At 39.5% G+C, this 232,491-nt stretch overlaps 2 protein-coding genes and 1 long non-coding RNA gene across 3 annotated transcripts; all 3 read right to left on the bottom strand.

Annotated features, from left to right (window-relative positions):
- Positions 1-39,131: 39,131 nt before the first annotated feature.
- Positions 39,132-171,547, bottom strand: SEMA3D (semaphorin 3D). Its single transcript, XM_042053610.1, has 18 exons — positions 171,390-171,547; positions 130,053-130,243; positions 115,527-115,687; positions 103,154-103,216; positions 101,388-101,507; positions 96,924-97,017; positions 93,549-93,677; positions 87,570-87,712; positions 75,360-75,474; positions 74,851-74,920; positions 73,376-73,520; positions 62,647-62,869; positions 59,503-59,591; positions 57,651-57,692; positions 56,263-56,420; positions 54,186-54,250; positions 51,844-51,983; positions 39,132-42,151 (listed from the first exon to the last, which is right to left on the bottom strand). Exons 2-18 carry the CDS (start codon positions 130,165-130,167, stop codon positions 41,738-41,740), a joined length of 2,286 nt encoding a protein of 761 aa, XP_041909544.1. The 5' UTR covers positions 130,168-130,243; positions 171,390-171,547; the 3' UTR covers positions 39,132-41,737.
- Positions 120,349-123,318, bottom strand: LOC121676717. The gene has a single exon (XM_042053599.1). The coding sequence runs from the start codon at positions 122,990-122,992 to the stop codon at positions 120,557-120,559; it is 2,436 nt and encodes an 811-aa protein (XP_041909533.1). The 5' UTR covers positions 122,993-123,318; the 3' UTR covers positions 120,349-120,556.
- A 30,612-nt stretch (positions 171,548-202,159) lies between the features above and the next one.
- LOC121676714 lies at positions 202,160-209,801 on the bottom strand. Its single transcript, XR_006020556.1, has 3 exons — positions 209,761-209,801; positions 208,891-208,975; positions 202,160-203,425 (listed from the first exon to the last, which is right to left on the bottom strand). It is a non-coding gene; the product is annotated as an uncharacterized LOC121676714 (long non-coding RNA).
- Positions 209,802-232,491: the final 22,690 nt, after the last annotated feature.

Below are 232,491 nucleotides of genomic sequence, written 5' to 3'. Positions count from 1 at the left end.
TCCTTCCTTCCTTCCTTCCTTCCTTCCTTCCTTCCTTCCTTCCTTCCCCATGACCTTTTAAATATCAGTTTATCTGAATCTGAGAAAGGTGGAGATGCAGTTTCTGCCTGATGCAGAGCTGACCTAATGGTGAATTGCCAGGGACATGGCAATTCCACATTTCTGCACAAGGTTTGTAGAGATGTTGAACAGTGCAGAAAATGTTAATGATATCTCCATGAGAGAGAAAATTTTCAGGAGAGATTGACAGTGAAGGAATGTTGGTGATGGAACACCTCAGATACTACATGACAGAAAACAAACCAGTTCAAGATTTTGCAATTTTTGCTCATCTCTGATTGTCAGGCAGAAATCACTAGCCTACTAAAAGGAAAAAGAAATTATTATGTTTCTCCATAATTCCAATGTGAATGCATTGGAATCTTGCTATCCTCTAACAAACCTACTCTTTTTAGATATTGATACAAAATAATAAAGAAAAGGATGCACAGTTCAGAATTTGCTAGCACATAGCTATCTATTTAGCCATGGTTTGAAGAGGGTTTTTTGAGTAGCTCAACAGACATCTTTTTTCCATTTTTCAATAGTGATAATATGAAGACAATCTACTATATTTAACTTGTCCCTGAACTGATTTTACACCAATTTTTAGTAAAATGTAGACTTTTATCAGCAATATTTAAGTAAGAAAGGTACCGAAAGGCACTTTGCAAAACAATGAGAATAGCTAATCTGTGTCTTACCAGCAAAGCCAAAACAAAATATAGGTTAAAAAAAAGGACAGGATATTTTATTTAAGTGTTGAAAAATTTAGTAGAGACTGCACCACTGCAGCCATTAAGCATGTCCATGACACTTTAATAATTTTCTACCCTGTGAGGACAGGAGAGCTTGGCTAGATCTCAGGGACAGCCAGGACTCCCACACCTGGCTGCTAAGTGCAATACTGAGGTGTTTATGCAGCTACAGCTACGGGCAAGTCAGGGCTCTTAGGAGAAAAAAACCCCTAAGAACAATAACATTATTTCCCAAAGTTTCCCTATATTGTATGTGAAGCTTGAGGAAGAATCAAGAATTTTTATCTCAGTTCATACCTCTTCTTGCTAGGCATATAATTTCTTTTTTCTTTAACATCCATAAATGTTTCTGAAATGTACTCTGTACAGGACAATCAACATCCTTTCAATGGAGTTACATAACCTGCTACATAAGGTAAGTACCTCATGGATATTGTATAGTAAAATGCTTTGTATTTCATATTTTTGCCATATTTTAAGCTGTTTAGGTATTGCCTGGTATAAGAACTTGGACTTATTCCATATAGATTTCCACAAACTATTTCTCTCTTTTCCTATATTTATTTTTTTAGCCAGCCTAGAAATTTATAATATTTTCCTATCCATGGGATGTAGGCCAGTACTGGACGATATTTCATCACAATAGCAGATCATGAAAAATAATGGTTGTGTCAATGTTTGGAAATGGCACATTTGAAAGTGAAGTCATTATTTATAGGATCAAAAGGTGCCCATATACAATGATCTCACAGCTGGAATGCAAATTAAATAGGTATGGGGTGATTTTCTCTGATGTGATGCCCTGAAGCTCAGAGAGGATAAAGCAAGCCTCTTTCCTCCACACTGAAATACTTTTAAGTAAAATTGTAGGCAGTCAAGATGCCAACTTAAAATTTTTCTCAATTTTAGTTAGACACGTCCTTGAGCCATGCATTATTCTAGAGTATGCTTTTGAAGATCTTAATGGTCTAATTGGCAGAGGCTCCACAATACATCATACCTGTATCTTCAAACACCTATCTCATTTCAACAAGCTTGGGGAGACAATTAGAATAAATATTTTACTAAAAATGTTCTAAGCTAAATAGCTGGCTCTCCACTATTCTTTCTGTTTATGGCTTCCTAATGAACATTAAGACCGTGCTGAAGGTATTCTAACGGATCACAAGGAAGTTCTGTACATAATTTACATTAGCATACTTAAGTTGTTCACAGCAAAGCAAAGATTTCAGAAAATAAAAGTATTTTTTTGGTTTCTTAATACAAATTTGTTGTATTTAGGAAAATGATCTTGCCACTTCTCATGATTTTACTTCATTTCTTGTTATAATTGTTGGTCACTCAAATCAGCAGCTCCTAAAACAGAGCTAAGCAAGAAACTCACCTTTCACTGAGAAGGAAATAGAGAACAAGGAGGAAGAGATAATTTTCCCTCCTTCTTGATCAGAAACACACATCAAAGACTCAACAATCAGGCAACACGGTTTTCTATACCTTGAAAAATGACTGTAAAAGTCAGTATATTATTGCTAAAAAGATTTCAAAATGCTGAACACCTAAGAACATTTCATGCTTGCACAGGGTGGTAAAGACTGTAGAGTACTAGAGGTCTGCACTACTACAAATAGCAGCTTCATGTCTTTAGGGAGTCTGAGTATGTGCCAAGCAGAGGAGACCACACAAAGTCTGTAATTACTGTCTTGTCTCTGGCAACTCTGATTTTTTTTAATTGGCCACCATCATACTTTGCTGTGGAAATATCCAGCATATAGGTAATTTGTGGAACTGACTGGAAAAGAAAGAAGATGCCATGAAAGCAGAAAAATAATAAATCAGCCGCCATTTTAATTTGAGAAACTTCTAATTGTAACAGTGACTCCCTGTAATTAGCAGCTTTTTCCTTAGATGCTTGAATGGCCTACAGGCAAGAAAACTGATTCCCTGTTCACTAAATCATCACACAGTGTGTACAGTGTAAGGCTTAAGAAAACCCAGTGCGTTCCCTAAGCATAGAATTCCCTGATTCCCTCTTAAAATAGATGTCTAAAATGAAGCAGATGAATTTGTCCCAAAAAGAGCATATTTCTCTCCTCTCACACGACCTTGACCCCAAGAGGAGTGTCTGAGGAGGAGATGTGAGTGTCTGTAGTAGGTGAGACTGATCTTACTCTGGGTAGCAAAGTCCACTTATGAGAGAGACAGGCCTATGCAGGATACTGTGCTCTGTTTTTTTTGGTGATAATGCTGCTTCTGGTATTTGAGTTAACACCAATAAAGCTGAGCTGGTCTACACTGGCTGTTTACATCAGGGATTGTCTTTATCTTTTCTGTGAGTAAAAAAAAAGGGATCGGTCTCTTCTCCCAGGTAAAACCTGATAGGACAGGAGGAAATTGCCTCAGGTTGCACTAGGGGACGTTTAGAGTGAATATTAGGAATAATTTCTTCACAAAAAGGGTGGTCAGTCATTGGAACAAACTGCACAGGGAAGTGGTGGAATCACCATCTGTAGAAGCGTTTACAAAACTTGTAGATGTGATACCTGGAGATATGATCCAGTGGTGGACTTGGCAGTACTGGCTTGATGGTTCTAATGACCTTAAACGTGCTTTACAACCTTAATGATTTTATGATTCTGTGAAGGTGGAGAAACAGCCTCCACCTGTCAGGAGAACATGTATTTTCCCAGCAGGATATGGCATCATTCTAAAGGAGCCAGAGATTGAGTGGTTTCTCATGCAACTCTACACCTTGGAAACTCAGGATATTTTTAACGAGATACCAGCATTTTCAAATAGCTGTTTCATATCAAACACCTATCGTTTCCAAGTTGGCCTTAGTTCTTTCAAAGCAGATTGTGAAATAGAAATAGAGAATAAGTTTCATGCCAGCTAAAATGGCTGTTGACATAGAATAACTCAGGAATGTTCTTTTGGCCTCTGTTTTATGGTGCAAATCTGTGATTCATTTTGACAATCTAAGTAATCCTTTTATGATCTTAACTTTTTTCCTTTATGAGACTGATCATCTTCTCACTTGTTTTGATCAAAAGCCTAAAAGGTATGTTCTTTATTTGTTTTAGGCAATTTGGCCATCTTCTCTAGTGGCATGGGAAAAAAGAAGGAAAATCCTAACAGTGCAGGGAACTGACAGATGGTTACAGTTTCCTGACAAATTATTTATTTGAATTCTTAAACACTCAGCTCTTACTTATAACTTTTTCACTTCAGTTTTAAGAGTCCATTTATCAACAAGAATGATCACATATTGACCATACCAGGACTCAAAAGCAAATGTATTCATTTGTTCACTATACGGAAATGAGTTAGTGACAAGTGAACTGATTCAGACAAAACACCCAAATTGAGGCTCCAGTCCAACATTTGCACTCTAACAAAAAGCTTGTCTACATCCTTTCTTTCTGCCCATTTCTAAACCTTGGTTGTAGGCCTTTATTTGATATCACATTCCCTCATGTGGATTTTTCCTTTCAGAAAACTGATTTTTAAAAGTCTGTGAAAATATAAAGGTATATATATATATATATATATATATATATATATATATTTACACATACCAAGAAAGACCAATTTTTTATCAAATGTGGTACTTGCAATAGGAAAATATTTCAACATGAAATGATTTTTCATTTAATGCGAAATTTTGCCACTGGATTTGAGGAAAAATTGGTGATCACTGGCTGAAAAGTTTGCAAACATTATTTTTAATAAAAAGGATTGTCTTTTCACACGAAAAATAAATTTTGACTGTTAAGACCAGTTTGAAAATTTCTGTTCCCTCCCTGCTCTCTGGTAAGTGACATCTTTGCACTCAGCAAGTCCAGCAATGCTAACTGGTCCCCTCCTTGTCCTGGTACTCACAACGAGTCAGTGCCTCAACCTATACTAAGATATTTCAGTTGAAAGTGGTAAAAGCTTTAAAGTAGCTACAAGGCAGGTTTTCTTTGTTATTTATTCTTCAGTTTAACGTGACCAAATCTCTCAGTTTCTTGGTGTGAAGATTTTTTTTAGATGTAAAATTTTATCTTTGCATTTATCTGTACTGGTATCCTAATTTTAAGTGAAATATAGTTTACCAGGCAATGTCCGCTATAGAACTGACACACAGATTTGTTGCATTTTCCTTGCCTTATTTCTCTTCCAGTACAGTAAAGTTTTGCTGCTTTTTGCAGACATATGGTTCAGTGTTTATTCTGTAAGTATATCCAAGACCCAATTGGACCTTCAGCTTGTATTTTGTCTCATTAGACAGTGGTTGCAATTACACCAAATTCTCATGCCACACAAATGGAGTATTTACTGTCTCCCAGTGGAAACATTTGGGGGTCCAAGTTGGAAGCAATCTCTCCTAAATATAATGTTAGATGAGTGAATGTGAGTGTGTGTGTCTGTGTGTGTGCGTGTTGTCCTAGGTTGCTGGCTACCACAGGATGTGAGCTGTAGTCCCTTTGTTCCCCAAAGCCTCCATGAAATCTGCAGTAGCATGAAACACATGAAAGAGATTTCAGATTGAGGGACAAAAAAGGTGTTTCTCCCTCAACTCTGTGCACAGCATACTCACTCTGAGTGGGCCAGTATCTTGAAAACTAGGTCCTTCACATGAAAATTTGTCTCACATAGTGATGGCCATAGCAGTGAAAATTAAAGGCTTGTCAAAGACATCCAAATCCTCTCAGCCTGGTAACAAAAGTATCCTTTATTGATTCTGTGAGTAACCAGCATTTCAGTGACACAGGACCCTAGCTGCAGAATCAATATTTAGAACATGATGAATGTGCACCAAACTAAGAAAACACACCAATCAGCCCCACATCTGAAGGTCTTCTCTAATGGAAAAAATAACCAAGTGATGTAAACAGAAAGGGCAAACCAAGTGACAACCCACAAGACCACCCATCTGGGACAGGCAGTGTATTTCAGGGTTATCTGGCTGCTTCCTTTGTGCTGGTTCACACAGTGACTGTTGCTCTAAGTTTTGTTGACAGCAACCACAGCGCTTTCTTTCCCAAGTAAACATTCCCAAGTTTGAAGACATAGTTCTCAGTGAGTTTGCTAGAAAAACCCATATCCTCCTAGATGGCTTAACTGTTGCATTTCTACAACACAACTTTTGTTTGGAGTTTCCATCAATAGAATATGTCTGATACATCCTGAAGCTGCGCAATCACAGCTATTTGCATTATATTTCTACAGTATACTTTTATGAAATGACTTTTAAAACAGTTTTACATCTTTTTGATGAGATTTACAAAAGACGTCTAATGTCAATTCAAAAAAAGAAAACTAAGCAAAAGTTAAATGCAGCCAGTGTAGAAGAGGAACATCCTTGTAAGCAAAAATAAACACATTAAAATATTTAATTGAACATAAAAAACATTGCTAATCCTCTTTATGGTATATAGGGCCTTGAAATAGAATGATCAGAGGACTTGGATCATTTCTTTTTATTGTAAGCCATCAAAAATTCAACCATATGAATCAGACTCTTCTTCACAAGAAGTAATACTATGCTCCAGCAATAGCCCTTATGATTTCAGTGGCCTACTTTTTGAAGAAAAAAGTACTCAGCATGCATCACAAGCCCTAAATAATGCAAAGAGCTCAAGAGCTCTTGCATCTCCTGCTTTTAGGATTTTTTTCTGTTCCCTAATTTCAAGTGATGGCTGCTAGTTGCTGGTGAACACCTGAGCTATCCATAGCAGATACATCTGTTACCAGCCAAATGCCTCATTCCTTCCTTGAAACTGTTGAATTATTACCTTTACTTCGACCATCTGGTGTCCAAGCAACGTGCTAGAAGATAGTGATTGAAAGCTCCAACAACCTATTTAATTATTAAAAAGCACAATAATAAGGGTCTTGGGGCAGATAACTGCCTCTTTTTATCCAGTTTGGGAAACTCCTGGTTTAACAGGCTCCCAAACTGCACTGTTACTGACTATAGAGGGATGACCAATAAATAGTTTTACTGATCACTGGTTGAGAGCTAAGCTATACGATTATTCCTGCATCTCCAGAGGCAAGCACACAAGGGAGGGATCAGCAATACACTAGGAGCCAAAGTAACGCCCTTCTCCTTTTGAGAATGATATCCATCTCCGACAGCAAATATAAAAGCAGTTGAAACAAGATTTCATGGGCCTCAATTCCCACAGCTTTTTCCGGGCATCAGATTTGATCACCATTGTAAAACATTCTATGTGAGTAACTTGGACATTGTAAAAAGAAAAAAAAAAAAAAAAGAAAGAAAAAAATCCCAAACCCTTTAGTTCTGTTTAATTTAGAAAGTGGAATTAATCAGTTTTGTGGAAGACATTTTGATGTGAACCAGATAGCTTTTAAATCAGTTTTCTACTAAGTAAAGAAAGGATCCTACTCCTCTTTGCTGAGTTATTGCACAACTCTTTTACCCTGATCTATTTATTGTGACTCCATTTCTTTTCAAGAAAGAGAATAGTGGCTACTATTTAAACCTGGTCCAAAATCATTATAGGGTTACAGAAAGAAGGGAGCTGCCTTAGTATAAACAACTCTCTAGAAATATGACATGAAAGAAATAAAATACCATGTAAAATAAGTTTTCACATTCAATATTTCTGTGTGGTTTTTTTACCTTAACAAAAATGATGCTCACCCACAGCAATATTGGAAAACTTAGAGAATCTTCATGAATCTTTGAATTGTTCTTTCCTTTCAGAATACATAACACCAAAGTTTAACCCCACAGACTCCATATGTGTATTCATTCCTGGGCCAAAGACACAGATCATTTTTTATTGTTACCAACATTTATACGTAATGGATGGCTACCAGAGAGTCTAGACTCATGTCACTGACAGATGCCAGCATAAAAATTCAACTAGGTTAACCTCACCACATTAAAAAACAATTTTTCACCTTACAAAACATCACAACCCATAGGCACTTCAGAATATATTCCTGCACTGTATAAAGCAGAGTGGAGATGTATCAAGGCTCACACATAACTCTGGGAATGTTCTCCAATTCTAAATTGCAGACATTTAGTATGTCTGGGAAAAGGGGAATGTTCTGCAAAAGAAGGGTGCAGGGGATTAGAGGCTTTCACATGACAGGCATAGAAAATTACAGAAATATTTACTTAATTTATTGCTGAACAAAGAACTTCTGGGTACTCCAGGCAAATAGGCTCAGCTTGAACAGCTCAGCCAGGCTTAATACTTCACTGAGATAGGAGTTTCTATCATGGTGATACTGACCATCATCCTCCAATAACTACATACGTTTTACATCAAGGTCAACATTTCAGCTTGGATAAGATTTGGACTTACTGCAACAGTAAAAAAGAGGTTAAAGATAAAAGCTTTTCAGCCCTTAAATTAGTGCTATTTCCACTTCACATCCACTCAAGCACCAGAGACTTCTCTAAAGCTGCCAGTGTTATTCTGCTCTACTGACCCATAAGTAGCTGAAATTTGGTCCCACTCCAGTGTGTGATTTAGGGGTTACCCTCTCACAGAGATAGCATGTGGTCTTTTTTTTGCCATACAACTCCCTTAACAACCCACACTTCTCCTTCTGCCAGGCTTTCTCTTGTGGATTGTGAGGTCTTCAAAACACACAACATCCAAAAGCTTGGAGGTCAGAGCTGACAAACTGTAGTCACCCAGAAATTATATTTTTTCTGGAACTCCAGAAGTAGAGGAGTTTGCCTTTTAAATTCCTTGAGTTCTTTTGATTGTTGTAGGGAGACAAGTCATTTCTCTATATTTGGAAAACTATAAACATACATTTTTCCTTTCCTCTTCGTGAAAGCCAAGTCTTATTATCTCACAAGATCTTTTGGGAAATGTTTCAAGGTAAAGGAAACATTTTGCTTCTTTGATGATTTCATAAAGTACTCATTATATTATTCCACCAGACAAATTGTCTGCTAAAATGCATAATTAATATTTAGACTGCCTCTGGATACCTTGCAAGACTTTGGGTGTACTGCACATATTCTTGGTAAGATATCATCCTTCAAGTGCAGAGAACAAACACTACCATAGCCATAGAAAGAACTACTGGATAGGGTAATCCTATTGCTTAGCAGATTCTGATTTTACACACTGAATGCATACCTAAACCTACCTAAGGAGGCATTTTCATATGCCCTGGGGTTTTTTTGTCCAGAAACTTCAGAGAAAGGCTGACAGAAAGCTTCCTTGAGAAGTCATCAGTTGTCATCAGTCAATAGTACCCAGTTCAGCCTGTCTGCAAAACCTTTACTTTTATTACAAAGAAAACAACCTCTGACACAAAAGTCTGGGTCCATATGCCATTGGCCAACCAAATTTTTGGCATACACCAAGGGCTTTGCTAGCCCATATACCTGCCTAGGCACAAAGTCGGGGAGAAAAATTGGTGTTCTCCAACTGGTATGGAGCTGGAATGCATCTGAACACACAGCTAGGTGTAGCAACTGGGAACTGCTGCAGCATCTGATGATGTTAGGCAGAACACAACCATGTCTGCTCTGCATGTTTATTGCTTAAGGAAATATAAGAATGGTTTTAAGGCTGTTATTGTTTTGAGATTATCAAGACCAAAACTCTTCTGTGAATTTATCACACTCCAGTGTAATGGTGAAACATTTTTTCTCCAGTTGTGTGCACCTAGTGGTGCAGTAGCTGGCAATAAAGGAAACAATAAGCTATCTACATCCATACATCTCCAAATAGCTGAAGCCCCCATATGAGAACCACACAACCAGCATCTGCAAAAGTGATCATACTTAGAAATGTTATAAAACATAATGCAGGCGATATGGTCAAGGGGTTATTTAAGCCTTCCTTGTTATTCAGAGTGCTATTATTGTCTTTAGTAAGCAGTTCATAATAAGAAAGCCTGCTTTTCTGAAAGCCATCAAAAACTGACTTTTGTACCTGTTGGATGTCTACTAGAACATAAAAGAAACCCAAACAAAACAAAACAAAACAACCAAGCAAACAAAATCTTCCTCCAAATAAAAGTTAAATTATTCAGGTTAAGTCCTGCCACAAATGAAGTCAGTAGCAAAAAAATTCTTGCTGACTTCTGGGTTTGTAGATCATACACAACCTCAATTTTCGAACATTTCTCAGTCTTCAATGTATTTAGCCTTACAGCCTCCTGGTGAGGCAGAGAATTGTAATTTTACAGATGGGAAAAGTCATGAAGGATTCAGTTAACTGATTCCACCTACTGAAAATTAGGTATTTAGTCTAAATTGATCACTTATGCTGCTCTAGTCAACATAAATAGATTTCTCCTTCTAGTGGTAATCTTAAAAAATATAACAATAATAACAACAATAAGAATAATAATAATGAAAACAACCAAAAAGACATGAACAGAAAGAGGCCTAGTTTAAACAGGAAGAATTTCCTTGAGGAAGTGACTCTGACATACAGAGCACAGCTATCCTGGGATGAGGTCACTCTCCCCTGGAGCTGCCTGTCTGTCTCCATTGATAATGGAAAGACCAGTTTTCAGAAAATAAAGTTAAAATTGAGAAATTAAGTTAAAATCTGAACCTTCAAAGGAACTTAGGGATTTCTACATGTGCTGATTCAACGCTTAACTTCAGATCACTGCATTTATTGGTACAAAACTTCTGAGTGTGTGCTCATGATGCAGTCTGTGGCAAGACTTCGGTTAGATATTTGAGTTCTGTGCTCCTCAAGGTAAGTGCCAAAGCCAGCTGAGATCACCAAGTAAAACAAACAGCAAGGGATATTTAGAAAGACCACCAGAGCCTACAAAGGAGGCTCATATTCTGTGTTCATGATGAAGGTCATTATAATGTTCAGCTAGAGTTCAGAGCTTGGGTTTGTCTCCTGGGGCTGGACACCTAAGTTATCTATTTCTTAAAGCATAATGTAATCTCTTCTATACATAATCTTCCAGTCCAGACAATTCAAGGGGGGAATCAGAAAACCTGTGTTCAAAGCTCATCTTTTCTTAAAAATTATTAATATCAAATCCACACCTCTCACTCCTCCAGGTAAGAACTGTGAAACTGTGTTTCAGGTGAAAATATTGACTTTGTTCCACTCCTTAAAAAAAAGATTCATGAACCAGTGAACAAGAGTGATTGGACAGACATTGGGCAAAGTGGAGACCTGTACTTTGGTCCCTGCTCTCTGACTTATAGGTAGTCCTGCTCCAATCAAGTTTTCTGTCTCAGATACTAGTTTGCAATTCTCTCTAATATTGCTCCACATCTAAGGTATTGTTAAACTTTCTGGGGTTGATTACAGGTCTCTGAGATACAAAATATAGAACTATGTGCCTTAGAAAACACCCTGAAATATTAAAAATGTCATTAAAGTGTTTTGTCTGGGAAATAATTTGCTGAACCTCTCTCCTCTGCCCATAAACCTTTCCAACAGTGCAAATGCTTGTAATTTTAATGCTCCAATATAGAAAAGAGCAACTTTTTCTTCCTGAATTACATGTGCTTGCTAACTGGTGGCTGCAGGCAGATGTGCTCACCCCATCAACAAACCAGTGAAAACTAGCCTGGAGGTTTATTTTCCAAGGTGATTGATAACCACAAACACCTGTATTTAAGCCAATAGTCATCTTAAGAATTATGTGAAGTAATGAAGAGGCAACAAATCATACCCTTTCTGCTGAACTCCTTGACAATTTAATTCTCTGTGATATTTTAATCACAAGACTGGGTGAACCTGGCCAGACAAAGAAGAGGGTCATCTTATGTCAGTTTTATTCATCTATGACACCAAAATTATGGGTTTCTTTTTACCTGTACAGGTATGGTAGCTTCCTAGTATTTAATTTGACTTGAAAAACAAGAAAGGAAAATCTAAAAAATCACATATGACAGGCTATGTAGACGAGTACACAACCATCCATGGCTGTGAATTCAGAGGCATTTGTCAATGGGGAAAAGGTGCAGTTCGAGTATTCATAAAAATCCTAGGATTAGTGCCCTATCACTCATGGCACATCTTTTAATAAGGAATAAATTAGATTTCTATCTTCTCTTTTTTTGCTTTATCATGCATAAATGTTACATATACAAAAGATCATGTAAGGCTTACGTTTTAAATAGAAATGAAACTATGTGCAGTAAGGCGACTTTCTTGTATTTCTGTTATTTAACAGCAGGAGGAACATAGCACATAAACAATCTCACTAGCATAGACATATCAAATTTTTGCTTACAGGACAGTTATGGAATGGTGAAGGTTCTTTCATTGCAATTTGATATTGAAAGAGCATTAGGAATGCGAGGCCTATCCAACTTAATAACTGGAAAACCTATGTGTTACTATGATCCATAATTATCAGTGCAATCAGAGCTTTAAATTAAGATATTCTAATTATAAGGCAAGTACATAAATAACATAATACAAAGACCAGACACTAGGATGCAATACAAATGCTAAGGTTATTTGTCGCTTCGAAAATTTCCCTAGGATTGCAGTAAAGTTACCAGAACATTAAATATAAGGTATGACGAGAAAACCATGTGCTTGGGTTGGACATAGTGGACTTTGCAGGGCAATTAGTAAGTAAAATGATGTAGCTTGTGCTGCATCAAAATCAGAACCACATGATCATAACTCCTCTTTCTGGTTATAGGTCCAGGAGCCAGTAGACATCCATCCTTGCTGGACTGCTCTGAGATGAGGATGCTGCCTTCATTAATTGCTGCAAATGGGGTAGATTTTTTTTTTTTTTTTTTTTAACCTAAGTAATTTGCTGGTTTGGATCTCTTAATATGAAGAACTGAGCAGGGATTTTACCATTGCCACACAGACTTTTAAATAGACACTGAAGTAAGAACCAAAAAAATCCACTGTCTGTCACTACTGATTTGGTTTAGAGTTGAATTAATGATCCTTTGTATAATTCATAAAGTACATTAGAATATTAAGTTAATGTAATGCTCTGCTTTCCTGATTAGAATATTTTGTCAATCTTTCCTTCATCTAGGTTTACAGAATCAGGTATTCCAATCAGTGACATTTAAACACAACTAATTTCAACTTCGAGGTGCAATCAGTAGTTTTTCACAAGCAATCACACTAGTAGATTAAAGAGGTTGACTCTCTTTGGGAATTCATTTCCTTCTCCAGCATTTTCTGGGAAACAATCTGGTTTGAGAGTAAAGCAGTATTTTGAACAAAACCCAGTAGTCTTGGCCTCTGGTATTTAACTGGAGTGTTATGAAAACAGGTGCTAATGCCAAGCACATTATGTACTCACTCCCCTGCAGTTGTTAAGGTGATAGATAGTGTGGCAGAAATCACCTCTTGGCAGATGAAATTTCCTGAAATGTCCTTGTATTCTACACCAGCTGTGTAAAAGTGGGGTCAACAGCCATGCCCTCTGGGCTGAGATGAGCAATTCAGTTAAGAATTTCTCAGCTACAGAGCTTGAAGGCCAAAGTAAGAATGTGAGAGAGAGGGTGGAATCCTGGCCCTGGAGGAGTCTGGGGGAGGGCTGCTAACAGCTTTAGGAAAGACCAGGATTTCATTCAGCATGTTTTAGAAATAGAAGTCAGGTAAGGGGTTCCCAAAAAGACAGAAACTAAATGAACCATTCTGTTGGTTACAGAGCAATAGTGTTTCCACCAAAAACTGCTCAAAGCATTCCTGCTGGAAAACCTTTGTCTTTCTTCACAAGTTTGTAACTTCTAAATCAGGAAACAACATCAACTAAACCGTGATTCTATTAAAAATCATCCTGGTTACACCAACAGGAAATAATGACTTCAAAATTTCTGCATGATACAGTTTGGCATTGGGCATTCTGGGCAGAATCGGGACAGGTAAGGAAGGATCAGTGCCGCAAGCAGGAAACACACAGCAGCTTATGAGCAGAGTTGCTGCAACACTTGCATGGAGCAAACAAGCTCTCAGATTGCAAGGTCAGTGCCAGGCTGCCTCTCATTCCAGATGAAGGGTGATACAAGGTCACTTTTCTGTCTTCAGGCTGTTGCTCCTGGTGCAGGCTGCAGACACTCAGACACTGACTTCTCAGGGATACGCAGAGTTGGGGAGATCAGAATCCAACTTTCTCCTGCTTCAAACATTAACACAGACTTTTCTTAGCACTTACACCATAATAAACCACAGTTGGAGCAGGGGCCTTGCATTTTTGCACAAGACAAACCCCACTGGTGGATCTTGTTCAGGTTTTCTGTCCCCATTCTCTGGCCTTTCATCAATACTTGTGTCTATATGGACAGAAGTGTGCCTCATGTTCACAGCATTAATTAAAATTATTCTGTATAAGAGAACCATGATGCTGTTTCAGGGGACACTTAAACTAATGAAGAAAAAAAATAAATGAAAGGATAGCAGATAGGTTCTTTCCAAGGTATGGCTGCCAAGAAGCTATTTCCTATAACTTTTCTTCTAGCAGGAATATCCATTCAACATCTCAGCAATAGCTGGAGTTTTTGAAGTATCTGAGAAAGGAGAGGGGGGACAGAGGCATTCTAGCTAGAACACATTCCTTTACAGAACTGGTTGGTGGCTAGAGTATTCAGGATATCAAAGCTATCTCGCCTGAGCTTTAAATAAGACAACTCATTTGAACTTTCACAGTTTATTTTTACTGAGCCAAAAGCTACAGTACTGCTCCATGAAACAGGGAACTGGGCTTAGTATTCACAACCCTCACCCTGTGGCTTGCACATTTGTATCATGAGAGGCTCTTCCATTACATGATCTCATAACAAATTCACACCCCTATTGCCTTTAGATAATTTGCAAGTGTTTGAACCCAGGAGTTGCTCACTCTTCCGGCCAAGCCCTGTGCCACAAGTGTGCACCACATGAGCAGCTGAGGCTATTCCTGCTCCCCTGGCTGTTCCAGGATGCTGGGATCCCCACTGCCAGGCAGCACATGTCCTGTTCTGCACTCGGATGCCTTGGTGTTCAGATGCTTGGGCAGGTGCTCTGGTTATGGCCTGTGAAACAGTTGTGCGTCCCTGACTAACAGATCATAAAATCTGAGGTTAATAAAGGGATAAGAGGTGTTGCACTGGCAATATCAGTGGGAAGGGGGCTCTCACAGGAGTCCAAGGTGTGACCATTGTTTAAAGGATATTAAGTGATTTGTGGGGCTTATTAAAAAGTAAGAACTGTGTCTCAGTCTTTCTCTGCAGTTCTCTCTCACCTTTTCTATTGTCTCTCCCCACATTTCCCATGTATTGACAAAAGAATTTTACGACTATTGTGGCAGTTATAATATTTTTTCATAGTTTTTAAAGAATAAAGCAGGCTTAGTTTGCATATTTACTTGTAAGTAATCTAGTAGGAAGCCTGAATGACCACTGTAATGCTGTGGTGCTTTCTCTCTTTTTCTTTCTCTTCTTTCCTTCTTATTTATTTCAGAAATGAAAATACTAAGCAGCATTTAATGAACCCTCATTCATATTAGATAGACAGACAGACAGATAGATAGATAGATAGAAAGATGCAGTCAAACTCTTTGATAAAGAAATAATTCAGGAAATCAAACAAGCAAGAAAATACCACTTCATCACACAAAAAGTGAGTCTCAGAAATCCCTTCCCGAAGTTCCTGGAGTTCACTTAAGGTCTATTTATGCCTAATAAAGAGTTAATATCAATAACAGAAGCACTAGGAATTAATCATAATAGCAAATTAGACAGGAAGAAAAATGTGATTGTAATGTTGGACCAGTGGCAGTAAACTGTGCAGATGTAATGAAGTAGATTAAGGGTCAGATTTTGAAGTGGCGTAAACTCTCCTTATTTCATGGATTTTCTCTCCAACACTTTATTAGCTCTGTGTAGTGGTTTGAACCTGAGTTGATGGACAGACATTTTTTTTCTTTTGTCTTTGGTTCACAGTTGGATTTATGGTAAACTTAACCTCAGTTTTTCTCCTCCTCTGTTCCATGACTATTTCTAGCTGCTGAAATACTATTAGTTCAGTTAGAACCTGTATATGCCTAAAGCCTTGCTGTGTCCAGAGAAGTTTGGGAAAGCAAATGATTACAGAAGTTTTTTATAATTTTTATAGGAGTCAATAACTCATGTTAAGCATCAAGTATCTTCTCCAGAAATGATTGAGCTTTCTTCCTTTTTTTTTTTTTAAAGTACTCTATGCTAGAGTACAGATATATCATATAAAGATATATTACAGGCAAAATATTAATAAAACTATTTCAGTTGCAGGTTTGAGCATTCAGCTTCAGACTTGGCAGGCTGGTAAGAATTTAAAGGACAATTTTAGACACTGAGACAGGAAAGAGATTAGATCTGATCTCCTTTTAGCTTTATAATTTAAAGCTCCCACCCTGCGAGTTTAGAGTCACAGGGAAGCAATAGACTTAATTGAACTCATTTAAAATACATATTTAAATATCTTACTCTGAGACTCAAACCAGGGAACTTTCTTTAAGATGAATCAGCAATAAACTATTCTTAGCTGGAAATCAGTCTTTGAAGATCTTATGGTGCCATTAATCCACATCTTCTTATTCACTAGAATAAAGGACATAATTCAGTAACATTCCAGCTGACTCAGCAGTCCCCAGGAATGTGTCAGCTATTTGATTTTCAACCTTCTCAAATGAAAAAAAAAAAAAATAGGAAGACTTTTGCTAAACATTTGATTTCAAGGCCAGCCACAAAACCTAGGCTCTCTGCCTTCTCTCCTGGATTGTATTTAATTTAACAGAGCTGACATGTTTGGAGTATCAAGTGTACCCTGCACAAAACATATGTAATTACAGAAAGGGCCTGAAACCTGGAGCAAAGATGCCACCAGCTGACAGTCATTCCAGCTTCTTGGCTTTGACACAAGTTTTTACATTGTTCAGGTACTAAATATCAACCCAGAAAACCTGATGCTTCCCCTTTGGACTGTGCAGTAAATGAGTTCCGTCCTCCAACACATGTGCTCATGCAGTGTTTTGCTATTAAAGTGTGTGAGTAATGGAGTATAAGAATATCTTAGACATAAATCAAAGTATGTGCCCTCTCTATCAGGTGCAATTTTGCCCAGACTTGAATGACCAGGAATGCCTGCTGGCAAGCAGTCTGCATTTTCGAGATAAGACCAACAGCACATGGCACAAGGGGGTGCCATGGAGAGTATCATTTAACCCCACAGGGGAATACTCGAGTATGTAATACATCATCTGTAACTTATTCTCCTTCAAGAAATTGCACTGCAATTTTAGAAGGCTTGTTCTATATTACTTCTGGAACGTAAAGAAAAAGTTTGGGTCAGGGAAATATGGAGACACTCAGACCATGTTTTTCAGTTTTGGCACTTTGCTATTTGGATAGGACACAAGAGATTATGGCCAAACTTGTTTGTTTTGCTTTCAGCAGAAGTTGTGTCAGCCCTGTGCTGATTGCTCCTGAATGCCCTGCCTCCTTTAACACCCATCTTCATGGTACTTTGTGGTGGAAGGCAAAGTCCTCCCATTTGCATAATTCTTTTCTTCATTGCAGTGGGACCACATATACTTTTTACATGTTGATTAAAACCTAACTGTAGGGCTTGAGAACAAATCTCATCTTTTCATACTTTCCTAATTTCTAGTGATGTCATGGAGGTTGTAATGGTATGAGGCAAATGTATTACACCATACAGAATAGAAGTCTTAAAAATAACTAAATTTTCATATGCCACTTGAAGAAAAAATAATTGAAAAAAACCCCTTCTGCAACCAACTGAAAGGCCTAATGTTTTGACATAGTTTCTTTTTCAGTGGAATCTGGACAAACATTTCAACAACTCAGATAAATGAAGAATACTTTTAGTTTCAAACCACACTGGATATCAGCAACATTGGTGCTTTATGAAATAATTAAGCAAGGATAGTCAAGTCCTGCCTATATTATTGGAACTGACTATTCAGATTTATGATTGATTAGTCAAGTGTCAGGTGATTTATATTTTAACAAGAGCATTCATGACAATAGCAATATAAATTTACAGCTTTTCAGCAGTTTCACAGTCCAACACTACAGTGATCAGCTACAGAAGAGGTAGGCATTATTATTTTCCTGAAGGAGCAGTTTTCCAGCAAAAACATTGACTAGATGAGTTTGAAAATTTCATAGGAACATGACATTTTTATCAACAATTTTTTTTTTTTTTTTTTTTTTTAGGATCACATCAGAAAGCTTGCTTTATCTGGCTAAATAACCTTTAAAATACAATCTACCTTAAAACATTTTAATAAGGTCAGGACAGAAATATTTCAGCAGTTTGTTTGACATAAAGTTTCAAACTGTTTGATATATTGATGTAACAATTCAGAAGGAAAACAAATGTCAAAATGACAGAATTTCCTGTGGGTTGGGACACTGTTTTAGAGCCCACTCTTAGGACAAGTATTGCAGTATCTTGTAACAATGAAGACTGAAGTGCAGTTTGGGAACACATCCTTCTGGATAAACTAATGAGCAGTCTTTTCAAAACTGATGTGAGGACCTGGGAGTGACTTACTGATGCAATTGAATGGAACTAGATCACAATCATCCTCCCACTCCTTTGAAACTATTAGCCATAAAGAACAAAGGAAGGAAGACCTCAGAGCAGGTTGCACCCTCAGCTACAAGAGATTGCTGAATTTTTGACCCTAGAATTATGAGGAGAAAAAAAAAATAACATTTTATGTCCTGATTACACCCAATAAGTAGAACATCTTCATTGACATTTAACCTTTATTCTACTTTCAAGTAGTGGAAACATGCGTAATTTCACAGAATCACAACATTAGTTAAAAGAACATGATTCAGAGCTTTAGCTTGAAATAATTAAAAGTTAATCCTGGAATTACTCAGATAAAAACATATTTTAGAGTAGTTGCAGGTTTGGGGTTTTTCCAAATATAAACGAAAAGACCAGTAAAAATTTATAATATAACTTTTTTTTTCTCCATGATCTTATTTCTGCTTTGGGGCTGGATTTTTTGATGGTATGTTTTGTTTTGTTTTTATTGCTTGCCTGCTTCTATTTTGATTTTAATTACTTTTTTGGGTTTTGTCTTTTTTTTTTTTTTTTTTTTTAATGCTATAGGAAGTTTGCTTGAAATTACAGACTTGCTGTGTCTGGCAGTCATATGTAGCAGCATTTAGAAATATACTCTTTCTGGATCTTGAAAATGAAAGTATTGAATAGTTACAACCTGAGCTCAATCCATAAGCCTCAGGGTATAAACTGATCACCAGATGGGGTAAGGAAGAAATATCTCCTGTTGTATGATATCACATGCACTAAGTGGGTTTAACACCTTCTTCTGAAGTGTTCTGAATTGAGACAAGATGCTGGATAAGATGGATTTTTGATCTATTCTGTTAAAACAGTTCCTCTGCTATTATAGTCCTCACCCCAGTGACTCATTTCATGCAATGGAATCCAGCAGCTCCAGCTTGGGTGTCTTACATGGACAACACAGCAAACCATGGAAGGGGATCGGGAAACTTCCTTGTTTACTTCAAATGGGAACCTGTCACCTTATCTGATAATTTTAGAAACCATTAGGAACTCTATTAGCAGAACTTTTAGACCCTGCAGCTAGTGTCAACAGAAGCAGCAGGTGTTCAAGTCCTTCTGGAGATTCATCCCTTGGTTTGCATTATGTGCTAAATATGCTGTAAGGTGTTTGTGTGGGGTGAAAAGATGAAGAAAAATACGGGAAAAAAAATTAAAGAAAAGGTAGAAATGGAAAACTTACAAATACTCAAGGATGGGCTCCACATGGATACCACTTGGGCATCTAAGAAATCAGAAAGCAGATTTTCTCAAGGATCTATAAGTTTATATCCCTAACTGCAGTTCTTACAAAGTTTGATGACAAGGTTGATGGTATGGCCAATGCTACCAGTAGCAGTCTCACTCTCTATTTATCTTTCCAATTGCTGTGTCTATATTCTCATTTTCTCCCTTCTTAATCTCCTGGATTTCAATGCACCCCATGTTAAGCTATCCTGAGGATGTATTTTGCTCCTATTGCATGTACAGTGTATTTGTTTTATTGCCTCTTATGGCATTAGAGTTTAAAAGAGTGAGCAACAAACTTGAGGCATTCTCCAGGACTTGACAAAACATTCAACCTCTGAAACATCCAGCTAATTACACAGTTTGAATATACACATACACATTAATTCGTGTTGTAAGGCTGGGAAAGGAAATCAAGTAAACTCTGAAGATACAATCAACAGCTTGAGCAAAGCTTTCTTACTCTGGCCTCAGAAGTTTATCCTGTCCTGCAGAAGCAGTCTGAGGTTACTCCAATCCCAGCCCTCTCTCCTAAGCACTCTGTGGAATGAGGGATAACTGCACAAGTAATGCATATGCAAAGTTTCATTGCTGAAAAACAGTGTTTCAGTACCAGACTTGATGCCTAATACTCCAACCATTTTTAAGCTGAGCTAGATCTGCTTTCTCATTACCCCTGACCCTCAAGCAATGGCATATCTCTAGGACTGCTTTATTTTTATTCAAAAGCCAGAACGAGGACTGGTATCAGACACAGGTGAATTATACTGCATGATCTGTTCATTTCCTCCCTTCTGTTCCATTTCTCCCAGTAGTCCTGACAGAGAAATATGTTAGGATCTGTTGAGGAATGTTTAATAGCAGTTTTTTTAATTAAGCAGATGTAGCAAGCTCACATCTCAACTATCAATAGAATGCAGATACTTAGAGGACTTACAAGGGGTGACTATTTGTTCATATTATCAAGTTAACAACTCAGATTCTGAGGTTCTGTGGAAACCAGCATCCTAAGCACAGATCTGTACATCCAGGAACTTCATCCAAGATTCCATTCAACTTGGCACTGATGTGTTGACTGATAAGAAGCAGGACTGCACAAATAGGCACCTTATTGTTTTGGGGGATTATCAATCCAGTCAACAGATTTGCTGGTGTTCTGCAGCAGAACATCCTTGACAACTGGAGGCACAAGGAGTTACATTTGATGTTCTGTGCTGGAACAAAAACTAAAACACTGTTTCTGCTCTGACAAGCTGGAACTTGAGCAATTTTGAATTTCCTGTTCAACAGCACATCCAGCTTTCAGAGAAATAGGACACTGTCTTGTATTTCATTGTAAAAAGGAAAATCCTTTAAAGGCAAGACTTATTAGCTGAGCAGAAGAAAAGTAGGAAAACAGGAGAACCCTACTTACCTACTTTCTATGGACTTGTTCAAGTAAAAAATGATAGTGGGAAAAACTTTCCATATAAGATGGTTCTCCCTGTTTTTACATGGAGACCTTGCATTCCCATCCACATCACGCTTTTCTCTGAATCCCTAAACACAACAAATAATCATGCTTTAGTAAGCAGCTGCTTGGCTTATTTGAAGAATCCTTCTGTGACAGCATTAAATCCTGACCTTTGACCTTTCCTGTCTGATGCCAAAATGATTATTTCTGCTGGTTCTCAGTTTGACATCAGGGAGCAATTGGTTAAGCCTCTGATCCTTCATCTTGCTATCTGCTGTTCTTCTAGATGTCAACCATGTTTCTGTACTCAGATTTATAAAGACAGATTTAATATTCCAATAGCTATAGAAAAAGGTGCATCAGTTTCAACTGATATTGGCTCACCCACAATGTATAAGAGCCAGTAATGCTTTTTTCTTGGGTTTTTTCCCCCAGTTTGCCCACAAAAACTGAAAAATACTGAGAAGACAACTCAGTTTATAGAAGCCAAACACCCATAGACAAATTTGAAGACTCTAGTGTTCAGTTTACCTACAAAGAACAAACTCTGTTAATGAGGATTCTGCTATTGCTTGTCACACCTAGATTCTGATAGAAAAAAACCCCTGAAGATATTTTTCTAATTAAAGGATATTATAGATTTGTGCTGTCCTAAGTAATGAAAAAATAACTAGCATTGAAAATTAAGCATTTAAAAATTGGAAGCATTGGCTTCAAAGAAAAACTTTTCTTTTTCAAGTCAATAAGATGTTTGATTTCAGATATTATGTCAACAAAAGTGAGTTTAATGTGTATGTCTTACCTTAGGTTAATGTGCATGTCTTACCTTAGCTAAGTATATACCTTAGAAATTATACATTCTTTATGAACTAATTGCTTTTATTTTGAAGTCACCATATTTTTTCAATCTTCTGTACCAAAAATGCTGAGAAACTTTCTTCCAAAACAAAGTTCAAAAGTAACAACACAAACAACTAGTAATTTTGGTTGCTAATGAAAACACAACTCAGTGGGGACACGTGGTTCCTATGTAGGCAGAATTCTGTGCTAGCACACTTCTGATGAAAGACAAGAACCAGATCAAACATTCTGGCTCCCATAGCGGAGTAAATGGAGCTGCCATGGTCATGCTGCCAGAGCTGGTAACCTTGTGCCATCCTGGTGTCCCAGCAGGGCCAGTGTGGATCGCCTCAGGCTCTGGCATCACCATTACATGCTCCGGTGATGGGTGACCCATGCTCCAGTGATCACACATACCAGGGAGATTTCCATGAAAAGCTGCTGTTAGGAATGCTTGGGCACTTGTGGGAACTGGAAGCTAATAGGCTGAAGAGCTCAAACACACATCAAAGTCAAGAAGCTAATGCCTGGAATTAGCGATAACAATGGCAGTGTCCTCGGTGATTTCCACTTGTGGTGATTTCCATTTGTTGTACCGTTTTCCAAGGCAGATCCATTGTGACAATTTCCTAATGCATTCATTCAGAGAAGCACAGGTTGTCGGTAATGTGACATTTTAATTTAAACTGTTCAATCAAATCACATTATATGTCATTTGTTATGTGGTCAGAGTGTTGAGGTTGTTTCTCTCATTGCTGATTTCCCCCAAGTGCAGGTCACAGCATTAAGTGACATCAGTGCAGGAGCTCTATTTTACATTAGCACTTTTTCTTCTTTAAAAAAGTGGATTTATTCCTTAATTTTTATACTAGTGTTTTCTTTAGTATTGTAGTTGCTTTCACACCTGCATTGCTCTATCCTTCCTTTCAGGTAGGCAGATCTTTTATTCAGAATTTGCATCTGATTACTGGGGTTAATCCCATTGTCCACAAGAGTAAAGAGTCCTACCAAATCAGCATATTTTTAACTCTCATTCATGCCCACACTAGCAGAAATAAGTAGAATTGGTTTCAGTATTCCACTGAACCTCTCCTCTGCAGGGCTGCTCCAGCACCACATTGCCACTGTCAGCAGCCAGAACACCTTTTCTGTGCCACCTGACTGGTTGGAGGACCAGAACCTTCTCTTACAAGTAGATATTGATGCTTGTTTCACTCTCTTTCTCAAGTCCATCTTTTATTACCTTATCTTCTGCAACTCCCTGGTGCCACTGACTCTCCATCCTGAATTGTATGTTGTTCTGCATCCTTTGGTTTAGATTTTGCAGGTTTCTCCCTGCCCTTCTCCCTGTTTTCTGGCAGGAAACGGTGAATTTTATTTCCAATGCATCGATTCAGCACTTTTTGAATTCTACTTGCACAGTAGCTTCTGGTCTAAGTCTGTTCCCACTGAGGTCAGCTGGCAGCTTGCCACAGACTTCAGTGGGAAGAGTCTCAAACTGTTAAGTGTAAATTCAGTCCCAAATCTGCAATTTGAAGGATGACATTATGTCTCAGCCTCTCTCAGTTTGATCTGTTGATATTTTAGCCAGTTTAACATTTTAGATCATGTTCTTGGCATGTTGCTCTGAAGCTGAACACCCCCCCCCCATCTTTTGTTACCTTCATGATTACACTCTCCATGGGTTCTTACAGTGCTCTCATCACTGTTGTATCTGAGGCCCTTCCAATTACTCACTGAGTAACTAACATCGCTCACATGCAATTCATTTCTGGTCTCCCAGGAGGAGCTCAGTGGAGAGTTTTGCCATGGCTTCCTCTTCCCCACATCAAACACAAGCTATCCCCCGGCCTACTCATCAACTAAAAATTAGGGTTGGTAAGAACACTCTGTCTAAAAAAATCTCCCTCCAACCATAACAAATGTTTCCAAGGTCAAGACACTGCACTGTTCCCTATGTAAGGGTATGTTTTTGCTCCAGGATGTATCCTGATACAGATGTCTGGGCTACCTAACTCTGCAGGAGGCCATCTACATTCCAGATGTGGATTCTTGTTCAGATCATAGTGGCATTACTTGCCATAGTCTTGACTATTTCTCAGATGTAGCCTGAGGGATGCAGCATAAAACACTTAGACAGATGCGCTGAAAGGATGGGTTGCCTCACAATTTCAAGGATGTCGTTGTCTTTGTCCTCAGGCAACGTCCTTGTCCTCCCAAGTCCACTCACAGAAGTTTCTATTCCCTCACTGTCTTCACATGCCCCTCACTTCTGTCTATTGACACAGCACAGAGCTGGCACTGCAAAATAAAAGAATGACTGGCTCATGCAATGTCTCAGGTTCCATATTGTCCAAAGGCTGGGAAGCAAAAGAAAAAAGAGAGCACTGTCATGGGTTAGAACAGCAAGTGATATAAAAATTAGAGTGCTAGTTAAATTAAAGAAAAAACGTAGTAAACTGCACTAGCGTGTTCTTATCTATTAGGAAAATAATAATTCACTGTAAAAATACCTTAGAGTCACTGAATACCCCAAAATACAATTGATCTCAGTGGAGGTAGGAAATATTCAGAATTGAGTCTATATGGGAGATTGGAATTGCCTCTCATGATACTGCTCACAACAGTTTATTCTGCATTAGAAAGGAAAACAACACTTCACAGAAGCTGCAAAACTCCAAGTTGTATGAAAATAACACTTTGGAATTAAATCTTTATGACCTTGTCTCAAAGGATGATTTCAAATGTAAGTCTGAACTGAATGTGCACATAGGGCATAGGATATGAAATATTCAGATTTCCAAATCATCTTTTTGGCTCTGCACACATGCAAAATCCGTCTGTTGCAGATGGATTAAACTGACATCTCATCTCTCCTCAGTGTCATTGTGCATTAACACATAAGACCAATATGCAGAAAGAAAGAGGGGTTAAACAGGCCTCTGCTTTCTTTTTCCATCCAAAATCATCTTTTGTGAAACTAAAACTTAAATAGTATGATACTGAATAGCAAGGCTTTTCTGCCTTAACAAAACATATTTTAACAACAAAAAACTAATCCAAAGTGTTGCCTATCTCTTTGTGAGCAATTGTCATGAGAACCTAAGGGATGTTTTGGTTTGGTTTTTCAAACACCATGAAAACAGTGAAACATATGAAAGTAAAAACCATCATTTTTTAAACAGTTCATCATTCCACAAATGAATCATGATTGTGATAAATAAAATACTTCTGGATGATACAGTCTGCCCAAGGGAACAGCAGATGGTGCAGAATGTCACTTGTCCTGCTGGCCCTCAGAGGTGCCATATCCATCTAAAAGCAGATTGGTAACAGAGCACATGTAAAATATTCTGATCCCAGACAGTCACCACATTGACTTACCAGTGGTATGATTCTTTAAAACAGAAGGCCAAACCACAAACCAAACAAAAATCACTTGAAGATGAAGTAGTGTGTTTTGGCGCCCTTCTTTTTCTTTAAAGTACAAGCTGAAATTATCACTACTTCACTAAACAGCATGGCTTTAAGAAAACATTTGATTTTGTGAACACCACAAGAAAATCTTGACAACAAGACTGTCAAGTAAAGTGGAATAGCTATACTGGAAGTAAAATAGTCAGGTTTTGTTAGTACAGAGCATACTGGATACTCTGAAGGAAAACATTATTTTCATTAGAACTTTTTATTTAAAATCTGGACAAGTCTAGGAGTGATATTTGTATAAAACTTTCATATGTTTCTTTTCATTAAAACAGTTGTAACCTTTCTCTGTCCCCAGTGTTTATGCTTTTAATGGGCCCCCTGAATAAAGCACTCAGATATTATAAATAATCACTTCTGCAATTAGCTTTCCAACTTTCAAAGAAGTTATTGGATGAATCAGGAATGGAATGGGACCAGCTAAGTTATTATGGAATCATTAATAGGCAAATAAATTCTGAAACAGCATGGGAATGAAAACTTCTTCTCTTTCAGAAATAGTCTTTAGTTTTACTTTTTGCTAGAGTAAATTGCTTTAATGATTCATTCCACAATAGTCAAATGTCTGCAGGAAAATATTGCCTTTGAGGGTTATCTAAATAGTTACTCAGCTTAGTATAAGTTCACAGTGGAAGATGGAATCTACATTAATAACATGAATAATGAAAAAAAACCCTGCGCGTGATCTATAAAAAAATCTGTGAGTGAGATTAACTATCCTCAAATAAGACGCTTTCCCTTGCTATAAAATTCAGCCTGAAAAGCCATACATATATCAGTAATGGAAAGATTTTGCTATTTATTATGGCACATAAATATAATGAATGTTAAATTTGACTCCTTTTGAAAATCAGAATTTTCCATTTGTTCCTATGAAATACTACCTTTCTGAGTACCTTACTGAGTTCTAGTACTTTCTTTCCCCCTCAGTTACTCCCCACTCAAGAAGCTTACTAGAGAGCAGAAATCCAGGGTAAAATCCAGCACAAGAAAAAAAATCTTTAAGTAAAATATATTTTTGTCTTTCTTCTGCTTCCATGTTTCTTAATTTTTAATTTTTTCATTGTCATTTTAGCCACAGTGCTGGATTTTGGTAAAGAAGGCAGAAAAAAGGAGGATATTTAAATAAATTTAAAAGTGTCCCTATAAGATTTATTTTTAAAATTATTTCTATAACTAACTCAAGGGATATTTTTATTCTCATAGGAATTGCCATACTAAATTGATTAGCCACTCATCGTGATGTTGTTCTTTGTCTCCAAAAGCTGAGGGGTTTAGTAAAAGGAACTGAGTAGAAATGCACTTTACAATCCCATACTATCTTACAGAAAACAAACAAAAAGGCTTCTTCAGCCTTTTTGATAAATGTCAGCCCCCATTTATCCTGCAAGGATAGTAGGAATTAGTAAAATTGTTCTATACTGGATAAAGACATGTCTAATTACTAAATTATTCACTGTTACTGGTGGGCATTTGGAAAGAGTGCACACTAAAGCCTGGTCTTTTTCTATTTGTAATATATACTGATATATCGCCATGCCAGACTCACAGCTACATAAGCTGAGAAAATTGCACTGTTGACAGTCACATCTTTTACCAAGTAAGAGCAGAAATTCTATGCCACAAATCCAGATTCAAGGGTTATACACCCAAACCTTTCTGTACCATATGTTCAGCCTGAGATTTTGATCTAACACAGTGACAGTTGGATACAATCTTTATTGGTCTTACCTTTGCAGAGGTTAAATGCACAAATGAAACCAGCCTGTGTGGATTTAACCAGATTTTTAAAATGATATGAACAGGGTGGCAAAATGTACACACACAAAATACAAGTGTCTTTCCTTTGGTGACCCAGGTTTGATTTGATTCAGCACAGAAGCATAGAAAATGTTAAAGGTCTGGGTTATGTTTTTGAAAGAAGACTCCATAGAAAATATGCACACAAATTACTATAATGAAGGACAGTTGGTAAAAACGATAAGAATGATAAGGGAAAAAAGTGAGCATATTTCAGTCTGAAATAGTCTTTCGCTATAACAAACCATCTGTTTCCATGAAGAGTTGGAATGGTGCTTAGCCATATTTTCCTAGCTGGAAAAAAGAAAAAGGAAAGTATTTCTGTCAATTCCCCATGATCATGCTAGCAATCATTTAATGCCACGGTTCTGAAAATCTTTTCTTTGAAGTCAGGCTCCCTTGAAGCACTGAATTCACAGTTTGTGGCAATGTCTTAATGTAAATCAACAAATCATTCCACTGGATTCTTATTCTTGCACTCCAAAGCAAACAGAAATATACTGTGATCAATACTAAATCACTGCTTCTAGAAAAAAAATAAACAAACACATGAAAAAACTCCTTCAGAGCAAGCCACATTTTGATCAGCAAATGAGAGTTTAGGTTTTTTGTCATTTTCTTCCCCAGCTCATCCCAGGAAAAACAGGAGCTGTTTGATTTTTAGACTTCTTGATATTTAAAACAATGGAATAATGAGACATGCCACATTTAAAAATTCTTCTATAGGAGGAGTCACAAATTTAAATTGTTAGCAAATATTTTTAAATAATTGGCAGGATTCTTTTTTTTTTTTAATTTTCTGTCTACATGGCTCAATTTGAAGCTTTTAAATTAAAACTGGACATATTTACAGTTTGTGAAGTAACAATGCTAACTCTAGGTTTAAGTTTAGCAGTTGTTTGCCCAAGCCTTTTCAAATGCTGGTACAGGAAAGAAGCTCATTTGAATTACTTTCTGATGCAGAAGCTTCTTAGTGAGGAATAATGTCAGATTGTGACTTATAATCCATTTCTTCAATGCCGCTTACATCATCTCCTTACTAATCATGGAAAGGTCAAAAGATTTCAAGAAGACAACTGACTTAATAGAGTCCTATTAGCACAGGTCAGACAGCAAAATGGGATTCTAAAGTTATGCAGTCCAAGTGTGTCTTTGGTCAAGTCACATGGAATCAATGTGCAGCTCTGGGGCTTTCTTTTCCATTTTCAAGCAAAATGAATTTATGACCATGCCCTTGTGCTGCATTATGTGTTAAATGAATGCACCAAGCAGCAATCTCTCAGTAGCAAAAATAATTCTGTACTTTGCTGACACATACTGCCTTAAGGTGGAAGAAGAATGTCCTCTTATCTGATAGGGGTTCCAGGTCTATTATATTTGCTAGCACTCTTAAATCACTTCAAACAATTAATTTGGAAGGAATTTTGAACAATAAAAGGACATTTCTTTAGTTAATTATCCTCAACACATGATTTAGGCAATTTTGGTATGGAGTTGGAGAGATCACTGGTTGTGTGCAGTTAACAGGGAACCACAGGCAGCAGCACTTGTCCATTCTCAGCAGATTTCTGTGTCACTCGTGCATAAATAATGTTCACTGGTACCTCAGGGGTGTTTTCACCTACCAGGAGAACCAGGAGAATGTTTTTGAATGAAAAAACTTTGAATAACCATTTTGGGTAAGCAGAACAGATAAATCCATGTTGATAGCAGTTATCAGAAGCAAAGCTGATGACAGGCATATCCAAAAGATTCTTCAGAGCTCCAAAACACCATTTTAAATTCTGGGAGTTCAGGATATTTATAAAGTTGGACAAGTGGTTGGGAAGAGGGACAGCGAGTTAATGGCTGTTCAATTCGAGATCCATTTATAGGACAAAGTTTCAGATAACCTATGAACCACACCAGGGATTGGGAAAATTTCCTTCTTGCAGTTTGAATTCTGGCTGTGTACTATATCACCAATACCAATCAGAGTGCAAAAGACCAGATTTTTGGTGCTGACTCCATATTCTCAAGTCAAATTCTAAATAAAGTTTTCTTATTTAGAAAATGTTATATATAGGCATCTTGGAATTTGAGAACAGATCAACGTGGCAACAGAGAAATAACTTATGCTTTTTTGTGACATTCAGATTCATTTAGTCTGTGACCAACTTCCATGTAGTTGTTTAGTGATGGATTTGGTGCTTAGTGTGCCAGATTTCAAAGCTATGATTCTTCAAACTCTGTGATACACTCATTTTAAGGTTTAACCAAGCAGTCTTTACAGCACAGCAGTAAGCTAAAACATGAGCCAGATTCACATGTACCAACACAGCACCAGAACGCAGCACCAATGCAAACAGATTATTAAAAAAAAAAAAAAAAAAAAGAAAGGAGGATGTGAATTTTAGGCATGCCTTGGAAATTTCAAGTGGATCAAACTGAATTTACTGAAGCTGGAATTCAGTCAATATGCTGGAGGAATATCAGCCTGGCCTATATTAAGATAACTATGAATGACTGAAGAAACTGACCAGGGGTTGGGATTGTACTCCATCACATTTCTGATATTTTCAGATATATCATTTATGATAAGCAAGTGGGAATGACGGCTGTTATCCTGTGATCAGTGAGCAGATGGATCCCATATTTCAGTAGGAAGTAAAGCTACAAATGACACATCCAGATAATGATGGCTTTTGCCAATAGCCTTTGATAGAATATCTTTTGTAATAAAATAAGATCCTTGTGTATGGTCTATAAAACAGCATTTCAGAAAAGGCTTTGAAAGATTTTTATTTTTTCCTTTTAAATAATGTGCTTCTGCTACACTATCTACAAAGACACAGGCCAAATACTCAACATCTGTGTATCTTATTTCTTATTTTGAACAGACATTTGGCACATTCACAGATGTATTTTCCCCAAAATAATACAAACCAGAAAACACATTATCATTTCCATTAGTTCTTTATCAAGAGAAAGGAAAAAAATTCTATAATTTTCATTTCAGTGTAAAATATTTTATTCATTCCGCCATCCTTGAAACACTGATGTTTATGACACTCATTACAACACAGTCCTAGTCACTCAGATAGTTTAGGACTTACTTTGTCCTAATATATTTAGGATCTGTCATTAAAAGTGCTTTACACATTATCTCTCACTGTTCCCCAAAAGCTATGATGAAGGGTCCACATTTTGGATTTCTTTCTCCTGCAAGTATCACATATCAAATCACTGTTCAAGAAGAACAATAAATCTTAAATCTTCTCAACTTTACTAACACGTATTGCTGTTACTATGCTCCTGTAATTGTAATTATTTATATGTGTGCCTCAGCCAAAGTTCAGATTTGTGATTAAATGTATTATGCAAATGAAAAGATTCATCTTTGAAAAACCGTGATGTAACAGAGACACATGCTGCTGCCTTCCACACATACTTTCCTGGTCTTTGAGTTCCTGTCGGTTCATTTAACCAACTGATTGCACATTGCATAAAACAAGCTTCTCGTATGATGTCTGAAATTTTGGCAGTTTCTTTGTATTGTTTTCCTCTTTCAAATAACTTCGATCCATTAATGTAATCCTACATTCTGTTATGAATAAAAAAGGTCTCCTTCCAGTCTAAACAAAAGCAGAACATATATCACAAACAACAAAAGGTAGAAAATAAAACCCAGAAGTTTTAGTGTTGTGTGTGGAGAAAAAGGATAAGAGCACTCATGATGAAAAAATTCTTTTAATAGGAACAGAATGGAGTTGCATCAGTGCGTAAAATAGCATGTGCTTCCTACCACTCATAGACCAGAGCATTTTCACTTGTCAAAGAGGACCTTCATAGGCTGTTTTAGTGACATGGAAAAGGACCAAGGAGGGAAGATGAAGTATGCAACAAGTGAATTATGAATTCTTGAGATAAAGGCACCTCTACAAAACGGAGTTTAGACAGTATTAAGTGAAAACATTGTTACCCTCTTCAACATGTTTTAAGTCCTACAATCAGGAATGCACTTTGAAATATACCCCATGTGAGAATATGACATCTCCTCAGAAACAAGAAAGAGAAAAATATAACAAGAAGTAAAAATACTTACCAGGTGGAAGGAAAAGACACAAAGGAAACAATATGCAGACTGAGAAGGGTTGATTGTTGCCTGTTCATGTTCTCCTACTATTTCTTTTTACAAAAAAAAATAATCTGAAATGAAAGGTGCAATATGCCCCAGCTGAAACCAGCACAGCTTGTTTCATGCAACATACTTTACTAAAAGTACATTCCATGAGAATATGATTATGATTTACTGACCTGGCAGCAAATATCTGACTTGTATCAGATTAAGAAACAGGGAATTTCTAGTCTTCTCTTCATTAAAGGAGAATTATCAATGTTTCCCACAACTTTCTTATTGTTAATCTTGAAAACTGCTCTTCAAAAATCTGTCCACCACTGTGCTTTGGGAAATGCAGCAGTTTACCTTAGATGCTGATATCTGAGGCCTTTACCTTAAAGGGCAGCAACAATTTCATTTTGCTACCCATCTTCCCTGTATGGCAGCATCACCCAAAAAATATTATTACTTTGATTTAATAACAAAATGTTGTGTTTCCTTAAATAATAAACCTTAATGATAATGACTCTCATGTGAGTGTTTTTAAAATACTCCTATGTGCCCAAGCTGTCAACTTCCAAGGCTAAAACAACAGTTTCAGTGCTGCACAAGCCAGCACCTGTGCTCAACTTGAAATCCCTGACATTGATCCATCCACAGAGACAAGCAAGTCTAGTACATGTTAGCAGATACAGTCCAAACACTGTTTATGGTTGTTTTCTTTATGAAGGAAAAAACAAAAGCCAAGTTTTCTTGGGAGAAAGTTAAGAACCCCACCTAACTGTGAGAGAAGCAGAGAAGAAGCAGCTTGCTCCTTCCTTTGTGTGGAAATGCACCTAACACTGGAAGATGTAATTGCAATGAAATGTATTTGCAACACTGGAAGATGTTAAGAATGATAGCCATTAACACTTTTATTGCAAGGCAAAGAATCAGACTTTGGCCAAAGAGTCAAGATTTGTCATTTCCTGTCCTAACAACACTTCAGCTTAATCTAGCAACTCTTAAAACTGCTTGCTAACTTTTTCCGTTTATATATTCAGTTACAAATTGTTATAAAGAATTTAAAGCAGAACCAGGGAGGGAGATAATGTGTATTAGCAATTCATAAATTGTCCTGTCTAAGCTGGTGTGCATTTTTGTTCAGTGTTTGATGAGCATTCCTGCAGAAACGTGCCTGGGAACTGCAGATTCTCTCATTCTGCAACACTATCCCTTGTTGCTCTGCACAGTAACTATGTGGACGCAGTGGTGCAAAATACATGAACCCCTAAGTACCCCCTGAACCATGTTTTACATTGCAGAAATATAAATGATTATGAACAGCCTGTTAGCTTGTTTTCACAGTACATATGGACTCTGTGTGTGAGCACGTCCCAGAACACTTCCCGCCATTTGAATTGTGAAGGGCCGGATTTTACCTCACAGCTCTTAAGCACAGACTTCCTCAGCTAACAGCCCTCCTGGATTCCGAGGGCCTGGAAAGAGGCATCACACATGGAAAAAAGTGGAGCAGGGAGAGCTCAGGAAGCCAATCAGTGCTGGAAATGTTTCTGAGCAGCTACAGAAGAGCCTCTGTGCATCTTCCTGAGACTATCACTAATTGTCTTGAAGTCTGACCCTGCTAAACTCGTACAGAGAAAATGACAGATTTCAGCTTAATTAGCTTTTGTTTCCTTGAGTGCACACAAACCAGTGCTGCATTTAAGCTCTTACCGAGCCTGTGGTGTCAGAAGGAAGATGAAGGATTTCTCTCGTTCTTTCTCTCCCTCTGACACCCGCCTCTGCTAATGAACGTGGCTAATCAGCCGGGCTGTGCCAAGCACCTCTTCTCCTGCAGGAGCTGGAAGTGCTTTACCAGCTGGATGCGGAGCCAGATCTGGGACACGCTGGCAGAATTCCCACTTACTTCAATGGGACTAAGATTGATCCTACATGAGACATTATCAACTGCAGCCACCTGCGGGGAGGGAGTGGGGGAGCACAGGGGAGGGAGAGGGGGAACACAGCAGCTGTTTAGCAGCGCATGGTAACACAGAAACAAGAGTTCAGGCTCGGAAATGAAGAATGCCGTATCCAATTGCAACTGCAGGTGGAATTTAGGTGAGCAGAATGCTACTGCCGCAGTTGGGATTTGGCATCGGCTTTCAGGCCAGCAGTACCCTGAGACCTTTCCCAGAAAAGGGTCAGGAGCACAGTGGTCTAATGGACACAGCATGGGACTGGGAAACAGGCATCCTTGAGAGCAGCGATGCGGCCGTCCTTGGAAATAACATGCTGACCGTCTGTTAACAAATTAGCCTCCTTAACCTTCCATAAATCCCCTGAAACACAGGGTGCTGTGCTGAAGGCTAGAACAGGAGGTGGACCAGTCAGCCTATTTATTTTCTTGACTAGAGATATTTTTTTCTCAAAAACTACTTTCTCCCTGTAACTGTGGACAGATGCAGCAATGCCTGACTAAAAAATGAACAGAACTTCCTTCTCGCCAGTTATCCTGAAAACACTTTGAGGGCTGGGAGACAATCACACTCTAGAGCCAAAGGTAGTCCTGAGACAGCCCAAGATGGATGGGTGATCAATTTGCCTTGAGGGTAACTTTAAAGCACAATGTCAGTGTAGTCTTTAAGGACAATGGTTGTCACTAATCACCTAAGAATTAAAAAGCTATTATTGAATTTAAATGAATAAGCATAGAGCTACCTATTGTGTATTGCTCTGCATCAACCACTGTGCAACCCATTGCTTCTCTAAGTCGTCTGTAAAGTCACTCTGCTGGCCTTAAGCACATTCTCAGCGGAGTGGTGAATCTCAGATAGTCCTCACTCAGGAAAGACTTCTAAGACAGTTCAGATAACTGAACCTTAACCCTTGCCATTTCCATAGCATGCTGCAGACTTTGATTCTCTGAAATCTTGTGTTTTACGTTGTAGTTTTGCATGGGCTTAAAAAAGAGGCAAAACCTCAGATTTTTCTGTTTCTTCTAGTACTAATGAAATATACATTCGTTTCAGTTACCTTTGCATATAAAATCAAAATACGTGATAGTCCAGCAGGTCTGGCAAAAATGTAGATTATTTAAGCTATACTTCTGCTATAATATCAACTCAATGAGCTGCAACATGTACAAATAGATACTTCAGTCTTATTACTCTATAAATAGTTTTATTACAGAGTGAAAATCATCCTAACTCTCAAAATCAACCTGAGAACCACTTATGCCTTACAAATAAAAAAAGAAGCTATATGGCACACAATTCCTGTGCTGGGCAGAGTCATAAATTTCACTTTAAGAGGAAACGCAATCTTTGTTGGCCAAAAGTGAGATATTAATCATAATCCTTCCATCCAGTCCATTTAATGTGACTTTTCATTTTGGAATTTGTAATTTGGAGATTATATTGTAAACTTGTAAACTCTCTCTTGTAAAATCTCCATTCTTCCCAGCTAATAGACATTCTGAGACAGTCATGGGGAAGATGGGATGGAGATGCATCATCACCAAAACTGAAAAAGAATGTAAATATTTGGAAACAGTATTTTTTCATTTTTTCATTTTATTTTCATAGACTCATATGCTTTTCATCCACTTTTTACAGCCAAGACATGTTCACAGGCAGTCTTAATATGTGATTATTACAATTAATTTCTACAAAAAGCATCCTGGGAGAAAGTTACATGAAATCTCTGAAGGAGGATATGAAAAACCTCTGATGATGATTTCTCTTTGATCTTCTGGGGACTTTTTTAGTTTGTTTGGTTTGGGTTTTTTGGAGTTTTTTTGCAAAGAGAGGTTTGAAAATGCAGATTTTAAAAATATTTTAAGAAAAAAAATTAATCAATTAAAACATACTTTCTATAAATCTAACTGCATTTTCCACTTGGGCCAGGGAAGTGCACTAAGGTCTCTGAACTCTCAGCATAGTCATTTAAGCCTTAAGATTTCATGTCTTGCAAATGGACTGTGCCATCTCCGTACCAAAATACCTGCCAAGCCTTCTGTTGCTCTTTTTGCTTTGTCACATATTGCACCACTGGAAAGCATCTGGCTTTGGGCATGGTTCCTTTTAGTAGGAGAAACAGCATGAAAGAAAAAAGAGTGGAACACAAAAAGCAAACCAAACACTCGCATACACACAAAATAAAACAAACAAAAACCAACCAACCAACCAAAAAACCCCAAAAGCCTGAAAAACCCAGACCACCAAAAGAGGCCCTCCCAAAAAAATCAAACTGAAAAAAACACTCCACCACCCCAAAAAATTCCCAAAATCCAGCCAAAGCACTTCTATACCACAGGGAGAAGGAAGAAGAATATGAAATACCACCAAAACTGAGATGTGTCCGGGCTCCTTACAGATATCACATCCATTGCTGTTTGGACAGATTATTTTCTTGGCTTGTAGTACCTGAACCATTGCATTGATATTGGACCAGCAGTCCATATTAAAATTAAATCACCTGGAAATGTTCTTCTTTTTGGTTTTTTTTTAAGTCATGTGGGAAATGTTATGCTTTTAAGCACAAAATAGTTTGATTTTAAATTATACACAGCAACCACATCAGCAAAAAGAGAAAGGAGACCTCTCAGCAACAGCCCCAAAAATTTTCTTTGTGAATGAAAACTCCACCTGGTCTCCAATTTACCTCACAGTGTCCGGTTTGCATCTGAAACTGAATGCTAAAGTTCACACTACGGATCTGAAGGCAGACTGTGCAGGGATGTTTATATGTCACAGAACACCTGATTCCAAAGTCCTCCTCCATATAAAAGTGGGGTTATCTGCTAGAGCAGAGTCTGAAAGGCAGGGGACAATGGACTTACTGGGAGAAGAAAAGATCAAGCAGATAAAAAACAAGTCTTGCCACAGCTGTCACACCAGATGTTTCAGACACACATTGGCAAGGCAGAACCTCAAGATAACAATTTGTTTTGTATCCTTACCTGTACAAAAAGGGAAAATAAATCCTGGTGTTTCTAACACATTTTCGGATAACCACTATTTTGATATATGGAAGTCAAATCTTATAAATCTGTTTTGTAGAATTAATAATTAAACTCTTTTCACATGACTTCATTTTTTCTACTGTAATGAACTTACTTTACAAACCTCGAAATCTGGATTACAACTGCAAAGAATGTCACACTTCAGCTAATGACAGCAGCCTAGTTCAGGGTAACATTAGCAACACTATGGTAAAATATTACATGGGAGACCATTTAAAGTTTATAAAATGGAACAGAATATATTAGAGAGACATGTGGGCTTAATTTTCCATTCATGCAGATGTAATTCCTTAGACCTCCACATCTCATCTATAACTGTGTGCAAAAAGAACCAGGGCAATATACTCCACAGAGCAGCACATAGATTTGGGATTTGACTACCAGACTATAGATTATAGTGTACTTAGACTTCAGATCAGTTCCAAAAAGATTTTAATCTCTGCTGTCAGCGGAGGCTGAGATGAACCTTGACTCTTGAAACTGCATTTGCCTTTTGCAAATTAACCTCTGTTACAAAATAAACAGAAGACATTTGTATATGCAGTCCTGTACAGATACACTCATATGAAAAAATGTCAGCAAACTCGATTTCCATTAGCTGTTATTAAATACTGAGACGTTATTATGGGACACAGGCTCATTACATGATCAGTGAGTAATGATAACAAATAATTATTCATTATCTGAAATGTTAAATGAAGATCAATATCCATAATGGTTTGAATAAGAGGTTCATAGCATTCGAACTGTAGGGATCTTCTGATCTCAAAAGCACATAAACCAGGGGATATCTGTTGCATTTAGCCTAATTACTTCATTATGAATGATATAAGAACTGGGTTCAAAATCTACATATGAGCTGGAAAGTACTCAGGCTCTTAGATACCTCAAGCAATATAAGCTTAACTGCTTAGAGGGAAAAGTATTTGCTTATGGCATGAGCACACATTCACACCTGTTGTTGGAATGGTTTCCAGTAACAGAACAAGTTTGTCAGAGTAAGTGTTAATACTTTATTCCTTTTTCTGCTAATCCCATTTTCTGTTTTATTTTAACTGACTGCAAGATGGCTGCAAAGTTTAGAGCCCTGTTGGACTTTAAAGCTTATATCAGTTTTCAGCATTTTTATAACTACAGCTCACATTGTGTTGGTTATTCTAAGAATCTGCTTGAAACCACTTTGGTTCAGTCCAGCACTGACCTGTTGCTGAAGTACGGTCAATAGAAGGTTTTGTTGAAGAAAAAGACAACGTATTAATAACTGTAATCCCTGTTGAATGCATATTCAAATAAATATCTTGTATCATATAGAAACAGATATTAGAATCATAGAACCATAAAATTGGAAGAGGCCTTTTAGACCATTTAGTACAACTGTCAGCCCAGCATTGCCCCTGTAACCCTTGAACCACTAAACCACATCACCCAGCACCAGATCCAGCTGCCTCTTAAACACCTCCAAGGAGGGTGACTCCACCACCTCTCTGGGCAGCCCATTCCATTGCCTGACCACCCAGGCAGAAAAAGATTTTTTTCTAATATCTAATTTGAATCTCCCCTGTCTCAGCTTGAAGCCATTTCCTCTGGTCCTCTCACTGCAGGCACAGCAGAAAAGGCTGGCCCACACCTCACTACACCCTCCTTTCAGAAGTTGTGGAGAATGATGAGGTCCCAACTGAGTCTCCTCAAGACTAAGCACTCCCAGCTCCCTCAGTCATTCCCCAGAAGATGTTTTCTGGTCATTTCACAAGCCCTGCCCTTTTCTGGACACACTCCAGTATCTCCTTGTCCTTTTCAAATTGGAAGGGCTCAGAGGTGGACACAGCACTCGAGGTGTGGCCTCACCAGTGCTGAGCAGAGAGGAAGAATCTCTTCCCTGGTCCTGATGGCCACGCTAGTCCTGATACAGCCCAGGTGCCACTGACCTTCTTGGCCAGCTGGGGATATGCTGGCTCATGATCAGCCACAGAGGACCAGCACCACCAGTTCGTCTTCCACTGGGCCACTTTCCAACTCCTGTCCCAGCCTGTAGCAGTGCAGGGGTTTCTTTGTGGCCAAAATGCAGGACCTAATCTTGGCCTTGTTGAACCTCATGATATTTGGATCAATGCACTAGGGGATCTGTTTAAAAGCTACAGTTAGTAATGTGGAGGCAACTTTTTTCCATTCTGTACCAACAACTCATTCAACTTAAATTTTTATGGAGCTCTTGAAAAAGGCAGGGCTCAGTTTCACTTTAACTACGGGCCTGTTGTGGCTCATAGTATAGCTTACAGCAGCGCAGGTGATCCCCAAATCATTGAACTGAAATTTAAGCAGACTTCAAGTTGAGCCTCTAAATTATACAAAAGATGAAATCTTTTTGAAAAGAGGGGGATACTCCTCTGTTACAGTTTCTGGTTGAGCTCATCTTCTGAACCTCCCTCTGGGACTGCAGGTTGTGGGAAAGACCCACTGCTCCTCCTGTTCCTGTTCTTGTGTTTGCATTGTTGAGTCCTGCCTAACAAAACCCTGTCTTACCTCCAGTAGTGATTTGCAATCTATCCCCCTCATTCCTTGGTCTCCAAGGTCCCCTGGCTTCCTTGCATGTGTATTACCTGCACTGTATGAGACGTGCTACCCCTGCCAGCTACAGCATCCATCTTACCCAGTATACCAAAATAGAGACTTTTATCTATGCAGGATTATTAAATATGTTCCCTGGGGTGGCATGAACCCAATGTAACACACTGGTTTGGAGGATATTGAATTTATTTCCCATGATGGAAGAGGCCTTATATCTCACTTGGGGTTTTATGCTACCACTATACCCCAGACTTATGAGGTCATCTCTTTAAAAAGAATCTCATTGCAAGAACATTTGAAATAAAAGAAATTGAAGTAGTTTTTAAGAGCAGTAACATTTTAATTCAACCATTTAAATCTAATGTTCCCAGTACGGAGACCCTTATCCCAGATATCTGCTAAAGTCAGTTGGGGGGTTCATTTGTAGAATGCAAACTCCAATCACACCTAAACATAAATCAGATGATTTAGCTTTCATGGAGGAGAAAAAGTACAAAAGATGACCCTGGTTTGCTTTTTTATGAAGTAGGCATCATGTGATGAGAGTAGTCTGACATTCAATAATTGAAGTACCATGTCACCACTGATGAGAAGAGTGGATCCTTTACCAGTGCATGTGAATGCAGCCCACCTGCCATTCCATAGCCTTGGTGTGGTTCCACTCATTTCCTTAATGTCCAAGCTAGAGAAATGGGACTTTGTGGACTGATAAAAATCTAGTAAGGAATTACTAGGCAGGTTCTATATGATGACAGCATAATCTTCCAGCCAACAATATTAAGTATCCCTGCACTTTACATGTAGTAGCTTAATACATCCCCATACCTTCTCTAAGTAGTCTTAATTGGCCTTAAAATCAAGGTATCCAAATTGATGAGCCTCTTGTGAAATGCCTGGTCTACATTCTTTTGCAGCAAAAATTCCAAGAAGTTCTCTGCATGTTCTCAAAGTACTGGTTAGTATCTTCAGCATCAGTCCTTCTGCTGATTAAAGGTCCTGTGCTGAGAAATTCCCTTTTCTCCACAGATGTATTTTATAATATTTAGCACTCAGTGCTTTACACTATCAAAGCATTGTATGCATGCTATCTAATATCTCCTAATTAACTCATATATCTCCTATTAAAAAAGCATCTAAAATTAATGACATATGGTATTGCTGGCTTTTGTACAACACATGCAAACGCAGCTTTCGGGTTTTACAAGAAACGTGGGTAAGCTGAGATTCCTTTCTGAAATCTGACAAACACTTTACCACATCCGACTTTCAACAGAGAGGAAATGAACAAAGATGCAAATTGGACCTGCACAATTTTAGATCTGTGACTGAATGCGCACACAAACACCAGCACGGGCAAGTGCTTCAGAGCCAACAGTTTTGGTCCCTTAATGAGGTGTACATCAATTGCACGGGTTTCCCACAGACTTCGCTCTCAAGATCTGTAGAATGCATGAGAAACAAGCAAAGTCTGTCATTTTGGTATCCATCAAAGCTCTCTTCCATGTGAGGAAGTGGCTAATTTGTCATTTCACACTCAAAAAGGCGTGAAAGGCAAAAGGGAGGGAGGTTAGATGGAAGAGAGGAGAGGGGGGCTGTGACTCATGAGAGGAGACAGTAGGCCTGATTTTGAGCTTGTGTTTGTTGCTGCATATCAGGAATAAAATCAGATGAATAATATCAATGTAAAATAGACAAGGATGAGGCCAGTATTTGTTTCTGTGGAAAAATTTACATTATTAAACTCAAAATATAAACCAAGGAAAAAGGAATACTTTGCAAATGAAATTATGGTATACAGCAAATTTCTAACTTTCAAGTTTTATTTACATGTGGACATCTCTTATTTAATTATAATAAAAGTATTAATTCCAACAATGCAAATTTTCAACTTAAAAATACAGAAGACCTTTGAGAAAAAAATCCCAAAGGATACACACATCTGAGGAATGTCAGCTCTGTGTCAAGAGCACTGGTCTCAGCCACTAAATATTTTCCCTCATCGTCTTTCATTTAGCCTTGTTGTTGTCTTTTAATTTTCTTTTCCTCTGCATAAAACAAACCCAGCAAAGGGCCAGAGAAACAGTCAGCGTCAAACCTTTAGAGACATAGGAGAGGTGCAGGCAGGAATCCCATTATTTGTTAATAGGATTTGTGCACATACCTCCCATGGACCACTTAGGAAATTTACTCCCAAACATCTAGGTGGCAATTTCAATTAGAGTCAACATTTCATTTCAGCACATGGACTGCAAACTGGTGGCTACTCAAACACTAACGAGTTTGAGTAATGCTCGGTAATTCCCCTCTCTTAAACTATGATTATGCTTTCTCTTTTTTATGGGGAGAATGAATGCTGTCCCTAAGCCAAAACTTAATTTGATTTTTTGCTGTGCCTCTCTGTGCTAGCAAACCTCACCCATGTGCCTGTATACAGGCCCAGTGGGTAAATTAGTGGGTATTTTTGCAGATCTGTCACACATTTCTACCATGCTTCTTACTCAGAAAGATGCCAAAGAACTGGAAGTACATCTGCCTTCCCCTGAAACGTAGCCACCTCTGGGGTGGAATGTGGCAGCAAATGTTAACACAGGAACACAGACACTAAATCCTATGTGAAAATTATGCAAGAAGTAAAGAACACAGCTCACGAAGTCTAAGGCTACCCAGAAATTAGCTAACAGTGTACATCTTTTCTTTTTTAATGAATGCATTTGAAATTACTGCCTGGTGTGTGGCACTCCAATAAGAAACATCTCATTTGGCATTGAATCCCACTGTACAGTCTCACACAGATTAATAGTGATGGTAAGTTTTCTGATTTCAATAAGAAGCAGTACTAATTCATAGGCAAGATGCACAAAACCAGAACACAGTATTTTTTTTTTCACGGAAAATGTCCTTTCTTTAAATAGCATTTACAAACTACGTCGATGGTGGCCTGGCTGGCTCGTGGTGCCTTCTGTTTCGCTTTTTTTTCATCTCCTGCACATGCTTCCATTTGGCACCACCTTTGTTCCGCTGCCGCCGCTTCTCCCGGTGCCACATCTGTTCACAGTACTCATCCAGGCTAAAGCTGGGGCTGCTGACCAGCTGGATGTAGTCCTTGTACCTCAGCCGGGACTCCGTCAGCAAATCCCTCACCCGGCCCTCCTCGTCCTCAGTTTTCTGAGTGCTTTCCATCTGTCCATTCTCGATGACATTTAAATTCAGCTTCACGATGGTGTGGACAAAGGTGTGCTCCTGGGCTTTGCAGAAATAGGCTCCTGCGTCCCTTCTCTGCAAGCTGCGGATCAGCAGCCCATGCTCCGTTTTAATGATCCTTTCATCAGCCTTCAGCTGTGGGGTCGGACAAAAAAAGAACACAGGAGGTGAGTCTCATGGTCAAAATGAGATGTGTGTCAGTGCTATGCTGGTGGAGACAAGGCCTGGCTGGCACACGGCGTGTCCCATCCCTAAGGTGCAGCTGGGACAGATACCAGCAGTTCCTTCGGGGTCTGAGTCCTGTTCCTGACTGCAACATCTGGATCATGGACACTCAGCATGCAGTAGCAAAAGACACATGCTGTACAGCTGACAGGACAGACAGCAACACTCATCACACCACAGTGCAGTGAGGGAAGATGCATTCTCCAAGGAAGGGGAGCTATTTACTGCCACAAATCTCATTCATTTTTTTAACTGCTCTTTTTGAGGTATCTGTAATACACCCAAAATACCAGAGTGCTTGTATATCTGCAGTGCTGAGGCCCTGTTAAAATGGATATGAAAACTACTATTGATTTTTAAAGAGAAATGCTGTGGTTTTGATCTTCTTCAACCAAGTTTTACAAAAGGAAGTTGATCCTGACTTTGACTCACTGAGATGTGATTAAAAGCAGGCAGAGTAAGGCTGGATGGATAAAACAAAGTATGGTTCTTTTATTGCTAAGATCTGTGAAGAATAACTAAGAGAAAAATAAGAACAAAAAAAACCCAAAACCCTGAACAAAACAGCAAGATTGCAAGTGGGAGCTGAAGTCTGCAAGTGTGGAGCTGTAATTTCATTTACAAATAGAAATATTTAAAAAAATATGGGTCTTACATGTTAAAAGAAGGTGTACCTTAAGACTAGTAACACTGTCAGGTAAGTAACTATCTGGTAATCTGAAAATTATTTCCAAAATAACCTAAGTCAAAAAATAGCATCCCCCTTCAAAAGAAAAAGAAAACCAAAAACAAACCAAAAAACAGGATGGGGCACTGGGCACCCAAGTATTTCTGCAGCTGGGAAACACAGAAGGTAAGTGATTTGCCAAAGACCATATAAAGATGAGTAGCAGAGGTGGAAGTAGAAAGCAGAGCCCTAACTCCCGATGTCCAACACCAGCACTTCCTTCAAAAATGACACCAGCGTGTCCCAAGCTGTTCCCTCCCGGGCGTGCTGTGTTCTGCTGCCACGCAGAGGCTGCAGCACAGCTGGCACTTCAGACCTGGATTGCTGCTGGAGGCTGCCTCGGCCCTGCTGGTGGCATCAATACCATGGGGGAAAACTTCAGCTCAAGGCCGGGTAGGGGGTTTGAGAAGGGGGGTCTGTGGGCAGAAAGAACCAACACAGAATCTGGAAAATTTCCCAGAGTGCACATCTGACCCTCCAGCAAACTTCAGAAGATGAAGATCAGGGAGGCATAAAGATGACTAAATTAGATTTATTCACAGTGGGTAAGCTACACACTGTTTCTTTATGTAAAAAATCTGCACACGATTCCCTCTGCTACTTCATGGGAAAAAATTTATACATACATATGATTCTCCATCTGTTATGATTCTAACTCACTAGTACTTTATCATAATAAAGTCTCTTGGAGCAAAGAGATGGATGAGATGACCTTCCAGGACTTTTAGCTTTACTCTTTTCTAAGTTTCTATGACAATGACCCTGAAATCATTAAAAAAGCTTGAGAGACCATATTGAGATCACCAGAAAAAACAATACACATAAATATAATACAACCACAGAGAGACTTTTGTTTCCTACTGTTTCAGCTGTAACAGTCTTCAGTAACATATGGATTAGACAGGTATGTAGGCAAGTCAATATGGATGGATGGATATAGGCCTGTGCACTTCCAATGGTATGAGAGCAGCAGAGACAAGAAATCAGCTGCTACAAAAGCAGGTCAGATTATAGCTCTGGTTGCCTTTTTCTCTGGTCAAGTATTTTTTGGCTCCTGCCCCCAGTTGTTGGTGTTGGAAACTTTAGCTTCATTGTTTGTAAACTGTATATAAGCATGTCTACTCAGTACCCAGAGGGTGAAATGATACAAATTTCAGGAAGTTCCTGGAAAATCGATTGTCCTGACAACAGGTGCTACAAGAGCACAAGCTACTGCTGATTTACCACACTGAGCTTAAATCAGAGAAATTATGGTCAAGCCACGAGCACATGCACAGAAGATAACAGGGAAACAAAGCAGAAAAGGCCACTCTTCTTTCACAGAACCCACACCACAGGGCACTAGTCCTCAGTTGGATCAGCTAGTGACACTTCACTCCAAGTAAAAGTTCCTTTTTTTATAGTAAAAACAGGAGCATAGAATTTATAAAAGAGTCCACAAATAAGGAGCTGTAGGAAGAAAAATGTCTAGGGCAGGTGTTTTCCTTGTGGTGCTGTGCTCCACAGAGAGAAGCTGGAGCAGGGCCCAGGTGGAAGTGTTTGGAGGCCCGGCTGCTGCAACACGACAAGGAAATCCCTTTCTTCTGCCCAGACTTCGTGTCAGCATGAAGGTCCAAGTTTGCGAAATTGAGGGAAAAGCATGGGAAGAAGCAGCTAACTTCCAGACATTTGGGTTTCATAAGGCACTGTGCAAAGACCAAGTTCCCACATTGTCTGAGTGAAAACAGCACTGATGTCTTTGAGCTTGGGGCTTGATGCAATCGCAGCAGTAGCATCTGCCTGCCGGTGGCTCTGCCAGTATTGTAGTCTAGAGCGTCTTGACAGCTGTGCACCTCCCACACTTGGAAGGGCTCCAGTTGGCTGTTCTGGCTGGCTGGGTGCCAGTCCAAAGTGCCCTCACTAGGGCTTCGCCTCTTTTCAGTGAAAGAAAGGCAGAATAATGGCAGATCTAGACTTGAAAAGATCTCTGGACCCCCAAGTCCAGCACCCTGCCACTCATAACTATTTGCCATTTGTGTAATAGCCATAAATGTGTTAACTGATGGAGCTGTCCCCCCCCCGCCTTGGGATACTGCAGAGGAAGGTAGAAGTCTAAACTGGTTGTGTCCCTTAATCCCAGCCCATCATGAGTCCTATTTTTAATGAAGCAATGTTCCTACACAATGTCCTGTGTTAACCTTGGACATTGATTTAGGCTGACTGTCACCTCCTCCTCTGTGCCTTCATTGTTCATTTCTTTCTACTCCTCTGGCAGGATAAAATTATGGCTCCGATTTCACACATATTCAGCAACACTTCATTACTGCTTCCCCCCCCTCACTTCTCTTCTTGGTATCCTGTTTATGTTGTTTTACCCATAGGTTCAGAACTCCTCCTGTCTTTCTCCTCTACTTTCCTCCCCACAGGGCTCTGGAGTTTCATAAACACCTGGCATTTCATTACTTGGCAGTAGATCTTTAACCTTTCACTTGAATGTTTAATGTGGTCTTTGGTTCCTGACCTATAGATGTAAAATGTATTTTATTAAATTCTGAGGAAAGTAAAAAGACTACTTAGATAAAAGAAATTTTGTTTTGGTCAACTGTGGATTCACTGTTTCAACCCCCCACCATGTCAAAATCAGTAACTCTTCTAAAATATTTCTGAATAGGATTTAACAATTCAGAAGTACACAGGCTTAAATTCGTAAAAAGCTTGTTGACATGTACTTAAATTTGAGTATACAATAAAACTTAAACATGAGAGACATAGTTTTGTTCCACAGGAAACAACTTATAAACCACAATAAATGAAGCAATTGATTACCAATAGCTTTCTTTTCTTAGTGAAGTGGGAGTGGGTTTTTGACAATATTGCATCAACAAATTGTACTTTAATCCTTCATGATAAGCACATAAGTTTTCCAAAAATTACATTACCTGAATTATGACACATGCCATAGATACTGGCAATATTTGACAAAGGGAAAAGATCCCCATGCAAATCTAACCCTTGATTTTCACAACTGGAATTTAATAATGGAGAAAAAAATAAGTATTGCCAATAATGATGGCAAACCTTTAAACAATCAGTAAGTTGGAAAACAACCAAAGATTTGAAAGTGCTGTGGCACCAGGTTAGGTCAATGCTTTTTGTCCTTTGCTAATGATGTGTTTAGATAGCTCCCTCTTTACAAATAATTCACATGTCAACTCTTTCACAGTTAAAACACTGCACCTGTCTGGGAGAAGAAAGTGGCTTCAAAGCCTGCCTTCCCTCATTAATCAACATGTGAAAAAATGTTAAAGGTAAAGCTGGACTAATCATGGGTTAGCTGCAACCCCTGAACAAACTGAGAGAGGGAGAAAAGAAAATGAGGAACATTTGCTGCGAATTCACATTCATCTTTGTTTTTCTATTGTTCTCTTTTTCATCCTCATCATTTGACTGGAAATAAAGATCACTCTAGGGTTTTTCTGACATTATTGTTACACATGACTTTGTTTCTCTTGTATGGGAAAATAATCATTTAGCTCCAACACAGCTGTAGAGTTAATTTTTTTTTTTAACATCTTTTTTTGTTTACCAACAGCCTCAGGAAAAATGAAGAATGTGTTGCTGGTACAATGTCATTATGGAAACTCATGATTCCTATTCGTTTCAAGGTGAAGTTTACTTCTTATTCTGAGACTAAACTTAAAACTCCTCCATTCCTATCACCCCTCCAATATATCCAAATCAAACCAGAAATGTCATTCAGTTTAGAGTTACTTCTCTTCTTTCCCCATAAAACTGTCAAAAATATTAGTGTTACTTAAGAAACTCAAGGTATTAAAGAAAAAAAAAAGGCAATGAGCAATATAATAAAATAAAAGAGTGAAAGAACTATAAGTAGTCCTTAGGCTGCAGAATTAATCTCTTTTTTTTCTTTTTCCCAACTCTCTTGACCTCTTTCTCATTGACCTAAAGATTCAAACACTGAATTACACAGCCCTGACAGAAGAGGGAAATTCAGTCCTTGCTGTGTGTCCTCTGCCTTACTCAGCCATCACCCAACTCTTAGATTTCAGGGCTGGCACTGAATCTGTGGCCTTTCTTCGTAAGATTCTGCTTGACCAGATGTTTGTAACAAAGAAAGTTGCCATCACGATGCAAAAACCTCCAGATGCAAAAATATATGGATACTTATGTCTTGGATAAATTGAAAAAATGCCTAAAATGTGGAATGAAACAACATCTCTTTGCTCTGATGGGGGAGCTAGGTCACAATGTAGTGCCTTGCAAAATGTCCTGCCCAAAAGTAGATCCAGCTCTTGTATCTACCAAAATATCAGATTAAGTTTGGTCCATCAGGAGAACAGTCTGGGCTGTGGGGCAGGAATATGGAAAGGGTGAGAACTGCTGAAGGAGAAACTGGAATGTCCCCATGCATTTTGGTGTATTTATTTTCACCACCAGGTACAAGCAGAGCAGAAAGAAGAAAGTTAAAAGTGATCTGCACCTATTCTGTCACTTTAGACCACATGGTTTGTTCTGTCCCCTGCAGCTGAGGGGGCAGCTTGGCAGATCTGGAGCCACAGGAGATTCAGGGTGAAGTGCAGTCTAGAGCAGAGGGGCTGATGCTTTTCAGAGCAACAAGGCACCAAAACTAATGCCTTTGTCGGGAGCCACACATTTGCTTTTTGCAGTCCTGACACTTATTACATACATAAAATAAGCCAGGACATTTTTGAGAAATAACTAGTATCTGTTTTAAGCCTCAGAGAGCTTCAGCATTTTAAGACACTATGAACAGATGACATCCCCAGAGTTTTCTATGAACTCCAGGCACTGAAGCACTCTCTGTCATCCCAGTGACTAATGCTGCACGCACAGGAACAAACATGATCAATTGCGTGAGCAACACTAACCGCAAAAGCACTAGATATTTGACTCCTGACCTTAAAACAGTCCTAAACTACAGGGAAATGTACTCCCACTGGCAGCAAAATGACCTGGTGACAGTTTCTGTACCACAGGAGATCCTGTCCCTCCCCACAGGTTGCTCTGCCTGGAAGTCACATTCTGAACCATGACCTTAAAGGTGAAATGTCGGGGACATCCTGCTGGGCCAAATGCTTCCCATCTAGTCTGGATTTTGCCCTTTCCCTTCCCTCAGGAAGCTGCAGTGCATGTCTGGGACAGTGCAAAGCCATCTATTTGTTAAGCCAAGTTTAAAGACTCGCTGAGACATTACAGTTCCAGCCCTGGAACTAAAAGTCCGTAACCTAAGTTCCAGGTGCATGGAGTCATTTGCAAAGCATGGTATCGTCATCACAATAAGTTAAACTGCTAAGACATGCACTAAAAGAATGTACAGTGTTATTTGAGAAATCTGCTGCAGGAAGGGAGAGAGAGAGAGAGCAGAAAATATAATTGTAATGGGAGAAGTTATGGTAAGACACTGGTTAAGCAAAGATCAAGCTATATATTAAACATGACCTCACTGTTTCTATCACATATGGTATTTTTGTCAAATTGAAGTACTTTGAAATGAAAGTCAATTACTCTGATCTTTGGATTTTCTATGAAGGTCTCCAATTAGCTTTTTATACTGATGAACTCATTTTCACTGGTAAGTCAAGTTAGAAAACCAGAAAACCTTAATTTCTGGATCTGCAAATTATCAAGGGATTAATATTTTAACCAGTTAACCCTTATTGCTCAAATAGGAGGAGTGATTATTCAGCATCTCTATAGACCTGGTCATTCATTTAGGGATTCATACGTGAAATTAGGAATTTAACTTCAGGTACTTGAAAACATGTAATTTCTAGATTAATATAGTTATCTTAAAAAGTAAACAAAAAAGCTTCTTTTAAAAAATTTTCTTCTAAAAATGATATCGACCAATATGATATATGCAAACTGAGTCTGTTCAGGAGTTCAAATCCTTAGGATCATGAAACTAACCTGGGTCAAAATACTAGAAATTGTTATTATTAGAATTTTCTGGGAAGATTCAAACAAAACTAATAGCTATACACTGTCTTCAAGCAACCCAATCCTCTAATCATCAATGTCTGCTTATGCATTTCCATAGGCTATTATCTTCAGATGGAGAAAAAAAAAAAAAAACAAAAAGCCCCCCAAAAACCCCACAACTAACAAAACCACCCTGGGAGCCGAGGAGCATGTGCTTCAACTTCTGTTTTGCCAAAACTAGATCACAGAGGCATTGCTGTGGCTTTAGGCACAACATGTGGTAAAAAGCTATTTGCCTACTTTTAACATTCATGTAGTAGAAAATCTGCGCAGATTTCTCCTTCAAATTTTCTACTAAATTTGCTCAGAGGTTAATCTGGCCTTTTAGAGAAGATTTACTTTTCTCATGCAAGCAGATGTCAGACTGTTTACACAGAGCAAGCCCAGTAAACATTGCTGTTAATGTGCAAAGATGAATTTTGTGTGCTTGCTGGGGCTTCTAATGACACCACACATGTGCACACATTCCCTAACTCCCTCCCAATGTGCACATCGTTGGCATGCAGGGCAGTCCTGCTGTACTGGACATCACTAGGCCTGGGTAACTGGTATTTGGCTCAGAACAAGAAGGAAGGGCCAAGTCACTGCCACAACAAACCTTTTGGAACTACAAAGTGTGTCAAAAAAGAGTATAGCCTTAATTTAGGCTATGCTATATATATTAGCATGCCGTAACTTTGCTCAAAGTTGGTTTGACCTGCAGTTTGTTCTACGATCAAACAGGAAAGACAGCTTGAGCTTGGTTCCATGACCTTCAGAGGCCTATCTGAACCTGTGATTTATGAGAAAATCAACTGATAATATCATTTTCCCTAAATTGACACAGATAAGACTCAAAAGCAGACCTTCAAAAGAGGCTTTTAAGTCTTCAAAGTATGATTTCTTATGATATAGGAATATTACATTCTTCACAGGGAACCAGCTCCTTTGTGCAAAGTTTGTAGTTCATGGTATAGTTGCAATACATTGTTTTTAAAAAGGTTTGAGTCTTCTCAGAATTTGACATAACTTCCCATTTATAAAAAAATAAAGAAAAAAACCCCCCACACAAGAAAAGGAAATCAACAAGAACAATCACCCCTCCACCCCAGTCAAAAACCTGTTAACTATCTACTTAAATTTACTTTAAATTAGTCTTAAACACATGGTTAAAATTAAGAAAGTACTTTACTTGTTTCCCTGATCAAATATGTGAGTGCATTTACAAACTGCTGCCTTAGGGAAGGTGATCACAGAGTGTCATGTACAGGACAGTAAAGGTAACTCCATTTCAGTAAAATGAATGACTATAGGCCATGAAATGCCAATACACTTTTAGCTGGGTGTGCACTTCAACCTCCTGTGGCTGAGAGGGTGCTTGGCCACCTGATCAGAAGGCAAATTATTTTTTTTCCACATACGGGCTATAATGGACATTAGAGGTAGTATTTCAAACCAGTAGTCTCTTTCTTTTGGTGTTCAAGCACCTGTCTAAAAATTAATCAAGCTTTTTTTTCCCCAGCAGAGGAAAAAAAGTTTTGTCAATCCAAAACATATGCAAGAGAAGGGGAGTAAATTAAAAGTACTGCAGTGTTACAGTCAATTTACAACCTTGTGGAAAAGATTTTGTCTTACCTGGTAGAAAATCAGAAGTGTCTGGTATCCCCTAACTCTGGCTTTCTGGGCCAAGACATAACTGGGGTTGCAACTTTGGGGTGACTGCCATGAGTCACATCTCACCCAGAAGTGATTCTCTCATGGACACCTGCCCTGGTCTGCATCTCCCCAGCCTTTGGAAAAGACCAGCACATTTTCTGCACTCAGGAAGTCTCATAGGATGAATTATCACTGACAGTGGAAGACCAGTTGTATGTTTGATAGCTCCTGTCATTTAAACTAATTTTTGTCCTGGAAGAACATACAACAAATAAGCATATCTAGCACCTGGGACCAGCTCCCTTGAAAGGGCAGCTCATTTCCCTTCTCCTTCCCCGTTGCCATGGTTGCCATCACAGCAGGACTTGGCATCAGACACAAAATCACTCATGTAAGAGAAAGGCTATGAAAACTCCCGAGGATTGAAACTCACTCACAGACCCAGTCCAAACCAGTCCCAGGATATTGACCTTCCAGGCATGTTGGAGAGGCCCTTTGTCACTAGCACAGAAAGAAATCATCAGGAAATTGTGCAGGAGGTTTGCAGCGACCTGGAGGCTTCCCCAGGGCCTCTCCATCAGTGAGGACCCCAAAGCTGCACTCCAAAGGAATTAAGGGCCACCACAAGTCTCACTGCTTTCTACACCAGATGCAAGGAGCAATCCTTAACCTGACATCTCTGCATCAGAGCAGTGTCCCATTTAAGAAAAAATCTCAGACCCCACTAACAAGAAAAAAAGCAAATAAAAAGCCTTTTAACCACGCAGACCATTCCTTCTCTGGGGAGAGACGGAGAGAAGCAGCAAACCACACATGCAATTCTTAGCTACACTGCTTAACATAGTAAGGGAAAGCAATCAGACACTAAATAGAGCTGAGATTTTATTCAAGCATAGGGTTTTGAACATACTTTTACCTACAGAAGTAGATGCGTTAATTATCGGACAAAACAGCTTTGACTTTTTAGAACTGATTTATATTATCTCCGTTTTTAACTTTTTATGTCTAATAGGATGAGCAGGTAAGTCAAAATAAATACCAAAATCTGCTTATGATACAGTGCAAATGGTTTTCTCTCTTCCTGACTGCATGACTCAAATGGTGATTGCAGAATGCTATGTGATACCTAAGGTGAGGCAGGGAAAAGTAAAACATCGGCTAATCCCAGTAACTCCTGCCTCTCAATGCTCAGCTGAATTCTCCGTGGAGGAAACCTGCCTTGATGACTATAACTTACCTCTTCTCGATGTTCTTCTCCAGAGCGCTGAACATACCACCTAATAGAGGCTTGCTGGGACTTAGGAGTACATTCCAGAAAAGTTGAATTAAATTCAATGCCAAAAATCACCTTTTCATCAGCAGTTTCATGACTAATGCCTGGAAAGCAAACATGGTACAGGAGATTAACCCTGACCTGCTTTTTAAAGCAATGGGAAAATAGCCTGATTCAGAACAGATGCTATAAGAGTGAGTGAATTATAAAAAAGCAAAAGGAAACTTAACTTTTAGCTTAAACTATAACTATGAGGATTTAGAGGCGGCTGCTAACCTTCCTTCAGTGCAACTGGTTTTTAAGGAGGTCAATAAAATCTGTATCATAAGCTTGCTCCATTTTAAAGTTGGGGCTTTCACCTTTGAGGAATTTAAAATCTGACCCATATTTTTCCTTTAAGTAATGCAACTACTAAACCTGAGCTAAACCTGCTGAAGTTAGATTGTATGGTCTGGTTTGTTCATCCCAAGCACATTAAAGGAGTCACAGGGATAAAGTACTAAAGTTTGCCTCCCTTCAGTGTAATTTGAAATGCTCTGTAGTATGTTTCAGACCAAACATGGAAGGAGCCATGAGGAGATCTGAAATCCTTTCTTGGTCTTCTGTAAATCTGAGCAAATAATTTCTAATCTCTGCATCTTCATTTCTCTTTCTAGTCTGTTTTATCTGCACCTTATCTACCTTAGCAAGAGACTAAAGATGTTTCTTATGCCCTCTGAATAACAGAAAGGAAGGTGAAAGCAGTAGTGTCTCCTGAATCAAAAGTTAGCTCCATGTCAAAATTAAAACAATTTTGGATCATGCTTTCAATATAACAAGTACCTATATGAGTTCTATAGAAATTCAAGCTCTCTGCATTATTTCCCTGTGTCACTAAGATTTCAGGAGAGCCAAACAACTTCATGCAGCCAATGAAGTGTCTGGGAGAGAACCTCACACAGCAGAGCCCTGAATTTAAATAAGTTTAAGGACCACAATATTACTAATTAACAAAAATGGCCTGAATGAGCCAAAAGCCTGGAGTGACACAGGTCAGCTTAAAGGGTTTATGGCACACAGGAGTCACCCCAAGTGGATAAAACTGCTATTGGTGGCACTATGTCAGGGCAAAGAATTAATACCAATTTCTGTGCTACAAGACTTTAGATTTGTCTAATAAAGCTAACTCTTCCAGTATCTCTTTATCCTTCCACGAAAATGTGACACTGTCAGCCTTTCTGCTAGGGTTTCTATAACCTTGAGCTTTGCACAGTCTCAGATATCAGTGTTTGGAGAGTCATGGCAAGCAGCAAGCAAGGAAATTCTGGCCCTTGGGATGAACAGGAGTTTTGTCGTTGACTTTGATGGAAATCTTACCCTGACTTTTTAACTATGTCTGCAAGCACACATGTACAGTCAGAGCCCTCTAGACTGTGCAACAGACGTCAGGCTTTGATCCCGTGGCAAGCAGCTCTGATTTCTGCACTGCCTCCCACTGAGGTCTGCAGCAGGCACCGAGCACCGCAGCAGCACGGAATAACTGGAGATCAATGGGAAGGGATGGCTTGTCCCAAAGCCAGTGTTCAACGTGGTGATACAATCAATACTGTTTTGTCTGGATTGTTCACTTTAATAAGCAGCTAGAAGAACCCTAGACAAAGCCATGGTTGGGTTTGAATGCTATTCATTTATTTTACGCTGCCACAGAGATTGCTGTGTAACCGCAGGGTTTCATACTGACAGGGCTCGCTGAGAGAGAAGGGCTGCAGATGCCAGAGGAGCAGCCAGACCCTTTGGCATCTGAAAAGAGGGTGTGGGAAAGGGAGAGGGAAGAGGGTAGGGAGAAGGGGGTAGGTTATTGTTAATAACAGGAGCATTTAAGTAGCTGTGGGAAGGGGCTGGTTTGGCAGCTGCAGCTCAGCCTTGGGACCTGTGTCAAGTGGCAGAGGAGAGATGGCATGTTCCCCACTCCCCCCTGCAAGCCTCCTTGTGGGATTTGCTGCCCTGTTTCTGGATGGAACATCATGCACATCCCATTAGCTAGTTTCAAGGATGTGTGTGATGTTTTGGTGCCAGGGGCACGTCTCCCTGCCCTGTGTGAGTGCTGGGGAGTGTTGCCCCTAAGGGATGCAAGGGTGATATCCCATGCTGGCTGTTCCTTTCCAGCTCCAGCTCTGAAAATTTTAACTGTGGGAGGGGTGATGGATATAAAGGGTGGGAAAGGCAGCTGTTCTGTTGAGCTTAGCAAGTTTTTGGAGACAGAGACCCTCGCAGCAAAATCTGCTGCCTAAGTGACAAAAAGAGCAAGAAAGGTGAAGAATACTCACTGTCTTCCACATCCCAGCACTGTGCAACTGGGTCTCCATACTTGACATCCTGCCTTCTGGCTCGCCTATGGGAAGAGCATGCAAACTTGTAACACTTCAGACATAATTGCTGGAATGCAACAACAAAATACAGAAGAGCTCAGCAGATGTGGACTTGCATTGCTCCCACCCTACTGCTGACAATTATGGTCTTAACTAAAACCAGCCTCACCCTCAAAGCAGCATGTGGCCTAGAGAGATTTGTACAATTGACATCAAGAGAAGAGCCTGTGATTTGGGAAAACCACTGGGAGGAGAAAGAGAAAAAGCAAGAGAAAAATATCTGCCTAAAATAAGGAGTGTGTAATACAGTGACAGAAAGAGTGTCTAAACTTGCTTAGACCAGCATGTCTCTCCTGGCAGGGTAGACTGTGTTGCAAATACCTAGAAACATTTCATGCTGTAGACCATGAAAAAAATCTGAAGTTCAACAGGTGATATTCAAAATTGAGCTCAGTATTAACCCAAGGTAATACTGACTAGTAAGCCAATTATTAAAATAAAGAGAAAATAATGTATTTTAGTTTGTTAACAAACAATTGACAAAATCTGGTTATCTTTCATCTTTATGGACAGAAAAAACATAAGACAATGGTCTGAGATGATCTAACTTGCCTGCCAATCACTGGGTGTGTTACATGAACTCACCGTGATTTACTGTCATTTCAGTGTGATAGCGCTAAAAATAAACTCTTCCTCTGTGTATAATTGCATTTATCTCCCAAGAGCTACGACAAAAATGGAAACTTTTTCAATTTTTCAGTAGAAGAATTGGAGACCCAGGAAAGAACTGGTTCTTTCCTCACAAGCAGCAGCAGTGGGACCTCCCATGTGCAGAGCAACGCCTCTGAAGGAGAGCAGGTTGCCAAGGCCTGTCTGTCCACTGAGCAAAAGCTGTAGACATGCTGGAAGCACAGACTTCAGCACAGAAGGAAAACATTCAAGTAACTGATCTACTGCAGGATTCCCAGGGCCAGTCACCCATCCTTTGTTTTGGAACCACGGACTTCTGGCCTTCCCTCCAAACTGCACATCTGTTAAAAAGCATGGCCCATCGATCTCCGTGTCCCAGCCCACCCCAGACTTCAGCAAGCCTCATGTGTCACTAACTTTGCAGTGAGCCTGAACACTTGCTTTTCTCCTTTCATTTATGCTTCTCTGAATTTAGTTTGCTTTGGCTATGAGGGAGAACACATAAAGCTCCCTGACACCATGACATGATAACGTATGAGTCATTAACTTCAATGGCTCAGGACCCAGCCCTGTGACCCCTAAGGTGGAAAGTGTCATTCCAGAGCCTGAGCTCAGACTGAAACCTCACTGCAAGAATTGCTGTCAGGAGGACTTTGTCCAAAGGGGAATGAAGAGGCTGTGAAGGACTCTGGCACCAGCTAAATCAGCCAAAAACTTCAGGAGACACATCCAGCAGCTGAGGCAGTGCACTGCTAGACCCTGCAGCATGCTCTCCCTCCATCCACATCCAAGGTACTGTCCTAGCTGGTGGGTACAGAAAATTCAGATGAAGCTTCTTTCACTGTGGAAAGACTGCTGCCAGTATGGTCAAATCATGGTACTTAAATCTCTGTCTCCCTCTCATGGCTAGACCACAAATAGAATTGTTGGGTTAGGTCAGGGAATTTAATATATTATTGACCACTCTGGGATACTATGTTAAGCTCTGCTTTTTAACTACTATGAAAAAGTCAGAAGCTTAAGAGATGCTCTTGCATCTTGGGCAGAGTTAGCCACAACCTGGACCTCCATCTGAGCACCTTGTGTCTTAAAGCATTCAGCACAAAAAAGGAAAGTGATGGATTTATGATGTTAGCTGCAGTAGCCAAGTTACTGTCACACACACTTAAACAAAGCTATGTTGTCTTCACAGCTCTTTGAGCAGAAATGTGAAACATGGCCAGAATACGAGCACATTTCGAGGCAAATGATATGCTAAGTAAAAAGGCAACAAGTTATGAATTGGAACATCTAAAATTCTTGCAAGCAGCAAGATCTTCTATAGCATGTCATGTTTTTTTCTTACCTTTTAGAACTGGGGGCATATCTGGAACAAGAGTTTCCATCCCAGGCACAGTATGGGTCTCTGGCAAGGCAGCAGTCTGCACAAGCCTTCCCATACGTGTGACATCTGTGCAGAGAGAGCTGAACCAATCCATCCCTGGAACCAATGTACAATTGTTGCTGCAAATCAGGCAAAGCAAATTAATTAGGAGTGTTCTCCAAGTAGCCAGTGTAAAAAGTTCCCTTCTTCAGTGCCATAGTTGCAGACTTTTAACCTTATCCCAGATTTTATAAAACAACGGAGAATTCCTTCTTCAGTGTAAAATGTTTCTCAGGGCCCAGTGTAAACTGGCCAGTGCCCATCCATCCCAGCAACACAGCAGAGAGGAAAGGGGACTGCAGTCCTGGAAAGACACCAGCACTCAACACCCTTGTGTTTTACTACAGCACCCTTGTGCTACAGTAAAAAATCAGAAGCAAACCACGGAAAGAATGGCTTAATAACACATTTAAAAACAAGGGGCTGGATAGTCGCAATGTTAACAATCTGGGAACTAGGGGTGACCTTGTGTGAATAAACTTCATGTTCTGCTTCTGATCCCGAGGTAGGATGGGGATAATGTTTCTCCCCTCTCCCCAACGCGTGTGTGGATTGCCTGAGGAGCCAAGGGTGGTCCAAGCTGGAGCTGGCTCATGCAACACTTCCATCTGGCCTGCCACCTTTTTTCATGGGAGATGGGACCCAGCTGTGCTGTGCGTGCCTGAAAGGCAAAGTACCTCTTCCCGTGTGAGGGAGCCCTGTTGTGCCAGAGCTGCTCTGGTCACTTCTGCGGCTCAGGGAGGGGTGGCTCTGGTGTCACGCTGCCTCCTGAACATGCATGGAGCCATCACAGAGCTTGGAGCTGCCATAAAACCGTTTCCTATCAGGAGATACCGTGCTACGAATGGCCCCTGCACTGCCAGGGTTGGACCACCCAGACTCAGGCTGCAATTTCAGAGGAGGGGGACTGGTTGTGTGCATACAAGTTTTAGCACAGTGAGGCCCTGATCTCTCCTGACTACTAATAAAAATAAAAACAATAATAGTAATAATAATTTATTACTAGATTGTAAAGAGACAAGTATTTCTGGAGGCCGGAAAAAGAATGTGCATTGGCTTCACTTACAAATCTCACTACCATATGACTAAAGGTTTGTTTCCCTGAATAATTACCAGCTTGGGTACACAAATTACTGTTCATAAGCAAACAGGAATTAGGCAGGCAAACAATTTCAAACATATCTCTTTCCTTCCAGTTACACTTTAAGAGCCACCCATGGAAAGCTTGGCCACTAAGCAACAGGAGTCACCTGAAAATAGGTGTTCAGTGTACCCCATATCCTCCAGTAATTAAACAAGCTTATGATTACCTGTTTCTGAGAAATCTCCATGGTTGAGATAAACGAAGGGTGCTGAAAAATAAATTAGCAACGTGTATTAGTTTACAAATTCCCTGTTCTTAGTGAAAAAGAGAGCAGAACTTAACATACAATAAGCAAATAAAACTACAGACTCATTTGCTTGGTTTTAACTAATATGAAGAAAACAAAGCCCAACAGAAAATAACAAAATTCATGCTTCCAAAAAGAAATCCCATAAATTTCCCCAGCTGGAAGGAGGGAATTAGCTTTAATTCTGAGAGTTTGATATCTACCCCATCCTGGGCAATGAACCTTCACATCAACTTTAGTTCATATTAAGCACTATTTGAAAGGCTTAGTTGCCATTTAAGGGATACATAGCTAGATCTCTGCACCAGGATGTATTTCATGGCTATGAAAGACAGTGAAATTTTTGCCCGTGACTGATGTAAGAACAGCACAAAGCTCAGGGAATTATCTATCACCCAACAGAAGATTTATCTAAGCCTATTGTTTAATATTAATGCAGTTTGAGGAAATAAGGCATGTTTTTTCAGCCACTACCCCCTTCAATTTTCTGGATTCAAAACCATAGAGGTAGCAGTTATAAATGTTACCAATAAAAATGTGAAGGAATGTCTGCTGACTAGAAAAAAATGACCTCTTTTTTGTTTTAAATATGATATGGCACATTTTCCCTTGACGTTATGTTTTAAGAATGCAGCAAATTGGTGCACATACTGGAACTGCTCATTATTTGGCAGGCCACTGAGTAATCTCAGTATTTTCTGAGTGATATTTATAATTGGTGTCCAAGACAGTGGGAAGAAGACATAGAGATCCTTTAAATCAAAGTTTCGTCATATACATGACATATCAAAAGGCATATGGAGAAATGAACTCTTTGAAATAATTGTTAATGATCCTGTGCTTACACTTGGAAAAGTCCCAAATTGATTTATTCACTATGGACAACAATTTGGGCTGTATAGCACATAGGAGAGAGGATGTGTGAGAAAGTAATCAAAATGCCATGGATGCAGACAAACTTTGATGGAAAAGCAAAGTGAAAACTGAAGAAGAGCTAAGCAGCATAAGAAGAAAGCAAAGTGAGAATGCAAATGAAGAAGAAACTAATGAATGGAAAAGAAAATCAGTAGGGAAGACAAAGGTTTCCATTTTTCTGATGTAAAAGTATGTTGATGTCAGCTCCCTACCCAGCACTGAAGTTAATCAAAAATTGTGCTTGTGCAACAAAAGAATCTTGGGCTTTTTACAAGCTGTATTTATGAAGAAGTCGTTGGTGTTAGCAGGGCTCCAGTTACAGAATAACCAAATCAAAATGGTCAAAAATACAGAGTCAGCCTTCACCAATAAATTAAAGCACACGGATAATCAAAGCTAACTTCTTGCTTATTTTCCTTATGTTTTCAATTCCTAATGTTGCTATTTTAAAGCATTTCTGTGCACCCAAGGAATTTTGTGTGTTTGTTTTTAAAAAATATAATTGTACCTAGGATACTCCCAATACCAATTGGGCCATAGAAAATTTCACATTAAAAATATAATATTACTATTTTAATATGTATAAATAATAAAAAATGTGGGCTCATAATTTCAAACTAGAACAAAGCAGGATAAATGAGACATTCTATGGGTTTGAAAAATCACGGTCTGTTTGGTTTTGGACATTTTTCAATCGACTTGCCCAAAGAATACCAAGGCATTTAAAAATTTACATAGTGTCCCTCTGGAAACTTGAACTAGTTCCAGTAAACAAACAACCAGACAGACAAAGCCAGTTTGGGCCATGATGTCCCCTGAATAATATTTAATTTATGTTGTGGCTATTAATGCTTACCTTGAATATCTGCAGCTCTTCCAGGACCACCTCCTCCTTAGTCCACTTCTCCTTTGTGATACTCACAACCTTCAGGACTGTGCCTATGTCTGAAACAAATATGCCTCATGTAAATCCACAGGTATGTCTCAATATGCATGGGCCATTCCATTTCCTGCCCCGTAGATAAAGCTAATCCATCAGGGATGTTGCTTTCCAACCACATCTATGCCCACTGCATCTCCTGCTGCCTGCAGAGCTCTCTCCATACAGTGCATTTATGGTTTTACTGTATGGCTGAGCCAACACAGTCACAGGCTGCTCCTGGCAGGGATGGTCCAACTCTCCTGCTACATAAACACACAAACACAGACAAGCACATCCATGCTGCCAGCTACGAGTTTCTGCACATTTCCCTTAGACAGAACTGGGGCCCAACTGACCTCAAAGAGAGCCAGCTCAGGGGGCTAAATTGGCAGAAAATTACTTCCTCTTTTTTATAGAATTAATTTATTTCCAGTATAGGTCCTTAATCAGAAGTAAGATTCATTTTAATGCAATGAGTTAAGCAATGCACTTTTAAAATTTATTTCTTCACTTAAGGAAATCTTTAAAAAAAGACCTCCATTCAGCATCAAAATCTTAATTTAGTCATTACTTATTTAGAATCATCTAGAGATTTTTTTAAAGTTAAATCTATTCATCAATTTTAACCTGAATTCCTGCTTGGTGTAAAAAATAGCTGCTCATTTCACGTCAGACCATTACATATTAGTGAACCTTGAATGGTTCAGAACTCAGAAATTGCTCAGGGGAGTGGGCTGGGTGCTGGGATGTGGAAGTGACACAGTGCAGCTTAGTCCTAAGCTCTACACATAGTATTGAAATAATGAAATATAATACATTATAAGGGAAAGAATGAGATTTTCATTCTTCTTTTCCAAAACTACTGAAGTTCATATTACCAATCAAAGCCAAATTATGGCAGTTTGCCTCATGTATTAGAGCTTTTTTTCAGAGTTTGTTTGACATAATTGCCAAAGCCTGCACATGCACAAGTTGGCTCTGTACATTCAAACATAAAATAAGCTACTGATCTTCTGCTGCTCAAAATCTCCTGGGTTATTTGTTATATCTACATTCAGTCTCTCTATATAATTGAAATTTTATCTTTGAGTTCATTTTTCTCCTTACAATGAGTTTGGAGGATAAAAAAGAACAAAACCATGCACTTACAGAAAACGCACTTTTAAGGAAGGCATTGCAGAAAAATAAATGTCTGCATATTATGGAGTGCCATCTAGTGACTGCATGGTACTTGCTGGTCTTGACACCTCTAAACCTGACTACTTACACTTGAAGAGATGTCTTAGTGCCAGGTAGGAACAGTTAACCTGGGAGAATTCAAGTTGCTGGTCTCTCAATATAATTTAATTTCTACTAAAAACTTTAAAATGGAGGACAGAAAACATCTGAAAGCAACCTCTACAGCCACTAAAAGAATATTTTGTACATTTTTACAATTGAACTCATCTTCTCAGACAGTTACATTTCAAATTACTTTTTTTCATTCTTATCAGAAGAAAAGTAAGTTGCAGTGAGCACTCTGAAATCCTAGGCATCACACAGTTTGGGAATGGGTTCCTGTTCCTTTGTTGACTATATTAATATTGCTCTCAGAAAGCAACACAGATTTTCAATCATCATGTCTAAAGGTCATCCCCAGCCTTCTCAGCCAGCAGGGGAGAAAACAGCACTTTTAATGGTCTTCTTTTATGTAACTGCTTTTTTCTCTGACACCACTGTACTAGCCTGGGATCATAGAGGGTCTGTGACATTGTCTTTTTCTGGAAGATACAAGTTGTGAAATGGATTTTGCTGAAAGACCTAAGAGTTCTGAGAGAGAGGCTATCTCTAGACTCCTGTGTGGGGTAACACAGATAGAAAACTCTTGAAGGCTGAGACAACCCACACTTCATAAGAGACAATGCTCTGTGACAATTCACTCCTTTCCTCAAATTACTTCAGAATAGCCATACATATCAAGTTGTGCTATAGACACAAAATTTGCTCATAGGCCAGGTAAAGTTGTGCAACCCAACAGCACTGGGGTAGGATTCAAAATGAAACCTTAATTTCCCTACAGCTCACAGCAGTAGCTCATCTGCTGCACTTGGATAAACCTTGTCACCTCCATGTACATGTTTCATCTTCTCTGAGATGGGGATAATGGCAGTGACCTCCTTACTAAAGCACTCAGATCTACCAGTGAAAAGTGCTTTATAAAACCTACACAGAACAAGAGTGAGAGAATGCTGAATTATGGAATAAGAACAAAACCACCAATGGAGTAATATGGTGGATTATTGGTTCAAAAATCGTATGAACAGGTATACTGATATTCCTTAGCAAACCTTTCTCTTCAGTGATTCATCCAGTGATTCTAAATTTAATTACTATGCTAAAACTAGACCTTTTCCTTTAGGCATTAATCTATTATAAAAATGTAAATAGATATATAATTATTCATAGAAAAATGGCAAAGCACTTTTTCCCTGACAAGAGTAGCTTAACCACTCTCTCTTCAATCCTGGTTGTCATGTTTGGAGCTATCATGTTGCTAATTTATATCTTTAAAATTAGTTGAGTGGAATTGTTGCCTTAGGCTCGATTTGAAATAACTTCTTAACTGTTCAGCATCTCATGAGATAAAATGCTGATGCACTACCATGTCACTACTGATAATATGAAGTACTCCTTGAAGCTATTAAGGTAATTTTTTTTTTCTTTTAATAGTTTCATTGATGTGATTCCAGCAGGAAGCCACACTACCATGGTAGTCTGTAAAGACAGGTACTGAGTGGTACTTGGAGGGTCAAGAAAGTTCAGGTACTCTGATCCCTAAATGGTTTATCACCTAGGCAGCAGGAGGCATTAACATCCCAACAGTAGTACAACCATGAACTGAAAAATTAATTTAATTTCAGCACTTGCTTGAAGACCTGGAACCAAATCAGAAGCGCTTATATGCTTCCTGAAGCTGCATGCATAGGAAAAAGATCTTAGTCTAGAGGTTTATTCAGGTTTATCCAGGACCTACTGGACTAAAGGTGTTCTAAAAGGATGTGGTTTGTGCACAATGATAGTGGAAGTTCTCTCTCATACCCGTTCCCAGGAAAATGACATCATATTGCCCGTCCTCTGCCATGACGTGGTCCACCACAATCTGGGTGAGACGATAGTCCGCGTTGATCTGCGTGAACACCGGGGCTCCTGTCACGGGGTAAACTGATTTGTACATCAGAGGGTGCCGTCTAATGAAGCTAATGACTTCATCAGGAAAGTCTCTGGTAGACTTTATGAGCGGGTCGTACGTTTTGCTTGGACACTAAACCAGAGAGAACAAGAAGATGAGAGGAGTTTTAGTAAAGAAGTACAAGTAGAAATCAAGTTTTCCACCATAACATTTGTAAAGGCAGTAATAATCCTATTTTTCAGTGATTCATCTCATCCCAAAGCAGCCCTTGGTCACCACCTCACTTTTTGAAAGAACTGCTTTAAAACCAGAGAAATTCTCATGATGGGCTCAGTATGGGTGCAGTGAATTCCACTTCCTTGTTCCCTGACCCACTCACAGGCAAAATATCACGTTTGGTTTTTTACACAAACACGGAGAGTGAGACCCGAGGAAAGGAGTCCTGTCATGCTCTGTAGGATTCACTTCTGGGCGCAGGTAGCAGCACAGTTAAATTTGCTGCAGGCTGCTTGGAGCAGAGCAGGTACGGGAGCAGGGGCTGCCAACAGCAAGCCTGGGCTGCCCTCCTGTGGCTGCTGCGGGAGGAGCTCACGCACTGTAAGTTCAGCATCTCAACGCTCTTCTGCTTCTAGTATTCCTGTTCCTCTTTACAAAGCTGAGTGTCTGCCTTTGGCCTGAAATCAGAAGCCATAACTTTTCCCTGCATGTGGCCTGAAATCAATTCATTTTCAGTGAACTGTACCTCCTACACATCACATATATTTTTTTCTTAAAAAAGGTGTATCCTCTAGATGTCAGACAACCCCTTTGGCTCATTATTTCTCAAAATTGACTTCCTTACTCATTCACAGAGCTGACACTCTTGACCAGGCCCAGGGCTCAGATGCAGTGTCCTTTTCTCTAGTTTTTAACAGCACAGTCTCATCCTCCTCTTGTCCAGATAACTGCTCAAGAATTTGGTACTTCAGGCACTTCCCCATGCTGGGGTTCACTCCCACCCCTATTTAGACCTATACAGACAAACCAGTCACTCCAGTGGTTTCTTTAGTTTACACAAAGCCGTTTCTAACACATCTTGCCTGAAGACTACCCACAAACCTAACTCTTCAACCTCCATCAGATTTTTCCTTCCGTGCCTTTCGGGGTAAGCCCAAGTACATATCGGCAAGGTGTTTAATTTTGGTGACCCATGATCTCTAATGCTCACCTATCTCTTTCCTTCCCACAGCTGTTTGCATCTCTTTTATACCCGTTCTTTCACAATTAGTCTCAAATTCAAGTCTGAGAAAATGTCTGTTTTGAACCTGGAGACATCTAGATGTGTTACTGGGGAACTACAGTCCTGGATAAGATGAACTGGGCACATTATTCCAGTTGGTGACAAACTTTCACACATAAACTACAGATTGCTTCTTTTCTAACACTACTTTTAACTACGTAATCCCTGTGTTTACTGGCAGGTGGAGCTCTAACACAGCCTGTGAAGAAAGACGGGACCAGGTAATGCCTCTGTACTCCATGAAGAGAAAGATTTGTAGTGAAGTTGCTCTACAGTCCTCCTTCATAGCAGTATTTGACAGAGAAGACTAGGCTCATATTCCCAACTATCCAGTTTGACGTGTTGAATCTATGGTGCTAGTTAAGGGCTTGTGGTTAGGATTTCTTCCACTATGTAAGGCAGAGCAGCAATTAAACACAGATTTCTGACTGAGGAAAAGCTTCACAAAAGTATCTGAGCCCACCTGTATATTCAGAAACAAGACAGGCCAGGGAAGCACAGACCAGCTGATGTTGTACATCCACATCTATCGCCACATCTGAAATGTCTGTTGTGGTCAATTCCTGGTCTACCTTGGACCCCAAACACTGCCACAGCATTGCCACAGGGAAGGTGCCACTTGGAGTGTGCCTAAACTACGGCAAAGCCCATCTTAACATCAAACAAAAGATTGACTAGGGGCCTGCACTTGAACCTGACCTCTGGTTTTCGTTAACAGACCTGTAGCCCCAGTGATTTAAGAGTCTGCAGCCTACTTCCACTGCTTGCTTGAACTGAATTTTATGGCTATCTAGAGAGCTAACAGACTTTATTCAAGTGTCCACTTGCTTAGTGTTGTTTCAATCTGTGAGAGTTAAGCCTCTGCATCCCCATCTTCATAAAGGATTTGAAATAGTTTATTGAAAAACATCTTAAGCCCCTGGATCACCTAAGAGCTTTTGACAATTTCCCCATGGACAGTAAACCTGTGCCAATTTGAATTAAGATAAATTCCATCACGTAGTCATTTTTGTTTCACTGTACAATTCCATTTATGGCTGTGAAAGAAGCGACAAGAAAAACAGAAGGGTTCTATTGTCCTGTGATAACCACTCGAAAGACATTCCTTGAAGATACAGTCAAACACAAGTAAGAAAGAAGAAAAGGAAAGTCCTCTTGGAAATACCAGTTCCACTGGAAACACATACTGCAGTGAGCCAATGCACAAACCTAGGGGGCTTGTGCCAGCAGTCCTGTAAGAACTTCACCCTCTGGCTTGCTGGGTATCATCTCCTACATTGTGTTTTCTGCTGTGTTTTCCAAAGTCTTTGCAAAGTTACATCCTTGAGGTGGGCTGTATTCAGCTTGGCTTTTGAAGATAACAATATGAGTAGAATAATTTCACAAAGAAATATGACTTTGGGACAAAAAATAGACTTTGGGATTAAAAAAAGGATGTTTACCTTTAGAGGTGTTGAACATAAGTTTGTTGGGATAAATAGAGAGAAACATGTAGTAACTTTGTCTTTTGATCAAAGTTTTGCATTAATTTATTCTATTCAGGATGAGAAACAAATTCCCTTCTTCAACTTCCCAACCATGCAATAACTCTCTTCCCCCTCACGGTGGACTAGAGGTTGATTTTCCCCTGTATGTCCCTTTTCTGTGGTTCATGTTCCCACTCACTGCTCAGAGTCACCATCTGCATCTACTGGAAATTTGCTGACTGCTCACCTATTAACAACTCAATTGCAGAAGCCCATTTCTATGCGAAAAATGGGAGTAGCACCTTCAGTCTTAAAGCTCTCCTAGATTTTTGCCAAAAATGCATCAACGGAGGAAGATGAGAGCAGTGACACCACTTAGTAAAAACCACGGGGATAAAATTTCTGATAGTATGGAACTAAAGAGCTGCTACAGCAATCCCAAAGGCCCAAACCCTACCATGCACAATACAGGGAAATCTTCTGCAAGCTTGCATAGCTAATTTAGTAGAAACAAGGACTAAGGGTTTGATCCAGAGATCTGCTTGAGTCAACAGGGCCTTTTCCAATTATTTCAGTGGGCTTTGGATCCTATCCTAAGACAGCATGACCACCAAGAACAGCTGGGCAGGTGTGACCCTGTTATGCTTGGCCAAGGGAGCTATTTCCAGAGGCATCACTCACTGTGGCATGATGGATGGAACAGGGGAATGAAAAAGTCATTTTGGCCACCCTTTGGCAAAGTTCTCAGGCAGTTGTTTAAAGCTGTGTCCACCCATCATTGCAGAACAATTCCTGTAGGCTTGTGCTTCCTTTCCTAGCAATCAATAGGATGTAGGATGGTCAAGTGGGTGAGTGAAACAACCTTTCATGTCTGAAAATGTGAGTTCACATTCTGTTGCAGGTCTCATGATAGCGATACTGGTGTTCTCTGCCCAGTTCATAGTTCATTTATTCACGTCATCAGCACCAGATGCTGTCTCAGATACGTGACATCTCCCCCTGGGGACAGTAAGATACTGGCTTTTATACCAAATGTCACAGGAGTAGGTTGGCAGAGTTGTTTCATGCGGACTACAAGAGAATCTGGCTTCATGAAAGTTCTCATAACACTATCAGTGTGCTCTCTCAGCACCTTCAGCTTCTGCTATAGGGTGGGATTCATCTCACCCAACCTAGATTCTTATCCTGGCTGCATGTAAACTGCATAGAGGGGGTGCCTATCTTTCTCTTTCTGATAGAGAATTCTGGACAACCAGCTCAGATTTGATGCTCCTCTTCTAGATAGCTCATATAAAAAAAAATTAATTATATTAAATCAGTTAAATTAGTACTACTAGATAAGAATTTTCCAAGACACTTGTTCACCATATAATCGATTCTTCTGAGGTTGCCTTTGCTGCCATGAATGATAACTTGATAAAAATATATGTGTCAAGAAATGAAAGATAAAACAAAACAACAAAACAAACAAACAAACAAACAAACACTCCCAAACCCAACAGAAACAGAGTTGGAAGTACTAAGGGCATCTCTATGCAACTGCTGTATAAACTCTGTGGCACAAATCTTTTGAAGAATCAATAGTTACTTAAAGTTATTGAAATGCCTTCTGTGGGAGCTCAGTTTGACAATAATCACTCTGGACTAAGTCCTGATCCCAGGTGATTTACTAAGATGCCTTCTATTCCCTCACCTGTTATTTGTATCCAAATGTGGTCAGAAGGTGGTAAATTAAGGCTAATCTTTCTCAAATAAAAGCAAATACACACTAAATTAACACCACCACAGATATGCAAGCTTCTCTCCTTTTTTTGCTTGTCTTATTAAATTTGCAGCTTAGCAGAGTGCTGGATGTGTGGATCTCACACAATGCTGAGACATACAGTGTGACTGTGTTAACATTATGTGGGAAACACGGCCAAGATTTTCAAAGGCTGGTGCCAGAAGTTGGGCTCCTAAATAAACCTCCAATTTGCCAAACTGGATAGTGCTTCACACCATCCAGGGAACTCAGTAAGAGCTGCTGGATCTAACACCTATTAAAAATTGTGGCAATTATTTGGGAATCTAGCTATTAAGGTATGTAAACACATATCTTTTTCATTAATGATGCATCTGTAGTTCAGCAGTGCTGATGTCTACTGACAAACTAAAAAGAGAATGTTGCTCCCTGGGAACTTCAAAAGGGTTCCTATTTACAAGTGTGTTGAAAATCCCAGTTTAAAAATGTCTTGTCACGTGTATCCTTAGACCCACTTAACACTGAGACTCAAGCACCCACAGGGTAGGTCAGATTATTCATACTGAGTGCAGTAGGTATCTCCTTGTTTTATAATGTCCAGGCTGGGAATCTTTATGCATTTCACAAGGAGAACTGACAACCATGCCAGCAAGTCACTCTTGTGAGCATTGGAAGTATCCAGCATGAAACATGAAAGAGTGAGAAATTTCTTAAAGCTCTCCCATATCAGGGAATTAGATGTCTTAGTCTGGGCTACCCTCCTTGAGGAGGTGTCCCTCATCCCAGGAACTCCTTGCTCCTTCCTGCTGAAGGTGTTTTATTTTTCAAAGGTAATTACATCTCATCTTAGCCAAAACTTGTAAGTGTAAAGTCTTCCAGGCTCCTAATAAGTTGCCTTATCACTGATTCATCAAGCAAAAAGCAGATAAAATGCAGGAACTACTTTCAATCTCTCACTTATGTGTTAAATGGGGACCTCCAACACAGCCAATGCACTGAACTTTGTAGAGTTTATAAAGAAATGCAAAAGCTGCATCCTGAGGGTTCAAGATCCACCACTGAGGACTGGTGCAAGCTGCCAAGATGCCCAGAAAGACTTTAAAAATGGGGTACTCATAGATTTATGATACTCTGTGGATTAGATGACAGCTGAGAGATGATTTTCAGGGCACAGGCACTTATGTGCCACTGGAGGTTCAACCATAAGCCATTCTGAAGGTGAAACTTGGGATCCTGAGAGGCCTAAATACTGTGTGGCTTCTTTTCTGTAGACTGATCGGAGCTGCACAATTAATTTTGTATTTGGACATACCTGCAAAAACCCTTAATGCTCCTCTACAAGTTGAGTGAGTCGTACCAGATGGACTGAACACTCAGTAGGGAGACTTTCATAGTAACCTTGCAGCTACTCAGTGAGCCTGGAAGAGGGCAGGGGTGAAGGGAACAAATCAGGTTTGTAGGAGACAAACAAACAGAGCAAATTTTAAATGTAAAATGAAAAATGCAAAACAGTGCACATTTAAACTCACTCTTTCCCTGCAATAAAAAGCACAAACAAAACAAACAAAAAATTTAAGTCCCCTATTATTTTATTTAATGGCTTGTATCCCTGCTTGTGCAGGATTTGTTTTTGTGTTTGTCTTGAGCACTTTGTATTGCTTTTCCATTTAACACACCTGTGTTTTTGATAGAAAAAGCTGAGAAAATTGAGCATTAATCTGAGGCTAACTGAGCTGAGACCAGCTGGGTGAGTGAACTTGACTTTGCAGGCAGCTGACCTCTGCCATGAGGAAAGGTGACAAGGTGTGCAGCATTTCGAAAGGCTGTTATGAACTGGAAGGTGATTCATGTAGGGGAGAACAGGTTGGTGAGTAACAGGAGGTGTAGGAGGCTTTCTGAGGAAAATAAACCCGTAAAGTGAAACATTTCACCTAATTAAGCAGCCCCATTTTACAGTAGGGAGATCAAAGGAGAGAGGAATTGGAGGAGAAAAGAATGCAGTCTGTCCCATAAAAGATAGGCAAAAGGGGAAGGTAAGTCTAAAAATAGAAGGGAAACCTGTGCGACCCTCAATGTTTATGAACAAGCTCATTAAAGCAGCAAAACTAACCAGAAGGGAGGACAGGGGAGGCATTGTGGCAGGCAGTATTTCTCTGTGGCACAGCCAAGTCCCAGTGGGATGGACACCACATCTTAATCAGCCTGCACACTGGATTACCAGAAGAAATAAAGGAAGATGTTTCCCTGAAGGAAGGGAGAGAAAGCAATTGAGAGAGAAAAGGATGAAGAAGGATGAAGCTGAGTCAGGGGAGGTTGAAGCCGGATATCAGAAAAAGGTTCTTCATCCAGAGGGTGGCTGGGCACAGGTTCCCCAGAGAAGTGGTCAGAGCACCAAGCCTGACAGAGCTCACGAAGCATTTGGACCATACTCTCGGTACATGGTGGGACTCTTGTGTGTCCTGCATAGGGCCAGGAGTCAGACTCAATGATCCAGATGGGTCTCTTCCAACTCAGTCGATTCTATGATTCTAAGATTCCATGATTACAGGAGAATCTGAGGGGTTGTAAAGTAACTTGTTTAATAAAAAGAAAACACAAAGAATTCAAGAGCCTAGGACTGTGTTCAGATCTGGAGCAGAAAGAGGTGAGACATTAAACTCTTCAAATGGACATGAGCAATGTGCTGGGCTGCTTCTTCTTGTAGCTAAGTGACTCAGGCTGCCAGATCCTTAATTTGCTCACTCAGAGCTTTGTTTTGATCTTTTCACATATCAGATCAATAAGATATGTAGACCCATCAAAAACATTTGCTGTTGCCTTGGCTAGCATTTAACAGTCCTATATTCTGCAGTAGATCAGACGGAGTGTTAATCTGCAGGTTTAAACACTGTCATTCCTCTAAAAATCTTAATGACATTTATTCACCACCAGTGAAATGAGGATTACTCCCTTGTATCCCATCAGAATTTCTAAAGGGATTGAAGCACTATGACTTGCTGTGATACTGCAATGGTTACAGCTCAATAAATAAACTAGAAAAGGTTTCTTCCTCCTAATTCACTGAAAATCTTGCTCAAATGCCTTCTGTGATTACTGGGAGGGCATTACGAAAACTCTGCTTCAGAATGCAGAACTTCAAAGAAAGTTCTCCATGGTTTCCTTATTAATGGATAATTTCCTGAGTGAAACCCTAAGAGACTGGAAGAAAACTAAATTTTTATCTGGGGACAGCAGCAGATATACAAGTCCAATTTTTAAACAGCTAAAGCAGATAGAGCAAAAGCTCCCTTGGTTTTCAATTCATCCTTTGTGTCGGGGCTGCCTGCTTCATGCTTTTTTTCTGTCTCTTTTTATTTTCAGCTTCCACATGGAAATAGATTAGAAGCCTTGCCTCTGTTAAATTGCCGTTATTTCCACTTGCACTTTAATACCACTGAGAGAAGTTAAAGAGCTGTGTGTTCTGCAGTGTCAGTGCTGTGGAGTGTGCCAGAGGTCACTGTGTTTTGATCAAGACGGCAGAGGGCAGCCAGAGCCTGCCACAGCTCAGGGACATGAGCAGGCAGGGGCTGCTGCTGCCTGCTCCCCACTCAACATTGTGAAGGCATGATATCATGGTCTTGTTGGGAGTTTATCTCACACACAAATTGCCACAGGAAGCATTTTGTCAAAATTTCAAAATCAAAGTAGTCACAGTCTCTATAGTGAGCAGCTTTATTTACTTAAGAGATAAAGGCAGCAGAGCAGAAAGTTAAATTAGGGTATGCAGTCTCCTGCTTCTGTATAAATGCTGAAAGAAAGTCAATGTATCTCTCAAAGCCAACCACCAAAAGAAATGTATTTCCTAGAATAGACATTTTTATACTTTGCCAGTAACTTAAAATACAGGAAGTATAGAATCAGAGCAGTGTTGGCTATGCCAACTGTAGGCAACACTTACGAGGAGCTTAAATTTCAAAAATGTTCTGGTAACTTAGAAAAGGGTAGATTATCCCTCTTTGGCTTTGTTCTGAGCATTCCTGAACCACCTCACAGTGGGCAAGAAATGATGAAATTAATCTTTAAGGAAGAGCACTTCAGCATTCACACTACAGTGTTCTTCAAGGTTCGTGCTGCTTCTTTTCCTTGCCTTTTACCACTGTACTGCTTTTCCAGATCCCACCCTAAAACTGATCATATCCAAGTTTGGCATAGCCCATCACAAGCCAAGAGCATGGCATAAATCTACTTATTTGGACACCCTACATTAAACTAGTGAGCCTGAAGTATTTTTCAGTCCAGCTCCCTAAGAGAACAGATAAAAAGCTATGCAGCAATACGTTTACCTAATCTAGATAGCAAGTATTACAGACACCTTTCTTCTGACAATTTTCTTCAGTAAATCCACTTCCCTTCTCAGTCCTTTGTCAGACAAACTCCTACAGAAATCCACTGACCATGAAGGTTTGGAGAACTTTAAAGAAACTATTTTCTCACAGCAGTTACCAGGTGCTTAAAGGAAGCCTTGGAGAGCTCAGGGTTGGCTTATGGAAAACATTTGTTACTCTTTCAGCTTTCCAACCTTTAGAATACTTGCAACCATGGATATTCAAATCAATGCTAAAGATCAGCACTGACATGCTTCAGCATGGCATGTTTCCTTCCTTGTGAATCCCAGCCCAACCATGTGATGGCTAATACACTCAAAAATGCAATGAGCTTATGAGCCGTCTATCTGTGCAGAGTGTTCATCCTTATGGGGCACTCTGAGTTTTTCAAGAGAGTTATTTTAATCTCTTTAGATGCCATGGGACCAGCTATTGTTCTTGCTGGCACCATTTTTGTAGCTAAAATTAAATTCATCTGAACTTCCTTACCAGCTGCAGAGTTACATACAATTTTAAAAAAAAAAAAAAAAAAGCATCTTCTTTTTGGGTGCAGTATGTATTTTGCATGACAGAGAGATGCGTAAGCCTGCAATGCCTAAATTGCCCCAATAAGCTGTGACTTGCTCCATCAGGGCTGATATCCTGGGCAGGCCAAATCAGTCTCTGAGCTGTCCTGGCCTTTGGAGACAGAGCAGCTCTGAGGCTCATCCTCAGCTGAGAGAAGGGAATCAGCACTTGGGGCCTGACCTGCAGAACCCTGGGACCACCACGTTCAACAAACATCATGAGCTTGTTGAGTCCAATGGAAAGACGAAGAAAACACGGAGATACAAGGAAATGTGTGAAAAGATGGACTAAATTAACCAGATAATGTAGCTTGAGGCAAAGGTTACGCCAGTGCTGAGGTCAGAGAAATAGTGCAGAAATGGCCAGATGGCTTCTAGGCCACATCTGACATTGACAGCTCCCTGCTGGCTGCCTGATACTTGTTCATTGAATACCTGACCAAGAGACTGTAGAGCTATTCCAGATAAAATTGTTGCTTTTACATTCTACATACAAAGAGTTGCTTAAAGTTGTGATGATGTTTTTAAAGTTGATGTATTTTTTGAAAATACCATTTCTTCCTTGCCTGTAATGTCGGCCTGTGCTTTTCCAAATACTGAGACAGAAGTGGGAAAAAAACTTCAATAATTTCTAAGTTTTCCTCCTTATTTTGGCCTTTTACAGTTGAGGTCTAAGAGACTGGGATTAAAAGTACTTCCAGATACAATATTTCTCTTTTCTTCCTGTTACTTATTTTTTATCACATAAAATGTCCAGCAATTACCTCCTTATTTTACTTTAAACACAACACATGCACAAGCACACATAAGAGAACCAATGACAGTATCTCAATGATTTTAACAGACACGAAGACAACAAGAAATACAAATAAAAAACCTCATGATAACACTGTATAAAGAAATGCCTTTGGCTTTTTATAAAGTATTGATGCCTTAGAGGTGATTCCAACAGATAGAAATATAGCTGTACAGTAGGAGACCACAATATGAGAGACAATCAGGAACTAGTCTGGACACAATGTTATCTCAGAGACATGGAAAAATGTATATTTATATACCTACAAGGTAGGTAAGAAGTCTGGGCTGTCAACAGAAGGGAAGGAGTTGAGAGGATAATTTGAAACATCCTGAGCGGAAAATATAAATTACCAGCCCGGGGAGGGGTGTGAAGCATGATTGCTTTTGAGTAAAAATAGAGGTCTGTAATTAAGGAGACACTTACTGTGCCAGGCCTGGGGTAGGGGATGCGACCTTCGTACTGCACCCAGCGGTGATCCGCGCTCTCCTTGTGGGCGTAGGGCCCGTTGAACACGGCCCTGATCTCGGCCATGCTGTACACACACACTGCAGAGCCCTTAAACACGGAGCTGCAAGAGAAGATTCACTGATGTGCACGCTGCAAACACCTCCTTGGTGCTTCAGCCAGGGAATTAATGAATTACAGAGTCTGATGGGGTTTGGATCAATCCTACACCTGGCGGTTGATGCAAGTGCTGCTAAGCAACGATGTGTACAGGTCTGATAACTACAGATATTTAATGTCACTCTTGTTACAGTTTTAAACTTTGCTCAGTTGAAACCTGGATTGGCCTTTGGGATTACTTGATAGAGTGTAATTTTTTTCTAGTGGCTGACAGTTTCCAGCTATCATTTACTAGCTCTTTTGATTAGAATTTTATCCAAATGAAGGACACTGATTTACATTGTGTTCACATCTGGAAGTCCAAACATTAGTGGTATTATTGGTGAGGTCCCCAAGAATTAAAAATTCCATTGGAAAGACAACAAAACAAGACATAAAAATAAACACTTATTTTTTATTAATTTTTCCTTTTTTTAATGTATTTTTCTAAAAAAATCCAAAATATTTCAGTTTTCAAAAGAACACCATGCCAGGTTGCTGTGTAGCATGTACTTCAGTTACTTCACAAACCACTTCATTTATTGTGCAATATTTACTTCAATTTTAAGTATTTTCTGTGGTTATATATTCTAGGGAGCTACTGTGGTAACTGTTTCTGAATTAAGGAGTGCCTTGGCAATTCCTCATTGCACTCATACTGGTCAGCATTTGGCTAGACATTATTTACACCTAATTCAAAGGTTTGGGAGACAAAAGAAAAGATTATTAATTTTCTTCCGACAATTCTATAGAGAACCTCACTATTGATCTGAAAGGTCATTAATTAATTAGTGCATCCCCTTGAGATAAAGTTGGGTTATTCTTTCATTAACTCTGGACTATAAAATCACTTAACTATCAGTTTAGAGAGTAATTTTGATATCAGGAAACAGCAGATGTCAAGGTGTTGCTTACAGAAATGAGGCTTCATGACAATAATTTGCCTAAAATAGCAACTACTGGTTGCTCAATAAATATGATAGAAATTTATAAATTCAACTGGATGAGGCTGAAATAATCTAGCATGTTGTTGATTGTTACATTTTCATTACTTTTTACAATCGTTTTCAAAAGCTAGGCACAGAAAGGTTTAGGGACATAATTCATTATTTCCAGTTCTGAAAAATATTGTCCTTAGTGACCACAGCCCTGACATGGATGCCTTATTCCAGCAATTCCTAACTGCTCTGAATCAGGATCTAGTCTAGAAGACCTCAGTATATACAAAAGTGTAAAAGTCCTGAGTAAGATCTTCATCCTTTGTTTCCACAGGCAAACACGATCCTAACACATACCTTGTTGTAGTGAAGACTCCATACACAAGAGGGTTCCTCTCATCTCTTGTAGAAAGTAAGAATATATCTTCTGCAATGAGAAAAATATACTTGGTGTTTCTTTTTAGTTAAACATCCATGGACTATTTCTGCATTTATCATTTATAATTTGGAAATTTGTAAAATTATAACAAGGCTTTAGTTTTGTTTGAATTTCAATTTCTGCCACATGAATTTGTGCTAATATTCCGAAATGTGTTCATTCACAGATATTCTGGGTTTTAAACAGAATCAGATTTTCACTTCCCAGCTTTTGGAGGGAAAGGGAAAAACACCATAATTCTGATCAGACCAATATCAATTATCATCAGGGACTTCTGATAAAAGTCAGAGGCATTACTAGCCCTGTTTGGAAGAGGAGTAGAATCAGAGCAAGACACAATGCTTCTACAAACCAGACAGGAAAAAAAACCCAACAAAAGCAGGCATTACTAATGTTAAAATAGACCATTAAAAATAAATCAACTTACGCAGCTCATCGAAATGTGTGTCTGCCCCTTCAGGACCAGGTATGGAACACACAAGCCTGGCTTTCAGAAAAGTTGTCCACTTGTTTATTAGGCTTCTTTGCCCTCCCATATCATTCTAACAAAAATAAAATCAAATACTTGAATATTAAACAAATAAGAGCTTTAAAATGTAACAGCACAGTATGGACTGTGCTTCTTCTGTCTGATTCGACAGTTTGCTCTTACCACAAACGTCAAAATATTTTTCATTTTCTTTTTCCTAAGAGAGTGTAGGACACTTTCTCTTACTAGCTTCTGTAGTCACTTATCTGCTCCGAGAGTGGGCGACTCAAATTTCCTAATTATACCCAAATCTGATTGCAAAGTTCCTTCACCACCTTTTTAACTGGAATGCTGTGTGAAAACATGGATATATCACATGATTTCTTGCTCCTTGTGAGGCTATTTTTTACAATCAGTTGTTCTTCAAAATTCTTTACAAACCAAATAATAGAACAGAACATTTTGGATAGATTTCTCAAAAAAAACCCCTATATTCATCAGCAGCTTACAATGTAAATACTGCACTTTGTGTACATAGTACAGATCAAAAGGCATTCCAGGCAAAACCAGTTATATTATTTTAATAATTGTCATTATGGAAATATCAGTCTATACTCCAACAACAGGGATTTTTTTTTTTTTTTTCATTTCTTTTACTATGGGTTTCCAAAACATAAGCATACTTGCCCAAGTTTCCTTTAGTCACTGGAGAAAGAAAAAATCCATGAAGGGTAACTTGAAATTGGAATTATCTTTCTGAAGGGTAAGTGTCCTTCTACTGACTTGGATCAGTAGATAGGAATGGATGGTAGATGATTTAAGTTTTAAGAAGCCAAACTAGGAGTTTGCTCATGTACTTCTTCCAGTGACTACATGAAGGATCCTGCTGGTTCCAAACAGCAGAACTATTTAGGTTCTGCAGAGTTATTTAGGCCCCAAAATTCTTCATCCTCAAAATGGTAAGGGCAATGATATACCAGCAGGAACCAAGAATTGAAACACTTAAAAGAAATGTTATCACCAGCAGTAGTCTCCCAGCTGTAGGTTCTGAATTAGCCCAGGAAGGTGCCTGTGCCTTTCAGTTATAAACTCTGAAGCTTAGGGGATCTGTGCTGTACGTTTAAGGACCTCAAATTCAGCCATAAATATTCAGCCCCCTCAGGTTCATTTGGAGAAATCACTGTTTTGTTAATTCAGTTTGCAATCTGAAGGTATAGAACCAGCCTCAGTAGGAAACATCGGGTGGTGGAAATTACATGTCATCACCACAGACTGTGTTTGGCCCTTCAGGGCTGTATCATACATACTACAGGCATTCAGAAAGTTGGCTTTAAGTGCTGAAATCACTTCAGAAGGACTAACACTTCTCTTGTAATGCACTCTAACTGCTTTTCCTTTTCATGTACCTGCTACTTTCAAATAGATTAGCTCAGTTGGAAATGATTCCTGTTAATATAAGGCCTTTGGAACTCCTGCTCTTACAAGAATTGCTGCCTCCTCTCTTGATTTCCTGAGGTTCTGCCAAGCCTGAAGCTTTGCATCTACCCAGCAGATTTATTACAAAGGTGTCAAAATTAGCAGCCTGAAGCCAATAGCCAAAAAAACCTCTGCATGTGTGTGTTCTGTTCAAAGGAGGAGCAAACAAACTTTGCGGTGCAGTTAAAACCAAACAATTAAAAAGATGGAACAAAGAATCTTAAAAAGCAAGGAGTGTAAAGCTTTTTCTTCCTCTGGCAATTGGGACTAGCTAAGCAAATCTCACATTGCAGGGCTTCCACTTTGATTTCTGGTGGATGCAATGCAGCGTCACAGGAGATGAGCTATCGAACTACCTGACAAGGACCAGCAAATAGGAAGAAAGCATGGAGCAAGTGATGGGGCTGGAATGGAAAAACGATCCTTGTCTAGGTCCTACTCCTGTCACTACAGGCATTCAGCTTCTGCAAGAGATGGGAAGATATGTACTTGTGTTTTACCAACCTTAAGTTGTGATCCCACATAGCACTCTCACAAATGCTTATTTTAAATGTATCAGTAGTTCCAGTGAGTTAGAGCATTATGAACCAAAAAACACTGTGCTCAAAGAAAGCAATCCTAGCAAGTGCTATGTGCTGTAAAGTATAAAATTCCACTGGATTTAAGATGTATCCATATTTCCTTGCTCTCAAGCCAGGACATGACGTTAACCATGTTATTTGAATTTAAGAGACATTAGAACAGGCATTCACTCAGTGTGTTCTACATATCCAAAAGCTGCTGAAGTAACACTGTACAGTTTATAATGGAGCTGGGGGGATTCAGTGACCAGTCAGCATTCCAAGAGCTACCAAGTCCTTCTGAAGCCAGAGAGTGACAAATTTATGGTGCAGATAGACTGAAAAGACCTTTCACTGATTTAGACAGTTGCACATACAATATGCTGACATATCCTTCAACATGCTTCTTCCTACTGCCATGGCTGAGCGAAATAAAAAGCACATTTTACCAGGAAGATATTTTTGTTTGTGGTTTTGGGACTTTTGGGGGATTTTTGTGATGAATAGCCATATAGTACTCTTCAATTCTATAAGTCATCTCTGATTAAAACAATGTCTTGTCTTTCCTACAATGTGCCCATGATTCATTGAGATTGACTGAGAAAGTGCAGAAACAAACAAAGGCCATGATGATTTTATCTACACACAGAATTAGTTCAGCTCAGACCAAGGAGGTTTAGAAACTATAAATAGTACAGGCATGTCTTTGCTCCTGGAATCTCAAGTAGTACTATCTCACTAATTTCTGTAAATGTCTATTTTTTTAAGAAAGAGCACTCCTCCCTTCCTCATACTATTTTTCGGTGCATATTAGGTCAGTCTTTGACCCATCTTGAGGCTTCAGGTGCTGAAGAACATGCAGTTGCTCTCCTTTCCTTCAGACCATGTTGACGTGGACTCATTCACTTTGCAATCTCCACTCTGGTGTAGATTCCTTGGACCCTCATCATCAGCCTCTGAGAGGCTGCCCAAAGGAAATACTGGCCCAAGTTATTTTTGAGACTGGGCTGCTACAGAAAGAAGACAGTCTCTTTTGTCAAAGAGATTATTTAATAGTCTCAGTCTGGAATGAATTACTGATGTGCTCCAATATTTTGAACTGTTTGTAGGGCAGGACATAAATACAATAGGATGTACAGGCTGGGTAGTCAGTGGATTAGAAGAAATGCATGGAAGAGTGAAAATCACCACAGCAAAGTCCAGTTAGTGCACAGGTGAACAGAAATAAGGATTAAACACAAAGTCATAGAATCCTAAGAAGCCCATTGAGCTGATTTAGCAAAGGTTTGCCTCAAGCCAGTTTAAGTAATTAACTGGATGTACTGAAATTATTTTTGTCAAGAGATATGGTCTGAATACAAAGAACTCTAAATATTTCAGGGAGATTGGACAAGGAGACAAGATAAATTTGAGTGCTGAGAGAAGGGGAAGGCAGCATGAGCAAGCCTTTCATTCCAAAAATATGGCTAATCTTGTAACAGCCAACCAGCCTCAAGTATCTGAAATCTTATCTCCCAAAATATCACTTCTAAGCACACTGGATTAGCTGTGTTTACTATAAACTTTGTTACCGGACAGATGAAGGCACTTAGGACTGCATATTTCATTTTGAATATAAATAACTCTTTAATTAGCACTTACTGCTTTGTAATCTCACAAGCTGTAACAAATACCAACACTTCTGCCTGAAATACCTTCTTTTTAACAGGAAGAAGTGCCTGTAAAATCTTGGTTACTTGTGTTTGCCTGAGCTAGAAATGTAGATAATTGCGAACTAGAAGGGGGGCTGTTCAATCTGTCACCTGTTGAGGAAATATTATCCCAAAATATCACAAAGATTTAAAACCAGAAATTACTTAGATAAATGGGGAAGTAATCCAATATGACTTTAATAAATCAGGCAGACTCTTATTTACAGAAATCCGAAAATTTAATCCCTTTTGAATGAGGTGGTTGCAAAAAACAATTTGCTGGAGTGAGAAATCAGGCTTCTACCAAATTACATTAAGAATTCAAATATTGGATGTCCCACTTCAGTGAGAATAGGTAATTGTATGGCTTTCTGACATACAGGAAGAATGCTGTTTAAATGCACAGAGTAAATTTTGTGAAGTAATTTAAGGTCATATCATACACCTCTCCTGGGAGACTTCCATCGAAGTTTCAGTTTTCTGATCTGCAATTTATGTGCAATTAAGCAAAACAATGTACTTTTCTAACCATCTAGCTAAATATAAGCTAATATGAAAATAAAAGCCATCAGAAAAAATACTGCTCTATGATCAAGTGATTTAAAAATCAACTTATATGAAAAGCTTTGTTGTATCTATTTTCTATTCTATTGTGTCTTATATACTATATAAATGTAGCTTCATTAAAATGAACAAATGTTAGTCTTGGAATCCAGTAGGCATGAAAACAGATGGCAACGAAGCTAAAGAACATCTGCATCTTTAGGGATTTTAAATCTCTTATTTGCTTGTAAGTAACAGTGACAAATTGAACATTAAAACAAAAAGTGCAATTATCTGAAAAATCAGTCTACATCAAAGATGTCAAACAGTGTGATTCATAAAACTTTAAAGACAGTAATTATTCTGAACAGCCTCTTAAAGGGAAAAAAAAAAAAAAAAGGGGGAAGAAAAAGAAAAAAGACAATGAGTGGAATTTCTAGAAGCAGGTTATTAATTACAGCCAGTGGCAAGATGTGCAAAAGGACTATCCAAAGAGAATTCCTGGCCTGAATAAAAGGAAATGTTGGAGAACAGAGAGGAAAAGTGCTGAAACTGCAAAAGGCCCTGAAGCCCTTCTCTTATTGAAGCCTAACTATGTGACAAAGCTACCAGAAACAAATGGCATCCCCTGCAGCAAAGCTTTATACTATGGAGAGAAAAAAACCCCAGCCTTGTAGCTGACTTTATAAATAGAGAAGTAGCCTACAGTATCCTTTCAACTTCTGTCTTCAGGTTCACAGTTCTTTTGTAATTTTTTTTTTACTTTGCATATTCTGTCCCCACTCAACTCTGTCAGGTGCCAACCTACCACAGGAAAGTTAAATTTGCTCCTTCAGGAATTCAGGTGCAAAATTCCTTGTCCAAACCATACTGATGTAGATGAAAGAATCCTCCTCTGATTTCATCAGGCTATGGGTTACATCCAAAACCGTCAAGCTACACGTGAAGTGTTACTTGAGAGAGAACAAAAGCACACTTGCAATATAAGCAAGAGAAAGAAGGCACATGAGACTTTAGAACTTCAACTGCTCTCCGATGGATACATTGAGTACACTTGGGGAATTTACTTCTCCTCTGCGTCTGCAGTTCCAATCTGCCAACGAGGTGGTGACTCTGTTCAGTTCCTGCTCCTCAAACAGGTTTGTTTTTATTTCATTCAGAAAGACAATGTACTCAAACTGAGCATGCATAACTGTTTAGCTCACTATGGAAAATGTTGATTTTTATTTTGGAAAGTATTTAAACATCACACCCAGAAGTTTCTACCAAATTATATCTTTGGATGGGATCCAGACTGGAAAATCTAACTACACAGCAAAGAAAAATTCTGGACTGTTATCAAACATACCATGAAAAAATCCCCAAAATCCAGAAACTAATAGGCTCAGGTAAAGACAAGGAGATGTGGTTTGGGACAAATGAAAGAATAAAATTTAGTACCATTTTACCTTAAGGCCAAACATCAATCCTGCTAAGACTATCTCCAACAGGTGTGCTAGTATTAGGAATATTCCCCCAAACTGTTCAAAGACTGCCACAAACCAGATGAACTCTGCTATATCCACCTGTTCATTCCAGTTTCAGTAAAAACCTGAAGTTACCAAAGACTTATGGCTGAACTAATAAAATATGTTATGGGACTCTCAGGAAAATCTACTTAAAATTTTGAGTATAAACTGTCCATGGCTTATTCCAGTGTGTTTGACTTGCCTTTACCTGTCTCTCATCTAAATTTTCTTATCTACATAATATAAATTATATGAGATACATACATAGGAAGGATATAAAAAGACAGAGAACAAAACCTTCAGGTCATGAAAGGCAGCATTCTTGATAATGAAGCTACAGGCAAGTCAAGTAATTAGATGGATCATGCACTTAACGTCAAACAGGAGAACAAAATTTATATGACTTGAACAGATTGAGAGCTCTGTGAAACTGGAGCAGTGTGAGACCCAGCACTGGGATAAATCGTCTTCTTTCTGAACAAATAGGCTTGAATTTGCCATTCAGAATTTCACATTCTTCAATCAGAATGTCTTGAATTTCAGATTTCAGGGACCCAGTAGAGCAGAGCTCCCTTTACAGACAGTGGAAAATATGTCCTTCAGAGAGTGATCTGGGCTGAAGATGGAAGGAGTCTTCTTCCAAAAACTAGTCATCTGCCTTTACTGAAGGAAGGGAATGCCTGATAATTAGTTTCCTCACTTGGATATATACAAGTACCTGAAGTCAGTAGCATGACATATTGTGACCACAGCATTGATAACCACAGGCTGAGAGCTGGGAAGGGCATGAGACCAAAGAACAAAGGTAGGTCATCACCTTAGAGAGTCCTTTAGAATTTGGAATCCTGAAACATCTGCATTTACAACAGTGTACTTGATCAACAATAGCAAAACTGCAAACCATGGCACATTTTTATAGTAAATGTACTGACGGGGGAAAAAAAGACAGGAAGATAATTTAATCACATGAGGAAACTTCCAAATCAAAAAGTCATTATTCGCCACTCTTACAGATATTTGAACATCTGAGTCAAAGCACTCACAAGTCAAGAACTCTGGATTAGCCATAGGAACTTCACTCCAATTAACTCTGCAGGTTTACACTTCTGAGCCAGGGTGTACTGACAGTGTCTTATGCAATGAGTATCTCTGGCAACTAGAATGACTTCCAGAGTTTGCTTCAGAGGTTGTGCAGCTGCATTTCCATCGTCCAGTGTTTAAAGATCTGTGTTGACACTGCAACTTCTTTTTCACTTTCCCTGAGGCTCAGTAAAGTTCAGTCACACCTCTTTACACATAAGCATATCTTACATATTTCTGCTTCATCTGTAAATCATGATTTCCCCCCTCAAAATACCAATTATTGAAACACACCCATGAGGGACAGAAATGTACAAAACTTCCTATACTTATATAACCCTTGCCAATGAGGAAAGTTGGACCAAAAGACCTGACAAATCCTGATGTTACATCTCTTAATCCATCACAGTTAGAAGCAGATACTCTATGGAATTGGCTTGTCTCCAACACATCAGCCCTTAAAAATGAAATCATCGTGATGAGCATCTGCTTTTATACATAATTTGAAAACTTCCAAATGGCACATAATATGCAAATATCAAATTTCGAAGTCCAAGAGGAGTCGCCTGCTGAAAGACTCACAGCTGCAGAGACAGTCAGTGGGCAGATGAGGGCCATTGTTCTTCTCGGGATAACCTTTTCAGAGGGCTTTTAATCATTATCATGGAGAAATCAAGGAAAAAAAGTATTTGCCATGGTTGACATTATGGCTAGGTAATATTATAGTGACAAAGGAGGTATGTAAGCATGTTACACACAGTAAGTTAAACCTTGTCTGGAATGAGTTGCCTCCAGAACTGGAAGCAGGATAGCTGCACGAGCATGGCTCTGAGCCCAGACTAATTAGCCCTGCTGAGAACATGTTAACATGGCTATTTGGCTTCCGGGAGCCAGCTAGTGTGGCTAAACGGGAAAGCAGGACACTGCCAGGACAGCTCCAACAGCTTTGGAGAGAGATCAATTATCTACACAATATAGAAATACCAATAATGATAATGGGCCAGTTATCCCTAGTCACAGCAAAGGCATGGCTAGACTATTTCCAGGACAAGAAAAACACCCCTTAACTTTTACATTCAAGCAGCCCCATGGCAAAGCCCACCGGAGACTCTGGACTTGCAGTCGCGGAGGAATAGCTCCCTCCTGCCATTCTGGGAATACAAATCGCTTAAAGCACCAGACAGGAGGCAAGGTCATAGCCTTGAACTCTGCTGATGTTCATGGCTTTGGAAATAAATTACATTACCCAAAGGTGGAATGCAGGGTGTGTCCAGGGCTCTCGACTCAAGAGCTCTTAAAATGATTACATTCCAGTGTGCTTAGAAAGTACAGTTTAACCAAGAGGGCTGTGCCTAATTGCAGTATTCTTTTCCCCAGGTACAGCTTGGTATATATAGGGGTGGAATGGTATTCAAAAAAGAAAAAAAAAAAGGAAAAAAAGACAAAGAGCTCGCTTGTTCCCACTAGAACAAAAGCTGCTTCTGGATACCGAACACTTTGGGAAATATGGGAAAACATCAGGGGCCGAAGTCTGATTTCTTGGCAGTTGAGGTCTCAGAAACCAGGCTCTAAGACTGCACGCTATAACTTTTGCAATACATCACCCAAACCATTAAAGAGAAGCTTGTAACACAGCAAATGCAAACCACTGTAATAATAAACAGGATTTTCATATTGCAGCAGAGAGACTACTGCTTTTGGCTAATTTCCACTCCATTCCAATAGGATGAGGTTGTAACTATGAAAAGATGTGTTTCTATATAGATAACACACAAACAAAAGCTCCAGCAACTTTCTTCCCTCTTCAAAACCTTTTCTGTGACTCCTCCAGGTTAGATTTTTACTTCTCACTTTATTTGAGAGGGGAAAATAGGAGGGAAAATTGGATCTTTTCTAGGGCTATACTTGTACATATATGAGGTTGCCGATAAATAGAATTACAATTCTGCCATCATTTAGTGGTGGATATGTACAAAAATGTAGCTGACTTGTTACTGGACTGCACAGGGCACAGTGCATGGATGCTGCAATTGTATTTTTTTTCCAAAATCTTGCTTAATGTGTAATTACTGTGTCCCGTCTTTACCTGATGCAAAGCAGTTCAGCATTGTGGGCTTGAAGACAGTGTAGCTGTAAAAGCTTAGGCCTGCATTTCTAGAAGTAGAAATAAATGGATCCATGACCTTAAGAAGTTAAGGTTTGCATGATCATTTAATATACGTGTGTAACTGAATGAGTTTTAAAAAAGAAATAAACTTTGCCAGCTAATCTTCAATAGTAGTTTTTCTTTTTGGTTATGCCCTTACATGAAAAGAAAGCAAATAACCCCAAACATTGCAATTTATGTAAGTATGAACATACCATAAGTAATATCAGGTATTGCAGACAGGGCAATGATACTTTTTCTGCCTCACTCAAACCAAAACCAGGAAATGCCATTTGCCATGATAAATGACACAACTGGTTCTGAAAGTGACTGTTGAAAGCACTTCCTCCCCAGTGCCAGTGATATCCCTCAGTGACACAGAGCAGATGACGTAAACCCAAATGAGTGGTGTGCAGAGCTGCAGCGCCTGCGTTCTTGCACCACAGGCTGCAGGACACTGGGCACGAATGGTCTGGTGAACAGGACAAGTGACAGCTGCTTGGGCAAAGAGCTGTGCCAGCAGGAGCACTGCAGTCTTCTGGGTCTGAAAGTAGCTGGGAAAGGGGAATGCTTTCCAGAGAAGATTTTCCCTAAGGGAGAGGATCACTGAGAGACCATATTGTTGAACCCTTGAAAATTAGCCAAATAGGCTGCATTGACTAAGCTTCTTATTAAAAACAAAGCCTATTCTAATTTCAGCATGTGTTTCTGGCATTAATGGACATGAGCCCTAAGGCACTGTGAGGTAGGGAGCAATTGAGTTCTAGTAGGAAAAAACTGTGTTTACACCAAGCAAATTATTTCAGAAGTTGCTGAGCTCCTCCCATTCACTGTTATTCTCTGCTAAACAGGGAAAGGGGGCAAAGGCGTAACTTTGTGCAGTACAGGTCCCATTAATGAGACAGTGCAAGTAGAAATTATCAGGTGTTGCAATCAAAGGCATTGTTCCCATGTCAGAGACAACTGAGCACAGCAGATGTTTCATACCACAGCACAGATACAAAATATTTCAGTCCATAAACAGACAAGGCTATTTGCATATTTTAATTTGTATTAAATACTCATAATAGTTCTATATTTATTATAATAATTAGCAGTATTTTTTTAATTTGTTGATAATTAAGACAAATATAAAAAACCCCAAGAGTCTGGATTATCAAAATAATTCTGCAACCAGTGGGAAGTGCTCAGTAAATAAAGAAGACAGTGCAGAACTATTAATAATAATCACCGTGCTTATCGGTTTTCATTGTTTTGCTTTGACTACTAAAAATAAAATTCATGACATTTTTCCTGTTAACATGATTACTCTACGATTTCATTCTCATTTGAGGTATGATTATACACAGTCATTAGGATTTCCTTACAATACACTTGCTTTTATTATGATAGCTTATCTCCTTTTTTCTCTAGGTAAAGGATGCTGGGGATGTGTAGCCAATATATCTTAGTTTACTATACTCTCTCATGTGCCTTGGCTTGAAAATGTTGTCTATCAATTTCTCCTAATGCATTAAGTGCTTTCTCATAATCAGCAAATGCCATGTCTAGCAGCAAATCATGTATGTTTGCATTTCCATTCTGCCATTAATCACACTGCTGTGAAATACCCAACTAAAGATTATCCATTCTTTCGTCTAGCTAAAAACCTACTAGAGAACTGATTTATGGATGAATGTTTTGTTTTCTTAACACTTTAGGTCAAGGACAGAACTGTGAAATGGCTGTGGCCACTGAAATCTCAGTTGGAGCTGGGCGTTAGCTGGACTGCAGAGCAGTTGTAGATTTACACATCCATACACTTGTCACTCTTTGTTTTTCAGAGTGTGGCCACAGCTAAATGAGCACTCTTCTCCCACACACATCTTATTTCAGAACACAAATGCTTTTGTTCATTTACTAATTTTCAAGTTTCTCGAGAACATAATTTTCACTGCCAGCAGAGTCACACTGCCCAGAAAATGGAAGTCAGATAAAGCTTCTGAACAAAAGATCATAGAAATGTACCTACTTGTGTGACTGCTGTGGTGTTGCTGATACCTAAAAGAACATTTGCTCAAAGCTTATGTTTACTATGTTACTAATATGAAGGCAGCTTTCAAATTCCATTTTCCTGACTTTTACCAGCGATTCCTGAGGATCTCAGGACAGGGCGGAAGCACTTATACAGACTGCTTCTGTTCCTACAGAAGACAGGAACAGAATGTCCTAGGGGACAGGGGAGTGGACAGAGAGTGTGTTTGACACAAAAGTCTACAGACACTTCTGCCACTGTGGCTAGAGACCTCAGTAAATCCATCAGGCTGTTAAACAGCAAACTACACTGACTGCTGTCTTCATGTGCAGGAACTGTTTTTTCTTTTCATTACCTTTTGAGGAGGCTTCTGCCCTTGACAAAGATGCTTCTCCAAGAAGAGCACAGTTCATATAAGCCCAAGTCTGTATATACCATCAGGGCACAAACCTTCCACAGGGGGCAAACCCAAGCATAATGAAGGAGAAAGTGAAGGAGCAATCATTTAAAGGAGGTCAGGCACCAGCCAAATGAACTTTTTACAGTGCAGCAGACCCGGGGTCTGGTTCCTCCTGGTCAATGGGTCAAGGATTGCTCTTCTTCCCAAAGGAGGAAACCTCCAGGCAGATGTGGATGTAACTCAGAAACTGTATACTTTCTTAGCCTCCCTTCACCCCAGCTGGTTATCAGGAATGTGCAGAAACAAATGACTGACCCCAGCTCTCAGTAATGCCCAGGAATGATGTACAGAACCAGGCTGAAGGGATGGGTTTGCATATCCACACATTCAGAGGGTGCTTTCCATAAAACTCCAAATACCTTGCCACTGTGTACACTTTGACACATCAGTCCTTATTGAAAGCTCATGAAACAAAGCAGGACATCATTGCATTTCTGAAGGTCAATACTTCATCTTTTGGATACAGCATTATAATTTATAAACATAGTACCTTTTTCAAAATAGGTACACAGTCAATATCAAGTTTATGTTTTCTACAAGTAAATTTCAGATGGCGTTACTACTCTGTGTCCAGAAAAATTAATATGTAGGCTCATTTGGGTAACAAAGTGGAAAACACAGTTCTCACAGAAATAAACCAAACTTGTTTAGTTTCTATATTTAAATAAAATAAAAAGATACAGTCCTCACCTTACAAACTCTCCCAACTCTGGAAAGGATTGTCTTGTCAGATGTGCCACTATCTTGTGATATTTCTCGAAAAAAGAAGTAGATTTTATCATCATCTGGGTTGTAGGTATCTGGGATAGGAAAAGTTCCAATGAATTTTGCTCCTAGAAAGTAAAAAAAAAAAAAAAAAAAAAAAAAGGGGTTAAAAATCTGAAGAAAAGCCTTAGAGCTTGCTTTTAAATCTCTGCATTTATGTTGCATCTTCCAGTGAAATGAAAATATCATTATATAGATACGTAGTAGCAAGTTTCTTACTAACTCCAGTGAAAACCACCATGAAGTCTGAAGTATTTACTCTTAGGCTGATGTTTTTGTGTATATATATATATATATATATACTTTCAAAAGTATGCAGCACTGGTTATCATTCTCTGTCTGAAAATAGAGTAACTCTCAGTACAAAGTATAGCCTACATGAATCTACCTTACTGCTCTTGCCACCAAAATGAAGCTAAGTAGATTTTCTGAAATCACCTGGTAGAATTTAAATCAATTACTCATTGCAGAAGTTATGAATACAGAAACACACTACTGTTTACTAGAGAGAGCTTGCAAAGGAATGTTTCCTATGTATCTCTGATACAGCAATCTGACTACATCTACCAAATCCAACACAGTGCCACGCTGGGGTTCCTCAGTTAGCAGAGCAACTCCAAAACTGGCTGGTCAGTCTTACGGACACAGTTCCCTGTGCTTGAAAACAAACTGGCTATATCAGTGTAATAGTTTGTTTGGGTTATTTAAATCTGCTTTTGCAAGAAATGCCTTGACTTGCCATGCTGGGCCATTATATTATTCCTGGTCTCTTCCAAGGCAAGCTTGGGTATCTGCCTGCATCTTTCAGGCATGCTTACTGGGCCAAGATATTCTTCACTGTCTTCCCAAGCTCCCTCATCCATGGTCTCTAATCCTGCTCTACCTGCTCACTAGTTGAGGGCTTTTGTTTCCAGTGTTGGGATTTTTTGGTTTTTTGCCTTTAAATTTTGCACTAAAATCAGAAATTGAAGCAATCCAAGGGTCCCTGATTGGAGCAGAGCAGGCAACAACACTGCCTTGCACAAGTGAACCAGCTACTTGGGCAGTGATTTTTGAGACATTCCCCAGTGTGCTACAATAGATGAGCTCTTCTGAGGGCACTTGGATCAATGATGTTTTTCTTTAAACAGAAGTGGCTATACAAATATAGTGCAAAGAGACCCTTGACTCTAAAATACATTCTTTCAGCAATAAAATACACAGTCTTTGTCCCCCATTATCAGGTAGGCTGCAGTAGAAAGCAATAAGGAGGGTGGTGTAAGAATGCAGAGCAAACAGAGCACACTGTTTATATGGGGGAATACTATTATCAGCTTTCAATGTATCTTCATGCCTTTGTCCTTTTCATAATGATTGTTACTTTATATTAGCCTTGAGGAATTTTCACCATGAACTCTACAGTATACAAAGAAGAAAAATAGAGTGCTTGATTCAAAAGTTTGCAGTCTGAGACAAAGGGCCTGAGACAAAATGGGATGTGTTTAAGTGCTCAGTGTGCACCTTTGTGACAGAAGACGAAATTTATGGGTGAAAACAGCCAGTGCTGCTTCCATTTTAAACCTTTTGACACTAGAGAATGGTGTCAGCAGAAAAAATGAAATGATGCAGTCATCAAGATCTATAAATTTAAGTCAGGATTTCAAAATGATCTTGAGGAAAATATTCAATTACCCCTCAGGGCCTGTAAGGCTACTTTGAAGATTAGATCTCTAAGCATGAATAAATACATAAATATGCTTCCAGTACTGTTTCTTACACATGTGGTTAGTTAAATAGCCATTTAAGAAGAAACCTGTGAAATACTTCTATACCACGTTTTTGAAATTCACATCCTTTTTTTTTTTAATCCACATTCACCAAACAAAACACTGAATATATGGGGGTATTAAGATTAAACTTCAGTGCTTTACTTGGCAAGCCAAATGCAAAAATAAATGTCTCAATACCAATTCCTGGAACAGATTTAGAAGAATCTCTAACAAATTAAAGGAACACTAATATTTAACAGTTTTAAATCACAGCTGAAAACACTGTAGTTGAAAGTTAAATCCAAACAAAAATACATTGTAAAAGATACAAAGTGAAAACAATTAAATGGAAGAGATTATGATCTGAAAAGCACCTTATGTTCTGCAAGTGAGATCTTGGTCTCATCTTTTCTAACCCATCTATCCAACATACAGAAGAACATTGCAACTAACTGTGAATTAGGCTTTTGGATTCTTTGCATGGGAGAAAAAACTAATGATGATGATTTTAAACCACCGTTTGTTTTCTCATAGACAGGGCTATCCCCCCCACTATTTGCTTCAGCAGATTTTCCCACATATTAAGTTCACAGCTAGATTGTATGTAACCAAAGTGAGGATTAAGGGCATCATGAGCTCTGGCAATAGATGGTACAGGTGTTGCTTGTGCTTTTTTCAACATGCTCATGTGGTCTGGTGGGAAAAGCTGATACAGCTGGTCCTTCACTGCGGGGTTTGTGTTGGTCACCTGCTGGTCATCACCTCCTTCTGAAACCAGCAGTTATTTTAGGCAGTGCATCCTACGCAGAAGTTAAGACTCAGAAAAAGGCGACAACAAAGGAGTGGTTGTCCCAGTACATGAAGAAATGAAAAAGCAACCTGAAGCAGTGGGAGGCAGCATCTCTGTGTAGTTGGACTGCCAGAAATATGTGGCATGACAGAATGCAAAGGACAGTGCTTACCTTATTTACCATAACCACCTAGAAGTCAAGCTCCTAAGCCATTCTCAGCCAGGTTTTCTCTCAGGGAGGGAAAAAGTGGCAATGAGTAATCCTATTTTAAGACAGATTCCTACAATAGGTGGGGTGTGTCACCCTCTGGAAGTGCCATCTCTCTCAGTAAATTACAGAGGCAAGCAAAAGGACTGAGCTCAGACAGGATGCTAGCTTTTGCCTTTTAGAGCTAAGGGAGCTGAATCCCATCCAAAGCTCGCAGGATATAAAGAACTCATTGCCTGCAAGACTTTGCCCTGGAAAAGACGGCTAAATTGCTATAAAAAAAGAGAAAAGGGAAAAAAAAAAAGAGCTGAATGAAATTCAAGGAAGCCCTCGTTCCAGCTATGGCCTTCTCTTCCTCAGAGGGAGGGAGGAATGTGCAGCTGTTCAGTGGATGCCTGTGTGCAGGGCTGGTGGGATGCTCTCCCCTGCCCACGGGGCTGGCACGGGGCAGACTCGGTTCCAGTAGGCGGCTTTGCCATCCGGAGAGGGGCCACCAGCCCCACGTGCCCATCCCCAGGCGAGGCAGCTCCGGTGAGCAGCTGTGGGAACGCCTGATTCCCCAGCCCTGCTCCCCTCTGCTCCAGTGCCACCCTTGCGGGAGTATGAGCACGTGTGAGCCTGAGTCATGGGAAAGATTAGCTGCCTTCCTCCTTTTCCCCTTTGTGGAGCTGCTATTCAGTCATTGAGATTAGGACATGTCTTAATTAGTCAAGATAGAGATGCCCTGCAAGGAACTGGAAGGTATCCCACACATTTTTCCCTCATGCTTTGTCTTTACCTCCCTTCCCTCAGGGAAGGATAATTCTGTTTCCAGAAACAGAATAAGACTGAACTTTAAAAATACTGAGGTGCATTACAGCAAAACTTCCTTGGCCTTCTGGAAGAAAACAAGCTGTACATTTTATGCTTATCCTAAGTAAAACATGAGTCATGCATGGTAATAATTTATTTTCAACTGTATAATTATTCAAGCATGTACAACTTTTCCTGGAGGTCTAACACATGCTTGGTAAATGGATGGTAGATTTAGGGAAGAGGGGATTTAGATGAGATGGGAGTTTTAAACCTGAAATCAAGTAAATATTTTCTTTATACCAATATTGGCTGAAAGCACAAAAGTATGTAATTGGTAACATTACATAATAAACTAGAAATATATTGGCCACCCTATGGCTTATTGCAGAAATGATGCTGTCATTTGAAGTTGCACTTAAAATTTTCTCCAGCCTTAAAAGCACTGTGTCAAAATATTAAAAGCACCTAGTTTATGTCTATACCTCTTAGTATAACACTGAATGGATTGTGTTTGTGAAGTCTTAGACAGAATTGTGGCTGTAGGGTTTTATATGGCTGGAAACGAGGTAAACCTGAAGAATATATGGGGTCTTCAGTGTTTATACAGTGTGAGGCAATTTTCACCTCACAGTCTAGCACACTAAAGCTGTTTTTCAGACCCAGACATATTAATATACTGTTCTCCTTAGAAAACTTTCACAAATACAGATGCTCTAAGTGAAAACAGAATAACTCATGAATCAATCTAAAAGAGTGAGGAAAGGCAGACACCCCCCACCCAGTCTCCAAACTAAAACATCTAAACACTTCTCAAACTTACAGTTTATTCTGTTTGCTTGTACTCTTCCCTTGCCTCAAACTGCTCATGAAGAAACAATAACAAGAGAAAGAAATGTTTGGAACTGGATTTTTAAGCTACAAGTTCTTTTGGACTAGGAACTGAACCCTGTAATACTCATCAAGGTGGATCTATACTAATGGTAACACCAGATGCTCCTTAGGGCCAAACCACAGTAAATCTCTCTTTTTAGCTTATTATTGCATCCCTTAGGAAAGCAGCTACCCAGCCACCTTTCCATGCTGAGCATCTGCAGGCCACCAGTGATAAAACTGGATATGCACTTGCATGGGTAATTAGATTTAAAGAACTGACTGCTGGAAGGACCCATCCTGGTCCATATCACAGTCCAATTCTGGTCTGCAGGGCACAAGGGGTGTGTGGAAATGAGAGACAGGAGACAGGAGGATGGGACAAGAAAGATTTTGAGCACAGGAAATGGAAGTGGGATAGGTCAGCAGAGTCAGATGGGACATTCTTCTGTCACCTATTTGGAAAGGTAAAAATTACTTTTAAGTGGCTTTTCCTTTTCCTCCTCATCTCATAGAAGAAATCCTGGGGTTATGGCACTATATCTAACTAGAAATTTAAGGCAATAATACAGAAGAAGAGAAGGTGTAGGGAAAATGTATTAGGAAAAAAAGAACATTTCCTCTTGTTGAAGTCTCAAAGAGTTAAGAGGCAAAATTATCCTTTTTGGAAGTTGTCTGCTGGGAAGACAACTTAACCCTGCGGTCAGCAGGCCCTGGCTTTACACTGCACCCATAATAGTTACACAGGCATCCTGAGCCAGGGCCAGTGTTGCCACATCTTTAAAGACAGTTGACAGCTAAAAGGGGGATGCTTTAATTGAGCAGGGTTAGCTTATGAGTGAAGTTTTCCATGTTACTCTGTGTGTGGTTTGAGACTGGCTGGGTGCAAAGGCAGCCAGTTTTTTAGAGGGTTTACTAGCTCACAATGTTTTTAAACGGGCAAGAAAAAGCAGTGTTTTGCTTGGGAAGCTATTTTAGTGTGCCCTTAGTGGTTTTAAAATGATCCTCACAGCAACAAAGGGTATTTTTCCCTTAAAAAAAGGAAAAGAAAAGAAAAAAAACACCTCCTACCAAAAAATGTGGAATTTCTAGTCTGTCCTTTCAACATGCTACATGGAACAGCTTTTAACAAATGATTGGAAAAAAAACCAGTTAAAAAAAATTATTCCAACAAGACAGGATATAGAAGCACTTAAGTCATGGTATTATTGCAATTGTAGGATTATACACCAATATACAGATCAAAGACGGAAACTATGATTAGGTCTTATGCTCCTACTCTTCCCTTAATTAGCATTTTCACCTCTGTGACTTTTCTCAAGTGTATTTTTGTTCCACTGAGCTTTTTAAAAAAAGCCTACATAATCGAAAGACTCCATGATACAATATCTATATTTATAGTTACTGGACATATATTTATATAAGGACGGAGCTATTAACTTCAGAGAGGCAGGGACAATGCAAATGACAACAGCATATGTTTGGGATCTTACCAGTAAGCCAGTAATGTTCAGAAATGTCAGTTCTGATGTAATGGTGGTCATGAGAAGGGCCCAGAGAACGTGTCAGAGCAGTGTCTTTGCCAAGGAAATCAGAAGCTGTTCCAGCATAAAGATACTCATCTGCAAATGAAAAAGAAATAGGTTTCCTACAGCTGTGGCACAAAAAAATTAAAACTATTTACATTTTGTTGGGTGAACAACACCTGTGTTTAATTGGTCTATGAACTAATTTAATGCTTTAAAACATTATTGGGTCCCATTTTAATGGGTTTTTTGGTTCTGTGAATTTATTTACACTTAAATCAGAGTGGTATTTGTAATTATATGTCTGAGAAATAGCATAGTCAAAGACTAATTTTCAGATCTTTCAGGCACTCAGAAAAGTAAATTTTCCAGGCTTTAACGGGTACTGGGCTCTTAAGGGTATAAAGGTCTATTTAATCTGAACACCCTGTCCCATGTACCTGGGAGCCACGGTGAGGACATGGCCATCTATCAACTCCAGCTATCTCTTGTGCCCCACAACTGCCACGGCCCCAATGGCTTTGCTGCTCCTGAGCTAGAAAAATGGGATGGATGCTTCCCCACCGGAATGTTGCAGCTTGGCCCACTCCTGGTGCAAGGATCTCCATCCAACACTTAATTCACGAAGTGGAATTCAGGCACAAATGCAGGGAATTTGTGTTCATGTCAGGAATATGGCTACAGACACAAATCATCATCATTTTAACACTGAGTGGTCTCAGTGGTCTACTAAAATAACTGACACATCTTGCTTGAATAAAGCAGACAAAATTTGCCTCACAAGGACACTACATCTGTAACAGTGCAACTGCAGTCACTATTTGCTCTTCTGCCACTTTTGTGGGCAATGAAAACGCAAAGAAATGCACAATCTTTTCTGTTTCCCTTCAGATCTCAGTACTTTTCAAAAAAAAGCAAAGAAACAGTATTATTGTGAACTTTTTTTTTTACCACATAGTGCATTTTAAAACACTCCGTTTTTTCTGTAAAATAACCAGATATCTTTATTGGTTGCAAGAGGGGTTTTTTTGTTTCATGACTTGCAGAAATAAATCCCTAGGGTTCATAAAAACAAAAAAGTTCATGTTCGTAAATGATAATCTTATAAAAAGCTACATGATACATAAAAATCCCCTCCCAAAAGTTCCTTCTCCAGGTTTTCTGATACTCCTGGGTTGAAACATTTCACAAGATCTTATAGAGAGAAGCCTTTGTTGAGAGTGAATGCTGAATAAATACCATTCAACACTGATGTTTGTGCTTTCATTCGCGAAAGATGTAAATGCACTTAAAAAGTAAGATCAAGGAGGAAAAAAAATCAACAAACCAACCCACAACCCATGATCCACAAGCACTTTATTTGCCCAAAAAAGATCTATCATCTTTCTTTTTACCTCATTATTATTGTTACTTCTGTATTATTTCCATGACAGTTGTGGAAAGCACATCTTTCAGACAGCATGTTGCCTTTGTAAAGAAACAATAGTGCATTCTGAAAGGTATTTGTCATAATGAGGAATGGGCAGGGTAATTGGTGTTTGCTAACTGACAGGCACTCGGTGATCGATACATCTGAAGGGCCAACAGGAATTCTCCATCCTTGCTTAGGCTCTGCTGACAAGGCATTTTCAGCACTTCTCTCAGTGTTTGGTATCTCTCATTCCAAGTTCCTGCTACGTCCTGAACAGTTTTGGTGAGTGGTAATTTGTAATAGAGGATGGATGATCAGCAGGTGATTCTTCAGTCAAAAAGGACTAGTTTTTCCAATTTATCTGTGGGATTTACTTGAAGTGATATGTCGTGTAGTACTCAGATTACCTATTTCTACAAAGAATGAAAATTACTCAGTTGCATTAACTTACATATATGAGTGAAAATACAGTTAGATATTACTTAGCTCATAAATGTATAACTGAATAAAAAGTGTTCTCTGAAGGATACAAGTAATCTTTACTGCCATTTGGCAGTAGACAGAGAGAAGGGACACACCAAGGTTACTCTGCTCATCACTGGCAGAGATGGGAAATGATCTCACCTGAGCTCCAGGGCAGCATCTTATGCATGAACTGTACTGCTCTCCTCATTCATTTGGGAATAAGGTAAGCATCCAAAGATAGAGCAGAAACACATTCTCTGGTCAGGCCCGTAACTCTTTACAGTACTCCTTGTACATTATTGTGAAGCACTTGACACCAGGCACAATCAAAAAAGGGATACTAGAATACCCTGACCATTAATTTTATCTAGAGCAAAAAATTGTTACATAGCGAAGTTCATGTCTTAGGTAGCTAAAGGACAGCAGCTTCTTCATTTCACAAGATTTAATACAACAGTCAAAGCACTAGAATGCTACTGAAATTAGGAAATGCTGTAATAAATCACAGAGTTCTACTGCTTGCATTAAAAAAAAAAAAGTAAAAAAAAAAGTTAAAGTTTCTGGATTCCTATTTTAAAAATAGACTTCACAGTCATTAAAGAGTACTAGGGGTCTCCGAGAAGAATAAGCACAGGCTTTAATCTATTGTTTTTAATAAAGGAAGTCCTGCCCCATCTGTAGGGTCAGAATCACAAATCATCTATCTTATTATCTGAGAATAAAGACTGAACATTAGTCATATTCTTTTTATAACACAGAGTGACCAATACTTCAAAGCATTGTCACCACTGCTCTTTGGCTGTAAATGAAAACGTCATGGTGCTTCACTCTTATCTTGTATTCATATGCTTGACAGACAAGTTAAATGAAAATTGTCCAAAGCTATGAACCAAACCATGACAAAAGTAGCTCTTAGAGTGATTTGAAATCCGGAGGTCAAGCTGACATTCCTCGGCCCCAAATGTCAGACCACACAGTGCTGCGATGCACGCAGCAGGCAGAGTGCACTATCTTGTTCCTCGGCTCCCAGCTTCAGAAGTGGCTACTCGAGTAAATAGAAACCTCAGAAACGTATTTATGGAAATAGTGCATGTCAGCAGACTTCAAAGGGCAGAACATATTGATAATTGCAGAAAGAGGCCCAAAAGGGCTTCAAACACTCTCTGTCCATGCGGGTTTTTTTGTTGTCCTCTTAAAGGAGCAATGACTGGGTGAAGATGAAACTGCCTCCCTGCCCAGCTGACAGAGGCTTTACAGCCGTTCTAATGCCTCTGTTTGCACTACTGCCCTTCCAGCTCTGTGCTGTCTGCAGCCTGAAGGCTTCCCCAGCTCAGAGAGCACGGACCAGCACTGGAAACACGACCAGTGCCAGAGGAGCTCCAGCGGTGACATGTGCTGAGTCCCCGGGCTCGCATCCTGAGCCATCACAGGTCCGAGGGAAGCACCCGGCTCCGGTGGCTCCTTACCTGCCATCACTGAAGCGAACGGCTGCTGCGGATCGAACGGGCATTTCAACCTGCCAGACTCCAGGTTCTGGGTATCCAAACGGAATACCATTTCCTGAGAATAAACACAAATTCATTATCCTGGTGTGGCTACAGAGAAAAACTCACTTAGACAGCCTGTTCTGCTAATGTACAAAGTAAAGATGTGTTAGATCGTGCAGCTGTCATCTCAGCATTGATGTTTACAGTCTGTGTCTGTTTTACATCTGTATATTTTCATTCAGTGTTTTACTGTATCCTGGTCACTCTAAAGTGAAACACAAATCTTAAAAAAATACAATTATTTTCAGAAAAAAGGAGATGCATTGTTCATCATTTCTACTCCAATTAAAAGCTGGATTGTACTTAAAAGGCACTGGCTTCTATTTCGGAAAGTGCTGATAGACTGTGTTGCAACAGGAGACCCTGAGGGGATTCTGGCTGACTCAGAAATTTCTCCAGGGACTGCTGAATAATGTTCACAGCAGACACAGTTCAGACTCTTTTAAAATGAAAGAGCATATGCTCTCTCTTATTATTTTTAACAAGGCTAATGATACAAGAGATATCAGAATAGATTTTTCCTTGTGGTTTCCAAATACCATGTGATTAATTCCTGGGCCACAGAACAAGGGCATAGAGGAAGATAAAGAAAATAAATTATTTAAAAATTATTGCCTATGTTTTCAGTGGGTAAGCAACAAGTCAATTCCTGTAAGCATCCATTTGAAGCTTTATTATAGTTTTGAATTGCCAACAAGGGCTCTTTTACTTGCCCCTTTCAGTGGCTTCCTGAAAGCACACTTAAGCTGAAATCCATTGTGAGTCCTGCTGAAGGCAAATTGATAGCTCAGAGGAGTAAAGTGAACTCTCTGCAGGTATAGAGACTTGATCTTCAGAATTGTCCTGCCATTAAGAGAAGGGAGATTGCCTAGAGAATTGCTTTTAACATATTTTCATTTAACATGCTTTTCTATCTACTGTGATATTTAAAATCCCTCTAGTACTCAGAAATCCATTCAATGTGGATTTAATGTCTATTGTAGAGAAAAAACTTTAGAAGCTAGTTTAAAAAAAAATCAAAACACCTCCATGGTTTAAACGCTTAAAAATAGGTAAAGTGATTTTAATTATTTGTTTCCATACCTCTGACTTGCAAGAGGCCTGGAGAGTACAAATGACAAGCAAGTATGTCCAAAGATGGCCACATAGGATTAGACTTCACAACACATTAATTCAATTCATCCTTAATGCACATCAGATTATAAATGACCAAACCTTTCTATGTTACTGAGGTGCCTCCTAAACTCTCTAGGCTCAGAAGACAAAAGCCCAGGATATTGAATAATTAAGCTCCTTAAGAGAAAAGAAAAATCAATTCCAATCTATGAACATAAATTCAATTTCCTCCAGCCGTCCTAGCTCATACAAAGCAGAATTTAACCAGCAAAAAACTCGTTACCTTCTCAAACCTGTGGAATATCAAGCAAACCAAATTCTCATGCTCCTACAGTGAGCAGAGCAAGGACAGAACTAAACTAATTTTTTTTTTTCCTTACAATGCTACACTGGTGTCCAATTGTCCTTAGTTCTAGGATATGCAACCCTGAGTTGCTCAGGGAACCCTTGCTTTATCACATGTGAAGAGGCTGTCTGCAAGCCCAGCAATACTCAGGGGACCAAGGGAGTTATAGATCAACATCAAATATTTCAGACTTCACCCAGACAAACTAATGGACACTACCAAGCATTCACACAGAATTAACCTCCTGCTTTCACTTCGGGCAAAGCTTTCAAAGAAAGAGCATCCCTTAGAGAGCTGTGGCTAACAGCACCAACCGGGCCAAGCCTCTTCTTCACCAGCCAAGAGAAGTTTTGGCAGCGACTCGAGCAATAACAAGACAAGGACTTTAATCCCCTTTAATTGTGTGATTCTGTTGGGGATTTGTACTGCTTCAAAAGCAGTGTCTGCTGTGGTTTTGAGTCACCTGATCCACACTGTTTTCCCCTCTGTTTTCACAGCTCTGGCATTGGCCAGGAGAGCACTGTGCAGATCCACGAGCAGCTTTCAAAGGTCAGCAGAGCACACTGCCTGGTTTCACAGCCTCCGAGAGGCTATCTCAGGGCCTGGCTCTCCCAAGCATCCCACAGCTTCCCAGAGAGGTTGCTAATTACCAGACATTCATTATCTGTTCTTATAATCCAGAGATTTAAATTAAAAAAAAAAAAAATTAAAAAGGGGAGGGACGGAAGAATGAAAAAACACTAAGAGAATGGATCTGCATTAAAAGTGCTTTGACTTATCCTGTAGGACTCCTGGCTTCAGTTCCTACAAGGAGACATTTTCAACTGCCTGTCAAATTCACATCACTGTGCCTATCCTCAGCACCCTCTAGCCTTGTCACATTTATATGGAGAGGTGGTGGAAGGATGGTGGCTGAAGGGTGTTTGGGGCGCCAAGAAGGAAAGGGAAAATATGCCTGATGCCATTCAAGGCTGATAACTCAGTAGGAGGCTGTAGAAGAGCTTCTCTGTCAGAAGAGGCAGGAGCAGTGCTGAACACTGCCTAACCTACCACTGCAGCTGAGCAACCAGGAGGAATGTGGGAGAGGCAGGACTGGGAGACAGTGAGGGGATTAGGAAACATGATACCAGGATTCTTCTTCCATTTCCTTTCTAAGGTAATTGGTCCTGTCTAACTGAGACAGACCCCTTGTCTAGACTGGCTGCCGGACTGAACAGTCAGACCAAATCCATAATTTCATAAGGTCTGGTGAAAACAACCTTCACAAATGAAGTAGTTGAAATGAAGTAGGGCAATGGTAGAGTGAATACGGAATCTTGCTAATGAGCCAGAGGTAAACCAGAGCCTTACTTATACTCTTGCTGAGAGCTGTTCTGTTCCATTCAGCTGTGTATTTGATCATTCAGCTAAGAAACCAGCATGATAAAAGGGATCTAAAATTTCAGTTGCTTCAACTGGAATATTTAAAGTAGCAAAGCAAAGAAGCCAACACATTATTTCATTGTAAGCCAAATTATACAGGATATACCAGACAATACCAGGAGCATTAATGGTTTATTAGGGAAAGAACACCACCAAGTAGATTTCTCATAGTTTCAGTTTTCTGTTGCATAGGCAGCCCCTCTGGGTTGGTTATCCAACTCACAGATTGTGGGGTACATAATTATGGGTCTCAGTCTGGGCAAGCTTAATCACTTTTTTTTCCATGAGGACCTTCCCTTGATTCCATGTATCAGTGACAGAACAAGGGGGAATGGCTTTTAATGAAATATGGTAGGTTCAGATAAGATAGCAGGAAGAAAATTGTTTCCTTTGAAGGTGGTGAGGCCCCAGCACAGATTTCCCAAAGAAGCTGTGGATGCCCCATCCCTGGAAGTGTTCAAGGCCAGGCTAGATGGGGCTTTGAGTAACCTGGTCTAGTGGAAGGCATCCCTGCCCATGGTAGGGAGGTTGAAACTAGGTAATTTTTAAGGGCCCTTTCAACTCAAACCATTCTATAATTCTATTATTCTGTTTCAGGTTATTGCATTTATTAACTTTAAACCTCATTTCCTATATTCTAGAATTTCACCAAGCCCTGAAGAAAAGAGAAAGCTATTTCTATAGCAGCATAGGAAGCCTGCACCACAGGCAAGCAGACGGACAGGTCACACACATCTCAACACTGTCTGAGAACAGTATCAGTGGGATAAATATAGCCAAGGTGTGATACATACAGGAGTTAAAAAGAGACTTGTGTACTAAGTGGCTGCTTGACACAACACTAAAATTCTTCTGTTGTGGGGGTTAGGTCTCAAACATTTACCACTTAGGATAGTGATTTCTTTGTCACCAGTAAATGAAGACCAGTCAGCTGCTAACTTCGGCTCGGGAATATGCCACTAGTGATGGAGGACACCCAAGACCTGCTTGGTGACCAGACTGCAACACACTGCAAAGTTCTGAGATGTTGTCCCTGGACTCAGGCTTAGAGAACCTTTTCAAAGTGTTTAATTACTCTCATGCACAAGGCATAGGAAACCCTCTGCGGTATATGTACATTAAAAGATAGAACAAGTTTCATCTTGAACTCTGAATGTATGTGCGTAAGGAAAGTATGTGCAGAAATGACTTACTAGAAAGGAAGACATCTGGATTAGATGTTCTCTTCACTTAGTTAATCACATGGAAGTGTCATTCTGAAGAACTTTGTGTATTAAGCCTGAGGAAAGTGTTTTGTTCAAAAGCGATATGCACATACCAAATGTGAGAACATGAGTTCCCGTCTGACCCACAGAATCCACCACTTACCCTGTTATTTATGCAAGCTGCTGTCAGGTCATTTTTTACACACTCACATAGTATTTTCCAATCTATGATGAATGCTACACAAGATGAGGGCTATTCCTTGACATGTCAGACTAGTGAGAAAGTTAAATTACCTCTTTGTGAGTTCCAAGCTCAATGTATCCACAGAGAGGGTGAAACGCTCCTGTGCCACAGACATAAACATGGGTCCGGTTGTACGGCTGAAGAACTCGGATAAAATTGGCACATTCTGTCTGTTGGGAAAAGAAAGATAAAGGTTACTTTTCATGTTTATTCTTCTCTTTCACATTATACATATAATGTAAGTTACAGCCATATAAGCTTATATAAGTTACAGCCATAGCATTGGTGTATTTAAACTCAAAACTACTGTAGCAGAAACTGTTTACAAGTAGTTCAAACCTGTTAGGACTATAACTTGACAGTGGCTATCTACCAGGCAGTTCATCCATCAGACTTGCAAACCTAATTCTGCTGTATGCTTACAGCCACGAGAAGCTGTCTGCTCACAGCACGGTTTGGAGGGTATCTGTTCAGCCAGTGTTGTAGCAAACAACACCTGTCAACAATTGGGCAGAGGTCACAGAGCCACTGCGTTTGTCTGGCTACCAGTCTTCCTGCCTTTGCTCCCAGCTCAGGGTACTGCACGTGCTTTAATACCAAAGATCACATTATTAAAGCAACTGTGGTGGGCTGAAAGGCTTCAACACACTTCCAAGGGTGTGCTTTGTCTCTGCACCAACCACATCTTACTGGTGACTTTTATTTGGTCATTTCTGAGTCCAGTGGGACGTCCTGGCTCTAGCTGGGCTTGCTCCATGTTGTTGTTGTTGGTAAGTAGCACAGGCATGCTTGCAAGGATGATACATGGGGCTGGGGGAAAAGCCTTGATTTAGCCTTCCCCAGAATGAAATTAATACAAAAACACATAACAGATACTTCAGAGGGAACACACAGGATTTGTTCATATGTTCAAGCCATCACCCTGCATCTAAGCGAGAGTCCGAAACAACTATTTCCCTCTCAGGACCCTCTCCTTTTTCTCTTAGTGTAGAAATAGATCAGCACAAATCTTCCACATACACCAGTATCAGAATATTTCCAATGCTCAGCATTGTTTAGGTTCTGACTGCTGTAAAGGTAAGGGTAGTAACAAGTTAGAATAAAAAGCTAAACTCTTCAGGCAGAGAGCTGAGAGCATTTTGAGCTGGAATATACCTTGGTAACCGACATGCTGGAGATTTTTTTTGGAGAGAAAAGGAAGAAATTTTATTTTACAGCCAGGAAATGTTTACATTTATAGTGGGCTCTAGACACATGACGTAATCTGTGCTGCACAAAACATATAAAAGTTGTATTGTATACACGTATGTACCTTAAATATACTTCCTAAAGAAGATTTGTGGTTTCTGGCAAAAGCCATTGAGTCTGAGATTTTTTTTTAACCCCAACTGCAGCTGTCTGCAAATTAAGTTGATTTGTACACTGCTCTACTATTGTTTCTTTCATGAATTATAATGAAGTTACATTCAGGATATACCCAAGAAAAAAAGAAGCATTTTAATGTGAGAAAAGAGGATTCCAGGGAAATACTGCCTGGTATACATTTTTGAGGAAACTCCATTCATCTCTCAGCTGCATTTATTACATAAAAGAACAACATATCATGATTGATGCCTGCAATATTGAATTTTTTTAAGTATTAATATTTAAAAGCCAATAGAAATGTAACTTTGTTTTTTAATTAAGAAGAAACACTTAGGACATTAGTTCAGAAGAAGTGTAACAAGAGCTTACTAAAGCATTTTTTTGCATTTAATAAAAAATACACAGATATGCATAATCCTCAGCAATAATAAAAAACATACATCATACTTACATGGGCATCTTTCCCAGCTAATTTGCATAATTCTACCTTTTCTTTTGCTGCAGGCCAGTAAATCTGTAACAGTTAAAACAAGACAAAGATTATGAAGATTATACACTGTCCTGTGACTGTAGATTATTCCAGGAATAAACAGTTAAAAGAGATTTATGCATGTTGAAGGACCTTGCATGTAAATTGAAATGAACATGACTTCAAATACAAGATCCCATTACAAAAAGTTAAGAGGCTTTAAATCAGCCCCGCTGATCCTTGTTTATTTCTTCATTGGCTACATGTACTTTTAAAAAGCATTCAGTTAATCTGGCCAGGGCACCTTGTCACCATTATGTGTTTCTCTCAAAGTTATGATGAGCCAAATCATCTGGAAACTAAACTGATTGCAAAGCCAGGCAAATTACATTTGTAAGAATTTGGTCCAGTGGACTTGGCATAACTGTTACAAAAAACCACTTACTCTTTCTGCCAATTTTCAAATGAAAATAATTAGGTTCAAAAAACTAAGGATAGCTTAAGGGAAATTTGTAGAACAAAAAGTACATTTGACAGGAATCAACAGTGCATGGTTTAAAAACATCACTCATCAACATTAACTGAGTTTACTGAGAAAATGACACAGAAGTTTAGAGAAGAACTGTGGACCTTAGATAATTGCCAGTATATATTGATACTGTTTCTCTTTCTTTTTTAATCTGCCCTGCAGAATTCTACAAAATAGGTTTTGATGTACATAAATCCAGATGACAAAATACTATCAGTTACTGTAATCCAAATTGTGTCAGTGAAGAAATGTCAATGAACAACAGTTCAGGTTCTGCCTCACTGATTTCAATTAAGCAGTCAAAACCGGATATGATTGAGTACATCTGATTCTATTAAATTTAAAATAGAAGCTAAATACAGATTCTTCTTGAATCCCCGTCGTGTTAAATACGGGTATTTTGTACTTCTAATTTTGACAAGAAAAAGCAATTGTTATTTCTCATGACTAGTAATAAAAACACAAAAAATCACACTACTTTTTAAGCAAATATTGATTAGTAAATTGCCTGAAGTCCCAGGCACCAGTCAGCAGGTCATTAGCAGTCACAAATGCTTTAGTCTCCAGTCATGCTTTACAAAATCTTAAATAGCAAATGTATAGGAATGAAGAATTATAATATGCATTACAAATAAAAACATCATCAAGGAAGGATGCACAACTCAATGGCACGCAAGAGGAGTTGACTGCTGTCATATTCCCCTTCACCCAGCTGTTGGCACCTTATAGGATGTGGCTTGACAAACACAGGCTCAGTCCCACATGGGTAAGGAAAGAAAAAAGCAAGTGGCCTCCCTCAAGTACCTTTATCACTTTCCAAAACCTACAGTCACTGTTTCTCTCAGTCTGGAAACAGTCTGGATTTTACTTCTTTCTCTTTCCTTCCCAGTGAAAATGGATGTATTGGATTTCTGCAAGGAAATTAATTTCCTCTCAAGTGAACTCAGTTACCTTTCTGATAAAAACCTCTTAGCAGAGACAATGTAGTTTAAGTTACTTAAACCTTAACCCTCTGCAACAATATTTACATGGAGTCAGAGATAAGACAGTGTAACAGCATTGCAGCACTGGAGCACAAATTTGCTTTCCCAGAGCATTTTCTCAGAAAGATCTGGTCAAAGCACCCAGGTTTGAAAATGCAATCAGCCATCTCAGGGGTGTGTGGATGGCACAGAGCACAGTGCCAGGAAGCACACAGGAAAGTACTGGAAACATCATGAAGGGCTGAAGGTAGGTCCAGTCTGGTCTCCACTGCAACACAGGTAAGTTTAAGAAGAAAAGCTGATGAAAAGCTACCAGTGAAGAAAAGCTGATGAAAAGGAACAGATAGAGGAATGTAAGATCATGGATCTCCAAATACATTTGGCCATGATCTGTCTAAGCTGAGATCTGATCCTCAGTTTTCTTGTACATAAACTTTATGCCCAAGATCCCTGAATCAGTTACAGGAAAGCCTCGAGGTCTTCAAGGGGTTTGGGAGATTTTTGGCCAAAGTTTAGTTATCCAATGAGGTAGACAAGATGTGCCTTTGTAGGCTTTTGAAAATGCCCAGCTGTCCTTGCCAACTACACAGACGAACTGGAGGAGTTAAAAACAGAGACATCTGCTTCAAGGCTTCAGAAGTGTTAATGGACTTGACTTACCCTCAATTCTTCTACAGATTCCTTCATGGGAATCAGTGTTTGTCCTACAAGGCTGAAATACACACATCCCCCCTTCTATGATAATTGACCACAGACAATTATTATTAAAAAAATCAATTGTTTTACTCTCTAGTTACTCAACAGCCTCAGTATTTAGTATTATATAAGGCCACATTAGACAACGAAAAGTGAAGCTAAGTGATCTAACTTGAAAATCAATTTGCAATTATATATAGGGGAGTAAAAGTGATATTTATTAGCTTACCATACGAGAAATGAGAGATTCCCAGAAACTGTCAGTTCTAAATTGTAATAGATCAAGAAAATTGCATAATTTGATGAGTTGCATCATGAAAATTGCATAAAATAATGAGTTGATGTGCTGAGAAAAAAAGCATGAACTTCATTTTTTTATTACAGGACATGCTGTGTAACAGTGCCACAAGTCTGGTTCCCTCAAACACTGGCACAAGCAACACTATACATGTGTACTGACTTTTCTGTAGGGGGTGAAATTAAATTTTACCATTATATTTTATTCCAATGTGTTACTTAGTTTCACAATATGCCAAAAAAGTAAGACTGGAGGCTCCTGTAGTTTCTTTCAGATTTAAAATCATTGAGCTTGTAAATGGTTTGAAGCTTTGAAGTTGGTCATTTTTTTCTTTTTTTTTTTTCTATTTATATGTTTTATTCACAATGGTAACATCTTATTAACAAATTCTCTTTTATTCCCAAATTTCTCAATAAGTAAAAACCTCAAGGAATGGAAAAAAAACCCCAGATAGCCAGGCCCTATATACTAAAGGTGACAATGACATTGACTTGTAAAGTTATAATCATTTTGTGTTACCATCAGTACAAATTATATATTTAATATACTTTATAGTTGTATGTATCTGAAATGTCTGGAGAAATATTAGAATAGCTAAGTGGAGTTACTGGATTTAAGGCAAGAATGCAACTAGTTGGAATAAGTGAACTATATACTTAAATAGGATTCTTTTCTTTTCTTAATCTTCAGTTTATTTTCCTTTTAAAATAACCATATCAAAATTCCAAAAGTCAGCTACTGTCATGATTTCCAGATTTTATCTTCTACTGCCCAATTAAAAGAAAAAAAACAATCTTACCATTACTTTTAAATCATTCTTCAAATATTTTCTTAAATTTAGGAATGGGAAAGAAATTAAATTCTCCTAACAAATGAAAGTTAATAAGCTCTTTTCTATCAGAGAGAAAGGAAACCTCCCAGGAGTACAAAATTAAGCAGTACATAAGTGTAGGACAAATAAGGTATCACTTCAAAGGGTAGCTGGAAATTGATTTCTGATTAAAACAAAACATTTAAAACCACAAAGGTCTTTTCCAGATCAGGAGCAGTAAATTTCTAAAAGTAACATTTTCCCTTCCTCTAAATATGCATTTTTACTATAAGAAAGGAATGAAAAAGGAAGTAACTTTTTAAAATACATTATTTATATATAAATAAATTGATATGTGGATGCTATATATATATATGTGTATATATATATATAAATAATATCTGGATCCAACATTAAGAGCCAAATTTCAGCTGCCATCTGTCATGAATTAATAATACTGGTATTTTACTCATTTTTATGTATGCATCTTTCTCTATCAGATTTTGTTCCTAGCCTAATGCTTACGATTATAAATCTTTAGGAGAAGGGGTTCTCAAAAATAAAACAGTGAAATCTGATTACAAAAAAAATGTGTGAAAGTACAGCTTTTTCAAGAATCACTTCTAATTAGGCTACTAAATCTAGGATGGTGCAGGACTTTACAAAATGAGTGGAAAATGCTATATATTGTCACAATACAGAAGAGGAAGATCACAAGCTATCTAAACAATTTAAAAGCCCACTGGTCTTTTTTCATCTGTTTTTAAGGTTTCAAAACAAGTTTTTAGTTAGGGAAGAAATAATACAAGTTTCCAATGAAAATGGAGTGTGGTAGAGAAGACAATATAATTTGGTAAACAGCCATTATCCCGCTCAGTATTGTACTTTTCTTTAATAACCTAGCTGAATTACATTAAGGTGGTAGAGCTGCTCTTCGTCAGGGCTCCATTTAAGTATTCACTACATTGTCACATGGAAACTGATTAGCTCAGCTGCCAAAAACAGGCATTAGTACAAGAAAAAAAAATGGTCTGATAAGTAAAGAACTTGAGGTACAAAGTTACTCATGAGGTTCCTCAAGAAACAATGTCGGAGCTCATCCTATTTCATGCACCCGTCAGTAGCTTTGGTAAAATCCCAGAACTCTCCAACAACCCCTGCAGATGACACGAAGTTGGGAAGCATCACTAAAACAAAAGAAGTTAAATTATGCGGGAATAATCAATCAAAGGGCTCTGAAGACCAGAATTATAAACAGCCAGAGGAAATGGGTATAAACTGCTAGTAAATAAATATAAATAATAGATTGCAGATTTTAACAAAAATCCAATCTGAAACATCGGAGTAGTAACAAGGATCTGTTCCACAGCAACAACATTCCTAAAGAAGTTGCATGAAGTATCCCAAAGGGCCACTTACAACAGCTTTGGACTGGGTTATGAGAGGAATAACTGCTCCATGAGGTAGCTGATGCTGATAGCAGGGAGTGAGACCAATTGACCAACGTGACTCCTTCCAGTTTCACGTCCCCAAGATAGCCACGCTCACGCCAGCAGCAAGCACTTGAGTGTGCCATTGAGGCTGTCGGCTTTCAGCAGCCCTGGGGCTTTCACTGGAGCCTCTCCCATGCCTGATGCTTCAGCACTTCTCTATCAGTGCAGCCTCTGGTACAGGACACCCCAAAGTGCTTTACTAGCGGTGCATGGAGCACCAGCAGGGTGTGTCCCTACCAGCAGTGAAGGACATCAGCTAATCAGCATGTCTCAAAACACTCACACACTGAATTTGAGGCCTATGAAGAAAGGGATTGCTCCCTTCCTATTTAAAAGGAGTAAGAGGTGCTAGAAGCACTAAGATGAAAATACATTGATTTTAAACAGCTGCTTGATGCAGCAAGAGAAAGCCAGCTTTCTTCCCTTGTTTTATTCTGAGGACTAGATATTCATCATATTGATGCTTGAGGGAAGGTATGCAATAAAATTACAGCTTTCTGGGCATCAAAATGTCTTATTAAGGCTTTGTGAAGCATGTACACTGTAATACAGAAGCTTAGGCTCATCACTGGTATGGGTAAATTCCCCATATGACAGTCCTAACTGCAGTTCCCAAAGAACAAAGCCAGATTGAGTTGTAAACCGTTTGTCACACTGGGATATGCAATATATTCCCCCTTACAAACTCTTCTCCATGAAAAACTACCCCCCTGTGTGAAAAAAAAAGGATTCATGACTTAGCTCAACGGGACCATAAAACGAGTACAGTAAAGAGGGCAACATGATCCAAACAGACTGAAGTAAACCAGGAGACAGTCTAATCCTGGCTTTGTTATTGTCTTACTATATGTGACAGTCAGGTCTCAATTTTCCCACCAGTAAAATGACAATAATGTGACTTCCTTTTTTTAATTTTTTTTTCTTGATTTTCTGAAGAACTTTGTAATTCATAGCTCAAAAATTAAAAGCAAAGAAAACCAGTAAGAGCAAGGAGCACTGAGCAAACACACGACAGTGATCCAATAAGAATGTCACCCTGATGCATAAGACAGTATCATGAATGTCATGCCCCAATGCCATAAGAGTGGGTGTTCATGGACTGCATCTTGAGAACTAGGACATTTGTCACTGCTGTATACTGACCCCAGGTCACTTCACTAAAAATTACTGCAAGCCCTAAGAATTTACTGAATTTCCCAGAAAACACTGGAAAGAATTTAATGCATTCTCAGTATCATTTTGTGGAAAACAGAGAGTGTTACAATTACCACAGAATCACAGAATATTCTGAGTTGGAAGGGACCCACAAGGATCATTGAGTCCAACTCTTAAATGAATGGCCTGTACAGGGACTGAACCCATGACCTTGACATTATTAGCACCATGCTCTAAACAACTGCGCTAATTAAGGAGAAAATGATCTGATTTTAGCACACCATATTGGTATACCAGTTGTTCTCTAAATACCTCACATCTGCTGCATCAATGTGTGCAGTATGGAAGTCCACAGCTTGGGGAACTGGACAGATTTTTCTCATATACAAATCCCAATAGGAAGGTTACCCCGAGTAGGTCTTGTAACCGACTCCCACTGTAATAGCTGTACTCTGGAATTCAGTATTTTAAAGTCATCAGCAAACAAAGGAAGCTGATGCATTTGAATTCCTCATTTGAATTTCTCCCTGTATTTGAAAGCTAACCAGGCTGTCTTTAGAGATTTTCATCTAGCTTTCTTTACAGCAGTTTCATCAAGGTTCAGCTAACTCTCAGAAATACTTAAGAGATTGTTAAAAGCCAAGAATTTATCCTTAAATCTTGTTTATATCTTGCCATAGACCTTCACCTGTGGTATCATTATGTGTACCTGCAATACACATCTAGGAAATTAACTGACCAGAAATTCCACCTCCAATTATTTCATAGTAACAGAAAATTGGATCTCTGAAAGATATAATCTGGTATAACAGGAAGGGGGAAAGAGAGAATATGAGGCTTGTTTCAAAGTGATTTACAACACAGCAGGAATGCCAGTGTCAGTGTATGGCATTCTTTATTTTCATGATGCCATTGAACTGAGTAAAATGCACTGGAAGTCAGAGGGAAATAAAAGTTGTGTATTTGGATGACGCCATCCACGAACTTTTGGTAGCTTAAATTTGGCAGGTGGCTGTTAGACTGAAACCTCATATTAGAACCAAATGGGATTTAATATTGCATTCTGTCTGGGACAAAGCTACATCTCCACATGCCCCAGTACTCCTCTTAAACTGTGATCTCCAACGCAACTTAAGTAGCAGCCAATACTTCCAGCCTCAAGGGTTTTCTGAAAAGTGCATTTTCATGTGTATATGAGCACATGTGAAAGCTTAAAGAAAATAGACCAGATGCTGATTTCATTTACAATGGATTAAATCTTGACAGGCTTCAGTGCTTCTACACTTCATTTTCCACAGCGTAACCACAGCAAACTTCTGACTACTGCCTCTTTCTCCTAAAAGGAAACTGTACACCAGGATTTTTAGGGTAAATGGCATTGCTCCTGACATGTTTATCACTTCAGACTAAAAACAAACCCTACCTTTGAAAACGCCAATGACCAATATGAGCAAATGTTTTCAGAGAGCAGGATACTGGCCATTCTTTATAGCTAAACACACGGGTAAAATATAAAAATGACAGCGGATGTTTATGGAAACATAATTTACAGCAACAATGCAAAAGGAAATAACAGAGACACTCTCTTCCACCTAGGACTGTGGTAATGCTGGATTCATATTGCTTTCTTCATGTCTTGCTCCATCTGTTGTTTTGTGTCTGTAAACACTTTTCAAAAGCTTTCACTTTGTCTACACAGGTGCCTAAATTTAAGTCTGCCAAACAACTTTATAGAGTAAATAGCTCAGTGGTAAGACCCCTTCAAGGGCTAGTAAGCACAAAGATATCACCTCTGCCTCTGGAAGTCCCTAACCCGAAGTTTCACTGCCTTTATCCTAGATTATCTCAGTCCTCATGTCCCACTTTCGTAAGTTTAAATATCTCCAGTGGTTTCCACACGACTCTTTGGCCTTCAATTATGTTTCCTGGCAAACTTTTTCTTCTGACAGGTCAAGAAAGCTTCACTCTCAGGCTGTCTGCAGTTTTGCTGACAGGCAGGAGGCTAACTTCCTTTGAGTTATAGAATAAGCCACACATATTTTTTAGGAAGGACCAATCTTGGTATTACTGTGTTTCAAGGCTGCAATAAACACCTCAAACTCTGTACATATTCCTGAGGCTCAGGCCTGATGGCAAGAACCAAAGCCTCCCTTCAGTACTGGCTAAATTCCCACTGGGTTCATTCCTAATTGAGACCATGCTTATACAGACTGACAGAAAGTTTCTCAGAGCAATGAATGTAAAATTCTGCTCCTGTATCTTGAGGGTGCTATTTTACATAAATATGCATATGTATTTGCATATATGCTCCCCCTCCTGCAGAGGTGAGTGGGTCACACTGCAAACAGTGCATAATGATAACAGTGCTGAAATACAAGCTCACTTTAACTGTTGGAAAGCACTGCAGTTATAGAAAAAATTATGTGCAGCTATTTCATAAGCATTTACCCAGCAGATAAATACATATTTATGCATATGTATATTTTTTCCCTGTGAAATACAGATAATAGTCAATACAAAAGGGCATTCAAGGATGTCACAAGACAGCTGCACATGCCAGAAAAACAGTAGCAACTACAAACTGAGGATGCTCCAAGCAATGATGATTTGTGACCCTGAGCCAGTGCACACTGGGACAGATGAAAACAACTTGTTCCAAAGCTGCTATTGGGGATCTGACATGTTTATCTATTTGGCCCACATGGGGCTGTGTCTTCTAGCACTGACAGCTCCTGCAGGTTGGCAGCTTTTCAAAAGCTTGTCAGGCCTTGATAGCATTCCTATTCCTGCGGAGCTGGGCGGGTCGCGCTGCAGATCACACCGTGATAATCGCGCTGACATGTAACCCCGCGCGCACTGTTAGCACAGCCACAGAAAGGGGCACCATTGCTTTGCAGCTATTTACCCACTGTTTACCCAGCTGACAACATTTTGTATTTCGTATTTATTTAGCACAAGGAGTAAAATAGAAAAGGCTTTACGCAAACTCACGAGAAACTTCGATGTACTGACGTAATGTTTCCAGCAGGATCCCAGAGGTTGGGGTTCCTATAGAATTTCTTCGCCAGCTTTCCAGCCTCTCATGCTGTTAAACATCTCTCTGTTTTACACTGCATTTCTGGTGGTAATGGCACAGAGGCCTTCAGCAGAACTACTTTCTTTTGCTGACCATCTTTATTTTACTCACAGGAAGAAATCACAATTTTTCCAGTTTGCAAATAGCTTGCAGAATTTGTCAGGGATGTGAGGATCTTTCAGAAAAAGACAATGGCACTTAATAATGCCATTCCTGCAATAGGAGCTAATGGCTTCTGTACGGGAAAACTTCAGAGAAAATACATCCCTGCTACAGAAAGATGATTATCCATTGCTATATTTTATATATTTATTGACTATAATCACTTTCACTTTCTGCATTCGTCTGTCATTCTGGAGGACTTGCTTATTACACTGTGGTACTTACTGTTGTTTTATAATGAGGTTTACAAGCATAGGAAACCGGACAGATTTTTTTTCAAGCTGCCAGCTAAGGAAGTTTTCAACCTATTACACAATAAATTGAATAAAAACTACAATGATTTAAGAAATTGTGACTCCAGCAGAACTACTGATTTATTTCATCAGGAAAAATACAGCAGGAAATAAAGCTGTAACTTAATATATGTAAGTCAAATTAACTAATTTAGGTAAATTAATAGGTTTTAAAAAGGAAGTTATTAAATTATATATATGTATACATTAGAAAAGGGAGCAGGTTACAATGCTTTGGATCCTTCTTTGCCAGAATGTCTTAATATAGAGCATTAGACTCTAAAATGTAATCTGGCCAAGTAATTATATCCACACATGAGAACAAATTGTTTGGGATCCTGACTTAGCTTTTGGAGGTATCAGTAGCTCATAACAAAACAAATATCTGAAACTGAGAGCTTTATTAAAGTAAGATGAATCTACCCAGCACAGAGCATTCTAAAGTTCATATTCAGCTTTGTTTTAAAGAACAGAAACCCCAAACTATGCACAATCTTGCACTGCAGTCTCAAAGTTGTTATACCTCTCTCGCCCCATCAGCGTGCTTTTAACACTCCTTCCTCAAAGTCATTAATAAACACATCATTTATAGGTGGAAACTTAATATTCTAATCAATTTCTACTCATTTTAGTAGCTGTATTAAGCAGATTATTTTTTCCAGATGACTCGTACTCCAGAGGAGTACAAAGGACACACTTCAGACCCTTGTAGTCCCAACATGTGTGGTTTCCTCACACTGGGAAGGCCTGGAAGTGAGCCGCCTGGCCCAGCGCCAACCCAAACCACGGTCAGTCTAAACACAGCACCGGCAAATGCTACTTTCTGACACTTCACTGCTACTGTAGAGTATCCTTTAGCATCCTCCTCAGGGGCTGAGATTTATACACAGCTCCTCACGCAACTTCCTTCATCTCATCCCTTCCCTCCACTGCAAGATTCTCCCAGCCAAGCACAGTGGAATTAAAGAGAAACACTCATGTGACATTGTCTTGTGTTACCTGGGCATTTATGCAAGAAGATACATTTATAAAGTTATTGAATGCCTATGGAGACCTGGGAAATCAGCACACCAGGATGCTCTGCAAGGCTTCTCAGTCAGTTCTACCCATTTAAATATATTTTGCCTCAGTGCTTTTTTGTGAAAAGTTAAATATTATCTGAATAGTTAAACTATTAGTTTACCACTAAAAGAAGTATTTGAACCTGCACACATATTTAGTCCAGATATGCAAGTGGTTAGGAATTTTATTCCCTCCTTTCTGGTTACCACAGATAGGTAGGTAAGCATGCATTCTCTATTCATCTTAGGAAATGCAAATTTTCTTTCCAATACAAAGTGAGTTTTTTCTCTACAACATCTATACCAAATGGCACTGTCTGACTGCACATTAGTTCTCCTGGCTCCATCGGTGTTCTGCTCTTCTTGGAAAGCACAAGGTCCATAATGAACAGCGGTGGTTTGGCCAAAGGGAAAATGTCACCAGCTTGGACTGAGGGGTGGCTCATGCAGAGTGCTGCCACCTCCAGAAAGGTCTGGGCTTAGAAAGCCCCACTGAACATAATGGGAGGTGACAGCACTCAGCATCTCCCAGGAGGCAAGCAGAAGCCCACAGAAACAGAAGTCTGCTTTTCACACAAACAAAATTTGTCTTCTACAGAAAGCCTACACCAAAAATCAATTTGTAGTCTGAAAATTTGCAATTATGAGTAGTGCTGTTATTAATGCAATATCCTGGGAGGGGTAGTGGATTTTGAGTCAATTACTGAGATGACAGAAGCAAGGTAAGTGCTTGATAAAGCATGCCAGGAAGAAATTTCCTGAAATACCCAGAATCTGAGTTTTACAAAAACTGGCATGTGCAGCATTGCTGAAGTCCAGATAAGGAACAAGATATTCAGACTGGTACTGTATCTCTTCTATACAATGACAGCAAGTGTTGCTCTCAAACATGAGGGCAAAATAGTCTCTTGTTCCACCTGTTCAGCTCCTGCCTGCAATCACATTAATTCAGGGTCAGTTACCTCTTCAGAGCTGGCAGCAGTACGTAGTAATTTAAAACCACCCTCTGGTGCCTAAAGAAAATACCAAACACAGCTGAGAATTCAAATTTTCTTCATATCTGGGAGAAGCAGGAAACCAGTTTTCATGTGTTCCTGTTGCAAGCATCTGGTTTTCACTCATAGCAGTCAACTGTGCTTCCAAAGCTTCAGTTCACCATGTCTGCTAGAAATATTGAAGGCTAAATTGTCATCTTATTATCTCAAGTTAACACATTGTCACTGGGCACAGGCAAGGGACTACAGCAGATCCCAGTGGAAGCTTTTCCTAAAACTAGTAATTCTAGATATTAACCAAAATGTTAAAATTGCCACTTACATTTTACTATGATTTAAACCATCCAAATTGCCTCTGCTCTGTTCAGTATTAGAGTAAAGTAATCCCAGGGATGCCAGGAAGCAATGAAAGAGCTGTCTTCAGTTATTTCCTTCCAAATGCTTTTAAATGAGGAGGGTAACCATGACCAGAGGAATTGAGAAGTGAACACTCTGAGCTGCATTTTTCCTGTCTGCTGATATTTTGATGCTATTTTCATGCACTGCAGGGCTCTTCCGCACAGCTGATCTCTTGCAGGTCATCAGTCACAAAGGAGATCATACAGCACAAGAAACTCAATTGATTAAAGATAATCTGTATAACTATGGGAGGTGAGATTATCAAATCTTGGTAAATTTCATTGCACAACGAATCTGCAGTTACCCAGAGAAGAAATAAATAAATAAAAACACAAAACCAACCAAACAGAAAGAACTTAACAAAATTTAACTTAGGAAATAAACTCCATGGAAAAGGAACTGACCTTTTTTACATTTTTGTTTACATCAACCAAGTTGAGCAGGAAGATGTGGTCCTTTGCCCCAACTAGTAGCCGGCCCCTCTCCTCATCTAGCAGCAAGGTTCGAAAATCAAGCCCCTCTGTTGAGCCCAGGAATGGGATGCAGCTGTTTGAAAGCAGCAAGTCTGTGGGAAAACGAAGAAAATCTTTATAATCAAAATGTTTATATATGACTCATCAGTGTCTTTTATAAATATAGGCAACCAGCATGGAGTGTACCAGGGAAATAAGTGCAGTCTTGGAGCATGTCTTTCCAGAGTCATAATACAATTCCTGTTAACTTCGGGTTTCACTGGGGTTTTTCTTACTTCCAAATTGGGTAATATTTACTTTCACAAAATACTTTTCTATATTAAATTTTCTTAATAAATTATCTGTATGGCATAAAGGAATGAGAAATTCAACAGAAATTAGAAACCAAGAAAGACATATCTTTGCAAAATGTGTGCTATATCTTTCCTTCATTCTAAGAAAACTAATTCTATTTACATCACCATACTCATGGATACACATGATCAAGGATCAATACCTCACTGTATTTGGTGCTCCAGATATAAAGCAGCAAAGAAGGTCAATGCCAGCCAAGAATAATTAGGAGCAGGAAACAGTGGGTAGGAATATTTGAAGATCATCCAGTTCAACTCCCTCACTATGAGGAGGAACATCTTTCACTAGATCAGCTCGCTCAAAGTCCCACCTAACACAGCCTTGAACACTTCCAGGGATGGGGCATCTGCAACTTCTCTGGGCAACCTGTTTCTCACCATTCTCATCATAAAAAATGTCTTTCTTATATCCAGTTTCTATCCACTCTCTTTTAGTTTAAAACTATTGCCCCTTGTCCTGTCACTAAAGGCTTTGGTTAAAAAGTCCTTCCACGTCTTTTTTACAAGCCCCTTTTATATATTGAAAAGCTGCAATAAGGTCTCCTCAGAGCTTTCTTTTCTCCAGGCTGAACAACCCCAAACCTTTCAGCCTGTCTTCATATGGAAGGTGTTACAGCCCTCTGATCATTTTCAGGGCTCCTCCTTCCAAGGTCCATGTCTTTCTTGAACTGGGTGCCCCAGAACTGAATGTAGGACTGTAGGAAATTAAGAAAAAAAAAAAAAAAGATGCTCTATGAAACTAATGAAAGAACCTATACTGTTGCAAAAAAGCTAAAAGGCTGTAAAATAAAAATTCTGTAGCATTTTGCCTAATGAATACTCTGTGGACATAATTCTGGACAAGGACACAAACAACATATAGAAAAGAGCACAAGGATATTTAAGTCTTGTTGGGTAGTCATTACTTTGGGGAAAAGAAAATAAACATGTGAATCAGTTCTTCCACAAGCAAACTCTCCAAGCTAAACTATTTGGAAATCTTCAGACAGAAAGGCAAATCCTGTATTTAACGGGAACATAAAATTAAGGGTATTTCCACCTTCCTGGCACTGGATGGACAATGTAGCATTCCTGCTAGAAAACCCAGACTTACTGCACAATTTATTGGCATATCCTGATCATGATGAAAATTAGGGCCAGTGTTTTGGAGAAAAAGTCCTGAATTAAATAAAGGGAAAAAAACCCACCCGAACATTTTTCTCCAAGGTCTCACACAAACCAAGTCACAGGCAAGAAAAGATTAAGTTCTAGTGCTGGCTAATGAACAGAACCGTGGGAGAAAAATATTTTATCATTATTAATCTGACTACCTGGTATATAATTATGACGATTATTTTTTGGCTCAGTCACTTCTACTTAAGTTTGTGTACTTTTGTCTGGCTCAGTGCAGGATGTTATTATGGTACAATCTGAAAACAAATTGTCATGCATTACAGCTCCTACTCCCCTAGGTGAGATTTATTTGGCAGTACTTTGGGAAAAAAATCTTGCTGAAAAATTTTATCTGATGCTGAGCACTACATTACTATACACCAGCACTGTCCTTTCCCACATATCTTTTGTGAAGGCAAAGACGTCAGGATTTGTTTTCTAAACTAGTAACACTTTAAAAGATGTTTATTAATTGCCAGCAAGATCACTTTAGAAGCAGCTTATGGTTAACATGGTACTATAAAAACCTCAGTCCTCACCTGCAGGACACAGGTAACTAGCATACAGAATATGAGGAAAAATTCCTTCTCATCTGCAGCCACAGGAATTTGATCTGAGGAAGGATAAATTACATGCTTGTGCAAATGCTCTAAAGCACTTTCAGCACTTAAAGCCATGCAAAGCATGGGCCTTTGCAAGAGTGTCAATTGCAAAAATATGTGGATTTGATTCTTCTCCACATACATGAAGGATGATGACTGAGACTGCTGTCTACTTCCCATTTCCTTATTTGAAAGGAATGATCTCTGAAGAGACCATCCCAAATGGACATTTGTCATCTGTTGTTTAACAGTTCTAGAATTTCTCAGTAAAAAAAACCCCACCTAGAACAGCTACAACAGTGAGGGAAAATGCTGCCTCATGACTGAAATGCCCAAGTGGGAATGAGCCCTGCCTGATGCCTTGTACAATCATTTATTTCACTGCATCATAAGGAAAACATCTGTAGAATATTCCAGATTGAAATGACAACACTGCACACTCCTTTCTTACTGGTGCAAATGACAACACAAGCTGCAAAGTGGTGAAGAATTAGGTTTGGTATTTACTATTGAAAACAGCTTGGAAATAAGACTCTGAGCATGGCCACTGATAAGATTAGAACTGTAATATGACCTAATAAAACTTTACAAGTAAATATTAACAGAGGGTTGATTAAATTTCAGCTAAATTAATAATTGTTCTCAGTCTATAAAACAACACATTTTAATCTTACACGTTGAAATTTCCCTTCACAGCGAGACATATTTACTATCACCAAGGATATTACACTGGAAAAATTTACTGTGAAAAGCACATTTCCCAATGATTTTCAAGCTTAGAGCAAGCTGTTGATTTGAATCACTGCATCTCCGTAGCCTGGCTAACACAGAACCAGCATTCTCACAAGGTACAGTAACAAAGTTACAGGGATGGTCTTTCATGAGTAGGTGTTCAGCACTCAGTTTATGGTCTCTATTTGCTGTTTTCCTCAAAATTAAATACTTTTTCCAGCCCAGTGATTAAATAAGTATCCAGCTAACTCCCCTTCTAGGTTAATATTTCACTGCTGAGTGATAGAAGCTGGAATAGTGACTGGGTTTATTCATTTCACACACTATCTCAGTGGACTTGGCTCAAAACAGCATGATCATTGCTTACTTATAAAATCTCCAGCAGCAGAGCCACAGCAAAGAGACTTCAAAAGTAAAAATTTCATTCTGTTCTGATAATATGTATTTGCATTTATAAAACATATTTACACTTGTTAGCATCAAGTCACATGTGTGGTGACCATGTTGCCATTCCTCAACTCCAGCATGCTGTCACAATGCAGCAATGTAGAACCACTTGGTTCAGAATCAGAATGCCCTTTGTGACTAGTTACAGATTTTTTTTAGTGACAAGCCATGCCTAAATTAGCAGAAAGGGAACATCTCAGCCACTTTCAAAACAGTTACAGACAACTTTGAAGGACTCTGAAACTAAAGGCTGTATAACTTTCATATACGGGAAAGAACAAAGGTTGCATCACTTTCATTTAGGTAGGAGCAAGTCCTTTCTCATGTTGGAGAATACACATGAAGGTTTACATGGGCATTGTAGAAACTCAAGCAAATTTCTGGGATAAAGAAAAGTATTTATAGCACGACTGCAGCAATTTATCCAATTCCTAAGGTATGCTGAGTTTAAAATTGACCAGTTGACCCCAGATATATTGGTATGAAGGCAAAGAGAATAAATACTTCCAGACTACTACGAATCTCTACAATGTACTGCAAGAAGTAAATTACATTTTGTTTAGCTGCATGTCACCACGGACAAAGCTGTGCATGTGAAGTGGCTCTCACTGATATACAATACTATTAGACCTGGTGAAAAACATAATATTCATAAAACAACAGGGCCTCTCCAAAAGGATACAGACAACTGGGAATAGAGAAAACATGACTTTCTGTGTTCACAGTTTTGTGTTAAAAACATGGTTATGAGAAGCCCAAAAAAGAATTATGTACTAAACCACATGTTTTGCAGTTAGGGAATTCTCTGTTCATCTTTCAGGACTGAATTGTTCCCCAGGAGGGTATTACAGTTATAAAAGTGACTGTGAAAAGAACACTTTTCCAAAGATTCCTAAAAAATTCAGGAGAACTCTGCTGTAGAATTTCAGGTATTTCAGGGCATTTTCACATCAACCGTCAAGCATCTCTATGGGTTTGCTCAAGAGAGAGCATACGTAACATATCCAACATCTCTGTTTGCAAAATGTCATTATTTCAGGCAGGTATATAGGAACGACGTTCTCTAAGATACAGAGGCTTAAATATAAAGAATGTCATGTTTCAGGCAATTTGAGACACTTCTCTACTTTTATTAATTTTCCAAACATAGCTATCCAGATATTACTGAAAAGCAGACAATCTACTATAGTAGGGTAGCTCAATTTCCTAAACTAAGAGCAACTTTGCAAAATAGTTATAGACTGATAATAAAGGACCTCTGGAAGCAATGCTAATAAAGAATTCCTATTATAAAAACTTGGACTACCTATTCTCCTATAGTAAAGGGAGCTACAGGTCACTGAACAACTACATTAAGTCCCTAACAGGCCAGTTTCATGTCTTTGAGGTATGCCAAGCAACCTCTCTCAGTTCATAGTCTTCTGTAAGGATGTGCAGGTGGAGCCAGTTTCTGCCTCGTGGATGTAGGAACATTGCAACAGCACCGTGGTAAACTGGAAGGTGAAGGGCAAGGCAACGCAGAGATGTGTGTCTGCACGGTGAATCCGTGTGCCGCAGCATCTTCCATCCATGGAGCTTCAGGATTGCCAGTGAAAAAAGCAAGAATTATGCAGTGCTCACGTGGCTGCCATCGGGTGTGAGCCCCGCCAGCACAGCTCTGTGCAGGGAATTCCTCTCAGTTGGTGGAGAGCAGCATCCAGAGGCGGAATCGCAGCTGACCGTAAGCTCTCATTGCCTCTGCGTGGGCGGCCGGATCTCGGGCCAGGTGCTCAAAGAGGTTGAGCGGCTCGACCGTTCGCATTGCTGGCGGCAAGCTGATCTCTGCAGGAAGGCTCTGGTTGCCCAGGACAAAGTGCTCCAGGCGTTTCAACTGCAGGCAGCGGTGCAGGTATGCCATGATGTCCCACAGCCGCCGCGCAAATTCCCTCCTGCGCCACTGGCACAGCAGTACGGTGGTCAGCACGTGCATGACCACAGTCTTCCAGGTCGAGCTGGAAAAACCTGTGCCCCTCAGGATGCAGGTGAAGAGCTGCAGGCATTTCAGGTGCAAGCTCTCACACGGCACCTGCCTGGCGATGTGCTGGAAGAATTTTGCCTCTGCCACAGCGTACGTCTCAGGCCACGCTGTGCTTGCGATGGAGTCGGCCTCGGCGGGCTGGCTGCTCACAAAGATGCTGGAGCCGCCTTTCTGGGCCTCTGTGGGCTGGCTGACCACAAAGATGTCGGAGTCCCCGTGGCGCACCCCAAACAGCATCTCCACCATCAGGCTCTTCTTGCCTTTGCTCAGCCGGAATTGGCAGGACCGGCTGCAGGGCTGAAACACCAAGTGCCATGAGTATGACTGAGGCAAATGCAGCCACGAGCATCTCACCAGCTGGTAGAACCAGTGGGAGGTTTTCTCCACGTCCAGGTAGGAGCCGGTGCAGAGTGTCTCTAGGAGGCTGGGCTTCTGCTTGCGCCGCAGCTCCTCCTGCGAGTGGTGCAGGAAGCACAACAGCTTCTCGCCCAGCTGCTCCCTCTCGCACGTGCACACCAGCTCCACACGGACGCAGAAGGTCCTTGCTGCCATCTGCCCTGCACTGTTCAGCTCCAGGTGGAAGGCGTGTCCCGGCGGGGGATTCAGTGGGACCAGCACGCAGTACACCACGTCCTGCTCACGGGGACTCCAACCCTCAAAGGCACTGCCCACCCCGATGGCTTCTTGAGGCACCGGGTAGAAACTATTGCTCACGCTGTCAATAAACACACGCGTGAAGCTCTCCATCAGCTCAGCTGCCACTGAGCGACCTCTCTCCACGTCCTCGACAGGACACTGTATGCGATCCACTAAAAGGATCCCTCGCTTATTCCCAACGTCACGGGCGTCTTCTTCTGCTTCAATTCCACCACGGCTGCCTTTGTCCTTGCCAGCACCACTGCCTTCTTTTTCACTGGCAGCCACATTTCCACCTACTTCTTCTTTTCCATCTTCACTCTTCTTGCCTTTCACATTCTCATCCCTGTGTTCCTGATCCTTCCCATTCTGATCACTGGTTCTGTGTTCACTGGAATGCCCGTCTTCCTTCACCTTCACATTGTTGCTGTCTCCTTCACTTGCTTTATCATCACCTTCTTCAGTTGAAGCAACATTGCTGTGCTCCTCTCCATTTCCATCTTCATTCTTTTCTCCCTTCATACTGGCAGCACTGGCTTTCTCATATTTGTCTCTAACATTGCTTTCTTCGTTTCCAACATCATTCTTTTCTTCCTCAGTTGCAGCAAAACCACAATGGTCTACTGCATTCCCATCATCACTGCTGTCTTCCTGTCCTGTCCAATCACTGCTTCTCTGTTCACTGGCATCACTGCTTTCCTCCACCTTCAGATCCGCGTTTTCTCCCTTTCCATCTCCCTCGTATTGACCTTCTTCTACATCATCATTGTTGCCTGCCTTCGTATTTGCATCATTGGTTTTTTCTTCATTTCCATCTCCTCCTTCTTTCTTTTCAGCATCATGGTCTTGTTCCACCTGCACATCCTTGTTTTCTCCTTCATTTGCTTCAGCATGGCCTTCTTTATCTCGAGCAACATTGCCAGGTTCTTCTTCATTTCCTTCAGCAGTGTTGCCTCCTGGCACATTCCCATCACTCCGTCCTTCATCTTTCTTTAAGTCACAGGCATCTTCATTCTTCACATTTTGGTCTTCCTTCACCTTCACATCTTCATTTCCTTCACTGGCATCATCTTCCTCTCCTTCATTTGCAGCCACAGGACTGCCTTCTCCTTCATTTTCATTACCGCTGTCATCTGCCTCCACAGTCATAATATTGTCTTCTCCATCTTCCTTTGAATCAATAGTGTCTTCTTGCTGTTCTTTTCCTCTCTCATCTCCTAGGGTCTTGCAGGAGCTCTGGTCCTTGCCGCTGCTATTGGCTTCAGGGCTCCTTTTCCTGCAGCTAAACCACAGGCCCAAGAGGAGCAGGAGTCCAGCAAGAGCCCAGAATGGCCACTGCTGCAGGGCACCAAAGAGCAGGGCTCCCCAGCCCTCGTCCTGCTGCTCCAGGGGCCCTTGCTCCAGCTCCTGCAGCAGCTGAGCCATCTCGTGGTCGAGCAGCTCCTCACGCTCCTGCATTCACCGGTGCGTGGCCTCATCCAGCCCATCCCCAGCTGGCTGGGGGTACTGGATCAGGCTTTGCACGAGCACGAAGAGCAATGACAATAAAGCCATGGTCTGCAAGAGGACACACAGAAGGGGTTCAGTAGGGCCGGAATGGAGGCAGCCAGTGCAGGGCAGGAGCCACGGGGATGTGGCAGCAGGAAGGAGAGGGCCCCGGCAGCTGGCAGGAGGCAAGGCCTGCACCTCTGCCCCAGCAAGCACCGAGCCTGAGCAAGGCGCTCCCGCCAGGGGCTGGGCCCTGGATGCAGGGACAGAACACACGTCCCGGCTGCCAGCGCTTCTGCCCCAGCCCTCCCCCAGCCCTGCCTCCCCACCGCCTGTGTGCACTCACCGCTTGCCCAGGCTCTACTGGGGGCAGCGTCAACCAATGGGGCCTTTTATAGCTGCCCCCATTGTGACACGGCCCCTGTGCTGTCACAGGCCCCAGAGCGCATCACAGGCCAGCCCCACCCGCCATCCCCAGCCCGGGAACTCATCATGGCCCTGGGCACCCAGAGCCTCAAGAGACACAAAGTGCAGACCCATCAGTTGTGAACGTGGGAACCCCAGAGCTTCCCTGTACAAAGCAGGCACAAGCGCCCTCCCACACAACCCTTGTCAAATATAAATTTGTGTGACATGATCCATGGATGCTCTTGGTATATAGGTGTAAGCTTTTATTTAATCTTGGAGGGGGTCATTTTTTATTAATAATATTTATATTTATTACTTTTGGGGCAGGATGTCATATAGGCTAATGTTTTGTTACAGATTTAGTGAGAAATCTTTCTGAAAGAAATCCAGGCTTCTTGAATGATGCACAGGAAGACGTAACACCCTCCTAAAGAGGCCCAGTAAGTTAATTACAAAATTTTGGTGTCTTCAACAACCTCTCAGCTCTTAAAACTCTATGGTTCAACACAGTGCAAAATTCCTGGATAGCCAGGATTTTGTTCAGAAAGTAGAATGTCTCCTTTTTCAAATTTGTAGCAAAGATGTACATCTGTCACTCCCACCATCTTCAAAATTGTCTGCCTTAAACAGAGTTAACCAGTCTCTCTGACTTGTCTGATATTGCGCTGGTTTATTAAAGGAAATTCTTACTCTTTCTGCTATCTCTGTGTATTTATCTCCAAAGGACTGTGAGTACGGAAGAGTCATCCCCTATGTTCCTCAGCTCTTCTTTGGGGAACTCACCTATAAATGGAACTGCATAAACGGGGAGGGAGGAAAAGGAAACAGGATGTGAATCGAGCACCTGCATAGTGACCACAGATGTCCACTGCTAGACAGACACTGACGTCAGGCAGATCATGCCCTCCAAATAGTGCTCAGAAAGAGAACAAGTTTGGGATTTCTGAAACTGCTCTGAATTGGATTTGCTTAAACAGATGTCATTAGTAAAAGTAATCAAAGAAAGAGTTTTGATCCCTCTTCCAAGCTGATGCCACTTATCATGTATCTTCCCTGCATTCCTCTAGGGAAGCTGTTTTTGATGTTGTCCCGTCCTTCTTTTTATAAGGGAGCAAAAATCCTTTGTTAAGTATTACTCTTTCAGTTTTGTTTCTTCTCATCTTCTGAGATATAGTAAAGTGAACATTCAGCAGAATAGTTTTGTATTTTTTGAACACAATTCTTCTTTTATCCAATCGAGGCCCTTCTGTGATCATGAAAAAACAGAAACTGTTCTGAAGTACAGTTTACACTCATAAGAGGTTGACATGGGTCAGTTCTCCAAGGTTATTCTTAGTTCAACTGCTATGTAAACTGTTGATGTCACTGACTGGAGGCTGCTCTTCAGGACATTATATATATGATAATTATATGACAGAAAATGCAACATATAGTTGAATCTGACCTTCAAGTTCACTAGCTTAAAAAAGGAAAAAAAATGTCTGTAAGAAATTTGCTGCTTTTCCCATTACTAAGATGTAATAAATGCCTTCAAGTTTATACTCAGTCGACAGCATATACACATGGACAGCAGTGCCCATCCATCTTCAAGCTAGAGTACATTTTAAGTCTCAATGATCACTGCCTCCAGAAAGCATTTTTGAGACAAAACAGGCAAAGTCTTTTGCATATCTAGACAATCATCCAATACTAGGATCTTCACTCTCACATAAACACTTCATGTTTTTCCACAGAGGAATCTGAGATAGATTTTTCTGAGAAATAACAAACCACCAAAAATTAATTAAAACGACAAACAAGGGAAAAGCACCACTTCCTCACTCAGCACATTCTCCTTGATTTTCATTAAGCATTCATATTTACAGATGCTGATATTGCCACAAGAGCAGTTTTTTTCTGGTTTTACTTCCTCTTCCAGTAGAGCAAGCACAGCTGCAAAATGCAAGCTCATTTCTAGGCTCTCTTACACATCACCAGTTTACCACATTCCAACCAGTCATAGCTGTGCAACACCCCGTCAGGGTACTGGGATTACTGCAGTGTCACAGACAGTTTAAGTGAGGCTCATGGAGCTGTACAATTTTAACTATGTTTTATATGTATAATTAAATGATGCATGACATGGAAATAAGCCAGCTGTACTGAAACTGAGCAAACTAACTGCTCTGATGCAACAGTTAAGCATCTCATCAGTTATAAAATGAAACAGGTTTAAAGCAAAAACAATATAGAGAACAGAATGCTTGACACTGTAAAATAGCATGTTCAAAGGATAGTTTTTGAACATTAAGGAAATGTACTCACCCAGTCAAATTTTCAAAAGAATTCCTGCACCAAAATGTTCTCTGTTTGCTTTTTCACCATGTTTTAAGAATGGATCACTCTTAGGGGGAAGAAAATCCTGTGTGCAAAACACTGTGTGAAACTAAACAATCCTTAAACATGGCTAATTTCCACGTGGAGCTGTTGATTTAGCACTGTCATCCTTCAGCAGAGGAGAAAGAACTGCCTGTCTTTAGTTTACTTAGGTAAGATGAAAAAAGTGAGGAGTGTGAATTTGATCTTGCTTCAGTTTACTTCAGTGGAAAAACTCTTGCCATGACTTCAGTGAGAGTGAGACTACATCTTAATTCATTCTATATGGAGAAAAACAAATCAGCTGAGAATAATGCTTTTATTAGATTTAAATTACTACCATAGTCGTTTTTAACAGTGCTAAGTAAATCCTGCTTTAAAAGTCAAACGTTGCCTTCAGTCATGCTTATTCCTCTGTACTGTGTCACAATGCAGGATTCCTGGTACTCTGACCAAGTCACCGCTGTCACAGCAAGCATGGTTTGCTCTGGGGAATGGCCACATTCCCACACGGGAATGATATATGTTTGTGGATGTCACTGGTGACAATGTCCAAATCTGGGCTGGGGCATGCCCCCCAGCCAAGAAACTAGGGTGCACACTTTTGTAATATAAATGCATTCACTGAGAACACAGACTACACTTACTAAAATGTCCATGAAAAGCAGCAAAGTAAATCAAATCAATAGGGTTAAATTTGCAATTAGGATTCTCTCTTTCTGCAGGAAAAGTTTAGGATAGCCACAAATTGAGAAAAATTTGATTTTTTTTCTTCTTTTTCTCAGAAGGCAATCAACCTTCTGGTCTGGCTATTCTTTACTTCTCCCTATGAAGTAAAATCTAAAAAGACACATACACGATATTTATGGAAGGACCTCCCAATGAATTAGGAAAAATTATTACTCAGAAGATAAAACAGAACAAGACTGTCTACACTGTATGAATTAAACGTACATGAATTAGGACACAGAGCCTTCCATTCTTTAGTAACAGAACTGATGCTGTCCTGAAAATGACATTAATGAATTAGACTGGTATATGAAAACCTTCTGCATCTGCTCTAGAGGTTGGAATGAGGATGTTAAATGAGGCAGCAGACAACAAGGATGTGCTGCTTAGGGAAGCTGAATATCACTTCTGCGCTTGTGGAGTTCTGCAGTTTGGATGAAGGTCACAGGTTATCTCCAGCTACATGAAAATGAGTGACAAATACACACTGTCAGTCTTAGACTGAAAGCAGTACTAGACAAAGAGAGTCAAAATATGGAATATTACTCAAAATCATCCCCTGGTTTTCTTAAGATCATAATCTTCTATTAGAAGACAGTTTGTTACCTTCTCCTAATATTAAAGCTATAATAGTAAAAGCACCTCAATCTTGTAGAAGTATCTAAGATACACAGATTAAATAAAGTATATGCAGTGAGAGCACCCTAAAAACATCACAAGAGGAGTGACAATTTCTGGGATAGTAATGACATGAACAAGTATCTAAATGTTAAGTCTGAGTGAGTAAGAGAATTTTTCAACTAATGGATCAGGGAAAATGTGAAAGGATGAGATATGTGATTAAAGATCATAGTGTATTCGATTAACACAGGTGGAGAATATATGACTTTGATTCTGTATTACAACATATTTTAATTGATTTGTGTGTAGTTTTAGTTTTATACATGCACAATTTTTTAGAACACATCTTTAGACTGGGACAAACAAAGGAAATCCATTGTATGACTTTACATTGATCCCAACATCACTCACTGGAATATCTTAACATTTCCTGCACAGATTCCCCATTCGTTAAGGTGACAACCTTGAGAAGAAGGAAACCTATAACTGCCATTCAGAGAAGGTCTAAAATTTTAATTGCTGTTTGAACACAAAGGATCTTTGACATGCTGTGGTTCACTGAAGCACTCCTGCAGTTAATAGACACATCTTCAGCCACCCTACCCTCTCCCTCTTCCTCCATCCACCACTGATTGATGCAACTGGAAAATTCAGTAAGTGCAGAGCAAAGTCCTGCTTACTTCCAGCTCTCCTGCCCCAGCAAATGCTCAGCTCTTCTGGGAAGATGGAGCTATGCCATAAACACATTGCACCTGAAAGGAGATGAAACCTTCCCTTCAAAGACACATGTGACCAGGTTTTGGAACTGCCTGATGTGGCCAGTTCTCATCTGTTTTCCATAAAGAAGGAAAAGAGCCCTGTATTCTCCTCTTCATGATAGTTCAAGTATTAATTCCAAAGAACAGAGATGCCAGGACTTGTCAGTGACATGACTAACAATTTTATGAGAACTGGCAAAACAGTTCATTTCTCCTACATCTTACTCTCAGAAACCTTGGAATTGTTTTGTCTGAAAGATTTGGGGGGAGGAAGGTAGACTTAATTCTCAAAATTATATTAAATATTCAGTGCATCTGATATTCTGTTGTCAACACACAAAATATAGTTTAATTATGATAAGCCATACTGGAATCATTTACAATACAGAAGTGTGAAAAAACAGCATTAAATTTTTTCTTGTTCCATGTGGAAAAATATACACCTTCCAACCCCCCAAGAAAGTAAGACAAGGCACAATAAATTCTGGTAATTCTCTTTCTTCTGACTTTTCAGTTCCATCACAGCTCTCAAAACTAAGATTTATGTGCTATTTTGCATCTGTATCTGTTGTTGATTTTCCCCCCCTACAGGGATATAGGTGAATAAGTTTGGACAGGAAACGGTATCCCTCAAGCCAAACTGAAAGGTTTATAAAGTTGCTAATAAAAGTTTGGGTCAGGGCCTAAATATCAATCATCTGCTCATTGTCTTTTTAAACGAGCTCAGGCATTTTCCCAACTGTTCCCAGCAGGTCTCTGCCACTATTTTAAACTAAGATTTCAGCCATTTTTTTTTCCCCTGTGTTGACCTCAATAATTTTTCTTTCTCCCCCTCTTTACCTGCCAAAGGCATCCATCAGGACTTTGCCAAAGGCTATCTGCTTTTGAAGTTGAGAGGCATTCACTAATCGTGAGTGTCAAATCCACAATAAATGCCATCGCCATATGGTATATGCTGCTTTTGGGAATTATCTCAAAAGGCCTAGCTGTGAGAAGGCCGGCTGTATGTTAGGAGGGTTTTACTGCTAACTTTCATAACTCATGTCAGGTCTTTCAGTTTCTGTATTCATTGGCTTCCGTGAGTGCAACTGTTTCCTGAATTTATAAAAATGTTGTCAAGATCCCTTGATCTTGCTTCCTCTGTCTCTCTCACACAAACACATCCAAACACATTTATATACACAGTGGAATAGCATGCACAGTGGCATGCAAATCTAGCAAAAGAGAAGCTTGTAAATAAATAGCATGTCATTCTGCTTACTCAATAAATTTCTCCGGGTGTTAAACTCATGATAAACATATCATAAGCCCCGATGAAGGCTTTACAGCCTGTCCCATCACACCATCCTGAGTGTAACTTTGCAATGCATAGGAAGACATAAGTTTGAAAAACAGAGCAGAAATAGCTCCCATAAGGGCAAGGTGCTGACACAGCTGAAACATAACTAACTGGAGAGCATTTGTTTTCACTAAAGAAGAAAGTATCAGTGACACATCTCTGTGCCTGTGGAGGTGTACTGTACATTCAAAGCAAAAAGAAATCTACCTTCTTTAAAAAACTATCCATTAATACATAAATATGTCTGTGTTGAAATCCCTCAGATGGTACCATTCTTAACAAGAACTACACACAAGACTAAGAAATTCTGCAGAGAACCACGCTTTTGTGATCCAAAGAGGCGAGGAGGAAGAAAACCACATATGAAGAGTTTAACATACCCACTTAGTGATAGAAAAAGAATTATTACAAAAATAAATGTCAGTCCCCTTGAAACACTTGAGTCAGTACTCTCAACTTTCTCTGATGCTGTAGGAAGGTGTGAATGTCCTCCATGTCTCACATCATCCCCACCAGCCACATAGGAATGTCTCCAATGCACCTCAGAGTGTTTCAAGTACCACTCCCCTCTAAGTTATGTATAGTCTGTTAACATCCTCTTGGAGCAAACAGAAATAATACTTTTAAAAGACAGTTATACTTCAGAAACATGTGCCCCGACACAACAAAAAACCCAGATTTTAATACTGCCCTGAGGCAGAATTCATCCATCTTTAAGGCTTCTATTATGTATTTCCTGGTTAGTAATACAAAAAGAACTGCTGGCAGTATCACATCGAAACGAAAGTGGCAGCATCAGAAAAGCTACTGAAAAGTTTACCTTTATAGGAAAGCTTCAGTCTTGGGATATTTTGTTTTGACGTTCCAGTGACTGGAAGGAACAGCATCACTAAAGACAGCAGGCTGCAGGCATGTGGCACTTGCAAAGCTCTCATTCTGCTCTCCTCTTCTGTATCTTCTTTTGTACTATGGTGAAATATCTCCCCACTTTTCAAACAATCCAAGTTTTATCTGGAAGAAAAAAAGAAAACATCTGTAGATCTGCTTTACTGCGTAAGTAACAATTCTGTAAGCAAGCCAGACCTATCTTTAAAGAGCACCTCAGTTAACTTCTTTGCTACAAAAGTATTTTTCCTCTAGTACAAGTAAATATGTTTCGTTTCTTTAATACTAAATTTACACATTTTGACATTGGAAAAATATGTAAACTTTTCAAACACCAGTGTCTAGCCTAGCTAAAGTTTAAGCACAAATTAAATTAATGCAGTATCCATAAAAAGAACATTTGCCATTCAAAAGTGACCATGCAACTTGATAGTTAATACCAGTCCACCGGATATCTTAATGTTTTATAACTCTTGTTGTCTCAGTACAACAGCTATTGTATGTTTATGCTATGACTAGAATGAACTGTAATGTCTCAGATGCCATGGGGGTACAAGCTGAGTTAACAGTGAGTACATACCCATCAAAAACTTTTCATAAATAAACTAAGAAAACTGGATAGAGCAAGCAGTTGTGTTTAGTTTTAATAGAGAAAAAAGTCAAAGCAGATGATGGATTTAAAAGTGCTTTCAGTATGATATTTCCAGCAGAATAACTGCCTCAACTCATCCACCAAAATGTCCTATAAACTTTTAATGAGTGTTTCAGGCTGGGGTCAATAGGCTGATACGGGATTTTGTTAGCACAGTGTGCAACTAAGCCAGCTTTGCAACACTTTTCACTTAGTAAGAATCATTCATATTCCATAAATCTTAAAGTGTTTTACAAATGAAAGCAATTATCACTGCCCTTATTTTCTCTATGCAAAAACGGAACCATAAAGCTGCAATGAACCTATTTCCTCAAGGTCACACAGCAAGCAGAGTAGTTGAAAAAAAAACAGCAACAGCAGTCCTGCTGTCCTTTGTACCCAGCTATCAAGGATCCCTTTTGCCCAATAACTCGACTTTTGCACATGAAATTATTTGAAATGGCATCTTGAGTTCTGAAGGCAAAACTTCATGGTTAATAAATCACAGAGATCAGAGTATGAAAATATTTGTGAGACTAGATCCTTCCCCCTCCAAGTGCCTGATGCTAGAGGTCAAGGGAGATGGCTGGTGAAATGACAAATGTCAGTGTTTGAGTAATGCTGTAAAACCAAGGAGTAAGGAAATGTTATGGTTAGTCGAGAGATTAATGGCTCATGATGTGCCATGAAAATTCTTTTCTGAAAGGTACTGGAGCTGCCTCATTAAAAGAGCAATCCTAGTGCCCACATCAGCCAGCACTTGCACAGACACCAAAGGAGAGGTTCCTTGCAAGTCCATGAGAAATGCAGCACAGCTTGTGGCCCCTGAGCCTTTCCACTGGTCTGTTATTTGAACTCCTGCAGCACTGGGTCTTGCAATTCTGTGAGCTACAGCAGCACCCAGAACCAATTCAGCTCCTCCTGATACAGGCAGTTCATCCTTCCTGGCATGAAAGGATGGAAACAGAATCCCTTCAGTTCTCTCTGACACAGGAAATCTTTCTCAGATGAAACTTGGGCTTTCTGAGCCTCCAGACTTTCGCTCAATAGCAAAAGACAAGGAAGTGTGCAAGAAGAGCATGATGGTGAAAAAGAGGGAAACAATTTGTAAAATCCCCAAAGCATAAGTCCTATTGCAGAACACTAAGCTTCTTTCTTCTCAGTCCCCTCTTCAACATTCATATTCAGTGTCTGAATGCACTACTCTTGGCCAAGTGTGAGTACATGTTCATGAAATGACATGGAGAGAAAACAGACAAACATGAAATGCCTGTTTCATCTTTCTCTTCCCTGTATTACAGTATCAGATCCTAAGAGAACACCCTTACTTCTGTGCCAACACACCTATTTGAGGGTGGACCACGAAGGACTAAAGTGGATTAGACTATCCCAGGGTTAAATCGCCTTTAAGAAATTTATTTAGAGGTGAAAAAGGGGAAAAGAAGGAGAGGGGAGGAGGGGGAAGAATATATGAAGATGAGACATCAGCCCTGTTCATCTTCAGCAGGATAATAGTGACAAACCATACTTCAAAAAGAAACAATTAAGAGGGAGCCAGTCTCACTGCAAGTATGTTGAGAAGTCATGGCCTGAAGGTCTGGGCCTCAGCCAACAGGGAACTCACCAAAGGATATGGGGCTCATTTTCTTGAGGCAAATAACTGTGAAGAATCAGGACTAAATTTGACTAAAAAAACAGTTGCATCAATGCACTGTCATTTGCTGAATTGATTGAGAATCAGCACCAAACTCGGGCCTTTGGCCATAGCTCACAACCTCACTCTTTCATGTAGGCTTTTTTTGCTAATGGGAACCTTCCTTTTTTTTTTTGGTTGGGTTTTTGTTTTTCCCTTTCCCCTTTTATTTGAATAATGTCTGTGAAAAACCATTTGCTTTCACAAGGCGGTTAGTTTACACTGGAGGCAGCTGCTCTGTGAGCTTGAGCCAACCCTGTCCTGTCTTTAGATTCATTGCAATCTGGCCAGATTGTCACATATATTTTTAGTTTATGATGATCCTCTAATACAATTCCAGCTTCCACACAGAGTCCTTCCAACAGTCTAGCTCAGGTTAATGAACTTCAGGCCAACTAACTTGCCATTAATCTTCAGAAAATACCCTTCCTCTCTGTAACACATGCAATGTCAATCAGTGTCCTGTGCTGAAAAGACCCACGGTCACGCAGCTCAGTAGCAAACAGTTCCATGAGCAGAAATAAAACATAAAACCTAAACTCAAATTTGACTCCCCCATTCTTTCCTCCCCTCAAAAGTAAGAAGAATTTGGTCAGAGAAGGAAAAATTACTGGTTTGTTCAGTTCTTCGATACTTCAGCTAAGGACCAACACATTGTAAAACTTCCTCACCATGAACAGATCCAAAATAAATGAGGAAAAAGAGTCTGAAATGAAAAATGCTGAGGCTAAAGCTGGTTTCCCACCTTGGCTTCAGCTAGCAAATAGCACTGCACTGTGTTAATTATCACCTGCAAGACCGACCAGGGAAGGAAGCCAGGCATACACCTCGCTGAAACAGGGGCATTTCCAGTGGAATAAAGAAGCTTTTATTTGCCCCATGTAGGGGTGGGAGGCACAAGGCTGAGGAGGGGCTGAGCAGCCTGGCTCCATCCTGCTAGGCCCTCCCTGCGGGGCCCATAAATTCGGAACAGGCTGTAGGTTAAACTGCCAAAAGACAGAAAGTTGAACTGCTGGTGCCCGGCCATCCTGACAGAGAGAGGGGCTGGACCTGACTGGCACATGTGTGATGTCACGTCTCTGAAATGAGGTGTCACCTCCCTGCAATTGGTCAGATTTAGTGGAGCCTATAAAACAGATTGCTCTGAAGCTACTGTCTGAAACAAGAAAACCTGGAGCCAATTTACTAAACATAATTTATTCCAGGCCCTTTGTGGCAATAAACAGAGCTCTTCAGCCTTCTCAAACACACAGACAGTAAGGAGTTCTGTGCTTATGGGAGCTTTTTCAGATCGTTCAGCTCAAACCTACCTAAATGCAAAATCTTGCATTCACAAATACTGTGTAGTTTCCGACTTCTCCTGGCGTCATGAAGTCCAGAGCTGAAAGGACTGTGACCCATCTGCAAACACACACTTTTTTAACTGTATTCATGTAACTCTTGGTTGGTTCTGTAAAATAAAATCCTTTATGGAATTGGAGGATAATTTAAAACCTGTTTCCAACACTAGGTTTCCAAGGTCATTTTAAAATTCAGAATTTTACATTTAAATAAACAGTTACGGCTCAGTTTTAGTGAATCTAATAGCAATGTTGCAAATTGTGACAACTGAAAATCTACAGCAAACTAGTCATTATAAGCTTATAAATTCATTAAAAAACTTAATGAGTAAGTTGCTTAGGCCATGTAGCCTCAATATCTAATTTACTATCACTGATGCCAGAGTTTTTCTTTCTTTTCCTCATCTATCCTTGTTTGAGATCTTGAGGTTTTATTTTGTCTATGGAGTCAGAAGCCAGCAAAAGATGTCCCTTCTAGACATCAATAAAATAGCATGAGTGGCCTGTCAGACAAACATACTGCTTTAAAAGATTTAAAACTAATCACCTACAAGAAGAAACAAAAATTACCCCACCTACAATTCAAATTTATTGAAAGGTACCCTATCTCTTTATGATCTCTTCATTAAGTATAGGTACTTTATATATATGCACACAAATTTAAAGCATGTTACTTTAACTACAAATATACAAATATGTGTCCAATGCATTATGTAGATGTCTCACCTTGAAATTATCATACATATTCCAAAAGAAAAATTACTATGGTTGACTGTTGAGTGGTTCAAAACTGTACTATAATCATGAACTGGATATTGAATTGTCTTTGTTAATAAGAGAGAAAACTATAAACATACATGACTCAGATTAGTAACTTATAAAATCAAATAGACTAAAAATAAAATTGCATCTTTAGACTTACTTAATATTCTTAACTTAGTTCTGCAATAACAAAGATGACATTCATCCAGAGCACAATGAAACTATGTTCTTGTACTACTTAGATAGATGGTCTGTTGATATATTATTTGGCAGAAGATGCTTTTCTCTTCATTGTGAAATCTCAGTTAACTCCATCCAAGAACTGGTAAACAGTATTATTCATCACTATTCTCCTACTTATTAAGTAGGGTTTGTGCTGTTTATAGTCCAGAAAATGTTCTCTTTCAGGAGCCAGAAAACTACTGCTTTTTACATAAACCCCAGATCAGCATTGCCTCACTTCCCAACACCAGGAAAAATTAATTAATAAAAAGACAATGGTACAATCAAAAAACATGATGTGAGCCTAGAGTAGGTGATCTTTTTTTCTTTTTTTTTGCTTATATCACTGGGTTTAGTGTACCTGGTTTAGATGAGGTTTTGCCATAGAGCAGTCTTCACTATTGTTAAATACCCAAATGATTAGCAAAGACTCATAAGAAGCATAACCCAGCTTACAATGAGTTTTACAAAACTTTAAAAGCTTTCACTTTTACTGAGCTTCTCACAGGATTTATACACTATCCATTCAACACCAATAACTTGGCAAGAAAAATCACTGCTCTGATTCCCACTTGAGAAGAACCAAATAGAGCAAAGAAAAATGAAGGGTCTGAGAGACAATGAGGATGCAACCGAGGGAACAAAGACAGCAAAAAATCTGTTTTTATTGCAAAGAACCATCTGATAATAAATAAAGCTCTCCAACAGACAGAGAAAATACATTTAAGGATTATGCTGGATTTTTTGTACATTGAGATGAATTCAAACTAAAGTAAAAATGGTGACTAAGGAAGTGAAACTTGAGAGAAGTAGAAGGAAGGAACTCTTATTTTGTTCACTTTTTCATACTTTTCTGCATCTTTCTGAAGGGAATCTACTGGTGGAAGCATTTCTAACAGGCATGTAGTCTATTTGGAGATAAACACTGGTAGAAATGGGTAATCTTTACAGAGTGATCTGTGTCACACTGCTCTGAAGAGCTTATCTGACCATGAAATTTACTGTCAGGCACCTAAAATTATACACATAGGAAATGAGCACTTCATCCTCAGAAGATACCAGGGTATTTTTCAGGTCTATGTCAGTGAGGTCAGGATTACACCCAAAGATTTCACACAGACACAGAAGCAATCTTTTCAGAAAGTGGCAGATAGACAGACATGCACACAGACATGTTATGTATCATTACAAATGGTGATTCTGAGAAATTTTATCTGTGACATTAAATCTTTTGGACATATAACATAAATCCAAGACCGAGGATAAAATAAATGCTATTCTCTAACCCTAATTATTTGTATATTGCGTCTCCTCAAAAAAAAAAAAAATCCTACTCATGGTTTTTTACATTCTATAGACTGTTTCTCAAACACAGTATCTGTTGTTCAAGAAAAAGGATGGGATGGAAAGCAACTTGTCATCTGATAATGTAATAATGATACTGCCAAGAGGAGGTAGGCACATAAATAAAATGTCCCACCAGTCAGATGTGCAGCCGGGTTCTTTGCACAGAAATATCAACATGCCTTTCACTCTAAAGTTAGATGCATATGCATCTCTTACAGATTCTTTTTCCTCTTGTTTTTTCTTGTTTTCTTTTGAGGAAGGAACTATGACTTCAGGTATTACGTCCATAATAACAGCTTTCCATAGGCTCTTTATAAACCCAAACAGAAGCCAAAGAAGAAAGCAGTGTAAGGCACGATTTAGCAACACATAAGAATCAAAAGGAGCCCTAAGCCAAACCTCAGTGTTACATTATTTTAAATACAGCATGTTTCCCCAGAAGACCAGAAAAACCACTAGAGCTATGAAAAGCAATTCTAAGATGAATTTTGTAACTTTGGTATCCAAGAAAAGAAAAAGGCAGTAGCATGAAAATTCCTAGAGACATTAATGAAAAGGTAGACTAGATGGAAACCACTTTCTGCCAAGTACTGTGACGTCTGAAGGGTTTCAAAGAGAGACAGAGAATTTTCCTCTGAAATGTCTGTCACCACCTGCAGCACTTGGGGTGGTTTGGCTCAGCTCTGAGTGAAGGAGACAGGGAGAGAACACTTGCAGGAAGCTTAGCCTGTGGAACAGCCTTGGCCTGCTTTTGAGAAAATACCGAAAAGCCAGAAAATTGTCATGATGGCCATCAGAGAAAATAAATGCTAATTTTGGGGAGATTTTCCTGAGCATTTAAACCCTAGCAGACTGCATTTGTCCTGCCACAGCCTGAATTAACCCCAGGCAGCACTGTCAAGCCAGCTAAACCACTGACCCTGCAACCACCATTCTTCTGCTGGAAGAAACATAAACCTACAATGGCCAACACAAAGGAAGGATTAGTCTCTTTTTCACCTCCAGGAATTCTTACCAGTGTTTTGCTATGGAAAAACTGTTCTATTTCCTGTCGTAGGAGACCTTCCAACATACGCATAAGTGGAGCACGAGTCCTCTAGCAGGGACCAGAAGTCTGAATTAGCTGATATTTTTGGGGGTTACCAGTAACTAGTGGCAACGGGGTATTTTACAGATTAGTTACTTGAACTTGCCCTACCATGCCTTTTGTACGTTTATGAAAAACCCAGCTTGATGAGAAGGTAGTGTAGCACTCTGGTGAAATCTGTCATATATCAAATCCAGACTTACTGCTCTGCACGATACAGCACCAAGGTGGGTAACAGTGAAAGGGTACAGCCAGCAAGGTGTCTGCACGGATACATCTGCAGATGCAAGTAGTTGGGGCTCTTCTGTCCTTGATCCAAGCCATCCAGATCTCAGCCAGCTCCTAGTGCTGGATGGCTCCATTAATTGTACACTATACAACAATATATTACACATTTCAGCCATACACGCATCTGAGGCACCACCAGCCAGCCAACTCTGTGTGCAGGCTGAACCTGCAGACCATGCACACAGTCACAACCCAGAAGACCCTTCTAAGCCAAAAACTCAACCAAAACAACCCCAAAACAAACCCTCCCCAAAGCAGAAAGAAATAAAGGAACAAATATTTACATTTACAGAAATATTTATAATGTTCATTTCATTTCACAGCCAATGCTTTACTGTGCTAAAATTTGTAGCTAGATTATCTGATGTAAGTGTTAATGTCTTGCCAAATAGTTTGTAATTTTTTTTAAATGCTTGCAGGCACTCTCAGATTCCCCAGCTGTATCTAAAGTCTATGACACTCTCAGAGAAAAACAGAATGTTACAAATGTTAAGTAGAGGCAACTGCATGTTGTAGTAGGCATCTTAATATAATTAAACTTTTTTTTTTTTTTGATTATTTCTGTTTTTCAAATCCTGATAGGATGTTTCCTTAACTGCCAGTACTACTTAGTTTATTGTCAGCTGTGTAAAAGTCAAATAATAGTTTTCAAAAGAATTCAGGCTAACACAGTTTAGCAATGGTTAAAAAATGTGTACTTCATATGGCAGCTGGGCTTTGATCAAATATGTTTGCTATATATCCAATGGCATATTTTCCTAAAATTCCTTTCATCAATGTATGGCCTCATTATTTGATGCACTGTCAGTGAACTCTGTACAGCACAGTCTTCAGGGTTTAATACATAAACCACGCTATAGGGAAAGACATGCCAGAAGGATTTTAATTTACACTTCCAACAAATTGATTTAATAATTCATGACTATATGCTTGAACTCTTTTGGAGGAGGGTTTTTTTAATCCATTGTCCAACTAATTTTGGATCAACATTTTGTGCAGCCAGAATGTAAAATGATACACATACGAACGTGTACACTGCAGTGCAGTGATCTGTGTTGGCCCATTAACCCAGTTATTTTATTGTTGGGCTGAACACATTTGCTTCCTTCCTAGTTTTTTTAAACATTTGATTTCATTTAAATTTGGAGTATGTGTGACAGGGAATCAGCAGAGCCTCTATAAAAAATCCCACTTGTGAGCTTATACAAGTCACTGACTCAATGCGGACCTATTCCTCTTGATGGGTTTCCCTCAGGTACTCAACATTACAGCATCTGAGCAGTTTAAAAGCTTTAATGGCTCTACTCTCTATCCTCTATCCTTGTCATCAGGAGTTAATTGGATTTCTTTTAATGCTACCATAGGAGATGACATCCCTTGGATAAGGTCACACTAGCAGTCAGGACCAGTACCCACATCCCCTTAGTCACAGAGCCAAACTTCTCCACAGGCACAACAGACTTTTGACTCCTGCAGTGAGATCCATGACTCAAATATCACTTCTTCCAGTGTTTTATTCTTGATTTAAGTGCTTGTGCGAACTGCAGAAAATTACAAGCAATCACAGTTTCATTTTTCTCTAAAGAACTTCACAGAGCTGCGTAAGGAATAACATGCTGCCAGCATGAGTTCACACAGCAGGTTATCAAATCTTTAACAGTCAGTCCTGTGTCCCCTGATCATCAGTTTTACTATTTTCAAGGGTTACAACATGCTACTATCAGACCCTCAAAGAACTTTCTGTTTGCGTCACAGCAGAAATCAATTTATATTTGGTGCAATAGTTTTTTTAAGCTGATTTGAGAAGGGTGCTATCACAACATTTCCTGGAATCCGAAACAGCCATGCTGAAAAAGAAACCAAGAATTCAGGTATCACCTCCTCCATTCAACACAGAAATACCTCCACTTTGGTTTAAAACCACAGTAACTTTCCTTTGTCTTGTGAGGACAAAGTGAGGATAGAGAGTACACAGATGAATCAGTATTTCACTGAAAAAAAGGAAAGATTTTTTGATGGTTAACCAGTTAGTTTCCATAACCAGAAGACCAATATAAAAAAGGTAGGACGTAAAACACCACTTCTAATTTCCTTTTCTCCAGCAGTCATTTGTCCCCTAAGATGATGAGGCAATCTCAATGTTGAGGGAGTTCTGAGGTTTCATTCCCTACAAGGAGCATCAATACTGTAACAGGAGCTCAGAGAAGTCGTGGATTCTCCATCTTTGCAGACATTTGAAACTTGACTGGACATAGCTGAGCAATCTCATCCAAAGCTGAAGTTATCCGTTCTTTGAAATACAAACAAAACCATATGACCTCCTAATGTCTCCTTCAACCTTAATTTTTCTACTACTTCCTTTAGCAGTTAATGGACAAATGAATAAATGAACTGAATCACACACTGAAGGTCTTGCTCAACATACAACACCCTTCCACCTAAACTTAGATGCCTGACAGCCATCAAATGACTTGTTCTACTCTCTAGTCATCTTATCTTCCCAAGGACTCTTCTGATAAGGGCAATGCCTAACTGATCTGCTTACGAATCAACTACCCTACTACTAAAATCTGACTGAAAACAGGATCGCTTTTCTTTTCTAAAACTGTCCAAAAGCTGCAGCAATTCAAGAACTGATTCACAGGCAGATCATAAACCCTGGTATCAAGAACAGCAGCATGTGCATAGGACAAGTGAAGTACACACAGCATAGGGGCAGGCACTGCATTATCTCTATAACTTAATTCAGTATCTCACAGCTGCCAGGTAGTGTTCATCCACGTGGTCCTGGTTTGCCCATCCCATGAAAACTAACCACAGAACTGAGTGTCAAAATTATTAACACAGTATGTGAAATAAGGCTTTTGCCTGCACTGATGAGACAAGAAGGGGATTTCTCCCAGGATTCCCCCACTGGAGTTAGAAGAAGCTGGGTGAGAAATGCCACTGGATGAACTGTTGACACCCAAACCAAGCCAATGACTTCTGCTCATCCAGAAGACAAGACCATCTGCATGTTCCAGGCTGACCTCTCTTTTCTGTCCAAATCAGCAACTCCTTCCTGCCAGTGGCACCAAGAAGTGGAAGCCATTGTAGCTACCACATTAAAATATTTCTCAAGGCTGTGGGGAAAAAAAAATTACTGGAAAGGATTTGGGCTCCACACTGGCTTAGCTAGGAAAAGAGATGCAGTGGAGAAGATTGTGTTTCCATAGCCATGGCTGAGCAGGTGGCAAAGACACACCACAGGTGCTTGTTCCATAGAGGATTCCACTCCCTGGTAAAACAGCCACTCCTCAAAGAAGCCAGGACTTGAAGATATCCAGGACTCTTCCTGTCAGATGAGTCTTGTGTAAGTTTATGAAGCCTTGGGATCACCATGATTAACTATCTTCCTTAAGCCATTCCCCACCAGGCTTTAGTGCTTTTAAACCACCGAACCCTTGAATTAAAGAGGGAGATTTCTCTTTTCACAGCTGTGACTCAACACAGGAAGGAATTCAGAGACATCTGAAAACAAAGGCAGAATTTAAAACAAAATCCTTCAATGACAGATTTAGCAAGTGATGGGCACAGCTGGAGCTTACAAATATAACTAAGCAAATGAGCATGCATTATACAACAACCTTACATGGACAGATCCTATGAAGGGCAATTTCCTCACAAGGAACTGGAAAAACCAAACTGCTATGAATAAGTCATCAGAAAAAATAGATATTGGCTGTTCAAAAGGAATCTGAGTCCTTGGGTCCTTCAGCAAACTAAATGGTAATCACCTCTAAAATGAGGTATGTGACAACCAATTAAGCAACTTAAGCCTTGATTTTTAGTTATTGTCTATTTAAGTCACAATGCAAAATCAAAATTCCTGTGCCTAGAGAAGAGTAAAACGCTACTAAGATACAGTTTTCAAAAATTATATAATACCTTTCAAACATTCAAATTAAAATATACAGTAACTAGTACATACATCATTGAGTCACTGCAAAGGAAATGCATCCCTAATTTTTCAGCTGGGGAAGCTGATGCTAAATGTACTCAGTAGATATTCTAGGAGGAATTGAAGTGAAAAAATAGAGTGAAGTTAGATATTAACAGCTAATTATCAGTGTCACTATCTTAAACATGACATGCTTCTTTCTACCCAGTCAAATGGGCTACATGACACAGCATATCAGTTTTAAGAAGCAAGCACAAGGTTGCAGATGAACTTCACAAAATGCAACAAATATCTTGAAAATAATCAGTCATGAGGAATAAACCTATTGACCACCTTCACAAAGTCCTGCAAAAGCAAAACAACAATGACTACTGAAAACTCTGCTTCCCTTGTCTGCTCAGCTGGGGTATGTGACTCGCATTAATGGCACTGGGAATAATGTACTTGCACTCAGAGCCTGGACTGACTGATGTCAAATGAAGTTCAACCATTCATATTAATGGGGATCAGCATTTGTCTGAGGGAATGGAAGCCTCTCAGACCTCAGGGTCATGAATTGACAAGCTATCGAACATTTTCTGTGTAGTGCTGACCATCCTCCATCCCCACTGAGCTCAGCTGTCTAGACCCTTAGTCCCACTCCAGCTGCTTTGTGCTCCTCCTGAGGCACAGAAAGGGCTCATTACTGATTCCTTCTGTGTAATGTGCAATGCGGGCTGAGGTCTCACAACTCCCTTTCTAGGAAACACAAAATAGTCACATTTTTCTGCACCCCGAGAAAAACAGAAACATACATGCAAACTGTGAGTTTTGTATTCTGGAGATCTGTAAACAACTAAGCCATATGGTGACAGAAGTGCCATTAATGTGGAAGAAGAAAAAGAAAAGAAGAAAAAGAAAAAAGGGACACTGAAAATATCACCTCAAAAGAACACAGATGACTAATAACTCGTACAAGGAAAATGATTGTTAAATTGCTATTGTCTCACGCCACTAATAAACTGGGAGGACGCAAATAGCAGTCTTTCGTACAGATGGACTTTCTGGAAAAATACCTTCTCACAGCACTTTTTCTTGAATGGTTTCAGAGTATCTATAACCTCATGGGTTGTAGTCATGCTAATGATCAGCAAGCAGTAACTTCAGATGGCTGATGAAAGTCTGTAGCTGATATTGTCTGTCAAAACATTAAAATATGCAAAGAAAAGCACTGCAGCAGTTTTGGTCTTCTTAATGTAAAGTAGAGCAATTTTGGGAGTAAGGACAGTTATAATTTTCACCATCATCATTAATCCTAATACTATTAAAACAGCAATAATAACAATGATAACCATAACTTTTTTGGCAAAAAAAATTCTGCCAGATGCAAATTTAAATTTTATGTATGATAAGAAAGTCATCTCTTTCCGGCGAGATTTACAAATATAACCCAGCTCTGGTAGTCAGGATGTGCAGAGTGAGTGAATTCAAAAAGCCCACTCAAGCCTTGGCATCTGTTTCTTAGAGGCACTTCAGCCACATTCTTGTTTTTAAGACGTGCATGTGTAAACATTAAAAAACACAAAACAATAAGAAGATAAGAATCCAGCATGCAAGGCCAACCCTAACAAAGGATGAGACAAATTTAAAAAAACAAGATTAAAATAAATGCCTTATGTGCATAATAAATTTCAGTATCATGAGTCACTAGACTGACTCATGAACTGTAAGTTGACCATGCCTCTTTTAATTGTTCCACATAAGGATCCCCATTCTGAAAAAGAAGAATATCTTTAGCAGACATAGTGCTACAGCTGGTTTTTTCTTTATCAATAGTATATGTGTACTGTAGTGCAAGTTATAGAACTTAAGTTCCGCTACAGGTTTAGAAAGAAGCATGTAGGATGTACAAGATATGCAGCTACATCAGAAAATGCCTTCTATATGTACTTGGAGAACTACCAGTAGAAATCACCACAAAACCAATGAAGATCTGTTCCTCACAGTAACATCAGGTGAAATATAAAAGCTAAAAAGGCAAGGCTGCAAACCTATGCAGCCAGTAACTGAACAAGTAATCACATTTGATCTTCTTTCAGCATTAAAGTTTTATCTCAATTTTCTTTCCTTAGCAATATGGACCAAAATACACATTACTAATTTTCTACATTTAAGCAGTTCTGGGTTTTCTCCACCTTCAACATTCATTTCCTGTTCCAGAAAAATCCTCTCATACAACAGCTCGTTACTTAAGTAAGAATATAAAAATGTTTGTAATGGCAAGACTGAAGGCTCATCCAGTCTAGTGGTCTCTTTTCAACAGTAAGAAGAATAATTATAGAACATTTATATATGATATTTCCCCATCCTTAGTGCTCCCCCTTCTCTCCATCTATTTTCAGCTCAGGAGATTTCCTGAGCCTATTGTGGCCTGTCTATTTTGCAACCCCAAGTAGATATCACATTCAAGTACTTGTCCAGCGTCCCTTTGAGCCCTTGTAAAATTCTTGCATCTGCAACACCATCTGGCAAACAATTTTATATGTCTGCTACCCCATGTGTGAAGAACCACTTCCAATACCAACAGTGCAATGTGATAATGTATTAATTTCCCCTCATACACCACCACCTTCATAACATTAGCCAGAAAGTAGATCCCACTGGGCAATAAAAAACCCGAAAATTCTGATTTAGTTGTGATGATCATCCAACTGTTTCAACATTAGAGGCATTACGCATGCTACCTCATTATTTTATTTTGCATAAAATCGTGTCACGGAATGAGTGGGAAATTAAGTGAAAATTGGTCAAGAGAAAGTTAAGAAGGTGAGAGTAGTCATCAGTTCTAATGAGTATTTGCTGCCAAAGAAAAATATCTTGCTACGGTCACAGCACAAGATGAGATACAGTATTTCACAACTGAATCTTTGGTGAGAATCCAGGACCAGCTTTGAACAAAATAAGTTCAATTCAACAAAGTAAGTTTCTGCCAAGGCTGGCAAATACATGGGCGGGGCAAAACCAGAGGTGAGATCAGTGAAAGAGAAACCCCTTCAGGTTTCACAGTCATCAGTGGCTCCACACCAGTTGCAGAAGGGCTCCCACACGAACTTGTGAATACCTTCAGGCAGGTAGGATGAAAAAGGCATCCCAGCACCCAGCAGTTGGGGAGCTCTGTCGCATCTCTCCTTGACAAGACCCTTGGCCTCTCTCACACTGCAGTAAAATTCACTTTTAGTTTACTGAAATGGTCAGGTTTTCTCATATCCACAACTTTTACTCTAGTAAAGGCAGCATGGGGGTGAATGGTTTTACTTTTGCACCAGCTGATAATGTATCTTTAAAATCTTCTGCTCTTAAAATTATTGAATAATTTAAGAAATGTGTTTTAAGATTTATGCTACAAATTGACTATGAAGAAAGAGAGTTATAAGCTCTATTAATCTTAATGTTTCAAGGTGTGAGTGATGTAAGAAACACCATCTTGCAATACAGAACAGTAAAATTGTGAAGATTTATGCCTTCTGTAGAAACATCTGGTCTTACCCACTCTTGCTGCCAGAATGGCAGACTGGATGAGCTGCTTGTTTATTTCAGCCAGGGGTTTCCTTGACTCTTGGACTTTATGTTAAGACATGATGAACATCTTACTCCCACTGGAGGATTTTTACTCTCATGAAGTCAATAGGTCAGAACTTGAAATTTACAGCTCATGAAAGGGATTTCTCCTTTGAGTTTGTTAGATTTTAGTGCAACAGTAAGTATATGTTTTAAGTATATGAATACTTAAAACATATACTTATGTATATGTTTTAAGTATATGAATACTTAAAACAATTGTACTTCATGTACTCCATACTTGTGCTTCATACAGGCACAGGCATTAATTTAAAGGCCTGTCAGAACACAACTTCTTTAGCAACAGAGTGAATCATGAGGGGTAGGAAATGTACAAAGGGGTTACAGCTCACAGAAATACAATAGTGAACCCTATCAAAAAAGTTCCTTTCATTTTAAAACAAAAACAAAGTTTTCAATTCAGTATTATAAACTGTAATTATTTCAGAGGATCGAATTAGTATTATTTATTTACTTAGAATTCAGAATCGTTTCATTCTTTCCATTATATCTATCAAAAGTCAAATTTCAAGTTAAGTTAGTATCTGCAGTGGATCACTATAATGCAAAGGCATTTCTGCCACTGCCTAATGAATTTCAGAATTGTTTCAAAAAATACACATGTTCAAAAGTTTCTCGATTTATCAAAAACTAACATTGAAACAATGACAGAAAGCATACACTTTCTGGAAAAAAAGTCCTCATTAGCTTTTAAAACAGAAAAGTTACAGCACCTTTTTCAATTACAGCTACTTTTAAGATTTTCCAGAGGTAGCTACAGTTTGGCTTTGACCCTACTATTGCAAAGTGCCAGAAATACCAAATTATAGTAGGGAAAATGTTGTGTGTGCACACATGTATGTGTTTGTCTACAGTCTGCATGAGCACTTGAAAAACATCCAACATATACACACAGCAAATCACATAATTAAAATTAGTCTTATGCCAAAGAAATTTGTCTTTAAAGTAGAAAACAATGGAAGGACAGCAGAGATTTCTCAGTACTAAAACATAATGCTTCATTTAATGAGTAATCCCTGGAGCATATGGATGTTTACCTCACTCTGGGCAAGCTCAAGTGCATAGACAGACAATTACAGTGCTTCAGCTGATGTATGATAACTTGTTAAGCTGCTGTAATGCAGTGACATTCTTTCATGGGCTTAGAGACTGCATTCCTGTATTTTCCTCCATGCCAATATGACTTTTGTCTTCCAGATTAAATGGCTATAAGATATAAATGGCATGTTCAAAGTTAGAATGCCTGAATCTGAATGCACAAAGCCCTGGAAACTTAAAAACTGGAACCTCTGTCTGCAGTCTCTCTGTGAGTTTGGCAGGTACTGTGTCTGCATCCACTCTGCCTTCAGAAAAATAAAATATTAGTAAATAAATAAAAAAAAGGACAATATTTTGCAGTAGGAAAATCACAATACAGTTTGGTTGCATTGCTTCTCACATGAATAATGGCTGGACAGCAGACTTATTTAAATGACCCATTGAATACGGTTCAAAAAAATTTATAGTATGTAGATATAGGCTGCAGATTAATAGCAAATGCTGGCAAATGGCTTCAGAGAGACTCCAAGTTTTGCTTTGGGAGAATGGCAAAAGGAGGAAATATATTGCTGAAGTCTCTCTTCCCACCACTTTTACACTGTTGCCTCTTGTCAGAATGTAGGGTGCAAAGTTCTGAGACTGGTATTTGGCAAAAGCACAGCTTAAATTATATTAAAAACAAAAAAACCAAACAAACAGACAAACAACAACAACAACAACAACAAAAAACCCAACACACTAATGAAACTGCTTTGGTCAATCACACATAGCTATTGAACACTTCCTTATTGTGGTGAGTCTTCACTTCTCCATGAAATTTGTGAAAGCTGAAGGCAGTACTTCAAACTATTAATTTTCTAGGCTTTTAGACACTATATAAAAATCTTATTTTTCTATTCCATATTACTGGACAAGGAAAGTTCAATACAGCAATTGCGAACTGTACTGCTTGGTAATATGTGAACTCTAGAATCTCAGAAATGCCCACACTTCTCTATTTCTGTCAATGTATTAGATCCAAAATTCTGTCAGTGTAAAAGGAATTTTAAAGTGGTTTTAATGTTCTTCTATTCATAACAATCTAAGGATATAAAAGGTGCAAGATTCACAGAAAAGCAACCCATCCACACTCAGATACAGACATACACAGTATGGATAGGTATGCTTTATTCCACAAGAAACTCTTGTGGTTCACAGCACCTGAGTATGAGTTTCCAGGTTATTATGATCTTACTTCTTAAATATTAAAAATATAACACACTCAAGAAGTTTTTTTGGTTGTTGTATTTTGGTTGGGTTTTTTATGTTTGTTTGTTTGTTTGCTTTTGTTTTCTTGAGGTTTTTTTTTAATGAAGCCAAAAGTAGCAGTCAATTGTCATCTGTATTTTGGTTGGCATATTTCACACAGGAGACCTTTGATATTAAACCATGGTTGAAATATCAAAATTCCTTCAAATACTTATGCCTGTTAATGATAACTACAGCTGCCCTTATAATCTGCTGCCCTTGATATGACACATTCCTACAGGAATATAAATCTCCAGGTTTAAAAACCAGTATTCATCTCAGGGCTCTGCAGACACATACAGCTTTATTCTTCTGATGCTGCATAGTATTATCATTGGGTTAATATGATGAAATAGACTTTCTTTTTTCCTTTTTTTTTTTTTTTCCCTGAAGCTTATCTAGTCTCACATTATTAATCTGAAAAGAGGCCAAACCAAGAAACAGGAAGAGAGATACAACAAATTCAGAGCTCAAATACGGTCACTTGGGCCACTGCACATCTTCAATAGAAGCCATTTAGTCCAAGACATGGGAATATTGAAAAAGAAACATTATGAAGGGAGACTACTGAAAGCTGTTTCCTATCTGTTAGAGATCAAAGAGGATCAGACCAAATATGAAATTATCTTGTAGCTGAGGTAATAATGTACCTAGTGATCTTGAAATGAAATGTTTAAAAATCTGTATTTCTACTTTTCATTTTAAGAGATGTGCATTTTAATCCCATGAGTAATCCCACGATGATAATCACAAAATTGTACCATATAATTAAATTTAAAAGCAAGATCTATTCCATCCTTGAATCAAAATTATTCCTTTCATCACAGTAAAGTCATATTGTTTTTAAAACCTAGTGACTTTATTTATTTAATTTAATTCATAAGCCCCTGGTTATCACTGTAATTTTACTCATACATAGGTTATCAAATGTGCACTGTTATAGCTGCTTGAAGTGTATTTCCAAAATCATTAAAGAACTAAGACCCAAAGACACATCACCACCTCTTGCAGAAATGTCAGCCATGCTATGAATAAAGCATAAGCTTAGAAAAACATCATCACCCAGCAAACAAATAGCATTTGCTGAACCAAACACGTGTCTGGAGCTGTGCTCCTGAGCTAACTGGAGGCAGATCCTTGTACCATGCCACAGCACGCTGCAGTTGAGAAATCCCTCAAGCTGGCCATAGAGAGTTCAGCATGTTGTGCAAGGGCAATTGCCAAACTCTGGGGCAGGAGGTATGGCCAGAAATCCCAGAAATCAGGCTAGGAAACAATGCTTTTATCTGTCACGGACATGCCTGACAGGGCGAAGAAGGCAGCAAGGACAGGGACCGGGTGACACTGCCTGGGAAGCTGCAACAAGCCATTGCAAGGATGAGCCCTGGTCTGGGGGATGGCTGGGGCTGAGAACAGGGAGAGGAAGGGTAGGTGACACCAAGGAAGGATGATGGAGCTAAACTAGCAACCAAGGCCAGCACCTGTTCCTGCAAGTGATGGCCCAAACCACCACTGCACCTGTGTTCAGCTGTGTCCAGCCCAGCTGGCGCAAGACTATGCCAGGGACACCATGGAGATTGGGATGGGAGGGGTTATTGCCCCTATGGCAGTCTTCTTAAAAACTGGAGGCACACTTAGATTACACTGGAATTATTCAGTATCTAAACAGCAAAAATTGAATGGGAATAGGCATACCTGCAGCGGGCAGACTGCCTTATCCAAAGACACTATAAACTCAGTCACAGGAGACCCAAAACCTCTGTGCTCATGTTAAACACCTAATTCTACAGTGATGTTGAATTTAGAATGCTAGATAGCTAGCTATGACTCCCTGGTATATCCAAAGAGAGAGAGAAAAAAAACCAAAAACCAAAAAACAAACAAAGAAACCCACAACAACAAAAAATTAACTGAACTCTCAAAGAGCCTGTTCTAGAAGCAAGTAATGAACTGATGGGTACATGCACTGGGATCTGGCCCAGCCTCATCTCCAAGTTGGAGGACAGAAAATTTCGCAACTCTGCAAGAACCCTTCTCTTCTTTCCTGTGTGTCAGACTAACCCCGACCCAGAGTGTATCTTCTAGTTCAGTGCTGTCCAACATATGGTTCCAGGCAGGATGTTGCCTGTAAAATGCTTATGCACTAATTCCACTAATTAGAGCATTCAAAATAAAAGCAGAGCTTTCCAAGGGTGACCAAAAGGCAGTGCTGCCTTTCTGACAGAGACGTGCCATCAGCCACAGCCAAGGCTGGGAACTCCTGCATGACTGAGGTACTGAGCTAATGTGTCTCCAAAAACACTGTGAGACCCCATCAGCCAAGCTGTGGATTTTGATTTACCCACCTGACAGCCCTGTTCAGCCTTTGCAGACTTTGCAGAGCATCCCCACGAGAAGCACCTGCAAAAGGAGAGGAAGGGAGGAACACTTTGGGCTTGGTAAAGTAGGTTTAATAGAGTTGGAAGTGGCTGAGGTGATTACCCTGTGTGAACTGACTAAGGAACAATAGGCAAACAAAAGACAAGTCTGACACAACTGTCACAACAAAGTCATTTCTGAAAGACATCTGACAAGGCAACATCTATTTTAAAAATCCTCAGGATATTAACTGCGAATTTACATTTTGTATTAAGAAGACTAAACATTATGAAAACAGCTGAATTTAGGACAAACAATAGGCCAATAAATACAATACTAGTGCTTTAAAATAATTAAATAACCATTTGTTCTTGCATCTATGTTGCTTCCAAATACTGGCAGAATTCCTTCAAATAAACAAACTGCTAGGTTTTTTGTTTTGTTTTGTTTTGAATTTTTAAAGATTACATGTTGGCAGTAATTCAGGCAAATCTGGACATTTGTTCCATTCATCTGAAGTGAAAAAAAGTGATACATCTATCACATTGCATTTTCTCTCTTAGGAAGCCAAAACTAGGGCCCTCCAGGGAACGAGAAGTTTAATTACAAACTATCACTGTACAACAAGATAGATTATTGGACATATCTCTGGGAACACATTCAATACAATAAGCCAGTATAATCTGATATGCAATTTTTTTCTTTTTTTAATGCAAGACCATGGTTCTTTTTTCAGTGTAAAAGGAAGAAATCAGCAAAATAGTGATCAATTAGAGACCTGCAAAGTTTGTTGCAAAATAATGTTCATAATACAGTTAGTGATTCTTCAGAATCAAAAGAATAGAAAAACAAAAGCAGTGTCACTAACTGGCAATCTATTTGTTGTTTAAGTGGTGCCTAAATTTGTGCTAATACTGAGAAAATATAAGGTATAGACTCACAATGCAAAACCACATTGTAGTTTCCAGTTTCTGTAGAGCTTTTTATAATTTTTTGTATCAATCGTGAAAGCGGAAGTGTCTGAATGAAAAACAGAATTACCCCCACACTACTTTCTCCCTTTTCATCTTCCTCATCAAGCAAAAGCGGGGAATTTATTCCAGAATCTCCAGTTAAAAATACTTCTTAATTGCACAGGATAGTTGGTTCATTTCTTTCCACAGAATATTACCGTAATAGGAATTTTGTTAATAAATGACATTTAAATTAAAAAAAAAAAAAAGTAATTGAAAGTAGTTGTAACCGTTGTATAACTCAGTGAGACTGCTTAATAAGGCTGCATTTTAGATTTCCTTTGTGCAACAAAGAAAATGAGTTATGTCAATAACACTGTCACCAAGGTCAAGCCCCACAGGAGTCCCTATGAATTCCTTCTAAAATCCTGTGTAGATCTGTAAACTATGATCTGACCCACCACATCGGTGAAGTGTGGAGCTTATTTTAAACAACTGCACACTGACAGCCTCACTCTGTTTTCACAAAGATGAACTGGATCTCTAGAAAGGCACAGAGCTGGGGCAGCACACGAGAGGTGCGCATCAGGTCAACTGATTCTCCTGAGCAAAAGAGTTGCAAAAGTAAACACGAAAGCTTTGTACTGAATCTAATTTAGATAAAAAATTTCTGAAGACCCACACATGATGCTAAAAATGAAGACTGATTTGTCTTCTCTAAGAAGACAGATGTCTACTTAGATCATATACATATATATATAAACTGGTACGAATACTATTACCCATGATAGTAATATTTTCCGTGTTCAGTATCTTTGAAGGTTTTCAAGCCTCTTGATATCATGCAATTTCTAAACATGGTAAAATGAAAATGCAATTATTTTGCCTCAGTAATGATGTTCAATACTTTAGAAAAGCTTACAGCTGCAAATAACAATTATCTGATTACACATTCTCATTTTCCTCCTTCTTTCTTTTCCCAGCAATTAACTTCCTTGTGAATATTTTCATATTTTTTAATGAAAGTAGAAGTGATTAATAATAAAGATTGATAATGAAGTCTCCCCTATGGAGCTGTATCCGAGTAATGCAGAGAGGAATCAATACAGTGTGTGCTGGTACTGAAGTTGCACTAATTAGGTAGAAAAGGCTCATGACCATGATGACCCTATAATATTGGTGACATTTGTAGTCACTAGTAGACAAATACTCGATTTCTTGTCTTAGTTTCAGTTGTAAATTCCTTTGACAGAACAATTAGTGAGCACAATCATTCCAATAGTTGGAATGGAAGTAGAGCTTGTCTTTAATTACTTTAGTGTAAAAATATTTGATAATATCACAAAGGCTCAGACTCACCTCCATTCAATTCAGGTACCTGAAAAATAGAAGGTGGCAGCCTGGTCACTTGAAGATACACACATAACCAACAGAGAGGAACAGTAACCACCGGGAAGTGAAACTACCAACCTGACCTGCTCAGTGCCTTCTCATTACTCTACTTAAGGCTCAGATACTATACGGGAGGAAAAATGTAGGTCTAGGCTGACACTTGTTTATGTTATTTCCCTATACTCAGGCCAAATAAATGCTCCCAAAGCCAGCAAAAACATTAGCAGAACAATTTATTTTGTTTCTCCAGTTCCAAATCTACAGGTAGTTACTCCCTACATAATGCGTTTTGCTGAACAATCACGAACACCCCTGACATATCTGAGCACGGTCCTCTCCAGTAGCAGGTAAAGAATCCCTCCAAAAATTGTGTAATAGGTTCTTATCCTCCTGCTACTTAGACAGAAAAGTATATCAGTGATGTTAGGTGTACATGTCCTTACTGTACTAGTATTCTCACTTGAGAGGAAATGAATGAAAATGTCAGTCTGCACAACAGGGATTTCATCACAAATGAACTGAGAACTTTAGATGGCCAAGAACTGAAAAGCTGCAGAAATTACAGCTGGAATGAATGTGATGGAAAACACTGTGATCCTGCCCCTTACAGTAAAACTGTGAAGCAAAGAAAAAGTAAAGGCAATGTTTCACTCAGCTCATTTAAAAATAACAAGACAATGTTTCTTCTTCCTTGGTGTCTTTCTCAGTCAGTGTCCACCCTCTGAAGGAATGACTCAGGAGTCCTGAGGAAGACATGCTTTCTGGTTTGCATGACTGCATGATCCAAAAAATGCATCCTAGTGCACATACATTAAAGAGTGTGGAGGAATGGAAGTACAGACAGTGTTCTTTTGGGATGCTGATAATGAAAGCACTTGTAAGTTATTTATCATTGTTTCCAATGGAGGGGAGCATGGCTGCAAATCACTGAAACCTGATAGATATATATGTCTAGTGATTTATAATTACTATTGAAAATAAAAACAGTTTTATTCAAATGTCTATGCAGATATACCCTCTGTATTCAAGTAGTTAAGAGGCTTGATTCGTCCTGTATGCTATTGGGGGTTCTACCCCTGCCTACTTGTCTTCCAAAGCATCAAAGTGTTCTGAGCAGTGGTTGTCAAAGAACCAGACCAGACAACAGAACTGCCACATCAGGAATCAGAAGTCTTCTGAAAAAGTGGCAGAATACTGCTGTCCTGATATACAGGATATGGAGCATGTCCCAGTCCTAGATTAGAAACTGAACGTAAAAAAAGGTCTCTCTCTTTTTTTTTTTCTCTCAAGCTTTTTCATTTACAGAATTTGTCATTCTGTTCTTTTTATATATATAAATTTGCAAATGTAACTGAAATAAACTGATTCAAGGAACTGAAAACATATCACTACTGTTTTTTTAAAAGCTCATATTAGTCAAACCATCTGACTAGCTTGTGATACTACTTCTGTCACTGAGGTTTGGGTAAAGAGCAGAGCAGCTTTCTCCTGGAAGGTCCCAGGACATTTCACTTTATCTTCTGCCTCCCACCCTGGGTCTCACTCACATATTTCAGTTTGTCTCCCTGTGTGGCCATACTGGGAGCATTCTCAAGATAAACCCACAGGAAAGAAACAGAGAAGAACAGGAACTGTGCAAGAGCCTGCCTGGACAGATTGAATAATGCTCCCAATTTGTTAAGATGACTGAACTTCCCCAGTGTTATTGTTTTATCATTCCTTTGAAATCATAACTTAATACTTTTATTCTCTGTGAACTAGTACACTAAACACAGTTGCTTAATGGTGAAGTATTAGAAAAACATTACTGTAAACATATAATAATAATGTAAATGTACTGACATATGCTTATGATTATTGTTATAAATACCTTTTGGGAAAGCCATATCGAATTTATAAAATTTAGCTTTAACCATGGCCCAAAATTCAGGGTTCTGTTAAACACATTCAGCATGAATCTTTCTGAGTCTCCATGTGAAGACAGTATAGGCTTTCAAAACAGACTGAGCCTGGCCATAACACAACAGGATCAGAGACATACTTCTCCCACAAGGAAAAGCACTTCAAACGCCAGGGTGCCAGTCTGTCAGCACTTATCACTCAGTGGGTTATACTATCTTTCCAGCAGATTCCCCTTCCAAACTTATACTTCATCACACTCCTGACCTTGCTGCATGCGGCCCCTTCAGCAGAGTTCAAGTCTGCCCCATGTAAGACACAGAAAGTTTATTGACCACTTCTCACTCGGAGACTTGTTCATTGTAAGCCAAAATTATTACTCTGCTGCTTTGGGGGTGTTCATGGAGGAGGAAGAGTCTAAGAAACAAGGAAGTCTAACCAAGAAAATGTAATGCTGCAAAGAAAACGAGCAAAAATCTGCCCGTTCAGAAGTAAATGATTGCTTCTGCTCTTGTTTGGTGAGCAACTTTCCATCCAAAAATGGGATGGAAACAGAGGTGGCCAGACCATTTTGTGCTCCAGCTAATACAGTGTTTCAGATCAAGAAAAACAGGCAAGGCTGCATCACTCTGGCCTGCCTCGTATGGACTCATTTTTTTTTTCCTTTGAAACATTCCATTTGCTGTTCAAGCCAAGACAAGAAAAGAAACATTTTTAACCTTACGGGTCTGACATAAGCCTACAAAATTAAATAGCCAGGACTGAAGTGAAGCAGGTTTTACAGTTCTTAAGAGGCTATCCTTTGTTCCTTCCTTAACAGTACATTATAGCCAGGGAAAACTTTGCAAGCTGAAAGCAAACAGGCAAGAGCAGATTCAACTGCCTGTATCTGAACTGAAATCTATGCAGGTCAGGACCACATGGTACTAAATAGTCTACAAATAAAGAGCAAGTATCAATACCTTCCCTGACGAGGTTACATCTAGGAAGATAAACAGAGGATGGGTGGAGGAAAAGTCTGTATAATGACAGGAATACGGTACAGTCACCCCTAGAGCTGCTCGGACTTCAGCTTCCAGACCCCAAGTCTAAGTTTGGAGCAATAAATAAAATGTGCCAGACACTATTTGCAGACTCTGAGACAAAGCAGCCTGGAACAGCTTCTGTCTATACAGCTAAACACTCATTCCCTTCAAAACCAAGTGGTTCCATCCATATTGTCTCCTGGGAGCCCTCGCATCCCCCCAGCTTACAGTCAGGCAGTTTGGAAATGTGCTCGTTGACAAGAGCAAAAACCAGTCCAGTGAACACGCTAACAAACATCACAGGCCCATGCAGGGCAACACAGTCTTCTGACCTTGTTTAACTTGCAAATACAGATGTGACTCATCTGTCTCCCCTGTGATCGGCTTCAGTCCCTGCACTCACAAGGGAAATGTGCCACTAAAGCCATCAGCCAGTGAAAAGAGCCAGCGAAACATCCCATCAGGTTTTGGCACTTAAAAAATACTGCCTTTCATTGTGCAATTCCTGTGGAAAATACAAGACGTGGCAAAACCTTGCAAAATAGTCCAATAGTGTTAATACACATCAGAATCAAACTAACACAGCCATCAGGTAGAAATCAAAATAGGAAGGGGATTCTAGGTTTTATTAGTGTGTGGACAGACAAATTATAGGTGAACTCTTTTGGAATTTAACTCAGGTGCTTTTTTTTTTAAAGGCAGTGCTAGGCTAAAATATCAGCTGGTTTTTTATGATCACTGAAGCCATTTTCAGAAAAGCTTCGACAAAATTGGAATGAAACAGCAGAGAGATGATATCTGCTACAGTGCACACAGGTGTCCTCCTACAAGGCACTGCTGTTTTAGAGAAGTTCACAGACGTGCTTATTTCACCTTCCACGAGATACCAACCACAAAAGACAGGGGATAAAAGCCATGCAGACAGCACTGTGACAGGACACTACTGATCTCCAGTGCTTGTCACAGCCCTCATGCCACATGTCACCACCTCTTCCCTTCTGCCAGAGGACCCATTCAAGGAATCCGTCACAGCTGCAGACAGCACTGGCTGAATTATTATAAACACCTGACATTCAGTGCTGCTGTGCTTGGTGGAAATGGATCTGCAGGACTGAGGACAGAAGGCTCATGATGAAATGAGAATAGAAATGGGAAATAACCTTTTAAGATGTCAGGGTTACAGATAAAGAGAGATATGTGATGAGTCTCTCGTTGTCTTCCACCACATGCTCAGAAGAAGGGATTAATAAATAATGAGTTAAGAAACCAGCAAAATTATTGCTAGCATTGTCATCATATTCAGATGAGGTGCCTAATTTTTTTTCTAATTAATTCATGTGTAAGGAAAACTAAAACAAAAAAATAATCAGCATCGATCTTGGAAGAAAGAATTTCAGGAAGTATTTTATGTCAAAGAACAGCCCTTCTGCCAATCAGCTGTTGGATTTTTTTAAAAAATTTTTCAGAGTTGAGCTTCTGCAGCTTCTTTTCTTTTTTCCATTCCAGAAGCCTTGGGGATGTTTCTCTTCTATTTTTGAGCCCACTCATGAGCTGGGAATTCTCTCCCCTACATGTGAGTGTGAATATGAATGGAGATTGCACAACTGCTTACCTCTTCTCCTGCTGGTTGCTATTTGCCTAACTCTTCCTGACAGCAACGGTAGAAACTTTCTCATGGGTTTATTTGGGTCTGTGGAAACCAAAGACTCAGTGTCCCTACATGTATTTATAAAGTCTTCTGCAGAACAGGAAGACTTTGTTTAACATGAAGAAACTGAAATCAGGAGCAACCAGTTTGTCTGATACAGAATGAGTAAGAGAGTCTCACTTGCACAGTTCTTGGCACTTGCACCTCCAGGGATGCTTTAAATAGAAAAGGACTTATACAGAATGGTCTTTAAAACTGAAGTGGATCAATGGTTTGAAAATGCTCTCAATTTCTCTTGAAAAGCATCTGAGAATTGGCGCTACAGGTCCAGTGCTTTGCTCTCACAAGAAATGTATCCTCAGTGGCACGGATTTGTCCGTTTTCACCTTCCAAATCCCCCTCAGCAATCCCATCAAACTGATTGCAAGGAACTATTAATTACCTGTAACTGTGCAAGAGCAAATCATTGCACCTTCATGACTCCAAGCTGAATGAAAATGGTCATACCTCATTTCCAAGGTCTATCTTTCATCTCCAACATACTTGCTAATTTCTTTCATAAGTTTCAACTCATGCTCTTTGTACATAGTATGTACTCTAGTGAGGCTCTGAGTGCAGATGAACTTTAGTGGTGCAGGCAATAATAATACCTATTTTTGTTGTGTATTGCACTTGCACTCCTCAAAAGCTGTTTGCGTCACTTAGCTAGTTGTTTTGCTTAATGTAATCCTACCTGGTGCAACATGACCAGTCAGTGCTGTGACATGAGAGAAGAAACTTCTGCAAATGCCCAGGCTATTGCAGTTATTGCTGCAGCTGAAGTTTGGTCTGATTGCTTCTCTTCCAAATTTTTGGTTGCTTTTTTGCTATTAAATCTTGGAAAGCCTCCAAAATAAAAATGATAAAATCCTGAACATCACAAAAGATGCATTCTTCCACATACTTGTAGATCATCTTTGGCACACTTCCTGATTTTAGCAATTACAGCTTTCCCCCAAGCTCCCTGCATGCTGCCCATAGATACAAGGCTTTGTATGATCTGTCATTTAATTCAGGAAACTACAGCAAGCTAGTGCAGGAATCCTATGGTAGACAGTAGAGCAATTCAATACTAAAGCACGGTTAGGTCTCTGTATGGTTTTCTTGATCGATGTTACACTGCTGATCTATTTTTATGTATTATTTACACTGGGACAGTGCCTAGAGGCCCTAGCCAGGGCAGGACCCCACAGTGCTGCACATACTATCAAGGAGGATACAAGGGCCTCTCCTCTTTGCAGCTTGTAGTCTAAATACATACTGAATGGGAGCAGATGGAGAAAACAGTCAGAGGGAGGAAAAAGTGAGACAACTGTTAGTAAGAGTAACAGGCAGAGCACAACAGCTACTTGGCAATATATAGGCAATGTACAGCTCCTGTCACTGCTGTGTTTTGTCTCTGTCCTCGGTATCGTGTTGTACAACCTGCAGTGACCTGTGGACAAACACTCATACACTGAGTTGTCCTCTGCAAGTCTGAAGCTCTAGGCACTTGTAAACATCTTTCACTGCCCACTGAATTAGGGCACAAAGTGGGTGATGTGAAATCACTGGTTCGCAGTGACCCATGGGAGGATTATGACTTTGGGGTGTCAAGGGAGCCCAGAACGCAGCTGATCTCAGTGCAATTCACATCATCTCTGTCTTTATTCCCTTACGCATTGGCAGTGCAGAATATTGCCTGCAGCAGGAACAGCCAAGAGTCCTTATGGTGTCCAGGAACATAAGCCTTAATTCAACCCCAGGCTCTCTCAGGAGCCAGCAATGGGTGCACCTCCCACCTAACTCACTAAGTCTCACTTTGGCTGAAGATGGGCTTTTTTAAGCTCACTGCCTTGTGACCCAAATATATGTCTTAAATTAGGGAGTACTTATTTCACATCCTGATCAGAGTAAGGACTGCTTTACACACAGATAAAATCCCCACTGTGTTTAGGTCCTCTGTGCAAACTCTAATTCTCCGAGTTCTCAGGACTGTTCAGCTCTGATTTCCAAAGCAATAGTGTTGGGTCCACAAGGTCAAGTAAAAACAATAAATTTCTGCAAACACTTCCGAATTGAGCATATTTTAGACATTCCCAAGCACAAGTCTAGTCCAGTATCATACTGGAAATCCAGACCCTCTGACACCAGGTCCCTGTCCCTGATGAGACTGGTTGCTCACACATCCCTGTCTCTTCATCACTAGATGAGCCAGAAGACAAGGGCTGGAAAAGCAAAGGGACTCTCCCCTCCCCTGCAGAGCCAGTGAAGTAGGCAAGTGACAAGAAATTGTGAGGGAAGTCGGATTCCAGCCGTGTGGAGGTGAGCTCTGGAGAGGCTGGAAGTGGGAGCTATCAAAACAAGCCTGAAAGCAGCCCCTTCTTTCAAGAGTGCAAATCACAGAGTAAACTACTCACAAAGTCACTGCAGGGTAATGAATGTAATAGTACAAGGAGGGAAGGACTCTGACACTGAGTCACACCAACAACAGGATAAACTAATTAAGCTCCTCTTTTTTTGAAGTGAAAACTTGTGCCACTGCATGGGTCAGCAGAGATCTCAGATAAGTCATCTTGGTCTTCCTCATGGATCTGTACTGCTTAACTTTCCCTCAGATCCCCAGCATCCAACAGCTGCTTTACACGTGGACCTCCAGCATCATCCATAGAAACTCTCAAAATTTTTGTAACTCTTCTCTGAGTAACTTTAATTTTCCCACTTTTTATCTTTAAATTCACAATGTCCGTAACTGCATTTCATCTGAGGATCAGTCCTTTCTAAGGAGACAGCTACCACCTAGAGCTAACACGGTATTTCCAACTACTTAGGCTGTTGTATGAAAGCAAGAGACATCACAAGTAGGTTGCCAAAAGAGCTCAGCTCCCACTTAATAATTAAGGTCTGGATTTTCAAGTGCAGTGTCAGGTAACGTGGGACATGTATGCTGTACCTGATACAAAATTTGTTAGTAATACATAGGACAGTAGCACATCTTGGGATGTTGTTAGTCTGTGTAAGGACAGCTTCAAGGAAACAGGAGAAGTGGGAGCTCTATCAAGTAGCTAGATTTTAATAAAAGGTTTCCTGAATGTTTTACAAGAAAAAACAGGAAGAAAACACAAGTTCTTTGAGGTGGTTTCTGTAATTCTTTTAAAAGAACATTTCAGCAAATACTGAAATTCTTTCTTGAAAAAGACATTTTTTCCCCCCCTTAAAATCAAGCTTAGTTGATTTTATTTGATCCTTTTATTCTTAAGATAACATTCATCTTGCCTAACTTCAACCATCTAAAGTTCAGGCATTGTCTTGGCTCCCTCCAGAAAGGGTGGAGACAGGCACTGCCAGGGTGAATTCATCCCCTGGCTCAGATACTGCGTTGCCCCTGGGAGCACCTCATCCCTGTACAGAAAACAGAGGAAGATTAGGGAACCATCTTACACTTCAGGCAAGTGAAATAAGTCTCATCTTAATTAGCTTTTCCACTCACTGTACTTGCATTGCTACAATATCTGAACATCCGGACTTTCCAAACCTGTAATTCTCACACTCTTTCTATGATAAATGCTAATTTTTACTCATTTACAGACACATACAGCTAAGGGAGGTAGAGGCCAAGTTCTAGACCTCCAAAGGTATTTAGCAAGTTAATTGTCTAAATTAGGCATTTTTCAGGCAGCTGACAAATACTCAGTGATGTAGACAAAGAAGTGGCAGTTGGGTACCCTTAGGAATTTGCTAGGATCTCAGCAGAAATGACTTGCCTAAGGATGTATGTCATAGAATTAACCCCAGGTCTCTTGAGCTGCTGTCCTAACCTTTGCAATGTCCTTAACATCAAGCAAATTCTCTGCTGTTTTTTGAATAAAACTTTTGAAGTATTTACAGTTATGTCTTCTTCTCTGTCAAACTCTAACAAGCTATGCACACTCCAAGCCTTTCATTCTTCCTCATAAATCAAACCTGACTCCAAGCCTCCCTTCTCACTTTTATTGGTCTTCTCTAAGCTATCCTTAGATCTTAAATTAGCAGTAAGAGCACAGTGAGGCCAAAATTCCAGAATTTTTCAGGTGTTACTGTGATACAACTAAACACAGAAACACCAGCACAAAGTTGGATTTTGCACTAAAATCAGTGAAAATACTACATGTGCTTCAGAGTTCTACTCTGGTATGCAGCATCTGAGCACTCTGCATCAGAGCACAGTGCACTGGCATCATGTCTCTTGCACTCAGACAAGTAATTGACCGAGACCTTAAAATTTAAATACTTAGGGCATGTCAATACAAGAGTCCAGACACAGTAAGATGTGAATTAGCAGCACACTGGCTGCTCTGCAATCACATCACACAGAAGTGTGTATATTAGAAGGAAGCAACTTACTTAATTTGGAAGCAACTTACTTAATTTGAACACCAGCCTTAGTTAGGGCAGACACCCTGTGACAGGCAAATGCAGAGTCAGTGTGAGGAAGATACCACTCTGCTCACTGTTATTCCAGTTGAACAGCAGGTGACTCCCACATGCAGACAGACTTTATCAGTCCAGAGCAGGCTTCAGCACTGGATGATACGTGCTTGTTAGAATAATCTTGGGGAGAACTGCTGAATGCTGAGCATGTCCTCTGACTTGCCTGGAACTTGCACCTGGGTTGCAATATGGGTCAATTTATAAAACAGGCTCTGTTCCTTTCATCTGGGAAGATTTTTTTTGGAAATTATCTCATTAAAGTGAAACAGAAAAGCAAGTTTCTGTAGAGAGAGAGGTGTCAGCCCCATACTACTCAAACTAACTACAACATAAAAACATTATTTCTGGTACTACATAAGTGCAGTTCTCTCCTTCTAGAATAGCTGCCTTGATCCCTAACTAATCAAAACTATCCTGTATCAACCTTCAATTACCATCAAAGCCTAACTATGTTTTGTTTTCAGAAACCATAAGCACAGAGTATGGACAGCTTGTGGGAAATACACAGGTAAAGTATCATGCATCTTTCAAGAAAGATATTTGAATAATTGTAAAAGCTTTTCCAGTTTCAGGTTATTAGAGGGATATTTGATCATCTCCTGTATTAACTAGACCACCAAAACCTTACACTGTTACCCTTATACTAAATGCAGTAGCTTGTTTATGGCCTAGCTTTTATTGTCCAAATACAATTCCGTTTCTGGGGATAGCAAGAAAACAAGATTCTGCAACATCCTTTGTATGGAACTGCCTTGCCCATCTTCTGAAACAGAAAGAGTTAAAACTCTTACACCAATATGAGAAAGTTCTGCCCAATCACCCAGCTTCAGAACAAGGAAACGTGTTTGTTCTGTGTCAGGGTTTCCAACCTGTGTCTTTCAAACCACCAGAGGAACAAATTACTTCAGAGTTTTACACACACCAGAGAAACCCACACACCACCCTATCTCTGTAGGGGAATGGAGAGTAAGTGCTTTGGCAGCAAACACTGCCAAAAACTCAAATGCCTATTTTGGGACTTTCTCTTAGCCTAACAGAAAAGCAGGAGGTGGAAATGACAGCTACACAAGAAAAGATACCCATGGGACTGAGGTCACACCTTCAACTGGAGATGTCCAGAAAGAGCTCTGAGCAATTGCTGCAGCCTCCACAGCATAGCTGGGTTTTCCTTCTGAGTGGTGGCACACACAGGCTAAGCCTAGGAAGATTTCCATAATATACTGGCAGCTCAGACCAGACCCCATTGGTGAGATTTGGTAAAACAAGTTGGAAAAAAGCTACTGATCTTCTAGGAGAAAACACTGAAGCCACTGACAGAGGATCCTGAGTCCTGAACACAATGCCCACAGAGTCTTGGTGGCTCTTCAGAACAAAATGTTTCCTCATTGTCAATCACTAATTTCTCCATCCTCCATCAGCACCTTTTCAACTTTTCTAACTGCTTGTGCTCACACATCTTCTCCCATGTGGCTCAAAGCAGAACGAAGAGAGTCAGCACAGTTTAAACAGGGTCATGCTTTCCAAGCATCAAACCAGTATTTTGCTGAGAAAAGAATGAAAACAAATCGTACACGGCCTACTGCAAGGCCTTGTGAGATTCCCCCAGGGCCACCACAACAGACCACTGTAATCTCTGCTGATACTTGCAAAGATAACAATGCTGCTCGTTATCAAAGCCACTGTGTCCCAGTTATTCTGGTCTTACACACTATTTCTCTTATAAAGATGAGTGCAGCACTTTATACATTGTCTAATAGTTTATCTTGGAGATGTCAAATCCTACTTTCCATTGTGTCATGTTGAATTCCTGGATGGAAAATAAAACACAATGAATCCACACACATTCCAAAATGCTTTTCTCACATCACTTCAGTGGCATTTACCTTGTTTGTAGGGAAAGGAAGGAAGGAAAGCACAGGAAGGATGGAAAGTACCTTTTTTTTAACACCATTTACTAGAGCAGATTTTATTACCCATAAATAATGGTGGTAACCTAGGATAAAAATAGAAATAAAGCCTGTCTTCACTAAGAAAATAACTATCCATATTTCATCACTGACCAACTGCAGAACAGCTGTGCCTGTGATATCAATGTTATCACAAAGGCATTTCTACCATTGTTGTGAAAACCTGGCACAAGACCTGAAATCTGTCTGAATTCTCTCCCTTTAACAGTTTAACACTCCACATGTCAGACTGCTACAGTAGAGTACCCCTGGGGAGTGAGAGATTTTTCTCATGTCAGGACCATTTCTGGGAATTGAGAGGATACAGGAAAACTATGCCTGAAGCTTTTATGAAAGCACAAGAGAGAGTTTAACTGTATGAGATGAAATGAGATGAAATTTCAGAGAGGAGTTTGGAAGCAGGAGGTTGAAACCACATGGAGAACTGCTGCAGAAAAAAGGTGAGGATGGTCAATTCCTGTTAGGAAAGACCAAGCCCTTGTGCCACAGGACATGCTGGCAGTAGCACAGACCCAGCACAATGGAAAAACAAGGATAAACCATGCAGAATCTCGCCTCAGCTTTTAAACTCAATACAACAACTGCATTCTGCTTTTTGGGTTTTTTTCCCTTGCTTTGAAAGCAGATGTTTGGGATTGAGACAAACTCCCTGCACTGTTTGCTGCACACACCTTCTGCTTGTCTGTCAGGCTGTGAAAAGCTAGAGAAATTGGCATTGCAGCTTTCAGTAGTGTATTGTGCCTCAGTATCCATTCTTCATCCTTACACATCAATGTACAACAGCAACAAATTGAGAAAAAACCCAATCCTTCCATCATTCCGTCACTTTAAGACCCAAAGCACAGTAACTCATCTTTCACCATGTAGGAAGGATTCGATTTTAAGTACCATTGAGGAGATAACTGTCTGTGTTTCGAGTTTCATAATGGCGCTCGTGTTGCCATTTAGGAAAGTAATGAGCTGTAGCAAAGTCACAAGAAGCAAAGGACACAGGAGCTTTGGTCTCCTGAGGACAGCATAGTAATTTATCTGTACTTAGAAGTGTAAAACTCTTTAGGGAAAGAAAAAAAAAAAAAACACCTAAAATCCAAATCACAGACATGTGAATTTGCAGTCAGATACCTTAAGAAAATCAGCCCATTTCCCCCTTCATATAAATTTTATTATGTGAGTTTAATCCATCTTCAGCCTTCAGCTTATTTTATCTAAGGACAGAAAATCTTTCCATGTGTAAACTCCCTTAACTTCACTGAAAGATGCACAGGTTGTTGGGATGTTACACTGGGGAGGATATTTCTTTGGCATAAATCCATTTTTTACTTTTTTTCAAGGCAGCTTTATGAGATGAAATTTATCTGCTTTTTGTAGATGTCACTAGAGGACTCTAAACACCGAATCGTAACTCCAAAACAAACCAGTACACTGCAAATAGTATTACCCAGGACATTCATCTTAAAAAGATAGACAGCATAGAGCAGCACAGCTAAATGCACCTTTTTTTCCTAGAAAGAGCACCTAAAAGACCCTTGGACCTGAGCAGTGTTAGTAACTCCCTTAGATGCACCAATTTTCTTACTTTTTCCTCAGTTAGGTGGGGGTGACATTCCAAAAATTACATCAAGTCAGCTTTTCCTTAAAGCCTTTAAAGCTTTGAGTTCAATTTGCAAAACAATAAATTGAGTCTTAATATAAACACCTTGGATTTCATGAGGTCTGAGAAAACCTCACTTCTGACAAGATTACAGATTGTATAAGACATCAGATCAACTGACCACAATGATTCAGGCTGTAGTTATGTAAAGCATCCTTGCCTATTAAAATAGTCTTAGGAAAAAATCAGATTAATAACAGAGATTTATGATATTAACTGACTCTTCAGTCAGCCAAGTTCAGCCTTAAAGACCAGGATAAAACCTGTCTTCTGCTTTTACCATGCTTTACATGTAGCCAAACCTGCCAACAGCACGTGGGCCACAACAGAGCTGTGCCTGCTCAGTGCCCGTGGTGCTCAGAACCAGGCACTGCTCTGCCCACCTCACCTGCAAAGCTGGGGTGGGCTCCACGTGTGCCCAGTTCTCCCACAGACTGAAAGGAGAAGATCCACCTCTCCCAACACCTCTCATCCAGCCGCCCCAGGGTTAGCACGCTCCTTCAGGAACAGGTAGGATTTGTCTCCTCATGATTAATTCAATGGCATAGCTCAGTATCAAGTAGGAAGTATCAACACTGATATCAAAACCTTAATTGGGGCAGATCCAGTAAAGAAGTTTTCCCCCTGGGAGATGGTGCAGCAACTATGCCAGTCTCTTTCTGTTGGGCCTGCCAACACAACACTTGCAAAAGAGTGGAACTGAGGTGGCTGGGAAAGCCACGCTCCAGAACACCAGCAACACCACTGCTCTGCAACCTACATCTGGAAAACTGCCCTTCCAGGTCACCTCAGCACCTGAGCCACTGAAATATGCGCTTGAGATTTCTTTTACATTTTAGTTTTTATTTTAATTATTGGCAGAAGTAAAAGACTGACCCTACATAGTCATGGACAGACCTACTGATTCTACTCCTATCTGTGTGCTGGGAGAGCTCATGGCTCCCCAAATGAGTCCCATGGAAGGGGGCTTTGGAACTTGATTATCTTCCAGGTCCCTTCCAACCCAAACCATTTTATGATTCCGTGATGTCTGACAGGCCCCTCCCAATGTTACTGAAACATAGCTAATAAATTAATGAAAGCTGCTTTTAATGAGAAGAGGTTCACTGCTTGTAACTACTGACTATATAAACACAAATGGCAAATTTGTACCTATGTCTTCTCTGATTTCTATTGAACAAAAATGGATCTTCAGAGAGATGTAACATGCAATTGCTCTATTAGTAGGACATAGTATAGTAACAGCTTTGAAGATTTATTTATGTTCTTAATAAAGGTTTTCAAGCACCTGCTTAAGAAAGTGAAATAAGACATGAAATTAAGTAAAGGATTTATTTAAAGGTCATTTATATGCAGGGGGAACCTTTCTTTCACAAGTCAAGAGAATGGACATGGGAATGCTACATCCTGCAAAGCTACAGATTATGATAGTGCAGAGAACTTTACAGTCAGAGCTCATTCTTACTGTAAATCTTGGAGAAAATGAACTGCATTTGCAACAGCCTATAACTACTTGTCATTGCTCTTTATTTCCCTCTCTCCAAGTGGAGCTCTCTAGATACCCAAGGATGTTATGAACATTTTTCCTTTATTACACTGTTCTAAAGCCTTTTAGCATAAGCCTTCATAAAACTTCACACATATGCATTATAAAATTACAGGGAATAAGTTCCATATGAAAAATTCATCATATTTCTCCTTACTATTTTTCAGCAGAGATTCTGACATTAAGCATGAGAGCAACAGACATTGTTTTACTTCTTCATTGTGGAAGGGGAAAAAAAAAATCAACTTTTTGCTTTTGGTTAAGAAAGAATTTTTTACATACTCCCTCTTTGCAGTCTTTCCCTTGCAAAACCAAAAAAGGATTTTAGACAGACAAAAAGTAACCACAATTATATGGAGTGTGTCATTGATAAATTCCAGGGGAATACAACAAGCTAGGTAGGCACATACCATTATGTGGTATCTAGCTGTTATTTGATAGCTGTTCAAAATCTTAACATTCTAGCCAAGATTAAGCTGGAACATTTGGCTACATCAGCCCTCAGGACTGCACTTAACTTTTAAAAGGCTTGATCTCACTCTAGGCTTAGACTTTAGGAAAGTAACTCTTTCAAGAGAACATTTTACACAGCAGCCTATCTCTAAACAAGTGCTTAAGTCTCTTGAAGTCACTACGGACAGACAGACTGAGAACAGGCCCAAGTCTTTCATTTTATGACAGCCTTAGTTTTGTATAATTTTAGTTAATCCTAGGCTTTCTGTTCCCAGTGCATTTAGTTGTGAGTTATGCTGACACAAGATGAGATCAGACTTGGTGCTGCAGTGTCTTCAGGAATTTTGGAAGAGGATGTTCCAGGAAAATTGGTAACTTCTCTTCTGCCCACCCCCTTGGAGAAAGAAAATAAGAAAGCAACAACAACCCAGCACGTCATTGGAGTATGTTTAGATGTTACAGAGGTTTTAGCCTCTCTTCTGCTGCATGACATCTGCTTCCTGCAAGTCTCCTGATTCCCTGACCAACTAAATTGGAAACAGTTTAATTATGGTTATTTATTTTGCTTTTAAACTGACCACATTATAAGAAAAAGCTCACACAACTCTTCTGTTTATAGTAGCACAGGAAGAAAAATATGCAAAGATGTACAAAAAAGGATAAGTGTTACTGAAAGCTGAGTAATATGCACAGTGTGAAATTCATGCAGTGCAGAAAGTCCTCACGAGTTACAGGTCTCCACGTACCCATAAGCTCTAAAGCATGAATTTGTCTTTAGCCATATATATTCTGAGCCCTTTAGGATTTGTTCTGAAAATTAAGTTTGAAAATAAATGCCTCTAATGTCCTGTGCTTAGTCTGACCAGGGAAACTATTAGGTAAACTCTCAGGTACCAGCAGAGCTCTGAACATTAATCACATTTTCCAGTTACGTTGTGGGGAAGTGCAATGGATTAGTTAAGGCCAGTTTAATGTCCCAGGCTTAAACTACCACACCCATCACACTGATAGTCAATTGAGTCAATGATTCAACACAGATGGGAATCCAGGTTCGTCTTGGCTTACTGTTATCTCTTCTGCCCATTAGGTTATGTGACTTCCATAAATGATTTTGCAGTTCCCGTTAAGAGAAAATAAATCCACATGATGCTAAATGCTGCTTCCCAGCTGTAATGCAAAGTGGAATTTTGGACCACAGTGCTGCTTCCTGACTCATCCTGGATCCCCTCCATGTGACGTTGGATCCATCTAAGCTGGAGAGAGCAGAATAGAAGAGCTGTGTTTTTTTCTTTTTGCTTTTTTCTCTTTTTCTATCACCCACTGTCAGATAACACGTGCGTGTTCTCGCAGCATGTCTCTAGAACATGGAAAAAAACCAACAATACCAGAGAGGGGCCTTTCTGAATACACAAGGATAGAAAGGAGAAGATAAAAGGGCCAAAGATTTATACAGGGATTATTTAAATAATGACTCACTGCCATTGCTAAGTTTGTAAAATATATAAAACCCAGACAAATGTTGGGGCAGGGGGAAACTGTGTTAAGAAGTGCGACAGAGGTGCAGCATTATGAAGAAGTTAAAAATAGCACACCCATGGAGCAGAATTTCCTTCACACATAAATACAGCTTCACATCTCATGCACATGGCTTTACTGTGAGCTTCTCTGTTGCTTGTTTGCAGCTGGAGAAAATCCAGAAAGCAAGGAAAACAAACACATCACACGTTCTCTGCGTCTATCTGATTTAATGACGTTTAGCACACACCTTTGGCTCTTTCCAGGGGTTAAAAAGACAAAGGGCCAAATATAGCTCCGGCAATCCCGCAGGCTGCCGTGCCAGGAGAGCGTGGTGGGAAAGCCTGCTTAACCAGCCCCAAAGGATTCCCTCATGGAGGAAACCTCAAAGAGCACAGAGGTGGCTCAGTGGCCAATTCCAGCACCAGGGGTTTTAGCCAAAGAAATCCTGGCATGTGCTGGGAATTCAGCTGATTCCCAGCTGATGAATCAGCCTCTGTGGATCCGCAGGTGACTGGCATGTCTACATTGCAGTGGCACATGGTGAAGAGACATCTGAGATTACAGCTGCTGGGTTTTTAACAACAAAAAGGATGAGAGGAAAAGCAAAACAGGGATTAAGAAAGAATCCAGAAAGACATCATTATTTTGGCCACCCTGAGCTAACAGCAGGCTCACAGGGTGACTCCAGTGATTATGGCCTTCTGCCAGTTAAACTGTAAAGATCCTGCCTGTGTGGGACATTTGCTCCTCTGCTTGTTTTGTGACATGGAGGAGAGGCTGAGCATACCCCTTCTGCGAGGATCAAAATCAGGACAGGTGCTATTGGGAGCATTTCAGCCTCTGCCTTTGCTTTTGAATACCTTGCTGTTTACATGGTTAGCTGCTTAATTATCATTACTTGATCTCTGGGTAATAAAGACGCATTATCCTCAAACACTTTAAAGGGCTCTTTCCCAGTGAACAACATCTATTTCCACTTAACATTCTAGCTTAATTAAAACTTCCCCCCTCCCCCCCCCCAGGGCCTTTTTTCATTTGATTCAATTGCAAAATCCCAGTAGAATGTCCAGGCTGCAGCATAATTTGCGTAATGAACACAGTGGTGTCTGCACTGAAAACATCACCTCTCAGAAAACAAAAAAAAACAAAAACAAAAACAAAAAAAAATTTAAAAATTGGGAAGCAGAGTAAGATCAGAGCAATTACAGTGTTTTGGAAGGCTGGATGATGGCACAACCTGCAGCTCAGAGAGAAGCAGGCAGATGCCAGTACTTGGGACTGGGGTCCAAACGAGGTATCAATCTTCTGGGGAGCTGACGGTAGCTACTCACCAAGACAAAGATGAGGGCAGGAATACAACTCAAAATTATATCTTTCTGATATTAGTCACCTTACTCAGTACTACTGAAAGACACTTTTTCCTTCTTGGGATTATTATCCTGAAAGCACCTACCAGCTCTTGTAATAGAAGTCATACTTGTATGTTGAGACACAGCAAAGACTGGTGAAGCTGCTATTTCCATTTCTGGTTAAAACACTCCTTGGGCAGAGCCCACATAATGACTGTAGGAGACTTTGATTCACAACTCTCAGTGCTTCAGCACTGCACCTAATGCGAGCCTGTTCTGTTGCCCACACCCTGAGAATCCCTGCTGGATTGATCCAGTCGTAAGAAGAGGGAAAGCAAATTTAGTTCCTGGATCTCAGGCTAGTCTGGATATCTAAGCCAAAATAAAGTTCAACTAAAAGTGAAGCCAAGCTGCTCAGCCTGATCAAGACTACAATGGTTCAATTTATGAGATATCTCAGAGCAGGACTTGTCTTGGAAATTTTAAGAAAAAGAGGTGTGGCACCTGCAGAATTTGGATATCTCTGTTTGACAGTAGGTTTAAAATTATGGATTAAAATACCCCAATTCCTCTTTAGAAAGCTATTTAGACACAAAATTTTCACCAAAGACCTTGGCCCTTACACACTTTGCAGGAGATTATGTACTTTTCTGGATCAAACTCATAATAACCTAAATCAACTAACAAAAAAGGAAAAAGGAAAAATCACATCAATTATACTAATGAGGACTTGAAAAACAGTATTGAAGTGATGTGCCATTAGCACTAAACACCTCCAAATGGTGAACAGCGAAATCAAGTCTCTTTACTTGTCCCCCAGATTTGCAAGTAAAAGAAGTGACATGCTACAATTCTTCAAGTTCTTGCCTGCATCTTCCCGGCCTCTGTCAGAGCCACAGACACAGTGTGAGCTGCTGCTTTCTCAGCTTCTGGTCCCATTTATCTCTATTATCCTTGGACAAGTTGTCCCAATTCAAATGGAAGTGAAGCTCTTTCTGAGGAAACATAGGTGGCTGCTTTGTGCTTCTGCAGCACAGTCACCGATTACCTAACGCGCTCAGGAATGTTTCCCTTCTACAAGCAACAACTTTCATTTTGCAATATTCGCTGCAAAACAAGCAGCTGTCCCACCCTGGGAGTTCCTTCACAAAGTGAAGTGGAGGTGTCCCTGTGAGCATGCGAATGATCTCCTTTCAGCGAGCGCCCCGGGCCAGCCAGGTGCTCTGTGCTGCCGGGGATGGACGCGCTCAGCAGTCGCGCTCACGGCGATGCTGGAGGACTGTATGGAAAGGAAGGAATTCTGCCACCGGTCCAGCAAGCAACAGTTCTGCTGAGGAGCACGGGCAGATCACGCCCTGCTGCCTTCCCAGAGCCCGGAGCCACCTCTGCGGAGCAGAAACAGGCGCAGGGGTGCCGGGCTGAGCGCACGAACTCGCACGAACTCCTCTCCCATCTCACAGCCTTTAATCCCCGCTCCCCAAAACTGCCTCCTTCTCTCCGTTCACCCCCAAGCCCACCCCTGGTAGAGCCTAACCCTTTCCTAAGCCAGCCCCATCTCCCCGCTGACAGCGAGGCAGGTGGCCCGGGGGCCGCCAGGTGCCGGCACCGCTCCGCTCCTGCCGGGGCAACCCCGGAGGCGCCCGGGGCAGATGCGAGCGGAGGGTCCGGGACAGGCAGAGGGAACCCCCGCACCCTCCCACACCGCCCTCCACCCCTTCTCCGCGGCGGCGGAAAGCGCCCCAGCGACCCGGAGCCGCGGGGCCGGCCGGTACCTGCCGGGGCTGGAGAGCGGCCGGAGCGCTGAGAGGCCCGGGCCGGGGCCGGGGCCGGGCTGTCGGAGGCGCTGCGAGCGGAGCGCGGCGGCTCCTCCCCGGCGGCGGCGGCGGCAGCAGCGGAGGGTCTCGCTCCTTCTGCGCCGACTGTCAGACTTTTCCTCGGCCGCCCTCCCTCCATCCCGCCACCCCTTTCCACTCCCTCGCACGCACATGCACACCCCTCCAGCAAATGGGCTGCCGCCTGAGAGTGCGCCTGTGTGTCCGGGTGTCTGTCAGCCGGCGCGGGCACACCCCCAGGGCTCCGCCGCAGGTCCGGCACCCGGCCCGGCACCCGGCGGCTCCTGAGACGTGTCGGGGTGCGCACACCAACACCGACCGTGGCAGCGATGTGCCCACCCTGGGATCCTGAGCCCGTGTGCTTTCCCTGGACCACAGCCCCCTCCTGCACTGCCAGATCGCGCACCTGCGAGCTCTCACAGGAGCATCCCGACCTAACGCTGGGATCGCCGTGCGCGGCTGCTGCTCCTCATCCACATGGCTAAAGCAGCCTCAGGTCCGCTCTCGGTGTTCCCATGACACATTCCCACTGGGACAGAACTGCGGGACACCGGCTTGTAGACTGAGTGAGAACAAAAAAGCCAGCTGGCCACACTCACTGATAAGTAGCCCGGAGTTCGGGGCTGGTGCGTATTTTAGAGTTTTCCCGTGTACGGAACTATAGATGCCAGGGACACATCTGCCTTTGCATTTATTTGTTTTTGCCCCCGGAATGTGCTGCATTGGTGGTTCTCCGGCTTTCGCATGCTGCAGACCACTTCCTAAGAGAGAATTTCGCTCCTAGACCAACCACTCCCACACCAAACCATTCTCTCCAACATATTTCCTTTTGTGGCTGCCCGAGGAAGAGCCTTCCTGCCCACAGGCTGAGAGCCACTGCACACATGGCACAGACAGTATCAGACACTTCCAGACAAGACACACTGGGGTTCTTTCAAGAGCTGTGTTTCCCTCAGTGAAGGGCTCAGATTGAAAGCCTTCAGCTGGCAGCTCAGTTGTGGAACAGACCCCGACTGTTGCTCCCATGAAATAACAGCAGAACCAAGGAAGTCCAGAGAAATATATTGGAGTTTCCACCATGTAACTCACCTCAGCAGAACTTCATCCTCACCTACCATTCACACACAAGTCAGATGGGTGGTCTGGGTATACAGGACAGGAGCTAAATAAGAGAAGTTTTTAAAGTTCACCAAAAGTCAACTTTACACCTTTTTAACCTAAGTTTTTTTAACAGTTTGTTACTGCAGTACCAAACTGACAATTTTATAAATTCTACACACACAGATACAGACTATACTTAGCTGCATGTGTTTTATATTCTCACAAGACAAAGGGAGGAATTTGGAGACAGGTTGACTGTTGACTTCTGCTGTTTAAGGCCTTCAAAAAAAATGAAAGGATATTTTATACCTGAGTTTCCACATTCACTTTATTATCACTGATAAAACTTTCCATTGTTTTAATCCCTGCATGGCACTGCTTAACACAAATATAATTGGGATGAGTATGATGCAGATGTGAGCCCAGTTTGTGTTTTGAATTTCTGTAGAATAATTCTTGCATTTTACTTTGTTCCCAGTCACTGAAGATCACAGGCACTCTGCTGCTAACCACATTCTGCAACTGAGGAAGCTCAACAAATAGAAAATGAGGAGCAGGTTGATGGCAGAAAAATCCTTGTGGGTTTTTTTTAAGGATTTATTAGAACTACAGAACAGGGGGTTGAGGTACTCTGTGAACATGAATCCTGATAAAATGTGCTGGAAAGTTCTGTTTGTTTCACGTTCTGGAGATGTTCCAGACTCCTATGAAAAAGAAATCAGCATGAATGTCTCCTTTTCTCATTTGTGGAACAAGCCTACAGAGTCTGTGAAATGGAGGACGGGGGGGGAGGGGCAGTTTTGGAAATGGTTTTATTTTAGCAGGTACTTATCTTCTTGAAAATCATGACAACACTTTTTTTTTGGGGGGGGGGGGGGGTTGTGGAATAAATAGCTGAATATTTATCTTTCGAGAGTTATAAAACCGAATTTGTGAAATAGTTAAGCTCTTCATGAAGTGGAAGAAAGCAGGAAAAAATCCGCCCTCTTGTGGCTGTTGTCTAAAGGAAAGCTGGTAAAATAACATTTCTCTGCAGACAGCAGGGAACGAACGCGCTTTTGTGTGCCTGGCTCTCAGAAAAGGTTACACGAGGTCATGCCATGGACACAAACTGAGCAGGCATTCGCTATCTGCACAGTATCGTTGTAAATGATCACTGGATGCATTCCTTGGCATTGTATTTTAAACCACTGTTCAGAAATTCCCAGAGCAGATAAGTACAGCTTTGCAGGGAGACGTCAGAAGGAAGTTCACCTTTCTCAGTGTCTGCATTAATGCCACCTTTTTGAGTGACGTTTGTGGTGGGGACTGCATTTGCTCTTAACAGGGGGTTGGAAATGCCCCCCAAAATAGGAATTTCTGCCAAATTTATAGAAATGGTCTAAAGTTTTCAGAGGAAGAGAAAGGTTCCTTCCCAAGTTTTGAAGATGTGATGATTATAATGATGGTGAGGATGATACCATCATTTTTCATGCTGAAAGGTCACTGACTGTTGGATGGGAGAAGTATTGAACATGTCCTTTTAAACACGAATTTGAAAAGGGGGCGGGGAGGGGGGGCTTTTTTTTTTTTCTTTAGTAGCTGATTTGAGGTTTCCCTAAGGCCAAATTCCACACCCAGTGCCCAGAGCAACTGTTCAAATTTCCTGTAAAATTGAGTGGCTCATGAAAGAGCAGAAGTTGAACATCAGATATGTGCATTTTCCTTTTCTCATTGGGCAGTAACACAAGCGTGAATTAAATGACCAAGTAGATTTTTCACAAATAACTAAAATGAAGAAGAGAGGTCAGCTCTTTTTGTTACTTCCCATTTCCTTCCTTTTGTGCTTTATCATAAGTCTGAACACTGTCCAGACACTGTAATGCCAGACTGGCATATTTCAGGCAAAACTATCTTCATGTGAAATTAATTGTCATGGTAAAATAGACCGTCCTTTAGTAAAGACTTCGGGAGAAACATGAGACACAGCCTGCTGCCACACTGTAAGTGTTTATCTTTATGCTGAGCACTATTATTCCTTCTGTAAGCAGTGACAGAAATGCCTGCAGCATGATGCAATGCAATGGTGTTGCTTAAGTCTCTTAAGGAGAGAGATTGTCTTCCAAATGTTGGGCTAAGTTGTGCCTAGTGATTCGATTCCAGTTGAACTACTATGCATTTAGTGACTCTTATGTCCTTCATGAGAAGGTCCTGTGATTCATGTCCAACCCTGAAAATTTTCAAAGGAACTTCCCACTCCTTATTGACAAGCCCAAGAAACAAGGTGTCGATTTACACTGATTGTTCCCAGCCATCTCTTCCTGTTTGCTTCCAGCAACAGACAAGAAAATGTTAAACATGATAAATAAAGCCACTGAAACCAGAACTGATTTACTGTCATGTACTGGAAAGCCAGCTGGAGCAGTGAAGGATCCACAAGTAGGTAAGCCTTTGTAAGGATGAGGAGAGAGCAATCAGCTGGGCACAGAAACCACCTCATCCAGCCAGCCTCAAGTGCCTGTGTTTGTGACTCAGCCACCAAATTTGCTTCCCCGGGCCACTAAATTCCTACAGTTACTGTGCAAGCACATTGGCAGACTGACTTCCACACTTGCAATGAAGTCGAATTCAGATCAAACACTGTCCAAGAATCTGGGTCAATATTCTCTGAAGACATAAGTCGTATTTCCACTTCCAATAATGGCACCTACAGTGGTTAAAGGACTGTATAGAGAAGATACTTCTCTATGTATATATATATATAGTCACACACATTGGACAGTTAGTAGAAGTCCAGTGTTTTAAAGAGGATGAGTAAGAAACAGAATAGTAGTAGTAAGGTATGGAATTTCCACCTTGCAGTCCATCAGGAAAAAGACTCTTTTTTTTGCACTCTTTATGCATGGGAATAGCCAGAGTTTGTCCACTGCCCTGTGCTGATGCAGCTAGGCTGACCCTTGGGGGTCTCCAAAGCAAGACACTCCCCACCACTTTGGGAAGAGGAGAATCTGTTTTACTCCAGTGTTGGTAATCATAATGCAGCACCTGCACAGTAGTGCACACTGATTTTATGTCCCTGGAAAAAAAAAAACTGGATAAAAACCCCACCTATCCCTGAGCACAGCTGTAACCCCAGGGTCCTGGCCATGTCCCTCCTGGCTGCTGCAAAAATTAACCCTGTCCTGGCCAGGACCAGGACAGGCATACAGTGAATGTGGGATCTGGCCCAAATATGGTGAAAAGAATAAAAATTCTGTCTACAGATCACATCTGGGTTATTATTCAATCTCTTTAAAATAAATAGTATCTCAAGAAGAAAAGTTTGTTGTATTTCCACTTATGTCTGGGATAGGAAAGAAAATCAGCTTCTGAGAGCCCACAGTTCTATGTATGAGTCAGAGTAGAAATTAATTTCCATGAAAAATTAACTGAAGCTCACTTTCCTATTTTGTATAAATTAAATTTCTATATTTCTACTTCCAGTTAAATCAACCATTGAACTAATTGGTTTAAGGCATCCTGCTCTCCCTAAATGGCAATGACTGCTGCATTGATTTATGGGCTTCAGCACCAAGCAGGGGCGGGTAAGAATAAAATCAACTCTGAGCTGTGTCCAGAGAACTCCACTTCCCCTCAGTGGTGGCTGTAGAAATAATAAAAAAACCCTCATTTTAATAAAACATGAGTGCTATTACATGAAATGATACCATGTATTTTCTTATCTCAGAATACAGGATATCTAGTTCTGTTTATCCTTAGCATGAACAAATCTTTGTGAATGCCTGAAAGTCACATTTTTCCAGTGAAAATATGTACTTGTGGTTAACAGAAGACAAACATCCAAGGAATCATTCTATAGATAGAAATGTTCTTTCCTCTAAATGCCTCTACAAGATAGCTTTGTCCAAAACACACCCTATTTATTATTTATTCTTGCATGTTTTTGTTTCCTACCCAACTTAGGGCAAACCTTACCTCTAAGTGATCACTTTTCAAGCAAAATAGTGTTAAATGGAACCACATGCCTCAGTAATTTACAGCATACATTACGTGGGCTCACGTTCACTGTCCTCAATAAATAACTATTTTGATTGTATTATAAGATCACCTCCCTTAAACTCTTAAATTTGTTGTAGCTTCCTCAGTGAGAACAGATTGTTGTCAGTAGCTTAAGACAGTATGCTGCTGGCCACATCAATATGAAATTTGTCTGGAAGATGGCACTTTTCAGCACTCTCAGCAGGATGAAAACACTAAGTTGGTACAGCAGGTTTGTTTATGTGCTTCCTCTGTTCTGTGTTGGTATTCTGTTTAAAACCCTTCATGATTTGATTACCTGTTGAATACGTGCAACAGTTTTGAAGGAAAAGACCTCTTAACTTGAAGATCACCCCTTCTAATGTAGACAGGCATATATTTATACAAGTTGTGGATTTTGAGAGCTCTAGAAGAGAACTTCAAAGGTTTGCATTTCTCTGTAGAAGAAATCTAGCCTAGCCAAAAGAGGTTAGGGAGGCATCTGAATCCCAGTGAATGGAAGCCAAATCCCAAAAGCTTAGCAAAATCCCTGCATCATCGTATTTTGAGTATCTCAACAATCCACAGCGAGCTACATTTTGAATTAAATGAATGTTTTGTGGGGAGCTGTTGGGAAAACACCAATACTATTTCTTTTTCCTCTTTTATTTTTAATTTATTTACAACTCAATAGAACTTTTTACAGGAGCACAACTCATTCTTCCCACATGGCCAGATGTAGATTTATAGTAGATGAGCCCCTCACCCCATCAATGTGGTTCTGGTTCATTTGATGAAGTGAGTCCTTCTTGCACACTGCTCCCCTTTGCATCACAACTGCATCCAGGTCTGATTGTCCTGCAGCATCCCTGGCCTGTAAACTACCACTTTCCAGCCACAGGAGACATCAGTCATTACTAATACATGCTTTGCACTAAATGAAGTGATGAATGTTGCAGTGATTTGGTCTCTCCACAAGGAGCTCATCTGACTGATGTAAGGACCCAGACTTTGCTCGACAAAAACAAATGCACTCAAATTTCCAAATAAGCTTATTGCATAAAACCGAGGTTTCAAATTGTAGCTGCTCCTTATGCAGTCAACAGAGATCAGTGCCAATCTCTCTCTGTGATGAGGTACCCTGACATTTAAAAAGAAAAAATTAAAAATACTTCAGACAAGGAACACAACTTGCTCCTTAGTGTTTTCCATATCTCTCCCTTGACTGCAGAGGGAGCCTCCATGTCTGCTTCAAAATGTCTAATGTTAAATGAGTGAAACCCACCCTGAAGTAGTACAGCTGAAGCCAACATAATTACATACAAAGTGTTTTCAGGATCAAGTCCAGAGGTTATTGAGGACCCTGTTATGAAAGGTGCTATTCATCTCAGCACTGCAACCTGGAAACAGAGCTGCCACATGTTGGTGTTCCTCATTGAACAAAATTACCTTCAGAGTCTGATGGAAAGTTATTTTATTCAAACTAAATCAGCAGATTGTTAATTGATTTTCTATATTTCTACTTTCAGTTTAAATAATTTATTTGGCTTTGTACTAGATTTTATTCTGTTCACATCAGCAACATTTCTAGATGTGACTATGCCTGGCTGCCATTCAGTCTTCAGGACTAGGGCTTAAAAAATTAAAAACAACAGCAACAAAAAAACAATCTGAAAAGTTTAGCATCATTGAAACCATGTGCATTTATATAAAATGCTGATATATTCAGTGGCTTTATCAGCTGAGAAGACTGTAACTTGACCCGTAATGGGAAGGATCCCAGTGCATTCAAGAGCCAGCATTTGATACTTTGGTTTGGGGAGATAACTTCTGTCCTAGCAAACTGCAGATATGAAGTGCAATGTGGGATATAGATTGGTTTGGTGTGCTGGATTTTAAGATTTTCTCTTTCAAATTTTCTTCTTTCAGTAAATGAAGACTTGGGACATTGATTGCAGTGAGAGCAGAACCTGAGGCCATAGAAGAGAAGCGACCCTGCAGTCGCTGCACTCACAAAATGCTTTTGAAAACAGACATTTACACCAAGGGTATTTACATATGGAAAGGTGCTGCATCTACCAAGTCAATGCAAAACTCCAGGTGCTTTCAGGTCACTAAGAAACTTAAATAAACCAGAGATTTATATTAAAAAGGAAGATGCAATTTCTACAAATTTGGTAATTTTCAACAGTTTTGTTCAGCACAGGAAAATATTATCAGATTAATGTTTTCCTAGTTACATATTTATTATATTGGAAGTAGAAAAAAAGGGAAATTAAGCTAATAACTTATATATATTTAATTGGTACCACTAGAAATATTTACATAATATGTAAATTAAATATATTAAAAAATAAAAATATGTAAATGTTATTATTTATTAATTATTCCAGTCTCAGCTACTTGGCAGCTACACATTAATGTCAGTTAGATGAGAAGACTTCATTTATGTAGGGAAGTACTTTAAGGCCAAAACTGTGATTTGATCACTTATCTCTGACTTGACTCAGGAATTTCAGTGGGTGATCTCTGAGTTCTACCTTCAACCTTGGGCTGAGCTAGTACAGATACATAAGAAAAAGTGCCAGTCCTGAGCTAGGTAACTGGGAAGAAGAGAAATAGCCAAGTAACCAGAAAGAAGATAAATCCCTGGAGAAATCGTTCCAACAGCTAACAACCATGATCATTATCAAGACAACTGAATTTTAGGTAGTGTTAGAGCAAATCCCATTGTAGCAGTATGTTTCATCATCCTAATTTTTGGAAGGCAAAGGTACAACAGCAAATTATTTTGGCACATGAAGGTCTCTGAATACATGAGACCCAATAGACTATTTACTAGACATAAATGTATTGTTGGCAAAACTGAAAAGCAGAGCAGATCCAGATGTATGTTAGAGATTTCTGGGTTATGTCTAAACAGGCTAAAAATACCTGATAATTTTAGAGTTTACCTGGGAGTAATTACATGGGAGTACTTACATCTATTCTATATTTGGATGTCAAAAGGGATCAAAGAATCACACTGTTCTATTTGTGAAGCTCTTGGTTGAGAAATAAAAAATACCCCCATGATTAAAAATGTATTTCAATAGAAAATAATAAAACACAAATGAAATAGAATGACTGAGACAAATGAAGTGACTGGTCACAATAGAAGCATCTGCAAGGCCATAAAAAGCTCAGATATATAACTGAGCTGTAGCTTATGTGACCGAGGGACAGAGGCTGATCCAGCTTCCTACATTCTTCCAAGATGTATCTTGTAACACTGAGGAGTGCTGCCAAAATCCCTCTGTGTTACAGCAGCCCTCTTCTAGAGAAGACCAAAAATAAGATAAAGGAGGAATATTCTCATTAAATAAGGCATTTTTAAAAATACTGGTGAAAGTACACTTTTGTTTCCTCACTGCCTATTTCTCAGCTTGTGACCTCTTCTGTTCCTCTCTTTGGGATACTCTTTGGTCATGCAGAAAAATCAACCATGCAAGTACAAGCCAAAAGTAAGACATTAATTATGATCCAGTCACCTGAGACTCCTAATTAGTCCAAGAAGGGAAACAGGCACCTCCAAAGAATATGTGATCCTGCTCTAGAAAGGTCAGATGACTTCTTCTTTGGAGAAGCCCCCCAAAGGCAGTGCATGGTGACTAGTTCATTGTCTGAACTTTAATCTGCAGATACGTCAAGTCAGGGGAGGTGACTCTCACTCATAACTAACCCACAGGGGATGTTTGTCTGCATAGTGCCATTCTTCTTATTGTCTTTGATGGTCAGTTGCTAGTTTCTGATTAAAATCTGGTGTAGCCTAGGAAAAGAATGGATTTTCCTGTGCATTTGTATAATATCTGATAAATAGATCTAACTCTTTCTGAAGTCTTCAGTTACGGTGCCAATATTTATGTTTTACTTATAAATCAATGAAAGCAGATTGAACTGGCAATTGCTTTGAAGAACAGAGAGGAAATTTTCACCTGCATATTTTACTGGCATGAGAAAGTTTAAAAGCAGTGTGTGCCGTTGTTGATTAATGTTGGGTTCAAATCTTTCATTTACGTAAATTAGGGGGGGGTTTTTATTATTTAAATTGCACACTGATATATAACTCTGGAGATCACAGAGGAATATATTCATGCTGTTGAATTATTAGGTGCTAACTCAAGCTTGAATTGGGGGGTTTTTAATGCATATCTATGAATTAAATTGTGAAGGCTGTCAGCCTGACTTATCAAAATCTTCCTTCTGATTTTAGTCAGAATGAAATCCCAGTCTTCTAACATTGATGGCAAAAGGTTCCCCCGAAATTCAAAAGCCAGAATACAAGAGCATGACTCTGAATACTATCAAAGAGCAATAAGGATACCCACTTACCAAAAAACTTTCATAAACCATAGGCTCACACCTTTATTATCAATGAACAGAGCCAATGTAGTAATGTGTCTAAATCCTTAGGAAATTTCACTGCAAAAAGAGTGATCGATCTGCCTCAGGAATATTCACAAGCCTTTAGTTTCTGGAGCAGAACTAAATGCCCAGGTTGGTCCCAATGTTATTTGCTTTTATTTTTGATGGAATGAATTTTAATACCATTTTCTTGGCCTGCAAAGCCTGTTTGGAACGTCAGTCTTTGATATTTTTATTCATCTCTTACACATAACATCATTCATCTGCCTGGTTTTATAAGATGTTGGCTGTCTGAAAGCACAAAAGCTGTTTCTTTTGGCAACATTGTTCAGGATCTCTGTTTCAAAAAAGGACCATAGCTAAGGAATATGTACTTTGTGTACATGTAATGCAGTATTTTACTTTTCTAAAAATCCAGCAAATTTATATTGCAGGTGCAAGTTGTCAAAACTTGTGGTTCTTTCCATTCAGCCCAGAGACATAACTGTATCCATATTTTTATGATATACCAGTTGCATGCTCTAATTGTAAATTACATACATACTGTTCATTTGATGGACTTTCCTTTGTGTTTATTGACCCTAGAATTAAACTATAAAGGCAAACAGACTTGGCAAGGATCTAGGTGGTTTTTGGAATGATCTGAAGCAGCTCACTCCTGGTTTTTGTGGTGCTTGTGGCAGAAATGGGTTCCGTGCTCATGGCTTTATGGCATATCTTTGGATGCCTATGCAGGCACACATTCTTCATATTCCAAAACAGTTAGCTTGGACTTCACTGAAAAATATCTAAGCCTGGTTTTGTGATACCACACCACTGACGAGGCAAAATACAAACCATGTATCAAAATGTTATTTTTGTAACGGACAATGCCCATTAGTTCCTCTCCTTTCACATGTGGCCATCAGAATCAAGTCCTGTGCATCAAGAGAAGCAGTTCATGCACGTCAGTCTTATTTCTGGGATAGAACAATGAGAGGTTTTGCAAACCCTACACACAAAAAAAAAGGAGTAGCAGAAGTCATTATAATAATATTTCAATGCAAAACCAAACATGCACAAAAATGACAAAGGAAGATCCCTCTGGCAACAGAATTTTATGTTTTACTTTCATCTGGAGACAATCAGGAGATGCAAATTTTCATTCTAATCCACAGAAAAAAACACCAGAAAACCAGCACAATTACAGAGATGTAATCTTTCAATCTAGGACTTTTTTTTTTCTTTACTCCATTTCTGAAAGATCTACGCTGTAGTAGGGGCTGCAATGGGAAAAGTGACAAATAGCAGTGAAGGTGAGGAAGGAGGATGTGTGGGAGAACAAACTGTGTGAAAAGGAGGTAAACTGGGGATGCACAAACACCTCAGCCAAATTTAGGACAAGCTGAAGAGCACAGGTGTGGGAAGGAGAAGCTGGACAGAGATGAAGGTGGGAATTTCTGCCTGAAATCACCATGACCCCCTGTTAAGGCTGCTGCAGAAAATTGTTTGTGTCAAGACTTCACTGGCCTCATGGCACTCACTCACCAAAGGGCCTCAAGATTTTTTTTTTTAAAGCAGGAAAGGCCATAGCCCCAGAACGCCACTGTTATTCCTGTGCAGTCCAAAGGGGAAAATGGGCAGGTTAGAAGTCTGCAAAGCAATTAAGGCAAGATAGAAACCACCAGGGAAAATTCCCAGAGCCAGCCAAATTTCACTACTCCCCTGCAAAACAAGGGAGGTTTAAGACTTGTGAATCTCAGATACCATGAGTCACAGGATGGATTCTTCAACTGCTAATCTCAACTTTGGAGAATGACTCGTGGAGTTTTGAGTAGTCACATCTTCAGGTTAGGAGAAACAGCAGATTCTCTTCTCAGGATCAGCCACCTAATTAAATACACAATATCTACTCAGTTACAGTCATCCAGACCCATTGACCTCAAATTTTTAGTCTCACAGTATTCCTTTAAAGTGCAGCATCCTGTCCGTGAACACTCAAGAAGAAAAATGTGATAGAATTTACAACTGTCATATTACATGTGTTCTCCAAAGAGCAGATAACCTTCTGGCAGACATAAACTCGCCAATTTGTGAAGGAAACTGTAGTACAAAAACCTCCTGTATTGTTCTTAACTGATACCCCAAAATGGCATTAACATTTTTCATAACATGAGATATATAAGATATATATATATATTACAACATTATCTATATTTAAAGATATGATATATATCTATATAACATGATATATATACATACATATATACAACATGATATATATAGATATATATATATATATATGTATAATGTGTGAAAATAGATTTAAGGTTCAGTTCTACCATTTTTCAGTGAGGGCACCATTAAAAAATGGCATGTATTTTTCTAAGCAGATCTTCCCTTCTAACAGATTACTTTGCATGTGTCCTTTAGAGGAATCTTTGCACCTTCCTCTGACACTTGAAAAAAAAAGTGGCCTTTGCTGGAGCAAGGATGAGGAACGGAAAAGATTTGGTTTTGCTTTGAATGATCGTGTTCTTTTTCTCATTTCTGGAGCCAGAAAGAGGGATTTTAAGTAGGTGCTTTAGATTCTCATATTTGATTAAAGCAAATAGATTTTTTCATAAAAAAAAAAAAGGCAAATATTTGTCATTTGTTGCTCTTTTTTCATCTCAAGTCTTTCTGCTGACATAAACAATAGAATTCTCGGAGAGGTTTTTTTGTTGCATTTTCAGTGTCCCAGGTATCTCTGCTGATTTCTCTGTGTCTGTGTTTCATTATGTCTCTTCGCCCCATCAGTGACCTTTAAGCTGTGTTACTTTCTGTATCTGGTATAGCAAAATACCCCAAAACAAATACTAGTATGGCTTAGTGAAGAGTGGATTGTGAGTCATTGAAATTAACAACAACTGTAACATTTTTTGGTTGCAGGAGGTGTTTTGACTAAGGACTCAAGCCTTTCTTCCTGCTTTTTCATTATGAATAGGGCTTTTTTTTCCTGTCTCTGTATGTTACACACTAAATTTGCAGCTCAGTTCAATAGCAGATCCTTGGCTGATGCAGCAGCAGTGACCTCGGTGAAGCTGTGCTGAAACATTGCAATGGACTGAAAATATGAACTCTGTTGTGTGTTGCACAATATCCTACCACTTACGCCAAGTAATACTGCCTGTTTTCTCAAAAAAGAACAAGCGGTGAAATAATTTATTGAAATTAAATTACAAATTACTCATTTTCCATTGCAGGAGTGGGTTAGAGCTAAAGTATATTAAACGTTGGTCTTCTATGTATAGCAGCCATAACTTCAGAAACTTGGTTTCAATACAGAATGGCTAATTTGTGCTAGGTGTGGGCAGACCCCACCTGGCACGTCAAGTGAAAGCAGTAAAATCCTTTAAAAGTGTCAACATTTTGCAGTGAGAGGGGTTTGGGCTGGGGTTTGTTTGGGGTTTGTTTTCAGAACAAATGAAAACATGAATTTCAAAAGCATTTTTACCTTGACAAACATTAATTTCCCCAGGATGATTTTTGCCTTTGGCTTTTCATCCACATTATTGAATTGGAATTCTACACAGATCCTTATCAAGCTATGGGCAGAGACAATCAATTGTGAAGTATCAGCAGTATTTACAACATACTGCTTTTTCATATACAAGCATTTCTGAAGTGTTCACAGAAATAATGTTTTTTTGTTTCATACCAGTTCAATCCTATCTTAGCTTTATTTTGCTTCTGTTTGTTGGACAAACCCACACCATCACCTCAGTTTTGCCTTTTGTCCTTGATTCTTCTACTATCAAACACTCACATGTGTGTAAGTCTCAGAATTTCTGCTGTACATTGTCACATAAAAAGAGACCATTAATGAGAATAAACTCTACGTAACACACACAATTTTCTAAAATATTTTATGACACTTAAACCACTGTCCTGATTGATAATCCTGATTGGAATCAGCAGCTCTGAGAGGAAAAGACCCACACACCATGCAAGTTATGGTCATCACAACCAGGTGTTATCAGCTGCTGACATGCCTGAATAAAGGAATTGCACCAAGCACTTTTCATAGATATATGTTTCCATTCCACTGTCTGTCTCCATTACTTAAAGGCTGAAAGAAACACTGCATATATTTATCCTGCTGTGCATTACCAAAACGCAGAAATTCAAGTAAAGTAGAGGCTTGCTGAGAAGCCTTGCAAACTTACATCTTTCATTCCAAATAAAATAATGTGTGAAATTATACAAAGCAAATTAAATTATATATGGATGGTTTGTCATTTTTCAGCCAGTGGGAGATCTTTTCTTTATAGCAAAAGATGGAGTTAAAAAGGTTTCTTGAGTATCTCAACATATACATTTTGCAATGTTCTAAATAGCTCACTCCAGTGCCTCACTAATTTTAAGATTGTCTTACCCTTTAAGTGACCTGATCATAGTCACATATGCAGCCAACTAATTCCCTGACTTGTTCATTAAGATTATTATTGAAAATCTTAAATATTCATTATGTGTGAGCACAGTGAGAACAGGACAAGTTCTTGGCTCACTGCTAATAAAAGATAAGTTTATTTTCTACCTTGAAAGGGAAAAAGAAAAGACTACTATTTCTCAAAGTAAGCCTGTAAGAAAGATGATTCTTGAATACCTTAAATGTATGCACATAAAAGACATGTAATTCCTCCATGTGAAAAGAAATCTGTGAAGGGATTTTACTCTAGGGCATGAGTTGTTGAGTATATCAAATAAATTAAAATAAACCATAGGAAAATTATGGGATAAAAGACAAAGCAAGCTCTTCAACCTTTGGGAAATTGAGCAAATCAGACAGGAAGTTTTGTATACACAAAACCATAAAAGATATAGTTTAAATCACTATAATTACAGGAAATGATGCCCTCTGGAATAAACCTCTTTAGGAAGTTTGTTTTTTTACCACCTAAACCTGATAGAAGATGAATTCAGGTGAAGATTTTAAGGTTCAAGCAATAACTGAAAGGTGAAAAATCCATGGTAGAATGCTGTGCTACCATTATAAGGATAGCTATATATTTACCTGTATATAGGTATAGTTATGAGGGTAACTATGCACTGAATGTGCTAAAGGGTGTTGCTGGACCTGAACAGAACTTTGAGCAGCCCTGAATTCAGTTTCCAGATTCTTTGCATTTTTATTATTACTTTTTATGGGATTGCATATGTGCTAGTTACAAAATTCTCTGAAATGCTATGCCAAAACTAACATGCAAGATGAAAAATCAGAGCAGCTTACAGAGGACATTTTTCAGTGCATTGATAAATGAAATGTTCATTTCTTTAGATCAAAGCATCTCCTGATGGAAGCAGTGTAATTTAAATATATCACTGTTGCTAAAACAACCCTTTTCAGATGAAAAGGTGCTGACAACATTTTTTTAACCATTTCTACACATGATGAACAGCTCTCGTATGCAAATCACCTCCATCATTTTCTTCTGCCGAGGAGGAGAATTAATTGCTGTGTGCAATGTTTTGCAAAGTGATTTCTTGGATTGATTTTTCTTGTTCTGTTTGTTGAATAGGTAGAGCAAAATTTTTCCGTTTCCAGAACAAGCGATGTTTGTAGTGTTGTTCAGTTCTTCTCTCATCAGGTTTGCACTTGGTAACAGCAGGAGCTGAGTTGTCTCTGGATGAGTAACAGGTTTGGGATTGGGGCATTTTTGTGAGAAAGAGGAAAGTGTTTGGGAGAGGTTTGAGGGTAGTGGGAATAGCTCTGGCATCCCAAAAATGTGAGGAAAAGGAGAGAGTTGGCTGCTAGTTTTGCCCCTTCTAATTTCTAAGTATAGTTTCAGGATTTCAGGGAATTTTCTCTGTTTTGGAAAAAAAAAATCATTAAAAAGACCCTAGGTTTTGTTAAAAATAATTTTAGAAAAACTTTCTCCATGTTTTCAATGGGCAGTAAGTTTTGAAAAGAAATCTTTCAGTTTGATATAGAAAGATAACAGATTTTCTTCAAGAAAAGCCATGAACATTCATCTCCCCATGATTTAATTAACCTTATAGATAATTATAACAAAAACGCAAACAAGTTGTACAGAAAATTACATTCCACTTGCTGCTCAAATGAATAGTTTTGTATTTCATACAAGATCAGTTTTAATCTCAGAAGAAGGGAATTTGCAACCTATGAAATATGGAGTGTGTGGGAAGGCACCAATATTGCACTTTCTGTTATGGAGTTAGACAAGCTGTGAGCAGGTCTGTTGGGTCAGACCATGCAGGTGAACTGGGCAAGACAAAAGGATGAAGTTGTGCTGGAGGGTGAAGGCATGAGTTCAGCACCTTGCTCCTGGACATCCTCAAAATAGACATTTCCTGACACAGAATTGCAAATTCTTGGACTGCTCCTATGATGACCTGTAGCTCTGCACCACAGAAGACACTGCTGCAGTGTTTCAAAACAAAGACCCCTGAACAGTTCAGCATAGATGACAGTCAGCCTGGGCCTCAGTTATCTTTTCCCAGTAAACAAGATTTGGGAGATGTCTAGGGGGTGCTTAAATCCCACTCTCACGTGGAGTTAGGACAGGCTAAGATTTACATTCAGTTCAAGAACCTTCTTCTCTGGAGTTTCTCAGTTTAGATGTCACATGGGGAGTTATGTGGAATAATCACAAAGGATAACATGTGGGAGACTAATGTCCATCTTTTAATTCCCTGCAGAGAGGAAGGATGTGCTGAGGGGCATTTCAGAGCAAAAGCCCAATGCAGCCACTTGGACTCAGCCTGTAGGAGTTATTTTCTGTCCATTAATAACAGAAAAAGCAGTGTGATGCTGTAGTTTTGTCACTGACACCTCAAATCTGTTAATCTAGGCACTTAAATTACCTACAGGGTTAGGTGGGATTTTGATGAATGTCAGTGGCACCTAAAAGATGGCTTGGGATCCCTAATGCAGATCTCTGCCACCTGTTTGTAGCTGTGAATACTAATTTAAGGCAAACTTTTTCTATTTCAAGTAGCATAGGCACTTTCCCGGCACAGTTTTTCAATTTGAGCATGTGCTTCCTTATACTCATTTAATGACAAAATGACCTGCTCTTAGAATTTTGGTATAAGGTTTTGAAGCTTGAATGTTTCATACATGTGGTTAGAAACAAGACTTGGAAAAAATAGAGGAGAAATCATTAACATCTGAAGTTAAGTCGTATTTATCACATAGAAAACTTTCTGTACAGCTGGATGAGGTCAAGACTGGGACAGCTGTACTCCAGTTTAAGGAGAAGGGAATACTGCTTGTACAAGAATGTGTTCTCTTTTTAGCAAGAGATCAGTTTGTAGCTTTACAAATGTGCTTAAGAAATATTACATGTGGTTACTTCATAGCTCCACACTCTCAAGGCACTTTCTTTTGTTCTTGCTTTCAAAGCTGAAAGCAGTGTTATAGCACCGAGAGTCAAACAGCAGATGAAGTGGTTCATACTGGAGCACTGGACCCATAAGCTATTATAGTTCAGTGGTCAGAGCAAGCCAGTTGTTCCAGAGATGCAAAAATGGGACTTCAGAAGGCCTACTCCCTTTGACACATGCTAGCAAGTTTGGGAAGGAGAGGAGGAAACTTTTCTAAATGACCAGCTTCCTCCACTGGCACCAGAGCACAGTGGCCATCTGTCCAGTCTGGCTCCCAAGGACATGTCTGCCCAAAGAGCCCACACCCAGACTTTGTTCTGCTTAATTTACATGCTGGGTTGAACTACCATATAAACTACCAGAGAGTCAGGATTTGAAATCTGCTTTTGAATTTTCCCCTGCTTAAGTTCCATCATTCATACCTTATCTGAACAAGAAGGCACCTTCTGATTTAGTACATTGAACACCATGTCTAAATAAAAAAAACAATTTCACATGACCTCACAACAACAGTCCTGGAACAGACCAAGGGTGCATCCGTATCAGGATCTGATCTCCAACAGTGGTAATCACAGTAAAAAAAAAAGGCAAGCAAGTGGTATTTTTATGCAAGAACACACTTGAAGAGGCCATTTTAGCTTCTAATCAAGTTTTTGGTAGGGGTTGTTCAAGTCTGAGGTCCTCCCACGGTCCCTTCCTTCCATGTACTGGTCAGTTGTGCTTTTTGATCTGATTGTCCACAACATTTCATGGGTTCTGTTGTTTAATTATATGTTAATAGTTACCTCCCTTTGATTGTTTGAGCACTCATCTTGTATAGTATTTGATGCCCATGTATCATGAAGCTCATGTATCATGATAACTTGTCAGCAGTCGCTCCCTCTTCTCCTTTTCCCATACTATTTATATTTTGGGGCTTTTCTGCAGTTTTTAAGTAACTGTATGAGTAGCAGGTATGTATCACCAAAAAAAATTATTTTTGTGGCACTTATTACACCTTACAGATATAAAGTATTCTTGCAGCCATTTTCAGGTCTATCAGAGACTATGAGCAAGTAAGCAGAGATCATGGAATAGAAACATAAACAAAGTAGATTTATTTTCAGATGAGTTAGGTTTAGAAATGGATCTAGAATGTGGAGAATGTGTACTTTGCAGATGGATTTAAGGTGGAGATACTTTTAAATATTAAAACAACCTCTTTTCCTTCAAAATAAATACATTAAATTGTCATATTAGTAAAATCTTTCAGTGATAGTTATTTCTCTTAAGTCAGTAAAGTTTGGGCCAGATTCCTAATTATATATTCTTCTCGTATAGTATTTTAAGAACACATTTTTATCAGATTAAAACTCAGACAGTGCTTATTACTCTCCATATCTATTTTTAAGTCATATAAATTTAATCCAGCAAGTGTATACTGAGGTAATGATTTCTCTGTATTTAATTCACAATTCTCTTATGGTGTTCTTGTGAGACCCCACCTGGAGTGCTGCATCCAGCTCTGGGGCTTTCAGTACAAGGAAGACATGGTCCTGTTGGAATGGGTCCAGAGGAGAGCCATAGAAATGGTCAGAGGGATGGAGCACCTCTCCTGTGAAGAAAGGCTGGGGCTGGGGCTGTTCAGCCTGGAGAAGAAGAGGCTCGAGGAAGATCTCAGTCCAGGTCTGTGGTGACAGGATAAAGGGAAATCAGGTGACAGGATAAAGATGAAAGAGTGTAGGTGCAGACCAGATATTAAGAAGAAATTATCTCCTGAGAGGGTGGTGACAGGTTGCTCAGAGAAGTTGTGGATGTACCATCCATAGAAGTGTCCAAGGCCAGGCTGGATGAGGGTTTGAGCAATCTGGTCTAGAGAAAGGTGTCCCTGCCCATGGCAGGGAGTTGGAACCAGATGATCTTTAAAGTCACTTCCAACCCAAACCATTCTGTGATTCTGAAGTCCCTGTTTTCGCCAGTGAAGAGGCAACAGCTCAGAGAAGTGCTAAACAAAAGCCCGCCTCACATTTATTCTTGACAAAAGAAATTGGAAGAGTCTAAATGACTGTTTTTATGTTTTAAAGGGTATGGATAATTACTCCTCTGTCTGACTTACTTATCGATACCTCCTGTTATGTGCTCACCATCCAAATAACCCAGTCAAGCAAATGACAGTTTTACCTAGGGGTTTGAAGGCAGAGTTTTAGCCTTAGAAAGGTGTTTATCTTAGAAGTTCCACAGAAAAGCTAAATTGTTTTATTTCTAGCACTGGATATGCAAAAGTATAAAGACAGAGAATTTAGTCTAGAAATTCAGATGCCTGTAAGAAATACAACTACTCTACTATACTGTATTCCATTACATCATCTGAAAATTTGTTTTACCTTCACATAATATGTTATTGCAAGACACACTTGGTATACACAGCTTTTGCATGCATATATCTATTAAACCTTCATAAAACATGTTGGTTTATGGAGTGCCTTTGAATCTGTGTTTAACTACAAAAATCTCTGTTCCAGCACAGCCTTAGCCTCAGGAGTAATAGCATTAGCTCTAATTATTACAAAACAAGTCCCTATCAATCTTTTCAAGAACTAATTAACAGCTTTGTTATGTAAAAAAATGTCTGCTTCCATCAGATAAAGGGAGAATGCAGATAAAGCTGTGAAATGCAGAAGTCATGCTGCAGCATGGGAGGGTTATCTGATTCAGAGAGGATGATTACTACAGCCTGAAACTCTTCATGGAGACGACTGTGTGTCCAAACCCAGCGCCTTTCCAGTTTCACACATCTACAGAGAACATACTCTGATGTGCAAAGGGAACTGGACCATTTTATGAAAGGAACATACTTTTGTTAACTTTTTTTACTCAACAAGTTTGAAGTCTACAAATAGTGTTGTCTGGCAGTGCTATAAAATAAACTATCGAAACAGATTGGAGGGCATGTTTTTACTTATTCAACCCAGTGTTGTTTAATTTAATGTTCTTAAAATGCTCCAAGAGTTGCTATGTTCCAATTCACCACTGTGTTGGCACACTTGCATTTTCAGATGCTAAAGGAAGTATCAAAATAATGGGAAACCATGCTTATTTCCTCGAATGTTCTTTTAAACTGTGTTGCTGTCCTGTAAACAAGCTGTAATTGGGGGCTTTTCATGCTTCCTTGCTAACCTTACTAATCTTTCTCATTTGAACTGACAACTTTCATGCTTATTAGTTTTGTAAAGTTAAATATAGGCCTCTCTTCTAGGATTTTTTTTTTTTTTTTTGAGTACTCTGGACTCAAAGCAGTGGCTTAAATGTAGGAATTTAGTGCTATCTGAAGTGCTCCAATACATCTCTGCATATGCTGCCACTACAGTTGCAACCTCAGCACATAGTTTCACAAGTAGGGATATACATATAGATGTCTAAATTTAGGTTCAGTCCATGAGCTGAATCTCATTCTGAAAGACAAAATAATTAGCTTTGCCTAGATTTTATCCAAAGTTTTCCAGTTTGGAAACAAAACTACCCAATTACCCTAAATCCTGAAGTATAGTATATGAAGTAAGGATATTGAATAATAATCCCAACAGTTTAGATAGCACATAAGCATCAATAAGGGCTCATGTTCTTTATTTATCACAGAGAATTGCCACTGAAGTGTTTGCTACAGAAGGAGAGAGTTTCATTTGTACTGGAAAGAACTATGGAGTTCTCAGCTCCCAACAAGAATATGGAGTGGGAAACAAGCAGCTTAGATAATAGTTCAGCTCTTGACTAGAATGCCAAACTAAAACATTTTGTAACCATTCTCATGGCAAACCAGCATCTTTACAAGTTTCACAATGATAGGGTGTTTTGCTAGCAGGAACACTACTGTTGCCAAAGCAGCCTGAGCAGATTGGAAAACGTGTGAAGAAAATTTGATCCTATTAACAGATGCATATTGAACATTTGCAGGGGAAGCCAATGCTGCTGTTTACGTATTGCAGCATATGTGCAGATTTGTCACAAGAAACCTGTGAGACATATTCACCTGAGGAACAGCAGGGCTTTTGTCAGGCACAGGAAACTCTCAGGAATGAAAATGGCAGGGAGATGTTTGCTACGACTGAATGCTACTCAGCATCACTTTGCCAGGCTGGACAATCTGGAAACAATTCTGAGTGTACATTCATAGAAATGAGTGCTCTGCCTGCTGTGCTAACCCAGCTGGCATGGGGTTTTGTGAGCAGAATACCCAACCCCTATCCCTGACACTGTCCAGGTGGTACTGCCAAAACATCCACCTGCCTTTTCTCTGCCACTCACCTCAAAATCATTTCATGTGTTTTACAGAACTTTCCTTCTCAGTGTGCAGAAGATCCAAGATTCCAGCTCTTTTGGCCACTGTGATGCAATTTCAGAGTGATGATGCTAAAGAACAGACTTTTCCTGACAAGTAAATGCATTCACAGAGCAGTTGAAAGTGGAGGTCATGAATAAAGTCATAGCATCCTGAATAGTTTGAACAATCAGTATTTCTGGGACAGGTTGCTGCTATAAAGGAAAGCATTGAGGTTGTCTGTGTTCTTTGTTAGTTACTTTTGTGATAGTAGTTGTCCTTTAGGTTCTTTATCACATCTGTACATCATACAGTTTATCTCTGCTACTCCTGATGCCTTCATATTGGAATTGTTTCTTCCTGTGATGCATTAAACAGTTAAGTGTCAAAAAAACTACCCAGTGTCAGGTCCCAGGAAAACATCTGCTCACACAGTGCTGAGTTAAACTGTGGTGTAGACTGTAGTATGCTGTGGTGGATGTCAAAAGCCTACAGGAATTAAAATAAGGATTAAACAAATGGAAAGAAAAAAATCATAAAAATCAGGCTTATATTAGGAAGTCCCTATCACTGAGAAGTGATATCACAGCATAGAAGTTCTTCCTCATGTTCAGGTGGAACTTTGTGTGTTCCAGTTTCTGCCTGTTCCCTCTTGTCCCATTGTTTGTGACCACTAAGCAGAGCCTGGCTCCATCCTCTCAACACTGTCCCTTCAGATACTTACCAACATGGATGAGGTCTCCTCTCCAGCCTGAACAAGCCCAGCTCCCTCAGCCTTTCCTCAAGCTTTGCTCCCTTTCCACAGCCCCTGAGGACATGAGATGCATCCAAAGACGGTGAAAAAGGCTGTCCAGGTGATCGTGGAGCAGTTCTACTCCCACCTTCCACACCAGCAGCACATGTGAGGACATTGCCATCATCCCCACGGGGAGCTGTGCAACAACAACACGGGGTATAAAGTGTATCCCTCTGCTGCAGGAAATGCTGGAGGCAGATTTGTAGTTTCACGCAACACTCATGATGTAGTTAGAGCAATTCCCAGATTTATTCCTCAGTCTATTCCCACAGGTGGAGAAATAAGGAAAAGTACTTTGCAGACAGAATGACTGCTATGAGGACACAGGCTTGTCAGTGGGATCCCAGTGCACACTTGTGATTTTCTGTAGCAATACAAACAACAAACATAAAACTTAAATCCAAACTCACCCTCTCTAGGCTCTTCTTCCAACAGAAACTCCAACACAAAACAGAATTTTACTGAAACATTTAGTATCTGTCCAGTTTTATTTTAAAAATCCAAGTCCGAACTATTCGGTCCCAAGAGAATGATTTTTGTGATGAAACTTTCCCATGTGCCTACAAACAAATCCGGTAACTCTCATGTCTCATTTCATGGTTCCCAAAAGTGACAATGCAACAAACTGCTGTGTTAATACCATTATAAATTAAAATCATGTTTAGCAATCCAGGACATACTTGCTAAGAACAATTAAAACAAACCAGTTTGTACAAACCAGTGGCAGCTTTAATGTTCAAACAATTCAGTCCTCATCAGAATTAATCCTTCACTGTCTAATAGTTTTCTTACTAGCCGCAAACACTGGAGGATGAGATGCCTTCCTTTTTAAAAAATGTATATATTAAGCAATTTTATGTGAAAGTACACAACTATATGTTGTTGCTTATAATGCATATTAAACATTACCTTTTTTTGGTAGATATGTAAATCCAGAATATGTTTGGGTTAAAATAAGAATAACAAAATCATTTAAGCTATTATATTAATACTGAAAATTTGCATGTCAGTACTTTTTTGACAGCTTCATAAAAACTGGTATCTACATTACCGTGAAGATTTTCATCACCTTCAATTGTTTTAACCTTTTCTCACTATTCCTAGTGATGGATTGAAATATAAAGAAATAGCAAAGGAGTTCTGGGAAACATTAAATAAATCAATAATTTAAAATCCTTTTTCTTTCTCTCTGCTTGATTTGATAAAAAGCATGATAAAACAATTCTGTGGGCTATAAAAAGTATTTGAATGTGCAAGCTGTCATTGTAGGAATGTCAGCTAAAATTATCAAAGTTAGATGCAGAAGTATGGGAGCTCACATTAGATTTCAAGCTGGATCATTCAGAAATTTGAGTCTAATGTCCAGGGGCTATAATGTACTTTTAAGCATTTTTGACTATTCACAGAGGACTGGTTCTCTGCAATGTTTTTTGCTTCCACATAACAGTCAGCAGAACCACTCACATGTGCAAGCATTCAGAGAAAATGTATTAAAAAAATGACATATTTTGATGTGAAAATAAAATGGAAAAAAAATAATGGAAAACCTCTCCCCAACACAGTCAGATGTGAAGAAATTCATAGATCACCAAGTGTAGGTGCAGGGGAGGTAGGAGATGTTCAGCCAAGAAAACCTTTGGAATGACTTATTTTTAATAAATTACTTCTGCATAGAATTTCCTCTTATAAGTTGTAGAGGCCACCCAAAAAGTTTGAAGTTGCAAGTAAAGCTAAGCTGTGTAAGCAGAACGAGGGGGAAAAGAGGTGTAAGGAATTGACTGTCAGCTCTTGTAAATCTGTTTAGTTCCACTCAGCTCAACTGATCCAAGTCAGTGTATGCCAGCCAAGGGAGTTGCTCTGTGGTTGTAAAAAGTGTGAAGAGATAATGAAAGTCAATGTATTTAGTGTCTAAGTCTCTTTGTTACTCTTCAAAAATCCATCTGCTGCCTCTGTATGATGTCCTATTATAGTGGCTATTATGTGTTCTGCGTGGCTAATTGATTAGCTCTAATCTCACATCAGTTGCCCTAAAGCAGATTAATATAATTATTTCATTTTCACTGCAGAACTGGTTTTGTTCAATTTTTAATTCTTGTATATGCCTCCTATGAATCCAAGTATCTACATATTCTACCCAGATGACCTCATACCTGGCATCACACACATTTCAAGGGCAGTGAAGGTGGCTGATGCCCTTAAATCCTTTCTGTCTTCCACTAAAGTGGATTTGTATAACAAATCTTACTCCATATGAACAGTAATGTTTAGAATCAGAAATGAAGGATGATATTCATTTAATCTGGCTCTGGGATCCAAAAACAGGAGTTAAGACGACCAAGAATTTGCTGTAGCTCCTGATTCCAGAGTACAAGAAGACATGGGCTCTGTTTCCTATAGCAGATCAGGAGATGAGTTATCATCAGGAGAGAAACAAACTGAATAATTCAAAGTTGCCATCGTGATGGCTTGGAAAGTGCCTCCCTGGTCTGTGGTTTTATCTATATCTGTCCTCAAGGTTTTGAGTGGGCCCAAAGAACTGAACCAGAAATTTTCTAAGAAAATAGTTTTGGATATTTTGATGAAAAAAAATGTCTCTACATTAATACCAAATACTTGTAAACATGTACCATTTTCAATAATATATTTGTGAGGAAGGAGAAGTATCTGATCAGAAGTATGCAGCCTGTCATGGTTAGAGCATCCATCAGAGGTGATGGTCAAAAGTAATTCTGTAGTTAAATCATCAGAGGTCCATCTGTGCAAACAAAAGTAAAAATATCACAAGTGGACTTTATACTATGTATTGTAAAAAGAGAATATCTACTGTCTTCTTCTGAATGTAATGTGCTCATCTTGCATTTTCACCAAAGCCCACATCTAATTTATGCCATCCTTTACATCACTGCTGACAGTGACCAAATCACCGTTTTTTGTGATATAGCTGAGTACGCAATTTCCAGTTTCGTATGACAAGAATCCTTCATCTTCAAATTCACTAACTGTAGTCTTTTGGGTTTTGTCAATTTATAATATCATTTTAGTCTTATTTATGCCAGATGTAGATTGGAAATTCAGGAATGCCCTATAACAGATATACACCAAGGCTAATGGGATATGAGTCACACAAAGAGTTCATTTTACACAACGGTTTCACATAAAGATTTGTTGTATTGATTCCTTCTTAAAACAAATTTGTTATCTGGGAGTCTTGTCATTCTCTGCTGTTAAAAAAAAAGAGAGAAGATAAGGCTATTATACTCTTAATGGCATTACTTAAGGCTTGAAGAAAATTTTGAAGAAAAGTAATAAACTCAAAACAAAATTAATTAAGGAAAAAAAGTCAAATGAAAGTACGACAAAACCACAGATTGTCCCAGATGTTTCTATTAAAGATATTCAATCTCCCTTTGATAAAACACTTCAGTTCCTCATGAGGAAAATGCAGTAAATATCTGGACTTCAGTAAAGTATTTGGGACAGAGTCACAGGAAATTTCTTGGGCTGGAGACAACTAATACAAGAACTGGAACTTGGCTAAAGAATTGTTTAGATGGAAGATGACAAGCTGTACCTATACGAGAAGCCTTGGATCACATGGACATTGCAATGGGATTTCTCAAGGATCAAACCTGGACTAATTTAATGTAATGTTTTCATTATGACTTTGGCACAGAAACCCAGAAGTGAGCTAAGAAAACATGACAACACAGCATTTGAAGTCACTGTCGCTGTAGTGAAAGATGGGGATGCCATTAAGAAAGAATTGAAAAGCCTTTTGTTAGAGAGATAGAAATGGGAGAAAATTCCGTGCCATGAAAAGTGAGAAGATTCATTTAGGCAGTAATAAAACTTTCTCCTGGAGGGGCTGGATGCTGAGGGTTTGAAAGCAGCAAACAAGAGAAGCAGGCTGCAGAGTAGAAACTCAGCACGACTGTGAGCTGCTGGTGTTGCAGAGCTGTGTGAAGGCATATGAGATCCACAGAGAATGAGGGGAAAATGCCTGAGTGCACGGTCATGGCAAGACCTCATCTGGTGCAGTACATGCATTCTGATACTCAAAAGAGTAGAAATAGGGATTAAAATGGGGAAAAATGCCAGGAAGAACCATAACATGGAAGTAATTTGAATACTTCTAAGTACTTATATATAGAATAATATAATCTTAGAAAAGTTTGGGTTGGAATGCTTTCCTAAAGATCATCTAGCTCCAACCGCCCTGACATGCACAGGGATAATTGTGGTTTGTTCTTTATTGTGACTGCCTATGGCAGAGCTAAATCCTGTGGTTTAGCCTTGCTGCCTCTGCCCAGCCATGGCCAGGTGAGAGCACTTCCAATGGCACAGAAAGCTGGACCATTAACATTTCTTCAAAGACACCATATTGTGCTGAAAATAAGCAGGGGAGGCTGAAAAAATAATGTTAGTGCTTGAATAACTTTCACTGGGAGATTTTCTGTACAAGCTGCTTCAGAGCCTCATTGTGTCTCTGTGTTTTCTATGTACAGCATCATCCTCTGCTATGATCTGACTCCATAAAAATGAGTGAATTAATGTGGTAACAGTACACTCCAGTATTGCTTGAAATCCCACCCAGTCTTTGAAAGCTCAATCATCTCTATGCTCCTATCAGAACTTCCTCTAGTTCATTCCCAAGCCAGACAGAAAAATTCAAGTATCCTAGTTATCCTGTGGAAGGAAAATGTTGAGAACCATCTTGCCCATCTTAATTACAAAGACTGTAAAAGCTTTCCATTCCAAATGACCTGTTTTTTCTATAACATAAGAATAAATTTTAACTTCAGCTGCTGGGACACTGTCTGCTCAATCCATAAACTCTAGTCCCTTGATAAGGAAGTTAAACCAGCCTAGTATTAAAAAAAAAAAAAAAAAAAAAAAAAATACAGCTGAGGCTGTAATATAAAACTTAAGTGTCTGAGAGAAAGCAGTGAACCAGGACTTTAGCATGCAGCTATTTCTTACGTCCTTCTTTTCACCAAAGGACACAAAGCCCTTAGTCACCCTGATTATTAGATTAGGATATTATGAGGAATTGATCTGTCTAATGAAGTCTATATTTTTTTGATAGTTCTGTTCGTCTTGCAGTAGGATGTTTGCTGGCTCCTTTTCAGTGTTTTCTTTGAGAACATTTTTCATTATATTTCTTTCCAAAGAGATTTTCCAGTGCTGGGTGATGCTTTTCAGTAAATACTTTATTTATAAAATTGCTTAAAAATAAAAGTTTAAAACCCCAAACTTCAGAGATACCAAATTAGGAAAAAGAATCTGAAAAGTAGTTTCAACTAAAACAAAAAACTGGAGGGAAAAACCCCATCAATTTATCTTTTTGAGTTATAAGCAAAGATGTTTCTAATTCCAGTTTGAAATTATATTCTACATTTCAAAAGTTGAATTGAATTTGAAGAAAACAGGCATGTTTTGAAAAGGACTCAAGAGCTTAACAGAACCTTCCTGGGTGCCCCAGTGTAGAGGTTTTTGATCTGGGCATTTTTCCTACTTAGCCTAAAATTCAGATCCTGGATATATATTTTGATTTGTTTTTACATTTGGCTACTAACACCAGGAGCCCAGAGTTAGTCTGGCTCCAGTGACTTGGAGGCTCTTCAGCTGAGCAGAGAGAGTCAGTAAATACCTCGGAGCATTTCAGCCGGGGGGATTACAGCCATGCCAGTGTTTCCCAGAACAGCTGCTGCAAGAAGCTTGTTTAATACCTGCTGCCTGTAAAAAGAATTAAGCAGTAAATGAGGGCTTGCCACAGGACCTGTGTCCAGGTTTGCTGGAGAAGCAGAAGCACAGACATTTTGCTGTCTTCAGGCGTGTATAAGGCCCTTAGCTGGAGTTAGCTGTGGCTGGGAGGTGTTTAAGCGTTTAAAAGAGATGAGGAGAAGAAAACCTGCTCACACCACCGGTGTTTCTGTAACCTGTGCATGAACTTTTAAATCAAGTCTCTTTGTTCATAAGCCTCAGTTAACTGGCATAGAACAGCTTCATCACTAATGCCAAAAGAACCCCATGTGGTTTAGAAAAAGCAGTCAGTCCCCTCAGCTGCTCACAGCCCCTTAAATACACTAATCCAAGAAATAAATATATAAATGTGTTATAAAAACTCGTATTATCCAAAATTTGTTTTTAAAGGCCCAATTGCTGAATAGTAAGGCTTGAGGATCTTTTTCATCAAAATGTTTTGGAGGGATAAAACAGGTTTTGTGTGTAGAAAGCAAATACAAAGCAAGGTGTTTCAAAAAAGCTAAGTATTTTGGTTTTAATAAAAACCTTTTGTGCTTTTCCTCAACTCAGAAATCACAGCAGGTCAGTTAAAAAGTCAGGCTACTTGCCTGATCAAAATAAAAGGCAGATTAATCTGCTAGAACCTACTGTCTTCTTTGAGAGAAAGTAAAAGTGCAGTTGAAACTCCAACTGTAATTACAGGGAAATCTATTTTTGTGAAAGGGAAACAAAGAGTGAATTCCACCTGTCTGTGTTAGGCACAAGTGTGTGGTCTGATGATGGCCCAGGTTCAACTCCTTTGAAGACTTGTCCAAGGTAATTTATCTCTGTGTCCTGTCTCCCAGTTCATAGGAAGGTCTAATACCAATTCCCTGAAAACTGTTGAGAAGATAAATTCACAAAGACTGTTGTAAGGAAGACATGATACAATTACTTTAGATTCACCATTTTTATAGTCTGATGAAGGAAGTAGAACATGTTTCACAGATAATGAGCTTTTTAAGCATCAGTCTTCCAGTACTGTGCTCTGGTCCCTCACACATTCTGGAGTTTATTGCTTCTCTTATAGAGAGGCAGCAAGTGGAGCTGTCTATCAGCTTCACTGTACCACATGATGCAGAACTCCACAGGTGTGATGAAAAGATTCCAAGGGATGAATTCCTGGGCCCTTACAAACTGGTATGGTCCTCTCGTTGGAGCAAGATTTTTATGGAACAGGTCTTAGGTTTTACAGTAATGCATTTGGGTCTTTTGGGAAAGGAACCTCTCAAGTGATCTCTGAATCACAGAAGCAAAATGTCATAAGGTGGTTTCTTACCTGCTTCTGTAACTCCAAGTCTCATCATATTATCTCAAGACTTACAATAACTGGCAGATTTCTGAAAATTCAGCTCCAAGCTGTATGTTCATGTAAGATCAGTTTCCATTAAACATAGATAAAACATCAGCTTACAGGCTGTGGCAGAGAAAAGCTTGGAAATTCAAACCATAGCAACTTCAGCAATCAAAAGCAAATAGAAGATATCTGAAAACCATGCTTGGAAAATATTATAGATTTTGTGTCTCATGTAAGCCAATGACTGATTTTTCAAGTGTTTGGGAATGGTAACAATTAATGTCTCCTATAGAAGTCCTGATAATATTACTCAGTTCATGTTCCTTTGAAACTCCTGAGGGATACCTTCTCATCCTTGGAATTTGTTCCTGTGCATTTTAAAAAAATTATTCTTTGTTTCTAGGCCTTGACTGAGGAAAGCACGCATGAAATGAAGACTGCATGAAAAAAGCTTTATGCAGATGATGTTGCAATACCAGTCAAATGAAATCCAAATCTTCATATTAAAAGCAATTGGTGATACAGGAAGATTTAGGCCAATCCAACAAGAAGCTGGCAGAGTAGTTAATTTTCAGTCTGCATCAGGTGCCCCTGATATTTTTCCTTTATTTGTTCTAGTGAGATTCTCCCAAATAGTTCCTTAAATTCACATCCAGAAATGAGCTTGGTTGTATGATCTTGGCTCTCAATTAAAAAGTATGTCCCAGATTAATATCAGCCAGGAAAACTAACTTTTGACTTCAGGGAGAAAAACTGGTTGATGGCTGATAACCAACTTGAAATCCGCTGTCATGGATCTCTGCTAACACAGAGAATGGGAAATCACTGCATGCAAGGACTCAGGTAATCAAACTTTTCCATGAGTAGAGCAACCAACTCATTTGGTAATGGAATTTGCCCACAGATTATATAAATCCTGGTAATATCTGAATTTAGAGTTAACAATGAAGCTTATGCCTGTTACACCTCAAGGCTGAACAGAACTAAACAGAGAGGCCTAAACCAGAGGCCAGTGTTGGAATGAGAATCCTTTTCTAACACACATGGTTTCCAGATGCAGCACTCTCTTGTCTTTCTTCATTTAGTATTTATGATTAAATTGATAAATCAATCCTTTTTCCTCACAACCCATGATTTTTTTTTCTTCAAAATATAGTCTGTAATTCAATTTGTGGATAGTCTAAAAAAAATTCTAGGACTAATGAGCTTTTTAGATACAAAAATATTACACGCTTTCTAAAATGAGGAGTTACATTTCTTTGATAGAATATTTGAACTATGTGACTCATATAATCCAGAAACCTTTTCATTATGAAAACTTAATTATGAAATAAAATATAAAATCTACATCTGTATATGGCAAATATGAACAGATAAAAATTCATATCTGTCAGATATCCTGTTACAAGCCACGTAGTATGTTGCTACATTCCAAAGCCTGGACTTGGCTAAATCTAAGATGTGGTCCCATTTTAACTGATTAATTTTTTGACATGTAAAGTGCACTATTGAGCTTCTCAGGTTTACAGAATTACGACATTTTTGAGGGAATATCTGATCCAGGCTTGTCCATTTCACTTTCCAAAGATTTTTTTGGTATACACCACTCTGGAGTGAAAGACATGCATCAGTTCTCTTGCCATACAAAGTTATAAATCTGGAGAGTGATCTGAAGGTTACATTTATTTGCTTTAATGAGACTTTACCATGCTTAAAGTACAGTGTATTGAGCAAAAGGTGAAGAGCTTTAATCTAAATCAAGTATACTGCAATAATTGAACAAGGGTATCATGTAAGAGAGGAGAAAACAGTACAAGGGTTAAACATTGCTTTGGATATTTGGATTGAGAACATGTTAACAAAGTGAGTTTGTTTTAAAAAGCAAGGATTTTCAGTCTGAGTGGGTCCTTTTGTGGCTGCAAAGATTTATATAGTTTTAAAGCTATTTTCTAACATAAATGCCTTCTTACTTAGCATGACAAGAAGCAAATAAAAGCTGTCTGATGTGCTCAGCAAGAACTTAATCCAGCTGGACAGAATGAGGTACAAATGCAATTAATAACTCTTTACCAGCAAATATATTATGGTTTATAGGGTCTTATTTTTCAGAAATTATTCAAGTAAAGCATCCTGATCAGTATCTAGCCTAGAAGATGAGATTATTTTTTAGCCATTAGGAATTCTCTGAGCAATTGAATTTGCATTTTGTAGGCTCAGCTGCTAAAACTAACTGGAGGTTTTTGGTTCTACCTCTTAGATATCTCAGTTAGAAACTGATTTTCCAGGTCAGTGCTCACTAGTCCTTCAAATGATGTCTCCATTAAAATTACACAAGTTGGACTGAAAACTTCCTTCTCTTGTGATCTTGGTTTTACCAGCTTTCTCTGCACTAAGACAGCTCCTCTAAAGATAGTGAGGATGTTGCTGGCCTTTCTTTTGCACTGTTTTGTACAGAACCCAAGAATTGGCATGATTTCCACCTCTATGGAAATGCCAGAGGATGCCAAAGATCAGCTCTTCATGAGTGGTCTTCTATTTGTTATTCTTCTACTGCCTATCCTGTCTCTATGGCCCCTGGAATATGCTTTTTTTCCTGTCTGGACTTTCTCTGTTCCTCATGCTACTTCCTGGAGGAAGGATAAAGATACTGAAGAGCTTGAGAAGAAAGTTAATGCTGAGAAAGAAAGAACAAGGAAAGATGGTCCCTACTCTAAAGATTTGAGGATTTTCCACTTCTTTCAAAGGTCTCAGTGAGACCTTGGCAAAGCTAAAAGGCCATAGAAGGACCAAAGCCACTGCATTTTTGTACTGTTTCTTTGTGTGTGGGTTTTTTTTTTTTTTCATGTGTTTCAGAAAATAGTCCGTGGATAAGAAAGGTTGATGGACTTTTTGTCTGGTTGGATTGTTCAGGTTCAACACACGGTGTTGTCCAGTACCTGTGGAGAAGGAGAGTAATTTTTGCGAGTCAGCAGTGAATGCTTTCATTCTTTTGGTTAAATACATTTTTAACAGAGTGTCATATCTTCAGCAGACAACAACAACATAACTCCAGGAACAAATGTAGCTTCAGGAATCTATATCAGACCAGAACTCAGGCATCTTCCCTTCTCCATCATTTTTCCTAGAAGCATCTAGGCATGTGGCTATAAAACTAGGAGCCAGGGGATTGTAAGTACTAGTTCTCACTCTTTTCCTCTGTAAATGTGGGTATTTGGAGGGAAGCAAGCCTCTAAAATCAGCAGTAAGTTTCAGATGTTATTACTCTGACATAGACTATCAAAAGATGATTTTTAATTCCCATGCTGTTTAGTTACCAAGCAAACAAAGGAAAACTATGTTATACAAATGGTTATACCTTCCAGCTTCAATGTAACATTCCTAAACTACAGATTACAACTGTACATGAGAAGAAAATTCATATCCACACATTATATATTACATGCTATGTACTTTCCATTTTTTTCTTCCACTTGAGATAGGATTTCAAAGTCACATCTAACCCTTCATTCACAGGGCTTATGCAAGCTTGCATTGATGGATGAAACTCATACTCACCATGTGTATGGGAAAAAGCACTTTGTGTAATCCTCATAAATCCTGTAGTGATGTGAGTGCAGTTTCAGCTGGGATATTCCAAAGGAAAATGGAAGATCAAATTCCAACTGCATGTGTTAATTAGATAATATTCCTTTTTGTGCAACTGCTATCTCACGGGATTTGTGTAAGGATAGACAAATGTGTAGCTGATTGGGATATTCACTGACTGTCTCTGGAGGTCCAAGTTCTACCAAGAGTCACATGCGTTAAGTTATCCCTCTTAATTTGCTATTAGACAAAACCATGACTTAATGTGGTAAAACTGGTTCTTTGTGTTCAAGGAGAAGTCACGGGCTGTACTGACAGAGATGCTGTAGTTCAGGCCTGAGATGTGCTGGAAGGTTTGCGAGGAGGAATCCAGCAGAGCTTCTTCTCCTACTATGCCCTGCTTAAGCAAACGCATCTCCATGGGGTAGTGAGGAGAAAAACTGGAAGAGCACCAGGAGCTATTTACACAACTGGAACCATTCCATCCTCAGTCAAGTGAAGCAAATAGCTGTAAAAGCGTTCTCTATTTCAGCCATCCAAGAACAACACCACAAAGTGGACACCACGAGAGGTCAGTTGCCATGGGCACACAAGCGTCTAACTGGGAGAACACCCACAGACACTGAACTTTGATTCAGCAAACCCCACCTCCAGCTCTCTTTAGTCCAAGTGTTGCTATCATTCAGTTTTAAAAGCAACCTAGGAGCTTCAGGGGAAATACGTGGAGGCACTGGATGGTCCACTTCTGAGATGAGACAGGAAAGAGGCAAATACAAAATGCAGTTAGACAGAGGTGGGATGTCTTGTTTTCTCACCCCAGGCTCCACAGACACTGGTTTCACTTGACAAGCTCTCCAAGTCTGTGTATCTAACCTAACACAGCCTGCCCAGTGTTCAAGTCTCAGGGAATCTTTAGATGAGTTCTGATAGGGATGGATAATTGTTGTAATTAATTAGAGAGCCAGAACCAAAAACTTGAGTGACACAGTCTCTGGAAGCACACCAAGCTTTTAAAATCTTACCCATGTTTTTTCAGTTTTGAACATGGCTAGCAGATTTCTTCCTCTGCTTGACTAATAATAAAGCCCAAGGGCAACCAAGCAAAATTGGACCAAACTAGTTGGACAGTAAATTCCTACTTTTACACATTATTAAAGCTGGGCTAAATGAAAGAGGTCATTCTCTTTGCAGATGCTCCTGCATGTTCTTTTTATTTTAGAAACAAATTGTTAATTTTTTTTTCCATTTGAATGAGGCATGAACATAAATTGCTATAACGACACAGCCATTTGGTGCCAAATGCAATAAAATGTCATGACAACAAAAGCAATGATTATTCATAAGTCATCATTTAGTTCTGTTGCCTCCCTTCCTCCCAAGTAAGCTTCCCTCACTCTCTGCCTCCAGCCTTCCGTTCTACCCCTCATAAAAGAATTGAGTGGAAAAGAGATTTTTAATCCATGGCCAATGCCTTTCTCCAGGATTTTTTTTTTTTTTTTTTTTTGGACTTGCATGGACTTTCTGAAGAGCACAAACCTTTATAAACTGCCAAAGGAGAGGTTTTATCTCGGTGTCCAATGATCTAAACTGAAACACACTCACCTAAAGAAAGTGCTCCACAATAGCCTCCCACAACAATTTTATGACCCAGCCAACAGAGGTCAAGACTGTTACTCTTTGGAAAACATGATCTGCATCTATGTTAGTCTGAGTAGTGATCTCCAAAATAAGCAGTTCAAGTATTTAATCTAGGAACACCTACTTATTGTAGGTCATTTTTTTAGTTCAGCCTTCTTCTAAGTGAATTCTACATGTCTAATCGATTTTGGCTTTAGGAAACCCTGTGCCATGGGAGTTGTATTTCTTCAAATAAAGTATATCACAGCAGATGCAGTGTAGAACACAGTCTGACCAAGCAGTAAAAACATTATCCTCTACCCAATATATAATTTGTTGCTCTCTGATTTGGCTTGTTCAGATTTCTCCCTTCTTGCATTCCGAAAAAATCCTAGTGTGCCTTCCATCAGGAATCATTGTCTCACTGTATCAGGAAGCCCATACATGAATCACATAGCTACAGTACAAATTAGAAGATGCAGAGAATTTTCAGAATAAATAAATAGCAAAATACTGATGTGTGAACACAGTAGTGAGACCCTGAACTGTGTGGTGCATCTGAGAAAACTGAGAAGCTTGGATTAGGTTAGGTTAGATTAAATGTAAGAATAAGATTTACTGTGAAAGCTAGGTAATTTGGAATATTTTTTTTTCCTTCTTCGTTTTTTGTTTTTGTTTTTTTTTTTTTTTTGAGAAATGGTGGCACTCTTGAGTTCTGTGTCCAGGAAATTTTATGAGTTTGGAAGGAAAAAGGCTAGTTTCTTAAGTCTGCCTTAAAGAGAAACAGAAACAATGTCTCAATTTTTACTCAGTAATAATAGAATTCATGCAGAATTTGGAAAACACAGGATCAAATTTTGTTTCTAACAACAAAAAAGTAATTGAAATCTTTCTCTTCCCACAGCAATCCTCTCACTGTTCAATAAAACAGAGTATGATTTCAAGTGAGTATGGCAATCTTATAATGTCAGAATGCTGGAGGTTCCTCCAGTCTCTCCTTTGAGAACATTGATTTAAATATACATAATTCCATATAAAAATATCAGCACTGGTTATCCCACACACTTTTTTTGAGGTATTCACTTGGGAAGTGGTAGTTAGGCTCCACTTTTGTGCATCTTAATCTACGGAAAGTGAAAGAGTTGAACCATAATGCTGCCACGAAACTGCACTTTAGGCATTCTTCTAGGTGGGATGAAGTAGGTTCAAATGTCCTCAGCAGCGGGATGCATTGAACCTGACCCTAAAATCCTGAAAAATCCTGAAAGCCTTGAATCCTGCCCAGGGCTTGATAGCTCATACTGACAGGATAGTGAGTCTGAAGAGCATCAGGCTGTTTTCCAGGAGTAGCTTTTTTCAGGACTGTCTTTTAGGTTGAGTTGCTGGACAAAGGAACAGGTTTTCAATTTTTAACCTTTCCAGAACTGATTTACCTCTTGCACGTTGTCAAACATGACCTTCTTTTTCTTCCTCTCTCCTTTTTATACAGTTGTGGAACAAATATATACAAATTTACAGATCTACTCTTTTTACAGCCCCCTCACAGTCTATGCCAGCTAAGTAATTGCTATCAAGCCTTTTGTGGGCCTCACACTTGAGACAACTGCAGAAAAGTCTGGAAGAAGGGGAAGACAAAGACTAGCTGTGTCCACCAATGCACAAGGGTGGCACAGAGAATCCTCCAGACTATGTCACTTGGGATTGGAGAGACAGGCAGCAGAAACCCAAACTGAGCAGGGATACAGCGATGCTTTGAGAGCAGGTTAGAGATAACAGGCACAGGATGACCTGTCAGTGCTCAGCCTTGGTGGGACGAAAGAAGACCCCTCCACTGATGCCAGTCAAGTCAGCTTCAAGACAGGGGGTGTAGTTTTCTTGTCAATCACATATTAGACAGGACTTTGGAGAAGCAATCCAGTACCTCTGAGGAGGCTGCATTGTTCAAGAATAATATGTGATATGTTTTACTGGTTTGGATGCTTTGGTGTATGTCTGTAACTCAATTCCCCTCCTGTTTTTATGTAACTTTACTGGCTGTTTTCCCTTTCCCAACACCAGAACGATTCATATGAGAAGGCCAGCCAATTTTTCTCTATTAAAAAAGAATCAAGATTATAAGAACCGTAAAATTATGCAAAATACTCAGCCAAAATGTCTCTCAGTGATCAGTTGAAAATTGTCCCCACAGTAAGAAAAGACATCTTCAGTTCAAAGGAGACAAGGGACCATCTTGTACTATGCCTTAAAGAGCTGCTAAATCAGACTGGCTTGTGATATTAGCATAATGTTCACATTTAACATGTATCCTGCAGTAATTCCCACTAGTTGGCCTTTAAATTGCCTCAGCTACTGTAGCAGAACAAACTAGCGCAGAAACAATGAAGAATTTTCACATACTACACTTCCAATGACTGTGGCAGTGGTCTCACTGCAATAAACACAGCAAGGGTCACAGTCTCGGTCTGAACAAATTTGCTGGTTAATACCATTGCAACTATCTTTGTCAGAGAAGATTGAATGGTTGTTTTATTTCATTTTATTTATTTTCTACATTTTATTTTATTTGGAAGTCACTGGGAAGACTGTGACAAGCCCTATCCCATTGTTACACTGCCATTAAGTCACATTAATTCCCTGGGGAATTTTTAAGAGCTTTGCTGATTCTGCATGCCCAGCTGTGTGAACAGAGCTTAAAAACTTGGATTTCATGTGGAAAAAAAATGCTTTTCTCTCATAGCTTTGTGGTAATTGACTTTGGGAAAAAAGGAACTTCAACTTTGCACACTTTAAGTCATATAAGAAAGCCACAATAATTATATTGAATAAAATTATCTGCTTCTGATAGCTGCAATCTGGGCATGTTCTTAAAATACCCACAGTCTGAGTAACTGTGCTGATCATCTATTAAAGCTGTGTGGAATCTTCAAGCTATGTTTACATTTTAATTGACAAAAACGTCAATATTCACAATGTATACAGTCAAGACATAATGAAATCATGCTGCACTTTCCCTGCTTTATTACAAAAGTCTCAAGACACGGCAAAAAAAAATTTAAAGATTCAGTGTATTATTATTTTTTCTTGGAAAAAATATCTCTAGGGGAAGCCATATTGTATTGTTTTAAAGCTCAGCTTTAATGAGTGGAAGTTCAGGATATCTGGAGCCTACTGGGACTGTGCTGTTTGTTTGTGATTTTACCCACATTGCTGGTTTGGAACAGCAGGAGATGGTGCTGCAGACAGTTCTGGCATTCATGTTACAGTTTACTTCTTCACCAGAGTAACTTAAAAAAAAAAAAAAAAAGGATAGGAAACTTACTCTAGGTCCATGTTAAAAAAAAAAAAAAAAAGAAAAAGAAAAAGAGAAGGGAAAAGAAAAACCACAAAAAACTGTATGAATTCACTTAGATATTTTGAGTCACAAGTCCCCAATTTGTTTTGCATGTAAAATAATTAAGGTGGGACAGTTTTGATCTCTTTGTGGAAGAACATTGCAATACTAATATCAGAAAGAAAGTGACTTTGCTGGAGGTAGATTTATTTCACATTTATTTTCACATTGAGGAGATCTGATCCTCCTTCTCCTTAATGTTTTTGTCATTCAAGTTATTACTCTGCCAAGACAACTGGTCTAAATTCAAGTGACATATTTGACTTACTATTTTGTACACTTTTTTACTGGTTTTATTCCCTTTGTGGATGCCTTTTCAGAAGGACATCAAGTATGACTTGCTTGTCCATATTTTCAAACTCTTATAAGTCTATTTCTACAGTTTCTCACGTACCAAAGGAGCTGTCAGTCTCAGGTACAAGGCTGTTATATGGTAACTGATTTAAAGTCATCTTTGCAAAATTACCTTTCAGGCTTGTTTTTAGATTGTCCTAGCTGTGCTGGTTTGGACAAATTTGGAGGAAAAATATCCTCTGATAGAAGGCAGGTTACAACCACCCCTACTCGACCAGGTTCGGGAAAAAAAAAGGAAATTTTTCTCAGAGGAAAGTGAAAGAGATAAAAACTATTTATTTAACAAACACACAAGAAAAGGGTAATAATGCTAAATAATAAAACCTCTTGCTGTGGAGAGAAACCTGGGAAAATTTCAGAGTTCTTCTGTAGATATGGTCTCTCTCCTCCTCCTCGAAGCTGGATCGTGGGCCCACCTCCAGGGCCTTGGTGGAAAATTCTCCCAATGTGGTCTGATGTTGAAACAGTCCAGAAGAGAAGAAGAAGAAAAAAAAAAAAAACGAAGTCTCAGGAAAACAAAGTTCAACTCTCCGTCTCCCTACGGAGAAAAGGAGCCAAAAGCTGGCTGAAAAGCAAGAAGGGTGCAGAAGCAGAGGAGTGCGTGTCTGCGACCTTGAAAAACTGCTTTGAGAAGTTTGCTCGGTTTTTTTCCTCTTCCTCCTCTCAGGCTCAGTTTAAAGGCACAGAAAGGCACAAAGTTAATTTCTGGGCATAGAGCAGTGATAGGGGAAACAACATCATAAAGTCACCCCAAGACATTCCACCCCTTATCCCATATTGTTGGCTCATTGCCCAAACTAATATATTCTAATTCTACACACACACACCCCAATGCACACATATATGTATACACAGCTATGTATGAACAGTGACAGTGACCCTCAGCAAGCAGGGCTATACAGGAATTTCACATTACAGGTGGTTTTCACCCAACAATCAGATCTCCCTGTGGTACACAACATGTTGTTCCATCTTTCTGCATTACCCACCACGTGCAACCAGGTCCCTGAGCAAAGACAACCCCACGGATGGGTTTGTCTGTATTCAAGGCAGAATTAACCTAAACAGTCCTTCCTAACAGACCTCTGACATGCACTACTGGGTCCTTATCTCCATCTACTGAATGCAGGGGCTCAGACTGGGCTGGACCAGCTCTATTGGTGGAACCTCGGGTGGCCTTTGCTAGATGCTGCTCCCAATTTTTGAAAGTTCCCCCACCCAATGCCTTCAAGGTGGTTTTCAACAATCCATTGCACTGTTCCACTTTGCCTGCAGCTGGTGCATGGTAAGGGATGTGGTACACCCACTCAATGCCATGTTCTCTAGCCCAGGTGTTTATAAGGCTGTTCTTAAAATGAGTCCCATTGTCAGATTCAATTCTCTCAGGGGTACCATGCCTCCAAAGGACTTGCTTTTCCACGCCCAGGATGGTGTTCCGGGCAGTAGCATGAGGCACAGGGTAGGTCTCCAGCCATCCAGTGGTGGCTTCTACCATTGTGAGCACATAGCGCTTGCCTTGGCGGGTTTGAGGCAGTGTGATGTAATCAACCTGCCAGGCCTCCCCATACTTGTATTTGGACCATCGCCCACCATACCACAGAGGCTTCACCTGCTTGGCCTGTTTGACTGCAGCACACGTCTCACAGTCATGGATAACCTGGGAGATACTGTCCATGGTTAGATCCACCCCTCAATCTCGTGCCCACTTATAGGTGGCATCTCTGCCTTGATGACCTGAGGCATCATGGGCCCATTGAGCTAGGAACAATTCTCCCTTGTGTTTCCAGTCCAAGTCTATCTGTGACACTTCTATCTTTGCAGCCTGATCTACCTGCTTGTCATTTTGGTGTTCTTCATTAGCCCTACTCTTGGGGACATGGGCATCTACATGGCGGACTCTCACAGCCAGCTTTCTTACTCAGGCAGCGATGTTTTTCCACTCTTCAGCAGCCCAGATTGGTTTTCCCCTATGCTGCCAATTAGCTTTTTCCCACCTTTCCAGCCATCCCCAGAGAGCATTGGCTACCATCCATGAATCAGGGTAGAGGTAGAGCTTTGGCCACTTATCCCTTTCAGCAATGTCCAGGGCCAGCTGAATGGCTTTGAGTTCAGCGAGTTGGCTTGATCCACCTTCTCCTTCAGTAGCTTCTGCAACCTGTCATCTGGGACTGCATACGGCTGCTTTCCACTTTCGTTTCATCCCTACGATGCGACAAGAACCATCGGTGAAAAGAGCGTAGCGTGTGTCTTCTGCTGGCAGTTGGTTGTACGGTGGAGCTTCTTCAGCACGTCACTGGTTCTTGTTCCTCTTCATCAGCGAGACCAAAGTTTTCACCTTCCGGCCAATTTGTGATTATTTCCAAAATCCCAGGACGATTCAGTTTCCCGATACAGGTGCGCTGTGTGATGAGAGCAATCCATTTGCTCCATGTGGCATTGGTGGCGTGGTGGGTAGAGGGAACCTCTGCTTTGAACATCCACCCCAGCACTGGTAGTCGGGGTGCCAGGAGGAGTTGTGCCTCAGTGCCAATTACCTCTGAGGCAGCTTGGATTCCTTCATAGGCTGCCAAGATTTCCTTCTCTGTTGGGATATAGTTGATGCCTCACAAAATTTTCTTCCTGTGGGCTGATACTCCACTGTCATCCTCTGTTGCCACTTTCCTTGTGCTTCAGCTGCAGACTCCCTGGCTGTGTCTGAGCTGTAAAAATGGACAAAGACCGTTCTGTGCCCCTGAGCCCTGATGACATGGCATGGCCTGACTTCACACATTGGGTCTTGCTTCTCTCCAAAGGATGCCAGGATGAAAATACTGCCCATGGGAAACAGGCATGTGAAGTCTCTTGAACTGTGCCCAGGTATTGTTTGGCAACACTAAATGGCACAAGGCAACACAGGGATTATGGCAACTGTTAAATAACAGAGATATTGGTGTGCTCATGCTCTGACCTGTACCCTGGTCATGGTTTTGTACACTACTAGTATAGACATAATCTCTGGGGCTGGGACCAGCTTTTATTTTTGTTGGTGAATCAATGTTAGTCCAACAGGTTCTTTATTACTGACGAAAGCTCTTTGGAATGATGGAAAAGGTATCCTGTTACTATGGTACAGTTCAGATTTTCCTGGGAAACTTAGCTTGTGAAATTAGAGTAAGATGAAAACGACTTTGCAGTGATATTTTTCTGCATTTTTAAAAATTATTATTTTTCTTTCTGTAACCTGAAACAAAAAGTCTTGAAGTCTTCTAAGTGAAACTACTAAAACCATCTGTAATATTTTCTGTTCAGCTGGAAAACAGAGAATCATTTTTCTTTCTGAGTACCATCGAAAGTGTGGCTGTCCACACAGCCCCTGTCAAGAAATAATATGGATGATCTAAGAGAAAGAAAAGCAAATCAGGAAACTGCCTGCAGAGATAAGAGGGAGGAGGATTTAAAAGGATAGTGTTTCCATAAATCAAGGCAACCGGTGACAGCTTTAAAGTAAGGGTCAAAAACATTGCGAGAGGTGTCACTTGGATAAGAAGTTAATCCAAGTTTCCATCTCTCTGCCTTTAGTGCTTGTTCAAGTGGAAGTTAAAGATCTCATGGCATTATTTCAGGATCATAAGAGATTGATATCCTGCCCAAATTCTCTCTTTCAGGATCATCAGAGACCTTTGCACCAGTATCAATACACACAGATTTATGTGATTGCTACAAACAAAGGGGCACATTTGTCTGCATACCATTGCTACAGTTTGTTCAGATCTAATGGCAGCAGAGAATTTTAAATTGGCACAAGAATGCTGGGTAGTGTACACTGCAAAACCCATCAGGATGGGTTTGCAATAAGAAAATAGAAAAAGAAATATAATAGAACTCTCTATCACAGAGGATTCCAAGCAAACATGAGAAATGGGCATCAGAGAGTTTCCCGATACCAACTGAACCAAATAAGAGGTTTGGCACAAATTTCTCAAAAATTCCCTGAGATACACAGTCTTTGGCAAGATGCTGCCACATCTTAGTAGAAATTACTATTTCCACCTCAAAAAGGTGGAAACAGCTCTTGGGAGTCTGAAACTAAAGAGCTGAAGTGCCAACATTATAATTTAAGGACTGTGATTTTTTCATTGCTTTACACAGAGTAAGTAGCCTTTACTCATGGGACATCCTTTAATGTGGGATTATTTTCTTGCAAATGAATTCAGTTGGTAGGTTTTGAAATGGAAAGTGCATGAGATAATTGGCCTGAGGAGGAGGCAAATGGTATTTGTGTGTCAATGAAGCAGAAGTCAAGCACCTGTGCTACTCCCACAGCATATCATCAACAGCAAAGGTATGATGTAAAAATGCAATAATAAAAAAAAATCTTTAAAATAATCTGCTGAAAGTAAACTAAACTGTAGTAAATTTAGGTATCCCCAATCCTGTTTCATCCTTCCTTAATTTTATCGGCAGTCAGTTAAGCTGCTAAAGAGCTTTCATGAATAAGAGATCTATCCAGTGAGTTAAATTTGAAAGTAAAGACTTAATATTGCTCTGTTTAAAAATAGGAAAATAAGGGTTCCATGTTCAGAAAAAATAGATATATACAAACTCAGTAGGGAAGCATGGTGCTCAGTAAGGGGAAACTGAAGGAAGTGCTAATATGATTTCACTGCTGTAATGCTGCCATGAGTCTTACCCATCTATTTTCATTACCCACATGGAAAAGGGGGGAATGAAAAAGGTCGAGGAAGTGACATTTTTCAGTATTAATAGCAAAAAAAGGAAATTAACTGAAAGGCACTTAATAGCTGGAAAAAATTGAAAATTCTGAGTCTGATTTTCCTCTTACACCACTCTTACACCAGTAGACTGCTGGAAAAGTCTCAGGGCTTGATTCCCAGAATGATGATGAAGTGGAAAGGAGTTTCTTTAGGTGGCTGAGTTCCTGTCTAAATGATTATTTGAATGCTAAAGAGATTTTGGTCTAAGTGGACTTTTGGTAATCTGCAGTCTTGCAGAGAAGCCTTTATTATTCAAATCCAAATATAATAAGTCTTTTTTCAAAGGTTCCTTTGGCTTCCACCAGCTATATTCTGACATATCCCAGTGGAGTGAAAGCAGTTCTTTCTAAAGGGAACAATATTGCAGGTGTAAGGTGGAATTTAAGTGGCTGCTCTAAGGGAACATACAAGCCTGAGCGATGCCAATTCACACAATCCCTGGGGAGGCAACAAGGCGATTTGCATCTATATGAGATGATTTCGGTTTTAAAGTGAAACACATGTGTTAGAAAGTTTGAAGCAAACTGACAGAAGCCTTGTTACAGAACTGGAAATTATGAGCACCAGGAATGGCCTGGCCCCACAGAGCACTAATGTTTAATCTACTTATCGAGATAACAATCAAGGAAGAATCAATAACATAAAAACAGTGGGGTTTCCTCCTAGGTAACAAGCAAATAAAGGAGAAAAAAGGCTTCCTGATTGATGCTTCAGTGATTCCCCAGACCATGGTAACTGCCTTTGCTTTGATGGCTAATTCCTGGCGGACACTGGGAGGTGGCTTTTCTAAAAAGGTGTTGAGGTAGCAGAAGGGCTTAAACATTTGAAGAGTCTTCAGCTGCAGTCATGACAACCAAATGCAGATTCAAGATTATGATTGAAATCTGTGCAATGCTGCTATGAAATCAATGATTTCTTACAGTGAGAAAGCTGTCAGGATTAATTCATCAAGAAAGCAGAACACAGTCCAAAGGGTCATTACTGAAACACTGCATGTTTGGAGTCATTAGAAAACAAATTAAGCATAAAATGATATTTTAAAATATGCAAATCCCTGCCTCTAATAACAGTTTTGAATTGTAATGGAAAATTGCTAGTTTAGCCAGGGAACCTTTACATTGCACAGAGATTGTAACAGTTTGCTGTTACATGAATATTGTTAATGATCTTTAAAATAGTCATGGGCAGCACAGCTGGAGAGAGCAGGCATCACAGCTGTTTGGGAATTTATTTAAACTCATATGATTGCAATGAGTACCAGAGTGGCTATTGCCACCTCACTGATGAATGTATCACTGTAAATAAATCCCCTGTAATTTCTTAAGTGTTGTTTTTTGTTATCCAAGAACAGAGGGAAGCAGAAGAGTGTCAAAATGTCAGTGGGATGGCAGAAGGAAAATATTACCTGTCCTATCTAAAGAAATAAATGACTTTTTATAGAAATACCATGTTAAAAAATGACTCTTCATATAAATTATATTTCTTTTAAAAGCTTCTGGAAAAGCATTGGAAAGTATTTAGTAAGATGTTTCACATGTTTGACTAAATGAAAAGCAATATAATAATATTTTTTAAAAACAATTTTATTTGGGATAGAGCAAAGAAATTACTGATCTGAGAAAAAAAATATTCTTAAATGGAAGCAACAGCTCTTTTGATCAGGGAACAAAGAAATGAATAGTTCACAGTTAGCTATAGATCACAGAGCACTTTAAACAAGAACTGTAATTCCTATATTGCAGGTGGGGTGGCAAATAGACCTCAGTGCAACTTCTCTGTGAGTTCTCCAGGTTTAGGGTGGGAGCAGAGCTGGAACACATTTGGTCTCTCCAGGAGAAGGAGGCCAAGCTGGTGTAACAAAGCTGCTTTCAGTACACCGAGGTGTCTGTTTCCTGTGGCAAGGGACATCGCCGTAGGTTGAGGTGCCTCGCAGGTTGGTGATCTCCCCACTACACTGCAGATCCCAGCACGGACTTCAAGTTCCACATGAAAAATTCTGGCTTCAAATCACAGCCTGGCACTCCATATGCCTTCCCACTCTGCTGCTCTAGAGTGTTTTGTACAAATTTGGGTTCTTGGTCATGAAGCAGTTACATTTTCAGCTTTACACTTGAGTGTCTGTCCCCAAGCCTCTGTGTGCTCCTGCCTCACATTTGATGAGCACAGACCACTCCTCCTGCACAAGAGGACACAGGTCAGTGTCCCTCATGGGGACAGCTGCATTTCTGGAAGATGTTCAGGCTTTGTGATGAGAGAAGGTTGAAATTTGCCTCCCTCATCACCAGGTGGGTGGGAACGGATGGCAGGCAGCTCTCATCTAGCCAGAACTAAGCAAAAAGTAATCAATGCCTGTGAGAGAGATGGCATCAATCCTTTTCACGCTCTCAGGGAAAATGAGGACCAGTTTGATTCCTGCCCTGCCCTGGGAGCAGCTATACACAGCTCCATGCTCAGTCTCACATTGGCTTTAAAACTGAGCTCAATTCAAATGTCTTTTTTTTTTTTAAATTTTTATTTTCTTTAATAGTATCTTTTGTAAAATTCAATTCTATTCCTCCAGTTCCTATTTTCCAGGACAGTTCAAGTGTGCTGGCTGCATTACTCAAGTCAGGCTTTGGTTGGTTGGCATTTCTGTCCCTGGGGCATTTTGCTGGATTACTCTTCTATTGCCTGTGCTGCTGCACTGCGGGGACTGAAAAGTGCCAGAACAAATGCAGGAGATGTGCCAGCTCTTGGTACACACCAAAGAATCCTGAAGCAACAACAACATTTGGCAGAAACAGAGGCATTGTTAATAAAGCAAGCCACTAAAATCTGTGTTTAATCACCAGAGCACAACCTCCCCGCTTGCAAGAGAATTTTCAAATGAGAGGAAAACTAGAAAGACAGCTTTGAGTGTCACAGAAAGTGGGAACAAAGTATGCGATCGGAGGTTTAACTCCTTAAAGCACAATTTTGCTTCTTAAGCCACTTTTCTTTCACAAGTTGGAAAAAGATCATGCTTAGATGTACGTGTTCTATCACAATGTGAGTGAAATGGCCATATTTCAGTTAAGTCCCCAGATACCCACTAAACCATGCTTGTGTTGAAAGATTTTGCTAAAATATGGAAGTAAAAAAGACCTATTAATGCTAGTTCTGCTGGTTGCCAGCACAGATTTCTCTCCTACAGATCATTATCTAGTATTTTGGGTGGGATAGCAGAGTCACTGAGAACTCTAGTAAAGACAGCTCCTTCTTTTGATGTGAATAATCCACATTCTGCCTCAGATTTGTATTTGTCTATAGGTCTAATTTATAACTTCCCACCACACACACCACTGAAAAGGAAGTTTCATACTTAGAAATTGCTGCAATAGCATAGGAATGCAAAATAGTCAGCAAGATATGACAGATATAAAGGCCATACTGGCGTGTTTCTCATCTTCCTCATTTCACAAGAGTGTTTGGGGGGGGTATTGTTTTGTTTTGCTTTATTCCTGCCAGGTTAGGTAAGTCAGTTGTTGATTTTAAGGTATGCAAAACTTAAGGCAACTGGAGATGTGAATGTGCCGCTCTAAACAGAAATGTGACCCCTAGTTTTCCATCCCAGCTCTGTGATTCTCAAATCACATGCTCATCTGGGATTAATCAGTGTTGCTCAGTGAAGACTGGTAAATTTACAACTGAGGATGGAGACCCTCTTCTAAGCCATTGGCAGTACAATGATTACTTTCCACTGAAACATGGTGTGCAGTTGTGAAATGTTTGCCAGGTAGAGTAGAAAAGAGCAAATAAAGTTATATATGTGCAATCCTTCAGCCAGACAGTTTTATAGGCCAGGTTAAGTTTCTAGGATCACTAATAAAAACAAATTATATCTCCCAATGAGTATTTTGGTAAAATTATAGTGAAGTATCTAGGTGTTCCAGCAATCAAGGAGAAAAATACACCATTTCTGAACGTGGACTTAGAAATGTGCAGCAATAAAAATAGCAAATATATACAATCAGAAGTATCCTTTGCCCAAAGTACTTCCGAAAGCATCTTAAGATTTCTCCTTTAATTTCTTGGGAAGAAACTGCATGGGCAACTGGCTGCTTCCCAGACACTCTATATTAATGCTCCATTCACAATTTACAATTTCCAAGGCTTTGACAAGAGTATGAAATTTAGTAAGGACACATCTAAGTTCCAGCTGACCCAGAAATGTGAGCTGCCATTCACTGCTGAGTTCTGTTGCTCCACTAATCATCTTTATTTTCCAGTGATTTCTACATTTTACTGAGAGTATATGTAGGATGAAGGACCACACACAGCTCTTCCTGCAAGGACGAGACTTAATAGTCTCTTCTATGTTTCCTTATGGTCTGTGACTATTGCACCGCTAAGCCACAAAATGTTGCCTTAAATTAGGGTAACACCTCAGCCCAGGCATGCCTAAACATAATTAGCTTGTTCAGATTTTCACAGATGAATATTATTAAAGCTGTAATTTCTTCCAGGTCACAACAAGCTAACTTAAACAGAAGTGTTCCCAAGCATTCCCAAGAAAAATCCAAATTGAACAAGATTCAAGGTTTCCCCTCAGAGTTATTAATGTAGTTCCCATCTTCACTATTAGATTCCAACAGAGAGTTCCACCTTGCTTTGTTTTCCTTCTGTCTAAATGTGTTCTACTGTTGGCTTGGAGGTTTTTTGTTTGTTTTTTATTACCATTCAGTTTTCAAACACCAGAAGTACAAATCACATCAAGCATTTCCAAAAACCCCTCAATGTCAGAAAGTAAACACACTGTGCTCATGCTGCTCAAAGAAAAGCTTTTAGTTCTTAAGCATAAAAAAAACAGAGGAGCAAGAACAAATTCTTGGCCAATTTATATATTTTCCCCTCCACGGATTCTGTGACAGTGCTGATTGAAAGCTGAGATTTTGGGGAATGGGGTAAAAAAGAGGACAGAATCCTGACCCTTATAAGCACCCCATGCAGCTGTAAAAATGAGACAGCAAGGGATAAATCTTGTTCAGTTACAACAACAAGATTGTTCATTGGTTTTACTGAGTTGCCTTGGTATTAAAAAAAAATCCAGCTGGGCCTTGATGTGAACAATTGTCTCCCAAATACACACTTTGCTTTCCAAAAGTTGCATTGTGTACTTTTATGTAATGTTAGCTTTTCTCTTCAATTGCATAAACACACATGGACTGAAAAGGTTTAATGCAAATGAAACTAAGAACACATGTTGCATTAACACAAAAATTGTGCTGGCCCATTTTGTTTCCAAAGCGATCTCTCCACACCTGCTACTACTTCCATCAGACTAAGACCAGCCTCCCATCAGGTGCCCTGGACAGCATTCCATTTGGAATTGCTGTCTAACCACGTCTTTAGGCAGCAAAACACAACACTTTTGGACTGAGCACCTTCAGGGATGTTTTCTGACTGTGGAGCACAAAGCCAAAACTGCAGGTCAGCTGGTCTCGAGGGTATGAGTGTGGAGTGCTACCAGCTACTGCTGTCCACTGCTGACTTACATGGATATACTCGAGCTGCTGTCCTGGATCTGTGTATTTCAACATGGGTAGGTGGAAACCCTGTTCCTCTGCAGGGGTATTTAGAACTATCAAAAGACTGGCATAAACAAAATTTAACGTAATGCAGATTTAGATTGCATAAAATGTGCCTAAATTTAGGAATATATATGCAGACTTTTATATATTCAGTACATGTCTAAGATCTTATAATTATCAACAGAGATTTTGATTTAACACCATTGGCAGCACGTGGAAAAGCCACTCAGCTCCTCTAAGAATAGACATCTATGGCATGACTCGTTTGCATGACGTACACGCATCTCGTGCCACACAAGACATGCTGCTTATCAGATGATACAGAACAATGGGGAGATGTATGACAGTGACAGCTGGAGCCTGGCTGAGGTTCTATGAAATATTTCAAATGGCATTAGATTAGATTGGTTTAGGCAACCTGGCTTTTGGCCAACTGTGATCTCTAGCTTTTACTTTATTCTGTTAATTTATCTAAAGGTAGGTGTCTGACACCAGTTGAAATGCTGTAGGGAGTCTGAGACTTTCACAGGACTGGAAAATACAACAAGGGACTTACAGGGCAGCCATGTCCTTCTCAATTGGCAGAGGAAGGCCAAGCAGCTGCCATGGGGTACCTGAAATTCCACCAGAAATCTAACCAGACTAAATCCTGTGCTAGATCTCCACTGACTTCTATGAGAGAGAGAAACATGTCTCTCACTCACCTGAAGATATATACATCATAGACTCCTAAATTTAGAACTAAATCAGATTTAGACCTGAGCCCTACAAATTGCTAACTGCTGAGTTGTTAACAGCTATGGTTTCCTCCCAATTTTTAAATTCAAAGTAAAAACTTGATTTTTTATTTGAGGTTGCATGGCACAACACTGTCCTGGTTTAGGTCATGGAAGCAACAGTAAGGAAACTTCTGTGATTTCTATTCTGAAAATCTATCTATTAATCCCTTTTAAAAATCCCTTCTTATTCTGGTATATATTTTCTTCCCTAGTTTTTCTGCTCAATATAAGTAATACAATGATTTTTAAGGTGCTAAAGTAAAAGGATAATATCAAGATAATCGTTCAATGTTCTAATTAAATTGAATGATGGTGAAATGTGGCAGATGACAGCTGACAGATTGCCCGTAAGAAATGGCAAACGTGATCATTGATAGGTGGTGGACCTCATACACAGGGCTATGAATTAAGCCTAACAGCAGAACAAGATCTGGAAAAGAATGAAAGAGAATAGTGTGCTGATGAGGAAGGCTGGTTTAATAGTTTCCCTGAATGGGTCACCACCAGTGAAAAGAGTAAAAAAAAGAGATCTAAAAGCATGAACCCTTGCTCAGGATTTAGTAGTCTTAATGGCTACAAGCCAGAATGGTCTGAAATCACTTTATCTGATTACAAGAGAGAATGTGACTTAAGTTTAAATTATTCTAATATTAGCTATAAACCTACTGTACAGCCAGATGTTTGCTATGAATATTCTTTGCTTTGCTGAAGCTCCATCACTTATACCCTTACACATTCTAGTTACAAAGCAAAGGTTTCTGCTAAAGAACTGTTTCTAGTAATGCTACCGTAAAACTGCTGAGTTTCTCTACTTGCACAAAGTAGAAGTGTTGTTTACTGCAACAATTCCAGCTTTATAGAAAAAATTTTCTGTGTTTTAGCAGCAGATGGGTTTATGTCCATGATATAAAAATGAACACGAAATTATGAATGAGAAGAAAAGAAATTGTCTAAAGCTCTCAACTCTTTATCTCAAATGTTCAGCATAGCAAGGCCGCAGATGCTGTACATCCCAAGCAAAGCTCCTCCAGTTCTCATTTGTTTGTTCCCATTTTTCTGAGGTTTTGTTTACTTTAGATTGGTTTGTATGGAGTTTTATCCATGTATCAGATAACAAAACTTTAGAGTGACCAGACAGAAAAAAGTCAGCCAAACTCTAGTCATCACCACTGAGTGAAAAAATTCTCCAAGTGAAAAGACCAGAATAATTGTTTCAGGCAAATGAAGCACAAAGCTATTAGCTTGGCTTGCTGTGCTAAATTTCTGAGGACCATATGAAACAATCTTAATTTAAGCAAAATAAGTCCTAAGCAGTGGAACTGCTTATCAAGTGACTGATAAGGGGGGGGGGGCATTGGCTGACTTTGGGGATGTACAGTAAGCTGATGTGTTTCCATTGTAATACTTGGATCTCCAAGACTTTCAGGTGTCAGTATTCATTAATCCTACACATTTCTCTGCAAATAGAAAATATTTCACAGTAAATTAATTGAAGTTTTCCAGAGCCTCCATACTCAGAGAACCATCATGAAAAAATGTCTTCCTTTATGTTTTAAAGACACTTGCAGCTTTATTCAGTTTACAGGAATGCTTATGAGCAGCCCTATAAACATACACACTACTAGCTGTAGTCTGACATCTGTATTAGGAATAGTCAGCCTAAACTCACTTTATATGTAACAGACTGTACTCAGAGGATTATATTGTAATGGGGGACTTGAATCATCTTCTGGACCTGTCACTGCACAGAGGAAGTCTGGATTACAGTACCTAAAAAATCCCACTCTGTCTGTGAGGCGAACAAGGTAAACCTTGTCACCTCCAGCCTGGAATTCAGGGTCTCTCAGCTCTAAAGAAAGATCCTCACACTTGATACTCCCTAAAACCACTGATTTTTTTTTAAAGTAAGGTGCAGAATATTAAAGTACTGATTTTACTGTGGGTGAATTTGGGGTGGAGATTAGGATTGTGTATAGAGGCAATGTTCTACTGCTAGCAACTAGGTTACCAGTGCTTAATATTTTAAAATACTAAGCTAAAGGTAAATAAAAATACAGAACTGTGATAGCCATCACAGTATATAGAAAGCAGGTTATACATTCACTCATAAAAGAGAAACAGTATCAATGTTATTGTGTAAACATTTATATAATGATAGACTTTAACCACAGAAAAGGAAAAATCAACATCCACATAAAAAAAATCAAGTTCCAGTTAAATGACTTACGCATAGATTTCAATTAATGTGACCTTTATAGGGTTTAATAGTTCAGGCTCTTCTCATTAAATTGTTTAGCATTTTGTTGTTACAACAGAGAATTCAAACTCCTGAGTTGCCATTGGAAGTACCTAAAGAGGTATTACCATTTTTATTCCAAACATTTAAATAACCTCTGTAATGGGTCATTTGTTAGCTCACTGCTCAGATATCAGTCTGTTCCATGCTCTAGTTATAATGAGCAAGGATCCGTTTTCCAAGCTTTTTCTGAGGTTTTACTGGGCCTTTGCAATGTACAAATCTTGTGATGAACACAGTGTTAGAAACATGCACTTTACAAGCTACCCATGACAAATGTACTTGATCACATCATGGGGAAAAAGAAGAGATTTTGTTTCTTTTAGAATTATTTTATTGGACAGAAGTTTTGCTTTCAGTAAAGAAGTTTTTTGTGTCTTATTATTTGAAAAATTCAGCTATTTCAGAACATTGAATTTTTAATTTAATCCTGCTTTTCACATTCTTGAAGAAGTGCCAAATGGACATCCCAGAGCCTGAAATATCCTTTTTATACTCAATGTATACAAAAGCTGCACAGGCCTCCACAACCACATGACTCAGACTTGAGCCCTCCTCTCCCTCAGAGATGCCTATAGTGAAACAGAAATGTATGACTACTTTCTGGAAGTATTTTGGATGTCAATGGTGGAGTATCTCTGGTATCTTAACACCAGCCTCCTGAGGATTTACTCAGTGTGCTAAGCTAACTTATGTCAATTTGAAGCCAAGTTGGCTACAGTGATCCTGTTACTGAAACCATTTAATTTAGGATGTGCCTTGTTGTATCAGAGAAAAAAGTTCCATGACCCATTAAAATGTCTGCTAAAACAGCAGTGGGCCATCTAATTTTCATTGTTTTAAAATAGGAACACAAAGAGAGTGTGAGATGTCAGTGCTGCTGAACCTAGAACCTGAAATATCAGCTAGGTAGGTGATGATTGCTTTCATAATTAGACAGAAGACATTAAGTGCTTGAGGCTGCTCAATCTCAGAGACCTTCCTCTAAATCAGTTAATTTCTACATATGGAACTGTGAAAGTCTCACTAAAGTCCCTGAGTAGGTAAAGGCTTTAATAATTCTGAAGAATATGGAAGAGCCTAAACACAAACATCCAAATTCCTGACTATTGTTCCAAGTTCCACACATGCTCCAAAAATTTTGTAGAAGAAATTGTGTCACTGGCCAACTTGATGAAAGGAAAGGATTGTAAAACTCCTCCACAATGATGGGAAGCAACAGGAATATTTATAAATGGTTCTATAAATACAGAGTATTGTCAATGACCTTCATAGCCACTTCTGCTCATTACAGTAAGAGCATGTCTAGTTGTATGCATTAAGGAGAAAAAAACACCTTTAGCCTTTAAGATAATATTGTTCAGTCACTGAACCTCTTCTCTGAGGTTTTATAGTGCTTGGGGCACATTAAGACCCTTAACCTTTCTCCACTGGTGATTATATGAGCATTGTCCTAAGTGATTAAGGCTCACAATGATGCAGGGAAATGGACAAACAACATCTGACAGATTGGATGAGAAAAAGTCTGGGTTGAAGGAAGTGCCTTACCACCCAGCTCACAGTCCCTGCCTGAATACAGGCTTGGTGTGCCAACACCATATTCCAAGAGTTCTGCTTCGGGAGGAGCATCCTAGTCAAGGAATGCATTGTGGTATTTTGTTGTTTTTTCCACTTCCAAGTGGTTTTTATACACTTGATATTTAGTTAGGTTTATGGAGAAAGATAAAGCAAATGAAGTAAAGAAGGAGCAAACTTCCCTCTTTTGCTCCTACTTTCAAACACAGGTATTCTATCTGGGACACTACCTTGCTGAGAAGATCTGCATTTGCCAGTAAATTCACCGAGAAAACGGGTGTGATTTGCCTTTTTCTTTATGCAAGGCACCTTCAATCCCACATTATACTAGGCAACCTTCTGCAATATGTGAAATTTTGTTCTGTGCTCCCTCAATGTAAATAGGATCTTTTATACAACTTATAGAAGGTAACAAAGGATGAAATTGTTCATGTTGATTAGAAGTTCCATCCATGGCTGAAAGAACATCTAAAAATAAAAATGCTTTTTGATTCACAAAGCAACACAGTAGTGATGCTTTAGGCACACAAATACATTACAACTGCAATCAAACTAGAGCATTTGGAGGGGGGTTTTTTTGAGAATTCTTGTATTCTGTTTTAATATTTCCTACCATGATTTTTGTGTGAAAACAGAGCATGCATGCATACTGTAGATTTGGACATGCTTGAATAACAGAACAGGTTTTCCTCAATAAGCCTTTTGTGGGAAATATTTTAACACCTCGCACTTTAGGCTCATTTAAATGGTTGTGTGGAATTTTGTTTGTTCTTTTGAAGATAAAAAAGAGAGAGGTGGGTGATGATTTCAGATCTGTATCAACCCAGGAATTCAAAGCAGTTGTTTTTTGTGTAAGTCCTCTGAGAGAAGGTAATCACCATCAAAGCCAAGTCTCTAGGGCTAGAGAGAGTAAGGTGGGAATCAAGCTCACTTCCCCCATTTCTTTGGGCAATTTCAATAAAGATAAGGGATTTAGAAAGTTTACCTGCAGGGCCATCTTAGCAACATATAAAATAGAATCATTTTCCATGAAAAAAGTCAAAAATCAGTCAGGTCAGAGCAAATACATGTTTTAGTCCCTTTAGAAAAAGTAGCAAGTGTTAATGCTATATGAACAATGACTATTTGGCAGCAGCATGGGAAACAGTCATGTATATCTTTCATTGGTTAGATTACAATTCAGTCATTGTACCAAAATTCAGGTTCAATTCAGAAACTATGATAATCAATTTAAACAGAGTAATTTAAACCTTGTTGTTTAAATCCTCTTCAACACTTAGCATTTGAAATTCATAGTTGTGGCATTCCTCAGTGCACATGTTGCCATTCTTGGAAATCGGGCACTGCTCCACCCCCACTGCCTTTTGTGGCCATCACAGTCTGGGGCTGACTCTGGCCCTCCTCCCTCATTTGGATCCTGATCCCCACCCACAGGACAATGCCACAGGCTGGCCTCATCCTGCCTCCATCCCTTCTGGAGGTGTCTGATGCCCTGGCCTGCCCTGCTCGTGGTTGAGGGGCACTGGCCCTGATTGAGATGTTTTGCCCCAAGCAGCCTCCTTGTCTCCTCTGTCCCTCACTAGTAGATGGCCCTTACTACTCTATGGCACATCCACTTTCCTTGTAATGCTTTCCAGACCTTTTCAATCTGCTATTTACTGGTTTTGCTGAGTTACTTTTCATGGAAATATGTGTGGATGACTTCTTGAAGTGCCATATCCATCATCTGTGAGTAGGTGATCTGAAGTAATCCTGAAGTAATTCTCATGCTTTTACTGCTGTCACAGCCCATCAGGATTGTACAGCAGATGTTCACGGCTACAATACAGACTCATTTTTACTGCTTCCTTAAATCAAGGTAATTGCAGGAATTTTATAAATCAATTTTGTATTGATGAGATACTCTGGGAGTCTCTGAAGCAGCCTGAATTTGTCTCATGTTCCTCGATGCAAACCTGCGTGGTAACAAATTACTTCTGCTCTCTCTGTACTTTACAGCCAGGATCCCTGCCTGTAGGTGGTAATACTTTTCACTGTCATCTCTAGACTTCTCTTATTCTGCTCTGTGTTCCACACTCTCCCATGGGATCCATCTTCCAAGCGGCATTCCCAAGTTCAAGACACCCCTCTGAATTTTAGTTCTCCAATCAGAGTTTCTCTGTGCTTGAGCTCCCCTAGCCCCTGCATCCATTTACATAGGACGGACTTCATCTTCTTCAATTAATCTCCTGCACATCTTCACCTACATATTGTGACTTCTCCAACTCCAGTTGTCTGCGGTTTTTTCATCCTAGTCTTCCAGCTGCAGCAGTTTTCAGTGCAATGAGCTGTGGTGGCCGGTGAACACACACTACAAGGGACAGAGAGTTCTCAGTAAGACAAGTCCCCAGCACCACAAGAACAACTTTATGTTAGGGTGATGAAAAAGGCTTCTCCCGGGATGCTTGTTCTGTTACATTAATCTATCCCAGTTTGGATTCCCCGGTTGGCTGTCAGCCTCTACCCCTCCTCACTCCCCCAGAGTTCCCCATTGCTCCCCGTTCCCTGGTCCCGCCTTTTCCCCGCCCCCGGATAAAACTGTGAGTTTTGGGGTCATGCTGGTATTTGCCTCTGCACCCTTGGACAGTGTAGCAGCAATAAATGCTCCTGCCGGAACGCACACAAACGCCCTTCTGGACTCTTTGCTGCCTACTGTAACACTGAACCCACCCGTGCGTCTGTGGGGGCACGCGGGACCCACAGAGCCGGGCAGGGACAGTATTAATGAGCAATTAAATATTTATTTCCCTGGGACAGTGTAGTTCTAGTCATGAATTGCCTATTGCCATCTAGGAGCAGTTTCTTTCAGACCTTGATCCAAGCACTGGAATTTAGCAAGAGCACACCATCACTCTCAATCCCCTAATTCCTCTCAAAATACAGACCCTACAATGAATTTACTTGCAACACTGATTTATTGGGGGTTTTTGCTTGAACATGTGTTATGTACTCCCCCAGATTTATCTAATCACTTTGACTTCTGGACTTAATAGGAGGACAAATTGTATTCCAGCTAAGCAAAAGAGTAAGATACATAATTATAAAACAGGACGCACCTATAAAATAAATTGATAAAAATAGGGAAACAAAATGTGTCTTATCCTAGCTGTCATATGGGAGGGTATTTCTCAACGAGTGAACTGAGGAGTTGCTGAATGAATTTATTCTTCCACTGTATTTCGGCCTTTCACTTACATTTGAGGATTTTCTCCTGAGTGCTGGCAAAGTTTCAGTCTGTGTCTCAGGAATCCTTTTATTTCTCTACTGTTTGAGAGCCCCAGGAATAGCATAGCCTTTCTTCTAGCTGCTTGCTGTCTATCAGAATGCAGAAGGAATGTTCCTAAGCTTATTTGAGAATAAATCTCTTTAGGTACAGAGCAATCAGGGAGTGCTGATTCTTCTATCCTGTTTACCTTTTCTCTCAGAAAATCAGCTGCACTGCAGTGATAAAAATGAGTTACAGTAGTAAACCCACAGTGTACCATTCAGTCAGCTACATATCATGAGATGTTTTTGGCACACGCAGACATTTTATTTCTGGTTTACTGGCATATTATAGAGACTGCATGTAATGCACTAATACACTTTTGGGGCTGGGTCACTGTGTCACAGTCCTATTCAGGGAAGCACTTAAGCATCTGTCTAATATGAATCATATGCTTAGGTCCCACAGGTGCCAATGGAAATTAAGCAACTACTCCAGTGCTGACTTGAACAGAGATTTATTCTTAAACCATGTTTCTACAATAAAATATTTTCCTTTAAACTAATCAAGGATGGAATAAACTAAAATGAAATTTTGGTTGGTTTTTCTGTTGTTTGTGTTGAGTTTGGGTTTGGTTTTCTTTTAAGAAGCTTTTTCAGAATATGTCAAAGTTTCCTATTCATTAAATGTGTTTATCTGCAATTATGCAAATATTAACATTTACTTAAAGCCTCTGAGATAGATAACAGTTGCTGTTTGTACAGAGATGAATCTGATAAGCTTTCACTGAAATATTTTCACCTTCATTTCTGAAAAACATTGATTTTCAACTCACAGCAAAGGCACTACAATTTGTATCACCCAGTGAAGGCAAAACAGCTATATATCTACAAATCATAATAGCATAGCCAAGGTCTCCAGTTCAGATGCTCTTTAATGCCTTACACAACCTCTCATTTTTCTTTAAAAACCTGTGGCTTTTGGAGTGCAACCCTATTCCATGCTCAAGCCTGTCTCCAAACTTGTCTCATCTCCACTGTGAAATTGTCTACAGCTCAGCCAAGCTGCTGTGAAAGCTTAGGCCAGAGATCATTTCTGCCTCTACTTGCTTTCCCAGACTTGCTCCTTTCAAAGAACAATCAAGTCCTCCTTTCCAGAACAAAATCCTGGAAGCAGCAACCCAAAAATTTTGTAGTTTCCACTTTACAGCTTTCTTCTTTCACTAATCTCCCACTTTCCCGTCCTTTTCTCCCTTCTCCCTCTCTCCTTCAACCCCTCTCTCCTCTGACTTACAGAACTTTTCCATGAGGTCTCCATCAGGGAACATGTTTTCTTGTACTCAAGAAACAAGCAGCACAAAGTTGGCATTCTCCTGTCATGTCACCTCCCAGTTTTAATCAAAAAAACTTTCAAGAACATAAAAATGAAAGGAAAATTAGTTATGTTTCCAACCAGAAGCCAGAATTAATTCAAGAACTGTACTGCAGAAATAGGTGGTTCTTATTCCTTTTCCAGGCTAGCTGGGAGCCTGGGTCTCATTTCAGAGCTGGTAATTTCTAATGCTTTTGGAAAAAACAGACAGCCTGCTGCTCCCAGTAATTTTTATAATATTTTCCAGCACTGGAAATTGTTGACTAGTATGGCCTTTGAACAAAAACATTCACTGTGCTAAATTTAGGCTACAGTCCTGTAGAAAGTGTATTTTAAAAGAGCAATTACTAGATCAGAACCAGTTTAACCACCAGCTAGATCAAAATAAGTCTTCTTTACTAGACTTTCAGAATGTGTTCTCTTCTGGAAGGAAAGATACAAGCAACTTGTCCAGCTGGTATCTTTTATCTACATCATAGACTGAGTGGTTTAGAGGGAAATAGTTCTGAGAAGTGTGTCTCCCTTGGTCTTGGCATCAGGCATTAATCACAGGAATTGCATAGGTTTAGAAACAGACAGTTTGCCAGACTGGGGAAGACCAAATGAACACATGCACAACCCCAGGAAGGTGTCTATAGAAAAGAAGAATTTTGGTTATACATCTGAATAGAGATAATATTTATAATGGGCTCAAGGTAGCTCAGCACTCATACAAATTTCCCAGTGTTTTTCTGCCACAGATACTTTGGCTCTCCTTCTTAATAACAGAATAAAATTACATAGTCTAAATTACCTTTTACATGAAAAATGTGGAATTCAGACTAAGGATGCAATTTAGACCTCCAGTGTAATTTGAAATGACCTGAAGTGTTGCTTCAAAATATCATTGGTAGCGTGTGAAATGTCAGTTCTGTCTCTGTATCTTGGACACTCTCAAGCATCCCAAATGTCTTTAGATGCCTGAGATACTGACCTGAATTTGTTTTGTCTCTTTAAGGTGAATTGTAGGGCTTCACAAATCCTATTGATGATGTTGACTGTCTTGTCAATAAATAAGAAAGGATCTTAAATACCTCACATGAAAGTGTCTTTCTTGTAACTCTACTAATCTTGATCTAAATCCCGTGCCAAGTCTGTTTTTATAAAATGCCACAGTATCTACATTGTATGAAGAGAGGAGGCCTACTGGACCTTGAACCCATATTACCAAAGGCTGAAAAATAAATGTGGAGGTGAAACTGTTATGCAGAGGCAGCCAAGGGCTTTTAAGGAAATTAAATAATATTGGTCTATCTGGTGATCACTAATAGTGGTCAAAGGTCTTATCTTGATGTTAGCTTGCTTATTTCTAAGCAGCCCAGAGAACAATTTTAAGGAAGGCTTTGGAAGTTAAAGGGATAGCTCTGTGGATGTGGCATGAGAAGCCACATGGACAAGAATATGAATGTAATCTTTCTGAAGCTGAGCAAGTGACCATATTTTGACATGTTGGAAAGGAAAGTATTTCTGTTCTTATAAGGCTGAGGTTGGAGTCAGTTCCATTAAACAAAGCTACAAAAAGAAGCCTTTAAAAAAATCATACAGTTTTTGAAAATGCATACATTCCAATCAGGCCTCTTCCATGGGATTTCTGGTATAAAGCTAGTAATTATATTGGAATTTCAGAAACAACTTGTAGAGCTCCCAAAACACAGGGAGGAGTCCCTCCCAGGGCTGGAATATTAAGTTGGCTGGAAGAGTTGTTGGCTTTACAAAACACCCAGGACGATATTGTGATCATATTGAGGCTTTCTTACATTTTTTAAAGATTTACATTAGAGCACTGCACGGAGACAGGCCACTTATCAGATAACTCACAGAAAAATAACTTGTTTGGTGTGACAGGCTTTCTCTGAGGCTGCCAGATACAGTCCATGAGTACACATAGTCTGATTTTTAAAAATGCAGTTTCTTAAAACCTCATTAGCAGCTGGTAACTATGCAAAATGTCACTGCATAATGGAAAATACAGCCATACCATCAATTATTTGTACACAGATCTATGTTTAAAACACAAGCAATCAAGTTTCATTTACTGCATTAACCTGATACATTCATTTCATAAATCAAGCTCTATGGAAAGAATACAAAGTCAGTCTAATAGAATAAACCCTACCTAGTGTATACTTTATTCCAAGTCAGCTGTTAACGACCCTACCCTGCAGCCTTAGGTGTGAATTTAAATAGCATAATGAAACTTTGTGGTTAAAGATTCCTTGACACTTAAGTTGTTTATGTGCTTCAAGGACATTAATGTTTCAGGTATGGATTCAACACCTCCACAGTTCTGAATTATGAAATATTCGCTGCAGGTTACTGTAACTGGAACAGATTGCATCTTTTAATGATTCTCCTATAGGCTGCCAAGCAGGCTCATGTTTAACTGTAGATTTAAAGGAAAAAACATAGCATGCTGGTAATTGCATATAGGAAGTTAGCATGTTTCCTTAAAAAGTCCCACTTTTCATGAGTACCCAACACCAACACCAGAATTTTCTTTAAACAGATCATTTTTTGCTTTCCATTTAGACACAAGAGCAGTGTTTCAACACCAAGGAGACTCTGCTGGGAGCAGATAAGTCTGTTGGCTGTTGAACAATCAAAACTCCTCATTTCTCTTTCTAAATGGACCCTTGTGTGTACTCTAAACCTGGTTAATTTACATTGGAATGAAATTTATAAATGCATTTTCCTTTCAGTTACTATCATTTGAAAGACCCAGAAACTTAAATATTTTATGTTTTTCTTTAGAACTGGTTGGAAAATTTAATTAACAGCTTAATTCAGGAGTGGTTTATTGAACTCGGATTGTTTTGAAGCATTTCCAGTTCAATGACCATTTTGCTAACTCCAAGAAAGGGTTAAGTGGATTTTTCCCTAGAGTCTTCTTCCCTGTAAAAAAACAGTTAAGCCACAGCTTCCATGGTCTCCCTTGGAAGAGTGATTCATCTGACAGACTGTAATTCTTGATTCAATGAAGTCACAGAGCTTTAGCTGGGCTAAACTTTTAGGATTACAGTGAGGTGTCCAGTGGCCCTGAACTCAGTTTTCCAGAACAGTCCGCATTTAATCAGTTTTTAATGATCTTTTATGGTTTTGTTGTCTTCAGGGACAGTCTTCCTTTAAGAGAGGTGCACCAGAATTAGTTCCTTCCTTCCGAATTCCTTCCTTCCTTAATTCCTTCCTTCCGAATTCCTTCCGAATTCCTTCTGAATTCCTTCCGAATTCCTTCCTTCCAAATTCCTTCCTTCCTTCCTTCCGAATTCCTTCCTTCCGAATTCCTTCCTTCCTTCCAAATTCCTTCCTTCCGAATTCCTTCCTTCCTTCCTTCCTTCCCTTCCCTTCCTTCCTTCCTTCCCTTCCTTCCTTCCTTCCCTCCCTTCCCTTCCCTCCCTTCCCTTCCCTTCCCTCCCCTTCCCTCCCCTTCCCTCCCCTTCCCTCCCCTTCC

Source organism: Corvus kubaryi, unplaced genomic scaffold (assembly GCF_017639235.1).
Source record: "Corvus kubaryi isolate FWS band 111438036 unplaced genomic scaffold, C.kubaryi_AGA036_p1.0 135, whole genome shotgun sequence".
NCBI lineage: Eukaryota > Metazoa > Chordata > Aves > Passeriformes > Corvidae > Corvus > Corvus kubaryi.
This window is presented reverse-complemented; position numbering and strand designations above follow the sequence as displayed.

Bases quoted from the DNA above. Each gene is read 5' to 3' on its own strand.
- SEMA3D (XM_042053610.1), bottom strand. From the start codon at position 130,167: ATGAGAGCTTTGCAAGTGCCACATGCCTGCAGCCTGCTGTCTTTAGTG. The intron at 115,688-130,052 runs GTAAACTTTTCA...GTTTTCCCACAG, and splicing joins ACTGAAGCTTTCCTATAAAG to ACTTGCTGCTTTCAAACAGC. The intron at 56,421-57,650 runs GTAATCATAAGC...CCTGATTTGCAG, and splicing joins TGGAGATTTCTCAGAAACAG to CAACAATTGTACATTGGTTC.
- LOC121676717 (XM_042053599.1), bottom strand. From the start codon at position 122,992: ATGCAGGAGCGTGAGGAGCTGCTCGACCACGAGATGGCTCAGCTGCTG.